This window comes from Tachysurus vachellii, chromosome 14, assembly GCF_030014155.1.
Source record: "Tachysurus vachellii isolate PV-2020 chromosome 14, HZAU_Pvac_v1, whole genome shotgun sequence".
NCBI classification, from domain to species: Eukaryota; Metazoa; Chordata; class Actinopteri; order Siluriformes; family Bagridae; genus Tachysurus; species Tachysurus vachellii.
This window is the reverse complement of record NC_083473.1, coordinates 16,350,650-16,578,471: the sequence shown is the minus strand read 5'-3', so window position 1 is coordinate 16,578,471 and position 227,822 is coordinate 16,350,650. Positions and strand designations below refer to the sequence as shown.

The 227,822-nt window shown below is 38.6% G+C and overlaps 12 protein-coding genes and 1 long non-coding RNA gene across 23 annotated transcripts in view; 5 read left to right on the top strand and 8 right to left on the bottom strand.

Annotated features, from left to right (window-relative positions):
- Positions 1-43,057, bottom strand: part of syt7a (synaptotagmin VIIa) — a 108,469-nt gene extending 65,412 nt beyond the window's left edge. Inside the window, exon 1 of one of the 2 annotated variants that reach the window (XM_060887294.1) lies at positions 42,534-43,057. In XM_060887294.1, the coding sequence (XP_060743277.1) occupies positions 42,534-42,567 (34 nt within the window). In that variant the 5' untranslated portion in view covers positions 42,568-43,057. The remainder of the gene's footprint in view (positions 1-42,533) is intronic. The other variant, XM_060887293.1, reaches the window with a different exon arrangement.
- A 5,190-nt stretch (positions 43,058-48,247) lies between these two features.
- slc25a22a (solute carrier family 25 member 22a) lies at positions 48,248-69,644 on the bottom strand. Of its 3 annotated transcripts, none has more exons than XM_060887485.1 (11): positions 69,292-69,644; positions 60,802-60,950; positions 60,014-60,139; positions 59,878-59,933; positions 59,037-59,127; positions 57,957-58,014; positions 56,163-56,223; positions 54,424-54,571; positions 54,122-54,276; positions 53,178-53,253; positions 48,248-52,535 (listed from the first exon to the last, which is right to left on the bottom strand). In XM_060887485.1, exons 2-11 carry the CDS (start codon positions 60,819-60,821, stop codon positions 52,382-52,384), a joined length of 945 nt encoding a protein of 314 aa, XP_060743468.1. In that variant the 5' UTR covers positions 60,822-60,950; positions 69,292-69,644; the 3' UTR covers positions 48,248-52,381. The 3 variants fall into 3 exon arrangements, with proteins under 3 accessions (XP_060743468.1, XP_060743470.1, XP_060743469.1); XM_060887487.1 differs by lacking the exon at positions 69,292-69,644 and adding an exon at positions 64,104-64,272; XM_060887486.1 differs by lacking the exon at positions 69,292-69,644 and adding an exon at positions 61,820-61,897.
- Positions 69,645-69,956: 312 nt separating this feature from the next.
- On the bottom strand, positions 69,957-79,330 carry pidd1 (p53-induced death domain protein 1). Of its 2 annotated transcripts, none has more exons than XM_060887484.1 (16): positions 79,271-79,330; positions 78,046-78,817; positions 77,348-77,761; positions 76,891-77,049; positions 76,708-76,759; positions 76,396-76,597; positions 76,127-76,276; positions 75,873-76,046; positions 75,134-75,281; positions 74,918-75,053; positions 74,253-74,403; positions 73,837-73,960; positions 73,076-73,191; positions 72,767-72,874; positions 72,396-72,589; positions 69,957-71,063 (listed from the first exon to the last, which is right to left on the bottom strand). In XM_060887484.1, exons 2-16 carry the CDS (start codon positions 78,632-78,634, stop codon positions 70,823-70,825), a joined length of 2,958 nt encoding a protein of 985 aa, XP_060743467.1. In that variant the 5' UTR covers positions 78,635-78,817; positions 79,271-79,330; the 3' UTR covers positions 69,957-70,822. The 2 variants fall into 2 exon arrangements, with proteins under 2 accessions (XP_060743467.1, XP_060743466.1); XM_060887483.1 differs by having other exon boundaries at positions 79,053-79,325.
- Positions 79,331-100,562: 21,232 nt separating this feature from the next.
- On the top strand, positions 100,563-121,244 carry hcn4l (hyperpolarization activated cyclic nucleotide-gated potassium channel 4l). Its single transcript, XM_060886862.1, has 8 exons — positions 100,563-101,194; positions 110,148-110,571; positions 111,526-111,687; positions 112,231-112,449; positions 114,098-114,244; positions 114,400-114,640; positions 119,143-119,307; positions 119,709-121,244. Exons 1-8 carry the CDS (start codon positions 100,563-100,565, stop codon positions 121,232-121,234), a joined length of 3,516 nt encoding a protein of 1,171 aa, XP_060742845.1. The 3' UTR covers positions 121,235-121,244.
- Positions 121,245-124,894: 3,650 nt separating this feature from the next.
- pkmb (pyruvate kinase M1/2b) lies at positions 124,895-132,375 on the bottom strand. Its single transcript, XM_060887242.1, has 11 exons — positions 132,259-132,375; positions 130,887-131,064; positions 130,488-130,579; positions 128,762-128,893; positions 128,370-128,556; positions 127,960-128,230; positions 127,551-127,701; positions 127,252-127,404; positions 126,346-126,512; positions 125,595-125,776; positions 124,895-125,384 (listed from the first exon to the last, which is right to left on the bottom strand). The coding sequence occupies exons 2-11, from the start codon at positions 131,035-131,037 to the stop codon at positions 125,278-125,280; spliced, it is 1,593 nt and encodes a 530-aa protein (XP_060743225.1). The 5' UTR covers positions 131,038-131,064; positions 132,259-132,375; the 3' UTR covers positions 124,895-125,277.
- A 1,662-nt stretch (positions 132,376-134,037) lies between these two features.
- On the bottom strand, positions 134,038-138,275 carry LOC132856889 (uncharacterized). 2 transcript variants are annotated; one of them, XR_009649460.1, is made up of 4 exons: positions 138,155-138,275; positions 137,892-138,066; positions 134,401-134,572; positions 134,038-134,165 (listed from the first exon to the last, which is right to left on the bottom strand). It is a non-coding gene; the product is annotated as an uncharacterized LOC132856889 (long non-coding RNA). The 2 variants fall into 2 exon arrangements; XR_009649461.1 differs by lacking the exons at positions 137,892-138,066; positions 138,155-138,275 and adding an exon at positions 136,428-136,538.
- Positions 134,116-143,112, top strand: parp6b (poly (ADP-ribose) polymerase family, member 6b). The gene is made up of 22 exons (XM_060886753.1): positions 134,116-134,223; positions 134,556-134,633; positions 134,993-135,087; positions 135,178-135,238; positions 135,669-135,759; positions 135,842-135,908; positions 136,029-136,178; positions 136,455-136,605; positions 137,229-137,360; positions 137,440-137,535; positions 137,693-137,785; positions 137,946-138,071; positions 138,214-138,279; positions 138,414-138,481; positions 138,816-138,864; positions 138,978-139,090; positions 140,735-140,807; positions 140,941-141,010; positions 141,105-141,184; positions 141,784-141,847; positions 141,944-142,028; positions 142,119-143,112. Exons 1-22 carry the CDS (start codon positions 134,221-134,223, stop codon positions 142,213-142,215), a joined length of 1,908 nt encoding a protein of 635 aa, XP_060742736.1. The 5' UTR covers positions 134,116-134,220; the 3' UTR covers positions 142,216-143,112.
- A 3,892-nt stretch (positions 143,113-147,004) lies between these two features.
- On the top strand, positions 147,005-151,032 carry LOC132856888 (cytochrome c oxidase subunit 5A, mitochondrial). Its single transcript, XM_060886754.1, has 5 exons — positions 147,005-147,166; positions 149,400-149,516; positions 150,123-150,244; positions 150,381-150,509; positions 150,866-151,032. Exons 1-4 carry the CDS (start codon positions 147,094-147,096, stop codon positions 150,492-150,494), a joined length of 426 nt encoding a protein of 141 aa, XP_060742737.1. The 5' UTR covers positions 147,005-147,093; the 3' UTR covers positions 150,495-150,509; positions 150,866-151,032.
- Positions 151,033-153,146: 2,114 nt separating this feature from the next.
- arid3b (AT-rich interactive domain 3B) lies at positions 153,147-171,676 on the top strand. Of its 3 annotated transcripts, none has more exons than XM_060886101.1 (9): positions 153,147-153,457; positions 154,523-155,200; positions 161,500-161,574; positions 161,946-162,018; positions 167,949-168,132; positions 168,279-168,529; positions 169,381-169,686; positions 169,789-169,878; positions 169,969-171,676. In XM_060886101.1, the coding sequence occupies exons 1-9, from the start codon at positions 153,422-153,424 to the stop codon at positions 170,100-170,102; spliced, it is 1,827 nt and encodes a 608-aa protein (XP_060742084.1). In that variant the 5' UTR covers positions 153,147-153,421; the 3' UTR covers positions 170,103-171,676. The 3 variants fall into 3 exon arrangements, with proteins under 3 accessions (XP_060742084.1, XP_060742085.1, XP_060742086.1); XM_060886102.1 differs by lacking the exon at positions 153,147-153,457 and adding an exon at positions 153,503-153,838; XM_060886103.1 differs by lacking the exon at positions 153,147-153,457 and adding an exon at positions 154,004-154,034.
- Positions 171,677-172,159: 483 nt separating this feature from the next.
- Positions 172,160-182,895, bottom strand: LOC132856535 (paramyosin). 3 transcript variants are annotated; one of them, XM_060886097.1, is made up of 24 exons: positions 182,834-182,895; positions 182,167-182,419; positions 181,721-181,782; positions 181,271-181,550; positions 180,663-180,760; positions 180,431-180,539; positions 180,126-180,251; positions 179,907-180,032; positions 179,708-179,812; positions 179,381-179,569; positions 177,984-178,213; positions 177,624-177,891; positions 177,437-177,495; positions 177,032-177,095; positions 176,813-176,920; positions 176,581-176,712; positions 176,281-176,354; positions 175,760-175,844; positions 175,584-175,665; positions 175,409-175,470; positions 175,216-175,317; positions 174,941-175,036; positions 174,591-174,749; positions 172,160-173,227 (listed from the first exon to the last, which is right to left on the bottom strand). In XM_060886097.1, exons 2-23 carry the CDS (start codon positions 182,323-182,325, stop codon positions 174,612-174,614), a joined length of 2,754 nt encoding a protein of 917 aa, XP_060742080.1. In that variant the 5' UTR covers positions 182,326-182,419; positions 182,834-182,895; the 3' UTR covers positions 172,160-173,227; positions 174,591-174,611. The 3 variants fall into 3 exon arrangements, with proteins under 3 accessions (XP_060742080.1, XP_060742083.1, XP_060742081.1); XM_060886100.1 differs by lacking the exon at positions 174,591-174,749; XM_060886098.1 differs by lacking the exon at positions 182,834-182,895 and having other exon boundaries at positions 182,167-182,430.
- A 1,362-nt stretch (positions 182,896-184,257) lies between these two features.
- etfbkmt (electron transfer flavoprotein subunit beta lysine methyltransferase) lies at positions 184,258-187,172 on the top strand. Its single transcript, XM_060886110.1, has 3 exons — positions 184,258-184,673; positions 186,189-186,319; positions 186,423-187,172. Exons 1-3 carry the CDS (start codon positions 184,345-184,347, stop codon positions 186,770-186,772), a joined length of 810 nt encoding a protein of 269 aa, XP_060742093.1. The 5' UTR covers positions 184,258-184,344; the 3' UTR covers positions 186,773-187,172.
- Positions 187,173-187,366: 194 nt separating this feature from the next.
- Positions 187,367-194,666, bottom strand: amn1 (antagonist of mitotic exit network 1 homolog (S. cerevisiae)). Its single transcript, XM_060886111.1, has 7 exons — positions 194,483-194,666; positions 191,302-191,434; positions 190,397-190,526; positions 190,069-190,286; positions 188,536-188,592; positions 187,829-187,940; positions 187,367-187,729 (listed from the first exon to the last, which is right to left on the bottom strand). Exons 1-7 carry the CDS (start codon positions 194,500-194,502, stop codon positions 187,656-187,658), a joined length of 744 nt encoding a protein of 247 aa, XP_060742094.1. The 5' UTR covers positions 194,503-194,666; the 3' UTR covers positions 187,367-187,655.
- Positions 194,667-194,955: 289 nt separating this feature from the next.
- On the bottom strand, positions 194,956-205,083 carry si:ch211-106e7.2 (uncharacterized). Of its 2 annotated transcripts, none has more exons than XM_060886095.1 (4): positions 204,911-205,083; positions 196,631-199,958; positions 196,476-196,526; positions 194,956-195,496 (listed from the first exon to the last, which is right to left on the bottom strand). In XM_060886095.1, exons 2-4 carry the CDS (start codon positions 199,935-199,937, stop codon positions 195,363-195,365), a joined length of 3,492 nt encoding a protein of 1,163 aa, XP_060742078.1. In that variant the 5' UTR covers positions 199,938-199,958; positions 204,911-205,083; the 3' UTR covers positions 194,956-195,362. The 2 variants fall into 2 exon arrangements, with proteins under 2 accessions (XP_060742078.1, XP_060742079.1); XM_060886096.1 differs by lacking the exon at positions 204,911-205,083 and adding an exon at positions 204,662-204,819.
- Positions 205,084-227,822: the final 22,739 nt, after the last annotated feature.

Genomic DNA, 227,822 nt, shown 5'->3' with positions numbered 1-227,822 from the left:
AGACATTGTCAGCATTCTAACACTGCTTTTCAGCTTTTAGGTTTTTTGGGAAACACTTTTTAAGTATTTTTTTTTAAGGTCAGTTGGACCTACCATCTCTCAGTAAATAAGGAAGGTATGCATTAAGACTCTCTCTGTTCTGGTGCCTAGGTGGTGAAGAACAAACATCCCATAGATGTCCGAAGAGTTATGTCACTGGCTGTTTTCAAAGTTCTTCCTCCTCATGAACAACTTAAATTAGCACTTTGACATCTGGAAAAATTGTGTTGTCATGTGTTTTTCACACTGTATTACATCCCTAACGGGTCTTCTAGTCCCTCACCCACTGAACCAGCATGTGATTTACTCATATATGTTTATTGAAAGAAACTTCTATACACTCTAAAGTCACTCGAGATAAAAGTGTTTATCAAGGCCAGAAATGTAATGTAAATGTATACTTATTGCCGTGTAGAACCCCTGTGTGTAAAGGTGGAGCAAGACTCAGGAGGCTGAGATTTTCGGCTGAAGTCCAGGCTCACGTTTAATTCAGTCCATGCTTTTTAGCACACTTGGGGAAAAAAACTCAACAAACAGCATAACAGAAGGAAACGGGTCAGTCCCATACACTAGTTCATGTTTCTATATCATTTTAATGTATATACTCAGTAGTTTACATACAGTATGAGTCTGCATCATTGTTGGTGTTACAGCAGGTCTGGGATGGACTAATTAAAATATAATAGAATTTCATAAACTTGTACCATCCACTTTTTCGGCTGTATTATGTCAATGTTAAAGAATAGCCTATGACAGAGTGTACAGACCTTTAGACAAATTTCCATTTGACTGACTTGTAAAAATAAATAAATAAAAAAACAATAGCTTAGTGTTAGATATTTACTGCAAATGAGACATAAAACGTCAGTAATAAAACAAAGAGGATTATTTTCAATTTGGTTTATAAGGCTTTAGAAAATTTGCTATTTTACAGTATTGTAATCACCTCTTAATACTCTCTCTCTCTCTCTCACACACACACACACACACACACATTATTTTATATAGCCCATAACAGAGTTCTATTGAAATTGAGTTCATGACATACATTCTTGTTTCTTTGGGCACTACTGGTTAATGTTAATAGACCACCTTACAAAATAAAATCTGATATACAGTATGTACAAAACTGTTTCTATTATAGAAGAGTTTCAGTTATATTGCTGACTGTCAGGTAGGACTTAAACCTGTTTGCCAATATACTCTCATGGTCCACTTTAGTAGAAACACCTGAACACGTGCTTATTTCTGCAGTTTCTTTTAATGTTCACATCAAACATCAGATTGAGAGAAAAAATCTGATCTCTGGGACTTTAAGTGGCCTGGATGTTGGTACAAGATGAGCTGCTTTGAGTATTTCAGAAACTGATGATCTCCTGGGATTTTCACACACAGCAATCTCTAGGGTGAGTGAGTGTCCCTGATGGTCTCAGATTCCTGTTCTTGGCTGACTGCAGTGGAACCCGATCTTCTGTCTTCTGCTCATCGACCTCAAGGTGTGACGTCTTTTGCTTTTCTGCTCATAACAGTTAAAAAGATTGATTAAGTTACAAAAAACTTCAACTCAAACAAGTCTGGTCACTTTCTTCTGATTTTCCTCATCCACATGGTGCAGACCTTCTGTTTTTTGGTTGTTTTTTTTTTGTTTTTGTTTTTTCCAACTTTCTGTGTAAACTCTAGAGACTATTGTTGTAAAAATCACTGGTTTCTGAAAAACTCAATCCAGCCTGTCTGGCACCATCATCCGTGACATGATTAAAGTCACAGAGATCAGATTTTTCCCTGATTCTGATGTTTGATGTGAACAATAACTGAAGCACTTGACTTTTCTGCATGGTTTTGTTCAGCTCGGCTGTGATCGGCTGTTATAACTGCATAAATCATTGATACATTCATTACATAATGTAATATTAGGATTTAACAAACAAAAACACATACTGTCTGAATAAACCTCATTAAAGATATTTAATATGTACTTGTAAACCTATACTTGGTACTGTATATGTTACATTTGGGTAGATTTATAGCATTTTTTTAAAACCTTGAGGACACTGGGAACAAATATTTTTTTAGTTCATCTGAAGACTCATGGTTATTAAGATACAGATTGTATTCCATGAGCCGCTCCCTCTTGAACATACACTAAAACATACTGTACATCACTATATCAGATGCACAAAAATCTACTGCAGCTCTGAGCCAAAATTAAACAGGGACTAAATCAGGATTTGTAAGGAAGGGAAGCCCTGTTTCCGGGAGGTTGAGGGGCTACTATATTTGACCATCTTACATAGAAAGAACACACTGAGGTTTTTATAGTACATTTATTAACATGTTGTATTGTGTTTTAACGCACACTGATTTCACTGAACATCCACTGTAGCCTTTCCTTACCTCAATATAATATTAACCCATAAGTTCTGTTTTTAGCTTCTCAGTACTATCTGTGTATCTGCTTCCAAATGTTTTTGAGTATAGTTAACAATTTCTGTTAAACCTTCAGGGCCCATATGCATAAAAATTTGAAGAATGATCTCAGAGAGCTCCTAATTTTTCTTAAAATATTCAAACTAGGAATCTTAGCTTAAGAGTGATCCAGGACCAATCTCAGAGCTACTTTTAGCATGGACAAAACAACAACTTTTATCTTAGAGAGTAGGCAGGGCTAAACCCGTTACTAGGTATGACACATTCTTTTGAAGACTGTGATTGGTTGCCTAATACAAAAAAGGAACGCTATTAAAATATTATAAACCTTCACTTTGTCTCTATGTTAAAATATAAAATATTTAAGGCTATATTGTGTATGGATTACATTCTTGACCGATCATATTAGAGATGTGCTAACTGTAACATATCTGTATGTTAGAAATGTAATAAATGTAATGTAAATATAAACATCTATTATACAGCGCAGAAATGAAATAGTAGCAGAATATATATATATATACAGTTGAGGCCAAAATTATTAGCCCCCTTATGAAATTAGACAAAACTCTTGATTTCTCCATGGAAATGACCATTAACAACAAGTGTTTTATAGTGTGTTTGTTTCCAAAATAACAAAGACAAAATCTCCACTAAGTTTGATTAGGATATTTAATTGAAATAGTGAGTTGAAACAAGAAAGGGCAAAAATGAAACGTCCAAAATTATTAGCCCCCGGTCATTAATAGTCAATAGTGAACCCTTTCTGAGCCACAACTGACAACAACCTCTTAGAGTAGTTCTTTACTAGGTTGGCACAGGCTTCCTGAGGGATTTTAGCCCATTCTTCCATTGCAAATTGCTCCAGCTGGTCCAAATTACGTGGTTTCCGAGCATGGACATTCACTTTGAGCACTCGCCACAGATTCTCAATAGGATTGAGGTCTGGGCTCTGTGCGGGCCACTCCAGGACCTTTGTTTTGGTATCCTTCAGGAACTGTTGGACCAATTTCGATGTATGCTTTGGGTCATTGTCTTGTTGGAAGACCCAGCGACGACCTAAGGCTAGACTACGAGCAGATTTCTGCATATTATCCCTCAAAATGTCAACATAATTTTCTTTTTTCATGATGCCATGCACCCGAACAAGGCTCCCTGTGCCTGAAGCTGCAAAACAGCCCCACAGCATGATGCTCCCACCACCATGTTTAACTGTGGGAACTGTGTTCTTAGGGTTGAAGGCCTCACCCTTTCTTCGCCAAACATAAGCAACATCCATGTGCCCAAACAGTTCCAGTTTAGTCTCATCAGACCAAAGCACAGACTCCCAAAACTCATCTTTACCTTTCAAATGTTCACGGGCAAACCTCAGTCTAGCTGTGATGTGCCGCTGTTTGAGTAAAGGGGTTCTTCTGGGACGATGGCCCTGAAGCCCACCACGATGAAGAGCCCTCACAACTGTGTTCCTTGAAACATCAACTCCAGAAGAGGCCAGGTCAGCAACAATCATCTTGGCAGATGTCTGGGGCATCTTGCTGATATCTCTGACTATTTTCCTCTCCAGGGTTCTTGAAATCTTGCGCTTACGACCACGCCCAGGTTTGTTTCTTACAGAATTTGTCTCCTTGTACTTGGCAATGATGCAACGTACGGCGGTTCTAGACACTGTGAAAAGCTTGGAAATGGCAGTATAGCCTTCCCCCTTATCATGAGCCTCCACTATCTTCTTTCTGAGCTCAAGACTGATTTCCTTTGTCTTTGGCATGGTGAGTAAAAGTAGTCTCTCCCAATAATGTGTTCAAGTGCCCTGTTCCTTGGAGTCCTTTAATGCTGATTGAATGCCCAGGTGTTGTTAGGAAGCCAATTGACTGCACAGGTGTGGTTTGAAAGCTGATTGATTAATTAGGTGTGTTTTGAAAGCTGATTGATTAATTGGGTGTGTTTTGAAAGCAAATATTCACAAGGGGCTAATATTTTTGACCACCCCATTTTCACTATATTTGATTATAAAGCAAGCCTAAAAATGTATTTTATATTCCAAAATGTACCAAAAGCTACTAAATAGCACTGGCGAATGTTTGATTATATCAAGTTTTATCAATGCTGCAAACATTGGAAAGATCTTTAGGAAAATGTTCCAAAATTCCTGGGGGGCTAATAATTTTGGCCTCAACTGTATATATATATATATATATATATATATATATATATATATATATATACGTATATATATATATATATATATATATTCTGCTACTATTTCAGAAATGATGTATATATATATTCTGCTACTATTTCATTTCAGCACTATTCTAATAATCCCAACACAATCTAATTTGTAGCATCTTATTAACTCACTATCATTATTAAATATTGTCACCTTTTGGCCATTTTCTCCTCTGCTAAAGAAACTCTTAAGCCTCTTAAGAGTCCTCCTCTCTACTATTTGACTTTATGAGCTTTTTTTTTTAAAGTTAATACACTTTATGAATAACTTTTATTTTTGGATCCTCTCTTTAATTGTAAGGGAAACGACAACATTTCTAAGAATTTTTATGAATACAGGCCCAGATCTCTAATTATCTTACAACAACTGGTTGTGTTCCTGCTCTTAAGCTCATGGCTTGTACTGCGAACTACTGTACATTACCTGAACTGTACATTCTTCATCATCATCATCATCATCATCATCATCTGTACTGTTTAAAAAATCTGTTGAAATCTTGATTCAACTCCTAATTTAATTTCATCTCCTTGCAATCAAATAAAAGCTAACACTTTAAACCTGCTTACTGCCACTTTAAACCACCAATTATTTATTTATTTATTCATTCATTTGAGCTGAAGTGATTTGTTACTAGCTGACAGGAAGTCATAGAGTTTTTAAATGCTGCAGGTCTTGACTGGTCAACAGTGGAGTTTTTATTTTTGGTCACATAATGAAATAAGTTCTGTGGCTGATCATCATAAAAAATTTAGTAAAATTTTGTATAGCTGTCTCTCTGGTCATGGTAATCAGAATATGCCCGTTAGCACTTTAATTAACGCTGACTTAAAGGTCACGTTTTCATGCTCTTTCGGTTGAAATCTTCCTCAATTTTGCTTGATTTCCTAAAAGCCCACTCGGCCTCCAACGCTCCCCAAAACTGCACTGATTGCTTTTGCTCATCATTTTAATAGAAACCTAACCTCATTCTTCATGTTCCAAAAATTTCCATCGTACACCAGCACAACCAGAATGATGGTGGATGTGGATGGAATGGAACACCATCCCACAGCATGTAGGACATAATGAAGCAGCACTGACTGGAGATTGCATTAACCCTAATAGTATTGAAGGGTGATTTGTCAAACAGGAAAACCTGAAGATAAACATGCCCATGCTGCCTCCAGCCAGCAACATGATTACATTCAAGATCCTCTGAAAGACAGATCCAATTTGGTTCCCAAGCAAATAACAGCATTATTTGCCCAACAGCTTTAGCTTTTAACAGAACATTTTTCTGAATGTTACAGTTCCAAGTACATTTACTTTGCTAATAGTTACCACATTTACAGTGTCCTGAACAACTATACACTGTGTAATATGTACTTTACTGTACTCTAGTGTATGAATTTTATATTTTAATAAAGATATAATAATAGAACAACAGTTTTTACTAGTCAGATGTCATTAGCCAGTGAAAGGGAGATGACATCAAATGCGTGTAATGCAACAAAACTAGCTTTAGAAGAATATTTTCAATAAATTGTTGAAAAATAAAAATCACACAACGTAGGCTAACTTGGAGACTTTTTTCAGTTAAACAACTGCATCGTCCGAGTACTTGAAGTGCACTCGTTTTCTCGAAATTGTCAGCGTAAACAAACTGCTCACAATATTTATACTACAGAATGGCATAGACTACTGCATAGGTAACTGATTTGTAACACACGTTATGTTTCTCGTTGTTTCAACAAGGTCAGAGCAATAAACAAGGACCCAAACCACTCAAGCCATAAACCGGTCTATCCCCTAGTGTCTGCTACGAGATATTGCATCAAGCAGTCTTCATGCACTAGCAGACTGAAGGACGGTTTATACCCACAGGCAGTCTGAATCTTGAGTAGTGCATTATTGAACACTAAAAAAAACACTATTTTACATGCTGTTGTTATACAGATCCTTTTTGCACATTATACCGCACATAATAGTAAAACTACACTTAATATAATGCAGAAAACCTTTGCAATAACAGAACAGGAATAATATTTACTGATACCTAATTAACACTTACTTTAATATAAACTCAATCAAGCCTGTCCTATAAGAAATATTATGAATAAATCGTGTAATTTTCAGAGATGGGGGACTCGCGTCACATGACTTGCGACTTCGCAACTTGACTCGAGTCAGACTTAAGTCGCAAATTTGAGACTTGAGACTTGCTTGACAAATATTAAAAAAGACTCGACTTAACTTTGATTTGACATTCATGACTTGAGACTTACTTGTGACTTGCACGTGTGACTTACTCCCACCTCTGGTAATTTTAAATTGTTTCACTCTTGTGGGTAAAGGAGCAGAGCTCCATACCCCTGAGCATCCCAGAGCATGTACTACAGTGGGATTGGAAGAAAAATAGATGGAGAACAATGCAAAACAGGTCTATTATTAGTGCATCTTTCAACATTCAATAAGGAGAATCTGTGTAAATTATGAAAGTATGGAGTACAGATCTTATTTCAGGCATTTAACCAAAAACCCATTCAAAAAACCCACTGAGATCAGGCCGATGGAAACGGAAGTGCTGAAATGTGAGCTCGTTTGCAGGTTTCAGGATTCGTTTCTACAGTACTCCATATCAGAAACACACAGTCATGCTCAGGTCTGTCCTGTGTATAAAGAATGTGTGTATATATAAAGATACAGTGATAAAGAACTTACACCATACTGATAAGCAGTTAATCAGTCTGTAGGGTGACAGCTCAATCATAACTCACACTCCATCATACTGTCCTTATTTAACTAAATAAGAAAAAAAAAACAATTATCCCCTGAGTAATTAAAACAACGATGACAGTTGACAGTCCAGTGACAGTTCAATTGAACACTCAGTTTTAATGAAATTTGAAATACTGAGCTGAGATTCTCAAGCATTCTTCAAAAGGTGTCAGAAAATATAATCCATGCTTTTTGGCCTAAAAGACTGCACAATGTTGAACACGGACCATTTACACTCCCACGTTTTCTCCACGACCCTTCAATGTCAAATAAAAGGCTGTCACCGTATGTGGGTCTGGAATCCTATTTGCTCCTGAAACTGTGACATTTTAAGGCCCATGTCCTAGATTCCCTAACCACACACACACACACACACACACACCACCTCCAGGGGCCAGCGCTAAAGCCAGACAGACTTCACTTGCCATAAACAAATTACTAAAGATTTATGAGCACCTGGAGACCCCCTCCTCAGTCTCACTTCCCTCCTCTTTACACTCCTCCTTGTTGCTTTTCATCACACTCATTTTTTTTATCTCTATCTCTCTTTTGGTGTCCCTTTGCCCTTTACCTCACTGCTCATTGAATTAAAGTGTCTCTGTAAAGAGCGCTTTATTACTGCATGAGACAACGTCCTCTGTAAAGCTCAGAGGTGACTGCTCGCCTTGCACCCTCATATCAGAGATAGAATATCGACTGGTACTCAGCCCTGCCTGGCTCTCCAGCCTGGTTCTGGACTCCATAAAACACACAGCATCAGACAGCTTTGTAGTCATTTATCATAGGATTACTACTTCATGTTCTGCCCATGGGTCAGAATGGCAATCTGCATGAATGTACTGTATGCATTAAACATGCACAATGTACTCACCTTTAAATGCATGCAAATCACTCACTTACCAAAGATTGTATTCATTTTAAATGTTATTTGTACTGTGTAGAGTTTGTTTAACAATGCACATGGTCAAAAATTGATCAACATTATCTCTATTGAGCCAGATTTGAGGGTGCCGAGGAAAAACTCTGAGACAACATGAGGAAGAAACACAGAGAGGAACCAGACTCACCAGGAAACTCATCCTCATCCAGTGAAGTGCAATTATAAATTATTTTCCTTCTGCAACTCGGTATTATATGCTAAAAAATGCAATTATACAATTAATGACAAAGACATTATTTCTAGTTCCCCATCATATGCATTTCTTCTTAATCTAGTCAGGCTCTTTTCTCTGTCTCTGTCACTATCAGCAGTCTAAAGCCACTTTTAATAAGAGATGGCATCACTAAAACCTGATTTGCGTCTCTCAGTACTTTACCCACTGAATAGAAGCTTGTGATTTATTCCTAAATAACTATACCCTGGAGCGTATCATCATCTGAGCTGTGAAATTCAAATATATTCTTTACTCAGACTCAAGCTGGTCAGTAAAAAGGTCCTAAGTGAAAGCTCAAAACTCCAATTTTATTCATCATCAAGGAACCAGGTTACGGAATAGAGAGAATGAATTGTGCATAAGACAGCAGTTATATCAAATATACACGCTACAAAACACAGGCTAGCCAACCAAGAATTTTTAGGAGGTCACGAAGAAAAAAGGGATTTGAAATTGTACTTATTTACGAGTGAGCAGACCCTCTTAATGATCTGCCTTTGTGTCTTTCCTTTTTCCTTCTCTTTCTTGTTCCCAAGGATCTCGCCTGAAAGGGCAGTCGAGAGAAACACTTTCTGAACCCTGGCGTTTACCAATAATTGGATGGTTGTGCGTTTGCCCACAGTTTCTTTCAGCATAGCATCTGTAGATTGATACACTCATTTGGGAAAAAAAATCACTAACAAAAATGTTCCTTAAAACCCTCTCAGTTGTATAGAAATCCTTTCCTATAGGAATTGTCCAGACATCATGACAAAAAGCTCCTCTTTAAAAAAAGCTCCCCTTTAAAAAGCTCCTCTCCCAGAAATCAGAGCGAGGTGTTAAAAAGTTTGTGTACAGAAGATGATGGATTCTGTTCATGCTTTACTAGTATGCAAATAGCACGAAGCATGCCACAGCCATCGTAGCACTAATGTAGGTAATATACCAGTCCCTCCTAGATACCAGAATATCAAGCAAACTCAGCAATATTGGAGGAGGTTGCAGATTTTCTACAGATTTGTGGACCAAATCGTGTCATGTGAAGACACTCTTCACATGTGTGGAACATGAGTACAGCTCTCAGTGAAAGTCATTACATGTGTGTGTTTACTGGGAGGAGTTTCAAACTGAATCAAACTGCAGCGGCCATAACAATCAATGAAAATTCTGGAATTCCCACCAGAGAATCCCAGAGGGACTATATATATTGCTAATAAAAATTAGTGGGCTTTTGGCATGCTAACAACAAGATGCAGCATTACTTGATCGCGACAATAAACCATCTACTTGTTTATCACTGTCATTTTCATGCCATCATTTATCTTCCAGATCCTCAGTGATAAACCAAAACTCCCTAAAAACACTTCCCTGAGGAAGAAAAAGAAACTCAGCCATGGGCATCAAAGGTTTAAAAATAGCAGCACAAGAAAAAAAGAAGAAAAAAAAAGAAAAAGCACACAGAGGCAGAGATCTTCACATCTGCTTCTGGTTCAGAATTACTGCTGAGTTGGAACTGCAGTGAAGCTCCACATCCATGCTGTAACATTGCTATTGAACTCAATGTGTCACATGCTGTAAAAAAAACAATACTTTGTCTTAGTGGTGTTTAATTGTCACTTGTATTGTAATCAAATGTCAGTGGTCAAGGTTTAACTTGGAATCACCAGCTAGTAGAAACCGTAATTAAAATTGTTCATGTCTCAGGCTTGAAGGCATTTAAAAAAAGCTAAAAAGCGATATCTGAAGCACACCCTGAATCATAAAAACACATCAGCTGGCAACACTTAATCCACAAATAAACATTTAATCCGTTGACTCATGTGGGTAATAACCTTGTTCCCATTCTTTAAGAAATCACTAAAGATTAAATATCCTGCTGTTCGGTTTACCTTCAAGAAAACGTTACAGCATGCAGTACTGTATGTCGACGTCACATGACTTGTTATAGTATGAGATTCTGTGTGTCTTGTACAGTGTGGGTGAGATATATATGTAATCAAATAGTTTAACATTCTCTAGAGGTGAGCTCTCTTGTCCTGTGTTCTGTAGCGCACAATAAACGACCCATACAATTTGTGTGCTGTGACCTTTTGCGAGGGCATGTCTGCGATGGAGAGCTTTCTGGGATGAGTTACAATGCTGTTCCTGAGCTATCTGGATCAGATAATAGCACTTCATATTCAGAGCTGAGACGCCAGGGGACAGAGACAGTTAGGAGGTAAAAGAGGCTCACCTAACAGAGAGAGCTGAATTTAACGCATTCATTAGGAAACCAACTGAAGAGATATGAGATGTGAGCTAACTGGGGAATTTATATTAGCCCAAACACTGCAAAAGCAAACACACACACACACACACAAATATATATATATATATATATATATATATATATATATATATATATATATATATATATTACAAACAAAGTGGTGAAAAAGTGTTTGCCCGCTTCCTGGTTTTTTATTCTTTTGCATGTTTATCACACTTTAATGTTTCAGATCATCAAACAAATTTAAATATTAGTCAAAGATAACACAAGTAAACACAACATGCAGTTTTTAAATGAAGGTTTTTATTATTAAGCGAAAACAAAATCCAAACCCACATGGCCTTGTGTGAAAAAGTGCTTGCCCCCCTGTTAAAACATAACTTACCTGTGGTTTGCCACACCCAGGCCTCATTACTGCCACACCTGTTCACAATCAAGTAATCACTTACATAAGACCTGACTGACAAAGTGAAGTAGACCAAAAGGTCCTCAAAAGCTACACATCATGCCGAGATCCCAATAAATTCAGGAACAAATGAAAAAGAATGTAATTGAGATCTAGCAGTCTGGAAAAGGTTAAAAAGCCATTTCTAAAGCTTTGGGACTCCAGCGAACCACAGTGAGTGCCATTATCCACAAATAGCAAAAACATGGAACAGTGGTGAACCTTCCCAGGAGTGGCCGGCCGACCAAAATGACCCAAAGAGCGCAGCGACGACTCATCCAAGATGTCACAAAAGACCCCACAACAACATCCAAAGAACTGTAGGCCTCACTTGCCTCAGTTAAGGTCAGTGTTCATGACTCCACCATAAGAAAGAGACTGAGCAAAAATGGCCTGCATGGCAGAGTTCCAAGACAAAAACCGCTGCTGAGCACAAAGAACATTAAGGCTCATTTCAGATTTGCCAGAAAACAACTTGATGATCTCCAAGACTTTTAGGAAAATACTCTGTGGACTGACGAGACAAAAGTTAAACATTTTGGAAGGTATGTGTCCCATTACATCTGGTGTAAAAGTAACACTGCATTACAGAAAAAGAACATCATACCACAGTAAAATATGGTGGTGGTAGTGTGATGGTCTGGGGCTGTTTTGCTGCTTTAGGACCTGGAAGACTTGCTGTGATAAATGGAACCATGAATTCTGCTGTCTATCAAAAAATCCTGAAGGACAATGTGCGGCCATGTGTTCGTGACCTCAAGCTGAAGCGAACTTGGGTTCTGTAGCAGGACAATGATTGAAAACACACCAGCAAGTCCACCTCTGAATGGCTGAAGAAAAACAAAATGAAGACTTTGGAGTGGCCTAGTCAAAGTCCTGACCTGAATCCTATGGAGATGCTGTGGCATGACCTTAAAAAGCCGGTTCATGCTCGAAAACCCTCCAATGTGGCTGAATTACAACAATTCTGCAAAGATGAGTGGACAAAATCCCTCCACATTGCTGTAACAGACTCAATGAAAATTATCGCAAACGCTTGATTGCAGGTCTTGCTGCTAAGGGTGGCCCAACCAGTTATTAGGTTTAGGGGCAAGCACTTTTTCACACAGGGCCATATAGGTTTGGATTTTGTTTTCTCTTAATAATAAAAACCTTCATTTAAAACCTGCATGTTGTGTTGACTTGTGTTATCTTTGACTAATATTTAAATTTGTTTGATGATCTGAAACATTAAAGTGTAACAAACATGCAAAAAAATAAATAATCGGGAAGGGGCAAACACTTTTTCACACCACTGTATGTATGTATGTATGTATGCATGTATGTATGTATGAGATAGATAGATAGATAGATAGATAGACTGTATATATTATAGCAAACACACTAAAAATGTACATAATTAAATACCGCAGCAGTGAGCACACATACATGAACTGTCAGCAATAATCTGTCAGAAATCTTAAAGTCAATGCTGATGTTATGAACCCTATAAATAGTAATAAAAAACACACCACCAAATGGTCAAAATCACAAAACTAACGCAATCATGGCATGAAGCAAATGACTCTATACTCTAAGGGCCAGATACATAATACTCACATGTATAAGCTCTCTATATGAAGGAGAGGTGCATTCTGGGAACATTATAGGAAATAATTCAATGATTTTTTTTTTTGTTTCTACATAGTGCCTAAATTACACATTGATAAACAGTGAATAAATATTTTATAAAGCTGAAGAATTTGTGAAAAGCTTATGCCAAAATGTCAGTTCTTTCATGTGTATATTCTACAACAAGACCTATGAATGTGCTATTACAAACAAACGAATAACTTGGAAGATGTGTTGAAAAAATAAACTCACACAAACACAACCACATACAAACTGGCTATACAAAGTCAAAACATACAATGTTTTTTGTGGTGGAAAAGATGGAATTGCGATAAATCATGATGCCAGAACTTTCCACCTTGGTGTGAAATTACAGTTTATAAAAACCATCACCATGCTGCACTGTGGACGCAGTGTTGTTTTGGTTATGTGCTTTTTTTTTTGCACCAAACTTTTTTATGAGAGCACATTGTATATATATATACATATATATATATATATATATATATATATATATTTAACAGTGATTAAAAACACAGATTGACTGTGTGTTTCAAATACATTCAAAACGTAGGAAGTGTCACTGAACAAAGATGTTATGCAGCATACAACATAGAGCTGTGAATGTAACTGATGTGATAAAAAAATGTTTTTTACACTTTTACACTGAGGTTTAGTTGTTAGTGATGTGTTAATGGCATAGTGAGTGCTTTTGCGTTCATGCTGAGCAATTTTGCTGTCTCTGTGAACACTATTGAGTGCTGCTGCTCTGTTTGTGCAGTGATTCACTTTCACTGAGAATTCTACGCTGTGTTGGGTTTGTGGGGTTGAGCTTGGCTTTGCTGCTCGCCACCCTACCTTTCGCCCAGCTTAGAGCACAAGGTCACACAAACCCCATGTGGTTCAGTGCAGCTCTACAACAAGCTTAGCTTTTGAATCGGTGCCCAGTTCAAACAGTGAGAAGCCTGCAAACATGGCCTGCTTACTGGTACACGAGTGACTGAGGAAAAGAGATAGGCAGAAAGGAGGCCTGTGCACAATAGCCATCGTTATGCTTCAGCTATGCCAGTTAACACACACACTCACAATGCTGCACAATGCCACCCACATTTTAGTATCATGTGATTGTTTGCCATTTCCCACTGGGTCCTCATGGTTTCCTTTACTGTATTTCACTCTCTGCAATCTCACTGTTTATAAGAAGTATAGGATGAAAAAGAAATAAAAAGAATTTAAACTGTATAAGCTCAAATACTAACATTATTTAACAAAGCAAGCCAGAGGTGAAGGTGGAAAGGAAAAACTCCCTGAGACTACCTCTGATTGTTCTCACTTGATGACAGTGGCCTGGTTATGGGCCTGCAAATCCTACAACACCTCATCAAATGAACTCCTGCTAGGTGCCACTCTGCCCTTGTTCAAGATGTCTTAAGGTAGTCAACCAGATGCCTAGTACACAGTGGAGTTTTGGATGGCGGCCTCTGACTCCAGGTAAAACCTCTACCACCACCAATGAAATGCTGATTAAAATGCCGCCAAGCTCAAGCTCAATGCCCATTAACTTCCACCTGGGCTTGACAATCTCATTGCCCTAGCGACCCGCATCGAACGCCAGATTCAAGACAGTTGCTCTGACAGGACAGCATCACACAGCTGGCGCTCAAGGCATTGTTGAGTCCTCCAGCCCTGTCCTGTCATCATGTCCTACAGCACTGACCTGCCAAAGCTTCTAACAGCATAGTAAAGGAACGGAGTCATGCCCATGGGCTTTGTCTTTACTGTGGCTGCCCAAAACAAATTTTTTTCGTCCCTGAAACGGGAGCCAGTGGCATGCCCACCTGATGGCTTCATCCCTGCCATCACACTGGCCCTATGACTATGCCAGTGATCTCCAGCCCAGAGCCATGCCCCTTAAAGGACATCTCTACTAACTGTCTGGAGCCAATGACCAAGTACACTAAGAAGGCATAATATGCCTCTCTTCTTTACTTTTACTTTGTGGAGTATAAGGACAAGTCCCTGTGGCCCTGCATTGACTATCATGGAATTAACGGCATTACAATCAAGAACCAATACCCCCTGCCTTTGATGTAGTGCGCTTTCAAGCTCCTACAAGGAGCCACCATTATAACCAAACTCAACCTTAATAAAGCTTATCACCTTGGTTGCATTTGGGAGCGTGATCAATGGAATACAGCAATTCAAGTCCTCGAACGACCACGATGAATATTTAGTTATGCCCTTTGGCTTGACCAAGACTCCAGCTGTCATCCACGCAACCATCAATGACGTCCTCCGTGACATGCTTAACCGTTACATCTTTGTATATCTAGATGAACTTATCATCTACTTACACTCCCTGGAGGAACACACCCACCATGTCTGCTCTGTGCTCCAGCACCTGCTCCTCAACTGTATGTATGTGAAGGCAGAGAAGTGTGAGTTCCACGTTTCCAGCACCACTTTCCTGAGGCTCATACTTTCAGGCGATAGCATAAAGATGGAGCTCTAGCTCATAAGGCCATACTGGACTGCCTGCATCTCTGTGCTTTCTTCTCACAGTGCCTCAACCCCACAGATTGCAATTATGCTTTTGAGCTACTGGCAATAAAACTAACACTGGATTAGTGGTGCCACTTTTTTGGGTGGTAAATCTTCACCCTCTCCCTCTGCCCAGGGTCCAAGAACGGCAAGCCCGGCACTCTTTCTTGACCGTTCACACTTGCCGAAGTTAGGCCACAGGTCAAGCGCATCCTACCATCCTCCATGTGCCCTGCGGGCAGCAGCCAACCTTCTATTGTTCAACTCTTCTATTGTTCAGAGGGAAGACTCTTTGGTCACCATACACTCCCAAGTTCTTCAGTGATGTCACAACTCCTATTCTGCCATCTGGCATGACACAAAACTTCACCCTCCTGCAGCAGAGCTTCTGTTGGCCTTTTTCAAGAGGGACATCCGAGAATTCATTGGAGCCTGCCTCGATTCCTACACCCACAGCGAGTACCCACATGGCACTGCATGCTGGTCAGAGGGTTTGGCTTGCCCCATGACCTACCTCTCAAGGTTTCCCTGCTGTAAGCTGGAGCCTTGCTTTGTGGGTACTTTTTTAAAAAGGTCAGTCCTGTAACTGTCTGCCTCTATCTGCCCAAGGTCCTCAGGATCCACCCCGTATTTCACGCCTCCCATCTTAAGCTGGTACAAGTTTGCTCACTCATGATTTAACATTCATGATTTTGGATTATCCTTAGTATTTGTTTTGTCACAGACCTTTTACCCCACTCTCCCCAAGCGTGGATTTTTGCTGCTATTTCAGCTGCGTGCTGCATTTAGTGAGTTTTCCATTCAGAGATGTTTTTTCCCTGCTGGTCTGCCTGCCTACTCAATCTGTGTGTTTTGCCTGCCATATCTGTGATTATCTGCCTTTCTGCACACTGTTTAAAACATTTTTTTGTGCATTATCTGTTTTTCTGCGCACTGGTTACACTTTCTATTATGGTAGATTATTAATTGTTGTTTTTTCTGTACACCATTTAAAGGTTCTGTTACTGTGCTACTGTGTTACTGTGTCCACCCTATCAGACCAATAGACAGCTTAGTAGTACAGTTAAGGCTGACTGGAAGCTCTATGTCTTTAGACTGTAAATCATAAATCAAACATTAAAAAAAGATAAATAAAAATAAAATGCACAGCCTTTCTAAAAAATGCACAAATTGAAATTCAGAAGTTCACATTTTATTTGTCAGAAACACAACCACACACAGTGTGTGTTAAAAAAAGAATAAAAATAGTTACGATAAACATAGAAATAGAATTACATGTTTAAGCAAGGGGAAAATGGGTTTATAATTTTGCCAGTCATTTTATGTACACAGTGCGAATGCCATAAATGTCGATTTTAATGTAACTGAAGCCAAATTTGAATTAAAAAAAAAAAGAAAAAGTGTTATATGATACAAAATCTAAAATGAATGCAATTGGGTTCTGTAACAGAACATTTCAGCAATACAAACATCCATGACTCAATTTAATAAATACCAGGAGTTTATATTTACAAAATGTTCCTAATGTTTGAATAGCTGGATTATACTCTTCATACTAATGAAAACTAATCATGAAATGAATAACAAGGGAGCTCTTGAACATTACATTAAAACAAGGCTTTTCTATGTGGTCAAATTAAAATAAAATCAAATAACTGAAATAAGATGAAGTGAAACTTGTCTTTATTTAGCCTAAATGGCAGCCAGTAAAGAAAAATAAGGAGCCAGAGATCCTCTTTATCTTGCCCACAGTCGCATGTCATCATCCAACCATCCATACCTCCATCTGTTATCATCTCTCCATCACTCTGCTTCCCTCTCCCAGCCATACTGACAGGATATCACGTCTGAATATCACGGCTCCCTGATTCTCAACTACGCCACTTTCTCTCTGTGTTCTCAGTCTTTGCCATCTGCCTCACAGTCATCTTCAACTCTCCTCTTTCTTCTTTATTCCTTCATGTCATTTCACATAATGAACTGGCTTTCTCTAAGTTCCCTCTCTCTCTTCCTCTCTCTCTCTCTTTCTCATGTACACACGTTCATGAATAAGCTTGCTGATTGATGGTGCCTTGATCAGTAATAAGCATTAGGCATCAGGTGGCTATAAACAGAATAAGTAGAAAGTGGCAAATGGAGTGCAGCAGAGGATCTTGGGAATTGAGCACAACTTATGAGCACTGGCGGGAAAAGTGGAACAGCCAGCTGGAAACCTCCATTCTTCCAAGAATCATCTTTCTGTCTTCCTTAGTCTTCTGCTACTACCACATCCCACACACTGACATTCACACAAACACACACACACTTTCACTAAAATCACACACATCTCACACTCTTAAACTAAAATCAAAATGACCTTATCTGTAACAACAAATGACGGCTTGAACACGACCTTGGGGAATGCAAATGTACTTATTAATTATTAAAACGTATTATTGCATGTCCTGAATATTTTATAGCACTAGGGAGCATAAACACACACTGTGGAGCCAAACTTGTGAGTTTGGTGATCCAAAGTTGTGTGTGTGTGATGGACTCTATGAACTGATGAGGTTCTTGTGTATCAGTCTACACAGCAGGACCTTCCTGCATAAATACAGTCTCAGCTGACGTTCATCGTGGATGCTCTGTCAACTAACCTGTAAGACATTGGTAACTATAGCAGGTGTATGGAAACTTTGGAGATGGAGCGATGGTCTTCAGGGAGCCCTGAAACACACTGCCTTAAGCATGCATGATTCAGCACTTTTGCTTGGAAATAAAAATATCCCCAAATTCTGCACATCATTTTATTTCTATACAAATTAGGCATGCATGATTTATATATAAAGTGCAGGTGCACTAGATACATTTCTGAGTCTGCATTTGTTGGTGAGAGTAGAGCTCATCATTTACACCACCTCTGGGTTTCCGCTCACAATCTCAGCTGATGGATTTCTAGTTCCTTACTAAAGAATAGACACACTGAGGGTCATTCTTATCATTCAGTCTAACAGGGCTCTTACACTGGTAGTTTCGTCTGAAACGAGGCACATTTTGCATGATGAATTGTTAATGTTAAAGCTGTCATGTGGACCAAGAACGCACTGCAATACCGACCCTGAGACTACCTGTAGGAGGTGTTGTGAGTTAGGTTGCATTGGAACTGTGCCACAATTTGCATGAACATAAACTTGTACCTTGGTCAGCATTTATTCAGGAATTAAAGTAATCTGTGCCTGTTTTTTAGCTTTCTTTAGCTTAGGTTATTCAGATGTGGGGAAAAGAAAACATATAGCAGGGTTAAAACAAAACCTACAAGAATGTAGATATATAATAGCAGTATAATAATAATAATAATGAAAAAACTATAAAAATCTATAGTGAGTCATGCTGTGAGCTACATGCGCATTTGTGATGACGCATGTATGAATGCAAACACACCGGGATTCGGCAGAATAAAGTGACTAACAGCAGGGACACCAGGAACAGTCACTTTCGGATTAGTTTCACACTGCCCAGAGCGAAACCACCTCACTTTAAAATCTCTTCTATCTCCTGTCACTTTTATGCAAAAAATGCATGATTATGATTTTACCAATCTACAGACTTGGTTATGAATTTGGTGTTTTGGTGAACATGATTTTAACTTAGATTAGATTAAGATTAACTTAGATTTTAACTTGAATTTTGGCTTATATACAAATCTCATTTGGCTTATATGTCTATTTCATTTGATTCATCCAGTTTTGATTTTCCAAAATGTGCAATGTATATTTAAAAAAAAAACAATGTCTAAGTTAAATAAGTTGCATAAGTTATACAATTTATAAGTTGTAAATAGAAAACATATTCTTGCGGTTACATGTTACTTCTTACCTCATGCAATGCTGCTGTCAGAAACACAGACAGTTCCTTGCCAGATCACAATTGGGGGCTGGCAGGTGCTTCTTTATCGCCCACATTATTGCTGCTATGTGGGTGGTGCTATGCTTTTACCTGCCTAATGTTCCCGCCATGTCACCTGTTCCTTGTTCCCCTTTATTAGTTGTCCTACTGTATACTGTATATATATGACTGTTTTGTTGTATTTGTGGTTGTGAGTCATTGTCTTCACGAATACCTATGTTGATGTTAATATTATTTTTGTTACGTGCAAGCTGTTTCCATGTTTAGGTTATGTTGTGTTTATGGTTGAAGGTTTCTATATTATAGTCATGTTTATGTAATGTAAGAAATCTTGTTCATTTTGTGTTTTCATTAATAAAACTGTGTACAGACTGCTATCCTGCACTTGGGACTGATTGGCTACTGCGGGTGGTCGAGCCTGCGGTGAAGATTCGGGCTCGATCCTCGCCATCGATGGCGTACGTCCACAAACGTGACAGCTGCACTGTATTTCTTTAACAATGCATTACAGAATGCTGAGTTTTGCCATCCTTATTACTCTTTGTACTAAACCGGAGCATTTTATTCCAATTTGTTTATAAAGTTGACTGTAATAGACAATAAATTAAATAGGATATATGTTATGAGCAGTTCTTTCTAGAAAATCTGCACCAATGTCTTGCTTCTGCTAATGACCAGGTTCCAAAAAGGACGGATGGACGTTATTGAAGGAGCAACGCACATGTGATACATAATGCTGCCCATTTACTAGTAAAAGCATCTTAAATCGATAAAAGCATGCATACTTTATTAATTTGTTAAATGGATGGTAACAATCGACAAAAATAATACAGGTCACCTGCTGAGTAATCAATTAATAGCTTAATATTAACCCAGCCTACAAATTCGTATCCTTTTTAAACAGGTTTTCTGTAATCATCATAAGCACATTTCTCACACATGCCACACACACATGCGACACACAGACACCCACACAGCTGATAATTATAATTTGTGTGAGATGCCAAGACCCTGGTTGATAAAGCTCATTATCAAATACAAAGCTGTATGTAAATGGATAGCACTGCTAATCAGTGTTTTGCTCTGTGTGTGTGTGTGTGTGTGTGTGTGTGTGTTATTACTGTACAGACAACTATAAATAGTCATCGCTTTTCTCTTGTCTGTGTCATACATGCACACATGGGACATTAAAAAAAACAAATGCATTTAAATAATTTAAAAAAATAATACAAACTGCTTTATATGTGAATGACTATGGCTGGTTTGGTGTGTGACTACTGTATGAAAACAAATACTGACTGCGTAGAAATAAGTTAAAAAAAAAAAAACGTGTATAGTGACAAGTGCGTTTTATTTATTTATTTTTTTTGCTAGGGGTTGACACAGTGTGACTCAGTGACCCAAGATCTAAGTAAATATCTAAGAGCTTGGGATTCAATATTGACAGAGTAATCATCGAGACAATATGCATCATTGTGGTAAAGGACTGGGCTTGGAGAAGAGAACGTCACCAGTGATAACCAACAAGGTTTAATATACAGTACAGGTACTGTAGAGCAGGCACAGTAACATGGCTGGTACCTGAAACAGAATAATATTTAAAACTTTAATTCAATGCATTTTTGTATCTGATCAGCTAGATTTTTGTATCTAACTGTTGGATTCAAGAAATTTGGGAGTCAATTCCATTCCATTGATCATGCTCTCTGTTCTCGATTCCAAGAACAACACACAGGGAAAGGAAATGGGCAAAATAAACAGTGAAAATCCGTGAGCACATACTATACATACTGCTTTGTTCTTTATAGTCAGCACAGGACCGGTTATTTGAACTTAGTATTTGATTTCAACCTTTGCTTATGCCTTAAGTAAACATGTCTAAATACGTCATGAAATAATATATGCTGTATGTATGCATGTATATAAACATGTACAACATATTCAGAATAGCATAAATTAACCTGTGTCCAAAACATTCAGTAATGAAAGTGGCTCTGTGGTCTAAGGAAAAAACAAGCAGTCAGTCAGTTAATGTTTGAGAGGATAGATCTAAGTTATTGACAGCATATCACGTAGGTTCACTTTACTCTGTGGAATCAAGTCCATGGTTTATTTCGACTTCCAATTTCTGGAATCAATGAATTAATTCAATTATTATAAAGGATATTTACACTTAAATCTAAAAAAATGATATGATGTTTTTTTTACTAAACAACAGAATGTCAAGATGATTTGTCTTTTGTCTTCAAATCCCACAGACATTAAATTTGGAACAATATTTATGCATAGAATGAGGTTTTTCTTTATTGAAGGTCAGTAACCATTGGCACCATTCTGCCATTAATATAAATTACCATAGCTACCACTTACCATATAGAGTTTAAATAGACATACTGTACAAGGCTAAAAATGGACTACATAAAAAAGATATGAGCTAGCGTAATTAAATTTGTAATATGAAAGAAAATAGCTTTCATAAAGGCTACATAAGGAACGCACTGATAACAGCGTCTCTGGCTGTGAATTTATTAATTTGTTGCTACTGATAGACTTCACCTTGGTGCTGATGCTTTATTTTGAGCTCATTGACCAGTTTGACATTAAAGTCTGCACTATTGCAATACTATTTTGCTCAGATGGATTCTCTTTAGCATAAGAAAACATTACGTTAGTCTGATTATTAAAAAAAAAGAAATCAATGATAACTTATGCTATCTTTAGCTTTTCACCTTGCACAATAATGTTGGTAAAATCACAATAAAGAAAAAGATCTGCAACAACCTCAATGTATCCTGGGAATAAAAGACTGCAAAATAAGAAATAAATAACAAAAACAATTATCAGAAATTACTATAATGATACTATAACTTAAAGTTATAGTATGTTCTATTCCTCTTATACCACTGCAGCTTGTAAAAACTAACCGTTACATTACATTAATGACACGTCAGACATTTAATCTGTTTATAGTTATACATCAGTGAAACAAGCTGGATCCCACTATGACTATGTTTAGTGCCACATTATGACATTACAGCAGCTATCAAACGGCTACCTTCACCAGCCTCACTTTGTTAAAGTCGTAAATGGTTCAGGCAATTAACAAAGAGAGTATGACTTTAATGGACTCTACTCAGGATCCAAGAAATGAGGCAAAGCCAGAAAAACTATCACAATAACAAGGCTCAGTTTGTCAGGAACACCAAGCTGTAGAGCGGTGATGATCACTGAGTGAGTGTTTACAGTACATGTATATATGTTTGTGATTAAATATATTCACTTGGAGCACAAGGATTGGAGCACCACGGACAGGGTTCCAACCTATCACAGGGCACAATTTCACGCACACTCATACACTACAGACAATGTAGACATGCTTTTCAGCCTACAACACGTGCCTTTGAACAGGGAAAGAGGACAGAGTAACCCGGCAGACACTCCAGAAGCTCAGGGAGAACTAAATACAGCATACATGGCCAAAAGTATCTTCTCTTCTCTTCAGATGTGACTTCTGCCAAGACTTCCTTCTACAAGGAAAAGCTTGAAGCTTCTGCACAAGACCCTCGTAAGCTCCTCAACATCTTCTCTTCATTACTCAACCATCCAGCTCCACCTGCTTCATCCTCCCTGTTGAAGCTTTTGCTTCCTTTTACAACAAGAAGATTTTTCAACCTTTCAGAAGAGGTTTTACAACTCATCTAGTCTTGCAATCCTAGCACCTGCCCACTAAATCAACTCCCTTCCACTGTGCTCCAGACCATCTCACAAGACCTTCTGCCCTTCATCACCATGATCATCAATGGATCCCTAACATAACTACCTTCAAGAAAGCAAGGGTTATTCCCTTCCTGAAGAAACCTGCATTGGATCCATCAGACATCAGTAACTACAGACCGGATTCACTTTCAAAGTTTCTTGAATGCATCAACTGCCTGTCTATCTCTCACAGAACCACCTCTAGGATTCCAACCAGTCTGGCTTCAAAGTATAACATTCCACAGAGAAAGTCTCATGCTGAAACTACATGCTGCTAGATCAGCTAAGCGGTCATCTGGCAGCGTTTGATATGGTCAACCACAACACTCTCTTGTCCACCCTCAGGAGTCTTAGAATTGGTTGATCAGCATAGGTATGTTTTGCTTCAAGGTCGCTCATACTGTATCAGGTAACATGGAGGGGAGTGACATCTGCTCCACGGAACCTCCCCACTGGTTTCCCACAGGGCTCAGTACTTGGTCCTCTCCTTTTCTCCCTGTATACTCACTCTTTTGGTGAAGTTATTTCCTCACACAGGCTCTCTTACCATGGTTATGCTGATGACACTTAACTCAACTTATATTCTCCTTCCCTCCCTCAGATACCACGGTTTCTGGTCCGAGCTCAGCATGACTGTCGGGCATATCATCGTGGATGACATCTTATCAGTTGAAACTCAATCCCAGCAAAACTTAACTGCTGATCATCCAAGTTGATTCATTCCCAGTTCAGGATCTTGCAAAATACCTGCACAACAATCTGATCTCCCCTTCAGTCACAGCTCGCAACCTTGGGGGAACCATGGACAAACAACTGTCCTTTTCCCTGCATGTTTCTAATGTGACACGCTCAGGTCAGTTCCTTCTCTACAACATAATAAGGATTCAGCCATTTTTCCCCACACAGGCTACCCAGACACTCGTTCAGTCTCTTGTCATTTCAAGACTGCACTACTGCAACTCAGTGCTAGCAGGTCTGCCTATAAATGTGATTCATCCTCTGCAAATGATCCTAAATCTAGCTGCATGACTTGTTTTCAACCTGTCCAAGTTCTCACTACCACCTCACTGCTGTGCTCCCTCCATTGGCTTCCAGTAGCTGCACACATCAGATTCAAAATACTAATGCTTGCCTAAAAGCCAAAAATGGATCAGCTTCCTCTTACCTCAAAGCCCTCATCACTCCTCGCACTGCACCTTGAACCCTCGGATTTACCAGCACTGCTCGACTGATCCGACCATCTCTCAGGGTTAAAGGTAGGTATACAGCAAGACTCATTTCGGTTCTGGCACCGAGGTGGTGGAATGAACTCCCCTAGATTTCCGAGTCACTGGCTATCTTCAAAGGACGGGTGAAGATCTACCTCTCCCTCAAACACTTAAAATGATCACTTTTCCTTGTATGTTTTATGTGCATATTGAAAAAAAACCCTTAACAGAGTTTTAGGTTTAAGTCTGTAACCTAGTAAACCAGTGTTAATGTTTTCATCTTAAAAGCACTGTTGTACTTCGCTCTGAATTACGGTATCTGCCAAATGCCTTAACACGTAAATGTAAAAGTCTGTGGTCACCTGACCATCACACCAATATGTGTTCGTTGAACATTCAATAGGAGATTTATTTTTCACTTTACTATTCTTATATGCTCCACCCTTATTTTCTGTGAAGGCTTTCCACTAGATGTCGGTTTGTTGCTGTGAGGAATTGGCATCATTCAGCTCAACGCATTAGTGAGATCAGACACTAATGAGGAGGTCTGGGGTGCAGTCGGTGTTCCAGCTCATCAAAGTTTAGTGGGATTAAGTCATAGTCAGGGCTCTGTTTAAGACACTCAGGTTCTTCACTCCAATCTTAAGACACCATGTCTTTATGCAACTGCTTTGACATGAAAAGCTTGTTCCAAGAATCGGAAAGTTACAGCTTCTGTATCGGAAAGGTACCTCTGACTGTTACTGACAATAAAGCCTCCTTCCAAAATGTAAATAACTGTGTCTCTACAGTAAACATAATCAGGTCATACCATTTCATCAGGTAATCCCTGTGAATTAGCTGTTACTATACAGTAAAACCATTACATTTATCAAAACTTTCATTTGCCTGCAACCAGCACTTGTCAGATTTGTGCTGAGTTAACTGAATAATTGTTGATGAGAATGCAACAAATTTATACCATGTTATGACTTTTATAACATTTAACATCTTTAGGAGCTTGTATGCTGCAAGTGAACACAAAAGGGTCTATAAGTAACATGTAAGTCAAATTCGATTTTAGATGTTTTACACCAGCATGCACTTGCCACTAAAGAAAAAAGGAACGATGTTATTAAATATGAGAATCGACTGGACATTGGCAAGATTCCCCGATGAGCCACTTGTGGATGGACGGCTCTGTGCTGCTGTGTGTTTAAGAGCTTTATTTAAGATCAACACAGAAACACAGTTAAGGCAGAAGGAATGCACTTAGAGCTTCAGACCATCTTTTCTTTCCATTATGCCTCATGCCATCTGGGTTTTTCCTTTCTTAGTGTGAGTGAGTGTGTGTGTCCAGTAGGAAGTAATGAGAGAAGATCTGAAACAGAGCTGTCCAACTGAGAAGGATCAAGAGTAAGAACAAAGAGCAGCATGCAAATGTGTGCCTGTGTGTGTGTGTGTGCATGCATGTGTGTATGTGGTGGGACTGAAAGTAGGATGTGGGGAGAGAGCAAATGAGTTTGTCTGATGTTTGAGCTGTCTCTCAGGGAGGAATCTGCTCTATTTGGGCCGTGTGTGTCTGCACAGCCGAGGCCTTATCTCTGTATCTGACTCCTCCCTGTACACAAGCACTATTTTGTCACCTTATTTAGACAGACTATGTGCTCATGGTGTTGTCATTCGCTTTTGTGTCTGGGTCTCTCTAGAAGTGGAGTCAGCATATGCTGGTGGCGACCATAATTTGCATTCCTTTGCTGGCAGAAAAACATTCATATCAGCAATATGTTGCCATACACAGACATCTGGTAATGTCCCCTATTTGTGCCATCATTGCGTATCCTGAAGACCATATGCACGGCTTCAGGCTTCATCGTCAAGCCTTCAGTCAACTTCCTTGTTTCATCCTTCCCTTCTCTCTGTGCTCTTCTCCCAAATCACATATAATCTCTCAGCTCTGGCCACTAGAAGGCAGCAAAGGCCACTGAATACTCAAATGGCAATTAGCTATTGTCAGAAGATGTCATCTATACAAACCTATTGCGCTCCAGGTCATAAAAAGGTTTAAAACTAACACGTTACACAAACGTGTACTAACACGAACGTGTAGCGGCAGAAAGCAGTTAAACATGGCTTCATCTCCATTGTGGGACATGCATGTAGAGTAAAAAAGCAGGACAAGTTTTAAAGCTGAACATCGTTTAAGCCTGTAAAGATAATATCTGTTACTAACTGTTAAACAGTTTATTGTTGTGGGATGGAGACTAACTGTCATCCTCAGCAGATTTAGAAGTAAATGCCCATGAAAGTAATTATCCAAAAAAACTGCAGGCATCACGACGCAAGCTGTCATGAGCTCAATATTTTCAAATAGAACATGGTTATATGAAGAAGAACATCTTGATGAAAACTGCTGAATGAGAGACAAGTGCTGTAGCTATGACAGTCTTCTCCTTGGGTGTGAGTGAGTGAGTTGAGTAGCAACACTGATGACAAGAAATGAAAAAGCAGTGAAAAATAGGCTCTGTGATTATATAGTTAGAAATGTTCTGATCATATTTGCATTACACGTCACCTTTCACTTAAAGAAAAAGGATAAGGATGTAAGGGTATAATCTCTGTCTTTCACTAGATCTTTCTCTCTGTGGTGTTCGCAGGATGTGTTATAAAATTCAAGCCGAAAGTAAATGCACGCCTGATCGTCACATTCACATGTGTTTCTTCTCGAAACCCGTTGCTTCAAAGTTGAAAGCACGCAATTGTTTAAAATGTGTTTATATGTTGTAACATTACAGTTTCTCTTCACTGGAACTAAGAGACTCAAACCCTGTTCCAGCATGACAACGCCCCTGTGCACAAAGCAGCTCCATGAAGACATGGTGTGTTAAGGTTGGAGTGGAGGTTAAGGTTAAGGTTGGAGTTTAAGAACTCACCTGTCCTGCATAGAGCCCTGACTCTGACTCAACCCCACTGAACAACTTTGGGATGAACTGGAACACTGTCTGAAACCCAGACCTCCTCACTCTTAAATCTGATCTCACTAATGCTCTTGTAGCTAAATGATCATAAAATGATCCCCATTGTCATTCTCCAACATCTACTGGAAGCCTTCCCAAAAGAGTGGAGCTTATTATTACAGAAAAGAAGGAATAAATCTGGAATGATATTTTCAACATGCACATACGAGTTTTATGGCCAGGTGTCCACAAAATTTTAACCAGTGTGTGTGTGTGTGTGTGTGTGTGTGTAAGGTTGGGCTACATCACAAAGATGTTAAATCACAATACTGTGAAAACAGTTACATACACAATATGCATCAGAAATTCATTTCTCCATCATCCAGCGATCAGGAGATTGAAACTTACTAATGCTAGCAGCGTTAATAAGCAAAACCGTGCTGTCATACTCTCTTTTCCCTGTCAATCACAACAACACGCCAACGCCTGTATATAAGTGTAAACTCATATATTCAGAAGAAAGTAGCATTTTCTTCTAAGTGTGTTACGCTGCCCTGTGGTGCATCATGAGCAGCAATTTGAAATCATGTACTTGTTGTTTTTGTTTGTTTTAGTTTAATAATAGTTTTAACTAATCTTTAGAAATATTACATTTACATACTGTATAACACTAAAATGAAGGAAAATATATCATTATTATTTGATATATCATATATATCACTATTATTAATGGTGCTTGCAAAGCAACATTCTTACTATCCTGCATACTCTTCCAGACAAAACTTTGGCGCGTAACTTGTCCCGCAGCTTTTGTCCTAGACCCATGAATGACGTGTCAAATCGACCGGCTCATTGAGGAGAGGTGTGCTATGACTTTTATAAGCGATCTGAGTACCGGTACTTCCGGTACCGGGTCTCAAAATGGCCTTTTTTCCCCATAGACTCCCATTATAAACTTTGGAGGTTTATAACTCTGCAAGCTTTTGAACTATCTACACCAAACTCGGCCAACTCCTTTAGGGTGATACTCTGAACAAACTTTTAAATTAGTGTACCGACTGGCCTTCCGGTTGTGCCGCAGCCCCGCCCCAAATTATGCAAAATCAAAAAACTTTTTAGAACATGGACATGTGACATATCAAAACACTCAGAACAATGAGGGGAACTTCCTCACATGTATTCTGGTCACGTCACATGACGTCACGTTACGTCACGTGAAAATCAAAATTTAGCAAAACATGGACATGTGACATATCAAAACACAGCACAATGAGGGGAACCTCCTCCGAGATTTGCCATGTGCAAGCACCATTCACATTTTCTTCAGGAAATGTACATTCTAGTTAACATCAAATCTGTTCATCCAATCAATTCAGTTTTGTCACTGTTACTATAAATACTAAAAATATTTAAAGAAACTCATATCATAATAAGCTCAATATCCCAGAAGAGTGTAGTGTGACCTTTCAACAGTATCCATATCATATCAACATACAACCCTAATGTTGAAAATATTACAGGGAAAAAAGATGGATAGCAAGAAACGAGAGAGAGAGAGAGAGAGAGAGAGAGAGAGAGAGAGAGAGAGAGAGAGAGAGAGCGATCAAGCAACCAAGCTGAAGAGCTGGGACACATTCTGTGCAATCTGTCTATCTTGCCAGATTCTTTCTTTCTCTGTGATGTGCACAAACACACACACACACCTGCTCAAACACCAGTAATTATGTTTGCACAGTCATAATCATTCTGTACATTTTTGATATGATTTGGGGTTTTTTCACCTCATTCAGCACTGATAAAATGTCGAAGACGCAGCAGATAAAAAGCATTAGTATTCTTTAAAATGAATGTTCTTTTCATTAATAAACAAAATTAAAGCTGCCAGCCAGTGTTAGATAATAGGTGTCTAGATGTACTGCATTATATTTAATACACTAAAATAATTATTTGCGAATAAACACATATACATTTATATACACATATGGGTGACACAGGTGATCATCAGCATCATTACCTTTGTGTGTGAGAGAAAGAAAGAGAGAGAGAGTCTTTTTGTACCAGTGGTTAACCGTAGATGATTTATGGTCACCAAAGATATATAAGTACATGATGCAGTTTGCGGCTAAACACATGCTTTTACTATTTGACTATTGGGTTTTTTTTTAAACCCAGTTCTACGGACAATGTTGTCTTCATTCCAGCTTGAAATATTCTAGTTCTATTCTATACTCAAAAAGCATTTAGAGGTGCTGATTAAGAGAAACTCAAAACTGGTGTGAGTGCTCAGTGAGACGAGCAGCATGCAGGGTCATATGACCTGCAGGGGCTGATGGGTAACGCAACGATTAACAATTTCTGCATAATCATGACATCTGGCAACAAAATAAAAAAATGAAAGCCTGAAACGAGGCTAGAAAAAGCGTCTAGAAATAGAATTAATAATATTAAGTTTGGTTTTGTTAAGCATATTCTGATCCGAAGGTGGACTTTTAGTGCTGTGCATCTGATGCCGCACATCTCATTACTATCTCTGTGGTGTCTGGTGAGAACTTTGTGGTGACAATGATGCATAAACCATTAGTTGCTAATTAGAACTTAATGGAATTCAGACTTTAATGAAATCATTAATGTTACTTCACATACAGATGGGTGACGACTGAAAGAAAGAATCAACCTAAAGAGTCTTCTTAGAGGTGCTGCGGCACACTGAGCTAACACAACAACTGAAATGTGTTTTGACATCAACGAACTGTACTGGAGCAAATATGAAAAACTATTCAAAAGATTTTCCTTCAAATGGTGTTTGTGGATGAAAACACCGCCTAGAACGTTCTTTTCTCCAAAATCACCCATAGATGTTCAGGTAGTTTGAGATCTGATGACTGGGAAGGACAAAGTATACAATTTACATGGTTTTTATCTTCATTAAAGTATTTTCCTGCCCTGTAAATGACAGAAAATTTCTTTTTTTAATGCTGCAACAAACTACTGCTAACTGATTAATGTTTACTTACATTTACATTTCTGGCATTTAGCAGAAACCCTTATCCAGAGTGACTTACATTCATACAACTGCGCAATTGAGGGTTAAGGGCCTTACATAGGGGCCCAGCAGGGGGATCTTGGTGGACCTGTGATTCGAACTCATGACCTTCGGATCAGTAGTCCAACACCTTAACTACTAAGCTACCACATCCCACTCTCCTTGCACTCTACAGAACTGGTCCTGAACGAACACATTCATTTCACTGTGTACTGTACCAGCTAGCTATAGCTCACTACAGCCGATTTTGTTCTTTAGATTTTTGTATGTAATATTAGTGTAACGCTCATTGCTTATTCACCTGAATCAAGTCATTTTTTATGCTGTGCAATTGTTCTTTTTTCAAGGTATGACATGATCTCAATTCTTGGCAGAATATCCGAAAACAAGTGTCCTTCACATTAAATTATACGATAAAGATCCCAACCCTACAATCAAAGATGACTGCCGTTACTGGATGTGCAGAAACGCAGCACAGGTTTTAAGCATTATGAAATGACAGAAGTCGATATACTTATATACACACCACACATATGTGTCTCAAACAAGAGAAATGAAACACACTATCACCTGGCACACCTCACACCTCACACACACGCCTCTTTGTGCAAAGTCTCATGAGAGGTTCTTTGTTCATTTGGGAGGAAACGGATTAAAACCTTTCCTATTTGTCTTTCCATGGCTGTTTAAAAGCGCTGCATGCTAACATGACAAAACCTTGATGCAGCTGACGTTGTCTTTCAAAATCACCTGTTCAAAACACGCACACGAACACTAATCAAAACCTAGGCGATGCTGAAGCTAGTTAAAGTAGTTGCACCTCCAGAGACCTTCATTACGGTGTAGTGTTTTGAAGCTGTTAGGTACACTGTGCTGCTGGAGTTGACATTTTTACTGTCTTATGCCTCTTCTTTTCTACAAAGGAATCATGTGCTTTAAACAATGTGCTCTATTACAAATTGGAAAGAAGGATCCGAGAAAACAGGAAAGGTGACAGATGAGAAGTTGTTTATTTTAAAAGGATTAAACAATGCAAAACAGGATAGGATGAAATGACTAGTGTTTATTATTAGTGCATCTTTCTACATCCGTTAAGGAGAATCTGTGCAAATTATGAAAGTATGGAGTACAGCATCATCCAATGATGTTTGTATAAGCAGCTGGATATGACAAATTAAATAAAACTATTCTTTCATATTCTTTCTTATAAAACAGGTTTGATTTAGTTTACCTGTATTTGTTAATTAACTTGTACAAACATATACTAATACTGTATGTACTAAAGGTAGTCGATATTTGTGCGCATAAGAATTCATAGGACTAATGTCTTAGTTACGGTTAGTTGGTAAGTAAACGCCTTACAGTGACACATCACTAGTTCATATTAAAGTAAGTATTATTTCAGGATTATTCCTGTACTATTGTTCTTGCTGATTATACTGTACCTGTAAGAGTATTATGCAGTGCTTTCATGTACATTATTAAGTAAAGCATATTACTGTGACGAAATAGAAAAAAATCTGAAACATTATGTTGAAATGATTATTTGAACACAGATTTGATTTGATTTCAGAGTTGATTTGAACACAGTGTCGATCTTTCAATGTATTTCACACAGTTAAGTTTCCATTACAAGTTGAATGCATGCGGAGAGGAAACTAACACCCCTAGTTAATATACTGTTAACACCTAGCTAGCTAGCATCTGATCTTCAAGACATGTACTTTCTTACTGTTAAGGTCTAAAGCATTCATTCATTCGTCTTCATTAACTGCTTGAACGCTAAGTGCTTTAGCCTGTCTCTCTCGCTCACACACACACACACACACGAGAAATCTAGTAGTGTCTAGGTTTCGACTATAAGCCAAACCTTGTAATTCATGACCTCCAACCAGGAAAAGCCAACTAACTTGGTGCAGTCTTCTGTCAACTGGAGACTAGTCAAATCAACATGACTTCTCACAGCATGAAGAGTAAACAAAACAGCTTTAAATAAGTTATACTGTATAACTATAAACATAAAGTTTTTAGATCAATCACCAAACAGACATATTCTTACTAAGGCTTCTGTATGAGAGTGACTCCACAGTATCTTCTATCACTCATAACAGTTAGCTTGTTGCTAGATAGATCACTTTACTAAGTTACCTAAATAAGTTACTTAAAATAAATGGATGGACAGACTGTAATGTAGGATGTAAGAAAGAGATCCTTCCAGCTTTCTTCCTTTTTGCTTTCTCTCTTTCTCTCACACACACACAGTCTAAGTTACTTGTGTCATAAAGAAAAGATGACAGTGAGCTGGCAAAGAGGTCACAAACATCATTGTATTGAGCTCCTGCACACAAACACACACACAATTAGGTTTGCTTTTTTGATTGTTGCCCAACATTCTGCAATAGTTTATCAGTCTGCTTCCTCTAATAAAGCACAATTTGTGTATTCACTAACAGTACTGAACAGCAACAGTAAGTGTAATCACTTTGAGTGAGCCCTTACTTTATAGTAAGATTTATAAGGCTTGCTTAATAGCGTTTTATGCATTTTTCTCTTCCTTTCTTTGTTTAGAGGGTTTAGCATTTTTTATTTCTAATTTACGTTTGTTTTTGTTTGTTAATAGGCTCCTGTTATAGTGTATAGTAATACTGAATAAAGATATTACTTAAAGCAAAAGATAAGTGAAAAGGGCCTTAATGGACATGGGATAAATCAGTATTAATCGATTAAATGTTGTGAGAGTTACAAACGGAAGAACGTTGATGTTTGAAACAAAGAAATCAAACAGCTTCATTCGTCCAATTCATTACACTGGCAATTTTCTATCCGGTCATGCACTGAGCTACAGTCTTATTATTGTTACAGCTGAGCTGAGAGTAGATTTGTGTCAAAACACACACACACACACACACGCACACACACGCACGCACGCAAGCAAGCACGCACGCACACGCAAAGGCAGGTGCTTATGCACAAAGGCTGTAATTAGTTCCTGTAGCAGAGTAAAGCAATACTCACTCTCACTACTTTTGATCTCTGACATCTCTCTCTTTCTCTTTATCCTATCTCAGATCTGTAAATGAAGTCAATATCTCCCAAACTGAGCACACCTCTGATACATGCAGGGTCAACCATTGTGAGGCGCCGACAAAGCAGATACGACAGCCGTGCTGCTCCCTCATCCCTCACGGGACCCCATTCACACTGCAACCTCCCTTCAACAGCTTTGTACTGTATTTCTCTCTCTGCTTTTATCATCATCATTTAGCTGTAATGGCTTTGTAATCTTGTCATTACCACACACACACACACACACACATACACTTCTGCCTCCATCACCAATTTAAATTCCCTCTGTCTACACAACCATGTATTAAGCTACCACAGCAATTTGCTATTAGACACACTTTAAATGCAGACAGGAAGTAGACAAACAACACCACCTGCTATGAGAGTCCAGAATGACAGCTTTGACATTTAGCATATTAAACTTCAAAGTGAAGCATGAGCTTCTCTTTTCAGAGAACCCAGACATCTATAATGCATAAAATTTAAAAAGGAGAAAAAAAATCAAGGGATATTATTTGAAAAAGCTGAAGTGAAAATAAATTCCATCCTTCAAGGAAGCAGACAAGCACCGTGATGGACTGTGGTGCGCCCAGTACGCCCATGAATAAAAGGAGATGCATGTTGGATGGTTGTAAAAGAGAACATGTTACATGACAGAATTCAGTCTTGATGCTTCAGACTACTGCTTCCATTTGAGTATCGGTTCAACTAAGGCCAATTAAAGCTCTGGTTCTGTTAAAAGAGAATTAAAAATATATATGTTGCGTCAGGCAAGGAAGGAGCTACATGGGCCGCCTTGATATTTAGCCCTGCATCCCAGTTGTCGAGTCAAAATTGGTATCATAGTGGTATCACCGCTCTATGGTGTGTATGGCATGGAACTATAGGCATGATGAGAGCTACATCATGATTGGCAGAAGCTGGAGCCAATCATCAGGAAAAAGAGAGTACGATAGAGCATATCAAACAACATATGACGGCGTAGGCCAAATTAAAGAATTTCATGTTATAAGGATTCAGAAACAGTGAAGTTTAGCTAAACAGGTTATTTGTTACTTTTTTGTGATGAACTACTATACTCCATGCCTAGCTAGTGATATAAATTTATTTTATTTTCAGAACATTTCTTTCATACTGAGCAACTGTGAGTCGTGGATCAAAATCCTAAACTACATACTACTGTATTAAATTTTTCATTTTTCTTCAATGTTGCTGTCATTACCATTAAAAGAAGAGTGAAGCACAAACCATCCATCTATATTCTGTAGCGTTTGTCCTACACAGGATTGCAGGGAGCCTGGATTCTACACCAGGGGACTTTGGGCACAACTTAACACAGGGCATAATCAAAAGTAAATTTTGAGATGACAGTCAACCTACAACACGTGTCTGGGGAAGAAACAGAGTATGCAGAAGAAACTCCTAATGCACAAGCAGACCTACAACTTTGGTGGTGCGAGGCAAACATGCCAAACACTAACCCACACTGTTATGAAATGTTCAACAAAAAATGTTTTGTTTTGTTTTTTTTGTTTTTTAAAAAAAAGAGGCTAAAATTCCAAATTCATCTTTAAGCAAGACAAACGGCATGGGAAGATTGTGGTATTATCCAAAAGGAACATGATGTGACCATGTTAGTGCCAATACACTCGCCGCAACTAATCAGAACTCATCACATGAACTCACATGAACAGATGGGAACACTGGACACTGCCCTAATCTGAATCAGAGGCCCTCTGCAGCATTTTAGAGGCTACTATACAAGTGATAACTCTTATAGTATATAATATTTTTGGTATACATTTTCTCATCTGTTTTGATAGTTTAATTTTAAGCATATTCGTATATACTTAAAAGCATATTCCTGTATGCTTAAATTACCACCCCACCCCACCCCCCACACACACACAAATCCAGCTTTTCTCTCCGCAGACCTTGTCCAAAGGTGCTGATTACAATTGTGTTTTATTCTAGTATTTATTCAAATTCCTACTCTATCAGGTCAGCTTCCATGCTGCCTGTAATCAGTCACTTTCTTTACAGCAGATTTTATTCACCATCAATAATAAATAATGTATATTTAGCATTATTCATATGATCCCATGTGCTTTGAGTGTCATCTGATTTATGTAATAATAATAAATTACTGGTTTATTAGCATTCACATGGTCTGTTCGACAGTTTAACCCTTAATGGGCTCAGACACACAGAGATGGCATGATGAGCAAACAACAGATTTCTAAGAAAAAGAAATCTGTGCAGCTGAATGCAAAGCTGCATTGTCGCTTTTGTGTTGTGTGTATGATGAATCAGGAAATATTACTCATTCATTGTTCTTCTGGTGGTACTACATTGTTGCCGTGCTCTCATAGCTACATAGGCTCAGTATATTGTGTTTTCTGTGAATGTTTTCTCCATGTCCGCATGTTTCCTCTTGGCTCTCTGGTTTCCTCCAACATCTCACAAACATGCCAATAAGTGGACTGATGCCTTTAATCTACCGGTAGCTGTGAATGAATGTGTGGATTTGTGTAATACACTGGCAAACCATGCAGGGTGTATTCTTTCTTCACATCCAGGACTAGGGTAAACAAGTCCATAAGATAGACTCTCCACATGCAATAAAAAGGGATCAAATAGGGATACTTATCAGAATATATTCACCCACCCTCTCAGAACTGCAGCTATTTTGTCTCAACTAACCCTCATCTGCTACTTACTCTTTTTTCCTCTCCCTCTGCTTTTCTGACTGCTGAATCCATCTCCTCTCTCTCTCTCTCTCTCTCTCTGTAACATCTACATATGGTTTAAATTCAAATTGCTAATCAAATGCTCCAAATGCTCAACCCCACCTTGCACTAACTTTATATGAGGCACTTTCTAATATCAGGCACTCTGGCACAAGCACATATTGCATAAAATGAAATTTTAATTTAAGTGCTCTGTATGTCACATTCTACAATGTATTTTTTCCCCAGAGGCCAAAAAAGGAATTTGTGTCTCTATAGAGTCATGGATTTACTTTTAAAAACTGTTTAAAAATGCCCACATTACCATAGCGTACATACACTACCATGTGACCTCCGAGTCTGTGTAAAGGAGAGGTGTAGGCTTACGCCATGTCCATCAACTTTACACAAGTGGGCTAGGCTCAGTATGTGTAAATATTAAATTACAATTATTCTCTATGTAGAGGTGGGCTTGGTTAATGTCATGACATTTCGAGCATGCCAGAACACTGAGATTCGGTGCTGCAGAGAAGCTGCATGCCAGCATTTTTTTTTCTGCTCATTACCTATTAGACTACATCTGTCTGGAAGGCAAGTGACAACATAAACAACATAGCTGTAGTAAAATCCTAGGACCCATTTGTGGGTTCTGCATTCCTTACCTTCAGTTCTACTAATATGATACTAATCTTAGTATCTGTAGAATTTTCTGTAGAACTTATCCTATGTAGACTTGAAGGGAACCTGGAGTCTATCCCATGGCACTTGGGGGACAAGGTGGGGGACACGCAGGACAAGGTGCCAATCCATTCAAACAATTGCACACACACAGACACACTATTTCTCTCTGCTTTTATCATCTCATTTGGCTACAATGGCTTTGTAATATTGTAATTACCACACACACACACACACACACACACACACACACACACACACTACAGACTATTTAGAGATGCTAATCAGTCAACAACACATGTCTTTGGACTGTAGGAGGAAACCAGAGTACTCTGAGTAAACCCCAAAGCAAAGCAAGAACCTGCAATCTCCACACACACATGAATCAAAACCTGGTGATGTGAGTCAACTGTCTTACCACTAAGCCACCATGACCCTCATACATTTCTTATTAGTTTAGGTATACATGTTAATGATATGTTGAGGTTTAACAGAGCAAATGACTAAAGTTGCAAACCAAGTCCTACTTTAATATCAAAATTTGTAGGGATAGAATCTGTGAAACATTAACCATTAAAAAGCAAGAATAAATAAAAGGCTGGGCTGAAGATGGAGGAAAAATCAAGGGAAAATGTAAAAGCCACATGTTGATGATGATTAAAAGGCTTAAGTTTAGAATCAATTTATTATTCCTAAGATTCATTTTATAAGAGCAAAGCAAGATATAACAGAGCTTAAAATCAATGTCTTTCCTCGATTATCCCTCATATAATAGCTTTCTTCAGGTTTCCAATTACTGTGACATGCCAGACTGGCTTTTAGGTAATAACAGCTAGTTTAAAGTGCAGACAGAAAGAAGTCCCAGAGTTCCTTATTACAAATCACACGTTTATATTGATTATCAAGCAGTAGGGATAGTCCATAGTGACACTAAGATCGCTGTTGAATTTTTCTCTTTCTATATGACTAGCATTCACATTCATTCCATTTGTCTGTCTTGCCTTGCTCTCCTTACCCTGTCTCCTCTCAAACACCACACACCAACACCGCTATGATGAACATGACTTCATGAATAATACATGAGCTGTCAATCATTCCTTTCCTCTCATCTCCTCTACTGCAACCGTGAAGCGACACACACTTCCACCTTCTGTTCTATACCGTACCACTGCATCCACAGTCTGTCCCTAACACATTATAATCAGTCACTATACAAGATGAGTGTATGTGTGTGTGTGTGTGTCAAACACAAGGAGTAAAATGCTTCACATTATGCACATACAAAATAGTAATGAAATGAAGCAGACAGTTTCTTCATTATGTACAGTGTATAGATGTGTGTGTGTGGGTGCGTGCACGTTTAGTCACTCAAATTAAGTGGGGCATCTCCTGAGGACAAAAACCTGTATAAGTAAATATTAGACACTTTTATTAGTTACTGAATTAGTCACAGTTCCTTTATTTGCTGTCTACGTCATTCAGCCTTTATTCCGGACTCACCGAATGGAAATTTGAAACTCTACAATCACATAACCTAGATAGTAAAACAAATCTAGGGAAGTACGTTGAAAGTTTAAAAAGTCAATTTTATCTAAAATCAATTTACATCTTGTTTTTACATCTTCAATTGAAAACGTAAGTCTAAGTCTAATCATGGCATGAAAATAAAGCTATAAGGTTCATTGCGAGTAGTCTATTCTCACCCATGCACCAAAACTCCACCCCCAAAACTTATAGGAGTTAGAGATAACATCCTAACTGGGGATAACTTTACAAAGGCGTAACATCGTCATTTTCAAACACTTTCAGCTGCTCACACCTTTTTTTTCTCTGCAAGGAAAAAAAACGACTCAATTTGTTATGTATGTTGTTATTCAAACAATTTAAAGCTTTATACAGCTTGTCTTCGCATACCTTCTCAGGAGCAAGGTCACTGGTTTTTATCAATTATAAATAATTCCATCTTGAAAAAGTGCTGCCCAATGCTTATTCTGGTTTCACAATAAGTGATTTTTTTTTTGCACACAGGAGAATTATCTGGCTGATTGCTCACAGGATAATTATTTAGTCCCTCCAGGATTTTGAGCATTGCTTTGTGATTGTTACAGCCAAGAATGCTCGATTTTGTGCTTTTTATGCAGAAAACTTGAATTGGAGAAATCACCACTCTGGTGCCAACATTAGCTCTTTATTGATTATTTTCCTTTAACAGCATTCCCTGTTGTCTTTTCGGCTTTACTTAATTACATTAATTAATTACAAAACATGTTCTTCAGTACATTCGTTTTTTCTAAACCTAATTTAGACAAACAATTTTTATTTCTCACTTTTCTACTGTCAATATTTTTATTAATTTATGCATTTATGGGTTGCCTATTTACCCCAGAAGTGAAGAAAACAACGTTATTTGGATGTCTAGAAACTTCATATACTTGTTTTAGGTTAAACAGAGATTATCAGCTCGCAAATGCATGCAGTGTCAGTAGACTCTTCTTAGCAAGCCACGTGCCATAACAACTACGGGACGTTCACCTATATGTCACTTGTTCAAAATATATGGGAGTAAATTCCATGAACTTGTATGCCATAAACAATGGCACTAATATTCGGGTTGTACATTAAACGAGAATGTAGATTATCACTATAAGTCACAATGCATTAACCAAACTTTTGCCTTTAACCAACATAATCGTAAACAATGAATTCACATTTGAGGACATCTCACCTCATGGATTGAAGTAGACTACGTTACATTTCATTGCAGTGCTTCAACATTTCCAATAATATTTTAATGTGGCAAATGTCCATGGCAATGTCATAAAATAAAAACATTATATAATTTGATCTAAACAATCATGAACATTATGTAAGATTTTACTTACGTAGAAATCACAACCAAGGAAAGACACAAGGGGGAAAAAAGTATCAAAATTTTATTTTTTTATCATATGAATATCTGCTGTTAATACACTTTAATATACATATCCTTACCAATGGAGTTCAAAATCAAATTTGTACTAAATAGATATATCAAATAAATACTAAATCAAATAAATGTACTAAATAGCATCAGAATACAATTCACTGAGCTCTCAATAGGGAGGAAATGACAACAGGATGCTTTTCACAATGACTTTAGTCAACTGAATGAATGCACAGTCACACAGGTCAGAGTCGAGCATAAGGAGGAGCAGAGACTCGTGACACAGTTTCAAGCCTGAATGAGGAATCTGTGCATATTTCATGGTCATATCTTCTTTAGTCAAGGTCATTAACTTAAAAATGTTTAAGGACCATTTTATGGTGTGCACGCGTGTGCGCATACATATACACACATATACAGTACCCACACACAACACTGCTGAATCTTAGCTGTCAGAAGAAGGTTGAGTAGGGCTCTCTGGCAAACACTTGATTCTTCAACATGCCCTTAATACTAACTTTTGTAAAATGTTCAGTTTTTTAAGAGCGGATGAAAAGCTGGATGAAAAATTTCAGTTAGTTGTAAACTATGTTGCCAGTGGTCACCAACTCTCACCAACTCTCACTCTCACCAACCCGATCCCTTTTCATCGGGCCATTCTTAAACAAACAGGTCATTTCAACAGGTCAAGAAACAGTTTCTCTTCAACAAGAAAACAGAGGGTTGGTTCTGAGAAAGAAAATTGGAGCTCACTGACCAGGAACCCTAATTGAGCAGGACTTATGTGATCCAGTTGTAAACAGCATCACGTATAGGTGTGAATGGGGTCCAATGCTGTGACCTAACCACTAACCATCTTCGGAGGTAAGAAGGTGATGTGACCAGTTCTGCAGTGTAAACACAAAAGTGTCTTAAACTGTCCGGAACAGCAAACACGCCTAATCAGATGCATCATTGCCCAAGCTGGAAATTAGACTGTTTTTGAATCATGCTGAACTATTTTTCCACAATTAGGCTAAATGTGATGCTATAACTGCAGGGGTGAAAAAACTGCTTTCTGTAGCATCATACCTCGTCTCATCTGTCATTCATTTATGTCGACACCCTTCCCTTAGTAGAAATGATGTACGAAATCCCATCACAAGTTGTCACTGGAGACAATTTCAAAATGCCAGCTTTAACCTTCTGTGCTTCAATAGTCCACTTGTGATCAGATCCCCTGTGACAGATGTTAAGACCAGGTGTAAACAGGACCTAAGAGAGTTGCATTTTCAGAAGAAGCTGTATTGCATGGTGGGTGCGGCGGGTTGCGGTCCTGCTTCACGGCTCAAGTTTGAACCTTAGCTTGTGTTACCATCAGTGTGCACGTTTCCTCTTATTTTGTCTTATCTTCGAAATAAAACGGCTTGGTTCAACTGGCTACTCTAAATTGCATCCAGGGGTGAATGAGATGTTTCTGCATGTTTCACTGATGTGATTTGTGTTCCATTTTGGATGTATAACTGCCTCATGCATGGTGTTTCCAGGATGCACCAACACCCTGGCAGGTGTCGTTCTAAATCGTCCATTTATATACTTTTCAAAAGCTCAAATGTGTCACTTACATTAACAAACTTAATATTTTAGAAACCTTAGTGCTTTCTCATAGACAGATAAAACCACACCGTAGAACTAGTCAAAATTCTGTTTGATGGTATTTATATAAGCTCGTGCTCAGTTTAGCAGATACTAAAACGGACAGAACCAAATAGGAAATAAGATCTTAGGCGCGTGGCTCACGTGACCAATCCATCGTAATCCCGCCCACGAGCGACGCACGCGCGCGCTCACACACACGCACGCATGCACACACACAATCTCGCGCCCAATCGCTCCACCTTGAGACGCGCCGCGAATTCAGAACAAGATTCAGGATTTAAAGACGCGAGCGATTCTTGCATCAGGTTGATAATAATCATGACCGCGCATTATTGCATGGATGCAATATGTGTACATTCGTACAGAGTGAGTCTAATACAGTCTACTGGGCTGTAATTGTATGTGTAGCGCAGTTAAATTCAACAATTTCAATATGATTACAAATGGGCTCGTGGATAGTGTTTTATGCAACATATCCGCCCGTGCACGAGACCCGCATCTTACACACTGATCCGTGTAGCGCGTCTTACTGTTATCACTGATCCACTGCACAGAGCCATTACCTCACACCAAAAAGAGGAATGGAGCAAATCATTACTTTCTCTGCCCTGCTGCACCGTGTATGTGTCTGTTTCTTACACATACACACTCACTCACACGTACAGTGTTGAGCAGCAGGTGTTGCTTGTCTCACCCGAAGCTTTCGCTCCTAATTACCGGTTCGTCCTCCTTAAATGCCAGTCTTTTTACACAACACCTTAAACCTGCAATAATAATCATCATCAGCATCATCATCAGTCTGAATAATCTTTCTAAATTCTCATAACGGTCCCCTATAGATCCATGCAGCTCCCTCAGAGGGAGACACCGTCCTATAGCCATTTCTTTGACCTTGTGTTGTCGTGTCCTCTCTGGGGTTTTCCTCTTTATAACCAGCCAACAAGTAGCTCCTCGGTTATGTATAAAATGGTTATGCAAGAAGTCACCTTGGGATAAATCAATGGGACTTGGTTCAGGTGGCACACCGGGCAGCGCAGAGCAATGTCACGCAAGTGACTGTGTAAAACTAGATCCTGAGGGCACACAGTGGCCGCTGTAATGACCCCTGCCTCTCACAGGTGCTTAGTGCCCAAACCCCGAAATCATCCCCACCTCCAGCTGTCAGGATTCTACATGACACGTCCAGAGTAGTGCTGCGTTCAAGGTTCAAGCGCCTTACCTTTGTTATGCTCTTCTTCTCGGTTTAGATACATGGCTTGCTGATTCGCCCTTCGTCGGCGGAGACGTTTCTACGGTGGATACGTGTACTCCTCCGGTGGGAAACTCTCACATCCGCGTCTCTCTCTCTCTCTCTCTTTTGGTTTTTATTGTCTTGTTCCTTGGCAAGAGGACGCGCTACGGAGTCCTCCCAGAATTACGCACGGGCAGGTAGTCAGACAGAGTCACTCACACACTCTCTCTCTCTCTCTCTCTCTGTGTGTGTGTGTGTGTGTGTGTGTGTTCATCACACGCGCGCGCACACACTCTCTTTCTACACTCACACACACAAACCCTGAGCCTTTGTTCTGCACTCGGACGCTCCTACACTCCAAAAAATTTGGAGTTTTTATTTCCCGATAAGAACCTTTATGATAACAATTCTGGAGGCACCTTGATCGATTTTGCTGGTGAGACAACCTTAAATGTGATTAGCCATTAAAACCAGTCAAAAGATTTACTGGGAACCTTATGTATGTGACTCTGTATATGTGTGTGTTGTGTCATGCGTGTGAGACAATATCCTGGTAAATATTTAGAGAAAGCGCACCAATGGCTCCAGTCTTTCCAGCGCGCCGTGCGCACGTATTGTTTTCTGGTAATGGTGCGCACGTGTGAGAGCGGAGAACTAATTGAAGGGGCGTGGCCTCTTAACCAAGCTCACAACACCGGGCAATTAGAGGTGCGCGCGTCTCCCGGGTGAAGGTCCCTCTGGGAACAGGCTCTTTCGTGCAGGTGGATCGCACGTAACTCTGCTTTCATTACACGCACTGCTCCTTCCCTCATCAGCTTGAGACAAATACATGAGACAGCGAATCAGGCGTCTGTAATTGTGCGTGCCTGTGGAAGGAGATTACGCGTCAAAGTGGTGACGTCTAGCGGATTATGTTTGGCATTGCAGTCGGCGTCAGAGCACATCCTGTGCTTTTCGTTTTGTTTTGTTATATTTTGTTTTTTACATTTTGTGCAGACTCAAATGCTCAAAAAACCGTGAGAACTTTGTAATGATGTAATATAGGAAAAAATGTTCTCCATATTGTTGCAGAGTAGAACATCCTCCTTTGGACAATCTTCTGAAACTCTCTCTCTCCCTCTCTCACTCACACACACACACACATACACAGCCTCATAGGTGGACCCAGTAGAGCTCAAAATAATATACCATACTATCCTTTCAGAGCAAGGAAGGAAGTTCACCCTGTCATTTACAGCCAGGCATTTGTATGGCCGTGTCGGCAGCTTTCAAGTATAACCATAGGGTGTTATGTTGGCACAGTGCCTCACACCTTCAGGGTCATCAGTTCAATCCTGAGCTCGAGTTGCTGTCTGTGTGGAGTTTCTGTACATATTTACTGTATGTTCTTCCTGATTCAAACATTTTATGCTCTCATTAACCTGAAGTCAAAGTCAAATTTATTTGTAATACTCTTTTACAAATTGTAGACGAAAGTGCTCAAATAAAATCACTCTATTCATTGTCTGTAGTGCTTATCGTGCACAGGGTCATAGGGAATGTGTATCTATCTCAGAGGGTCAGTGGGCTCAGGGCACAAAGGCACAGTTGCAAACGCATTCAGACACTACAGACAATTTAGATGCCAGACAGCCTACAACACATGTATTTTGACTCGTGAAGGAAGCCAGAATACCCAGAGGAAACCCATCAAATAATATAGGTAAAATATTTTTAAATAAATAAAGAACACTCCATTGCATCACCATACATCACATCTAAAAGACTTAAATCTGCTGAGATATGGGGAAGACCTGACTCAGATGGGAGTAAACTATTCTGGTAATAGTCTGGTAATAAACAGATGGGGTAAATCCTGGATTAAGGATGTGCCCCCCTCAATTTGCCAAGTGAAGCAGTGGCTTTTAAAGTTATGATATCTCTCAGCTGTCAGGATGCCAAGACACATGAGGCAGCAATAAAATGAATGGGCCTAGATAGTGATTGCAAGGTAACAAAGTTTTCGAGTGTGCAATCTCATCACAAAGTGTATCTCTTTAAGAGAGAGATGTACTGTAGGTGATAAAAGAACACTAGCGCAATTTGGAAACTAAAGCTGTAGGCAGGTGGGTTTTAGTTTTGTTATATCCAATGCCAAATGAAAATGTCAACTCAAGCATCTTCCTTTGTGTGCCACAAACATATAATCCAAAAATTCTTTACATACAGAACTATCGCATCCATATAAAACATGCGCACTGCAGCACATTATATATTGGTTTTGGGGTCTTTGGTAGCTGCTTGACTACGAAACAAAAATTAATTCAACCTCTCGGGCTCAGATTGTTATTGGAGGATTATGTACAGTGGTGGCTTTTGACAGTATTAATGATATCTGCTGATATAATTGTGTATCTGTGTATCAGTATCAGCACTGATGTCATGTTTCAATTTCTACTGTTTCGTTTCCTCCAGGATACAGTTACACTAAGGCCTCCATAAACTTCACAATTATGGCCATTTTATGAAAGCATCCATGTGAACCATCAGCATTGTATTTAATATACCTATTATATATTTATATATGCATGTGTGTGTGTGTGTTTTTGTATGTTTGTGTGTAAGTGTGTGTTGAACTTTGGTTTGATATTTCAATTTGTCTCATAGAAGAAAAACAACACTGTGATTAATGATGAAGGAAATCTTAAATTGATATGCTATACATCAACCATTGCACGAGGTAATAGCTAGAGAAAAAAGTACAAAGTCACCGTTTTAATCATTGTCAAATATATCCAGTAATTAACAATAGTTTGCTCCAGGGTACAGTTACACTCAGGCCTCCATAAACACCACAATCCTGGCCATTTTATGTAAGCCATCAGTATTGTATTCTATATAGAATATACCCATTATATATCCGTGTGTGTGTGTGTTATTTCTCAGTGATGTGGAATAAAAGGAACAAGGATGCAGAGGGTTTAATGTGTCTCACTCTCGTTGTCAGATTCTCCCATCTCTATAAATATTTCCATCACTTTCTTCACCTCTCAAAAAACAGATTTCCATTGATTTAGTGACCTATATACACCTCACCACCACTACCACTCTCTCTTGCCCCCTTCCTTTCCACTCTATGCTTCAGTGCTCACCCCTCTGTCTTTAGCTCTTCATCACACTGTCTCTACTTTCAGCTCCACTTATCTGGCCTGTGTTGTCTCCTTTATTCATTCATTAATTCTCTCTCTCTCTCTCTCTCTCTCTCTCTCTCTCTCTCTCTCTCTCTACTCTCTCTCCAGCCTGAGTGGAAGAAGGGCTAATAATAGTTTAGGGTGGAGGCTTAGAGTGGCCAAGGAAGGAAACGTTCAATGTATGACTGCAAATACACACACACTACTGAAAATTATATTATGTATGATATTATAAAGGCAATATTATATAGATTTGAATCAAGATTAAAGGGTCATGCTGGTATGGTTAAAGACAGCACAGTGACACAGCACCTTAATGGTGATATATAAGCAGAATTTTCTTGATATAATGAGAGAACAGATGAGGTCAGCTCATATTTCATTGCCAAGGAAACAAATCACATCCCAACTGGCACTGAGCTCCAACAAAAAAAATCTTAATACAGCTGGCATACCACTTGTAAGACATACCATAAAATATGCAGCGCCTGAAGTGCTACTGTCATGTGAACAGCTGATATGCTGATGTAGAGACTTGTAATGAACTATAGCACGTGACGGAGTGCTGTCTGATGAACCAGTTCTAGTAGAGTGTATGAAACCTGACCATGAAATTATACCTGAATTCAATAACCACTTGCAGACTGTCTCTTTCATCAGTGTGGATGTGAGCATGTGCATCCTTCTTTCCTTTCCATGAGGAATTTAAACTATTGGTAATTACTGGATATATTTGACAATGATTGAAACAGTGACTTTGTACTTTTTTCTCTAGCTATTACCTCTGCCTCTTGCAATGGTTGATGTATAGCATATCGATTTTAGATTTCCTACATCATTAATCACAGTATTATTGTTCTTTTTTTGAAACTGAATTGAAACACACACACACACACACACACACACACGCCATACAGACCACGCCCTACCCTGCTGTAGGCCATTGACCTGCTGTGTAGACCATTAAGCATATGGAATGGTTTTGACTGTTTTACTATTGTGTTTTTAACTCATAATTTTATTATGAGAAAAAAACAACAAGTTATCTATTTGTTCTACAAGTTGAATAATTGGATCTGATTTTTTTATTGATTTTATTTAACGTGGTACAATATTACATTAGTACAATATTACATGGGAGTCCTACACTTTCAGTACTCTGCCAACCTTTCCTCAAAGGTAGGGTCTCCGATTTTTGAGAAATGCTTCAGAAAACTGAGTCGGGCCGAAAACTAAACAAAAAAAACAAAACAAACGTGTAGCCAATGAGCAGAAAGGGGCGGGTCTTGTCAATATGCGGCGGAGAGAGTGTTCAGTGCGCATGTGTGACATCAGCAGAAAGCGGTTTTAACATTGACATGGAGGATAAAAAACAAAGAAAGAAAGCGAAGAAAGGCTTACGATAAGGCAAGAAGTAGGACGTGTTAATATAGGATCAGCTTTCCAGCGCTGGAGAGAACTGAAGGAGCAGGAAGATGGCGCATATTCACAGATTGGAGTTTCCTGAGTCAATAACTCCTGAGCTAAACGCTGTTACTACACAATTAACACCTCTTTTCTATCGTAGTAATGTAGAGAGACAGCTACAACCACGTTTTGTGTAGTAACAGCGTTTAGCTCAGGAGTTATTGACTCGGGAAACTCTAATGTGTGAATATGCGCCAACTTTACTTAAGACGCCGAGGCGCTTTTTCCTTCTCGATAGGTGAGTAACGTTGGTTTTGCTTTGTTACACAGAGCTAATATATGCCGTCCTTTGCATGATTATGCTTGTGTGTGATTTTTGCTTGTTTGTTTATCTGCAATCGTATTGTTCTTTCCTTTAGCTATGATAAAGACACATTTCTTTCCATTAGTTGCCTGGGTTACGTATGTATGTGTGGGCGGAGCTATCAATACAGGGGTGGGACCTATTTGGGTTAGGGGCGTGTTTGTTTTGGTGATTTTATATGTCAACATTGGCTTTCAAAAATCGGAGACCCTACCTTTAAGGTTCCAGCAAACACTTCATACATCATTGTGATTAACCATACAAAGTGATTACTTGGCCTCTATCAGGTTACTATAATCATTGTGTGATTGACACTGATATGTGACAGTGTGTCTTGTCACTGTGCGGAATTGAGCTCAAACTTTTGGAATCGACTCTCGATTCCCAAATGCCTGTAATTAAGGAGTCTATTCTTTTTGGTATTGACTTCCAGTTCTAGATACAATGTACCGTTTGTTTATCAGTTCCTAATAGTTGTTTATTCGTATGGTTTAAAACTGGTGATGTAACCGCTTCAGACCAATAAAAGTTAATCTTTTGGTGTACTAAAAGGCATGGGAACAATCCAATATGGCAGTGATATAGTTGTAACATTCTATCATCCTGGAGCGCCTCCTAGTGGAGCAAAGTGCACTGTTCAGGCACACGCCATGACCTTGACTGTGTGTACGTTTAAGTTTAAGCTGTTTTGTGTAAAAGTCTCTTGTCAGTCTCTTGACCAAGAAGCTCACTGGGTTTAAAAAAGAAAGCAGACAAGAAACTCATGACAAAACCATTTTATTGAACAACCATCTCTGACACAGGAATGCAACACATTGTCAATCCATGTTGTGCATTGAAAACAGCAATTATTTCCTTTGCTTTGAAACAATTTCCCCATCAAGTAGAGAAAGAGTGCTGTGTGTTTAAAGTGTTTAATTGCACTATTCCTTGTGAAAGAAGACAACAAGGTGTTAGGAGTTAGATGTGCTGCTTCTACAGCCGCTAACAGAATCCACAAAAGCTGCATTACATTGTAAAGCTGCAGAGATCTGACAGGGTAGTCCTCCTGTTTATAGTGTCTCATTTTTATTTTTGTTTTTATTGCATATAAGCTGGTTATTATATAGTCTATTCATATTACTTATACTCACATCATATGTATTCAAATCTTAGGGAAATAACATCTAAACTAGTAAATGGGAATCTTCAATATTGGTCATAATATTCAAAGGTATATTCTCTGGTTTTGTTATAGGGTTTAAAATATGTTATGGATCGAATAATACATCATTTATAGATTATAGGAATGTGCAACTATTTAAAAAAAGCACAAATTCAATATAAATTATATCACACTACAGTAATTTAGGTATTCATTATACACCCTACATCAGAGGATCTTAAATTTAGTGTACAGTAGAGAACTCCTTAACAAGAGGTTATGTGTGTGTGTGTGTGTGTGTGTGTGTGTGTGTGTGTGTGTGTGTGTGTGTTCGCAAGTGTAGAGCTTGTGCCTGATCAATCTTTGTGCTTTTTAGCTTCTTTGTGTTTATAAATAAATATTTTGGTGTGTCTCTCTTATACCTCTCCATTCAGGACAAAGGGAATGTAGGACAGAATGTTGGGAGTCAGTGAGGGAAAGTAAGAATATAAATTATATAGGATATAAAAGATAAATTTCACATCACAATAAGTGAGTCACATACACGCACACTTAAACGCACACACTATACACACCACACCTGCCACACACAACCCCACAGAATATACTATTAAGTTTCAGTTCACAATCAGTTCACAACTGATAAATCAGACATTGTCACAATTACAGCTACAGAGATTAAAATAATCTCTTTTTGAAATCAGGAATTAAAAACACCAGTAATCACATGACATTAAAAATTGAAACACAAATTAATTAACAGAAATAATAATCACAGTTATGTAAATAATCGAATATCACAAAAGAGCATTTGGAATGTGCAGAAAAACGAGAAATAAATCCCAGCTGGAAAAAAAGAAGGAGAAGAAGAAGCACAAGGCAAACATGGAGAGCAAGGTCAGAGTGTCACTGAGAAAGATTCACCAATCCTTAAAAGTGAGACTGAACACTGAACACGTTCAAATAAAATGTGTAAAACACAGACAGCAAAGAAAAAGATGACACAGCGTGATCAAATAAAGAAGGAGAACCATGTAAACAATCTTTTGGTGTCTTTGCAGCTGTCTAAACTTTATGCAAATATGCAAATATCCAAATATCCAAAATGCAAATAAATAACTGCATTGTGGTATTAAATAACTAACTATTCTGGACTAAAGGGTTCAGCAATACCATCAGGCAGTAAACCAGGATCAGAAACAGATATCCATAAAAAGATTTCTGCTTCCCAGTTCCAATTCACCGCAGTAAAGACCTCAGCTTAAATGGCTTTTTCCTGTAGCACGCATCCTAATTCTATACAGCTAATCTCCAGAGAGGTAGGCTGGCAGCAGGCCTCGAGAGCATAAGTCTTTTCAGTAGGGATTTGGTTAGGGTTTGTTTGGCAGTCATAAAACAGGCTCTCTTTGTGCAGGAGAGCATCACGAAAAAGCTTGGAGACCTCGATTCTGACTATAAATGCTCATCGTTGCATATATACTTGACTTATCTCAGACTAAGTGCTGTGCAGTGTATTCGACTCTTATTCATCAGCACTTATTCAAGCCTACAGCAGAACTCGTTCTGTTTGGAGATTCTGAACTTCATCTGGACACTAAGATATGCAGCAACTGTGGCAGTTCGTATAAGTTAATGTAAATTTCTCGTGCGGCAACTTTTCGGGTCCTAATGCTCCGGGATTCAAGTGCTGTTAAAAAAATGTAAAAGTGTAAAAGAGAGCATGCGGAGGAGGGAAGCGGAAGGGAAGTGTGCAAAATAAGCCTACATAACAAAAACAAAAAGCAAAACTATAATCTGCACATATTCATGAAACCATCAATACAGACAATCAACAAATACAAATATATATATATATATAGTATAGTAAGGACTTTTCTTGATAAATATCATTTCACTCCCAGCAGATAAGACAGAATCTTTTTTAAAACATCACTCAGCATGTGCTTTTGCCCTTTCACTACACAGCATTGAAAAGACATCATATGATTAGCTATCACTCTTCAAAGTCACCTTCATCTCTCGCTAGCCAATAAGAGGCCACAACTCACCACGTGCACGCAATGTATTGGGGTGAGACATGAGGAAAAAAAATTACATTAATGATATAATTACATCATCAATCTCTTACTGATTGAAAAAAAAATGAAATTAAATCAAATAAAGGCCATCCCTAAAATAACAGCATTGGATGCTGCATTTAAAATGGTCTTGTATGAGAAATGCTTTAGTCATTTGTCAGTTTTAAGAGCTTATATCTGCTTATAAATTATATTTGCATTGCAATTTGTCCAAATGTCAGGTGAAAAATGTCCCATAGTCCAAATACATATTTATCTAAGGATTACTTGACACTGCACTATTAGACGTTTCACCCGCATGCCGGTACCAACTCAAAAAATATAATTATCTAATGTATCAGATCTGGTTTGCAGGGTAACAAATGTAAAGATGATGCTAGAATAGACTTACAGCATCAAAACCCTGTAGTGTAGGAGCAGTAAAATGCGATTCAATTAGATGTAATCTAATTATGCTTGCAATAACTAAAACTACAAAGAACAGCCTGTTGCTGTTTATTAAAAAAAAAAAAAAAAAAAAGGATGGCTCAGCATGCAGCACCTTTTACCTGACATTCTCCTTTTATTCGAAAGCTCACTAGCAGCTGTAATAAGACTTTAAACACAAGCTCATAAGAGCAAGGCTGCTGCCAATACAAGCAGGATCTGTGATTACACATAGGCAATGTTTGTGCTTTCGCGGGGAGTGCTAGGTGAAATGCCTCGGAAAACTATAATCAGCCTTGATTTGGGGGCTGTAATGCATTAAAGTTGCTCTCAGTGTATGTAAGAAGTCTGAGAATACACACACACGCGTGACAAATGAATTCTTTTTTGTCATGGTTCTTAGTGCCAGGGCTAGTTCTAGCCAGAGGGGATCCGGTAAGCGGAAGAGGATTACAACCAACAAGTCAAAGTGGAAACTTCTACTTTTAGCTCTTAACGACGCTGCCGTAGTGTGCATTCAGTTTATTCAAACAGTACTCTATGTGACGTAGTGCGTAATCTCTCCACAGACGGAAAGCTGTAGTGTTAGACGGCCCGAGCTGATATGAGTCATCTGTGCTGTGTACGCTGCTATCATCAGACTCAAAGCTCAACATCAGTGTGTGCATGAGCATGTGTGTGTGTGTGTCTGTCTGTCTCTCTGTGTGTGTTTACTCTAGATATTCGTATAAACACAAATAATGTCTCAAGGTCATTCAAGGCCAAAAATACACATTCTAGGCTTTTGAGAATTCATATTGTAATGAGAAGCAATTAATCTACCCGAAGCTCATGACATGCATTAAAGTGTAGTTTTTTCCCCTGTAATAAAAATCGTTTAATTTTTTAAAATCCTAAACAGGATTAAAATTTTCGTTGAGATTTCATGTGGTTTACCATTAACATTTAACCAACAAATATGGCATGTTGAATTAAGAAATTCATGTCCTGTGCTTCGACTGAGGACTAACAGGCCCTCTCAGGGAATTTGGCAAAATTGCTTCGGAAAAAAAACAAATATCTTCTCATCACCATTTGATTGTCACATTCATCCAAAAATGAAACATACATTCCAGTAAAATTACATAATGATAAAATAAACCGACAGAAATTAAGCCACCTCCAGTCAACACGAGGAGTTGATTTGGAGGCAGGAGGAGAAGAGGTCTTAACTGGTACAGTGTAGATGGGAATGCAGAACCAATCAGTTAATTGTTCCGCTTAGGTAAAAAGCTGAGGATGAATTCACCAACACCCAGGAAGTAGACAACCTGAGCGATCCCGAAGAGCGGCGCAATGACAAGAGCACGGCAGTATGCACCTTTCAGGAAGGCAGCGGGACCTTCGTTATGCAGAATCTTCCTGTAGTGGAAACGACAGTGGAGAAGTTGTGATGTTAACATAAACCTGATACGTGAACAATCAGAGAACCCGTGCCTGGTAATAGTGAAGCAAGTTACTATGGTAACAGCCACCCAGAGATGGTCAAAGAAAATCATAGCTAGACACTATTTAATCCCATAAGTGAGCATAATTAAATGTATTATTATTATTATTATTATTATTATTATTATCACATTTATTGCTCTGTAACACAGATGAGATTGCACTGTGTCCTACTGTAGTGGTTTTTGTAGAAGATTCTCATCTATAAATAAAAATTAAATTGGTTTCAGCATTTTAAAACTTTTTTGAATAATTGTGTAGATCTAAAGCTAAAGTTCTCAAAGCCCCCAGATGGGCAACATCGTTTCCTCGATCCATGTGCAAGTACGTGGCAAAAACGCTGAACACCGTGGATACAATCAAGAAGCAACCACTTATGCAAAATGTTGACAATGCTGAAATGGATCCCATGTGAGTTTAAATACTGGCAGCTGAAATATTGTCAGATAACAGATATTTACAGATTACAGAACTAATTCTGACCTTCACCTGAAAACAAAAATGTGTTGATGAGGTCACAGTCAGTAGCCAATGAGAACAAAGAGAGATTTAAATCACCTGATGCAGTCAGTCACCCCACTGTATGTGTCCTCCTGACTACCACGTGTTAGTGACTGCAGTCTGGTTTTTATCACTGTAACACAAACAAAACACACACACACACACACACACACACACAGTACAGTGTTGTGTGTTTAGGTGTTACACATTTATAAATGAAGTTGCAAACGATTTTGGGGGGTTTCTAGGCTGCTCGTGTGAAAAAATTCTGTGTAAGGTTATCAACACAGGGAAAAACACAAGTCTCACACTGAAAGCCAGCAGAGTCTTGTCTTATTTTAGATTAGACTCACATCAGAGAGAGAATATTATTCATTTGTTTATATTGATTGAAAATGTCTGATAAGTTAGTCACAAAATTCATTGCTGATGGAATGGTATAGTCCAGGATACATCACGCATTAGCAAATCTATACAGGCTCAGTCTTTTATGTTTACAGTAATATAGTTAAGATTTCTATATAAAGCCGGTTTAATCAGAAAGTGCCAGAATTCTTTTAAAAGAATTACATAGAAAGGATCTACAGTGTTTAACTCTCTGAGAATCTTGGGTTATACAGGATGGACACACAAACAATTCATGCAATGTGTGTGTGTTGTTTGTTGGCTGTAATTGTGTTCCTGGCTGCTGCTTCAGCCTAAATGTCAACCTTGTGCATCCTTCTCTCCTGGAGACCTGTCCTGTCTTATGCTCAAGAATTCAATGGATGGTTAACAGTGCTAGCTTTCCAAAGAGGATTTATGCAAAGGAAAAACTGCCTCTGTTTTGAAATGTTTTGAAAGGAAGACTGTGACGTTGCATAAAACGTTCCATATACCCAAAGAAAAAACAAAGCAAAAAAATCATAGGGATTGTGTAGATTTAGTGTATCTGCCAAAGGCAAGCTTTTTTTTTCCTCTCCCAGGGGGCTGAGTTCTGAATCTCACTCTCTGGCACTCACCATCTACAGGGTTGACAGCCACAGCAGCTGTACTGCCAGCGATGCAGCCCGATATAAAGGAGACGTAGAAGGGAGCAGGACCCTCCTCTCCTTTCTTCCCAAAGTTATTTAGATTAGCAAACAGAGGAAAGTAGATTATCGAGAAAGGGACATCCCTGTGGAGAGAGAGAGAGAGAGAGAGAGAGAGAGAGAATCAGAAACAAACAGAGGAAGAACCTTTACATAACCAAGTTTGCAAATGAATAAAGATTATGTATTACTATGCTTTGAGTGTGTGTGTGTGTGTGTGTGTGTGTGTATACCTGAGCAGAGTGGCTCCTAGCCCTTTGTAGAGTCCAGCAATGCCTTTTTCCCTCAGTAACTCTCGTGTGAGCTGCATAGCAGTTGGACTCTTCACCTCAACAGGGCCACCTGGAGACACGGCTTCTGGCATCAGTTTCCTCTGAGCAGCTATAAAACACACACACACACACACACACACACACACACAGAGAGAGAGAGAGAGAGATATCAGAATGACCAAATCTAGTGCTGACTGAAATTATGTTAGTATTTATTATAGTATATTAGTATATTAGCAGAGAGCAGCTCCATTGTGATGTTTTTCTGTTCTGACACATAAATTGTTAATATATAAACGCCTACTACTGCTAATAACATGTTATTTCTCATGTGTTTCTTGGTTCTGGTTCTGAAGTACTACCAACCTACAACATTTGATGTTTTTAATGTTCCAAACTCACCTGATTCAGCTAATGCATTTAATACACTAACCAGAGAAAGCAGCAGCATTTGCAGGTTGATGTTTCACCAGAACCACAATTCATTTTTTTACATTTTATTAGTCACATACAGTACACTGTATATAAGTTGCAATAAAATATAAACCCGGCCTAGTCCTCCTTAGTCTGTGAATATAAATGATCTAAATAAAAAATGGAAATGAAAATAAATATGAATATGAATAAGAAGAAATAAGAAATAATAATAAAAAGAATTTGATGTGTAATTGTGTTAACAATACAGAATGAAAAAGAAAATGGATTCAGAAATGAAATGAGGAGTCGAGTCTGGAAAGCTTTTTTATAGATTTGTTGTATCCATTGTGATATTGTTAATAACATCAGCACCAGAAATCCAACCATCTCTGCCATATTACATACATTTATTAGAATTATACTCTTCACTGCAAAACTTTTCTCTGTTAAACATCTAGCCACATGAGGGCAGTGTTTATAATCTCCTTCCTTTCTTTCATCTTTTTCCACCACCTTATTCACCAATGGTGCATCTGAGTAAATCTGGGGCTAAATTTAAGTCTGCAGATGGTTTTTTTAGATGGTGTGTGGTAATTATATTATCTCTGGTCTGAGAGAATCAATATGATTAAATAAATACTTGAATTATATTTCAACCACAGTTTAATAATTATTTGGGACTTATCAGGAACATAAACAATGTAAAATATAACATTTAAAATACAGATAATAATCAGATATAAATACAGATATAACATCTTGTGCACTGTTTTCTTTCTTTTTTCTTTCCTCTTGAATTCACTTATTCTGTGTGATTGTAGATGCCTACATCTTTCCTTATCTCACACACACACACACACACACACACACACACACATACATACACACACACATGCACACTGTAATAGAAGGCCTGCACCAATCATGTGGCAGCAGCACAATGCATAATCATTCAGGTACAAGTGCTTTCGTTCACATCAAACATCAGCTCAGCAACTCAAATATCCACTTTTTACACTTTTCATGGTAAGCAGAAAAGCATCCCAGAACATAAATATCAAGGTGGACAGGCCACAATGGCAGAAGTTCCAGTGGGCACAAGCTCACACAAACGTGGCAGCTGAAGATTAAAAAAAGGTGATGTTTTTCCAATTTCCAGCTGTCCAGTTTCAGCGAGCATGTGCCCATTGTAGCCTCTGATTCTTGTATAAACATCATCCCCGCCTCTTAGATCTATTTTTAGCTTGAAGGACAGATGAACAAGAGTCCATTTTTTTTCTCACCAATTCTTCCTGCATCTTGCAGCTGGATTTTCAGCATCTCCATAGGTGTTGTAACAATGACCTGCAAGCCACACAAAGAAAGATAAATACAATGACAAATGGACAATTCCAATAAATGAAAAATGAAAACATACACCTTTTTTATCTGGACAGAATGAAATCTGACAATAAAATAAATAAATGTGTGTCCTGGATAGTCATGAAACATTACTGACATGAGATGCTGCCTGTGAAGTAAACAGCAGAAGAAGAAACAGGCGATACTTGGTGATAATTAGCTGTTAATATTCAAAAGCTAATATTTAATCAGAATGTTCTGGAGTGAAGTAATGCATGACCAATATGACAATGATCACGCTCTCCACACATACACAAAGCATGCAGTATAAAGGTTGATCACTAATCCCCTAACGGGGTACATAAGGCTCATTTTCACCTTCGGAGATGACAGGATGTGGTTGCCATGGGATTAACATGTAAACACACTTAGCAGAGTCAGCCAGCTGTAATTAAGACCATTACACTTTCCTGAGCAGCTCTTTCACAAGGGACATGTTGGTTTATCTAGTCAGTTCAGAAGGCCATAAAAAGCAAACATGCTAATCACAAGGTGCTTTAATTGGATATGTGCCTGGTCCGTGATTAATGTGACACGTAACAGGAAAAGGGCCAGTTTTATGCACAAAAAGAAGCTACACTTGGACGCTAGTTTAATGCTAAGTAGGATTATATTATGAAAGACTGTTTTAAACTAAGGACTGTTGCTCTCCTCTCAATTCTCCCCCTGTACACTCAGGGGTGGATAGGTGGATTTGTTTGACATGGTGAATTATCATGCTGGAAGTTACCGTTAGAAGATGGTAAATTGTGGTCATGGAGGGATGCAGATGATTAGCAACAATACTCAAATAGTGAGGATCGAGTGTATTAACAGCCCAAAGTGTGCCAAGAAAACACCATATGACCACCTTCATCAGCCTGGACTGTAGACACAAGGCAGGTTAAGGATGGATTCATGCTGCTAGGGCCAAATTCTGACCATATCATCTGTATGTCTCAGCAGAAATCCAGATTCATCAGACCAGGCTGTGTTTTTTCTTCTTCACCTGTCCAGTTTTGGTGGGTCTGTGTCCACTAGAGCCTCAGCTTTGGAACAGAAAGAGTAACCTGACGTGATCTTCCACCGTTGTAGCTCATCCACCTCAATGTTTGATATGTTGTGTATTCTGAGATACTTTTCTGCTCACCACCATTGTATCTGAGTTACTGTAGACTTCTTATCAGCTCGGTCCATTCTCTGTTGTTCTCTCTCATCAACAATGCATTTCTGTTCACACAACTGGCACTTACTGGGCGTTTTTTATTTATTTATTTTTTTACCATTTTGTGTAAACACTAGACATTGTTGTGTGTGAAAATCCCAGGAGATCAAGAGTTTTTGAAATACTCAAACCAAATGACTCATTTTCCCCATCCATGTGAACATTATCTGAAGCTAACAGGGTGTTTCTGTATAATTGTATGTACTGCACTACTGCTACACGAGTGTCTGATAAGACAATTGCAAGAATGAGTAGGTGTACAGCTGTTCATAATAAAGATTCGGTAGTATTTTAATACTTAATTTAATGTGTAAACAATACTACAAACATGGTAAAGGGTAAAAAGAGAGGGTAAAAATATTTGATGCACAGGAATCTTAAAATAAATGAATAACAGAAAGCGTGTGTGTGTGTGTTTGTGTGTGTGTGTGTGAGAGAGAGAGAGAGAGAGAGAGAGAGAGAGAGAACTGACCTGACATGTACCTGCACCACAGCCTGCCAGCATTTCTCTAAGCAGTGTGAGCCTCTGGCTGAAACACACAGCAGATGAATAAGCATGTGAATGGGACAGAGAATTAGAATTTTTTTTAGAAATTTTTTAGAAATTCCAGCACGACCATGTGGTCAATTTCTGGTTATATCAAAATATCTTTATATATTTTGGTCCAACAGTTTTTAAGTTTATAAATAAAAATAAAAATTGTTTATTTATATTATGAATTCGATCAAATGTTTAAATTATTTCTTATGAACTGGATATATGGTGTTGTATAAAGTGCACTCACTATGGAAGTGTCACAACACTATTTAGATTATAGAGGAAATATAACAAACAAACTATTTTGGATTGCTAATGTTATAGAAATGGAAAAAATTCTTTGAAATGATTCATTTTGTGATTTTCTGTATGCAAACTTTACAATCTCATATTTAAATTGTATAAATAATTATATATATATATTGTGTTTAAATTAAACACAACTCATTGGCTCAAACACACAAATTGGTACATGAAATGTGTAGACCACACACACCAACACGCACTTACACCCACCCACACACACACACACACACACACACACATGCAGTCCTGAATTAATAATTCACATTGTGTCATGTCAATAATTTACTGGCCCCATTTCTGGTCACTATGGAGATATGTTCCAGCTTGCGACTTGGCCGGTGAAGGTCGAGAGGTCTGTCATTTGAACACAGAGACTTTTGGGTAGTGTTGGAGAAGAGCCTGCATTTAATATTAATGTTGGATATACAATAGCAGCCCAGACTGTATAATACTACACCATTCTTTATAAACAAGTGATTCCAGATGTTCTACAGTGCAGGCATCTACAATAATGGCATGCTTGTGTGCATGAAGGTTGACTCTGTACTTCTGGCTTTCTTTGCATGCATGCATTTGTGCAACTGCACCCAAGATGGCTAATGTGTGTGTTTGTGTGTGTGTCTGTGTGCGTGCGTGAGTGCGTGCGTTGCTTTGAGTGCGGGTGTGCGTGCGTGCATGCGTGTGTGTGAGTGTATGTGTGTGTCTCACCCGTCCTTGGAAAGGTGGTGCCTAAAGAAATCATTGGCAGCCAACTTTATGGCTTTCTCCGGAGTAACAAGAGTTAAGTTCACAGCGGCACCTGAACAAACCACAGAGGAAAAATGTTTTTAGTCTAAGTCATAAGGGTTCATAATCAATCTGGGTTGCACTTTCAGCCAAGTGTGTTACACAACTCCTTGATGTTGCATGAGCAGATGAAGCAGTTAGATGATACAGGAGACATAACCAGAGGGTGGGAATTAAGCAAGACCTGTAAACTGTAAATTTATCTATATAGATTCATCTCTTGCTTAATGTCCACTAGCACACTATTTCAAAATGGTGCTCAAACCATGCCAGGTTCTTTGGGACTCCTGATATCACACTGTGACATTGTACTGTTTATGCAACACTCTCAACTATGACACTTTTGGAGTGCATACAATTTTTACTTTGTTTACATATAATCACTATTTTTTACTTGCTAGATTACATCAATACTAAATGTACTAAATGTCCAACATCTCCAAATATGTCACTTTATATCTGCATACATTGATTACAGTAACTGACAAATTCTATTTGTTGGTGAAAAAGAATTAGAGCTCCATTTATGCCCTTGTAATGACAAGAAACGTGAAACGTGCTGCATTCAGTCGAGCCAATAGAGGGCATCAGACACATTTGAGCTGTCGTGTTGTCCACCAAATAGACACCAAATGCTGTGTACAGGTCCCCTTCCATTTCTGATGGTAATTTGGCAAATTTGATTGAGACGTTTACATTGTTTAAATGGATCACTATATATTTACATGAACATGACAATAAACTTGAGAGTTTAAACACACACCTCTGTACATTCCAAAGTATCCTTCTGAGCGAATGGTTTTGATAAGGCAGTCTGACCTGTACAAATATTAGAAAATATTAGGGAACGGAGAAAGACACTTGTTCATTCTGTGTGACACTGTCCATACAGTACGTACATGCTGGTGTAGAGGCGAGAGCCATTCTGCTGGTTCTGTAAGCGGGTCTTGGCCAAGTCGATGGGAAACACACAGGTGACACCAATCAGGCCGGCGATACCCCCATTTATTAACTTGGCAGGCAAACTGGTAGAAGGAATTAATCATGAAGAGAGACAGAACACAAGGTATTATTAATAGTTGTGATAAGAGCAAGAAAGGTCTAATGAAAGAGGTGAGAATGAGAGTCCATGGACACAACAACAAAATTACATACTGTAGATACAAGCAAGAAAAAAGACCACCTGCTGATGCTGAGGAAGGACACACATAGACAGTGTAAAGATACATGAGATTAGTGTACTGTAGATGGTGCCACTCAGAAAACATGAAGATGGCTTAGGACTGCAATTGCAACAAAAAGATTTGCACTCAAGTCTCAATCAGTGACGTTTTGGTTACATAATATTGAGCATATAGTATACAGTTATAGAAGGGACATTTCTAATCACACTTTCCAATGACAGCCTGCAATGAAAATGAGCATGCATTTACAAGTTTTCTTCCTCAGGGTTGTTTTACTAGCCATAACCATCACCTCTAGCTTGCTCATTAAATTTAAATGTATACATTTATACATTTTTATCTTCAATTTATATAAATATCTATAAAGCTGCTTTGTTTCACTGTCAATTGTTAAAAGCACTAGTCACATAAATTTGAAGGAAGCGGACTGTATCAAATGAAATCCAGCATAAAAGACCTATATGATGGATATCTGATATCTGAAAGATGAGAGTCGTGCTTACCTGATCTGTTTGTTAGCCATTTATGTCAGCCCACACCTCTTTATTATGTGTTAGAGAGGGTTTTTTTAGTATCGGTTTGTATGTCCTTTGGTTATCTTATGTAGAGTTTGTAGGGTTTCAGTGCACACATTCACTGTGACCAAGGGTACCTAAGAGATACGCAACCAGAGATAGAAGTTTAGACTTAGCAAGAACACAGTATTCTTAGCTACTACCTCATTGCTAAAACAGTTTACCTCTCTCTCTCCCTCTCTCTCTCACTCTATTTCACTCTCTCTCACTCTCTCCCTCTCTCTCTCACTCTCTCTCTGGCTGCTAAAGTGTAATGGATGTACTGAATAGTTCCATAAACTCACCAAATGTACAATCCAACATACACACACACACACACACACTCACCCAAGCACACACACGCACACCCACCAACCCACACACACACACACACACTCCCTCACGCATGCACGCACGCACGCACACACACCCCCACTCACACAAACACACACACGCGCACACACTCACACACACACATATATAGCATACCTAACTAGAACAGTGATTTTAGCTATTGTCTTTTACTGGAGAGCATTCTGATCTCTGGAGGATTGCATAACTACAATGTACTCAAAGGCAATAAAAACTATTTTTAACAGAAAAGCTTATCTTACACAAAATATTAATATAATCTTTTAGAATACTGGCAATATTAACACTAAGTAACTGAGCCAAATGTCCTCTATATCTTATTCAGACATTCAGACATTAGTCCTGAGTGTCTATGAGACACATGTTAGTGATCATTGACTTTCTCTCTCTGGGTCAAAGCCTCTTTTCAGACTCAAAATTTTAATTAAATGTTAAATGCTAGAGTCTAAACAAAGTAGAAGTTGAAACTACAAGCTGACAACAAAGCTATGGACCTAAAACACTAAAATAAATGTACCATAAACTTTACTTAATAAGCACATTGTGTTTTTAAACTTTCTTGAAAAAAGGTTAGCCTGCATTCACATGTCCTGACCTTCGATTAGATCGACACCACACATCCTGTATTTCATTCTTGTGAAGACCAAGAAAACCCATGCGGCCTGAAAACACATGCGGCCTGTCAGTGTAAAAGGCTGGACAAGTGAACAAGCAGCTAAGTAAGGAAAAAAAGACGACGTACAAGCAATGATAGAATCTGAGAATTACAAAAATTTTGACTGTAGGTTTACTGAGATTTGTTTTGTAACATTTGTTTTATTCATACAATTTGAACGATTTTTAAAATACCACAGATTTATTCTGTAAAATGAAGTTTTATTCTGTAAGATTTATTGCATAAGATACCAAAGTGTCACTATTCTTAAGCCCCAAGGATCTTACATCTCAAGCATTCTCACATGTTTCTCATTTTACCTTGAATTAGTACCACTATATAAATTCCTGTATTTCAGCATCTCATTAGCTAGTTTACATGCTCTTATTTTCACCAATCCAAATGAATTCAATTCAATTGGAGATTCCTATTGTACAACTAAACACTGCAATTTGATTCAAATATCCTTTTACATGGCTGCATTTTCCCTATCTAACAGATTATTTCAGATCTACCAGCAGGTGAACTGGTTGTATTATAAAATGCACCTTTAGTCAAGCCATTACATTCTGGTAGTTGTGTGTATAACTGTATCGCTCTTTGTCTCTATGTTCTTTGTTTCGTAACTCCCTTGGTCCTCGTTTTCACGTCTTTGATTGCATTGTTAGGACGTTGCATCCACCTTTGACTCTAAAACCTGACACAAAGTTTAAATCTGGAAGATTCTAAAGTTTTCATTTGTAACATTCAGATGCTTTATCCTGTAAGACTCCAAAAATTTGTGTCACTCCAAAAAAAAAGTGTCCCACAGTGTAGTTGAGTGTCCAGTAAAAGGTTTACTTGACAGAGAAAAACATAAATATCTTGCTCTGATGCTGACCAGATGTGAAACTAAGGTTTTGGAGCGTGTTTTACTCTGGCAGTCTCTCCACCTCTCCCTACAACCAATCATTGTACTCCCCATCTCCACCCCACCACCACCCACTCCACAGCCCCACACACACACACACACTGTACAAACTTTCACCGCCTCCAGCTTTTCTGTTACCAGTTATGTCAAGTGATATTTCTATTTCTTTCCAAGCCCTTTTCCATTCCTCATGGTCAGCACTTCTTATACAATCAATGTATTTCTGTTTGTCTGTCTGGTCCAGTGTCAGAGTTCAAATCAGGCCACAAGAAACATATAGATTAATCTCTCTCTAATCTCTAATCTCTCTCTCTCTCTCTCTCTCTCTCTCTCTTTCTCTCTCTCTCTCTCTCTCTCTCTCTCTCTCTCTCTCTCTCTCTCTCTCTCTCTCTCTCTCTCTCTCTCTCTCTCTCTCTCTCTCTCTCTCTCTCTTTCTCTCTCTCTCTCTCTCATCCACTTCATTACTCCCTGTTCTCTACAAAGCAGATGTCCTAAGAGGGTAATATGCTGACTCTAGTCACACTCTTTCTCCTCCTCTCTTGAACTCTTCCTCTTGTTATTGTTCTTTGACCCACACTTTGCTTTTCTCTTATATTTCCGTCCTTGTGCAGTAGTGTTCATTCAGTAGTGCATTCTCCCTCCATGCTTTACACTCTCCGCAGTCACACTTGACCAAACATACAAGATCGTACTGCAACACATAACTGTAAGAACAATTCAGTGGCTACCTTCATGCTTAACCTATTACAGCTTTCTAATCCATGAAGAGTCTGTAAATCATTTGTTCTAGATAGACAGATAGACTGTTATCTGTCAGTACATAGATTGATAGTATTGTGCCATATCTGCCATGAGTTCTGCAGAATTCTGACCGCAGAATTCAACAGTACATGATTAATCATAATCTGTTAATAATACAGAGTTAAAAGAGTTTGCTGTTAAAATACAGAAATATTCATCTCACAAAAGTAAAAGTCTTTTACAATACTTTCTACGTTACAATTCCAGTCTTAAGAGGATTTAAGAGGACATAAATAACCAGTAATAAATGAAGAGCTAACGATTAGCAGCTCACTCACACACAACCTGACTGTTCACATGAAAATAAGGTCAGTGTTGGCAAGTAAGCAGAGCGCAGCACAAACGTCACAGGTAAAACTTTACGCAATGCAGTCTTTGCTGATCATAAGTGAGTGTGTTTGTATCTTTGTGTGTATGTGTGTGTGTGTGTGTGTGTGTGTGTAGGGTGAAATTTCAGAGCGCCTACTCAGGAAAAAAGACAAACACTGTATATAACAAATATATGAGGCCTACCAGAAATCATTTCAGCAATCGCAGAAAGAAAAACCCACTTAAATTAACTCACTCATCAACACCACACCTATAAAGAAAGATTACTAAAACTTGGGTCTGCTTGAAAAAGAAACAGATAAGCAAATGCGAAAATAACCCAGGTTGCAACTTTAGAATGGAATAAACCTTGTAATGAGAAAGGTGTGTGTGTGTGTGTGTGTGTGTGTGTGTGCGCGCACTACAGTTTATTAGTGCACATTGAACTTTGAAACAGTGAAGAAACTTTTCTGGACTTTGAATATCAAGTCCTCTTTTCCCATGCACCTTCCCAAAGTATTTGCTCTTTGTGACTTGCTACAAGGATCAGATAATCACCTGATTGCAGATTTTAGCTCAAACTGTTCATTCCCATAATCATATTACTGATATATTATACATTACATATCACATGCTTTGATTTATGAAATAGCAATTTATTCACAACTGCTTAAAAAGTCCTGTATGATCCTGGATCCATACCAAAGTGCTAATAAATTCTTGAATGTGATTGGTCAATGATGGTAGACAGTCAGAGGTAAAGATTTCCAACATGGCATGGTCATGAGTATTGAGAGCTTCGAGGTATTTTGTTTTATTACATCTCTACTGTGACTGACAGGTTATATTATCCTATCGTCTATAAACACATGTATATGTTTGTTTGTTTGTTTATTGTTTTGGCCGTTTTTATTGTCTGGTATGTAAGTCACTACACACTTCACTCCACAAACTGCTAATAACTATAAAATTGAAGAAGTCATGTGGTGCTAAGCTAACCACACGTCTGTTAAGTGACTTACAACAGTTACATCCTCACAGCTTCCTGTTACTGAATAAGGTCCAGATTCCAAAGTTGAAGCATGATATGACTTGCAATCTCAATGGTTTATATTAGTTTTAACAAATATAACAAACAAATTTTATGCAAAAATGTTATGGTCAAAGGATACGGTATATAAATTAATAGATAGTAGCCACGTTTCACCCACAACTCCTACAACTTTTTTGTTGTTTTCATAACAATACACATAATTCATCTTAGTGATCCCAAAATTCAGCTAGTTTGGGGATTTTTCACAGAAGAACTGTGACATGCATGCTACGTAGCCTTTAATCTTTAGTCCTAGTGCAACAGCTACAACTGCGACTCACCCACCCTCTAGCCAGAAAGAACCATCACCAGAGTATTGATTATTTCCAGTTTCTCCATCTACTTCCTGTCTATCAGACATTTTATCCACTTGCATGCTAGAATCCACGCGATCTGTCAGTCAGCTGCATTTCCGAGTCTTTGTTCTTTCTCTGTCATTGATTTACTGTCTATCGACCTTGTGTTCTGTTTTGTTTCTCTGTTCGATTGTGTTTTTGGATAGTTTGCTGGTTAGTTTTGATTTTCTCTCTCTGATTTTGTCTGCCTTTTTTGGATTGTCTATTTGTGTGTCTTTAATAAATTCCACAAATTGATTCTGCTCCTTTTGTTCACTTGGGTAGCTTGATAACTTTTATATATAATTGATAATATATTACAATTCCTGGAGGAAGATGTAAAGTTTTCTACTATCTGAATCTTGACATTGTAAAATGTCAAAAGCTTTTATTTACAGATTTGAATTTTTCTCTTTTCAGGGTTAATTTATTTAATTTAATGATTTATTTTATTAAATTATAACATCAAGTTTTCTATTGTGAATTTTAAATGTTAATGGAAAATGTTAAGTGTTATGTTTTTACACATATCCTTTGAGGATTTCAGTGATCATTTATTTTTGTATATACTAAATAACAGCATCAACGCACCCAATTTAACAGGTAATGGTCAACTTTATAAAAACCTGTATATCATGATAAATATAACAATTCCTTGATTTATTTATATTGTGATATGATATTTTGGACAGGAAAACGCTGGAATGTTGAAAGGATCAAGCATTAAGCTGATATATATCTCCAGCTTTACACAGTAAGAAAGTCACCTCACAGTTGCACATACAGAGGGAAAATAAAGAAGCTCTCCTGACTCGAAAACTTTATCGAACATGATATGAGGACTAAACAGCACAGCTCATAACCAAAATATCGCACACAACCTCACTGACCTTTCATCGGGAATGCAAACATGATCCTTGTTTAGTAGAGGACAATAATCATGAACTCATTCCTTTCTCTTATTGTATATTACTGCACTTAACTCCCTCACTGCAGGTACGTTATTATATTACATTAGCCACCACTTTTAGCCTAGCAAACTGGAGCTTTTTCTTGCCTAGTACGTTAGCTAATGGATTTATCCTTTGTCCAATAAAAAACAAACAAACACCAAAAAAGCAAACACATTTAAAATTACACACTCAACCCTTTATACAAATGCAGTGCATTGTATGTGTTGAACAGACGAGAGTCAGCTATTGAAATGGACCACAATGTTTTTCATTGACTCTAAGAGATGTCTCTGAGATATTGTATTGGCAACAAATTCCCTCATTCTCACCTCAAAACAAATCAACTCAAGCTTGAGGGAATGTAAACTCCGTGAAGACACTGAATGTAGGAAGACAAACTAATGCTAATCAGTGATAAAACTCACTTATTGACTAAATGACTGTGTGCTGCAGAGGGCTAGGCTCCACATTAGTGAAACTAAGACAGAGGCTAAGAGACAAAAAGCATTTGCAGTCCCTTGTACTGATTATTTAAAGTGGCTGTGTAAGTGGGACTACTGAGGCATCAGAGAATTAGCTCCAGAAAAGGTTTCCTCTATCTCTATCCCCATCCCTGCTTTGTCTGCTCAATCAAATACTCAAGCATCTCCAAACGGTAGAATCTAGGATTTTGGATACCGGTATTTCTCATATTACAAGCTAGTCTGTGAGTATCACATTTGACACTACCCTCTGAGTCTCATTTTTGAAGCTAGCCTGTGAGTTTCAAAGTTTGAGCTAGCCTGTGAATCTCATATTTTAAACTATTGTGTGAGTCTCATATTTGAAGCTAGCCTGTGAGAATCATAACTGAAGCTAGTCTGTGAGTTTCATATTTTAAAGTTATAACTTATTACACTTAAATCAATATCCTGCAATTTCTCATTGACGAGGGAAAAAGTTCTGGCATGATTTATCTTGGTTTAATTTTTCACATGACAAAATCCTGCCATTTTAACAGATGTGTGTCAAATTTTTATGTCCATCATTGATCAGGCTTGTGGTACGTAAATAGTTACGAATTCTTTCTTAATAAAAAAATTCATTAACGGTGCTTTTTTTATTTAAGACTGATGTCTTTCGTCTTAATGGCACTAAATCAGACTCCAGAGTCAATCACAGTATATCGACATCACTATCCCAATTCAAATTATTCTTAACGTGCTCATTTTTGTCTCCAACTGCATTTTCATACAGTTACAAAACCCATTTTACTAGATTTCTAAATCCTAATTAAAAAAACACATAAAGCTTTGTCATGAGTTCCATTCTCATCATTGTTAATTCTGTAGACTGTTGCATCAGCAGCTTAACAAGTAATAAGTAGATTTCCCATTTTGTTTGGCTTATAGTAAGAATGTGGCTCAAACCAAAGCCCCATGTCTGACCTGCCCATCACCCGGTCCATCCCCTGAAACTGGTTTGGGAAACAGGGAAATGGCCTTCAACCTAATCTCAGATGAAAACTGCACTGTGTTTATTTGCCAATGTCCTCTGACCCCAGCAACATGGCCAGAAGTAAAAACAACTTTATTCCTTATGTTGACTACAGACATTGTGTCTCATTTAGGAATTCCCAAAATAACAAGTTGTTTGCATTTACACCTACAACCTAAATTTAATCCTCAGTGTGCCATTGGTAAAAACTGAACATGTCCAGGTACCCATGACAACTCAGGCTCTAAGGGGGACAGAGATACAGAGACAATTTGTAGCTATATGGTTCCCCGTAATGATCAATAAACTATAGCCAGGGGTCAACAACCAGAACCATAGTCCTAGTTATTATTATATGTTGTATATATTATTATTGTTATAAACCTAATGTTTTTTAGAGTAGGTAACTGTTCTGTAAATACTTCTGTAGATGCCCGTACATGCATTGGTTGTTAATAATAATATTAGAGAAAAACATTTTGTTTTTTACATCTTTGACCCTTTATTTGATACATACGTTGTCCACAATTATGAACAATTTAATGTTTTTTTTTAATATACTTATATATCAGAAACACCTCCTAGTCATGTAGTAAAATGTAATTTCTGTTGCTCTCTATAACTATTTCCTGATCCACAGTGCACCATGTCTCTGATACATCCTTAGAAACATAAAATCTTTAATAAAATGATATATTATTATCTGTCTGATTGGTGTATATAGCCCTAGTCAAGGGTAGTCAGCTTCCTAATAGGGTTTATGATCGAAAGACACGACTGAAAGTGCAAAGTCCTCAAACGGACACAGTGATCCTGTGTGTTAAGTCCTGCTGCTGCTGAGTATCTGCACCGTTAGATCACTGGCCGCCGAAAAGGGTCACGTTTTCTCCTGAGTCGGGAGCGCGCACTAAAGCGTGTCGGCGGCGCGCACGGCACGCGACAGGTCGCTCCTTCTTGCGCAAAGGTTTTTTTTTCCAACGATCACATATACAATCTCAAACGTTTATACAGTTATCTGAATGTGACAGTACAGCGGGAAGCCCATTTACCATTAACTTATCACTAACATGTTATTATGAATATGATTATTATTATTATTATTATTATTATTATTATTATTATTATTATTATAGGAGCTATAATAAGAGATCATGCATTACACGCGCACACACCGGGACCGATGTAAGGATCACCGGATGATGATCTAGAGGCCGAATAGAGATGAAATAACAGATGTATGAGATAAAGATATTTATTTACAGAGATCATAACCATCAGTGTAGTAATATGACAGCACTATGTGACCATGCCAACCCTTGTAACAAACAGTAAGGCTTTAGGGAATCCTACCTACCGAGACATAACGGGAAACGAGAACACACACACACACGCACACACACACACACACACATTACTCCTCCAGATAAATAGGTTTTGTATCACACTCTCATTAAAACTGCATTGCATCCCTAACCATTGCACTCTCATAAAAATGACACGGTAAACCGTTAATAAATGGTTTAACGTGAACATACCGGAGTCTCGTGCGTCCCCGTGCGTCCCGTTATGTTTTTAAGCCCCTAATCACGTCTCCTTCACTCCTGCTGATGCGCTGATCAGCTGCTCGTTGTCACCTAGTGGCTCTAAAACTAGAAGAGGAGGACAAACAAACCCCCAAAACAAGAGACTGGGGAGGACCGGAGAAGCTGAGGAGGAGAAGGGAGAGCTAAAAGGAATGCGGTGCCGGGATGACACGAAGAGAAGAGTAGTGTATAGAGATCTGCGCCCTCTTGTGCTAGACCCCGTTTTTGCAGCCAGAGTGGAAGGGGCGGGGCGACGAGCCCTGCGTCACCATGACGACATGGCCTGCTGTACACTCTGTGTGACCTTGAGGTAACAATAACTAGGACGCATGGATGAGGCTACGTCCAAATCCGCATACTTAAGCACTAATCAGTGCGCAAGGGCAGATACTGCTAAACTTACATACTGTTCAGCTCACGATTTGGGAAGGACTTTTTCACAGTGTGTGTTTATTAATAAATAGACATATTCAAACCTACACCTACACAAACCTAATGTGTCACATTACAACAATCACACTCATACACTAAATGTTTATGGACACACGACCATCGCACTCCACACATTCTCACAGAACATTACTGATTTTGAAAAGTTACTGATTTTGACGTCTACGGCCGTTATAAATGCCCTGTGAAGGCTTTGCCATAGTTTTTGAAATGTAGCTGTTTCTCATATTCATTCAGATACAGAATCATTAGTAAGATCAGATGCCAACGACGCATGGGGAGACCTGGTGTGTAGTTGCAGTTCAAATTCATCCCAAAGTCTTTCATGCTTTGGGCAAAGGGGCACTGTCACGCTGAAACAGTTTTTGGGATCTATAGGCTAATTCCAGCAACATAAAATTGCAGTACCGTAGCACGATGAACGCTCTCTTGTTAGAATGGTGTTTTTGTTTTTTGTGTTATATGTACAGGACCATAAGCAAGTCAAATTCCTGTATGTACAAGATTAAAGTGACGGGACATACGGCTAAGTATGGTGACCCAAAATAAGACAAAATAAATATTTTTTTGATCAAGGCCCATACATGCATGTGATCGTCACATGTCCACAAGCCATTGGTCATATAGTGTAGCTTTGGCACGATTCAAATAAAAATCATTAACAGTCAGTTATCAGAAATGTTTGAAACACACTGGCGATATAAACATTTCAGTACACTTGTCTGGTTCCAGTTTAAGTTAGGAATTGTTGTATGCTTTAAAAGACAGGCAAATGAGAAATAGTTTGTTCAGCAGGTATGTGTGAGAAGCCGATTCAGCCCAAAAGCAGCTCAGCCACACCAACAGCTGACAGCTGGGAGACTACAGAGAAATATGTATGCGTGTCTTATATTAATTTATTAGCTCTTTAAAATATTAAAAGCACAGTTTCTAAACAGCCAGCACCATTACTGTGATTTGTGCATTCTGGAACCTGAAGAAGTCTCCATCTCCATCTCCTGTGTGTGTGTGTGTGTGTGTGTATATACACGAGTCAGCTTAATTGAGACTGAGTTGAGTTTGTAGGAGTCTCTGACTCTAGGCCCACTCTCTCCAGGGACTCTGTGTACTTCCTTTTCCCCAGATTCACTATATCCTCCACTTCTTCAGCTAGGTCCCTCCTCCCGCTCTCAATTAGAGCGTCGATCAGCCGTGGAACTGCTCCAGTTCCGGCTTTCTCCTGCTCTCTTGCCCAATGAAAAAGCATCTCTAACACCATGGCTCCTAGGTCATCTCTGAAAAACACACAAGATCAGTGTTTTCCCAGCTGTATGGTATGGGGCTGTATGTGCACAGCCAGTGTGGTGCATTCAGACATTCGTTAATTGCATGATTAATGAGCGCTAAATGCCAGATTAGACATGAGTATATAATTAATATATTGTGATTAACCCAAACAAGGCAGGATGTGGGTGTTGAGTTTTGAAATAAATATGAGGCACTCTAGGTCAGTAACTCCGACAGTGACATTAACAGTAGGTTTATACGTATGCATGCGCTCCATCTGATAACTTTTTGTTCTGTAGTTACAGTTAATACACAGGGGCTTGCATGCTCCTCCTTATTTAAGAATACTAATAAAGGATTTGATAAATAATGGATTTTAACAAATCAGAGCCAATAATTATTGATTAGTAGTGTGGTTTTGTGTTATAAGACACTTATTAAACATTTATGGAAGGAGTCTGGAATTGTAAGTACTTTGTAACAGTCACAATGCTTATATACATTACTTTTATACAGCATCAAATCTATCTATAAACAGGTAAAACCTGATCCATATAGCACATTAGTAAATGACACCTTTTAATTGTTTGTAAATTTCCTTTGGTATACGGCTAGAAGCATACGAAAGAAACATACGAGACAATGGTTTTATACCAAGGGGAGGGGAAAAAAAACAAAACAAAACATTGGGGTTGAGGGATATGGTTCCATATCACTCCTGCTTGACGTGCATTATTTTCGTGCAATTTCCTTACACATTGTGCATTAACTGCACACTTCTACATCAGTTCATAAAACCCTACCTTCCTGCTATGGAGAAATCTGCTTCTAGAAAATCTACTGCCCTACTTTGGACACTAAGAAAATTCTGGAAAGTGAGAAAAAAAAACAGCACTGATATTTTGTGTGTGTGTGTGCGCATGCGTGCGTGTGTGCGTACAGTCCCCTGCAGTATCCCAGATGGCCCACTGATGACTAAGTGAAGAGATTAAAAAATAATCCTCATACATATTAATGTACTTGGTTTTTGTGTTTTGTCATCTACTTTCAGCTAAGCCAAACATACAGTTATGAGTAATCAGGTATAACACACATTCTACATGTATCCATATAGAAATGTCTCTTACATATGAATATATTAATGTATAAATGTGTACATATTCCCTTTAACTTTTGAAGTTTAAATTCTAAATATTAAGACTTTACTCAAAAATATATAAATATTTTGACCAACTTATATCTATACAGCATGAGCAAATGTTAAAAAAAGCCTAAGAACCAGCAGCCACTGAAGCATGACTAACAAAGCTCTCGTGCATCTTTGGCACTGAAATGCACACCTGTGTTTGAACTGGATGCGATCCAGCTCCTTATAGCTGATGCCCAGGTTGATGCCAATGTTGCGCCAGTCCTTGCTGATGCGTAATGAGATGGACAGCAAGTTGGTCTCTGTCAAATAACCGCTCTCAGGATCCCCAAGGTTCAGAGGAGGGTACTGCCGCTCTGCATACACGCTGCCCTTCTGGTCACCACTCTGTGTGAGACAATATGAGTATATGGCTATAAAGGCAAAGCAGTTTGCTAACTGTAGTGAATTTGAGCAGAGCAAAGCCACTTGTGTTCCTTCCATTGGTGATGAAACTATCCAGACCCATTAGCACAAAATGATCATTTTTAACCATCACACATGTATTCACTACGTGAATCGTACAGGAAGTCTAAGGGGGAGTGTAGCCAACCACTGGCTGTCATGGCCTTTCCTTTTCCGAGCCACTTCCTCTGGCAGGTCATTGGGGACTTCGCCTCTGTAGAACGATACCTGAGAAAATAAACACATACAATATAAAATGATTGTGCATTAGTTGAAAGACTGATCTATTTGACAAAATGGTTTATCTTTGGAGAACAAAGGATCTACTTGAGTCTCATTCACATATAAAGACAAACAAAATTTGATTTCTTAACTAAACATATTTATCTGGTCTAAAATCTCAGCTGCGTCCAGACCGTTCCTCCTCACCTGTCCTCGAACAATTCCCTCTTGTTGGTGTGTTGGGAACACATGCACCTCTTTGATGTTCTTCAGGTGAGAATAGAAGGTGAAAGCCAGTCTGCCGTCTCTGCAGTCTGGTCGATCTGACAGAACATAATCACATCATTGTTGTATGACCAACACTAAATGACCAACACTAAAAGGATCCAAGAATATAATATCCAACAGCAAAAGAAAAAAGTGATGAAAGAATCTAAAACAGAATTACAGATACAAGAGCAATTACATACGTGCAAATACGTGCAGAAATACGTGCAGACCATCATATCAATTACTGAATATAACAGGGCTTCCTATGAGTTCAGTTAATAACAAAGTTCAAACCACCCATAAAACTGTCAATTGTTTCCAAATCAAATGCTGACAAGCTCAACTCTTATTTAATTTTTTTATGGGGGGAAAAAACATACACTGGTAAAATGAGAAGCTCTAACACAAAAGTGTTATGTTTGGCAGGTTATTGATAGTAATAATAATACCAATCTGCAACACCATCAATTGGTTTGTGTGTGCGCGTGTGTGTTTGTGTATGTATGGGTGTGTGTAATTTGATCTACATCATTTAGAGCACAAGTTTATAAACTATTCATACATATGCTACCCAACCCAAGAATGATCCTAACCAATTACAAACCAATACATACAGTACCAATACATACCAGTAACCAACAGGCAACAGGCAGATAAGAATACAGACTTTAATGTGTTTGTATTGTGTGTATGCACACCAGAGGCGATGTCAATGCCTCTCTCAAAACCAGCAAAGAACTGCTCTCCTTCCAACAGGTTACACACATCTGAAGGTTGAGGGCCGTCATACTGCTCTGTTAGAGAAGATAACCTACAATCGACCTGCGCACGTGCACACACAGACACGCACGCACACGCACACACACACCATGTGTCATCAGAAAAACAGAACTAAGGCTGTCACAATTTATATTTTCTTTATATCACAAGTGTTATCATTCCTCCTGACTTACTCACAAGCTAGACAATCAGGAAATTATTCACGTTACCATAGCAACCAGAGATTAAAAGAACTGTGAATTGTCACACTGATGGCTACAGACAATTGACCAAACAACATGCTATAGGTTTTGAGGTTTTACAGACTTATGAAGAACCTACAAAGAGCGCACACCTTATCTGAGGGCAGACACTGCACCAACACTTGTGCGAGGTCTGTTTTTCTCTGCAGAACCAGAAACTGAACGCTGAACTGCTTTAGTCTGTGGTACACTTTCCTCACCACACCACTAATGCAGCTGTGAGTAGTGTACCATAACCAGTACCTAAATAAACAAACAAACACAAACACACACACAGATATTCATCAGTCTCCCCAACCCATTAACTAATGCCAGTTTTATGTCAAACATTCATACATTTAAAGTCAGTGTGAAACAGTGTACAGTAACTAAGAGTTAAAGAGCAGTATGTCATTCTTGTTTTGGAAATAAAGTACTATGCTATTGAAATAAAGTAGTGTGCTAAAATACTTTATTCACTACTAATTCTAAGGAAAGGGGCCACGAGGCACTTTTCCCACAGTTTGACATGACGTCTTTACATCCTGTCTCTTCAGGATTAAAGTTTGGTGGGCAAGCACAAAAAAAAACAACCATGGAGAACAAACTGAAAGTCAAAATGTCAGTTTTTTTTAAACATCAGTGAGCTAATAAAGAAATGTTGTTGATTTATGTCCAAAATATTTAATCACTGAAGTTCTAAACAAAGCTATAAGGATATTACACTTCTTCGTTAGATAGTATAAATGTATGTACAGTACATGGTCTCATGACTCACCATGAGAAATGTGTGACAGAAAAGATGGCATAGAGATGTGTGATGTGTAGAGACACCTGAGCAGTGACATCTGTCCAGGTGTGAGCCACAGGGTCACCATGCAGAAGGTGCAGCCTCGACATATCCACTGTAAGAGCTAAAATACACACACACACAAACTTAATCCTTAGTAGAACAGGGGAGAAGAGAAAAGAGACAGAGAGGTAATCTACGTACCTGTAAGTCCAGGTGGAAGCGGGATCTGCACTTTGACTGGCTGGAGAAAGTCCATATTGGAAGTTTGGGAGAGACAGAGGAGGGGACTAGAACTGGCATGTTGGTCTCCAGTCAGATCCTGTACCACAGACTGTGCCACCTGCAGCACCTGGGTATAGCAAAAAATGCATCATTACAAACATATTGAGACCTATCTAGAGATGACTTTTGGACTATTAGTGACAATAAAATATTTATAATATGGACAGTGATTGCACATGGAGCTTGCTGTTTCAGTAAGCTTACATCTTTGTGAAATGGGTCACTTTATCATGTAAAGAAGATATAACATCAATGTGCAGGACATATATAATTCCATTCCAAACAGTGCAGCTACAAGACAACTGCCACACGGTATGTAAAAAGATGAATGCAAATACAAAGCCCTGTGGCCTGATTTGTGGACTCACTCACTCAGCTTCTGTACTATCATTGTGAGGTTCACAGAGATCCGGTGCCTTTCCTCGGAACAATAAGTATGAGACGAAAATACATCCTGGATGGAACGCCAGTCCATCAGAAATAGTCAAAAACATTTTGTTGTGTTGTGTCTTTTTTGTCTGTGTGTATTTATATTTTTAGTACGACAATTATACACCTCGATATATTTAATTTTATAAATACTACCTAGATGTATTATGGTACAAATAGATCAGTTAATATATATATATAGGGTTCTGTTTAACCAAGGCACACACACCTGCAGTGTTACAGCACGTGCATGTGTTGTGCAGTTCTGAGGAAAAGTAAGTTTGATCCCAGGGTCATAGCTAGATACCAGCAGTGCTCCCTCTGGCAAAACCGAGCAAACGTCTCTGACAGGACGAGAGACAGCTACAAACCAGGAGAAGTGCGTCACGGTGCAGCATGCCAGCTGTACACACACAAATCACAAATTATAAATCAGTGTGAGTTTTAAAGAGAAATAAGAGGAAATTTGGTGATCTGCATTACCCGAGCAGGTCGTCCCTTTGGCCTACAGCTGTGCCTGTGGCTTCCTCTTCTGGTCTGGGTAGGTAGTGTACTCCAGGAGTGACCATCATACCTGCGCACTATCACCTCTCCTCTTTGAGTCCTGTGGTAGGGAATACACACTTCTACAGGCTGTGTGTGTGTGGGAGGGAGAGATTAAAAATAAGCCAGTGATAATTTTTATGAGTGAGCAGTATCTAATTAGTTACACACTATTTCTCCAAAATAAAATAAACACCTTTTCATTTCACCTTGTCAAATGTAACACCATGCGGAAGCAGTTCCAATGGACGACTTAACAGGAAATCATGCTCCTCAAGCCATATCCACTTCCTGTCCGGTTTTCTTTCTGCCCATTTAAACTGTGTAAAGACTTTAACACAGCCCCGTGGAAACAAGAGCTCTCCTCCACCAGGGAGAAACACATGACATCCAGTAGGAGACACCGAAAACCTGTGAGCACAAAAAAGGAACATCAAAGAGAGGTGCATAATATAGTCACATACTGTATAAATCACATCCATAATTAAAAGAAGGCTTCGAATGTTGTTGTGATAAGTTACTTGTGTTTGTTGAAGGCAAGATGTAACTCTGGTATTGGAGAATTAACTTCAGCTGTGAGAAACACAAAATCATATCTGCATTAATACATGTAGAAAATGTGATATATTAAAGGGACTAACTAGCGCATGTAGGATTTAATGAAACAGGACACATAGTTATGATAGAGTCAAATGTTGCACAACCTGCTGGTGCAGGAGGGAGTGGTGGGGGAGTCGGGGGTCGGCCCACTGGATTATTTCGTATATCAAGTCTGGTTAGATGAGGGAGGGTTTTCAACGACTCTGGGATGATCCTCAGCTCATTACTGTGGATTGCCAGCACCCTTAATGAGTGTAAAGAACCTAAGCAGAACAAAAAAGACATCGTCATTTGTTTTCCTTCTTTGACCGCTCCATAATGACCGTCATAAACCTGTGTTTAAAAAAGCAACAAGATTTATCATAATGCTTTGTGAATCCACTATGGTATATACAGTATGTACGTGTCCAGGACAGTATGTCAGATCCCCAAGTCTAATACTGTAATAAGTCACAACTCATACAGGCACATTTCAAGGATGTGTTTTAACTTTCTTGTCTCTGGATTATTTGTTAAATTGTGAATAGATCCTCTTATCTAAATCCAATTCTATTCCCTCACCCAATGTTTCGGGCAGCTCTCGAAGCCTGTTGGATGAGAGATCCAGCGTGAGTAGGTTTTCCAGCATGCCAAGCTCATCAGGCAGACTTGCCAGCTGGTTGTAGGACATGTCTAGTTCCTGTAGCGCATGCAAAAGTCCAAGCTGTGAAGGTAGAGTCTCCAGTTTATTTCCCAGCACGCTGAGACGGCGCAGGGACACCAGGCCACCCACTTCTGCAGGCAGACTGATCAGAAGGTTATGGCAGAGTAAGAGCTCAGAAAGGTTACATAGAGAGAGCAAGCAGAGTGGGAGAGAAGACAGGCGATTGAAAGAGAGATCCAGGTGGACAAGGAGTGAAAAACATGAGAGAGAGGGAGGGAGAGAGGTCAACAGGCCAGGAAGGGGTTCACCTTGGGCATCATAGAAGCGGTGACCTAGGGGAGTAGGAACAAGATGGTATCTATTTTAGTTATAGAGTACATCAGTAAAAAAGACAATATAACACAGAACATTACATTTCAAAAACGAGATATTATTAGTACTTTTAAAATCATTTATAAGTTGTTGACTAGATGCTAGAATTTGTTTTGTTCCAAATTTTCCATTTTTAGTGTTAAATATTTATTTTAACATAAAAGCATTATTAAATTAATTAAAATCAGTTACCTAAAATGATATAGAGTAGTCAAACTGAGAACATATCTCTGTGTGTGCCTACCTCGAATAGCTAATGAGCGCAGCTGGGTGAGATGAGGGAGAACACTGAGTGCATCTTCCATCGCTTCCTCATCCTCTGAGCCCAGTCGAACATACTTTACCAGCTTCATCCGCTCTGGAGCACTCTCCCACAGAGCGGGCATCATTGTACCCCCACGTTGATACACGTCCAACACTAGTCTCCCATCCACCAACACTGCATCCAAATTCATTGAGGGTTCAAGAGGGTGAGTGAGAGAGGGCTGCGAAGATGAAGAACAGAGAGATAAAGTGGAGAGGGAAGCAGAGGGAGAGGGGCATGAGGAAGAAGAGGAGCTGCAAGAGAGAGATGTAAAGGCATGGAAATCTTCTCCATTTCCATGTCGTTGAACAAACACTGATCCTTTCCGTGCCACTTCAGGTCCGTCTACACCCTGTGCAGATTTTCTCAGTCGCTGATCCAAATCTGACATTGTGCCAGGTTCTTCAAAACCCATTTCCACAGTCATCACTTCTTTAAGACCTGTAGCCTTTATATGATCTTGCCTTTCCTCGTCTTGTGCCTCGGCATCTCCCGTGGATGTTCGCATCCACTCTTCCTCTCTCTCCATGCTCTATTCTTTTTATTTTGTCTTGGATTTTGCAAAGCAAGTGTGCAGGACTGACAGCTTCAGATTGGGAGTGTCAAAACATAAATGTGACACTTCGTCTCTTTCTCCTGCACCATGACTGAGATTGAATCACATCACCAAACTGGCCCATGCTGAAACATCCTAGTCCAGGCAAGCCCATGCCTGTCAAGAGATGGAAGGTGTAAATTGAAAAAGCCAGATATAATAACAGATGTGTCACAACTGAGTACTGGCTTGAAATGGAGCACAAAATGCAATGCCAAGTCTTGAGTCCTTTTTTGGATATTTAGTATAATTTTACATTCACAGTGTGGTGGAAAGGAAAAGGGTTAAGTTTAAGGGATTAAGTTTATTTCCGAGTATAAAATAAACACTGGTGTTTTTGAGTATAACTTACTGGTTAGGTTCAGTCACTAATCACATGTATTGCTAGTAAAGTTTTAAGCTAGCAAACGTTAGCCAGCTAGCTATATAAACAAACTGTCTAAACTCATATAACGTCGCCGTGGATTCAGGGCTAAGAACCAAAACGGCTGTCGTCAAATGTAAAACATCTTCTCAATGAAATGTTCTCGAAGAGATTCTGCCTAAGTGTTTATATCTTAAGTAAAATACCGCATTTCAATCTACAGCTCCATGTCACAGCACTTTTCCCCCATTATTTCATATTTGCACGCGCGGAACTTGAAGGGCGAGGAGGGACACGAGCTCTTAAAGAGACAGTGTGTAATTGACACCCAAATATTATTATTATTATTATTATTATTATTATTATTATTATTATTATTATTATTATTATGTCAAATAATATCTAAACCCTATTCCTCCAAGCTACATGCACCAAGTTGGGCAAAATCTTTTATCCTGATAGGCAGAATCCTTCTATTCAACCGACTCTAAAAGTATTGGCACCCTGTCAATCCTTAGCTTAGCCCCCTGAGACTAGGACTCACCAGAAATTGCATTATTATTATTATTATTATTATTATTATTATTATTATTATTATATCACTAACCCTTCCAATGAATGAAGAAAAGATACTGTTCTTAAGATGAGCACTAACAGACAGACAGGTTTCTTGTACTGATAAGTCATGTACTTTATTTGTGGTGTAAAATATTTGTAAAGAAATATAGAAATATCGATATTTCTATATTATAGAAATATAGAAGAGCTACAAAAGTATTGGCACCCTATCTATCCGCATAATTATTCAATCTGGTTAATTAAAAGATAATTAACAAGTCTCAGTCTCAGGGGGATATATAAAATATTTGAACCACAAAATGGTAACCACTAAATGTGTACTCGTATATATGATAAATCAAAATGAACCATTGTTCCCAGTGCCACAGTAATTCTTTATTAAATTGACCTACATGACCTTACATAGGCAGGTGTAGCCTGCAGTACCATGGGGGAGTTGGAACAAGCTGTCTACTTAATGAGATGGCTAATGTACACAAATAAGAAACGTATTGGATTGTCTTGTTAGGAACAGGATGGGGAATTTATTCATTTATAAAATATTTTCTTGAAAGAATAAAGTCTATTTGCCTCAACACCCTGCTCTCCAGAGTGATATTTGAAGCTTTGGTTAATCTTTGTTGATTTCTGATATAACGTTCTTTGTCAATCAAATTGGAATAAAAAAGAAGCACCACAGTTCAACAAATATTGGTCCTCAATAAAGATATCAGAGTTTTTGTTGTCTAATGTGGTTGCTCAATGAGGTCTTCAAATGACAGTTGAAGACCTGCTTATTCATGAAACACTTCAGCTAGCACTTCCTGATTTTGTTTGTTGCATAAAATTTTATAATAATAATTTAAAAAAAAAAAAACCTTGAACAATGTTTTAGGTATTTTAAGTATGTAAACTAGTGAACCAGAGTTCGCCCATATTGACAAGACCCGCCCCTTTCTGCTCATTGGCTACACGTTTGTTTTGTTTTTTGTTATGTTTGTCGTCCCGACTCAGTTTTCTGAAGCATTTCTGAAATATCGGAGACCCCACCTTTAAGTTATCTACTCAGATATTCTTTGCAATACAATTTAGGATGCTATAAACATATTTGACCAGCATGAGTCACTAGCTAGAGTTAATCAGAACATTCAATAATGAACCCCTTTTCCATCTAAATGTGGGACTTTTACTTGAACATGCATTTAAATTGTTCATTTATATCTTTGCTTATAGGTTCATTTATATTAGCAGCATTATATGTTTATATTGTAGCTTTTTTCACCATCCCCATTTGTATGTGGGAGACAGAAGGAGGGACATTATACCATTATAAAAGCTACTAATGTTTGTGTCTGATATATGTGCTAAAACATTTCCTTCTGGTTTAAATAACTTTTGGGACATTTAATTAAATTTTGTAGCAGTTAAGATGCCATTCACAAACTTTATGCTCTGTATGCTACTAGCTCTGCTCTCTAGTATGTAATAAGAGGTAGAGCTTATAATGAATATTAAATGAAAATGTCATATGTGATATAAGCAGCAAATTCGTTTCACAATTGCATTCAATATTCAAGATAAATATATTGTTCTGATTCAGTAATGTAGACTGATTCAGTTTTTACTGATAAACCGATACTGATAGTATGTAGAACCTTATGAGCTTTATCAAGTGGCAAATGATTCAGGCCTAGTGTTTAACACATGCACCATAACACTTCCTACTGAAATCATAACCTAAACCGAAACTCAATTGTAGCTATACCTTTATCATAAATTTTAGAATTTAAATCTAAACCTAAGCTTAAAAACTGCGATCATAAACCTAATCCTAGGCTAAATGTGATTAAGGGCCATCATTTGATTTTAACCCATTCTGAGGCACACATTTAAACAGCTGTAATACATTTGGCATGTGCATTTTTTTCAAACTAGGCAGACCTCAGTGAATCTTTACTTAATAACACAAAAACGAATAAAGATAGAGATAAACCGTTTTTTGTAGATAATTTTTGTAGATGACAATTAGTGAGATATAGAGCAAAATTAACCATACATGATTTCGGTCAGCAGGGGTCACTGTTTCTGCACCGTCAGCTTGTAATGCTTGCCCTTTATTGACCTGGACTGGCAATCCTCTGTTAATTGGTCCACATTTTCAACCTAAATCATAAATAAAACTTAATAATAAATTTTGTCATCAATTGACTTTAAATAAACTATCCAAAATTTCCTCACATCTTAGATAACGAGCCCACCATTGACGCACGGGAAGCACATTTCTGAAGCAGTTCTAGGATGTGCTAGATGTCAATCTAGCCTCTCTGACCTTGTCCCCAAAACAGCCAACCTGAGCTGTCCCTCTGATGTGCTTGTTTCTAATCCTGTAAATCCTTGTCACTCCTAAAGAGAACCTGAATATCCTCATATCTGCTACCTCCATCTCTACCTCATGTCTTTTTCTTACTGCTACAACCTCTAATCCATACAGCATAGCTGGTCTCACTACTGTCTTGTACACCTTTACTGTACTTTGATTCTTGTTGACACTTTTCTGTCATTCAATACTCCTGACACTTTATTTCACCCACAACCTGACTGCACTCGCCTCATCACCTCTTTTCCACACTCCCCATCGCACTGGACGGTTGACCCCAAATGCGTAAACTCTTGCACCTTCTTGACTGCAGCCCCATGTAACTTTACTGTTCTACTTCCCTCCCTCTTGTTCATACACATGTATTCTGTCTTACTATGACTGACTTTCATTCCTCTTCTTTCCAGAGCAGACCTCCACCTTTCCAGGTGTTTCTCCGCCTGCTCCCTACTCTCATTACAGCTTACAATGACATCCGCAAACATCATTGTCCATGGAGATTCCTGTCTAACGTCATCTGTCAACCTGTCCATCACCATAGCAAACAAAAAGGGACTCAAATCCGATCCTTCATGTAGCCCCACCTCCACCTTGAACTCATCTCAATGCTGTCATACTCCTACTGTATCTACTGTGGTGGGAAAAAGTGTTTGCCACTTCCTGATTTTTTATCTTGTGGCATGTTTGTTACACTTTAATGTTTCAGATCATCAAACAAATTTAACTATTAATCAAAGATAACAAGTAAACACAACATGCAATTTTTAGGAGGACATTTGGTCCACTCTTCTTTGCAGAATTGTTGTAATTCAGCCACATTGGAGGGTTTTCGAGCATGAACCGGCTTTTTAAGGTCATGCCACAGCATCTCAATAGGATTCAGGTCAGGACTTTGACTAGGCCACTCCAAAGTCTACATTTTGTTTTTCTTCAGCCATTCAGAGGTGGACTTGCTGGTGTGTTTTGGATCACTGAACTTTTACAGAACCCAAGTTTGCTTCAGCTTGAGGTCACAAACAGATGGCCGCACATTGTTCTTCAGGATTTTTTGGTAGACAGCAGAATTCATGTTTCCATTTATCACAGCTATTCTTCCAAGTCAAGAAGCTTTAATTGTAATTTCAACCATATATAGCTGACGCAGTACACAGTAAAATGAGACAACGTTTCTCCAGGACCAGGGTGCTACATAAAACAAAGACAGAGCTAAGGACTTAATATGTTAGTCCTAGCCACATAAAGTGCATCTGTGCAACCTGATGCAAACAAAAAATACAAGACAATACACAAAAGACACTACACAAGACAATACACAAAAGACAATTGTCGGAACTTAGAGCCCGTCTCCAAGTCGACACATCGCAGGGCGATTTGTACTTATATACTTTATAATACTTTTATACTTTACAGTTTTTAATTAAACTTAATTTACTGATAGCACTAACATTAATGCAAATAAAACAATGAGAAAGCTCCTCAGACCTGGATGAGAATGAGCAAACTTCTTTATTGTGGTCAATCAGCCAACAATTCTCTAAGAGAAATTGGCAAGTTGAAAGTAACAAAAGAAATCCCAAAAACCCAAAAAGAGCATCTTCATGAAGAGCATCGGCATGCAAAAACAAAAACAAAAACTCTCAGGACGGTCCTGCAAAGTAACGGGGTTTTTTTACACATACCAATTTGGCCCAAAAATTCTCCTCTATATATACCCTGGCTCTTCTAGGCGCCTCCTCATTGGTTCCCATCTTCACAGGCCCGTTATCATCATATCACCTTATTTACCGGAATTACCTCATGTGTTTTGTAACGTCCTGTTCCCTACAATCCCCTTGTTTTCCATCACATTTTGCCCATATGTCCATTTATGGATTTTCCTCCCCTTAGTTCCCCGGGGCCCATGTCTGCGAGCCCATGTCTGCGACCCTGGTTCTTCTTCATTTTACATAACAATTCTGAGCCATGGTCTGGGAACCAAGGTCGTCTTTATTCTAAACAACAATTTTGTTATTAAAAAATGTGCTCAAAAGAGTTTTACTTCCTGGTCTCAGTTTTTTCATGCCAGACGTCCTGAGGATTAATCCTTCATTCAACTACAATGAGTAAGTTTCTCCTTTGCTATTTTCTTCTATACATGATTTTTAATGATTATAAGTCACTCTATGAGTCTGGTTTATGTCAAAAGTTATTATGTTAAAAGAAAGCTCTTATCTATTTGTCATCTTATATTGCCATTATTGCTAACCTATTGCTGCTATAATGTTGTCACTATTGCTAAGCTATTGCTGCTATAATGTTGCTTGTGTACAAAAAATGGAGTTCTTTGATGACTCCTCTAACCTGCTAAATGCTTGAATTTTGTTATGATCTCATGTTATGATCTCAGCCTGTCCTCGCCCAGGCTGGGCTTGCTTACACATATCTCAAGCTCCCGTTCCTCTATCTCATCTAACTCCCCTTATCTCCCCTCAGATCCTTCGCCTCGAGGTCAGCCAATTCATCCTGGTCGCACCATCAGGTCCTTACCTCACCATCCTCGTCCTTCTCCCTACCCAAGGCCAGTGCCCGCTGATGTCATGGCGAGCTATCGCCGCTTCCAGCTACTTCATATCACCCATGAGCTCATTACGTGTCTGGAACAGCTCCATTCTCCTGACCTTTCTGGCCCTGAGTCCCCTGTTTACACTCTCTCTTCTCCTGTCTGCTGAGTTACTATAATAAAGAGTCCCTCTTTTATTCACCCTCTGACTTCTGGTTAATATAATATAATATAATAATAATATAATATAATAATATAAATATATTCTCTTAAGGCTCCAGGATTTTTTCACAACACAATACATAAAAGAGAAACAGAAACAGCGCTGACCAGTGTAAATACTGTATGTTCAAACAATATTATGTGTGCAGAAATACTGGAATAAACACAGTATTATAGCAGCAGTTACATGATACACCAGTGCTCTTTCTGGGCATGAAAGCCATACTGCTGCTTACAAATATCCACTTGCTTTCTTCGCCTAGCTTCTACTATTCTTTCCCATAGCTTCATTGTGTGGCTCATCAACTTTCTACCAACTTCATACAACTCTGCACATCACCCTTGTTCTTAAAGATCAGCAAAAGAACACTTTTCACAAAAGAACCCAGGCTACTTCTCATTCTCTTTAATCCTGTTGAACAATCTAGATAGAAATACCACTGCTGTCTCTCCTAGACACTTTCATACCTCCACAGGTATGTCATCTGGACCAACAGCCTTTCCACTCTTGAATTGCCTCAGAGCTTTCCTCACCGAATCTTTTCTAATCTTTGCTATTTCCTGCTCTACAATATTTATCTCTTCCTCCTGTCTTTCCCTTTTATTTTCCTCATTCATCAGCTCCTCAGAATATTCCTTCCATCTTCTCTGCACACTCTCCTTGTCTGTTAGCACCTCTCCATCTCTATCTTTATTCACCCTTACTCTTTATTTCTCTGTCTTGTTAATCTGTACAAGTCCTTCTCACCTACCCTCGTGTCTAACCTGGCATACAACTCATTGTATGCTTTCTGTTTGCCTTTGCCACATCTTTCTCTCCTTCTCTTCTAACTCACAGCCTACTTTTTTTTTTAGCATAATCACTGATGACATTCAACCTCACCCCTTAAATTTACTTCAAACTGATTACCCTGTCTGACACTCTTTTTACATCTAAAAAATATTCCTCACAAACTCATGAACTCCTTCGGGATCATTCCTATTCCATTTCTCTTCCTATCCACACCATTATAAAACAGTTTGTATCTTGCAGAATACTAAATATTTTACTCGCCTTCCACCTAGTCTCCTACACACACAGTCTACCTTCCTTCTCTCTATCATGTCCGCCATCTCTCTACCTTTTCCTGTCATTGTACCAACGCTAAGAATCCCTATTCTTAGCCTTTTCTCTTCTCTCTCTGTCTATGAAACCTTCTCGATCCTTCCTCAACCAAATTTCCACCGGCACCCTGTAAGTCAACAGTGCTGGTGGCTGTCGTTGTTATGCCGGGCCTTGACGGATCCCCTTCCTGACACAACCCTCTCTATTTATCCAGGCTTGGGACTGGGACAGAAGTCACTGGATTGCAACCCCTGTGGATAAATGTGGATAAATGTCTAACATTTCCTATTATTCTCAAGAATTAAGATGTAGAGTGAATGTTTAGCCTGTTATGTTTAATGTATGTGAATGATATAGCTCACCTCTCTGTCATTGACTCCTTGTTAACGCCGCAAGGTTTAAAAAAAAAAAAAAAACATCTTATAAAATAAATATTAAAAATAAAGGTTATACACAATAACAATAAGAAGCAGGCTTGTTAGAAAATTTCCCCATTAAAAATATATATGTATATAAAATGAAAACAAAAAAACTTCATTTTTGCAAATGAAAGGGACTTTTCATTTGAAAACAAAATGGCTGACTAGAAATAAAGAACCAATGGGAAAAGGCCACAACACCCCTTTTTTTTTTGGAGGGAAAACCACATAGATATATACACGCCTTGTATACGGCAGTACATTGGGACGAATGCGTCAACTGAGCCGCCATCTTGGTACAGGGGACCCCCTCCTCTTAATGCATCAGCGTCAATGTAGGCAAAGAAATAAAATCAGTATAAATCGTCATGAATGCCATTTTCTAGTTTTTTTTTTGGTTCGTTCCAAAGGTCAGACATGTATTTATCATTAAGTCCAGAGAAAATTTAAGGTTTTGGTATTAAGAAGTAGTTTGGTACTACTTTTTCACAATATAATGCATAGTGCTAGTAGGTGTAAGTTTATTACTTACATTCTTCCACTTGAGTAAACTTCAAATGAACAATCACTACTTACCTTATAGCCTACTGCATGCAACACTGCTACAATGGTGTGACTATACATGTTCATTTAAACATTTAAATTGTATTAGTTTATTTGTATTGGTTTATTTAGTATCCCTGCAACAACACGACCTTACAGTTTCTTCCTTAGACAGTTGCAGATTATGAACCTTTGCGACATGGTGTTGTCTCAACTTATGAAAGTTACAGACAACCAGTGACATTAAGCTACAATGATGGTTGTCTATGCCATCTTGAGTCTCAACAGTGTGATCACAAAGACCAAAGCTATTTTCATGGCAAAAATTCACATATCAAAAAAACAAATATCATAAATACAATAAAAACAAAACAAATATAAACAGCAAGTCATGTTATACAATTTTTTTTAAATTAACATACGATATGTCAAAGTCCTTTTGAGACATAATGTCATTAAATATGTCCTTAAGTGAAGTAACTTGATAAAAGAGCATTCTGCTTGTGTCAAGTCCAGGACAATCTAATAAAATATGTTTGACAGATACGGGAATCTTACAGAACATACATAAAGTTGGGTCTTTTCACCTTTAAGCAAAAAAAGCATGGGTCAATTTTTAATGTCCTTATTAAGAGCTTCGGAATCTACAAACATTGTCGGTTTTCCTAACTGTCAAAAACTAATGAGTAACTAGCATGGATTAGCTGAGGTCGTTAACCAAGGACTAAAACAAACCAACGGAACCAGAAATATAATTTACTAACACTCAATATCATAAAACACATTCTCACCTTGTGAAATGTAAACCCTTGCTGTCTGGGTTTTAGATTTCTTTCGTTTGAACAACCAAATGCAGCACAGAAGTCCGGCATCGTCCATGCATTTGAAGTACAAGAGCCCTGAACAAAGATGGTGGTGGGTTTGAGATTTTTAGGACCCCAAGGCGACATATATGGTATATATCTATGGGAAAACCAGAGCCACAGATGAAACTGATTATTAATATCTCCCCAGAAACAACCAATCATAGTTTATCTTACATTTAAACTACCAAATAGCCACATCAGATAATTTACCATCAACACAAAGAAAAGCTACATATCCCCTCAAGTCAAACACAGAAATAATCATTAAACTAGCAGACAAAGGTTCAGGTATAATTTTCATGGATAAAACACAATACTAATAGACTGTTAAGTAGAACAAATCACTACAAGCCATTTATTTGCTTCAGGAGGAAACCAAACTTAGAATACAGTCCACAGTCATGGATTTACATGGACATGCATGGACAGTACCTCATGAGATCCCCAGGGGGCGCCCAATAGTGTCTGACTGTGGCAGGGAATCTTACCATATTAAATTGAGAGAGATAACATAATTCTTTTCATTATAGACATTCATAGTCTATATACAAACATTTCAACAGAATTAAGACATGCAAAAAAGCATTCCAAAACTATCCAGATCCCAATACACATTTTACACAACTTCTTGATAACTTTAACCCCAAATTACTTAGAATTCAATTTTAATTTAATTCAGAATTTTAATACAAATCTAAGGGACAGCCATAGGTACAAGATTTGCACCAGCATATGCCAACATTTACATGGCGGACTGGGAAGCATCACTTCTGAATCAATGCACACTTACTACAGGTACTTGGATGACATCTTTGGAGTGTGCGAACATGGGTAAGAAAAACAGCATACGCACATCACCTGAACATTACAGTCAAATACAAAACTGAGCCTTCACTGGAGATCCTACTGTATATACTGATTTACCAACTAAACAGTGTGTAGATTTGGTATGGAAAAACCTACATACAAGAACTACACAAAACATAATAGGCTATTTTATTAATAAAACATTTAATATTTCTTTTATTCAATCCTCTATTTTTGTTTAGGAGTCCTATCTCACTTAGTGATTTTAATAATAAAAAATACTTTTTTGAATAATTGTTTAGCTACTTTTTTATTTGTTTATATTTTTTATTATTCATTTTATCATTTATTTATTTGAAATTATTTGGATCACTATTTGAGATATTTTTGTGGGTCTGTTTAATGATTCTAATTTAGTTTTTGTTTTCTTACCTTGAAGTGTCCCCAGGTATGATTTTGTGTTTTTAGGGTGTTCCCAGGTATGTTTTTTATGTGTCTGTATGTTTGTTTATATGATCTTAGTGTCCTCAGCTACGTTTTTCTGACATTAGAGTGCCCCTAGAGTATCTGAGGTTATGTTATTCCAACCTTAGGGGGTCCCCAGGTATGTTTTTCTGACCTTATCGTGTCCCCAGGTATGTTTTTCTAAACAGGGGGGCCAAGTATAATGTGCAATTCTTTATTCATTATTCAATTGCTGCTGGTACTAGCAGATATTTGTAACAACACACTGGAGATGGACTTATAGAATGAGTATAGTTTATTAATGATAAACAGATATGAGTACAGGCCAGTATGTAAGCATTCAACACAAAAGATGAGGAATACACAGGTAAGTGTATCCTCAGACACAGGAGTGTCGCTGGAGCATTAGGTAAGTCTTTATAATAAATAAAAGTCTTTATAATACACAGGGGAGAGAGAATTGCTGGAGTAACAGGTAAGGTTTTATAATACACAGGTAATAGAGAATATTTTACAATACACAGGTAACGGAATATTTTATAATACACAGGTAACGGGTAAGATTTTATAATATATAGAAGAACATTGCTGGAGTAACAGGTAAGGTTTTAAAATGCACAGGTAACAGGTACAGTTTTATAATACACATGAGAACATTGCTGAAGTAACAGGTAAGTAATATCTTAAAAAAGAACAGTTCTCCAGTTTTTGTGTCTGATGCTGAAACGTTTGAGAAATTCAGTCATATCTTTGCCCTTTTGGGTTCAGGTGGTTTTTAATTAAGTTAAGAGCTGAAAGGCTTCATTCACACGAGGCACTGCAGACTGGCATTACAATAGCAACCTTGCCAATCCTAAAAAGCTCTACGAATTCTACGAATTTTACAAACTCAAGGAGGGTCGTCAGCCGCATCATTTCACAATTTTCTTTCCTCTCCAACACTCTCTTGATTTGATGTAACTCGTGTATTAAGTAATCAACTTTTGCATCAAAAAGCTCAGCAAAAGCAAAAAGAGCTTCATGTAAAAAGGTGTTCTAGTATGACTTAATCTTGGAATTTAGTCCTTTTTTTGAAGAACATTTGTTTCATCAGCAATTATGCGGAAAACCTCACTTTCTCTAACGTCTTATATTATTTTATTCATCAGACTCTGTGACCTTTTTGGGTGATATTCTGGGTGGCAGTCAACAGGGGTACCTCTGCAATTGTTATGATGTATTCTCGATTCCCTTTCATTTTCTTTCCCCCATGCTGTGTCTTGGGGAAATCCTTGAGTTGAGGCTGCACAGGACCCTCTGCTATGGACCGGGAAATGTCTGGAGAGAAGCAAATAAAATAAGACTTATGATTCCTACTTAAGGATGAATGCCCTTAAATAATATAACCAATAATCACAACCAGACATGACGGTATTCAGTAATACAGTATATTGTGGTACTGAACATTCACAGTATTGTTATTGCGGGCACTTGAAGTACCATTAATAATTCTACAACACTGGTCGTTTGTTGTGTAAAGGCAAAATGAAAATGAAAATGCTCTCTGACTCTGTTAGCCACAAACTTTCTGTTTCTAACACCCAATTGTCACTGTCAGGGAGGCATAGACTCACAGAGGTCAAGCAAAGCAAGTAGCCAAGGTGCAGAAGTTCTTAGCAAAGGCAGAGCAATGACTGACAAAGCCTGATGGACCTGGAGAGATAAAGGAGCTTGGCAGAGCCAGAATGACAACGGCATCTGGTGGAAATGAGAGAGTGAGAATGCTGGACCGGACCAGAAGAGACTAAGGAGCTTGGAAGCCAGGCAGGAGAGATAAGGGGACTTGGAAGCTGGTCAGGATTCATAAATGGATTGAATGTGCATGAGCACAACTGATGTAAGTATATTTCACTAGGTTACTGAGAGTCTTTTCATATCTCACCCATTATTGTTTTAAATTGTAAATCTGAGTTTCACACATGAACATAAACTTATTTTCACCTGTTGTTCTCACCTTCATGTGCTAAATATTGATAACCTGGTGGAAACAGTTGGGAGCTGCATTGCTCCTGACTGACTGCTGCTTCATTCTCCCACTCTCTCCCTCTCTCCCTCCTGTCAGTCTCAGCGGCATACACAGGATCATTTTTATTTAGAAACCATAAAATATCTTTGCCAACATCCTTCCTCTTCATGATTTCTACCTCTGCCATTGTGGCTAAAAGAAATTGCTAATTTTAAACACTTGCTTCACTGAATAACTTCAGTACTACAATGTGTTACATTTATATAAGTTGAACTCTGTGCCAAAGTTACTACACACTTTGCATAACATTTATTTACAACAATTAATGTCTGTCTGTTTGGTATGACCAAATATTACAGGGTTTTAAGTGTCAGCTACTTTTATCCACCCCTGAAATATTTTACTTCCCTGAACTGTGCAACTGTTAACTAATATGTGGATCCTATATTTAATCTAGCTACTAAACAAATCAAAGTGTAGGTAAACTAGCTAATAAACTAGTATATTATTGTAGCTGCAGGGCTCAACGATAAGGATTTTTCTACTGGCCCAACAAGTATCAAGTTCAAGTATTATGTATTATTACAATATTACTAAAGGCAAGTGAACAGTCAGTAAAAAAGAAATCTCTCTTTAGGATTGCACCCTTTATCAGGGGTCGCCACAGAGGTGTGATCTGCACAGTAGATTTGGCATGTTTTTACCCCGGATGCAGTCAGAAAATAAAAACAAACGGACAAATACTGACAAGCAATAGCACATAAATAAATAGTAAGCAACCTGATCAGGCAAGTACAAATAAATCAGCTGTCCTGGCATCTTTCACACTGGCTATCGGATGGGCACTCGTCAAGCCCTGAGCTGACTAGCTTTTTAACATTTCTAAGTTGTGATGGCAGCCATAATATGCTTTTATACTTTAGTTTGTTTAAAGTATGATTTTCAACCTAAAACAGTGTTCCTAAAATGTCCCCAGGTTTTTTTTTTGTTTTTTTTAGAATGTCCCTGGGTAAGTTTTCTGACCTTAGTGTCCCCACCTGGTGAACTTCTACCGCTGCGCAATAGAAAGCATCCTGACCTTCTGTGTCACAGTCTGGTATGGGAGCTGCTCTGTTGCAGAGTGCAGGGCATTGCAGCGGGTGATGAAAACGTCACAGTGACTCCACTTCCAGCCATGGATGACATCCAGAAGAAACGCTTTCTGCATCGAGATCGAGCATTCTTAAGGACTCCTCTCATCCCGCTCATAGACTGTCTAGAGCTGTCTCTTTATTGAACTCTGCCCCTCGCTGATCCTACTGTCCTTCATACACTGTTCCCCCCCCATCCCCCCACACGTCGTTATTGCGCTAATGGACTGTTACATGAAAATCTATGCTCATTTGCACACTTGCTCTTTTTTTTGCATTGCTGCTCGCCATTGCCTAACTTACCATTGTATATATCTACCTGATTTCTGTTTATAGTATCAGCAATATATTATGTTCATAGTACATATCCTTTTGTATATTTCTGATTATAGTAATAGCCATATATTTTGTTTATAGCACATACCCCTCTGTAATTTTCAGTTTATAGTTATAGCCATCTGTATATTATGTTCATAGTACATACACATCTGTAAATTACTTCTATATTACCATTTTAGTTAACTTATTTAATGTAAACACTGTATATCCTGCACTTGCTGCTATTGCACTCTAGCACTCTATCTGCACTCTGCTATAGCACTCTTCCTTTTACTTGTACATGTGACGATATGTCAATGTACAATGACAATGAAGTTGAATCTAAACTAATCTTATCTAATATGTTTTTCTTGACCTAGAGTGTCCCCAGGTATGTTTTTCTGACTTTAGAATCGCTGTATGTTTTTGAGACCTAAGAGTGTCCCCAGGTATGCTTTTCTGACTTTAGAATCGCTGTAGGTATGTTTTTGTGACCTAAGAGTGTCCCCAGGTATGTTTTTCTGACTTTAGAATCACTGTAGGTATGTTTTTGTGACCTAAGAGTGTCCCCAGGTATGTTTCCTGACCTTAGAGTGTCCCTAGAGTGTCCCCACATGTTTAGAACTTAGTGTTCACAGGTATGTTTTTTGTGACTTTAGAGTGTTTCTACAGAGTCCCTAGGTATGTTTGTCTGAACTTATACTGTCCCCACTTATGTTTACTGTATCTGACCTTATAGTGTCCCCAGGTATGTTTTTCTGACCTTATACTGTCCCCACTTACAGTATGTTTATCTGACCTTATAGTGTCCCCAGGTATGTTTTTCTGACCTTAATGTCCACAGGATGTCCCAAGATATGTTTTACTTACCTTAGTGACCCTAGGTGTGTTTTTGTGACCTTAGAATTTCCCTAGAGTGTCCCAGGTATATTTTCCTGACCTTAGTGTCCCTAGAGTGTCCCAATGTATGTTTCCTGACTTAGATTGTCCCTAGAGTATGACCAGATATGTTTTTCTAAACCTAGAGTGTCCCCAGGTAGGTTTTTCTGACCTTAGAGTGTCCCTGTTATGTTTATGTTACCTTAGTGTCCCCAGCTTTGTTTTTCTGACCTTATAGTGCTTCAGGTATGTTTTTCTAACCTTATAGTGTCTCTAGGTATGTTTTTTGGACCTTGGAGTGCAGAGACGATCCTGACCTCCCTGGGGCCCTAAGCAAAATTCTGCTCAGGGGCCCTCCTACCTGACCCGTGAGCCATGTAAACCATTTGCCACACATTCACACTTGACACCCCACTGCTCCCACTACAAACCTCCCTCCTTTTAAAAAAAGTTTGCTCCATCTCTTGATCAAAGAGTAAAACAATACAGAATTGATTGAGGTATAAACAAATCTTTACTGAATGGAATATTTTAAATAGAATTTTGAGTTGAATATTAGCTACTGAATTTAAAGTGAATATTAACATTATCTTAAATAAGCAGAAAATAATAAAATATAACAAAATAATATATATAATAATGATGAAAAATGAAACTTGATTGAGAGACTATAAACATTATCATTTAGGAGTGCTATCACGCTACTTTTTGTACTGGTCCCCACACAGATGTTGCTGCTGGAAAGCGCGTGTCATTTCGTGCATGATTGCACGCGCATATGAACGCATGTTCACGCGCAGCACGGTTATCGAGCTTCCGATTATAAACACCGTTGCCCTTGGGCGTTTATTCACGCGAATGTTCACGCAATAAATTGTTGCGTGACAGACAGGACAAGAGATGCACTGGCAGCACTGCACAGCTAATTTAGCTAGTCAGATAGAGACTAGAGACAGACTCACATCAACTTAACTTTACTGTTATTTGCTCTTGCTGACATCAAACCTGAAGAGAACACAAGTTTACCTGATTGCTGTTCTCGCATTTCACTCTCATTTTGTTTCTTTTTTCTCTTTTCATGGCCAGATGGATAGCTCCGCTTCATATTGTCATCTACTCAGTAAACATTAACACGCACTGTAAAATGAGGCAGGGGAGGCGGGGCCTTGCGTAATTTGCGGGGCCCTACGCAACTTGCGTAGTGAGCGTATAGGGCCGATCGGCTCTGTTGGAGTGTCCCCAAGAATGTTTTTCTGACCTTAGTGTCCTTAGTCCCCTGGTATGTTTTCCTGACCTTATAATGTCCCCCGATGTTTTTTTTATGAATTTAGAGTGTCCCTATAGTGTCCCAAGGTATGTTTTTCTTACTTTAGAGTGTTTCTAGAGTATGCCCAGGTATGTTTTTCTAACCTCAGACTGTCCCAAGGTATATTTTTATATTTTTTTTGAGTGTCTCTATGTATGTTTTTGTGACCTTAGAGTGTCCCCAGAGTGTACGTTTGTCTGACCTTAGTTAGTTAGTCTCAGGTATATGTTTGTGTTCTTAGAGTGTTCCTAGTTTTGTTTTTGTGATCTTCAAATGTCCCCAGTGTATATTTTATATTCTTTCCTTATGGTGTCCTCAGGTATCACTCTTTTCTAAAGATCACAAAAACAGATCTAGGAATACGCTAAGAAAACATAGGTCCTTAGGGTGTCCCCATCTAGGTTTTCGTGACCCTCCCAGGTATGTTTTTATCCCCTTTTTCTGTATCCCTAGGTATGTTGTTGGGAGAATTAAGTTTTCCCAGGTTTGTTTTTGTGTCCTATGGGTGTCCCTAGGTATGTATTTGTGTCCTTCAAGTGTTTATGGATGGATCCAATGGGCAGGTGGTGGGACTGCAAGACCGGATGAGTTGTAAAATCTCTTTTGCTGCTATGGTTGGGAAATTCAACAATGAAGGAGAAGGGGAATCATGAGATGTAGGTGCAGTCGGGGCAGAAGTGAAGTCCTGCAGTTTTTCTTAATCTTCTTGTGGTAAAAAGAAGCAAAGTCTTCCACCTTCAGGGAAGATGAAGCAGGTGGAGCCAGGGGTTGAGTAAAGAAGAGAAGATGTTGTGGAGCTTACAAGGGTCTTGTGCTGAAGCTTCAAGCTTTTCCTTGTAAAAGGAAGTCTTGGCAGACGTCACGTATGAAGAGAACTTGGCCAGGAGTGTACAGTAAAAGTCAAGATCTGCATCAAATTCTGACTTCTTCCATTTTCTCTCAGATGATCTTAGCTCTCTTCAATTGTAGCAGGTCAGAACAAGAAATCTATTTGGGTTTAGTGGACAGAGGACAGAGAAAGTACATGGTTGAGGAAAGATAGGAGAGGAACGTGTCAGTGGCTGAGTCCAAGGTTAGTGAGGAAAAGGAGTCAGGATCGGGAAGAGATGAAAGAGTGCCAGAAGCTACAGAAGAAGGGGAGACAGAGCATAGGTTGAGGCGGGTAAGAAAGAGATGCTGAAAGACAGGAGGGAAGAAGATTGAAGCTTGTCAGAGGGGAGTTTAAAATCACCAAGCACTGTCAGAGGGGTGCTGTCGGAAGGGAAAGCACAGAGCAGTGTTCTATTTCTTCCAGGAATTCTCCTAGGGGACCATGAGGGCAGTAGACATATAATGATGACAAGTTTGATTGGAGAGGTAACTGAAATGGCATGAAATTCAAAAGAGAATATAGTTAAATGAGACAAGAGGAGAGGTGTGAAACACCATCTCCTTGACAACAGTAGACCTGTAACACCACCCCTGAATGTTTCTTGTCTTTTTTCTGTCTTTTTTCGTTTTTCTGTCTTTTGGGAGTCCTCAGGTATGTTTTTTTGTCCTCAGAATGTTCCCAGGCTTGTTTTTGTGTAAGACAGTTAATCTGTTCTACAGGAAGTTTGGAAGTTTGTACAGTATAAGGTAGTGGTCTGTATTGTCATCACTTGGTATGATATCTATATTGGTGACATCTGTTCCGTGTGATATGATTAAATTTAGCATATGATTTAGATGATAAGTTGGTGTAGGGATGTTTTGATTAAGCCCAAAAGAGTTTAATAAGTCCATAAATTTGAGTCCTAAAGCATTGTCAATGTGAATGTTAAAATCCCCTACAATCCCGTGTCCTAAGGGTATACCCAGGTCTGTTTCTGTGTCCTTAGGGTGTCTCTAGGTCTGTTTTTGTGTCCGTAGAGTGTCCCAGGTCTATTTTAGTGTCCTAAAGAGTATACCCAGGTCTGTTCTTGTTTCCTTAGGTTGTCCCAAGTCTGTTCTTGTGTTCTTAAGGTTTCCCAGCTCTATTTTTGTGTTATTAGCATGTTCCCAGGTCTGCTTTTATATCTTTTGGTGTCTCATGTTTTGCTTTTGTGTCCATAAGGTGTCAGTGGGGCTATTTTTGTGTTCTTAAGTTGTCCCCTGGTCTATTTTGTGTTCTTGGGATGCACCAAGGTATGTTTTTGTGTCCTTACAGTGTCCCCAGATCTGCTTTCTGTTCGTATTGTGTCCCCAGGTCTGTTCTTGTGAAGAATAGGAGCTATGATTGAAAACTCTACCTGCTGCACCACTGCTGCCCATAAAAGATCATAGAAAGAAATTAAATGGTACAATTATGAAAAGAAACAAATAAGAGCTACTACAAACCAGATTTTAAAATAGGTTTTAAACATTTTTTAATTATCTTCACCAAATGTAATAAAGCTGCCCTGCGATGGGTTGGCACTCCGTCCAGGGTGTATCCTGCTTTGATGCCCGATGACGCCTGAGATAGGCACAGGCTCCACGTGACCCGAGGTAGTCGGATAAGCGGTAGAAAATGAATGAATGAATGAAAATGTAATAAAGCCAGGGAGATTACGTTATGCAGGGAGATAGCAACACGGGGGAGGGACGGGGGTGGTTTTGGGAGGGCACTAGTTTAAAAAGGTTTTCTCTCCTTCTGTTGTGATGTATTTTCGTGTGTTCTATCAAAATAAAAACAGTGAATTACAAAAAAAGGAGATAGCAATACCAGAAATATATTCAGGTGCTTTTGTGTAATTCCTGTTTTATAAACATCAGCCATTTATTGTCACAACTGGTAGGAGGAAGACAGACCCAGATACAGGATAGCTTCAAATAAACAGGGACAGAAGTGACAAAAAAAAATAAAAATAAACAGAAGTGAGGCGATGTCCATTAATAACTAAAATACATAAAACTGGAACAAAGACGAAAACTACACAGGACAAAGGACGAGGGTACACTGACAATGAACACATAGGGAACAGGTGTGCAGAGACGGGGAGGAGTAAACAAGGGCGGGGCAGACACGTGACACGGAACATAAACAGAAGCACATGGTCAAAAGTCCGGGCTGAACCGTAACAGTACCCCCCCTCGAGGCGCAGTTCCCGAAGCACCAATCCCGTCTTAATAACAATCTCGACGAGGTCCAGGAGTGGGGAGCAAGGCACACAGCGAGGCAGATTGGGGGAGCAAGTCACACGGCGAGGCAGATGGGGAGCAAGGCACACGGCGAGGCAGGTGGGGGAGCAAAGCACACAGCGAAGCAGATGGGAGGAGCAAGGCACACGGCGGTGCAGCCAGAGAGTGCTGAGCGACGTCCACAGCCAAGCAGAAGTTCCGAGAGATGTCCACAGCCAAGCAGAAGGGCCGAGCGACGTCCACAGCCGAGCAGAAGGGCCAAGTGACGTCCACAGCCGAGCAGAAGGGCCAAGCAACGTCTACAGCTGAGCAGAAGGGCCAAGCGACGTCCACAGCTGAGCAGAAGGGCCAGGCGACGTCCACAGCCGAGCAGAAGGGCCAAGCGACATGCACAGCCAAGCAGAAGGGCCAAGCGACGTCCACAGCCGAGCAGATGGGCCGAGCGATGTCCACAGCCGAGCAGAAGGGCCGAGCACAACCTCTGACACACCGCGGCCAGACCACGTCTCGAAGACCAGAATGGGAGGGAGGGAGGGAGGGAGGGAGGGAAAGATCCTCCGCCACGGGCCTGCAACACCCCCCGTGGAACAGAAGTGAGGCGATGTCCGTTAATAACTAAAATACATAAAACAGGAACAAAGAAGAAAACTACACAGGACAAAGGACGAGGGTACACTGACGATGAACACATAGGGAACAGGTATGCAGAGACGGGGAGGAGTAAACAAGGGCGGGGCAGACACGTGACACGGAACATAAACAGAAGCACATGGCCAAAAGTCCGGGCTGAACCGTAACATTTATAATTAACCTTTACTTTTAACAAGTGCAAAAGTAAATGTGTGTATAGGTGATAACTAATGATATATGACTATATTACCTCTTCACACCAGAGTGTATAGATATATCAACTGCCTTTTTATGGTGTAACATATTACACATTACATTATGAGTTAAATAATGAGGAGCTCTCCCACCTTTGGTTCTACAAAGCCAATATTATAATTTAAGGAGAACAAAGGACATAACACTAATAATAATAATAATAATAATAATAATAATAATAATAATAATAATAATAATAATAATAATAATAATAATAATAATAATGAGAAAGCATTGTGAATAAGAAAAACTGTTTCACATTGCTTGGAAAAAATATTTTTATTTCAAAAATACAAACTATTTCTTCACACAAACAAGTCTTATGTACTATATATTTGATTATTCAAGGACAATGTGTGTTCAATTTTCCATGGGATGGGATGGCAGTCCAAAGAGCAACAGGCACCCACAAACACATTCATACCTGCAAGTTTTCAGAGAGTAGAAGGAAAACAAAAAATATGCAAAACTTTTGCAGTCAGTAACCCAAGCTATGGATCTGAATTGTAGACTGGAGCTGTAAGGAAGTATCTTCTGCTCCACATTGCCAACTTCTCATGCTTCATTTATTTTCATATTAACTTTTCACATTAAAGGAACATTGGGGATTCATATCACCATTTATATTATCACTGTTTATATAAAAAAGGTTTACCCCAGGTTACATATACACACCATGCAGGACATTTTACTCTACTTTTACACATAAACCACACACATTAGCAATACAGCTGTTTGTCAATCATGGTGGCCATTAAATGCTTTATAAAATAAAAAGGAGTTATATAATTATAGTCAAAGTATCATGATGCAATTGTGAAAGATTATATGATGTTAAATACACATTCATACACACTTGGTTGAATATGCCTGTTAGATCATGTGACTACTGTGATTCATCAGAATCCTAACAGAAAGTAAGGAGTCTGAGATTGGTCAGGATCACAGACGTCACTGCAGGGCAGGATGGTGAAACTTAATGTCCAGGGCTCCTGGGTGAAGATGGGACCTAAAGGGGCCAAGACTAAAAAGTTTGCATTTAAAATAGAGGAGATGGAATGGAAAGCAAACAGATCGCAATTCATACACCTAGAACCATACACAGCCATGAGAAAGAATAAATAAAGTGGGAAATCGGTCAATAAAGAACACTGACTACTAAAGACCCATAAAAGGTTTGTGGTGCAAAGGAATTTGTTAGACCTGTTGTCTTGATGCTCACAGCACATGTAGTCTTGTGTGATAGGAGTACTGCTGTAAGGAGTACATGTTGTAAATGTAAATGTACTGCAAAGGTCAACAACGCAATAACAAATAACATATAGCGCAAACCCTACTGGAGACCTTCAAGTCTTTTTTTCTTTCTCCAAACCCACTGTGATCACCTAACGAATGGTACATGGCGTGTTCTATGTTCAGTATGCCATAATCCCAGTCGAACATCAGCAAATGAATAGCCTACACGAATCTGTGGCGTTTTTGTAACACCCCTCCTCCCATGTTTGGTTTAGATGGTTCGAGCTTATTTGCTGTGGCAACGTGACAGATTATTGTCCTCGTGTACGAGAAGAGGCACTATTTGGATGCGCGTTAGCGTTTTTGAGCTTCAAACCTGCCCTTTATGGAACACTTGTGAACACGCGGCGCTTTGTCATTGAAACGTTCGTCAGATTGTTTCCTCGTCGCTCCGATACGTCAGTGCTCCAGCATCCTGACATCTCTCCGGGAGCGCGTTCGTTCTGCCCTCATATCCCCTCTACCTGGGAATGTTACGTGAGTATACAGCTGCAGCAGGATGCACTTGCAGTCATTTGGGTTTTAATACCTGTGACCAGCCGTCGCGTCGCACAAAAACGTGTCTGTCTTCGGAAACTTAAGGGCTATGCACGCGTTTGCCCTTATCTAACTCTGACCGCGTTCTGTCGCTCACCGTCGCTTTGTGCGCTAAACTAAAATGGACAGGTTGCATTCTTCCATGCGCAAGCGTCTTTACAGCTTGCCCCATCAATTTGGAAATAAATTGGACGAAGGCGACGCGGACGCGCGGAGGAAGAGCGTACGCATGAAGTCGCTGGCGCCTTCAGTCTCTCCAGAGGCCGCGAGCGTCGATCCAGACGCGCCTGGTGCGCTCAGAGGTAACGCGAACGGAGACTGCCGGAGGTTTAAAGGTAGTCTGTCGTCCGTCACCAGCCGCCACGGAGCGGACGCCGAAGCGCACGAACAGAAGCGCCTCATCGCTGAAGAGGAAGACGACGACAGCGGTGGAGGAGACGGAAGTCCAGAAGAAGATGATGGAGCAGCGGCGGCGGGCGCGCGCGGCGCTGCTGGAGGTGGCGCGGAGAGCCAGCCCTCGGCCTCGGATGAGCACGCGACTTTCATTAAGTTGGAGGGCATCGAGCAGATGGCGCCCGACGACGAGCGCCTCTACCACTCGGGCTTCGTGCACCGGCAGCTGGGCGCCATGCTGCAGCCAGGAGTCAACAAGTTCTCTCTCCGCATGTTCGGTAGTGAGAAGGCGGTGGAGCGCGAACAGGAGCGAGTCAAATCGGTCGGGTCGTGGATCATTCACCCGTACAGCGACTTTAGGTAAGGATTTACCACAGGACTGTATGTCTCTGATTGTCCACACAACAGCTACCCCCTGTCTGTGTAAATCACTGTCCCCACTACTGTCGACAGATCTGTTCCAAGTGTCTATAGGCCACATGTGTTGTGGTGGTTTGTTTTGGACTGAATGTGTGCTGATAATATGAAGCCGTGGTGCTGCTCTAAAAGATAAACCTCAGTGGGATTTGTAATTACTGTCTGCATAAATGACATGCTGCTTGTCCTTCAACAAACCAGTGATGAGTGGCCAATCCCACAGAAGCTTATAGCAGATTTGTTTTTATATTTGTAATGAAAACCTTATAAATAACAAGCCAGTGTTGACAATAGAGTGACTAATTATTGGCTATGGATAAAGTTGATTTGGGTAAAAGTCCAGCATTGTTATGTTTCCAGTTGGACCCAGCATTGAGGAAGATGCAATTTTTTCCATTCACTCCCATGTATTGTGGGTGTCTTCTGGTAGTTTTGCCAACCATGGCTATGTACCCTAGAAACAGTGTAATCAAAATGGGATAGCACAACCACAGGTGTTATGAGGAGCAAACATCCAAAGAGATTATGATGGCACAATTTATTTAATGGATCTGTCCTTGTGTGGATGGGGTAATTGTAACAGTCGGGGGATTGAAATGGACCACATGGCCTTAACATAGTTATAACGGACAAGCTAAACTAGGCCGTCTAACTTGTAATACAATGATTGATGCGTTGTTTATGTGCCATTGTTTTATTGTTTGCAGCTGTTTCAACGTGCATTTTCTTTTGGTCCTACACATGCTGACGGAAACAGATTTCAATTCAAATGGGTTGAATCTCGTCATATTTTCAATACAATATCATCATATGTACAAATGGCCTGCCAGTATCCTGAAAATACCTTTTAGTTGTGAGGATCTACATAGATCATTTAAAATATCACCCAGAGGGACACATGGAGAGATCCTTTAGATTGCTTGTTTTAACCTTTTTTCAAGGAGTGGATGTACCCATAGCATGTCTCACTGATGCATCTAAAAGCCACATGTCTTCCAGGTCCTTTTCATTTTCTACTTTAGTTTGAATAGAATTTATAATTTACAGACAATGAATTTTAAGTTTTTATTAGTTTTTTATTTATGGTGTCATCCTGCACGTTCATAATTTACCAATTCACATTTCCAATCCTCTCCCTCCCTTTCTGTATCTCCCTCACGTGACCTTTCACTCTTACCACGTTAAGCAGGACAGATGTGCTTTTTTTTGCAGGAAGGTCCATTTGCTGATTTCATTACCTGGTTCATGTAAAAAAAATGGCCTAAGGCAAGTATGGACTGTTGACAGGTTAAAGCTGCTAGAATATGTATTGTGTGTGAACAGGTTGTCGGATTTCAGCTACGTGCTAACATGTAGTTGACAGAGCCGTGGACTGGTGCTGGCAAAAATGCGATGACTGTTTTCTGATAGAATTCATCAAGTGCTGGCATGAGGATTGGCAAAAACAATTAGGACCCATAAAATTCTCAGCAGTAGCAAATAAAATTGGAGTGCAGTTTTGGCAGATTAACAAAAGAAAGCTGATTATCACAGAGGCTTTAGAGCTGGGTTCATGTTTTAGGATTTATAGTTGCTTTTTTGCTACACATATCCTTATTTGACAGACTTATATCTTTTTTATTGCAAAAGCCTGGTTGTGTGATTGTCCAATTAGAAGTTATTATATCACTATGTGCTATTGTAACATACTGTTATATGGCCCAGCAATTTATTTGGTTAAATGAATCCTCTACAAACCGTTCAACATTAGGGGATATCATCAGAGCTAAACATTACATTTAATCAGTGGACATTTATATTACCAGAATATATTTAAATACATTTAAAATGTATTAATAGTTGCCATCACAATGAAAGCCATGAATTCCAAAAATTGAGTTCAAAAGAGAAAGCTATTGTAATAATCTGAAATAAGTGCTGGTCATATGTTACAGTTTGCATGATCAGTTCTGCAGTATTCAAGCCTTATGCACATACTCATATATATCTTGTGAAAAGTCTATGCAGTATGTATTTATACATTTCTATTTTAATAAAATGACATCTGTTCTTTAAAGGGATAAAACACAAGACCACTTTAAACTTTTAAACAGGCTTTTATGTTATGATGGTTTGCCTGATGTTTTGGTTGTGTGAAAGCAGCATCTTTAAATAACCAGAATTTTAATTTCGTGTCCCAACACTTATTAGATTAGGATTATTTTGTGATGCCACTATAGTTTCCTGTGGTCTCTGATTATGTATAACTGTTTGTTGCTAGGAAATAGCATTGCCGATTTTAGCGGTTTTTATGGATTTCACACAACGGAAACTGTAAGAAAATCTATGAACAGTAACCCCAACCATTATTGTTCTCACCACACATAAAGCTGTGATTAAGAAATTTTTAAAAAATCTTAATTTAAGATTTTTTGTTTGTTATAAAGTGTTATATACAGGTAAATATTAGAAAGAGAATTTTTTTCCACTGATATTCTAAAACATGCTTGACAGTATGCATGTAACACTTTACAATAGCAGAACTTGAATAAACCTGCACATTAATTATTAAATATGGATTGAATTATTAATTAATGATGAATTAAGATATGCAGGTAGTATGATCTAACGAGGAGCTAACCTAAGTATGTCATTTCATCTTCATTCATTCATTCATTCATTCATCTTCTACCGCTTATCCGAACTACCTCGGGTCACGGGGAGCCTGTGCCTATCTCAGGCGTCATCGGGCATCAAGGCAGGATACACCCTGGACGGAGTGCCAACCCATCGCAGGGCTCACACACACTCTCATTCACTCATGCAATCACACACTACGGACAATTTTCCAGAGATGCCAATCAACCTACCATGCATGTCTTTGGACCGGGGGAGGAAACCGGAGTACCCGGAGGAAACATGCAAACTCCAGGAGAACATGCAAACTCCACACACACAAGGTGGAGGCGGGAATCGAACCCCGACCCTGGAGGTGTGAGGCGAACGTGCTAACCACTAAGCCACCGTGCCCCCCATTTCATCTTCATAATTTCATCAAATTTGCATCATTCTCTATCAATATTCTCTTTCTCTTTAAATCTCACTATAGAACTAATACTTGGTCTGCATGGTTCTGCCTTGAGGGAATGCACCCACAGGAGTGGACAATCTGAAATTCTGCACATTTAATTCATATTCTATCTTACAGGCCTTCATTTAGTTTACCCCTACATGTTAATTAATCCATTAAATAGCAAACATGTACTAGCATGTATTTAAGGCGATCGTTATTCGCACATAGATTTATAAGACTTATGTCAAGGATTATTAGTTACGTGATTAGCACGTTTTAACAAATCTTTCATTCATATTTAAGTATGCAGTGATTAGTGCAAGTAAAATGATTAGTGCATTAGTGATTATTTGTGTGCTGTTATTCAATTTAATTCAAATATTTTTTGTATAACAATGGACATGGTCTCAAAGCAGCTTTACAGAACATATGAAACATAATACAAAAAGGTTTATATTATACAAAGATTAATATAATACAAAAATTCAAGATTAATATTAGATTGATATTTAAATGTCTTTGTATTTATCCCCAATGAGCAAGCCTGTGGTGACTGAGTTAACTGGTTCAAGTTTCAAAGTTGAAGGTTCTTTATTGTCCATGCCACCATACATGTGCAGACATACAGAGGAATCGAAATACCATTTCTCTTTCTCTACTGTGCCAAGAAAATACCACTTGGATGGAAGAGGAAGAAACCTTGAGAAGAACCAGACTCAAAAAAAGGAGGGTGTGATTATACACTGGAGGGTGTGGTTATAAATATACAGTCCGGCACTTGTGTATTGATGAGGAGGTTGTTTTCAAAGACCATATGTAGTTGGCATCTCCTCTTAAAATGTGTGAATACTGAAGCCGACTGGAGCTGGTACATCTCTAGATGCCTCAGGTTCCTTACATTGATGGCCTCATCTCCTTCAAGGTCCAAAATCTTCATGACATGGAACAGAACTGCAGCTGGTACAATCTCTGGATGCCTTGGGATGGGTAGAAAAAGAAAAGCAGTGGAAAGGAATTAGCGTAGCTGCTGTTCATAGTGAATGCTAGCAATAACTAGATGATAATGTGCTTTTGATCAAATGTACAGGAGCACAGGATTATGCGAAGTATTATATGTATGCCTGACTAAAGAGATATGTCTTTAATCTACATTTAAACTGGGAAAGTGTGTATGAGCCACAAACACTATATCAGGAAGAATATTCCAAAAGTTTGGGAGCATGATGAGCGTGAAGATGAGAGAGCATGAAGGATTGTAGCATGTTAGAACTCTGGCAGCTGCATTGTGGACTAACTGTAGCCTCTTTATTGAAGATGTAGGACAACCACCTAGTAATGCATTATAATAGTCCAGTCTGGAGGTCTTAAATGCATGAACCAGCTTCTCAGCATCAGATACAGATAGGATATTTCTTAGCTTGGCAGTATTTCTAAGGTGGAAGAAGGCTGTTTTTGTAATATAGGTGATATAATTCACACAATCACTGTTGAGCTAGTAGTAACATTACATCCCTCTAAATGGAAGTTGAATTGTGAGAGCTTCTGTGTACTGGTTTTTGGGCCCATAAGTAATATTTCTGTATTATCAGAATTTAATAACAGAAAATTCTTTTATATCTAATCTTTTGGATATAAGACACACTCGGTTAACCTAGACAAGTTAGATATTTCATCTGCTTTTGATGAGATATATAACTGGGTATCATCAGCATAACAATGGGAACTAATCCCATGCCTTCTAATGATGTTTCCTAAGGGAAGCATGTACTGTATATTGGAAAAGCAGAGGTCCTAAAACTGATCCTTGAGGGACTGCATAATTAACTGGCAAAAAACTGGAGGATTCACCATTTAAATCTACAAAATGGTATCAGTCAGATAGGTAGGAACTAAACCAACTTAAAGCCTGTCTCTGAATACCTGTGTAATTTTGTAAGTGATCTAGGAGAATATATAGTGATCTATCTATAGTGTCGAATGCAGCCCTAAGATCAAATAGAACAAATAGTGGCATGCAGTCTTGTTCTGAAGCTAAGAACAGGTCATTTGTATCTATAACAAGGGCAGTTTCTGTGCTATGATGAGACCGGAAACCTGACTGAAACTCTTCAATGATATTGTTCTCCTGCAAGAAAGAGCACAGTTGAACAGTTATTGAAAAGTGTTACCCAGTATGCTTTTGAAGTGCTAGTTTACTATTTAGAACAGCATGCCAAAGTTGGGGTCAAATTTAATAAAATATCAGTCATCTGCCTCTTTTCCTGTCACGCACCAAAAAAGCTGTAAATAGACTAACAGACTGAATAGTATTGTTTCAGTATATTTTGTATTTGTTTGAATGTACAAATTATATTGGCAAGCTTGCTTGGTTCTTATCACTTTCTCTCTGTTCACAAAATTGCATATTTGCACTGGAGGTGAAGAAAGTGTTAACAAACAAAAAAAAAAGATTATAGCATAGGAATCATGTGTGCGTATAGAGATACAACATTAATTAAAGTGATGGTTCATGAGATGATTTATATAGGGGCAGAGGGGTGCTCTGAATCACAGACCCTTGCTTTCAAGACTGCCTTGAAGGATTCCCGTAAAATTTCACTGGAATAAATGCTGCAATGAAATTTTTAACATAGTGGTTGTATTACTCATCAGTCATCCAATTTATCCACCTACTGAATAAAAAGAAAAGAAAATTCCATCATTGGGCTGTTGGGTATCAGGTGTGGTTTTTCTGTAGTGGAAAACATACATGTCCAAAATGTCTTTTGGACAGTAGCTTTAGTTTTCTTCCTCCCTGGAGTTCATCTGTTATACATGATGTTAGGTCCACTTCTCAAAGTGTTTTGACCTTGTTAAAACTTCCAATAATATTAAACTATAACGCGACAGTTGTTTTTAAAACAAATAATACAATTAACTTACATTAAACTCTTTGTTAGCTTTTTTCAACAAAACTGACAAAAATATTTTATCTTGAACAATTTTACAAGCAGTTATTCTAAAGGTCTCAGTAGCTTATTGTTTTGGAGCCTAGTATATCCCCTATGTCTGTAGTGTGGTTCAGAATGTTTTTCAGAATGTTTGCCAAATATTAATTGCATGCTGTAAGTTTATGTTTTTTATTAAGCTACTAGAAGTTCACTCGCTTTGGATCTATTGAATGCCTACAAAAAATGTGTCTTGTAAGCTAAACATATTTTATGTGTCTAACGTACCATTTGAATGACTGTTCTAGCAGGGGTTTTGTGTGTGTGTGTGTGTGTGCACCCAATACACAAACCAAAAGACTCTTCTTTATCTGTTTTATATAAGCATTAAAAGAAAGCAGAAAGCACTGTATATAGCAATTAAATTAAGGAAAGGTGGGAAAAAGCAAACACTACATTATAAATCTATGAACTTATAAAATATTCTACTTATCTTGTTATTTTGCACTACTGTATATGGCCCAACATTGGGCACCTGACCATAACATCCATACGTGCCCTTTAAACATCTTCTACCGCTTATCCGAACTACCTCGGGTCACGGGGAGCCTGTGCCTATCTCAGGCATCATCGGGCATCAAGGCAGGATACATCCTGGACGGAGTGCCAACCCATGCCCTTTAAACATCCTATTCCAAATGATCGTCCTCCACAGAACATAAAAATCAACAAAAAAAATCCATGGGGCAAAACACGGGCCTGCAACATCCCCCGCGGACAGGAAGTGGGACGGCGTCCTCCATGGAAACCAGATGTAAAGCGACGCCCCCCACCAGACAGGTTCGGGGCGATGTCGCAGGATACCGCAAAAACAAAACAAAACTAGGGCTGATGACAAACATGAAGTGAGGCGGCGCCCCTCACGGAGAACCGGAAGCGGAGCGGCGTCCCTCACCGGAAATATGCGGACCGATGTCACCAAAGCCACAAAGTCCAGGGCAAAAAAATCCAACGAGAAAAAAAAAATGCTCCCACAATCGGCCGGTCCAGGCTGCAGCTATCCTTTTCAGTCAGTGTTCAAGTTCATGCCAAAGGTGTTAATGGAGGTTGATATCAGAACTGTGTAGGTTCTCAAGTTCTTCCACTCAAATTTGAGCACAACATCTCTTCATGGGTGTCACCATTTGCCTAGGCCTCTCAATTCTAGTGAAAGGAAATGTCAGTGGCACGGGGATAAAATAGGACCCAAATGCAGGATAGCTAAAATAAAGCAGGGTTTATTAACTAAAACAAAAACACGAAACAAGACAAAGACAACAAATAATTCCACGCTGCTCAAGGCAACATGGCTCAACTAAATAGAAAAGACAATCAGACACATGAGGAACAGGTGTGCAGAAGCGAGCAGGAAGAGACAAGGGCGGGGCAGACACGTGACACAAAACATAAACAACTGCACATGGCCAAAGTCCGGGCTGCGTCCTGACAGGAAATTTCACCGCTACAGATACAATTGTGTGAAATGGTTTGGGGAAGGCATATGATACATGAGTGTGCTGGTCAGGGGTCAACAAACATTTGACTATATAGTGTTACACACACTTGCCTGTATTCAAATTGAGCAGTGGATTAAAGATAGTAGGAATGACAATAATGGTGCACATGTTACATTGTTTTAATTATGTTACACACGTGGCAGGATTGTCATATCCTCTATATACCTGATTGCATGAAACAGTTGTTTAGTCAGAAAATGTGGTATTACATTGTTATAAATGGAAGATCGCTATAGTATTTGTCTGTTCAATTACAGATTAAGCCATTCTCTTTATATTCATAGTCCAGACCATTAGAACATCTGTCAAAATGCTAGTGTCAGTCGCAAATCCTTTATAATCTGAAAACTGAGAATAATCTGACAGCTGAAGTCCCACTATATGTATAGATGCTTTGTTCTTGGGCCACCAAATGTGATTTTATACACAGTTGAATAGTTAAATGTTGCAAAGTGAATCATACATGGTTAATCACAGTTGATTGTCCTAATTGTTTTGGATCTCTTTAAAGCTCCCTGTACTATAAGTATTTTTTATTACAATTTAAATGTAGAATAACTGTCTTGTGCACTAAATGCAATATTGTAAAGCTTTAAATGAATGCTGTTTTTATTAGCTATGTCTTATTATTGCAGCGAATTTTTGCAAATTATACTTGGATAAATAATAAAAAAAAGACTAAAATGCTGAGCAGCAATCTGTACTGGTTTATGAAGTGTATCAACCATCTGTGCAATCAGTGCCTGCTTAATTACAACTCTACACCACTGGACTAGAATTTATTATACAAACGTTTGGACATATGGAACATCATGCTGAGTATGAGTAATTAAAAACTTCAAAACTTGTCCATGTGAAGAACAACTGGGACATTTCTCTAATATCCTTATGTTTATTTTTGACTATTATGTGTGTCTCAGAGGCCAGTGAACAAACTAGAGCATAATATAGACATGAAAACTAGTCTTGTGGTGTTAAATGCTTTGTGACTTATGAACTGAGGAAACCAAATAGCTTAAAATCTTGCAGTTCTGTGTGCTAATTAAAGCTGGGAACTGCAATTATACTGTCTTCTGTGTAACAGTTTTACCCTGCAGCAGATGTTTTAATGATAAAAAGGCAGTCTTGCATTTGATGTTGTGTTCAACTTAAATATGCTTCATTTAAACCCACATCAAATGTAGATCCGATGACAGATGCCACAATGGGATCATTAAAATAGTTATGATTGTTTCATTATTATTTACTCAAAGCTTTTCAAAAACATTTCCGGACAACAAATTGGACTGCTTTGTGTAAATGACCATAAAGCATTATTTTGGTGCATGTTCGATAATTTGTGCTCTCTTTGTCTAATTCAGGTTCTATTGGGACCTGATCATGCTGCTTTTAATGGTCGGAAATCTGATCATCATCCCAGTGGGCATCACATTCTTCAAAGATGAACATACGCCGGCCTGGATTGTTTTCAACGTGGTCTCTGATACCTTCTTTTTAGTGGACCTTGTCCTGAACTTCCGGACTGGCATTGTGAAGGAGGAAAGCACAGAGATCATCCTGGATCCACAGCAGATAAAGGTGAGGTACCTGCGCAGCTGGTTTGCCGTGGACTTTATCTCCTCCATTCCTGTAGATTACATCTTCCTCATCGTTGAGACACGGATTGACTCAGACTTCTACAAGACAGCCAGAGCTTTGAGGATTGTTCGCTTTACGAAGATTCTGAGTTTGCTCAGGTTGCTGCGACTGTCCCGCCTCATCAGATACATTCATCAGTGGGAGGAGGTATGTCTGCCACACCGACTGTCTGAAAACTCTGCTTCTGTATTAAAGCCTAGCACAAAACTCTGATTAATAAAGAACATCAGATGACTCATACTGAAATCTCTATATATGTATATCTATATATATTTACTATCTATATTACATAAGAAAATTAAATGGCTAGTGTAAAAATCAAAACTGGCAAGAAACCATTTTTATTCACTAATTTGTTAGATTTGATACTACAAATGTAAAATGTTCAAATCCCATTGCCAAATATATTTAATTGTAAGTCTTACATACCTGGAATGTTGTACAATGGCAGAACTCAATTGTTAGTTACCTTCCATGCTAGGATAATGAAATAAATTTAAATAATTTAATAACATTTTTAAAATCTATCGACCGTGCCAGTGTTATCTGTGGCTAGGGCAAAGGGATCAACATTATCCATGCTCCCTGAGAAGGAGGCATGGCATACTAGCCAATCGTGTGGCTCTGTGAGCTCACGTATGTGGAAAAATGTTGATAGTGCTAACATCTGTGTGTGTTATGCAGCATGAGCAGCAGTTCAAAAAGATGTGGTTGGCTGGAATCAGAAACAAAACACTGCATTACTTGCATTATTTTGTTTTAATTGTCAAGCCAATCAATACTGTGAGCCCATTAGTTCTTAAACTAAAACTCTAGGTAAAGGGACTAAAGGTAATGTGTGTCTGTGTGGAACTCACTAAACAAAATGGGTTTTATATACCAAATCTTTTACTTTATATCACAGATCTCTCACAAACCATTAACATTAGCAGCAAAGGCATGCAGCGTTATGTAACATACAACATCCGTGGCATTTTGCTAACCTAGCCTTCATAACAGCAAAAGGGCTCATATCTGAACTTGGATTAAGCCTTAAATGGGACCTGTACAGCATGCTTCTGTCTGAGTCACAATATCTGTCTCATTCTTCCGGTTCCCCAGATTTTTCACATGACCTATGACCTGGCTAGTGCTATGGTGCGTATAGTGAATCTGATTGGTATGATGCTGTTGCTGTGCCACTGGGATGGCTGTCTGCAGTTCCTTGTGCCTATGCTTCAGGACTTTCCTGCCGACTGCTGGGTATCCAAAAACAAAATGGTGGTAAGCGGAAACCAACAAATAATTTAGCATCCAATGTATTGAAACTATGTGTTGCGATTCAAAATAAAGATTTTTAAAGTAACTAATAAAGGTAATTACACAAAGATGGTTCCACTTTGTAGCTTTCATTTTTGCTTCTCTTCTCTTTGTGCATATATTTCTTGTCTGGTTGCTTTTTTCTGGTTATCATCATGTATTTGATCCTTTTTAGGCACCTGTAAGGAATCCCAATGCGATCATTAAAAACATGAAATGTTACTATTTTTGCACCTCTCTCCATTGCTGTATTCCTGCTTCTGTTCTTCCAGTGTTTGCTTCTATAAACCCTATTTTACATGCAAAATGATGTATATGCATTACATTTTATTCTTTGTATGTCTTCTCTCATCTGTGTGTTTTTCTCTTCCCACTCTCTCTTCCCACTCTCTCTATCTCTATCTCTCTCTCTCTCTCTCTCTCTCTCTCTCTCTCTCTCTCCCTCTCTCTCTCCCTCTCTCTGTCTTAATGTCTCTCCTTCTGCCCCACCCCCTCTTTCCTTTGCAGAATGATACTTGGGGTCAACAGTACTCCTACGCCCTGTTTAAGGCTATGAGCCACATGCTGTGTATTGGGTATGGCATGTACCCACCCGTGGGCATGACAGACGTGTGGCTGACCATCCTCAGCATGATTGTGGGTGCCACCTGCTATGCCATGTTTGTAGGTCATGCCACTGCCCTTATTCAATCACTAGACTCGTCTCGGCGGCAATACCAGGAGAAGGTTAGTGTGAGGTGAATGGAAAATACTGATGAGTTTCACTGATTAAATGAAATAATGAAAAGTAATCATGCAATCAAAACTCATGTTTAATAGTTGCCAGAAAAGGCACCATTTTGCAGTTATCCACGTTACACATTCTATGTATAAACAAATGCAAAAAAAGGTTCATAATTAGGTTTACTATGTTATTGCAGTCATTTTAGCATTGCAATTCCTGTCCTCTGTGGTGTTCTGTACACAATGTACACTATATTGTCTTCTATACCAAGTACCTTTTGAGTGTTAATTGATCTGTTTCCATTTTTAATAAGATGGAGACACAAGAGCTTTGACCTCTGCTGTGTAAAATGACTTGAGTCAATTCTGCCCCTTGCAGTTGCTATGGCAACGAGCCTTGTTGACACAGGATAGTTTTATTGATGGAGCGTCAGCTTTATTGTGATAGCCCATGCTGTCCCACAAAATAGCGTTTGAGAAGGAACACAGCACATTGCTGTGTGTCTTGAGAAATGTTTTATTTCACTTTACTCAGGAGGCAAAGAAACTGCCTGTATAGTGATTGTGCTCAATGGGTTTTAATCTTGATTTACAAATGCACAAATTATTCAGTGTTGAATACTGAAAAAAGACTGAAAGCTTAAGAAAAGGAGTTGCAGAGCATAAAGGAGATTCAGTAGCTTCCTGATGTATAGCTAATTGTTTATATGTTTATCATGTTTGTTATTTTCTTTATCTAGTCTAGGCTTTCCATTCTCTGATTGGGTTTGTTTTCTTGATGGCATTGTTATTAGCAGCAACATGCTGACAACAGCATTACTCCTACTCCTGAAAAGGACAAATTCCAATGACACTTGCTTTTTTTTCTGATGCTGTGAGTCATACTTAGCCTACTTTATCCTGACAGTTTTGTTATGGCTTTACTACCTCCCTCTGGTCTCACGAGTCCGGCTCAACAGCACTGTCTGACATTATTTCCTGTTGTCTCAAGTCATCCCTGCTGGCTTTGTCTTGTGTCCTTGAATATGATAATATTCATATTGGAATATCAGCAGCAGTACAGCACTGGCGAAAGCAGACACGGCTGGCATGGCCGCGTGGAGCATTAGCATGGAGTGAAGGGCACAGTAGAACCACTGCAGTCAAGGAGGAGTTCAAGAGAGGAGAGGGAGAGAACAATCGTCGGGGGTGGAGGCACCTTGCCGAGAAAGCTTATGAAACAGAATGAGGGGGTAGTAAAGAAAAAAAGGAAAATGTGTTGTTCTGTGGAGGGAGCCTGTAAGCAAGAAAGTGAGAAAATGGCTAGGAGTGAAGCGTAAAGTGAGGCGGAAGACGATGTGCAGAGGAGGGCAGGAATATTTCAGGCATGAAAAAAATAAATAAAATGCTAGATAGGTAAATAAAAAGTTAAACAAGCAGGCAGAGAGACAAAGAGAAGTAAAAGATGGTTGTTGATATGAAAACATCTAGCTTGCCTAGAGTTAGTCAGTAGTTATGTAATATTTGTAACTTTTTTTATGATTTTCACTGAGCTGTTTACTGGAAGCGCTTCCCGCTGCGACACATTGCTGTCCATTTTAAGACTTTGTTTCATGTATTCAGATGCTGTATTATTGACACTGGCATTTTCTTTGGCCTGCAATCCCTGCAGTATAAACAAGTGGAGCAGTACATGTCCTTCCACAAGCTTCCTGCTGACATGCGCCAAAGGATCCATGACTACTATGAGCACCGTTATCAGGGCAAGATGTTCGATGAAGAGAGCATACTTGGAGAGCTAAATGAGCCACTCCGAGAGGTTAGCCTTCAATCCACTCACCATATATGTCCCATGAAAGAGAATATTGAACAAAATTGTGTTTCTATATGCTCACTGACAATGAATAATATAATTAAAATGAATGTATTTCTTTCCCAAATTTCCATTTCTTCATTTTCTCTTTGCTCATGAAGGAGATCATCAGTTTCAACTGTCGAAAGCTGGTGGCCACTATGCCCTTGTTTGCTAATGCGGATCCCAACTTTGTAACCTCCATGCTGACCAAACTACGCTTTGAAGTCTTCCAGCCAGGAGACTACATCATTCGGGAAGGCACCATAGGAAAGAAAATGTATTTTATCCAACATGGCATGCTAACTGTTCAGACCAAGGGCAGTAAAGATACAAAGCTTTCAGATGGGTCTTACTTTGGAGGTAAGCAGGCATTCATAATATTGCTAGTCAGCTGGTGATAGGTTGCTTATACAATGGAGAGCGAGGGGAAAAAACTGTTGAGAAAGATAGTATGTAAACAAAAATATGTTAGAAATCTATACAGTTAGGTGAGCTTTTAGACAAATGAAGCAGACATTTCAAGTTAAAACCTAATTTATAATAAATATGAATATTTCACGAATACAGATTATACAGCAATATTTTTACAGGGAGTAGAAAATGCATCATGTTCTGTTCACTACTGTTCAAATATCTGGAATCATCTGTTGTGATATTTGACACATTATTTTATGTATTAAGGGGCACTTTTAAAGTTGACAGATTTTAATTGATTAAAAGGATTTTCTTGTTTCGCGTTGCCAGGCCATGGGTTTTTCAGTTATGTCTTGAATTGGATTGTAGAAAATTCTGGCAAAAAATAACGTGGGTTTTTTTATATAACAAAATCTACCATAAAAATTACAAACATTAAAAAAACAATAATTTTTTACATTAATTTGTCCATAAATCATGTGAGGTTATTGGGAATGTTACAGTATATTGCAAATATTTTAGTGGTGATAGCCATGAATAGTTGCCATAATCACATTTACGTGCCATCTTTGCCTATTTGTCATAACTCAGCCATCAGGAATCCACTCAGATTCACTTGGCTGCCGGCCTTTACAACAGAAAAGACTCTATTAGAATGTAGTATACAGCAGAAAGTAATGGAAGCTGGCCAAACAAGCTGTATTTATACACTCACAGACACTGTTTTCTGTACTTAATTCACACCTCCTCATTCATCCTTATTCATTTTTTTACTGGCATGCAAAATTTCTGGAGATTAGGGGTGAAACTCACTTACTTTCAGTGACACCTCTAACCTGATCAGGGACTCGGGGTATATACAGTATGGAGATTATCCCAGCAACACTGGCTACAAGGCAGGACAATTACACCCTGAATCGCAGAGCACCATGCACACATAAAGTCACACTCATTCACACCTAGGGGCAACCAAAGAAACCAAAGATCCAATGAGAGAACATGCAAAACCTAGTCACTCCAGCTCAAGATTAAACCCAGGACTGTAACAGCAATGCTACCCGTTACACCCTGTTTAGGGGTAAAAAGACTTGATGTAATGCATAATTTTGTCAAAAGTGCCATTTTTTACAAAGTAATATTACCTTCAGATTGCATTTTGTAATTTTTATGTCTATGGACTATGTCTATATTAACAAGCTTGTTAATATAGCTTGTTGCCATGACCAATGTGGATATTGTAAAAGAAATATCACTTCTTTTTAAGGTCAGAATACAATATAAGGTCTGAACACCAGTATGTGTACTTTCAAATGTCCAGTGACCAAAAGATATTTTTAGATATTTTGTTTCGTGTTTCAATTATATAATTGATTTCAATTATTAAATTATGTCATTATTTAAAAAATAACATTAAAATGTATGATTACAATAATGTTAAAAACTCTGAAATGTCATATGGTACAATATAATCAGTATTATCTGTCAGTCTAGGTGGTAGAAAAAGTTAGGACTGTTTTATGCATGTATATGCAAGGAAATGCATCCTTTAATGTTTTACACACTTGAAGGATGTACTCACATTAGTGTTGCTATTATTCTCACCGTGATCATGAAAATAAGCAAGCAGAAGCAGCAAATACCAACACGCTTCTGAAAGTATTGGAATGGCACTGACAATTTTTTAGTTTTTCTATATGCTACAAAAAACAACAAATCATAATTTCCTGATATTAGATCAGATTTTCATGAAATTCCAGATATTTGATTCTAGACATGTTAACTTAGAACATGGCACCATTTGTTTGAACACACCCATTTGTCCAAAACGTTAGAATATGTGACTGACAGGTGTGTCTTGTTGCTCAGCTGTGACCTGTATTTAATTTATTTAACTTTTCCTATATTTTTGCTTCCCTATAATTGGGTGGTCTGCCACCAGAAGTGTCATGCTGAAAGTTGTTAAGACATCAGGAAATGAAACCTGAAATTCTGATCTGTCGTCTCATATTCACCTTTTAATTGGCCCTGCCCTTCCAGTACTTTCAGACTGGACTGTAACTATTTCAACCCTTAAAAGCATTCACTCTCTCACTCACTCATTTTCTACCGCTTATCCGAACTACCTCGGGTCACGGGGAGCCTGTGCCTACCTCAGGCGTCATCGGGCATCAAGGCAGGATACACCCTGGATGGAGTGCCATCCCATCGCAGGGCACACACACACTCTCATTCACTCACGCAATCACACACTACGCACAATTTTCCAGAGATGCCAATCAACCTACCATGCATGTCTTTGGACCGGGGGAGGAAACCAGAGTACCCGGAGGAAACCCCCGAGGCACGGGGAGAACATGCAAACTCCACACACACAAGGCAGAGGCGGGAATCGAACCCCCAACCCTGGAGATGTGAGGCGAACGTGATAACCACTAAGCCACCGTGCACCCCCTTACAGCATTCAATTTGATTCAATTCGATTTATTTGTATATTTTGCTACTAACAATGGACGTGGTCTCAAAGCAGCTGTACAGAACATAAGAAATATAGATCAAAATGTTTAAGATTAATATTAGACTTATATTTAAATTTATCCTCAATGAGTAAGCCTGATGCGACTGTGGCTCGGAAAAACTCCCTTAGGTGGTATGAGGAAGAAACTTTGCGAGGAACCAGACTTGAAAGGAAACTCATCCTCAATTGGGTGGCACCCGAGAGTGTGATTATAAATTATTTTCATTCCTAAATGATGGATGAAGATCTAGCTACTGCAAAGCTGTGCTCTGTGCACCACATTGTGATCAAACACATCAAAACCTAGTAAGTCTCCAAGAAAATCCGGACTGCAGGCTTACCTAATGATGCATTCCAGTCAAATACTGAAGGATCCAACGTATTATGTATTATGCATAACAATTTTGGTAGGGCTCCTGTTAAGTTAGCTCGGCTGTTTTTAGCCTTAGTATTTGTAATAAGCTTAACTGTGCAGACAGACAGTGCGCTGTTTCAACAGTGTTATCAGCTGATCCTCAGGGGGATCAGGGGTAGTGAATGGGCACATTTCAGGAGCCTTGGGAAATTCCTCACCCGACATCGGTTAGCCATTCATGAAATTAATTTTCCTCGACTGCCGCTCAGTGAGACTTTGCAACGACTTTCAAATAAAAGGTGAACAGAGGAGTGAAAGGAAAATAATGGAGGGCTGATCATTTTAGATGCTGTGAAGACTTGTTATCAGACTTTTAACTACATGTCTGCATGTTTATTTATTAGACCTATAGTTCAGGTCTGGCATCAGTTATTTTTTATGTCAACTATCGAATGAAATGTAAAGATTTTTGGCACTGAAATGACAATATTGATGCCTTACAGATGGTGAGGGAATGATGCTTGTGCAAATATTTGCTGGCAAATCCTGGCCCACCTGTTCACAAAATGAACGGTAGCCTTATTTGTAGCATCCGCTACAAATAAGGCTTGAAAATGAGCAAATATATATTTATACAAATAAAAATAACATTTTACAAAATGTATTCTTTATGTCCAGACTCATATGAAGTTGTTAAGTGCTCACTAGCCTGCTCATAATCTCTCTCCATATGTCTTGTGTATGAAAAAGTGAAAACAAAACAGCAGGAAACACATACTGGACCATATTTAAAATGAGAAGTTTCTCTCTGTGTCTCATGCCTCCTCATCCTCAACCTGACATTTTCTTCTTTCTTTTTTTCTCATTCTCCTTTTGGGTCCTTTATTGTTTTTTTCCTCAGTCTCAGTTCTGTCTTTTCCTTTTTGTGTCTCTCTGCCTCTGCTTCCATGTGTGATAGTAAATATATGAGTCCAATGGAGTGGTCTTGTGTCCTTGTTGTTTATGACTGTGGCCATGACGGATGGAGTGTAATCCCTTAGGCCATCTCAGCTACTCTATCTTAACCAAACATCCCCACTTCATTTTGGCTCCAGGGCAATGAAGGGCCACAAGCACGTTATTTATGATCTTGTATTTTTGTAGAACTTGTACCACTCTGGTAGTAAAATGTAATGTAATGTCCACTTTGTAAGCACATGCATTCACAAATAGGCTTTAAAATGGCATATAAATGATTTGTGTCAAATAAAAATGCATGTTTTTATTTTACGTAAGAATCTAGTTACAGTGTTGATGCTTTTGGCTTCTCTGCAGCTGAGTCTTTCCTTCACTCTCCCTCCTACACTAGATTTTACATGCTTTCTCCAATTATTTTAGGATCTTTTACTCCATGGTAAAATAACTAAACTCTGATTCTAACCTGAAAAGAGGTTTCAGAATTAATTTTTTCATGGATCATTGTATTAATGACTTGCACATAGAATTCTTGTTTGTTTTGTATAACTTTTATTTAAATGCTCATGTTTTCATGTCACATGATCCTATTGATTTTAATGTAGATCTTAATACTCTGTACAGAGATTTGTTTGCTGACTCTGGGCAGAAGAACAGCCAGTGTGAGAGCAGAGACATACTGCCGTCTGTATTCTCTATCTGTGGACAACTTTAACGAAGTGTTGGAAGAGTATCCAATGATGCGTCGGGCTTTTGAAACAGTAGCCCTTGATCGTCTAGACCGCATTGGTAAGAGCTGACGTTCATGTGGGTTTTGAGCCACCTGTACCATATATGGTCACCATTTAATGTCATGATTTGTTTAGTTAAAGTTGTATGGCTACCCAGAGCAAATTTTTGCTTCTATGTTTTAGTCATTTCATCATACCTAGGAAAAAAATTAGCAACGCAAATTTCAGTGCTTGCACTTCTTGAACACTAGTTTCAGCCATAGTTATTGATATTGAGTTATAGAAGATCATAGTAAAAGAATTCTATAAACAAAACGTGAATACTAGATATTTCCAACAACAAATTCAGAGATTCTAATAACATGTTGAATATTTAATGTAGTATAATGTAAGTTATAAGTGTTGTCTAAGTATTATGTATCTATTATATATTTGTTTATTTGTGCATTATCATTTTAGGAAAGAAAAACTCTGTTCTTCAGACCAAAGTGCAGCGAGATCTCAACTCAGGTGTGCTGAACTTTCAGGAGAATGAAATCATCCAGCAGATTGTACAGCATGATAGGGACATGGCTCTCTGTGCCCACCTAATGCAGACCCCCTCACTAGGTGCTCAACAAACTCCAGCTCCTTCTACTCACACTCCAGTTATCTGGGCTCCTCTTATCCAGGCTCCACTCCAAGCTGCTGCAGCCACTACCTCAGTGGCGATTGCCCTTACCCGCCATCCACATCTGCCTCATACACTTTTCCGGCCACCTGTACCCATGTTGAGTTCACTGAAAGATCAACCAGGACATTTTAAAAGGTTTCCAGTGGTTTCTGGTGTTACTGCATTGGGTAGCTCATCTTCTGGTGCGAGTTCTCAACTTGGATCTGGTGTGGAGACGCCTATTTTGGATTCACTGAGAGCCAAGAGTTCTGCAACATCTTCCTCACCTCCTTTGCCTTCTGCCTCCAGTTCTTTGCTGTCTTCCACAACAACCACAATTACCACAATCACATCCAGCATCAGCGAGGCCTCCACTTTTTCCCAGAGACCCCTCAGCACCTATGGTTCTGGATTCTCCAGTGTTGCTCAACTTCATCCCCAACCTAAGCTTCCACATGCTTCCTTCTCCAGCATTACTGCGCCACTGCCTGGTTTCTTTCAACAAGGGGCAGTAGGTAGAGACCTGGCACAATTTGCCATGCCCTCTGCCTCTACCATCACTCCTTTGATAGCCCACTCCATTAGCCCTATACTGACACAACTGCAGTCCACTCAGCCAAAGCCTCCTCAAGTTAAGTACATTCAGGAAGTAAGCAAGCCAGTTAGGACAACCACTCCATCACCTCCTACTGGATCCCCACTTTTCTCTGCAAATGTCTTAGAGCCACATGTCCCAAACCCACGGACTCAGGATTCACAAAGCAGAGATCATCCCTCACGGCTATCACATGAACCATCTGTTTTGGCTTCACTTGCTCAGTATGGCTCTGGAAATGCTTCCCCTTGTAGCACCCCACCAGCTTGGAGCCCTACATTTCAGAGTCCTGTGGTGCAGAGAAAGCGGACACCCATTAATAGCAATCCCTCGAGTACCTCAGGATCCCAAAGCTCTCTCCTGACCCCACAGACCCTTTGTACTCTGACATCCCAGTCACAAGAGAAGGTGGGGTCTCTGGTTAATCTCCCTTCTCAAGATGTCAGCACTATTTCCATATCACTTCCTTCCCCACGACTCTTTGACAGGCCCAAACTAGTAAGACAAGGCCCACATGTCCCAGATCAGTCACATCTTGTAACAGTGTCTGGATTTAGCCATACTTCTTTCCCAAACCCTGTTACCAAGTATAGTTCAATACCTGGCCATGTGACACTGTCAAGACAGACTTCCAAAGTGTCCCAATCCCAGACTGGGTCTTCTAGTGGTCCTGGGTCTCGAGACAGTTCCATTCCAGGGACACCAAGCTTACAGCCCAAACTCCCATCAAACTTATGAGAATGGAATAAACCCTTGTCTATTGTACAAACTATGTTTTTATCAAAGAACAATATCTATCAAAGAACATAGGTTTTATGGCATCAAGAAGATGTTTGTCTACCTGTATTTATAACCGTGCAATGACTACTTCTCTATAATGCCAAACGAAGAAATAGACAGATGTCTGATGATTGAATGAGAGTGTGGGTTTGTGACTGGGCGGTTTACTATCCAGTGTACTATTTGACTTTGTCTTCCAAGTTCCTTTAGCAATTTTGCAATACTAATGATGGTGATATTATGTAGGGATATGCAACAAATAGCAATTTCCAAAAAAACACCATTAAACCAGAACAGTAATAACAGGGTTATGGGTGGTCCCTGGGAAGTATGCTGGAAAAGGAATGCAAATATTATTCTTGCTATATATATCATGTCATTGTGATGAAAGAACAGTTACTAAAGATCTCACTTATCAGGTTTGGGATTCAAATAAACATGCAGACATTGTCATGTTCATTGTCAGACATCCACTGACCGTGTCACTAGACCTTCCCACATCTACACTTCCTTGTTAACCAAGGCACACTGCTCAGTATCTATGGCCTTTCCTTTTTTTAACAGCACTGCCTTAGAGTCTGAACGACCAGGGAATGATCCCTTCACTTCCACTGCAAAAGAGATAAGATAAAGAATGTATTGCAATCATTTTATATGTGCTTTGTATGTGTACTTGTGCAGTACTTAAGCAATAAAACTGTATGCTTGATTTTGCACCTGCACAGAGACTTGTACATTACAGCTTTCTTACTAATAAAGAAAATATATAGGCTCATAAAGATGATTGATTACTGATATAATATTGATATGATATTGTAATATAAGCCGATTTAATGCCAAAGCTTGTGTTTCCAGGACTCCAACTGTAAATTTGCATTGTGATTGTTTAATATCCTGAAAAATACCACATACTCCACACTGTGATGGACTAGCTGTGACCCTGACTAGGATAGGATCCCAACATGTCCCTGACTAGGATAAAGGCAATGACTGAAGATGAATGAATGATGAATGAACATATTCCACATTTTACATAGCATTATTTCAGTAACATTAATATTTAAAATCTATTTGTAAACAATATTGAACTTTGTCCCAAACAGAAATTTAATAAAGGCCATACTCATAACAGACAGCATAGAACTGACAAGTGTCCTTACGTTTTGAGCATTGGTTGTTCTGCAGGATTATGCATTCGTGATGTAATGCTGAATGCACTGCACATGATCTGAAACCTGCAGGAACTGAAATACTTCCTGTGGAGTCTTGAATTCAGTCCCTAAAATGATTGCCCAGTAAGATCCATTTCATTGTATTGAATTGTCTATATCTTAAACTATAATGTTTGTTAGTATGTATGTTTGTTTGATTTGTTGAGAAGCCATACTTGACAGATGACAACTCAAAAACTAAAAAATGTCTTCACTTTGGATTTTTTAAGCATGTGCTAAACTGAACTATAGTATTCATAATAGTATTACCTTATACACTACCTCAATTCTTGACATTTTCATCTATAAATCTACATGAACAAAATAAATATGGCAGTCACACACAGTCCTAGATATTAACTAATCTAGCATCATCATCAGAATCAATTACCCTATTTATCAGTACTATGGAGTAATATTAACTACTCTGCGGAGATTATGATGTTATGTGCGTGTGTGCTCATGTGTGTAAGTCTGTGTGCATGTCAGTTTATTCATACAATGTGCATCTATTATTTTTATGAAAAAAATGTATAATAGCATTAACAACTTGCTATATTGTTTGATTTTGTGTTATGTTTCAAGTTTATTTAAGTGTTTTTAAGTCATTCTTCTAGAATGGCTATCAAGAAGGTCAAGTGAAAAGGGTGACTTGCATCAAATTTCATTTTTAAAGGCTTTTATTAATACCTTGATAATAAAAATACCAAGGTGGAGATTTTTGAATACGGTTTATCAGAAATACTGATTAATTCCTTTAATATATACACGTATATAACACTGAAAAAAAAGAAATAAAATAACGTATCATTTAATAAATTATAATGTGATAATAATTTACTTTTAACCTTACTTATAAGTTAATCATATTTAATAATTACAAAGTTGGAAGAAAAAAAAAATAGAAAAAAGTTGGGACATTTTTTTGTGCTATGGCCCATTTATTTTCTTTTTTTGTTTAAATTCCTATCTGTTACACTTTCTATTGCTCTCTTTCATTCATTGATGGATATTTTTCCATATGTTTTTGAATTTTTCCATCTTTTGCATTACTGCATGCATAGGGGACATATGAAGGTCACATCATTAAGAAGCAATTTTCTCTTTTAGATTTGAAGGCTTTATTAATGTTTTGAAATCTACAGTGCTACAGCATCCCCTTTTTGACATTGCTTCACTAGGGGATAGAGATAGCAAAAAAGGGACGGATCAATCTTTACCACCCAATCCAATGCCTCTCCTGAGCTAACTGACTGATGTACTTCATTTAGCCTACTCTCCATATGCTTCACTGAGGAGTGAGCTACATGCTGGAGTGTGGTTGGATACATGGGTATTAATACAATAATACGATATATTATTGCTAATGTGAAACTGTGTAAAACATTTTAAAAATGTAGGAAAATTGAGAGTTTTCTCCCTCCATGCTTTCCTTTTGTATTGGAGAGAATTTACTACACCAGCTTCCTTGGGGGACAGAAGTACAGTGCAAGCAAATCTAAGCCTTACTCCATTTGCATACAAATTGCCCAGCTGATCCCTGTCATTCTGACACTGCAGTTTGTGAACAAGCACCCCTGCTAATTGTGGCAATGATAAGCACATCTCTGTTAAGATAAAGATCTTTAAAATTAAGACAATACTGATGACCATGAAGCACTAAGGGGATTTATTAATCATTGATTTTTCAGAGTCTGTTTTTGAGGTTTGAGAAATTGCATGAAATGTACCTGGTACATTCAAAGTGATGTGAATATTAATGGGATATCTGAGTGCTGACTCATTCTGCACCTGAACTGGTAAATGCATGCATGTAAATGGAAAAAAAATCACCACTGATATTTTCATTCTGGCTGCAATTTAGTTATCAATAATCAGAAATCTGGATATTTAAAAAAACAAAACAAAACAAAAAAAACATCTGAATACATTTTGGAGTCCTGCATTGTATTAATGTTTAATTATACAATGCCATCTAGTGTTCGACATCAACCCATATCGACATCTCCACTCTCCCTCCGGTACACACACACACACACACACACACACACACCCCTAATAAACCTATGCATGGAAACCATCTGAGCTGTAAAAGCTGCTATCGACAATAATCTAATCTTTTAACCTAAAAACTACTAAAGCAATGCATTATGGTTACTGATATTGCAAAAAAAATGCATTATGTATTTTACTGACAACAACAAAATTATTTACAAAAAATGTTGTTACAAACAGCTGGAATGACATTGTCCAGCTATCAATGTCAACACTTTCTTAAAACATTTCCACTAGAGGGTGCCGCTGGGTTGTGTGAAATCACCCCCACACCCCCACCCATAATAAATGAGTTACCCCTAACTATCATCAGACTTAAAATTCTGGCGGCCAATAACGAAGTTAACACAGATCAGGTGATCATATGTTTAATGGATGTCCGGTAGTACTTGTTGAGCATATACAGGCAACTGCTTCACATATTAGAGCATTACACAATCTATACAACAGTCACAACGTAGCATGCCAACAAATTGTTGTACAAACTCCAAGGATAAGCACTCTAGTGCTGACGAGTGCAAACCTCTTTTCAGTTGGTCAATTTTGAGATTTCTTTTTGGAAGTAACTTTTATAAGTGTACGCAAATGAAGCATTACTGAGCCCTCTGGAAATAACACTAGATGCAGCAGGGAATTCACTTATAGGATTGGGAGATTAATTTGATAAAATCTACAAATAAAGAACCTATGGGAGTCAGAGATTAAAGGGAATGGCAGAGTTCTTATTTATGGTGTTCAAGGCACCAGAACAACACGCATGGTGTTGGTGTAGCCGGAGCCAGGACGCCAACCAGTGACAACAATCACCACATCACCAGATTTGTAGAACTTCTGGGCTTTACCTGAAAGTGAACATTCATGTTATCCATTGACCACTTCCACAATCTGCAAATTAAATTAGTTAATTAATTAAAGAAACACCAGTGCTTTATTATCCAGAGCTGAAAAACATTACTTCTTAGCTACTTTCACTCTGAAGGATAAAACCCCTCAATCCTACAACAATTAATAACTCTTTAAAAGAGATATCTAAAGTGGTACTGTGTCCTTACCCATCTCCAGGGCGAAGCTGACACGCAAGTCCACATCCTCAGCCCACATATCATTGGCAGGCTTGTTGTAGAGGATGGGGTAGATGCCACGATACAGATGGCACTGACGTGCTGTCTGCTCATTCCGGGTCACAGCCATGATGAGGGCACGAGGCCTGTATCTAGACAGCAGATGAGCAGACCTAAAGAGATTTAAGAGAGGGAAAGAGAGAAACACAGAGAGAAAGAGAGAGAGAGAGAGAGAGAGAGAGAGAGAGAGAGATATTAACTATGACACCTACATAACTAAAAAGACTATCTGACTAAAAAACAATATCGTCTTTGTCAACATTATATATAAAAAAAAGCAATACAAGCAATAAAAGTATAAAAAGTACTAAAATACTACATATTTGGGTTTATTATGTAAATTAATTCTATTTTATTGCTTCACAGATAAGAATTTTGATAATTTGTATGTATACGTTTGTATCCTGAATGCCCCATCATCAAGTAGACCTTTTGTATTTAAGAGACTGTACTGATTGCACCACAACAGCTGAGTGAGAAGATTAAATTAGCCTGCAAAATGTCAGGGTTCAGGCCAGCAAAGGTCAGGATAAGCATGAGGGAGCACATTTGACACTGGCATGACACAGGGGATGAGTGTACTTGTATACACTTTGAGAGTAATATACATTATAAAAGTGCTATAAAAAAGTTTATGGTATAAATCTAAATATGCATGGAAGTACTGTCTCACTGGTTGTACCTTCCAGATTTTGTGAGAACGATAATGGCACTGGCACAGCACTTAAAGGAAGCTTCCACAGCTCCTATGGCCACAGATTCACAGGGGTCACGAGTCAGGTGTGTGGTGCGACGCAACTCTTCAAACAACTGCCTGTGGAACATAGCTGCCTCAGCCTCTCGGGCAATCTGAACCCAAACACACAAGTAAGTAAGGAAAAGAGAATAGTCAGAATAATGTAGCCACTAAGGTCTTGTATGTACTTATACACAGCATGAAAATTGCTTTCATCGTAATGTAATAATGGATATGATGTCTTGTTGAATTTAGATTTAAAAGTTGGAAACCTGCAACAAGTTCACAATGCAAAACATACAAACTTACTATTGGGGTTGTTCTCAATTCAAACATAGTAAAGTGGTATCAAATAATCAAAAACCTTTAACAGCGTGCCAGGCTGTGAGTGCAGTTGTTGGACAGCTTCTGCAAAAGCATGCAACATCAGTGGGACCATCGCAACACAACAGGCAAGCTTTGTGCATGTTCCACAGAAGGCAGCTAAACACACTAATAAGAAGACAAGACATGTACTAGTAAAAGAGTCAAATCAAACACACAATGAATAAATGGCTATAACTACAACTCTTTACTAATCACCGTGCATTAGCAATAGTTTTTAATAGATCAGAAATAACCTATCAGCTGTGAAGCTAATCACTCCAAGACTGAAGGTATGATGTTTTTGCGATGTTTTTAGTAAGGAACAGTAAGTAAAAGGAATAGAATATGCATGTTTCTTCACAGCAACAAGCTGTATGCACACATCAGTTAGATCCTTTTTAAATATGCTGCACTACTAGCAGTAAGTTTATTTAGCATATTTCTCAAAATGCAATCAAATGGCCAGGGCGACAACATCACACTCACCAGGTGCTGTATCAACACAGACTCAACAGGGTACTCGCCCTTAGCTGTCTCTCCACTCAACATGATGCAGTCAGCACCATCCAGCACAGCATTGGCTACGTCACTACTCTCAGCACGGGTTGGACGGGGCTTCTTGATCATACTTTCCAGCATCTGCCATTCAGAGGAATAACAGAATCAGAAAGAAGCCAAAGTTCAATCAGAAAGAAGCCAAAGTTCAATTGCTTTATCCTTTATTATATATTTGTTATGAAGAAATCAATATCTATTGATATTTTTTTTTTTATTTGTTTCTTCACCTGTGTAGCACAAATGATAGGTTTGCCAATCCTGTTGCTGCGTCCAATCATCATCTTCTGAGCCAGGAAGACCTTCTCTGTGGGAATCTCGATGCCCATGTCTCCACGGGCAACCATGATACCATCACTGGCCTCCAGGATCTCATCAAAGCTGTGCAAAGACAAGAAAAAAAGAAAGAAAGAAACACAATAAACACCTCAAGAAAACTATGGAAAACTAAACAAAAGATATTGTTAAAACTAGTCAGTAGAGGAATAAAAATGCATTCAGAATGAAGAATTAAGGATCTCACCAAAGGAAACAAAAGAGATAACAAATGTTATTAAAAAAGAAAAGATAGAATGATAAATGCCAGGCTAAGAAAACTCTCAACTGGATCAATGACATTAGATTCTCCTACACACTCACTTGCGCACCCCCTCATGGTTCTCCAGCTTGCTGATGACCTTGATGTTCTTGCCCTTCTCACCCAACACCTTCCTGACTGCGTGAACGTCAGCAGCCTTGCGGATGAAGGATGCAAACACCATGTCCACCGCTTGCTCCACACCAAACTGCAGGTCTTGGATGTCCTTCTCAGACACAGCAGGTAGGTCTATTTTAGCACCAGGCAGGTTCACACCTTTCTTGCTGCCCAGCATACCGCCATTCTCAATCTCACATATCAAGTAGTCACCACCTGGATCAAAAGGCATAAAAAATTTTAGACCTTGCAAAGAAGTAAAATCAGAGTAGTCTAAGCATTATCATTTCATTTTTTTAGCAACCTTGGTTTGGTTATGATTTTGGATTAAACCTAAATAGCTGCTGAAACTGACCAATTTCCAGGACTTTCAGGGAAATGAGGCCATCATCAACGTAGACCCTGCTGCCCTTTTCAACCACCTTAGTGATATTCTTGTAATCAAGCCACAGGGTTTTCTCATCACAGTTATCCTTGAATTTGTCATCTAGGGTCAGCTTAATTTTCTCACCCTTGTTTAGCTTCACCTCCTCAGTGCCACTCTGGAGAAGGGATACACAATGTAAATAATTTAGAAATTTGACAAATTATATAAGAAGTCTCAGTCTGTAGGATGTGTAACATTTGGACCTTCTCCTCCTATAAAGCGTAATAAGAGCAGTACTGATTTAGGTAATGAAAATACTAAACAAAATGTTCGACAGGAAACAAAAAGTAGTTTGCTGAGGATCTAAAAGAAACACTCACGCCCTTGATGAGTCCAGTCCTGATTTCAGGGCCTTTGGTGTCCAGTGCAATGGCCACTGGTCTGTACTCAAGACTTCCAGGTACAAAGCTCTCAGTGGCTTCACGTACATTTTTGATGGTATCAGCATGGTACTAAAGAATACAAAAGTAGGTCCATCTCACTAAAGGGCAAAACTAAAAAAATACTTAAAAATTCACTCTCAACAACAATTCCCCAATAACAAATCTACAAGAATAACACTGTTGTGTGTTATTTATGCTATTAATGTTTTGTTGAAACATTTATGAAAATTCAGAAAATATTTATGATGTAATAATCAATAGACACATATGAGCATATGAAGTATCTTTTATAAACCCTTTTTGCTAAGTGTCAATTGATAAATAACTACTTACGTGTTTATACTTGTTAAGCATTTTAAATATAAGCTTAGAAATACTCAATCATTCATTACCTGTTAGTAGCCCTACATTACTTAATATTAAAGTTAAATCTTTATTTCTAACATATTTTATTAATTAATGTATTATGTTGGTATGCCATTATTGTTGTTATTATAGTAGTAGCAGTAGTAGTACCTTTTGGTAGTTATCTCAAGGTAGATGGTAAAATTAAATGGATCAAACAAACAACAAAATAGTGAAAACAAAAATCAAAAACCTAAATCAGAAACACAAGGCAAAAAAGTGCAGGACTATGGAACTGAAAGCAAAACATGAACATGACAACCACAACAGACTGACAATGGAAAACACATAGATTAGAACTGAGGAGTAACACAGAACAGGTGTGAGTGACTAGGACATGCTAGGGTAAATGTAGTTCACTATGCTTTGGGCAGGACTATGACAAGTTTATTATTAACACAACTGTAGTGTGTGTATATCTACTGTATATACTGTATGTATGAGAGAATGCTTGCACATACTATGTTTGAAAGTTATTCCCTGATCGTTTTACTTGTCCATTTATAATTAAATGCTTGTAGTCTAGGGCATTTGAAAGATGCCATGAGTATAGTGAACTGTAACTGAACCTGAGAAGGAAATCTTGGAGGCATGCTATATATACTGTATGTCTGCACAGATCATATTTCCTGTGATATAATTAGTTGACCGTCCGACTGCCCCACTACAAAGAATTACATAACTATTTGTGCACCAGAAGAGCAACAAAGTCCTTTCTTTAAAGCCTCAATAACTGCATTTAAAATATCTGATAAATCACCCATTCACTTTTGTTTCTAAGATTCAAAAAGATCCTCTTCCACTGTGGAAATTGTCGGTGGATATTCTACACGAAAAATCTTAAATATGAATCTGCAGTCATATTTAAGAACAGCCTTATGATTAGGATTTACCTTACTCAGGCTTCAAGCAACAACGTAGGAATATGTTAACATTGGAAAAATGTTAGTTTAATTTTTGTATAAAAAAGTTTTAAATTCATGGCCTGGACAAGACAGGGAATGACTTGGTTTCACTATTAGTGAGTGTGACCTACAACTAATAAACAGTCTAGCTGACCTTTAACTGGTATTGACCTATAGCTGAAATATCAAAGCTATCATATGAAGGTGTAATGGCACACTTGATGCGATGGTTTATAAAGTTTAATGGAAAGGCCAATCCTTAATCCAACTCCTCTCTGCTGCGTTTTTACTGTGAGGATATTATACACAATTTTTTTTAACATGGTACTGAGGAACTGTAATAATTCACCAACCTCATGAGTTCCATGAGAAAAGTTCAAGCGTGCAATGTTCATGCCAGCTTTGATCATCTCCCTCAGCTTCTCCACAGAGCGAGAAGCTGGCCCTAAATCAATTTAGAAATTAAACTTAAACTTGAGAACTCATACACAATTTAATTAATAAAAATTCTATCAATTCAATGCCACTGTTTGTAGTGGAGAATGTATAACTTGGTGTGAGAAATTAATTCCTGAATTCATTCATGAAAAATTTGAAATTTATATCCTGAATTTATATATTTCTGTATTTCTAACCATGTCTACTGTTAAAATCACTATACATATAAAACTGAATGAAAGTGAATTCTAAAAGCTAATAATACTTTGAGTTAACTAAACATGGAAATGAGGAAGTGTCAGTGTTTTGCTGACCAATTGTGCAGATGATTCCAGTGTTGCGAGACACTGTGGGCTCGGAGTCAATGTCTAGCAGGCACATGTGCTCCAGGAAGGTTTCTGCCATAGCAGCCTGGAGCTGCTGAGAGTGAATGACGGATGAGCTCATATCCTTATCCTTAGACATTAACGGAGCAGTGTCTGCTGAAACGTCCTGCAATATGAGAAAGCATTAAAAGATGACATTGCCTAAATATGTATGTGAAAAGTAGGACTCTTTTGATCTGAAAAAATAAATAAATAAAAAGTATTGACATAATTTCTCCTTTTTGACTTAAAAGTTGATTATAAACTGACTGTAAAAATTAAACTTTTATTCACATGAATATCAAAATGCCACCTGAAATTGCCCAAGCTAATTGTGCTAAACTGCTTAGACCGTGTAAATGATTGTATTAAAGGTAGTTAGATATATGTTGAAATATTTAATATCTAAAGACATAGTTTACAAACCATACAGATTAAAGTCAATACCAGCTAGACAAACCAGGCTAAATATATTTTATTTAATAGTATACTATATATATGAATTTTTTTTAAAAGAAATAATAAATAAAGTCTTTAATACAATATAAGAGAATATACAGTATGTCATATAAACCATGCAATTCCACAAGCTTTGCCGTAAAAAATAGCTAACAAGCGAATGTTGTAGAAAAACCCCACAGCATCTGGTGTGCTAAAAATATCTCAAAACAGCATGATCATATTGCTTCTGTGGCTCTTCAAACATTGGTCCCCCAAACGCAGTATACTGTCACCAAAGGTTAAGTAACTAGAAGCCATTCCAAATGATATATTAGCTATGTGTGCAAAGAAATGCATGACTGCACATACACTCACAAAAGCACTCAATGTTAGATTCTTCAGTCAAAAGTTAAGATTATTTTGGTCTGCAGTGTGTAAATAAAAATGTCAAGTGTCATAGTATTTAATGCATTTAAGGTATCACAGTATTTAGCAGGGACATAAATACTATAATCATAATACCATAATCATAATCCTAAAAATTACATACTACTACTACTACTACTACTACTACTACTACTAATAATAATAATAATAATAATAATAATAATAATAATAATAATAATGACTTAATCTGCATAGTTATCATATTAATAGAATTGTAAGCGTTCACAAATTAACTGAAGGTATTACATATTAGTACAACAGAAACTTTGGAAAACAAAATTAATAAAATTATAAAATAACATGCACGACTACAACATTATATAAAAGCATGTAGTATTTAAAATATCTCTTAACAAGGTTTTGACTTTTCATAAATGTTGGTTATCTAGTTAAAGCTGGTAAAGGTGGTTCTCTGTTAGAAATAAAAACATACCTGTATGAGTGATAAACGCTCTCAGACCTACAGCAGCCGCTGGCCGGTCACAGGCAGCTGAGCTCCGTTCCTCAGCGCGCGCGCCTCATTTAACACCGTTATTAACCGGTACTACTTCCTGAAGGGATGCGACACTGTATCCATGCGAGAGTGTGGATAAACTACACTTCATGTCTGTTTCCTTTTCCTGCTACAAACATTAGTTTTCGGTGTAAATATCTATTTAAACAATGTCACCGATAAAATCTTTATTTTACAGAATTTAGAATAAAGTAATTTGTGCTGAAATGCAAGGTTTGAGGTGTTTTACATGGAGGCAATAAAGCTCGTGATGTCTGAGAGCTGACAATTCAGGGACTGAATCAATCAAATGAATCGGTTAGTGAATCAATTAAATTAATCAGTTAGTGAATCAATCAAATGCATCAGTTAGTGAATCAATCAAACGAATCAGTTAGTGAATAATCAAACGAATCAGTTAGTGAATCAATCATAGGAATCAGTTAGTGAATCAATCAAATGAATCAGTTAGTGAATTAATCAAATGAATCAGTTAGTGAAAAAGTAAAAAAAGTGTGTTCGGTTTTGTTATGAAATGCAAAATTTTAGTTATAAAATACCAGTTATGTATCCTGTACATTTCAGTCATAGCCAATAAAAAATACTATCTTTTGGAAATAGAGCTCGAAGAGTTCGAGCTAAAGGTGTTAAAAGTCAGATTGTTCAGATTGTACAAACTGGGATACGTGTGAAATAAAACCAACAGGTTAGGAACTTAATTGTACAAAAAACTGTATAGAAATATTGTATTTTAAAAATGCCCTCTTGTCAACATTTTCAACAATGCAACATTTTCTGCATGATGTTTACATGCAGGATTCGGAGACATTTTGAACGTTACTATTAGGTTTTATCAGCAGAAGAACAGAACAGGTGAGAACAGAAGGCATTCTGCATGTTTATAGATTGTATTCGGTTCAAATCCACGCTACTGTGAGCGCGCGCCCTATCGGTGGTCTCGTGACCAGGCAAAGATTCACTGCGCATGCGTGCGTACAGCAAGCGTTGTCAGGGAGAAAGCGGCCAGCACAAGGGGAGAAATAAACAGCGACAAACGCCAGACAGGGCCGGGCCATTGACACGGATACACAGACAAGCACACAATGAAACCTTTTTAAATAATTGCCCAATTGTTGCTATTTCTATCGTGGTCTTTTTTTTATTTTTTTATTTTTTAAGTTTTGTTTAAATTAACGCTACATAAAATACGGAGAATCTTCACTGCCTTGTTCTTTAAAAGGTAAGAGATAAAATTCACCTTCATGGTGGTGAAATAAATTGGTCCTGATTTGTTTTGTCTAGTTCATTGTCACTGTGGATCTGTTTGAGATTTTGGGCGTTTGATTTGTTCTGCACTTGGATTTAGGAATCAATCAACAAGGCAAAGCCAAAGAGATGCTGAAAATCAACATATATTTGGAATTTTTTTTCTTTCCTTTGTGGCAAACCTGATATTTTATTTCATTTATTGCACAAATGTGAATCAAAACATAAATAGATCTCTTTCATCAGTCAAACAAAGGCATTTACAATAGGATCTGATATTCTAACTTATTGTGCATCTTTTTAATGAGCTACTGTTCTTTTCTTTTTATTCCCTTTGTGTATTCTATCCATGTAACTACTTGGATTTATTCATTTATTTGTTGACATTTGGTTTCTCTAATCTGGCCCGGCATTCACAGCCTTTTCTCCCTTGCTGTTTTTGCAGGTTGTTTTGGGATGGTTCAGGATTACTCAGCCATTCTTCCTGAATAAGCATCATCTTCGTCCTGGCTGTAATGCTGGACCTTGTCATAGAGTCTAAACCAGATCTGAACATAAAGTGCTTGGCAAAGTCTTCATCACTGGAATGGAAAGAAAAGGCAACAAAAAGTCACTGGAGCTAACTCTGTGATCAGCATGGTAAAGAACCTCTTGTCAAACCTTTTTAAAAAAAACTACAGCCTTCGTAATGATATTTATTTGATATTTTGGTGGTTTGACTTTTAAAAAGTGGAAACTGATAGTAGAAAATAAATTCAGCATGACAAATTTAGATAATGTGTGGAATATGTTAAGATGTCTTACTGTGACACTGACCTAGTTGAGTAGATTGTTTAAGCTGGTTGATACAAGCGTCTGCTGAAGAAGGGATGGGGATAAGGGAGTGAAGATGGTTAGGACAGGTAAATCACTGAGATATCAGGAGACAGAGGAGGACACAGCTGACCCTGTTTAACCCGTCTGCCTCTCAGAGTGTCCGTGAGCAGTGCTGGAGTGATGAGGAATCAGATGGGGAAATTGACTGTGAAAACATCATTTATGGAGCACAGGTATCTATTTCAAAATATACAAGAAGCTGAATAATTGTAACCTAATATTGTTTAGTCAGTTCAACTTGAATTTGGATTAATACAGGTGAAGTTGGAATTGAGCCAGGATACAGACAGCATATGGCGTCTGTTCTAATTCTTATCCGAGCCTTCGCTACAATCCTACAGCAGATAACTAAAGGATACAGACTAGGCACAATCCTCTAATGAACAGCAAGTGACAGTGTAATTTAATATAAAATAAAAGACAAAACTGTTTGAAGTATTTCCTGTACATTGCTCAGGTAGCTATTTTTAAGGGACATAAAAAGAAATGTCAATTTCCTCTACTATGAAGAACAAATTAACGTGTCCTACAGGGTAATTATGCTGCTGATCTCTATTGCCACCCGCAATTGGACACAGATGTTGTAGCTGTGAAGGATATCTACTCTGACAGTGCCGTTGGTGTAAGGTACTTAAAATAAGTTAATATATATTTGTTAACTAATTTAAGGCCAATGTCAGTCCGAACCTGATCTGAGATTTACCCTTTTCTTTTCAGGGAGTATGAAACAATTGATGATGTGGACATCGACTTGCACATCAACATCAGCTTTTTAGATGTGAGTTTACCGTATTGTATCAAAGACACCACATTGTAGCCATAGCCCTGATTATTTCTGCCAGTTTTCATTGTTTTCTCAACATGGCACAAAATAGCTTGCATGTCAGCATTGCTCGTACAAACCAGTGTGAAACTATATGATGTATTTAAAAGTAGAATTATTTGCTGGTCAATTGCAAGTGGTCTGCACCGAGCCTGTCACAGATTGAAATGTCCTGTATATATGACGGTGCAAGCAGAGCAGTAAAAATATACTGCAGATTAAAAATAGTACCATGATGATCTTAAGTAGAGAATTTCAATTATTGTTCGTTTATTTTAAATAGCCATTTTTTGCTTGAATTTTTTTTTTACTGTATTTTTTGCATATTTTATGAAAGGTGACAGTAATTCTGAAGGACACTGTATGTCTGTGTATTATCCAACAGGAGGAGGTGGCCACAGCATGGAAAGTGAACAGAACAGAACCTATTATTCTACGCCTTCGATTTTCTTTGTCTCAATACCTTGATGGACCGGGTACGAATTTATTTATTTATTTATTTATTTATTTATTTTTGCGCAGTATTCCGTGCACACCTGAACAGTTCATTTCTTTTAGCGCCGACAGTGGAAGTGTTTCAGCCTTCCTGTAAAGATAGCTTCAGTGTTGGCGTACAGCTCAAAAGGTAACCAGTTCTCTTTTATATTTATGACATTATTATTCCTTAGCTTATTGTTATCTGGTAATAGCTGTGCTATAGCATATATAGTAGTACTAAAAGTGCATTTCTTACTTCCCTTCCCAGAATTCTTAGTACATTCATATCAAATCAGTGGAAACACCTCAGCAATGAATTTCTGAGAACTCAGCAGAAGAAGAGGCATAGCTGGTTCAAAGCTGGAGGAACGATCAAGAAATTCCGTGCTGGCCTCAGCATCTTTACACCAATAGCCAAGTACAAACAGATAAGCATTTTTACCCTTATTTGGACTTGTTGTTCCTATTCATGTGGCCCACTTGTACCTCTTTTTCTAGTGTCAGTATTCTGACATTATTCGAATTCAGCTTAATGAGTTAGCATTCTATATAAACTATTTGAGGAAACCCTGACCAATAACAGAAGTCACAAGATAAACAAATGTAACTTGTATTTAAAAGTCAGTAACACCTTCAGGACAATAACATTTACTTTAATACTAATTACTTTGGCTGCTTCTCTCCATTTTTCCAGGTGTCCCAATGTACCCCTGATCCAGGGTCCTGGAGAGAAGGGGAGGACATCAGGGCCTGAGCCGAGAGTAAGCCGCCTTATGAGCCGCTCAGTCTCCTGTACCATGAAGATGCCAAAAGGAGACTTACTCACATACGCACCCAACGGACAGGTGAGCTACTCTTTGACTGCTTATTAGAAATAAGAAAAATGACCAGGTATTAAGAATTGCAATAAATGTATTACATTATGTATGTTATATGTTGACAATTTATGTGAGTGTGATTTGAGTAATAAGTTCATACTCTGAGCTTTGATGGTGTACAAATTGAATCAGAATCAGCTTTGTTCGCCAAGTGTGCACAAACACAAGGAATTGCAGTGCTGTATACCGTGCAGTGCAGTGCTGTTTACCATGAAATGCAGTGCTGTTTACCGTGTAAGCTGAAAGCTCATTGGCCATGGTCTTCAAAGTGGGGTCTGGGGACCCCCAAGGGTCCATGACACAGAACCAAGAGGTTTCTAATTTTCTTACACTCTATAATATCTATAAACAATGTCAACTGAAATTTAAACATCTAATTTTGATAAAAATGTAAAATTCAGAAAAAACAAAACAAAACAGTAGATACCCAAAATAATATTGTACACATTTTGTAAGATAAAATGGTACAGTGGGGCTCAGTGAATGTACAGTTATACAGTTAAAGGGATCTCTGACTATTAAACCTTTGAGAGTGGTCTATGGTATATGATCACCTAGAAATAAACTGTGCATTTTGGTTGTCTCTATAGAATGTGGCAGTCCCTGGCTCCAGATCCACAGTTCAGATCACCACCAAGCAGCTTATTGAGCTGTTCTTCTCTTCACAAGCTCTCCTACACTGCAAGAGTATCCCTACACTGGAATACGGCTTTCTTGTACAGGTAAATTATTGGTGTTTTTCTTTATAGGATTGATGCCGTATTTATGTCTGTATATATTAAATTTGTCTATGTTTTCAAGATTATGAAGTACTCAGAACAGAGAATTCCCACCCTGAATGAGTACTGTGTGGTCTGCGATGAGCAGCATGTCTTTCAGAATGGCTCCATGCTCAAGGTATCAACAAGTGATTACCTGTTACCAATTATCTGGAGCTTTCCTATATGCTGTGCATAATATATTGTTTGTATCTGAACTGCTTGTGGGCTCTTATTATATTTGGTCACTTGAGTTACATTTATGTATGCTTGACAAACTATATATTTCTCTCCAGCCAGCAGTGTGTACAAGAGAGCTATGTGTGTTCTCCTTCTACACACTGGGTGTTATGTCAGGGGCTGTAGAAGATGTGGCAACAGGAGCCGAGGTAATGCATATATATATCACACACACACACACACACACACACACACACACACACACACACACACACATACTGTACACACATATATAATATAGTTTTTGAGTCTTACTTGCTGAAACTCCATCAGTCTGATCAAACTGACTGTGTGATCATTTTCATGCAGGTGGTTGACCTGCTGGTAGCAATGTGCAGAGCTGCCCTGGAGTCATCTCGTAAAAGCATTATATTTGATCCTTATCCTTCAGTGGTTGACCCTTTCGATCCCAAGGCTTTGGCCTTTAACCCTAAGGTACAGAATTTTAAATGACTTAATGGCATCAGTTATCGTGGCTATTTTATTACACAATATGAAATAACATTGATTACACTTACATTTTTATTTTTCTTGTCAACCTGTCATATTTCTGCTGTTTATGCTTATCCTTTGACAGAAACGAAGCTATGATAGGCTGCAAAAAGCACTGGACAGCATCATGTCGATACGAGAAATAACACAAGTATGGAAAGAGCTGTGCTTTCAATACGACAAATTTATCTTTGATCTCAAAGAAACCTTATATTTGACTTTGATACCTGATGGTGCCTGATATCTTCTGGTCTGGTGAATGACTTCATTGTCATATATTTATAGGGCTCATATGTAGAGATAAAGAAACAGATGGACAAATTGGATCCACTAGCACATCCTCTGTTACAGTGGTAAGAATCAGATGCAATTTAATTTGCCAGGCCTGTTACACATACAAGGAAATTATTTTATGTGGTGTTCAGAAAAAAGACAACACCAGGCAATTTACAAATGTGCATGAAACAGACATTTGTATACATTTTTAAATGTACATTGTACATTGATAACTGGTAAAATGTTATAAAGATAACAGTGCAGCAGTGTTATACAATGTGCTATAAAGTAGAGAGTTCTAGGTTACAGGCTACAGTCTATAAAAGCATCAATCCCCTCATTGATATTTCTTGTTCTGATGATTAAAGCCACATTTGATAATACACCTTGTGCTCTACTCATCTGCTGCAGGATTATATCTAGCAATCGATCTCATATTGTCAAGCTGCCTTTATGTAGGGTAAGTACACTTCTTAGCAATGTTGTACTCCTACTTTACTATTATATGAACAAAGCATGCACACAAGTTAATTCCATTTTATCTCATTACTTTTTCTCTGTTTCTGCTGACAGCAACTCAAATTCATGCACACCATCCATCAGTTTCTGTTGCTCAGTAGCCCTCCAGCCAAAGAGGCTCGATTCCGCACAGCTAAGAAACTATATGGCAGCACTTTTGCCTTTCAGTGGGTATATTATATATGTATATCATATATATTAATATGATATCTAAATCTTCACTGTCATGGTCACAGTGAAGATTGATCACCTGTTTTTTTTTTTATTATTTTGTTCTGCAGTCAGCTCTTGAATTATTGCCACCCTTGCTGTAGATAGCTTATAAGATAACTTAATTTTAACTTAAAAAAGAAGAAAATATAATATATATATAACTATAAAAAAAAAACACTGGATAATTCCCCAAAGAAATTTTACTAAAAACTGACAGAGGTATATTCTTTTATTGAAGTTTTTTTCCAAGGTTCCTTCTAAGAAAAACACATTTGGAGGAACAAATTTTAGCTTAAGAATATTTCCCATTCACATTTGTTTAAGTTTACCTAAATGTTTATGAACTCTGGTCTCCCTTGACTTCCTGTGTCACTGGATAATATCAGATGTGACAGAGGCCAAATTCCCTTCATTCTTGTCATTCATCACCATGGAAACAATTTGACAGTGAATGGTTGGTTGCAAGAATGGTTAGTGTGGTAGACATTTCTCCAGGGATCACCGGAGTCTACAATCTACAAATCTACAATTAGCCGCCTTTATACCAACAAACTTTTGGCATGTGAAATATATTATTTTTTCAAACCACAAACAGATGTGCCTGTGGATCACAAAGCGCTCTTCATGGAGCCTGGTTCTGTGGTCAGAAGAGACAAAAAAGCTTTTATTTAATATTTATTCATAAAAAGAAAGATAAAATAAAGAAACTAATACTCACTGTTAAGTATTTGGTGGAGGATATGTGATCTGTTTTTTTTTTTCCACCAAAACCCCTGGGAAACTTTTTACCATTTTTATACATGACATCATGGACTCATAAACTGTACAAAGACTCCATGACTCCATGAACTGTATGTAAGGGCTCCTGTGTAGCACAACAGAAAACTATTCACTTTATCCTCTATCCACTCTATCACTTAGGAGTTCAAATCCTGATGCTACTGCAGCTATTTGACGGCAGTAGTGCAAGAGAACAAAATTGTTGTTCGTTCAGTAAGAATACCATAGACTTTCTTTCAGTTTGCACAACGTCAGACAATCTTGGGCATCTGGGAGCTCAGATGTGCAGATGTGATTTCTTCCGAGTGTGTTATAATGCGCCCTGTAGTTGCATGAGTACCAGTGTAAAATTATCCTGTTGGCTTCACATGCCAAGCAAAAAAACATGATAGCCCTTGGCTTTCCTCATTGGTAGCTGTTACATGATCTGGGAAAACTGGCCAAAAGGCATGATCTCAGATTTCTTGCTTTGTATTCTTCAATCTTATCAAGTATTATAGGAAAAAACTCTGTTTAAAACATCCTACAAATGTACAGTATTTATAATCTACCCTGTCATTGGGACACACATGCTTTATTTTATTATTTTATATTTTATAATAAATTAACTTCAATTAAAGGTTAGATTTCTAATATATCCAGTGTGACATTAAGCTATTTTTAAACTATATTTAAACAATATTTAAACTATATTTTCTCATAACCTTTTTTCCCGCTTAAACCAAAGGAGGCAATAATTAGTGCGTTCATTGTAAATTTAATATAATGTCAAAAATAATTCAATATAATGAACTTGTTTCTCTACAAATGTGTATTAGTGGCTCCCATATAGAAAACTGGCACTCTATTCTACGAAATGGACTTGTTAATGCCTCCTATACAAAGCTACAGGTATAGTATGTTCTACATGGCATACAAACTGATTAACTGTTGGCATATTTAATTATAATCTGAGGAATTCTTAGCACACTGTTTTACACACTGTAAGTTTGTTCATACGAGTCCATGCTTTCTCTAACACAAGCTGCATGGGGCAGCCTATGGGAAGGGCATCTACCTCAGTCCCATCTCCAGCATATCTTTCGGATACTCAGGTAAGAGTGACATTATGATTTATGCAATGAATTTTAGGGTTGGGTTAAACTTAAATAGTGTGGAATAGTTTAACTAAAAATGCTTTTTTTCTAGGGATGGGTAAAGGACAGCACCACATGCCCACTAAAGAGGAGCTAGTGCATCATTATAACAGAGTCAAAACCATCTCACAGGTGTGTTCGTTTGTGAAGCTGAGAGTTTTACAAGTTTTTCCTTTTTTTTTATTAAATTATTTGTGTAGAGCCGGGTTAAGAATGCATAAAGTGGTGTGCTCACTGGTGGCCAGTTTAGTGTCACTGTGCCCAAAGAGCCATCGACAAAGTTCTGGCAATATCATAAATGTTTTATCATAGGCCTTAAATGTTCAGCATGTTACAGATACTACCACTTTCATCTAAACATCAACAAAAAGACCAAGACTAAGAAAGGTATTGGTAGCCACAGCTTCAAACATAGCAGGCAATGTGGAAACATAAATGAAACATTCAGTGGACAGAAAGATATCCTTACTTGCCCAAACACAGATCTCTATGATTGATGGCATATGCACAATGTAATAATTTTAAATCACAGGTCTGTTGTTAGAGGATCTTCATCATATTTGTTTCGGAGATCACATTATCTGTTGTAGACGTAAACCAAGATTTTGTAACAAGTACTAATATTAAAAGATTATCTGTAATTACACATTTCAAATACAGATTTTGATAAGTTAATGTTAAGGTTAAGGTTAAGCTGCTTTCTATCACGTTTATATTTTTGTTTTCTGCAGAGTCTCCCAGTGCAGTCAAGGTTTCTTCAGAGTCGGAATCTTAACTGTGTCGCTCTTTGTGAGGGTATGAGACAGACATAATGCCTTTTCAATATCATGAATTAAAATAAATGCATTTTGTATTTTTTGTCAAAACTGTTTTCTTGTTTAATTTACATAGTAATAACATCCAAAGACCTCCAGAAACATGGGAATATTTGGGTGTGCCCAGTGCCTGACCACGTCTGCACACGTTTCTTTTTTGTGTAAGGTTTTTAATCATGCTAGCTTTTTCTGTTCTGCTTTAACAATTTATTCTCACAAAAGCTTACCATAACCATGTGCATGTTTTACAGGTATGAGGATGGTCAGGTGGGGGATGCCAACATTAACACACAGGAAGCTCAAATTCAGAGAGAGATCTTGCGGGTGATTGGGACACAGTCGAGTTGAATGTTAAGTTTTGACTCTTAAAGAGACTGAGGAAAGACAGAATCAACCCTGCACTGTGCGATTGTCAACCCTCTGATCGCTGTTGCCAAATTAGTGGTTGTGAATTAAGGGAACTTTTAAAAATGTATAATAAGGTTGTTTTTAACCTGTTTTTTACACATTCCACCTTTGTGTGTGTGTGTGTGTGTGTGTGTGTGTGTGTGTGTGTGTGTGTGTGTGTGTTATCTTGACAGCATTCCTCTGACTACATACTATGTACAAAAATGTGGCCCCATGTGACCACTCGCATGTGGGGCTCTGCTGCCACACTGTCAATATTAATGCACAGGTCAGATTTATTTGTTGTTGTCCCATGATTCTAAAAACCCCTTTTGATCACTGAAGTTGTTCCTAGAAGAAAATGGTGCTACATTAGATGTTAGCTTCTTAAAAGGGGTGCTAAAGCTTGTATTTCTAGAACAGGCCTGATAAATATGCTACATAATGACTAATGTAAAAGATCACATACTGTATGGTATTACTGCTGTGTTCAGTTAAGAACAGTTGCTTAATTTAACACTTTTAGAAGTCAGTAAAAGCCAAATCTGACTATAATTTTATTTAAAGTTTTGATTAGACTCAATCCTGAGCTGTTTTTGAGACGTGGTCTGTTGTTCTTAATGGTACTGAAAAAAAAAACAGATATTATAAAGGTGGCATAAACCTGCTGGACATGTCATTATAATGTTTCAGAAGCTGAACATCTAGGTAATATTTGTAGCATCAAACACTTTACACTCAATCTGTAATCTGTGCTGTATAGCAAAGAGACACTTGCAATGTGTTTTGTCTTAACGTTGTATAAAAACAGTCACTCTATAAAACACAGTCAATAAATGTATGTTCATGATGTTTTCCTCTGAGGTAAAAAAAAAAAAAAGTCAAAATAACATACCTGGGGACAATCTAGGTACACTCTAATGTCAGAATAACATACCTAGGGATGCTCTATGGTCAAAATAACATACCTGGGAACACTAGCTACAGTCTAAGTTCAGAATTACATACCTAGGGACATTTTAAGGTCACATCACGTACCTGGGGACACTCTAGGTACACTCTAATGTCAAAATAACATACCTGGGGACACTCTAGGTATAGTGTAAGGTCAGAGTTACATACCTAGAGACACTCTAAGGTCAGAATTAAATACCTAGGGACACTCTAAGGTCAGAATACCATACCCCCGGACACTCTAGGTACATTATTATGTCAGAATAACATACCTAAGGATGCTCTAAGGTCAAAATAACATAAGGTAACTCTAAGGTATTGTATTCTGACCTTAAAGTGTCCCTAGGTATGTAATTCTGACCTTACACTATACCTAGAGTGTCCCCAGGTATGTTATTTTTACCTTATAATGTTCCTAGGTATGGTATTCTGACCTTAGAGTGTACCTAGACTGTCCGTAGGTATGGTATTCTGACCTTAGAGTGTCCCTAGGTATTTAATTCTGACCTTAGACTATACCTAGAGTGTCCCCAGGTATGTTATTTTGCCTTTAGTGTGTCCCTAGGTATGTTATTCTGACATTAGAGTGTACCTAGAGTGTCTGTAGGTATGGTATTCTGACCTTAGAGTGTGCCTGGGTATGTAATTTTGAACTTAGACTACACCATGAGTGTCCGCAGGTATATTATTTTGACCTTAGAGTGTCCCTAGGTATGTAAGTCTAACTCTAAGGGACACTCTAAGGTCAAAATAACAGACCTGGGTACACTCTAACATACAAAAAAAATAATAAGAAGAAAGATATGTTTTGTGGTCATGGCCCACATTTGTACGGAAACTCTTTTTTAAAAATAAAATAAAAGCATGATACTGAAAATTGCATAAAAATGCCTGTTTGTGTTAAAAGAAAACTGTGGATGTAAAAATCCAAGTGGGCTTTTCAGCATGCCTGGCTATGCTTGAAACTTGTTTCTCTTGGGGTAGAAAACATGAGCTCCACATCTGCTTCCTCACTATTCATTCATCATCAGTAACCACTTCATCTCGGTCAAGACCACGATACATCTGGAGCCAAAATCACGGAGCACTGGGCTCAAGGTGAGAGAAATCACCCTGGATGTGACGCCACACTATAGCAGGGCACAATGCACACACATCCACACACCTGGGGCAATTTAGTGTAGCCAATATACGCATGCTTTTGAAAAACTGTGCAAATTTGAGGAGAACATGCAGAAATCCATACAGAAACTGACTTGAGCTCAGGATAAATCCAGAGACCCTGACACTTTTATTTTGAAAGCATTCTTCAGATTGCAAACAATATTATGCATCTCATGAAACCTCTTAGGGGCTCTGTATTGATGGACTCAAACACCATCAATAATAATGCACAGTTTAGATTTATATGTTGCCCTATGACTCTGAAAACCTTTTTCTACTACTGAAGTTGTTGTTCTTGGATGAAAAAGGTGCTACAATTGCTACTCACTGTGGCACCATCCCGACCTCACAACAGCACTTAAACTCCATAATACTCAAATGACTTCTCACTGGGGAAGGCTTTAAATTATTTTACAATACAATTTTTATGTGCTTTAAAAACAAGTACAACTCTTGACAGTCAGTATAATGTATGTTTGAGTTCCATCTTCAGCAGAAGGTTTGTTATTTCTTTCACCTAATGTATTTGATAAACGTTTTAAACAAAGCTCCGGCTTAGAAAATTTAAAAACCATTAACTCAAATTTTACCTAATTTCCATGGGGTACTGTAATCCCCCTGCCCTCCCTGTGAGCCTTCATTTCCTTTTAATCAAATTAATAAGACTTCTAGAGACACCCACTGGAGACTTTGTTGTCTGCCAGATAATAGCTGAGTGTGTGCAGCATCTGTGGAATTTGATAAAGGAAACAAAAGCTGTAGCTGTCAGAATAGGTCTCTTAATTAGCTGTAGTAGTGTTTTAGGGGGAAAAGTGTCATCTTTATTCTATATGTGCTTATGCACTAGCCTGCAGATTTGGCCCTCGGATTGGTATGAAATGAATACATAGTTCAGCACATATATATATATTTATATATATATATATATATATATATATATATATATATATATATATATAAAATAAGGTGTGTTTTGTATATAAAACTGTTCTATATTGCTATATTGCAATATTCTTGCTGACCTTGTTTCCTGTGACAATATGAGGGTCATATATCCCTCGCAGTCTCTCGGAGTGGGGCAGGAAGATTTTGTGAAGCAGAACTTCTACTCTTCTGGGGAATGAACTGCCTCAAGGCTATCAAAGTGGAACAGGCAAAGAACATACAATGAACAAAGAAGAGTACTGCACTGTATAAATATTTTGTACATAAATCTTGAAGATGTTTTACAATTACATGTTGTGCTGCGCTTTGATACTGCATGCATTCTGTTTCTACTGGCTTGGTCATATTTTATTTCTATAATTATTTATATTACAGAAGCATAGACACACTCTGACTGACAGGAGCTCCTCAACAAGAAACCCACTAAGAATTAAATTAAAGTAAACTTCTATCGTCATCTATCTTCTATCATTCTATCATTTATTATTAAAGCATTTAGATGAGGGAAAGTGCTGCCTGTCCCTTTTAAATGTTGCCTGTCCCTATGAGATCCTCTATCTAGTCCATCTCCTGGCCCATGTCCGTTAGAGCCAATCAGATGTTTTTTCAAGACATTTTGTTAAACTATATTTATCCATGAATATGTTTAGAAATATCTGAAGTCAATTTGTTAAAGATTGATTTAACAACTGTATAAGAAACTTGCCCATCCAGTAGGGTCATGAGATGTCCATATGCAGAACAAGTAAATATTAACTGTGATTATATATTTAATACAAAGTTAATATATATTTGAATAAATAAATACATTACACAAAATAATTTATTAACTACATGGTGTAAAATGTTGTGTTTGAATAGAACAGCGATTAGAAAGTTATTAGAGTAAGAAATTGCTGATAGTCAGCCTCACGACTGATTTCCTAACATATCTCTATTCTCTTAAAGATACTTTATGCAAACGGATTTGTAATTTTCTGATATTTTCTAATCATTTCAGACTTTGAGATAAAAAACAAACAAAAAAAAAAAAAAAACTTTTTTTCCCCATAAATATATTTTAATGATGCCCTTGTCTTCTGCAGACAAGACTGTGGGTCAAAGTGAAATATATAAAAATGAAATAAAATAATTTAAAATGAAACAAACAAACAAACAAACAAACAAACAAATAAATAAAGATGCAAATAACCTACATTATTACATTATTGAACAGACAATTTAGATTATTAAAATACTGTAGAAATCTTTAATGGTTCTTATTTTTATTTTTTTACTTATATTTTAGCAGGGAAATCAGACCAAAAGCAATGCAACCCTGTACATGTGGCGCCTCAGTGTGATTAAATGGACATGAGCACTTCTCACTAATACGAGGACATTTATAAATAATAAAAATAATAATAATAATAATAATATTAATAATAATAAAAAATAATAATAATAATTATTATTATTATTATTATTATTATTATAATTATAATAATTATAATAATTATAATAAACATTTCATATCAATCAGAATATGATCCTTGTTTGTTGTGTAATGGCATTATTTTTTTAAATAAACGAAAAGTGGATGTTTTGAGTTTTAATGCCAAACTAGACAGAAAACTAGAACAAATGTACGTTTAGTACGTCAGAAAGGAAGCAGTGTTTTGCGCATGCGCGCTTACCTGTCTGCGCCGTAGGTCGGCTTCCCGTGCACGGTCGGCCTTCCCGTACATATATTCGCCCTGTATTTTCAGAGCCGCAGCGAGCTCGGTGTCCTGCAGCATGTTCAGATCCGCTCTCCGCCTCTCCCTCTCTACTGCTCGGAGCATAACACAAGCCCGATCACAGAATATAGGTAAATGGTGCATGGATTCGAGTTTGAATGAACGACCTTGTTTTGAGAGCACATTCTGAATGGTTTCAGTGATAAGCTAGGTAGCCTAGCAGCTAGCTAGTTAGCTTGCTCGCTAATCACAGTTGGGCAGAAAATCTTGGCTAGCTAGATATTAAGCGTTTGCAATCCTGTCTAATGCGATACATCAGTAAATTATTTTGCTTAGCGTGCGTTGTATTTTGGTAAATGATCTATTTCCACTAGCTAAATTTTGTCATGTCCTTGTAATGACCCGCTAAATGTTTTCAGGCCTGACAAAGTGCATTAGCATGCTAGCTCTCTGTAGCATTCTGCCCTTGTTTCACTCGTCCTTCAAGTCCAGAATAGATTTCAGAATAGAAGCAAACATCAGCTTCTGTATTTTATATTTTAACAGACATGTAACACGAGGGACGTTGGCCTTTAGCTTCTTTTTTATAGCGTTTTGTTTTTAAAGTAACAAATATTTTGTTGTTTTATTATCTCTTAACTGCTAATACTAGCTTCCTGTAGATAGCAGTTTGCTACAGACTCCATGTACTACAATTTAGATCATGTCTACCAAGGATACAAGCCTGGTTGGATAATTGCAATTACTAATCACTAGTAATGCTTTTTCCTTTACTATATGTATACTGCTGTAATACACAAAGATTTGAGGAAGTATATGTATGATCCAGCCACACGGAAATGCAGGTTTTTCCTTTATTTGCTTCGCTTGTTGCCCTTGTTTAATGTATAACCCCCGAGTGAATTTGTTCAGCCTTTTATGGCTTTATTGTGTCAACATCTCACAGTGGATGCTTTACCTAACAGTACCACAGAGTCCACAGTTGATCATAGGGGTCCACAGGGTTCATCAACTGGTGGACCAACATCAGGATATGGCACAAATAGTACAAAAGTACACAAATCAATACTGTAGCGGAGTTGTTAAACGTATGAAAATATGACTGTTTTTTGAATAAACTAACCTGGTTTCCGATTTATTGCCCTGTGATATTCTCAATTATTTAGCTTAAGGAGATTGTCAGGGTAGTTAGAAACGCTATATCAGTAAAGGAAAACTGATGCAGATTTGTGAACTGACAGCGAGGCTTGTTTAAAGAAGCATTGTTGCCAAAGGCAAAACATTTTAAAGCTTATTAGACAATGAACCGTGTGATGACATCAGGAACAGGCCCTTTGTGCATTTTAACTGATTACTTCTGACTTATAGGACTAACACCTATTAATTTCTATATACCAATAAACATCCCAACAGCTGTTTTAGAGTGACTCGTGCTTAAAGTGAAAAATCTATATATGCAAAGATCCGTTCTCATAATGCAGAACTCTAAATATTATTTCCAGAGATTGTTTTTGAAAACTAATTCAAAATAAATACTGGCTTTTATAGATTGATGTCTGTTGCTCATGACACACACTGATACATCACAGAGTAAATGAAGTTAGGTTACATTTTCATTGATTTGGTCTCTGTTGTTTGACTGACTTCACTGACTCAGGGAGGACTGTTATCAAGACATCAAGTCTAATCCATTGTTAATGATACAGCATTGAATTTTGTTAACACAAGGCATGACCTAAACATGATAAAATTATTGCTTAACTGTGTATACATTCCATCTCCATTTGAAATGTTTTCCACTTGACTGTGCCTCTTAAAAAATGTACTTAGACTACTAACCTAGTGACATGTCTCAAGGGGACCTTGCTGTATTCTCTAGCTAATGCCCACTGCCAGTGTACTCTTACACTATCCAGGCCCTGGTAGGGGTCATGTTACTGATTTAGGTAAGGTCCCTGAGGTCAGGTCCTAGAGCTTACCTCTGCACATCTAGAAGAGATAGCATAATATATATTTTTTATATTCCACAGAGGCTAGAGTGGCTCAGTAATGACCCGTTATGTTACTGTCATGATGCATACGTTCTATTTTAGGGACCCTGTCAATTTTCCATTTCAGTGAGTGTCCTGGCATTTCAATCTGTATTTAAATGGTCTTTGGTGAATATATTTTCCATCTGTACTCTGCATGTTAATTTTGATCACGGTTTATTGTTTAACTTATTTACTGGTGAATTAAGCATATATTGGTGTGATTGGTCAGTTGTCCACAGTTTTTTGCAGTGCAGTTTTTTATATATATTTAATATTTTGGAGTCACATACAGGCTGTGGTTTTCTTTGCTAATTGATTGTTTTCCTGTCAGCTCCTTTAGCTAGCCGCTGCTATTCCCATGGCAAGCAAGAGACAGATGAGGAGTTTGATGCCCGCTGGGTCACTTACTTCAACAAACAAGATATTGATGCTTGGGAACTCAGGAAAGGTAGGATATGAATGTGTTAAATAATTTTTAGATGTCTATATATGAAAGTATATCTATGTATAGATAAATAAATAGATAGTTATGCTTTTGTTATATATTTGTTGTAATGTTTAATCTTTGTCTTGATCCTTTAGATAAGCGACATTGATTTGTTTTTCCAGTGAATTGTTTTTCTAACTCTCACCACCTTAAAGTTTCAAGGAAGTAAAGGATAATATAAAGTGATAAAGGGGAAAAACGTTTCCTGTAACATGCTTTAAATGCACAACTGCTTCATGCTTTTCAATACACACAGGATTTCTTTTCTGACTACTTAAAACATCCAAATGGGTCAATCTTGAAATTACTGGCTCTTCACTAACGGTTATTCACCACTAAAAACAGGAAGTATATTGGTTTCAAATGACTGCAGCAGTACAAAGCACATTTTCTTAATGGAAGTCCAACTTTGATCATGTAGAGAATCATGATGATGGCTTGTGTGTGATTGAATGGGTAATGAAATTTGTATCTATCCATGTTTTTGAGTATATAGAAGTGTTTAATGCTCCTGCATCAGTAACACACTTCAGTATGTGTCTCTGGTTTCTTTATTTCTTCTTTCAGGTATGAACACTTTAATTGGTTATGATCTGGTACCTGAGCCCAAAATTCTGGAAGCTGCGTTGAGAGCTTGTCGGCGACTAAATGACTTGGGCAGCGCCATCCGTATTCTTGAGGCAGTTAAGGTTAGTGCAGTGTTTTAAACAAAGCATTTTAATTGCCTTAACCTTGCAATTGTATATGAATTTACTTATAAAAGCGTATCAATTAATTATCATACAGCTATTGATTATACAAATACCCCCCCTCCATTTGACACAGGACAAAGCAGGTCCAAACAAAGATATCTATCCATATGTGATCCAAGAGCTTCGTCCCACGCTCACTGAGCTGGGAATTCCCACACCTGAGGAGCTTGGCATTGACAAAGCATAGACTTCTGCAGTTATGGTGAGTGTTGGTGGATATAACCATCTTTGTACAACAGCCATGGATTTGTTACAGGGGAATTTTATGAATCATGTCTCATGATATTCCTCATACATAACAGATCAACCAAGACATTTTGTTGTCTATTGTTTTATTAGTTTTGCATTAGAGCTATAAGAAATCATGTAGTTAATCGGTACTGTATGACTCACACCTATCAATCTAGTCTTTCCGTTTTGGCCATTTCTTAAAATCTCAGGGATGGTCCAATTTTAGAAATTCAGTATAAAGTTGAACGGAACAGTGTTAACAGTATTAGTTGTTCAAAATATACATATTGAGACAAATGAGCTGTAATGTTTGTGTTCTTCTCACAGAGTCTTTCGAGGGACAATTGCCATGGTCGGACTGAGTGGACCTCCTGTACTTGAAGTCTTTGCCACATGTCGTGACATTTGTGTTGTATTTAATTGGCCTGTATAATGTTCTTTTGCCTGTAAAATAGTGGTGGAGCTAATAAAGGGAGATATATATATTTACTGAATCAGCTCACTGTTGTTTCTGAATTGTACATGAATTCACTGTAACATTACATACTGTGTGAGCTGAATGATCTTTGTGCAACTCCAGCACTTGTTTCATCCTGGTATGAAAATAGATGGCCACTAGGGGGCAGTGCACGAGCTTGTTTAGGATTCTATTGCCTTATACAATGCATTGAAATAAGGGATTGTATAGAATACAGTTCCAGTGAAACAAATTCTACCACTGTTTACTGCAAATAAATATTAAACCAAGCAGATGTTTTTTTTTTTTTTTTGTACTCCTTTTCCATGGTCATCAGATGAATTAAAGTATGATGTATAGTTTTAACCTGTAGAGCTGTTTGTTGGTGCAGCAGGTACTAAATATCCAGCTGTTTGATTATTATTCCCATTAGCCATCATTTATACCGTTATAATTTTGTTTATTCCTATGAGTTTCTGTCATTGTACTTTCCGCTCAAAACTTAAAGCCAAAACTTTTTCATTTCGTGTGTAATGTGTGAAGTTAAATAAAATTGCAACTACATATGACAGTATTTTAATTTGTTTTACGCTATTAAACTTTATAAAGAAGCTCCCTTCTGAAATAATCGTGACTGGGAGACAAAAAAAAGAGAGCTTTCTGAAGGAATAACTGCTTATAGCTTATAATGTAACTGATAATAGGAACTAACTTTTCTCGTCTATGTTTCACAGCAGTCCTTATAACAATAGACAGTTAAAAACAATGTGTTTATTAATGAATTTAAAAAAGTATCTGGTAAAAAGAATAAAACACTTGATTTTATTAAATAAAAAAATCCACATGGGGTAAAATGTTGAAATACACACGAATGTATTCTAGTAAAATATAGTAGAGAGTATCTAGCTGTAACAACACAAAAAATGCTTTAACATTGTTACTGAAGATGTATATGTGGATGTATAAAAAATACATATAGTCTAAATTTTATTATATTATAGTCTGGTCTTTATCAGCAATCAGGTCTGTTCTGAACTCAAGAGTTTGCGATGACCCATCGGTTTCTCAGGAGCTCTCGGTTGCACTTTTGTAAACTGTTGTAGAAAGGACATTATTTACATTTACATTATTTACTGTAAAGTGTCACCCAAATGATGATATGGTTCAATTCTGAGTCTGGTTCCTCTCAAGGTTTCTTCCTCATTTCGTCTCAGGGAGTTTTTTCTTGCTCATTAGGGATAGGGACATATATATAGTATCTTACATTTTAAGTTAATCTTTTTTAAATGAATTTTAAACTTTAATTGTATATATTCACTTATTTATTTTTATCCTTACTTTTTCTTCTTCTTCTTCTTCTTCTTCTTCTTCTTCTTCTTCTTCTTCTTCTTCTTATTATTATTATTATTATCATCATCATTTTTCTCTCTCTTCTGTTTCCATACTTCTGTGAAGCTGCTTTGAGACAATGGGAAATTGTTAAAAGCGCTATACAAATAAATGGAATGGAATTAAATTAAATTGAATTAAATTTTTATACATAGCTAGTTGACGTTTGCTGAATCTTTAATTGGCTGAATGAATCACAAAATAAGACAGAAAAAAGTCCTACGTTGCACCGTGGATTGTTTTCCTATAACAGCACGACTCGTCGTCTTTTACTCTTTAGTTATTCAAACCTTCTGGCCAATCAGAAACGAGCATTTAACAAGGCTTAGCGTAACACTGCAAAACGGGGACGATATATTGTTTGTAGTTGACCGTCATAGAGCTTCTTCTTTATATCTTCATCACGTTCAAGAATAAAATCATCAAAATGATTATTTCAGAACCCACTGAAATTATAGTACCGCAGATACCTTGCGGTCCCTGAATCCCTTGTTTAAAGCATGGTCTTAGAGTACTGACGGTCATGAGAATTTCCTGGCTACATTGCACCAAGGAATGTGTCTGTGTCTTTAATTCATAAATGAATAAATGTGTGTATAAAGGTGTGTGTAAAGGTGTGTGGGACAGCACAGTGCTGGAAGGCCTACTTGTTGCTCTGTGTGTGTGTGTGTGTGTGTGTGTGTGTGTGTGTGTGTGTGTGTGTGTGTGTGTGTGTGTGTGTGTGTGTGTGTGTGTGTGTGTGTGTGTGTGTGTGGTGCTGGTGGGTGGAGGAAAGCCAAGGGGAGTGTGGGAGTCCCCATACACGCGCCACTTCAGGAGGGGAGGTCAGCGAGCGTTTCCCTTTGGCTGGCCCCCTGTTTTTTTCCCCCTAAATCCCAACATCGATTTTCTTTTTTTTTTTTTTTTCTTGGGAGCACCAGAGGACTATCAGAGGCTTATCACGAGGAATATTAACTACTCGGCTGGATGCACACACTCTGGGCTTTTTGATCGAGCACAGACGAGAAGAAAAAAAAACTCTGTAGGAAAAAAAAGGGATGGTGGACAATTCCAGTAGCAGCAAGGCGCAAACGGTGAGTCCGACAGATGAATAGCTACTGTAACGTTATTACATCCTCAAATATTCATGAAGAGTTTAGAAAATGTATTAAGAGTCGATTCGATTTTTTTGCGCACGAGGGCGCGCGTTTTATTTCCCCACTTTTGCAACTTAGTTTGTTTTAATGACCGTGTAGTTTTAATGTTGCCGGTAATTCAGTTTGTACACGTCATGACTGGAGTTTGGTGTGTTCTTCAGTCTGCACACTGTTCCCACGGATTCTACAGTCTTTACAGATAACAGTTTAAGTTGAGAACTGAAGCTTTTTGCTCTTGGCTGTTTGTCCTCACTGGAGATTACATGGTTACATTGGAAGTGCGCCATAGTGTTTAATCCGCCGCCTGTGTTAGATGGTGTAAGTGTTGCGTCTGGTTTACATTTTACACACTCGATACAACTTTCGACAGACACAATTATCATCGTGTAAATGCGGCTGATCTGGACGGATGTTTTAAAAATGATTTTAAATTTAGAATCCAGAGACTTGGTGTTTGGCCGGAAATCCGGTCACCGGGTGCCAAGTAGGCACGGATCAGGGTCAAAGGACAAATGTGTGCGTTTTTTTTTGTTTGTTTTTTTTTTGTTTGTTTTTTTCAGCTTTTAAAATTTTATTTGATTGAATTGTTCTACTTTTAACAAGCCAGGTACATTTATAATTGAATCCCAAAACTATCTAAGTGTAGTTTCAATCTGTAAGTGCTGATATTTTTAAATGGACGTATAGAGAAGACCTTTTGTTTTTTTTTTGTTTGTTTGTTTTGTTTGTTTTTTAGTCTACATAGTGCTCAGATACTGGAACAAACTTATAATCGGGTTTGTTAGTAGAGAATAAGGAGTTATTATGGGATTCAACCTTGCCTCATTGCTTAATTACGTTACTGGTGTGGACATGATCTTTCTATGCAACTGAATTTATGGATGGTTTGAGTTTAGATGGTACCTTCTTTAAAAGTAAAGTGTTGTTCTGAGAAATACGGTTCACTCTTTTAAAGGAAATTGACAAAGCTACCACCAAAACTAATGATGTTTGTGTATTCAGCCCATCTTATCTCAGGATAGTGGTCTGGCTGGAGCATTCTCTCAGGCGACTCTTGGTGCAGTGGCCGGTGTTAAACTTGAGGCGGTCATGGAGCAGCTCCAGAGGCAGCAGCAAGCGAAACTGGACATGGAGAGAAAAGAGCGACACCTGAGCGAAGCCCACATCCTGTATGCCCAGCAGCTTGCTGCTCAACACGCCATCATGGCTTCTGCCCGTGCCCAGGGAATACCAATAAACCCAGAATACTTCAGCAACAGTTCCAGAGAACAAATGCTGAAAAACAGCCAAGGGCCTCCAACCAGGGTTTCTACCCAAAGTAGTGTAGAATCTGTGCAAGATGGAGAGGACGATGAAGAGATGAACAGAGGACCGGCTTCTGCTGGAGAAGATGAAGATGAGGAGATGATGGATGGTGAGGATGGAAGTGAGGATGACGAAGGCGATGGTTTGGAGTTTCTCAGAAAGCAAAGCCTGGCTCTTCAGCAGCAGGGGGTGGGAATCGCTCCATACCCTTTCCCAGTCTATGCTGCTTCTCCTGCAGCTGCAAAAAAACGAGCCCGCTCACCTCCACCAAAAGTGAAGGATGAACCAGAGGACAGCCCATCCCCTACTGAGCAGCATTCATTCAATACGCCAAATGGTCTTGCCGACTGGAGTTTTGAAGACTCAATCAAACAGGTTTGTCTTTTGTTTATAGTAGCTTTTATGTTTTCATATTCTGAGGACTTTCTCAGAAAGGGGAGTTTTACTAAAAACAATTATTTGACTAGATTTTTCTTTCAGTTTATAGAAGTTGCATGAATATGTTTTAGTGGTTTAAAGAATTGTTTAAATAGGTTAACACATTGAACACTCAAGTATAAATGCTTCATACTTGAGTGTTCAATGTGTGACCTTCATGCAGTCAGCCTAGCAGTGCAAACACTTCATTTACTCTTTCATTCATTCTTTTTCCCAAGCATTCATACTTTCCTCTGTTCTTCCTGGCCAGCGGTGCTTTCTTAGTACAGATACTTGGCAGCATTTTTCTGTCTTGGCTTCTGTCCAGAGAGACACGCCGCCAGTGTTGTTAGACAGAAGGCCAAGTTGTTGGAGGCACGTGCCTCTGCTTCAGGAGACCAGTCATAGTGATTTACACACTGTGATGCACAAATACACAAATATTCTAAGAATATAGATTAGATTTCATTCTAGAATTGTAAGATCTAAATTTGTTGTTGCTTTCTAAACTACTTAAAATCAAATTGTTAACATACTATTAACTTCGTGTAGAGAGGAATAAAATAATTTTCTTGTTTTTTTACGTTGTCCATTGCGAGCTCTGATGTTTTTAGCACAGAAATTTCTCTTTTAATGTAGCAGAGATGGTTTTTACTTTTCAAGTTTTTTGGGAATAATAGTTGAAGTTGTGAAAATTTCATTTGCATTTGTTTTAAATCTATGATAACGATTTAAAGCACCAGCTTCTGCTTTCTTTCAATTCTTTTCTCTTTTTTTATATATTAAACTCCACTACCTTTTTTTATTATTTAAATTGAACTAGACACACAGTAAGATGTGTTTTAGAGGAAGCTATAGGGAGAACCCAGCAATAAAGCTATTATGGCAGGAAGTGCAGCTCCATGTAGATGGGCAGCACTCTGATGTTTTGGTCACACCCATGTCACTATATATTTATAGGATAATGGTGGGTGTGGGTGAGATATAATTTCCTTTGCACCCTCTATGTCTTGCCAGCTGGATGTGGGCTTTATTACTGGAGGTGGTTTAGTAGAAAAGGAGTTTTGTTAGCTTTAATTAAACAATCATTTAATATGTACATTTTGTAGGGAAAAGTCTATTTTTAAAGTTCAAACACATTGTTCAAATATGTTTTACATAACATACATAACTTCATTTGCAGTGCTCAAATAAGGTTAAATGTAATACCCATGAAACTAATTGGATAGTGTTGTTCCATTATTAGCTGTGTGCTCACCCAATGGTTTTATTATGAAAAGAATCAAACGGTTCACCCAAATATATTTTATCTTTTCTTTCGGCGTTTACAGACTAAACACATTTTGTTGATTTTTAGAGATTGGTTATGGGGATTGTGTATTAGGACTGACCCCAGCAGCATTCTGTGGTCACAGAAGTTATTAGAAAGAGAGGAAGAGAGAGACTATTGTGTTAATGCCTACTTTATAGATCTCTGGCCATGAGGTTTGGTTCAGCTGCTGTGAGAGGAATTTATTGATGACCGAGAAGTAGCTCGTCTCCATTTTGTTTAGCTTTCTTTTTATCCTTCCTTTTCATGTCTGTTCTTTAGTATTTAATGATGCTCTGCAGTGGTGACAGTATCAGATTGCAGTGTGTGTAGGGGGGCTGGTTTGATGGCACCGGCAACACAAAAGAGAACAGATGCCACAAATTGCATTTTCAAATGAGGGTGGGGGTTGTCTTTTTGAAGCTTTTCACACTTTAAAGCACAAGTCAATCAGTAAACACCTACACAGTGTCAGGGACTCTGGTGATGTTTGCTTATATCTTTAGGAAATCACCCAATTAATTGGAAGCTTTAGATTAAAAAAAAAAAACACCACACCTTCAGATCTGCTTTGTATGTTGTCAACATGGAAAAGAATTTGCTAATTAAAGTCACATGCATAATCCTGGAGGAATAGCCTGTTGGTAGTCATGAGATTAAGTAATTTAGGAAAAGCTGCAGAATGACACTTTCGTTTTGGGAAAAAAACTGGAGGTGTTAAACGTTTGAGAGTAAATATTCTATGTTCTGTTTCCACAATAATAATGCTGACTGATGTTTTCATAGACTACTTGACCAACATCATAGGTATAATGTGTTTTGAACACACACACGCATATGGTGGTTGTAGGCTCTTTTTCAGTGACGCAACACTCAACACGCTTTCTTTCCCCAAGCATGCTAATCTACTCTGATTAATGCTGGTTTAATCAGGCTCAGTGAGCAGTGAGACACATTTGAACTGAAAGCTGAATTATAGCCTATAACTGCACCTCACAAGAAGCATGTTACTACTATCCCTCGTGTTGGAGTTTCCCAGGTTGATGAATTCCCAGGTTTTTTTTTTTCTTTTTTTTTTTGCACTACGAATAACAATGGCTTGAGTATCACTTCACACAAATCTTTGGCTGTTTGTGTTGTTACACAAATGACTTTGCTGAATGTGATCTGTGCTTTTTAGGGGGTGTTTGTTGTTTGTCCTTTTAATACAATAATAATTCTTGCAACAAAAAAAACAAAGGGTTTCTTTAATTTCAGGCTACAGAAAAGAGGTTGCCATGGTATTGTGTCTGTCTCATGAAGGTCACATTTAGAATTTCATTCTCTCTCTTGAAAGACTGGTGAATAAGAGGCGCTTCATTGTAGGTTGGAGAGCAGTCTTGTCAAAAGCTGTTGCATTATTTAATTGACATTTTGGCAACACATCAAGCGTGTGCTAGCAGATTAAGTCTGCTGTGAGCAATCAGTTCTTATTATATCGATGTTAAGTCTTGCGGTGGTTAACATGAATGTCTGGCAACTTGGATGCATTTATAAATGAAGCTTCCTTGGATTTGAATTTACTGAGGTTTTAAGAATATGTATTTTGCATAGTGTAACTATGTGCATTTACACGAGTCCGGCTATCATAGAAAGTAATGGCAAAAAAGTATCTTTACAGGTAGAATTTAAAATAAGAACCCTTTGTTTGGAATTTTACTAATTCAAGATATTTTAAACAAAAAAAAACTCCACTTTGAATGGCAGATTATTGTGAATAAAAACTTGGTTCTAAACAATGATATTTCCATCATGCTTATATTTTCAGTAATCATCATGCGCTTTGTGTATGTCAGCAGGATGTTCAGTATGATTGGGAGGTATTATTGGGCATTAACACTGAACAACTCTCTTGGGTCCTATGATCGCTGCTGTTAATGCAAAGTGCAGCCATCTGTGAGATAGATTTGGTCATTCGTCATTAAGATTCGCATTTTTTGTCTGTCTTTGTAAGGCAAATGGTTGCTGTGGTTAATTGTTCCAAATTGTCTGTCTCCAGTACAGACAATACAAACTGTTGAGATGTTCCATGACTTTTCAGGATTGTGCTGTATACTTTGTGGATGGGAAGGAAGATGTAAACCAAATCTGAAGTATTTGATGATAAAAAGCTTTGGGGTGATGTATGGAAAGGGTGTAATATTGGTGTCTGGGTTGTCCAGACCCACCCAAGGGAAACATTCCAAGTGGCATTAAACGTTTCTTCTCCTGAAACGGTGAGAATTCTCACCAGGGTTTTTTTTGCGTGAACAAAGAATAGAGGGAGTGGCCACGTTGTTGTGTGATTTGTGACCTTTTCTTGTCAAGTTCACTGGACGTAACTGGAGTAGTAATGGAACGGGGGGTGGTAATTGAGCAGAAAGGTAGATGGGGAAGCAAAGGGACTGCTTTTTTATTTCCATGTCCATTTCCTTTAACTCTCAGAAAGTCTAGAATGTCTGTCATCCACACACCCCCACCCTCACCATCGACGCCTGTCCTGACCTGACTGAGGTAGTTTTCATTCAGAAAGGTTGAAGATCCTTGCATTTATATACCATTATATAAGCATTTTAAGTGTGTTTGAAGTCCCAAAGAGTCACACTGCAGTTTGTAGAACATCTGCAGCTTTAGCATCGTCTGTTTCTAGATTCTTCCACCAAAATTGCTCAGGAAGTATTTAGTCTCTAATCTGGAATGTTATTTCTTGTACAATCTCAAGCCTTAGTCATTGTTGGCATCATTAAAGAGAAGCACAATCACTATGATACTGGACAGTGAGATATTCACATCTGTATCCATTTCTTTAAAAGGCTAGCTGTTCTTTGATGTAGCAAACCGTCTATCCTCAAAAGAGCTGCCGGCCTCCAGATTAGCAGTTATAGGCTCCTCTATGGCCCTTTGTCTGCTCTGGCTCTTCTCCCATGTGTAGGATGAGTATTAGTGCTCCAAAGTGAATTTCAACACTGTTATTACACTTCCACCGTATCATTTACGGTTAGGTCCTGTACTTAGTTTGCTTACGGTTCTACCTATATGTTACACTGAACGTTTTAATGTCACATTGTGTTTCTTTCATAGAATGCACTGTATATGTCGTGTTAAGGTTTACAATGATCAGCATTTGCTTTGTCATGTAGTAACTGGGCTGGTAGAGAATCTGTGGGATTAAAGTACTCTCTCAAAACCCAAGTGCAGCCAGCAGTTAAATAATGCAATGTTTAATGGACCACAGGACTGATTATCCGGTGTAGTTTCGAATTTGGTTTAAATAGAATGATTTGTGACTCACACTGTGGATTTTAATCAGAAAAACTCAAATATTTTTGTAGTGAAAGATGACAACTTAAACTGACCAAACAATTCTAAAAATGTTTTAATCTCTTTATGAACTTTATAATGTTTTTAGATTTTTGTAAATTGAGATACACAATAGCTCCACCTGTGAATGTTTGCACCACTGACCAGATTTCTTTAAAACACGCAAAATATAACTTTCAAACACTAGCAGTCTGTCTGCTTCTTTCTTTTTTTTTTTTTTTTTTTTACTTTTATCACTTAGAAACCACTGTTACTTTTGCATTTGAAAACCAGACAGATTTGTGTGATTGTCGAGGTCACGGTTGTCTGAATTGTTGTTTTTCGCTATATGCACAGTAACTATTTTCCTACCGTTATACATAAACGTAAGCCAACATCCTCTTCACATTTCAGGATGTTCCACTGTATGCACCCAACCTCAGCACAATGCATTGGCACTTGGTAACATAAGGTGTTTGTCCCATCTCCCAGAGTAATTATTTGACATGGTCACATGTAGTTTCTGTTCAATTGATATGGGGGATGGGGGACTTCATTTCCTCTTTCTGACCCAGATGGTCATCTGGTTCCTCCTCTTGGCTAATTTGCCCTCTCACTATCAGTCTTCTCTAATATAATTAGTGAGGCCAAAGCCTGATAACAGCTTGCCCAGTTTATAAATGTCTTTGCTGTGAGATAATGTTATATAGTGTGTGTGTAAATCTAATTGCCATGACACCTCCATGAAAAATGGCAGCTGAACACATTTGGGAGGACAAAGTGTTGACTTTGTGGTTAGCATGTATAGCATTAGGTTCCTATTTTGTCATATTGACTACATAAGCAACACTTATCTGTATTTATGATTAGTGTTGGATGTATTTGATGCTCATATAGTACATAACATACTATACTGTGTAATATATGGACGCAACCCCGTCTTTCTCTAAACACACAATACCACACAGCAAGTCTGCCCTCCACAGTTCCCCTGTGGAGCGTCTCCCCTCGTGTGGGCCCAGCTGGTGTGTATTTGCTATAAACTCTGAAGATCCCATTCTCTCCCCAGCTGTGATTCACTTAGCATATTAAAGAGGGGGATGGAGAGAAGCTCCTGTAAAACTGCTTTATTACCTCTCTGCCTTGTTGTTTCTAAAGCTGCTCAGAGGGACAACCTGGATAGCCTGTAATCAAGCAAAGAGTATATGCATCAAGGAACTGTAAGAGCTTGTAAGTGCTTTATGAGGCCTGCCATGAGCACCACTGATGAAGCAGACTCCAAGAAATCGACAAAGATACCTATAATAATCTAAGTGGCTGAAAACCCCAAGCAAAATATTTTTATTAGCTTAAGTGTTTTTTTTTTCCTGTGTCATAGGTTACATTCTCTATTGATAAGTTAAAACTCAAGTTAATGCTGAAAAGTGTCCATTATGCCATTGGAAACAGTGAGTTCTATAGAGTTTAGAGGTCAGCATTAATTTTGTTTCAAACCTTTTCTTTGTCCTGTTTGGTTCTCTGTCTGTTTGGTTCTAATTTTGATTCAGTGGCCTTCCTGTCTTTTGGGACTTTATTGACATTTTCTGCTTGTGTAAACTTTTTGGAGTTGAGTGACTCTCTTGTTCTACAGAATGGCAATGCGAGTTGGAATGAAGAAAGCGATGGAGGGAGAGGGAGAGGGGAGGCCTCCAGAGACTTTGCCAAGGTAAACCGTAAGATCTGAAATTCATGGCTGCTGGTGTTCTTATCAGTGACACATTGACCCAGTTTCACAATGGTATCTAAAGCGCCTACGTGCCCAGATGATAGCATGTCGTAACATGGTGAATGCAAATGGATTGCTCATAATTTGTATATATTTTTTTATTAAATAAACTGGACAGTCAGTTTTTTGATTTCATGTAACAAATAAATCGTTTGTGTTTTTTAAAAAAGAATAATTATTAATGTTTACATGTCATAGACATTAGAGAGTCACCTGATAGTAGCAATGTTCTATAAAGAATGTCATCTGAGAATATCACATTCAATCTGAGTATCAATTATTTATGTATTTATTTTATTATTTTTTTGCAGCTTTATGAACTGGACAGTGACCCTAACCGGAAGGAGTTTCTAGATGACCTATTCACCTTCATGCAGAAAAGAGGTAAAGCAACAGATTTCTTTATTCTTTGCTTTCTTGATCATTTTGTTCTGTGCCTGAAAGAGTAATAATAGTTTAAATATTGCACACTGCACAAATCAATTTAGAATCAAAAATGACTTTAACAAGTGACGTTTTATACAAGTTAGTTTATCTCTAACCTGTGTAGTCTTTCACCAAAATCATCCCTGGTGTTTCCAGGACACACTAAATATTCTCCTGTCCACTTCAGGCGTATTTAGTTATAGGTCCTCTCAGTATCTAAGTATCCACACACTTATAGTGCTCACAATACTGACACTCCAGATCATCCAAACAGACATTAGGTTTTTGGTCATAAGGCTGTTAAACAGTTTCACTCTGGTTTTTAAAGACTGAACATAGCACACAACTAACTCCTGGGCCAGACTAAGAGGATTCACAGGTACTCCGTGATTGTCATATTGTGACAATGAGATGAGCCTGGCAGCGTCATCAGACTAAGCTTTCAGGGACAAGGCTGTTAACCTCTACCTTAGGATTTAAACTCATCCAGATGGGGAGCTGTGTGTGCCTGTGTGGGACAACCCCCCCCAAAAAAAAAAAAAAAAGCCCTCTGTGTTTGTGTGTAACTGGAGGCGTCAAGAAGTTAGACGTAATAGTGGAGGGCGAATGGCAAATGTTTGATTGTACCAAATGTCTGTCGGTGGGGTCCTCTCCTCATGATTAATGATGTTTGTTTGACTGTTTTAGTGTGAAAGACATGCTAGTTGAGCCAGACAGTGAAAAATGGGGTTACTAACAATCCTCAAGTTGTTCCCATCAGGCAATTTAGTGTGGCCCACTTGAGAAAGGAAGCTGAGGGATGTTGTTTTATCGGTTCCTTTTCCTACACACAAAGTGGGGCAGATTGAGGGCCGCTACGGGATTTAAAGTTGACGTAGCGTCGCCTGGATTGTCTGCAGCTGAATCTATATTTTGGAAACAAAACAATAGTTTATTTCTAATTATATGTCCAGCTCACTGCAGCCTCTGGGATTCATGCACAGATCCCGTGATGCGTCATGTAGTTTGCATGGTTGGTTGATTGTAGAAATTTGGCTCCCAGTCTTTGTTAAAATTGATCATTTTAGGAATTTGAATTGGTCAAACATTTCCTCTTAATGAAGCACAAATGTGCACACACACTTCAATACTCATGGGCCTCTACGCATTGTCCTAGTTGTCAAAGTGACTGAAACCTGATAAGAGTGGAGGAGGAGAGCAGCAGGAGCTGCAGGCAAGATGGGCAAAGTTGTGTGTGTGTGTGTGCGCGCGCATGCAGTGGGGGGCAGGTGGGGTGTCCACTTGCTTGGGGCCTTAAGGAGAGGGGGGGTGAGGTGGATTAAGGGGCCTCCTGTCCTTCTGCAGAAGATTAATGAGTTCCTAAAATGTAAGGCCTCACCTTTTGATATAAAGGGAATACCACACAGATGAAGGAATAAGACAATAGAGAGCTTTTAGATCAGCAGGAGACCATAAGAAACAGAGAAAGAAGTGATTTTCTTCTAGAGCCATCTTTGTGGAGAATTCAGCACGTGCCTTTTCTTGATGAGTGGAAAATGGATTTGGGGGTCATGTATATCGTGCTGAGTTAACGATGAGTATGGCATGTCCTGTTTTGTGGACGTTTTGTCTTCTGCTTTCGTGAGCCTTGTTTTTTTCCTCTGGTGTGTTTTTGACATCCTGCTGAATGGATTTCCTCTGTGTTTTTATGTGTTCTGCTGTTCCCCTGCCGAAACCCTCAACTTTTATGGCGATCTGCTATTTATATTGGAAAGACAAGAATTTCCCCCCCACCCCAAACAAACCCCACACCCCACCCCACCCTTTCCTTGTTCTCTTATGAGCTAATGAATCTTCAATTCATTTCATTTTCACAGTTAGAGGTGGACTGTGTAGCCTTACTCTTTGTACAAATCATGGTCATATTTGGGCCTTGATAATGTCACCTTCAAGGCTTTTGTTGTTAAACCTAATTTTGATCGTACACACTAGTCAAATGGAGTTCTGTACTTATACTTTTACAAGCAGGATAAATATGGATATGCATCTCAGGATACCTACTTGCCATAGGTATGTGTGTAGGTTTGCATGTAATTGATTAATGTCTCATTAAACTCATTAATGTAGCATGTATAGCGAATGGCTTTGCATCAGTAATACTGGATTATCCCCTGAATATTAGCCCGTGTGACGCAGGACTGTTGGGTTCAGACTGCATGTTATCAGCAGGCGGATAAAGGATTTATCAGATTGTAGAACAGTTTTTTGTTTTTATTACCTGCTAAATCAATAAATAGACATCCTCGTAGATAGATGGCTGTTTCCAATTAAATGTCAGTTTCATACATTTCCATGTATTCGAGGCAGACACACTGATAAATGTAGTATATTAGTTATAAATCAGTGTTTGTGTTGACTGACTGCTCTTTTAGCACTCCTTTATGCAGTGCGGTTTCTCCAAACAGCCTTCCCCCTTCTGGCCTAACAAAAATTTGATTGTGTTTAGGATTCATGGTTTATAATTTGAGAAGTATTTGACTTTTAGGTTTATGTGAACCTTTCCTCATTAGTTTGCAGGTTTGAGTATTTACGAGTATTTGTTGCAAAGATTCACACTCACTCACTCATTTTCTACCGCTTATCTGAACTACCTCGGGTCACGGGGAGCCTGTGCCTATCTCAGGCGTCATCAGGCATCAAGACAGGATACACACTGGACGGAGTGCCAACCCATCGCAGAGCACACACACACACACTCTCATTCACTCACGCAGTCACACACTATGGACAATTTTCCAGAGATTGTTACAAAGATTATTATTATATATTTATGTAAATAAAATTACTTTTAGAAGAGTAATAAGATAATATATTTTAGCTGGACTGTTTTATGTTAAGGTGTACGGTTTTACTTCATCCTTACATTATGTTAAATTCAACACTGATTTGAATTTATGATTTGAAGATTTTTCCACCGAGTGTATAAATAAGTTGGAATGCAGGTATAAGTTGCAGATTAACTAAATAAACAAATAACCCAGGTTGAAGTGGTCTTTGTTTTGTCTAACACGTGATACCAGTCTACCATGTGCCAGTATCTAGTTTATCAGTATGCAGTTTTGTAAATGCACCTTGCTGAAGATATTCCTATAACTTCACACAATCTTTTCTCCTGCACACACAACAGCTCAGATCTTCTTGTCCTAACTTGTCCCTTAGCTGTATTTTCCTTGTATAATTTCAACCAGCATATCATCCAGGATGTCTGACCTGGTGTTAAACCATGCATTTCCTGTGCCCCTTACCACCTACTCTACAATAAGAAAGACGAGCATTGTTTAAGTCTGAGTGTGGTATTTCCTTCGGCCTAACTGCCATCACTGTGCCTGCTATTGCTTCGTTAAATGAGTGAAGGTTTCTTAATGTGGAAGGCCGTTTCCTCGCCATATAAGTCAAAGGTCATATTCACTCGATTCTTTCTGCTGGCTGAGCAGAGAATAAAGAAGAAATAGTGGTCAATAAAAAGTATCCGTTTTCTCTCGAATACTCATGAAAATTCCTAAGTGGATTTAATTTATGTTTACTCTCGAAGAAGTCTTTATGGAAGAATGGCCTTTATGATGTCTTCTAATGGATGCAAACCTTTTCTTCTTTGTCTCTTTCTTGTCTCAGGCTTGTTAGTTGTGACCTCACAAGTCATGTCCTGACTGCATTAACGCTGCATGTCTTCAGACTCTAATCACAGTACTAAAGCCCCCGCTCACTCTTTTATGTCATTAACCTTTCCTGATTTATCTTAATGCCCTTTCCCTTATTTGGCTGATTATAGCAACGTGACCGGTTGAAAATTCCTAGAAAAGTCACCAGCCGGTTTACCATAAATGCTGTCTCACGTTTCACATAAGCTTGGTCAGTTTTACAGTTATGGTACATGTTACACAGTTTCTCTTTTGACTGTACCGCTTTACATTCCTCACTTTTGACCCTCTTCTTAAGCCGTAGCATTGTGACCTGGGTTTAACCCTGAGCTTGGACCTGTTTACTGGTCATCTGATGAATGGGTAATGTCATCCCCAGCATTAAATAACATGTTTTGGCAGCCTGGCATTTAAATCATGGCATACTCTTTGGGTAAATAAATACATCGTGAATATTGGCGTATTCCCTAGCAGGACTTGTGTGTGTGTGTGTGTGTGTGTGTGTGTATATATATAGCTAAATATATAGTTCTATCTCGGGAGATCTCTCTTGCTGTCTGAATGACATTTATTTTAAAGGTTACTATACGCCACATTTCACGCTTCTTAGAAAGCACATTTGTTAAAGCAGTTGTGCTTATGAAGAAATAGCACAGCTGTTATAGCGTTTTCAATCTGTATAATGTTTATTGAGCACCATCAGTTGAGACTCATTACAGTCTTTCCGGTAGCTCAGGAAACACCAGTCTATAGTAAGATTACAGTCCATCACGGCTCATGTTTTGTTGTTACGTTTTCCGTTTATCTCTTATGCTTCTCCTTGTTTATGTGCACCAGTATTTCTACTTGAAGCATCACAGCCAGACATGATTTGTGCAGGAATTATTTAACTTTTTAAATTGTTAGGTGGAAGTTTTTTTTTTTTTTTGGCTCTTCATAGCATATTCAGAAATAACTACATTATAATTATTATTATTAAACATAGATTTTTAGTCAGGATTAAATTACAGGTAGAACTTTTTATTTTTATTTTTTATTTTTATAAACTAAACCTCTGTAAATTGTGTAAAGTATTTATGTGCTGAACCTGATCTGTGGCACTTACGTCAGGACCATGATTTGTGCTTCTCATTCAGTGAATCATTTTAGTCATTGAGTTTAGTGAGACCTGTTCTGGTTCATTAAAGATGGAGAATTCTTGTATGGACAATTCGTTCTTTTTAACATGGACTTGCAAGTATATTATAAACTGACACAAAACGGTTACTACTTTAATTAAACTGTTGTCTGCCTAAGAAATTGTCATACTCTAGATACACAATTGGGGCAAAGCATGCAACTGGATGGGTTAGTGAATTTCACTTGAGTCGGTGAAAAGATGTAGTTTATCTATGCAAGTTTATCTCTAGTCACAGCCTGACAATCTGCATTTAACTAATGTGTGCTTTTTTTGTTTGTGATGCATTGCTGACTATTGTGATCATGTTTATCCATAACACGGCTTTTCTTTGTGGGTGGAGGATAAAATTGCACACAATTGAAATGTTTATCTTAAAACAGCTGCAGAGCCCTGACACGTGAAGCTTGGCAGGACACAGTACGTGAGATGATAATAAAATGAACACAAATAACTTCAACAGCTAACATAAATAACGCTGTACCTGTTAAAGCATGCTTGATGTACAAAGACATGCATATACGAACACAGTGTTCATATACTGAATCCACACAGTTGTAGCATAAACAAGATAACATAATGTTACCCAACACTTTCTTATGCGACACTGCAAATAAAACTCTGAAATAAAGGAATGGTAGAGCACTTGGTCTTCAGTGAGGCATGCAAACAATTGCTTGGTGTAGGGACTTGTGTCTAATACACCAGTGGATCTTATAGTCTGGATAATACCAGTAATTAATCTCTAGTCTGGGCTTTTATTGCTTTAATGGTTTTTGAGTGCTGTCTGTAATTCCCTGCATGACTCATCCTATATGGATCTACATACAATCATGTTAAGGCTAACAGACTTCACTTTATTTTTTTTCCCCCCTTTCAAATCATGTGTCTTAGACAACACCAGAATACGGAGCAAAACCAGCAAATTTCATTCTTTATATTATATATACCTAAACTACACAAACTTAAACCCATTTCATGACATGACAGCACTTTAAATAACATAATTTATTCTCCTCTATTTCTGTTCCCAGGTACCCCAGTGAATCGTATCCCCATCATGGCCAAGCAGGTGCTGGACCTCTATAAGCTCTATAAGCTTGTGACCGAGAAGGGAGGTCTGGTGGAGGTGATCAATAAGAAAATCTGGAGAGAGATAACTAAAGGTTTAAACCTGCCCACCTCCATCACCAGCGCTGCCTTCACCCTCCGCACACAGTAAGAAAATGTATTATGTAAAAGTATATCACTTATGTGCAGGTGTGTTCTCAGTCATCTTGATCAGTTTTGTGTTGTAATCTAGGTTGCTCTATATGCTGATTATTTATTTCTTTTTTTTGCACGCTCATTTTTCCTCTGTGTAGGTATATGAAGTACCTGTATCCATATGAATGTGAGAAGAAAGGACTCAGTTCCCCAGGAGAGCTGCAGGCCGCCATCGACAGCAACCGCAGAGAAGGCCGTCGGCCCGGGTACAGTAACAGCCTGTACCGCTTCTCTCCTTCCCCCAGCGGTGGAGCCCCTCACCTCCTCTCTCCTCCTAAAATGCACCTGCCTAACTCCGGGCACAACGGCATGCAGAGCACACCGGGTCCAGCCCTTAAGAAAGCGACAGGTAATCATGGATGGATTCGTTCACCTTCATTTAGCTGTAGCTTCCTTGTTTAAATCAGGGAAAAGAGTAGCTGGTAGATTACTTATAGGTAACGATCCCAATATTTCGCCAACTAAAACATTTTACAGGTTTGTCTTAGTTAATAATTGATATTTTGTTTGGCAGTCTGCTGTGTGAAAGTCACACTGACTAAACGTTTCAGGAGACCCAGTATCACACTGGGGTAGAATCTTCTACAAGGGGAGCATTATTAGGAACATAAGTGTTATTCGTTATAATCAGACATTAGGCCAGAAAACAAAAGGGTTGGATATAAACAACATGCAAACAGTCGTTGTACACAACTTGAATCAGCAACATTTATCCAGATTGTGTATTTCATGAGTTCAAGCTCCCCCTTGTGTCTATTTGCCAGTGTTAATTATTAATTACTATTTTAAATATGTAATACATTACTATGTAAAAGAAATGTATTGTCCTAAATGGAGAAAAGTTTCAGAGCTTAAAAATAAATTAATTATTTTTAAAAAATAGTATAGACTTTTAAAATGGCTTCATGATATTTAGGATTTATTCAGTAACTGATTTTACTAATATTAATTGAATTTACTTTACTATTTGTTTACTTAAATTATTATTTTGGAAATTATCAATTACCTTATTATCAAAGGGTCTATCTAATTAATAGATTAGAAATGACCGAATTGGTTCTTTTTTTTTAAATAAGTGATTGTAATGTGATGAGACCATAATTTCACTCATTCATCACTTGTTTGATATCAGAAAAGATCAGTCTTGTATGAATCATCCTTTTGTTGTCCTCATCAGTCTTATTTGATCTGAATGCTTAGTTCCTGAAGATGGTCCAGCTTCTATGTTGCCTGGTAGACTACCCTTGGCTCTGGCACTAGGCCACCAACAGCAGCTGGCACGGGCTGCCACATTGGAACAGTTGCGTGAGAGGTTGGAGACGGGCATGGGTGCTTCAGCTCTGGCAACTGGTGCCTCTGCCATAGAGGGGCCTGAGAGGAAGATGGCCCGCCTGGCTGAAGAGCAGCAGAGGCTTCTGCAGCAGGCCTTCCAGCAGAACCTGCTTGCAATGGCCTCACAAGTGAACCCTGGCAATCTGCGCCTCAACACTACCAGTACCCCCCGTGGTGAGTTCACAAGCTTCATCTAATCTTGTGTTTGGTGGGAGATCTGAGTGCTACAATGCCATCACAGTGTTTCTAACACAATGCTTTTTCTTTCTTATCTAGAGGAAAAGCAGGATCTGTCTCTTAGTATCTCCTCAAATGGATCAGCCAGTATCACTGTCTCAATAGAGGTTAATGGGATCATTTACTCAGGTGCGTGACAGAATTATACACCAGCAACTTTCAGTAAATTTAGGATATTGTTTAAGTATGTTTGCTTAAAGTTTGCTCATTTCTTTACAGGATCACTGTATGCTCAGAAGTCATCTGGAACTCCAGCTACTCTTATAGGCCAGAATTGCTCTGTCGATCCCAATGGCCCCTCCTCCTCTAAAGGTTCTGGCTCTACAGAGCCTGCTGCTATCGGCTCTCCTTAGCTCCCAGCAGCCACACGGACTCTCTCTCTCCTTTACAGAGAGTCTAGTGGTATACAAAGCCAAGTCTACCTCCTTTTTGAGACATCGGGTTTATTCTGCTGAGAGTGATTACACACTTACAAAGATGAGCTGTAATTATTCCGCCCTTTTGCAGAAGACCTCTGCCCTTTACCACTAACCTGCTATAGATTCTCTCAGGACCTGAACGATCATGACAATGGTCTGATTACAACAAATACTCACATGTTTTAATGACAATGTCCTGGGCATCTTTCTGTGCTCTAGACATTTGATACTAATGCAATATGCCTTCCTCTATGCATTTATTCCCAGTGAGTCATCCACCTGCAAACAATCATGGCACAAAATATTCTGCCAAAATCATACAGCGGGTGTTTGATTGTTGGACATTTTTCCATCAGTACTGTTTGTTTTGAAGAGTTTACCGTATGTGTGCACATCAGTAATAGATTCCCAAGCATCCGGATTGGATTTTTGTTTTTCCTTTGTTTTTCTGTTGTTCTGTCTATTGTCTGGGTAGAGGAGTTTCCTGGTTTTGTGCATTTTGCTTTATTTAAAATGGATCATTTTTTTTTCTTCTCATTTTTTACTTTGTCTATTACTTGATTTGATTGGATTTTTTTAGTCTAGATATCCCTAAGTATTGTATTGTTTTGAGTATTGAAACTGATATTTACAAAGCCAAATGCAAACTTATTTTCATTTACAAACTACAAAGAAAAAAAGAATTAAGACCATAGTGGGGACAGCGTTCCACGTCAATCATTTCGTTGGCAGCGTTAGACGATCAATTAGGCTCACACATTTGGGCCCTTATTCCTTGACTCCATGGAGCAGGATCGAAGCAGTTTTCAGAAATATTTACAAACCACTCCAGATATTAGAATGCTGAAACGAAGGACCAGGGTATTTGTTTATAAATAGTGTTCTTTCAATATATACTGGTTTTAATAACCATGTGCTTTAACATAACCGTAACAACTCGCTTCTTTCTTTCCCCTTTTTATTTTCACTTTTTCAGAAGCCTCAAATGTCTTTCCATATTGGAAAGCTAGTTCTCAGGAATTTCAGATCGATCTCAGCGTTAGTTTGCAATTTATTTTAAATCTTAGCACCAAGTCGCCTCACGTATCAAGGCTAGATATACCTCAGCGGCAGAAAGTGACTATAGCTACCTCAAAGTTATCTTTATATAGTATGAGTTAGGATTTACCTCAGAATCAGCTCCTGATAAATCAAGACAAATAAAGAATATTATACGCTTTATGAATGACTTTTTAGTGAATTCCAAAGTATTCTCAGGTTGCTAGTACAAAAATACCTCATACAGATAATGGCAAAATAGGAACATCATTTTTTTTTTACTATGTGAGAAGAGTTATTTATGTGCAGATGCTTGATCTCTATTTGCTCTGTTTGCTGTACTTATCTGATGACTACATAGCTTCTAACCAAAGATCATCAAACTGTATTTCTACTGTGTTCTTTCTGGTGTTCTTACTTTATTTACGCATGGAGCTTGACAAAGTGGAATTAAAGTCTGATTTAATGCAGCAAGTCTTGTGGTTTTTCTTAAACATTTGCAGTCTTGCACTGGTTGCATATGTGTGGATATGCATTTTATTTTGTTTTGTTTTTTTAAAGTCTAATCTTGTAAAAGGTATCTCAGGAATTAAACAGAACATGGCAGACAGCTTATATGTGGGACTAGAAATAAATTGCAAGTTCATCTTCTTAAAGAGTGCGGGAATTTTCTAAATTTAATGCCTTATTAAAATACTTGAAGTTAATGGAAACTGAGTTTACTAGAACCACAGTGACCTTCATTCTGTTAACTTAAGACCCTATAACCACAATTGTTCACGAAATAAAGACCAGGAGTCTGAGGATCTGTTTTATTTTGTGGTGGAACTTACATAACCCATCATTATCATAGTTCATATATCTAATATTGACTTCTTAGTGGAACAAATGACACTTAATTAAGCTTATATATACAGCTGGTCTGTTAATAACATGTTTTTGTGATGAAGGATTCTGAAGATAAAGGAGTGGTTCAGATGAGAAGATGGGTTCAGTATGGAGCACTCCTTTAACCTTATATCTTTGACAGGAATTTGGACACTACAATTGTTTTATACCTCTGTTAATTTCTTCATGGTCAAATCTGAAAGTAATTTCTGTGGAGATACAGACTCTTTTACATACAGAGCACTGAAAAATGGTATAAAAGCTCTGGCTTACATCAAATGTCAGCAACACTGAGGTTTAGTAATATAAACACAAAGCTCTGGCAGGCTTTTGCTTTGTAGTTAAATCAGTAAAGTTAAAGACTTATTGTATGGTGCAAGAAGAATTATGAAGGCAAGTATCTGACCTCAGTGCTTAAAAAACTTACTGAGTGAAAGAGGTTCATTTTGTCCTGTTTTGAAGTATTTTTTATTTTATTTAAAAAAAAATTAGTTTGCAAAATTTCCAAACATTGCTTAAAAGTTCAAAAAATCTCAAAATACTTTGTTTAGCAACATGCGCCTCTAATTTGATATAGTGTATTGCTCGAAATATAGGTATAATGGTTGTGGTAGATGAATTTCTAAGGTTTTCACCTAAACAGTAATTAAGTATATAATCTCATGTATCCCATAAATACTTCAGGTGAACAAGACACAGATGTTTTCTGTTTGTATCATTGCAACAAAATAAATATAATATCAGCAAAATATGAATCTTCGGCAAACCTTCTGTCTCTCTGCGGAAAGAATCTGCAGAAGATTTTTTTCAAAAAAGTATTTTCAAAATAAAATAACACTTGAAATCTGAGCATTCGACAAGTAAAGAAATTGTGATATTTAAAATAATGAGGCCCTTTTCCACTTACACACGTATAAGTCATTGCCTTCCTCCACAACCTGAGTTTATACCTCATCCATCTCCAGCTCGCAGTCACACACCTCAACCTGCCCAGCAATGAATATTCCATCCACACACAACAGGGGTGGTATCGTGGTCCGGGGTTCCTCTTATTTGTAAATTAAATAGCACACAAGTTTGTGTATCTATGTCTTATATATTTAGCTGGAACTCCCAGGTCTGCTGTAGTTTTACTGTAAATCAGAACAAAATATAATAACAAAAATCACTCTGTAGAAAATAAAAGATATACAATAGGACATATATTATTTTCACTGAACGGACATTGGACATGCATGGAAACATCTTTTTAAATATCTGAAACTGATATAGTTGAGGTGGGCACGGTGGCTTACTGGTTAGCATGTTCGCCTCACACCTCCAGGGTTGGGGGTTCGATTCCCGCCTCTGCCTTGTGTGTGGAGTTTGCATGTTCTCCCCGTGCCTCGGGGGTTTCCTCCGGGTACTCCGGTTTCCTCCCCTGGTCCAAAGACATGCATGGTAGGTTGATTGGCATCTCTGGAAAATTGTCCGTAGTCTGTGATTGTGTGAGTGAGTGAGAGTGTGTGTGTGTGTGCCCTGTGATGGGTTGGCACTCCATCCAGGGTGTATCCTGCCTTGATGCCCGATGACGCCTGAGCACAGGCTCCCCGTGACCCGAGGTAGTTCGGATAAGCGATAGAAAATGAGTGAGTGAGTGAGTGATATAGTTGAGCACACAAACCGATGTATGCACAAATCTCCAGCTGTTCAATAACCATTTCAAAAGGAGATGAACTCTAATTGTGATTGAGCACCACACTTTATCTTGATCCGATGAGGACAGATATAGGAGGGTTATAACTATTATTTTCCTGAAACTTACCTTATCTTCCTCACTAAGGACCATGCTGCCACACAAAATGTTTCTATTGGGTTACCATAAATGCTATCTATTACTAGAATATGGGCTAAACATACAGTATAATTCTATTTTGTACACTATCTTCAGTCTCAGTGAATGTTGAGTGTACATAGCATAGACTGTTTTTTCTTACAAACCTTTACCTCTCAAATCAGACTAACATGACATTTTAAATCTAATGTCCTATTTGCATAATAACTTTATTAGAATTATTAGATTATTAGAAAGTTGAATATTATATTGGTTGATACGTTATAATGAAAAAGTATTGAACTCATGATACTTTGTGTAAGACTCAGAGGTGGGAGTAAGTCACACATGTGCAAGTCACAAGTAAGTCTCAAGTCATGAAAGTCAAGTCAAAGTTTTTTTTAATATTTGTCAAGCAAGTCTCAAGTCTCAAATTTGCGACTTAAGTCTGACTCGAGTCAAGTCATATGACTTGAGTCCCCCATCTCTGGTAAGACTACACCGTTACTTAAGTATTATTTGTTGTGTTCTGCGTGTATACGATTTTTTTGCTCGTCTAAAATCTTTCAGCAAAAGTTCAGGAAGGATTCTGAGACACTTACAACATTCTGTCATTCAGCAGTTTTTCTGGTTCATACATAAGACAAATCCTCAGCAGCGCCGACATTGTCACTATTACTCACTTGATTAGTACTACATCTTTATTAGATCTGCTGGGGTTGTTTCTCTGAAGCAACTTTTTCTGCAGCAAGTCCTCCTGTCTTCTCATGAACATCTAAATCTAGTCCACATTTCTGTTGCCTCCTCACCTCATTTCTTTCCGTCTCCATGGCATTCTCATTCTAGAAAGGTGTTCGAACGTTATTATTTGATAATTTCTTTTTAGTCAAAATTGACATGCAGTGTAGTCCAAACATGCTGTGTGCCCATGGTTAACAAAATTATGTGTTGTCCCAAATAACTGGTCTGAAAAAGCTGCGGAAAGTTTTGATTGAGTTTGTTGTGTATAGAAATAAAAGGTTTATGTGCCTACCTTGATTACCTTAGGAGACTTTGAGCCAGCATTTCTCTGGGTCATGGGAGACACCACATCGCTCATCTGTTCCCTTTCTTTAAACAGACTTTTTAGCTGGGGCAGAAATGGGCATGTAGATGAAATAATAATATAATGAGGATCATATTTAATTTGAGTGCATATCAAGTGAACTTTACAGGAATCGTTCACCTGTTTAAGACACTTATTCTGACATTAAACTCTTAAATTGAATATTATTTCAAGCGCATTGTTGTGAAGTGCAAAGTACACACCTGCTCAGTGATTAGCCTCCTCTGTTGGTCAGGATCAATGCTATCAGACCTTACTCCTGCCTCCTTTCTCTTCACTAATAATGATTGCCTCTCTCCTTTTCCCTAAGTAAAACACAGTACTAGTCAGCATAGGCTAAAGCCATATAAGACAGTGATAGAGGAGAACAGATGGTGTCATCTAAAATGCCAGTACCGGTTGGGGAGGATTGACACTATGCGCTTTCTGTACATCCTGCTCGGTTGTCCTACTGCTCTCTGTTACCACAATGCAAATCATGATGTCAATTTGCATATAAAGTCTGCCACTGGTTTTGTTTAATATCTAATGAGAACACAACCACAACAATATATAACACAACAATAGTTACCTTCCATTAAGGAGTCTATGAGCTGAGAGTCATGTCGAGTTCCTGGCTTCTGGATGATCTTCTGACCTTTGAGTCCAGCAAGCTGCATGAGAAGGGATACAACAAGATTAGCCATGGCTTATTATTTAAATGTTCAACACGTTAATTAAAATGAGTCCCGATCGTAGTTTGTGTACCTCATTTTCAAGAGCAGTTATCTTGATTTGGGCCTCGGTTTTCTCTGCGTCTTTCTGTCTCATCAAATCCTTCAGGAAATCATCTCTAAAGTAACATGTATTAACATTGCAATCAGTAACTTCAACCTAACTACAAATCAGGACTTGGACTGATCTTGACAACAATGATGATACCTGATACTGGAAAATTTGATTACTATTTGTTTGACATCCCTTAATTAAAAGGTCAAATCGGCTTTGCTCTAGATTCTAGCTCTACCTGCTGGTGTTTCTTCACTGTACTATAGTGCTGCAACGTCTGTATCGTTGTTTGTAACATCGATTTGTCTATGAACCATTTTCAGTGGAAATGTGATCAGTTGCTATAGGATTAAGTCTTGTCTTGGGCTCAACTGAAAAGGTCCTGGCTACATTGTTTGAATATAAACTAACATTTTATTCATTATATGATACAATAACTGACAACGTTTAATTTGCACACTGTATCATTGGTGTCTGGTGACAGTTATATGTGTATCCACCTTTGTTTCAAGTCCTGATCTCGCTTAGCCAGTTGTTGCCCCAGTATCTGTACTTCGTTGTTCTGTTCTGTCACCTATAATCATACAGAGCATGTTAAGCCATAAAAGATATATATAATGTTCACCTTCACTACAACTTTCTTATTTTCTCATCTAAAAAATGAGTCACTATTCTTTTTGTATACTGTTTATTTACATTCACCTCATTTGACTTTTATCCAATGCTCTCTAAAGCTTTCCGATCAGCAGCCCAATGCATTACATGTACAGTATTACAGTGGCTAGTCAGATCATTTTCACCTGGCCACGAGCAGACTGAAGCTCATGCTGCTGCTCCTCCAGCTCAGTTTCACGAATCTTCAGCATGTCCCACACCTTCTGCAGCTCACTCTTCAACTGCACCAGCTCTCCATCCATCTCCTCCAGAGAGACCTACAGCCACCACCACAGTAATACACTTATACCCTGCTTGTATTATTGGCAACTGGTGGCATCACTTGGCCTGGTCTGTTACTGGAAAACAAGGACGTACAGGGTTTCCCATCAACTTCTGCTGGAGGGTCTGGCATCTGTTCTTCTCCAGTTCTAGCTGTTGTCTACATGCATCAAGCTCAACTCGCTCCAAGGCACCGGCTTCTTTCTGTAAGTTATTGAATCTCAAAATCAATATAACCCAATGTTACAAAATTAATATTCTTTAATTATCAATAAATTATATTATATGAGAAAGCAAGAACATGCAGTTAGATACCTTAACTCTGGCCAGCTCTTTCTCTTGGTGTGTCTTCTCTTCTAGCAAACTCTGGATAAGATTCCTTTTAAGAGAACATACTTAGTGTCCCTAAATCTTCTTGCAATTACACTAACCATATATAATGAAAAGTATACAGTAATAAGCTCCCATTAAATTAATTCATAATCCAATAAAAATGTTATAGGGTGGCATATTGAACGCTAAGAAAAATCTGAAGTTATGACTAATGTAGGCTTGCTTGATGTTGTGCACCCTAAAAATAATATTATTATGGGGGCTTACCAGTGTGTACTCTAGATTGTTTTCAATGAACACCATGTGTTTAATATTACATGTATTTTGGTTGTTCTATTTTCATTTTGATTTATGTTAAAATTCCAAATGCTTCATGTACAAACTTACTGCCTGTCCTTCATCTCTGACTTCAGCTTGATGACCATTTCTGCTGCCTCTTCCCTCAGCTTAGGACAAACAAGGAAGTGACTTTTGATAGTAAACAGTTTTATACATACATATATTTTTGAAACATGATCAAATTTAGGTTGTCATATTATTATATATAAATAATTTGAAATGGTGCAGTCCATACGGCATCAGACTCTTGCTGTTGCTTCTTGGACTCTTCTAGTTGGACCTGAGAAGACTGCAATGCCATCGCAACATCCAGCCATCGCTCATTCCAGTGAGCTGCCACTCTCTTCAGCTCTTCCTTCTCTTGCTCCATCTTCTCTTCCATGAGCTTCAGCTCTTGTTCCTTAAGCCCATGTTCTGCCTCAACATTCTCTACCTTCTTTTCCAGGCCCTGGCAGTGTGCCTCAAGCTCCTTCTTCTCATACTCCAACATCTCCTGTAATTCTCTAAACACAGTAGAGAATCCCAGTGTCACATGCTACAATCTAAAGCTTTTTTTTTTTTTTTTTTTAACAGTTAAAGTCAGACTAAATCTCACCTGAGCTGGCAGCATCTCTCCTTCAGATCTCTTAGCTGTTTCTGATCTCCTTGGTCAAACACATCCATCAGCTCCTCCTTCTCTCCAATCAGCTGCAAACGCTCAGTCTCCAGGGCAGCGATCTGACTGCTTTGGATCAGCTTCTCTGCTTCCAGGTCATGTAGCTTCTGCAGTGTCTCCTGAAGCTTCTGCGTGGCTGTGGCCAGATCTGCTGTCAGTTTCTCAATCACCTTGGCAAAAGACACATCCAGAGCTTAAAAATATATCAAGGCAGAAAAATATCAAGTCTAAAATAAAGTACAAATAAAATTATAACCAAAGTTAAAAGCTTTCATGATGGCGTGGACAATTTGGACAGTTTATTTATGTTTCGCACCGAATGCTTTTGTGTGTCTTTTTTTGTTTTTTGTTCTTATTGTTATTTTTATCAAAACAATGTACATTGAAATTATTTAGTGGCAAAAAGACACATACAAAAACATTCCTTTTTTTCACTTTTTCTTCCCACAAATTTCCACCCCAACTGAACCTCCCATATGTTGAGGAAAGAGAAGAAAAATCTGCTTTAGATGAATTACAACGACCACAGGTTTCAGCTATATTTGGATATAGTTTAGCCAATTTGTCCTTAGAAAACCTTCATCTGAATCAGATTAAGTCGTGCGCAAGTTAAGTTCTATTTATTGTGTCAACGGATTTAACCCAGGTGTCTTCAGATATGTCAATTCCTAACTCTCCTATCCACTTTGTCGACTTTAATGATGTGTTTTGAAATTTCATAATTAAGTTATATGTTTTGGAAATGAGGCATTTGAAGTGTGTAGGGGCCTTAAGAACCAAATCTAATCATGATTCAGGGGGCATTTGAGGAAACACTGAACAACAGGCTTGGATAAATTGACGGACCTGTAGATTTTTGAACCAGATCGTTGTAAGTGACAAAAAAGTCACTACACTTAAATAGACCCAAGTCCTGCCATCTTATAAAGGTAGAATCTAGCTTGGTAGCTAAGAAAAGGTGATTGTTACATATGGGGATTGCCAGAGAGAAGTCTGTGATTTGAAATGCCTGTCTAAACCGATTGAAATTACAGCTGGACTTATAGAGAACTGTGATGGTGAGAATGGTGACTTCATTGTTATTAGCACGGACAACAAAGTTGATTTGCAAGATTTGGCTTCTACATCACACTATTCTGTATGCGGAGACTGAAACCAATAAATGATCTTTTGTAAGTTTGCTGCTCTTTGTTTTGTGTTTTGACATGTGTTTTTGCCCCGACCGATCCATAGCCCCTTCCTGTCTCTGCACATGTGATCCTAATGCTTCACTAATTACCTTATTATATCTGTTGTCTCGCATGTGTACGGCATAATACAGTGTATGAAATCCTGACCTCTTTGGTTGAGTGCAGTTCCTCTTTCATTAATAAGGTACTCTGCTGTTGTTGGCTGGCCAGGCTCTTGGCCTGAGTTAGCTCGGAGTGGAGATCACACACCTGCTGAGTGAAACCCTCTCTGCCCAGCTGGGATCTTTGCAGCTCTAGTTCTAAGCTTTGCACTCTTTGGTGAAGTTCAGCTTTCTCCTGTATAAAATAACAAGAAAGGAAAATAATTATTTTGCCTGTAGTATTCTGTCTATTGATAGATGATGTCCTGGATCAGAGCGAGCAGCACTGAATCATACAGCATTAAAAAAATGTGCCTGAAAAGTCTGGAAGGACCTGAACCAGACGATCTTTATCAACTAACACGTTGGACAACTTTGACTTCAGGTCCTCTATGTGGTCTTCCAATCTCGGTGTTTTTGTGGTGAGCAGTTCATTTTCCTGTCAAGGATTTTGGAACACAAAGAGAAAGGTATGTGAAATGGTCCATCATTTGTAAGGATGACACTATTTAATCACTTTTCAAATCTCTTACCAGTTCCAGTTGGCCGAGGCGACTGCGGGTCTCGCTGAGCTGGTCCTGCAACTCACTCTGAGCCACCATGGACGTGCTAAACCTCTGCTTCAGCCCCTCCATCTGGCTTAATACCTTCTGCTGATCCTACAATGCAACCCAAAGAAATGAGGTGTCAAAGAAACAGCTGTCTGTTTAGTTGTATTTAAAATTTACACTTAAACCATAAACGTGACTGACCTCTTTACATGATTGGAGTTGTTTTAATGCATGGTCCTTTTCGGCTGCTATTGTCACGGCTCTTTCCTCTGCCTCCCTGAGGTCTTCTTCAAGCTTTTTAATTTCCCTAGCTGCCTTTTTCGGTCCCTGTTAACACAGGGATTTTACATATCAAATAATAGAACACATTAAAATGTGTTTATAGTTTATGTCCAATCAGCAGTTATTAATTATTATAAAAAACCCACGTGACAAACTTTCAAATACAATTCAACTGTAGGCTGATCTGTTATTTTTCAATTCATTGGCACATGCAGTGTGTCTACCTCTCTGAAAAATTCATCTTTTGTTACAGGCATGGTCCTGCCTAGGTGTGTGCTCCTGCTCTCAAGGCTAGATTTCATCTTCATAATGTCCATCTCCAGCTGCAGCACCCTACACACACACACACACACACACACACACTCAGATGAATAAAGCTCAGATGTAGCTATCAAAGTAAACAACATATTTAATGCCTATGATGAGTCACAGTTGTATTATGATCCACATATTCACTTTTCTTGAAGGTCTGCGCTGCGACAGCTCTCCTCAAAGCGACTTAGCTCAGCAGCTTCTTTCTGCTCGTCAACAACACTCAGTGCCTTTGCCAGCTGCTATGGAAGAAAAGCCGTACACAAATAAGTGGCCATATAATTGAACGAATCACACAATCACCCTACAAAACTCACATAAAATTTAACACCTTAATTCCAAATTGTAAGCTTGACAGTTGTACTATCATACAGTGTAACAATACAATTTAATATTAAAACAATATATTTTAGATCCAATTAAATAAAGTGGAACAAAGTGTATTAAATGCAAGATATAAAACAAACTTAAATAAACATTTTTCTAAAATTAAAGTCAACTCCTTATAAGAAGCTCTTACATCAACAGACCACAAAGTAGATTTTGTAACTCTAATAGAATTTATCTCTTAAATCTCTGTTAAAAATAAATTCTTGTTATTTTTAAATAATAAAAAAAACACCAATGTTGTATATAAATCATCCAAATGTCCAGCATAAAACTTGTGAAAGTAACTCATAGTACTATTTTCTGTTTTTAAGGTATTCAAACCTTTTAATTAAAACCTTATTTTAGTCTAAGAAAAGCCCAACCTTTTGCTTGCGCTCTAGACGTTGGGTAATGCTCTGGCTATGCTGAAGCTGGCTCTCTTTGGCTTTCAGCAGGTCTGTTTGTGTATCCAGACAGCTGTGAGCCTCCCGGAGCCTCTGAATGAGCTCCGTTCTCCTCATGCTGCTCTCCTCCAGCGCACTTCGTAGCTCAAACTCAGAGTGGGACCTGGGCGCCCCGTCTGGCGCAAGACGTGAGGCAGACTGCCATCTTTGCCTGGCAGATGATTCACTGTGATTTATCCCACAGTGATTGCCAATGGAGCTAATACACACAAGATGATTTGGTTAACACAGAATGAGTACATGAATTGTTCTTATATATATCAAAAAAGGAAAAATAATCCAAGAGAAATAGCTCATTTGGATTTATAGAATTTATACAGTTGTGGGAAATATCAAATGCACTGATCATTCACAGAAAGATTTGCTGACCTGGTGCTGATTTTGGAGCCATGATCAGATCGAGACAAACCCACACAACTCAGAGCTGAGGACTAAAAACAATAGGACCTAGTTAGAGACTACCAAGATAACAATAAGTGCGTGTAAATAAAATGCAGAGATATTTTAGTTATTTTAGCTATTTTATTTTCTACTTTTTTTTTCTATATTAGTTACCAAGTCAACATGTTATACATTTGTTCGTTTATATGTAACTTTAAATTATGAGAGAGTATAAATTTAAAATACATTTAAACTATCTTTAAATTATGAGAGAAAATTATGTTGTAGACTTATAAAACACAGATGTGTCAGACAACCTTATAATTCCAAAAAAATAGGTTTGTTTGACATGATTATACAAATTGCTGACTAGTCTTTGAAATCATTTCTAAATAACAAACTGTCCAGTGGTGGAACTACAGGTCAACGCTTACCCGAGATTTAAAGAGAGACTTTTCCCACAAGTCAAACTCAGACACGATAGGGTTTGAAGATCTGAAAGAGTTCCTGAGTTCCTGAGATCCCAAACCAAGGTCCCATTCCCGGTCATTTTTGTCTGCCATGAACCTGTCATCACTGAACCAGCTGGCCATCTTAAGAAATGACCCGTATGAAGGCAAGAAATACTGTTCTGGGTAAGAGCTTTACAGCCAGCTGTTAGAAGAGTGCAAGCTGTTGTTGTCACTGCTGGTGGAAATGATGTTGCATGTTTTAACCCAGAACGTCTCTGCCCTACCCTTAGCCAGTAATATTTCACACAGCCTGGAGAGTTCTTACACCTGCCATGCACATGCACATGTAACATGGCAACTGTAACACAATACTTTGTTTGTTTGTAGTTATAATGCAAGCTAGAATATAAGATAGAATTAGATAATAATATTAATAATATTAATAATAGTAATAATAATAATAATAATAATAATAATAATAATAATAATAATAATAATAATTCACATCTAAAATAGGAACAATCCTGTGGAGAAGGTTGATTTCTTTTTTCAATTTGATTCATTTGTTTTGCACTTTTAACAACTGACAGCATTACAGAATTATAGAAACAGAATAAAAAAATTGTAAAATTTAAAATTTTATGTCTACCGTTTTCTGGTCTTCTCCTTTACTCTCTCTCTATTCTCTCGATCAATCAGCGCTTATGCCTCTGTGCACTGTTTATTCTTCAAGCAGCCTGTTGAAACTGTGGCCTTGATAGCAGGTCTCCATGGTGACAGTCACATGCAGATCACAGTGTGTGTGTGTGTGTGTGTGTGTGTGTGTCCAGCCTCCCTCCTCTATGAATTATCAGCTCACCAGATTGACCACACAGCTATGTGTCACCAATCCCTAAAAGGTCTCATGTGGATTTTATATTTAGTCAATTTAGTCATAGTTTACGTTCTAAAGTGCTAACCCAAAACCCAAAACCCAAAACCAATTTCATATGACACTGTATTTTCCCCTTCGTATAAGAAAGAGTGGGCCAGAATAAACAGACATCTTTAATAGTGGTTAGACTCAAATGGCTATTAAAGGAAAGGTTATGTTTCCACATTTAGCTCATTTAGCTAGCATACCTTCTGACAAAGCTTTTCTTCATGGTTCTCAAGGAATGAACAATGGGAAAGTTTAAATAAAGCATCTGCTGCACAGATTGTGTGATCCATATTTCTTTTTACAAGTATTACACTATTTATCTCACTAAATTATCCAACACTGGTGTATATTCAAGTCAAGTCAAGTCAAGTCAAGTCTTATTGTCATTTCATCCATATATAGCTGTTACAGTACACAGTGAAATGAGACAATGTTTCCCCAGGATCATGGTGCTACATAAAACAAAGACAGAGCTATAAGGACTAGAAGAGTCCTTATTGACCAGAAAAAAGACAAATGACAGTGCAAACAAAACACAAAAACAGTGCAGACCAGTGTAAATACTGTATGTTCAAACAATATTACGTGTGTGGAAATAGGTATATTATAATAGGTAGACTAAGGAGAAGAAGAGTCTGTGAAGCTGCTTGAGGAGCTGGTGTTCAGTGCCGAGGAGGAACTGCTGGAGCGCTTACAGGTATAATAGGTATATTATAATACTGATTTATATGTGTATTTATACTGTACTGTGTAGTCTTCCTGCTAGCTGAGGTATAAATCCTTTATAAACCCAAACCAAGTTTAAGTTTTACTACACTGCATATATGAGTGTAATAACTGGCTAATAAAATGAATTACATTACATATAAAACTAAGTAAAACATCCATCCAATCAAGTCACAGTAGATAAAAATCTACAAAAAACCTTAGTGTTGTGTGTTTTATATAAAGTTCAAAGGTCATCAAAGTGCAATTAGAAATAGGACAAGGAAGGTGGATAGTGTAGCTTCAGTTAACAATGTAAATCTGTCAGATCAGTAGATGGCGGTAAAGCACAATAAAATGGTGAAACAACAGCCATGAAGAAGAAGAGGAAGCTTTTTTTGAGGGGTTATATTTGCGCATGCGCGTTTTTTTTTTTTTGTTTTTTTTTTTACAGAGGACGCTGTAACAGTTGAGCATATCTGTAGTTTATATTATTTTAAGGATTACTGTACAAAATATTGTTTAGTCATTAAATGGTGTCGTGTTGTGGACTTACTGGACTGTTTATAGATATGAACCGAGGACTCTTTATATGTTTATGTGGTAAAGACGTGCTGAGTAAATCTATCCAGATTATTCACCGAAGAAACATTCGACAATATATGAAATGCAACACAGAAAATAAAATAAAGAGGTTTATTGCAGAAAACACTGAGATAGTCAAAGGTCAAAGTTTAACACCTGAGATCTCTTTAAGACTCTTTACAGTGAAATGTCGTTTCTGGACGGAGAGACCAGAGTTGTGGCCATTTCCTGATCCCTTTTGGGCGATATACTGGCCTGGGGGACAGGCAGTGAGCAGGTAATGATGTTACTGTAATATGTAAACACTGCTGGCTTCACTACTGTTAACGTACAGTTTACGTTGTAGTGCTCTGATAATTGCATTGTGACAGTAAGTAATCAGAATCAGGTTTATTGGCCTGTTAACACACACAAGGAATTTGGTTCCAGCTGTTTGTGACTCTCAAAATGTACTATACATTTAGCTTGGATTATACAAGACAAGACAGCAAGACAAAACAGACTACACAAGACAAAACAGACTACACAAGACAAAACAGACTACACAAGACAAAACAGACTACACAAGACAAAACAGCACGAACAAAACAATCTGTACAAGACACAACAGACTATACAAGACAAGACAAAACACAACAAACTATACAAGACAAAACAACAAACTATACAAGACAAAACACAACAGACTATACAAGACACAACAGATTATACAAGACAAAACACAACAGACTATACAAGAAAACAGACTACAAGACAAAACACAACAAACTATACAAGACAAAACAACAAACTATACAAGACAAAACACAACAGACTATACAAGACACAACAGACTATACAAGACAAAACAGACTATACAAGACACAACACAACAGACTATACAAGACAAGACACAACAGACTATACAAGACAAAACACAACAAACTATACAAGACAAAACAACAAACTATACAAGACAAAACACAACAGCCTATACAAGACAAAACAACAAACTATACAAGACAAAACACAACAGCCTATACAAGACAAAACAACAAACTATACAAGACAAAACACAACAAACTATACAAGACAAAACAACAAACTATACAAGACAAAACACAACAGACTATACAAGACACAACAGACTATACAAGACAAGACACAACAGACTATACAAGACAAAACACAACAGACTATACAAGACAAGACACAACATACTATAAAAGACACAACAAACTATACAAGACACAACAGACTATACAAGATATTTTGTGCTGGATTACCGATCGGAAGATTGTGAGTTTGATTCTGCCACTGAGCAAGGCCCTTAACCCTCAATTGTTGTATAAAATAAGATAAAAATGTAAGTCGCTCTGGATAAGGGCGTCTGCTAAATGCTGTAAATGTAAAAATGTGAGACAATATAGACAGTACGAGTATTATATATGAATACAGAATATATGACTGATCAGTTATGGACATAAAGTGTGAGAAGTGCGTAGTAATAACCGTATTGTGCAATATTATGCTTTTTGTACAATATATAGCAGCAGTAGTGTGTGTAACGTATACGGATGATGTGATGAATGACAGTTCTGATAATGCAGTACTTGTAGATATGAAGCAGGGAATATAATTATGGTGAGTTGTTAATCAGGGTGATTGTCTGGGGGAAAGAAACCGTTCCTGTGTCTGGCAGTTTTGATAAGCAAAGCTCTGTTGCGCCTGCCAGAAGGGAGGAGCTGAAAGAGGTTCAGAACCTTGATTAAAAAATATTTAATATAAAGCGTTCTATTGATTTATTTTTTAGGTATCTTCTAAACAATCCAGGACTGTCAGTAGGTAGAAAAGTGCTGGATCTTGGATGTGGCTGTGGTGCATCTGCTATTGCTGCTAAACTTAGTGGTGCTGCTCATGTGGTGGCCAATGACATTGATCCAAGTAAGACATTCATGTTACATGCACAAAAAAAAAACAAGGAAATCTATAAATATATAAAAAGTCTATATGAAGAGTATTTTGTATAGTTGCTGTTGTTTTGCAGTTGCTGCAGTTGCCACAAAAATGAACTGTGAGCTGAACGGTTTAGAGCCCTTGCCTTGTGTGACTCAGAATCTAATCGGTTCAGAACCTGAGAATTGGGACCTCATCCTGCTGGGAGACATGTTCTATGATGAGACTCTTACAGACAGCTTACATAAGTGGCTCAACAAATGTGTCAAACTTCACAGAACACAGATCCTTATCGGAGACCCAGGACGGGCTCAGTTTGAGAGCCATGACATCAAGACACTGTTGTATGAACAAGCTCATTTCGAGTTACCTGACTCAGTCCGAGAGGAAAATTACGGACTGACGAATAGCACAGTCTGGTGTTACAGACCGGATTACTAAACTACTCAAATTAAATAACCAGACACTGACACTTCATACTCATTTTACTTGAGTTGATAGGGTACTGTGAGAAAGCAGTGTTTGTAGGATTTTCACCCCAGATCTAAAATGAAAGATGTTTTGAATTTTTTTCCCCCCATAAGATTGCTTGAGTAATTATGAAGGTTTCCAAATGTGCAGACAGGAAAAGAAGACTCCACTTCATTCAAGAAACTGGTCAAGTAAGAACCATTCACTCAAAAACAGATTACTCTTCTAGAAAATAACCATCATTTAGTTTAGAGAAAATGCACGAATCTCTGTTTTTTTCTGTCTCCTCGCTCTCTCATGGCTTATTTTTTTTTTTCAGTTCACAACAAATCATTTTGTACATTTTAAACATAAACCTGTTCAGAATTCACCAATTGTGTTTCTGTGATTTTTGTATTTAATTAATATGATATGAAGAAATGTATTTACTTAATACATTTGTATTGACAGATCACAACCATAATTTGAGTACAGATATGATGAATATGACCAATGATCATTTCATCAATAATTTTATTAATAAATAGACATTAATAAGAATTATTACAGAGTTCTTACATCCCAAAAGTGCTTCATACAGTTATTATAAAATAAATAAATGTACAAACATTTAGCATGAATATTGCTATCAACATTTAACATGAACATAACTGAAATTCCTTAAGTTATACACTCGCGTGTTTCATTTGAACTGTGGCTGGTTTTAACAGCCCGGAGCACAAACTGTAATCTTGTAGTATGTGTTGGTTTAGGCTTTTTAAACTGATTTAGCATGTGTTTACTATGTGTTTTTCCACTGTAGCTTTCCATACTCAGTAACAGGTATGTAGATGAACCCAAACTCAGTGCAGACTCAGTACACAGTCCAGGAGACCTGTTGAATCTTATTAGGACCGATAAAGTTATGAAGTGCCTCTCTGGATTTGTCTAAAATACAAACCAAAGATAGTTTCAGGGACAAAGAGTAAGAAGGCTGTCACGTATATCAAACTGGTCTGTTTGTAGAGGACTAATACTTTAATATACCTGTCATGAGGGGACAGCCGTGAAAATGGAAAATTCTGATGTTGTCACAGTTTGACAGAACAGTAGTCACAGCCTTGTCTGTTAGGTTTCGGCACCGTACCATCTGTAACTCCTTTAAAATAGAGAATAAGTATAGATGAAGCAAGTTGGAGTGGAATAAAAGCATCAACCAAGGCATCAATCTTTTTGACATGTTTTTAGGGCTCTTTATATATGGTTTGGTAGTAACAGGGTAAATGCTACTATACAGAGGTGAAAAATGCAACACATCCTGAAGTTTATAATTCCCTGTAATCCACAGCAACCTGTAAACAATTATTTTTTTTTTACATAAGTTTGATGAGTTTATACATTTAATATAATAGAAACGCCTGTTCTCACTTACATATTTTAATAGCAGCAATAAACAGACAACTAGTACATCTTTATAATTTGATGCATATATATACCCTGGTTAATTTTATATATAAATGCGCCACAGTTTTATATATAAAACTAGATGAACTTTATTACTATGGCAACAAGAAGTAGTAAAACATACTGGTAAATTGCAGGGATAAAACTGATGTATGTATGAATGTAGCATACTTTCACTTAATTCTAATACAGCGAAAAAATTCAGCTTGTTACTGAGAACAAATAAAACTTTGTCTTTATAATTTCCTATAGCAAAAAACACAATAAATACCAGTGAATACACACATTACCTTTAAGCTCTGGCAGCACACTCCAGTCGCAAGACCAATAACACCTTCGTCAGTGACCTGTCAGGAGCATGTCAAGTGATAATACAGTTACACTTATACTACACACGTTTTTTTTCCAAGAATAATTTCTTTTTAGAATACCACTGAAAGGTTAGAAAACATCTTGTCTCAGTGCATATCACTGAAAGTCAGCACTACATCAGAGGCTTGAACATGATGGGGGTCATTTTTTCAAAAATATTGACTGGAAGCGAATTAAATAGAAATTTGACAAAACATGTACCCAAGATAAGTAAAGTTTAGTTATATTACTGTTTTTTATTACTTTAATTGCCTCCTCGTACTTAAAAGCCAGACTGCAGAAAATTATGCACACAGCTGAAAAAAGTCACCATGTATCTTACATACTTTAGGGAAATATCTATTTTACACCTCAGGTAAATTGTACTGGTTCTGAAGGACACAACATAAGAACATTGATTTCCCAGTGGTGCTTGCTGTTGTGGGAAGTGGTTAAACGTTTTGGGATACTGGCTAAAAAGATGGGAGTTCACCATAACTACTCATGTCCTGTAGCATCAGCATCAGAGGTAAAGGTAAAAAACCATAAAACAAGCCATGTATAAAAATAAGCAGTACTGGCCTTTACCAAGCTGTACTGAATATGGTGTATTGTATTGTACCCAATGTGCACTATACTCAATAGTATATTCATATACTTTTTACCACATCATCATCAGTAATTGTGTTCAGATATTCTTCTCTCTTTTCCCATATTTTATCCATTATTTTTATTTTACCTTGTACAGCTCCCACTTTACTGTGCAACAGACTGCATTTCTTTCCTTATTATTCTATATTGTACCTTTTTTAGAATCTTATCTCAGATTCTTTTATACATTTTTTAAGTATTTCAGGACATGTATTGACAAATAGAATTAGAATTCTAGTTGACAAATAGAAGTAGAATTTTATTGTTTATTATACAATATTTAATGTCTGCACATCTGTGTGTTTACATATTTTGCCCGTTTGCACATTGTATGTCTGAACTGTAATTTGTACATTTGGTGAACAAAGTGATTCTGTTTCTGAATTTTTTATGAATCTTAATTAAAAGTGTTCTCTATGGTATTGGGAAGAACAGGATTTAGCTACTTTTCTATACCCCAGACATAAGTATAAATAAGAGTCACAGGAGTATGAATGATTATTTAATAATAATGATGTGTGTAGAATCTTGTGTGTGCACTGCTCTTCTTCTCAATCAATATTCATACCTATAACCAATTCTATTAGCACCACTTTCTAAACTGCTGGCAATTTCAGAACAAATGAGCACTTGGTCTTGTCTTCTTTTCCAATTTAAGTACTAACGGACTGTATAAGTGGTATCAGCAACTTTAACATGCGGTGCCAGTCACTGTTTTAGGTGGCCACAAGAAAATGCAAAAATATGACTGCAAAAAAATTTTGTATTGTTAGAACAATTGTGTAGCTTCCTAGACTGCACTTTTAGATCATGTTACTTACCTCTGTTCCACTAAAATCGATGCTGTACAGACAACTGCAGTTAGCCCCTAGCTCGATCAGAGCTTCATCACTGATTGCAGGGCATTCACAGAGCGATATAACCTCTAGCCTCTTACAGCTCCGTGCCAGCGCTCGTAAACCTGAGTCAGTTACAGCCGCACACCCAGAGAGGTCAGCTATCTTAAGACCCGCACAGTGTGAGGCCAAGGAGTCCAGACCTAAGCACATTATTATCAATATCATTATTATTTTCATCAGTAATAGTAGTATTACTATAATCATTAGTCTAAAAACAGAACCCTCTACATAATTCTGCACTAAATCATACCTTCTGATGTGATGTTCACACATCCTATTAGTATTATAGACTCTAGTTGCTGACAGTGGATTTGTCGGAGAGCAGAGTCTGAAACCGTGCAGTTCTGCAGATCGAGAGTACGAGTTCCTGCATGCAAGAACTGCAAACATTTTCGATTATTAAGCCACAAATAATGAAAGAATGAGTTGTTTTTATTGTTCTAGATCATTCTAACTAGCAGGACATCCAAGTGAAAAGAGTTGCATCACCCCTTATTCAAGAGACTACATAACTTCTTTAGGAGAACCTTAGAAGAGCAGCAGAACTGGTGATATCAAGAAGCAGCTGTGAAAAGGTTTCACACCTGTACACATCCAGTATTCACCTAGACATATATTTACTTCTATTAAATTTAGCATTAGGTCCACAGTTTGAAATCACCAAGTTGAACTATCAAGGTTATATGTTACAGTGGTGACAAATTAATGGGGGAAAAATACTAGCATGTTTTGGGGCCATTGGAGGGCAACTGGAGAGATGAACGCCATTTCTCTTGATAACAGACAGTGCTGTCTAGACCGACAATCCCCCCTTAGGTGTTCAGCTGAAATGAGACCTGGAGAATGTGAAGGCCTATGAACATGACTGACATTATTTTCATGTGATTTATTTTTTCCTTTCAAGCCCCATTCCCACCAATCTACAGTACAGGGGACAATAAAGTGTAGTCTATAAAATGGTTTTCTCTGACTCACACACATGTAATCAATTGCGTATTCCATTTTCTTTTATATTACTCTACATGCTTTCCAAGTTATATGAACAAGTAAAATGTAAGTAAGCAGAAAGTAAACACACCTGTGGAAAATCTGGCCAAAGGCATGAAGTACTCAATCAGCATAAAAAATATTCATGCATAATACCACTGTTTTTACCTGACTTATATTGGAATCTGTTACAGAGCCTTTAGCTGTCATTATTCGTAGCAGTTTGTCCTTGATGCTGAACGGTAAAGTCCTAATGCACTCAATATAGCGGTCTGCATACTGAGCCACGCGCTCTGCACTCCTGCAGTACACACATCCGTACACACACACATACACACACAATATATATATAAAATATATATATAAACCTCGTATGTCCAAATTTTGTCAATTTCATATTTTTTCACATATCGATGCTATTGATCAGTCCCTGTTATTTTTAAAAGTTATTAACCAATCTAAAGCTTGGTTATGAAAATAGCTTGATCTCAACTCCATTGGACACTTCAACTGTCTGAGAAACTTCGCAACTCCACCTCTTCTTCACTCCGCGGGAGAGCTTTGCGACATATTTCTCCTCAAGATTAAGAATCGCAACGAATCAACACGTCTTAAAGTGACATCTAAAGTGATTTTCGTGGGGCTCAAAGAAAAAAAAAATCTTGACCCCAGCTAGTTCTGGTGCTCGTCTGAGGACAGAAATTTAGCGCAAGACAATCCACTGCAACGTGGACTAAACCCTGTGCATTGCAGATAAGATTGTATCTTACAATGTCAAGGCAAACCGTTATGTTCAACAAGTAGCTGCCTTTGCCGTCATGCTCATCACTTTAAGCAAGCTGGCTGGCTTTTTGCCTCGTTATTATACGTAAACATGCCGTATAACGTAGTGAAACGATAATTTGACCTTTTATTAATTTTATTTTTTTGGGTGAACTATTCCTTTAACTATGATTTTATCTATGTTTATCTGTGTTATTGATGTATTTTAAATATCTATTTATTACTATTTATTACTGCTTATTATACATGTTCATTGACGTTTTAAAATGTTTTTTTTTATAATATAATATTTGAATTAAATTGAATGTTTTGGATACCACTATTAAATTATTGTTTTTATTATGATGTCTTTAAGTCAGCCTACTTATAGACAATGCCTCTCTTGGCACTGTGCATGTAAAACACTGTTTTTTGGACACTAACAAGTGAAAATAGTTAGGTTAGATACATTTGAGTAGGTCTGTTTTGTTAAAAATCGATAGCTGTAATGCTTCTGTGCAGAAAGAAACCCATGAGCCACGAAGGTAAGTTTGCGAGCAGATTAGACTAATTTCCACCTATTAGACAGCCTAATCAGTTTATCGTGTTTTGTATTGCATCACTTATAGCTCTTAAACCTTTAAAATAGAGTTTAGGAAGATGTATGTAACTACAGTCATTAGCTTTGGTTAACTATTGAAGCCTTGTCTCTTGTCAAAAGGCTCAACGTGACCGCAGACTTTATTGAACACTGCTGGCAGCAGCGACGTCTGTGTCCGTACCGTTCTTATCAATGACAGCATAATCTCATATCTCCCTGCTCCCAAGTCATAAAGCTTGTATGTCCGATAAAACGTGACTTTGGGAAAATGTTGTGTTAATGTTGGTACACAACAGTATATGATATCAATATAAGGTATAATAACAACTTTAACGATACAATGTTTAATAACTCAAAAAAATACGGCATTTTTTAAATTTCCTGAAAAATAATGTTTTTTTAGATACGAGGATTCCACCCGACAGCGACGATATGTATATATATATATATATATATATATATATATATATATATATATATATATATATATATATATATATATACATATATACACACAGTGCCTTGCAAAAGTATTCATACCCACTGAACTTTTCCACATTTTGACAATTTTACAACCACAAAGAAAAATGTATTTTATTGGGATTTTCTGAAATAGACCAAAAGAAAGTGGAATGAAAATTATAAATGATGTTCAAATTTTTTTTTTTACAAATAAATATCTGAAAAGTGTGGTGTGCATTTGTATTCAGCCCCCTTTACTCTGATACCTCTAACTAAACTCCAGTGAAACCAACTGCTTTCAGAAGTCACCTAATTAGTAAATATTGTGCACCTGTGTGTAATTTAATCTCAGTATAAATACAGCTGTTCCTCAGAAGTGTGTTAGAGAACATTAGTGAACAAACAGCATCATGAAGACCAAAGAACACACCAGACAGGTCAGGGATAAAGTTGTGGAGAAGTTTAAAGCAGGGTTAGGTTATAAATTAATATCCCAAGCCTTGAACATCTCACGGAGCACTGTACAATCCATCATCCGGAAATGGAAAGAGTATGGCACAACTGTAAGCCTACCAAGACATGGCCATCCACCTAAACTGACAGGACGTGCAAGGAGAGCATTAATTAGAGAAGCAGCCAAGAGGCCCATGGTAAGAGATCCACACGTGGGAGAATCTGTCCACAGGACAACTATTAGTCATGCACTCTACAAATATGGTCTTTATGGAATAGTGGCAAAAAGAAAGCCATTGTTGAAAGAAAGCCATAAGAAATCCAATGGTGGTGGCAGCATCATGTTGTGGGGGTGCTTTTCTTCAGCAGGGACAGGGAAGCTGGTCAGAGTTGATGGGAAGATGGATGGAGCCAAATACAGGGCAATCTTAGATGAAAACCTGTTAGAGTCTGCAAAAGACTTGAGACTGGGGTGAAGGTTCACCTTCCAGCAAGACAATGACCCTAAACATACAGCCAGAGCTACAATGGAGTGGTTTAGGTCAAAGCATATTCATGTGTTAGAATGGCCCAGTCAAAGTCCAGACCTAAATCCAATTGAGAATCTGTGGTGAGACTCGAAAATCACTGTTCACAGACTCTTCCCATCCAATCTGACGGAGCTTGAGCTATTTTGCAAAGAAAAATGGGCAAAAATTTCACTCTCTAGATGTGCAAAGCTGGTAGAGACATACCCCAAAAGACTTGCAGCTGTAATTGCAGGTGGTTCCAGAAAGTATTGACTCCGTGGGGCTGAATACAAATGCACACCACACTTTTCAGATATTTATTTGTAAAAAAAAAAAAATAAAAAAATAAAAAAATTACACCATTTATCGTTTTCCTTCCACTTCACAATTATGTGCCACTTTGTGTTGGTCTATCACATAAAATCCTACCTGTCTGTGGTTGTAACGTGTCAAAATGTGGAAAAATATACACACACACACCCACGAACGTGCACGTTCTGTACGTGTGTAATGTTTTGTTAACTGATTAGAAGAGAAAATCTTATCTGCTAAAGTTACTCACAGATCTAATAAAGAATCCATCAGTAAGCTCGGTCACAGTCACGGAGCAGAGCTAAAAGTATAAAGTCTTGAAGAACAAAGACTTATGTTACTAAAGTCTAAGTACATCACAGTCCGCACGCTGGACAGATTATCATTATTATTATTCCATCAGCAGGACATTGTTTACACCGGTACCCCGCCAGACCACCACTTCCGGTTTTAACAGGAAGCTATTTCAAAATAAACTTCAAAATAAAAGTTTTCTATCTATCTATCTATCTATCTATCTATCCATCCATCCATCCATCTACACACACACACACACACACACACACACACACACACACACACACACACACACACACACACACACACACAAGCCATCTATAAAATTAATATTCCAAATTGATGCTGGACTTAAAACCCTGCTGAAAATCAGTTGCCAAGGCTCATTCTGAGTTTTGAATAATTATTTGTATCACACACAGGACATTGATGTATTTATGTATTTATACATACATATATATATACACACATACATATATACACACACATATATATACATATTTATAATGACATCATACAAAACAAGAAACTGTAAACTTATAACTGTATGAATAACTGATTTAAACAAGTATTAATTGCAAAATATATGTTCAACAGCAGTATGGACAGGTGATGCTCAGTTTCAAATAATGTCAAATAAAATAATAATGCCCTGCAGCACTGTTTCAGTGAGGTGGGTTGCATTACTATGTTAAGTGATTATTTTCCTGTATATATTGAAAGAGATGTTTAGTTAATTAGTTAATTACACATACTATGTACAAAAGCGTGACCAAAAGGGTTTTTTAATAACATCATTGATGAAATCCTTTTTATAGAATTTAAAAGAATATTTAGATTGGAATTTTCTGCCTTTTTTCTTCATATTTCTTTTTGAACTCTTGGAATGTGCTGATCTTGGATGAGTTTGTTAGGGTAGGGACTGATTTGAGGCACTGTTTCTTCCGGGGGCTTTCACACCACGTACCTAAAATATAAAATGAACAGGTCAACTATGAGCTACTATTTAACAACAACAACAACAACAATAAAAATAAATTAATTAATTAATTACAGGGTTTCTGCAGGGTTTAATCAGTCAAATTTAAGACTTTTTAAGACCTTTTTATGACCATTATGATTTGAATTTATGACCTACACGAATTACGATAAATAACTTCAGTCATTAAAATTCCTTTCAAAAGTCTTTATTATTGACTTTCATTGAAAGTAACAAGTTTTATTATTTAAAGAGTAATTCTATTATTTCTTACTTAAGATTAAGAAACTGAAACCTTCGCCTTCTTTTTCTTGAGTATCAAGAACACAGGAACACTTAACAATTGTAACATTGTAAAGTAACATTGTAAATGAACAATTATTTTATGGCATTGCTTTCCAATTACTTTCTAAACTAGACAGCTCCAACGTCTTCTTACACAGAGTGCAATAGGCTTGATACTGATTGTTAGTGATGGGCTTGAGCCAGCTACTAAACGCACCGTCTTCGAGCCACAGATCGTTAAAGGTACATTTTCCCATTGTGATAGCCAGGATGATTTCAATTAAACTAAGCAGTGACTCAGTATGATACAGTATGTTCAGAGTTCGCGCGGGTTTCTGCGAAAGTCCTTCCGACAAGTCTGTATGCTGCCGCATGGACCTTGTAGTTCTGGAACGCTGTGATACCAGTGTGATACCACCCAGATTCCTCATACAGAACTACAACAGGCGAAACAAATGAATGCCATTGCCGCCGCGAGCGCATTTTGATTGAACAAATTAATGGACGAGCATATCAATTTAAGACGTAAATTTAAATGTTTTTTATGACCTTGTATGGAAAATCCGGACGTTTTTATGTCTTTTTATGGCCTTAAATTCTTATTGTTAAATTCATGACTTTTTATGACCCCGCGGAAACCCTGTAATTAAATAATTGACTGATTAATAATAACAATAATAACCTGACATGCCCCACGTCCTTTTGATTTTCACCACAGTTTCATCTTTTGAACCTAGCAATAAAAGAAATAAAGTTATATAAACAAGTAGCCATAAAATCCTCTCAGAAATCCTCTCAGAAGGTATAAAGTCTATAAAATATCTACAAAATACTTACTGCTTTCTGCACTTGCAGATTGACTGGCTTTCACAGAGGAACTGTCATCTGATATGTTGAAAGATTCTGGCAGAACTCCAAAATTTAAGGCCAAACCCGTGTTTAATTTCTTTTTACTTGGATTAATGACCTGAGCCGAATCAAAAGAGGACTTCATAAGTTTGCTCCCATGATGTGCATAATTCCGTCTTTTCTTGAGATTTGTTGATGCCAACATTTTATTTCGTTTCAGCTTCCTTATTTGATCCTGTCTGGTCAAACTGATTTTCTTCCTGGATTTTTTCATGGATTGATCTCCATCTGTATTTTTCTGTTTATCTGCTGATGTCAAACAGGAGGTATTTTCATCACTTTTTGATGCTGGGGCTTTTGTCTGTTTTTGTTTCTTTGACCTTCTGTATGGAGTCATCGCTGATAAAACATGGGCCTTCTTCCAGGAATTCCAAACTTGCTGTTTTGAAGTGTGGCTTTTAGGACTTTTAGTACTGTTAGGGTTTTCATTCCAATTAGAACCTATTCGTATGTTAACTGTTTCTGGTGGAAGATGCACCTTATCCGATGACATAAATCCAGAAATATTTTTCCCATGTCTCACATTCGAGGCGCCAAATAATACAAGGTTTCTTATTGTTTCTCCTGTCTTGCACTCTTTGTGGTGATCTCTGCGTGATGTGGACTCATGTGATGTATGTGTTAAAAGTGGCATTTCTTTGACCTGCTCAGACATTGCATGTGCCAATTTAACTACATCTTCAAAGTTTGTGATGACCTCCACAATCTCAAGCTCATCCATGCTTCCATCATCAACAACTGGTGATGTAACAGATGAGATTTTTTGTCCATTCTTGTGATTTTTTGCCTGTTTGCTATCCCTCAACTCACAAATGTCAGTACCAGTGCGCTTACAAGCTTTGTTGAAAGGATATCTGTTCTTGTCTGCATTAACCTCCTTCACACCTTCGCCTGAGGCATCAGCATGATGACTCAGTTCAGATCTTTTTACACACTTGCAAAGTCCTCTATTTCTATAACCCAAAACCTGGAACCATTTTGGAAGACAACAGTACTTCTCCAATTTCCAGTTGATTTTAATTCCTTTGCTTATTTCATCTGATTTAATTTCCATGTCTATGCATTTTTTATCCTCCTCAAACAATTCAACAGTGACTTGACTGCTGTCTGTTAAAAGTTGTGCATCTTCTTTGATCATGTTGTCCACATCTACATTTGGCTCCTCTGCTTTCTCTAGTGGAAGGATGCTCATCTTAACAGAATCATCTTTGTCTAAAACAGGCGTTGTGTCTCTGCTGAGGAGTTTGAACAAAATCATTGGTTTTGTACCTGACGGCGTAAGCAAAGGTGCCTGATTTTCACCCACTGTTTTATTTGGTTGTTCTGATTGTACTCTTTCCGAAATCACACTTTTCACATTTGTACTGTTTTGTCCTTCTATCACTTTTTCAGAGCACATCTTTTCAACATTCACACCCACTGGGTCTTTTCTTACTGTTTTGTCATCTTTAGCACATGAGTTCTGTTGGTGCTCAGGGGGTAATGGTTTCCTTTGTTCCTCTCCTCCACTCGGTGCTTTATCAGATGCTTTTAACTTTTCCTTTGAAAGCTCTGGCCTGTTTTCCATCTCTCTTACTGGCGCTTCCTTGGCAGCGATTTTATTTTTGGACTGCAAAGTCATTAAAGTTGAAAGATAACCATGTTCCTTGTCAATGTCATGGAGATTCTCAGTGAGATTTAACCAGGATGATGTGTACCCCATCTTAGGTGATTCAGTGCCATGTTCTAAAATGTGAACGCTTGATGCAATTTCATTCAGTCTCTCTCTTGAAACTCCTTGGAGTATTACAGAATTTTCTGTGCTGCAGTTAAGTCTGACTTCTTTAATGATGTCTTTATAAATGTTTGATTTTGCAGCATTGCACAATTTCTTATAATCTCCATTCCAATACATCTTCAGAATCTCGTCGAAGAGGTTATCGCAAGGTAAGTCTTTCTGCTGACTTTTTTGTGTCTGCTCCATTTGAGTGATAGACTCATGCAATCTCTGAAGAGACCACTCCTGTACAGGTATGGTAGACAATGTATCCATTCTAGCATCCAATCTCGTGTTCATGCCCACAGAATTACTGCTCATCACCGTAGCATCACTGTCACGGAGAAGTTTAACACTACTGTCATCGCCAGTGGAAGGCTGTTGTACCTCCTCCCTTCTCTGTACCCTCATACTATTAAGAGAAACTGACGCCAATCTTTCACTCAGACCAGGAAGTTTATTGTTTTCAGCAGGTCCATCATCCTTTAAACAATGAAAAAGTCTAGGGGCTAGTACTGATTTTGATTGTATTTCCTTTGTTTGTATTGTAGAATCATTCAAACTTTTTGCACCACTTTCATTTGTTGTTTGGCAAGTATGTGGTATGTAAGGTTGATGGTCATTCTTATTTGATACAGATCTTCCTTGAGGGTCTCCCCCTTTCACTTCGGCCAGGTTATTTGAGAACGTAACACCTGCTACTGCCGCTTGAGTCAATGGTGTAACAACAGCGATAGCTTTCTGAGTTGCATACTTCTGCTGATAGATATCTTTTGGCATACAAGCATTTTGTTGATGAAGTGGTGTTTCATTCGTCCGGATTTTGTTTGTTAAAGGTTGAAATGTGATCACAGGAGCTTGTGCTAAAATAAAACCAGTGAGCAATCCCTGACTGATGGAGTCCTTAGGTAAATTATTAGTAATATTCACATGCTGTTGCTGAATGAATTGATTGTTCTTCCAGCTTCCACTGAGATTATTAGCATTCAGAATGAACATACTCGGAATATGTGACTGCTGTGAGCTATTTGTGGTGTTTAAGGCTAAAGATGCTTTTTGGTATTCAAAGGATGAAGAACTTGACTGAATTGGCCATTGACGATCCAAGACTTTCTCACCTGTGGCAGAAATTTCTGGTGGTCTAGCATTTGAGCAGAAAAGTTGTGATTTGTGCTGAGGATAGTTGGCATTAGGGAGCACTTGTATAAAACTATTCCCGCTCTGTCCAGTCGGTCTATAAAATGACACTGTAGATTGTCTTAAGTAAGATTCGTTATTCTGTTGATTTTGTGTCAAAATCTGTTCGTTGCTGGTTTGCAAAGGGGATGTTTGTTTCCAGCCACTTTTAAATGCTGTTGATCCGCCATAAGAAAGGATTTTCTGGTCCTTTATAATGGTGTCCAGAGGTACTGTTATGTAATTAGATGTTTGGCTTAGATGAGCGGATGTGCCATCTCCAGACGCAGCAAGTTTTTCCATGCTTTAGGAGCTATAGACATGCTGAAAGAGAAGGCATGAAGTTAGATATTTGTGTAGACAACAAACTGAAATCTACAAATAAATAATGATTCCATAAATAAACAACTTTCATAAATAAATATGTTCTTACAGAAACGTCTATAACTATTATATAGTTGTTGTTTTTTTAAATAATAGCACTAAGATAAACCTGTGATTTGCTTTGCAGCTAATCTCTTTGAGTTAACAGACTTAACAGAATTTAACAGCGATGCAGTCTTAATCCACCCTGTCATTGATCATTTCCAATATCAGCCAGGTTGATGGGTTCAAGACTTCTCAATTTAACCATTTAATATATCGTTATTAGTGCTGGGCAACGATTAAAATTTTAATTGCGATTAATCGCATGACTTTCTGCAATTAAGCATAAAATGCATAAAATTCAATAATGAATTCAAAAGAAGTATATTGTACACTTATATTTTAAAAGTACTGCTATAAGAACATAAGTGCAATAACATTTGGTTTGCAATCACTTAAAACAAATAAGGTGCTTTTTACAGCAGTGTTCCCTTTACATAGTAGCAATCAAAATATTTCTTGTAAATCTCAACTTAAACATTAATGCAATAAATATAAACTACAAACTGCTGCACTACCGCAGTCTTAGCCCAAAGCCAGAACTGATCAACATTAGACCCCTCCTGTGACCCACAGTTTGTCTGTATGTGTATACAGAGCCAATGAGCAACAGACTTTCAAAATAATCATTTTTAAAAAGTGTTAATGCGCTATTAAATAATTGTCTGTGTTAATTAATTAATGCCCAGCCCTAAATGTTACGTACATTTACCAGTAACCTCTACAACAAAGGTTCACAGAGACTTTAACCTTACGTATCCGTGATCATTCAAAAAGCAGAACTGTTGCTGCTGTATTTTGCCTTAAATTATATAAAACTTGTTACCTTCCATTAGGGCTGAAACGATTCCTCGAGTAACTCGATTACAAAAATTTATCGAGGCAAATTCCTCTGCCTCGAAGCCTCTTTCAATCATTTTAAAGCTCACGCGTGTGTGTGTGCGTCTGTGCGTGTGTGAGCGTGTGTGTGTGTGAGCGTGTGTGAGTGCGTGTGAGTGCATGTGTGAGCTGCAAAATGGAAGGGCGCGATAACAATGGCAATGAGCAAAACAAACAGGAGAAAACGACAGAAAATGTCCAAAGGAAACAATGCTTCAAAGCGCAGGGCAAGCCTCAGTTCTGAGCATGTTGATATGTTTACCTTTCTTCATGCAATCACATGTTCCTTTAAAGACTTTTAAAGCACACACACGTTGAGAGAGAGAGACTTTTACAGGGCTGTCAAGTGTCACGCATTGAGAGTGACAGTCACGCATTTGGGTCTTTTCTCACGCTCTCCCGCTACACACCGTATTTCTCGAGCAGAAAAACCTTTTGACTATTTATCATATATTTAATATGCTGCAGCGCCCAAAATGTATCAGTCCGCACCGCTGTCTCTATGGAACCGGGCAGGAACCAAGAGATGTCACGCTTGCCTGTCTTCAAAACTTGAGAGCCTTGCTTTTATATTTTGATACCACAAAATATGATGCCTCTTAAATACCACAAAGCATTTTAAGAAGCCAGTAAAGGCTTATGTTAAGGCAGTATTCCTGTATTATTACTATTTATTTATTTTAATGTATGCCTTAGTTTTGATACTTTAAAAAAGTCATTTGAAAGTAATTAATTTTTTTGTTTTTGCATCTCAGAAAAGGGTTCATTTAAAGCCCAGAATGTGCGGCACTTAAATGTACTTAATTCTTCTCAGTCAACTTTGTCATTGTTCACAGTACAAGTACAGACAGAGAAACAATGGGTAATATCTAAATGTTTATTTTTGATAGAAAATATTGTTGTATGCATTGCATATTATGCAGTTAAAAAAATAAAAGTTTATTTTTCTAAAAAAGGAAACCAATTAGTTGTTCATTTTAAGAGACCCGTCTTATTTTCTCTTGTATATTTACTATTGCTCTTTAATTAAGCAAAAATACATTTTATCCGATTACTCGATGAAATTTTCGGTAGAATACTCTATTACTAAAATATTCGATAGCTACAGCCCTACCTACCATGTTCTCACATCTAACAAGCAACAGCTTCTGTATCTTATCAATCTGTTATTTAACAGATGTTTTGTTGCCTAAAAAAATCTGTATGCTGATTCCAGAAATAATCTAATCATTGGAAAATTGTAAAACAATCAGTAACCCACATGAAATAGAAACTTTATAAAACAGCACAATACATCATATTTAATGTAATGACAAACATGTAAAACACATAACTGCCTATTTCACTAGGTGGCACACTTACAATCCCACCACCAACCTCCCCCTTCTGTTTCTCACTAAAATATAATGGGAAAATAATCCGGTGTAATCTGTCACATCTGCAGGGACACTGGGTGTATGGTGTCTGGGTGTCTTTCAAATTGTCACTAAACACTTTACCAAAAAAAAACACTCAGACACCATGGATGAGAAAAGCAAAAACAATCAACCTGACATGAGTTGATTGTGACATCCCTGATCCCAATGACCTGATCCCATTCTGAAACTCTCCAGTATTTATACCATGTGCCTCTGTTATCCCAAATAATATTTATTGTCTTTCCTTCCAGTCTTAAATTTATTTTCTTATATTCTGCTCCCAGCTATTTCTGTTCCCAATTGTCCTCTGTCTTTGGCTTAAAGGATTATTTTCTGGTATTAAAAAAAAAATAAATACCCCAGGTCTCCACTCAGCATTCTCTCATAGGACACCCAGCTGAGCTTACTTTCCCTGGGAAACCTCCCTGTTTGGCAGTCTTTAAGTTTTCTTTTTCACTCTTATTTGTACTGTATTATTACATCATTTAAAGTATTGTTTCGTTCTCAAAGTTAGTAGTTGGTAATAGGTTTTTATGCTCATTACTTCTATGCCTTATGCTTCTGTTATAATTTAGGATAAGATCTTCACCAGGTCATCAACTGACTCATTTGGCTACAGACCAAACAGCTTTACTGGAACTCCTCTGTAAGGCCTCAGGAATTCCCCACTCCTCCATGCTATCACTTCCTGCCAGCATCACATGAAGGTGCATCTTCCACGCTATACTTCTACCAGCTGGGTGTAAGAGTGTATATACAGTTGTACATATGAAGAAAAACACATGCACAATCAACTGTATAGACTGCAATGACCCACACCAATTACACACTCTTCCAATTTCACATCCATTTTTACATGCTCTTTTGCACACTGTTTTTGCTCTTTGCACATGCTGTTTTGCACAATACCTCATATAGCTGCTGCTATAATACTAATATGTTCATTCCAGTATTTCTGCACACGTAATATTGTTTGAACATACAGTATTTACACTGGTCTGCACTGTTTTTGTGTATTGTTTGCACTGTCTTTTGTTCTGCACTGTCTTTTTTCTGTCTTGTCCTGCACTGTTTGCACCAGGTTGCACAGATGCACTTTATGTATCTAGGACTAACTTACTAAGTCCTTATAGCTCTTTCTTTGTTTTATGTAGCACCCTGGTCCTGGAGAAACATTGTCTCATTTCACTGTGTACTGCAACAGCTATATATGGTTGGAATGACAATAAATATTTTTGACTTGACTTGTCTATCTCTGAATTGAATCACAAACACCACTTCAGCATACAGAATCACACACCATGTCACAACACAACACTGTGTACGGAACTAAAGCATGTAGCTACTGGTACTTTCAGGTATTTGGTAAGTTTTTAAAATTCCTACTAAACCTACTGGTTCTGGTGATAGATGATGATTTGTCATTTTCACGTTGGGGTTTTAATACGGTCACTCTATAGGCACTCAAAAGCATTTCTATAGGACAGACAAATCAAGGTTCAGGTTTACAAACTATTCATCCTATAACCAATACAACCTAGTGAATATTTTTCACAAATGCTGAGCAGATGGTACAAAAAACCCCCCACAGATACCACTTGAGATTTAATCACTATAAATAACCTGGAACTACTGAGACTTTACATATGACAACAATGGAAAAAAAAGTCCTTGTTGAGTCTAACACAGAACACGCTGTTCCAGGGTCACAATGTGTGTATCGCTTTCTCTGCAAGTGTTTATAATAACCTTTATAATAATAACCTTTTGTTTTATGTTTGTGTTCTGTGAAGCTGCTTTGAGACGATGTTGATTGTAAAAAGTGCCATACAAATAAATTTGAGTTGAATTGAATTCATTAAAATTTTCAAACCTGTCTCCAGATTCTGCACCAGCACATAATACTAACATATTATAAACATCCATAAAAATGCATAAATATCTAAACAAAAGGTAAAAGCACAGACCCATTCACATACACACAGATCAGCCATAACATTAAAATCCACTTATAGGTGACAGAAATAACATTTGATTATCTTGTTTTTTATTTGTACTTGTTAAGAAGTGAGAGCAAAGTGAACAGTTTCTTCTCAAATTTGATGTGTTGGAAGCAGGAAATGGGCAAAGATCTGAGCAACTTAGTATGTTAGTGTTATGAAGTGGTTAGTGATCATTAGCTGCTAATCTAACTGCGGTTTGTTTACAGACCTGAGTCACGTCCAGCTTTAAAAGCTTTAACACACCATTATTCATTTCACCAAATAGAGATAAAAAGCACCAGAAAGAAAAACAACAACTTACTTCTTAACAATATTTCCAGGTTTTTGCTGATGTAGTCTTTACTACTCCTCAATATGAAATGCTAAATACTTCATTAAATGCTAAATATGCACTGATTACTCACGTGTTATGCGTTAAAAAACTTTTACTTCTAACGTTTGCTCCTTTATTGAGCTGAAATGCGTCTTTTAAAAAAAAAACAAAAAACGTCTGAGAGCGTGAGAGAACGATAATGATGTGTAATAATATAATACGTATAAACCTACTTACCCTGAAAGCGAAAATTCATCGGAAACCCATAGACAAACATAACAGACTGGCGGATTTTTGTCTTCTTCTCCTCCTCCTCCTATAAACAGGCTAAACGGTGGAGTGGAGTGTTGCTGCCTCATACCGCTTAGAAGTGGCACTTCATTACATCATTTACAACCTTGTGAAGTCAAGTCAAGTCAAGATTTCACCAAAAAGTCCTGGCGTCAAATGTCATGTCATTTCCCCCGTGTTAACGTTCCTACATCTGCTTCTTTAGGTTGAGAGTTGATATAGTGTGGTGGATAATTACCAGCAAATGCAGCACATCCAATAAGATCCAATACAAATATAGAATCAGAATCAGAATCAGAAAGGTCTTTAATTGCCAAGTATGTTTTCACATACGAGGATTTTTTTCTAGTACAGGAGCTCCACAGTGTAAACATATAGCAATGGTAAGACATGAACACATAAATAATAGACAGTTGTATGTGCAAATTGAAATATAAGTGTGCAAATTAAAGTAAAGATGTGCAAATTCAAATATAGATGTGCAAAAATAAAATATAAATGCGTACTTGTAGACAATGTAAGAATAGGGTTTGTTCTGTGTATGTTAGGTGTTCATCAGATGTATGTTAAGTGTTCATCAGATGGATTGCCTGAGGGAAGAAACTGTTTCTATATCTGGTCGTTTTGGTGCTCAGGGCTCTGTAGCGTCGGCCAGATGGCAAAAGTGTGCTGGATCCAGTGTTGTGACGTCACAATAAAGGTTTATTTAATAGGTTTTTATAGGTTATGGGAAAACCTAAAGTTCACTTCAGATCATAGGTAAAGCATGTCATTCAAAATGTATTAATTTTTACCATGTTTAGAATATTTAGAATGGAAAAGGGATGGTGAATCATACATAACTATGATGTCTTCACAACACAAAATGAGAATGTTTCACAGTGCACATTGTTTAAAAAAAATACAAATAATGATACACATTTTTATATATAGTCATATGCAAAAGTTTAGGAACCCCTTAAAATTTCCATGATTTTCATTTATGAATGTTTGGGTGTTTGGATCAGCAATTTTGTTTTGATCTATTAAGTAACTGAAGGACACAGTAATATTTCAGTAGTGAAATGAGGTTTATTGGATTAACAGAAACTGCGCAATATGCATCAAAACAAAATTAGACAGGTGCATAAATTTGGGCACCCTTGCCAGTTTGTTGATTTGAATACCTGTAACTACTTGGCACTGATTAAGTGGAACACACAATTGGTTTGGTGAGCTCATTAAGCCTTGAACTTCATAGACAGGCGCATCCAATCATGAGGTATTTAAGGTGGCCAATTGCAAGTTGTTGTTCTCTTTGACTGAATATGAACAAAGATTGAGTTATTTGGTCATAACAAGGGGCGTTATGCATGGCGGCAAAATAACACAGCATTCCAAGAAAAACACTTGCTACCCACAGTAAAATTTGGTGGAGGTTCCATCATGCTGTGGGGCTGTGTGGCCAGTGCCGGTACTGGGAATTTGGTTAAAGTTAAGGGTCGCATGGATTCCACACAATATCAGAAGATTCTTAAGAATAATGTTGAGGAATCAGTAACAAAGTTAAAGTTAAGCCAGGGCTGGATATTTCAACAAGACAACGACCCAAAACACCGCTCAAAATCTACTTATTTCTACTCACCGCTCAAAATCTACGGCATTTATGCAGAGGAGCAAGTACAATGGTCTGGACTGGACATCCCAGTCCCCCGCCTTGAATATCATTGAACATCTGTGGGGTGATTTGAAGCGGGCTGTCCATGCTCGGCAACCATCAAACCTAACTGAACTGGAAATGTTTTGTAAGGAGGAATGGTCCAAAATACATTCATATATCCAGACACTCATTGCAGGCTATAGGAAGCGTCTAGAGGCTGTTATTTCTGCTACAGGAGGCTCTACTAAATATTGATGTGATTTTTCTGTTGGGGTGCCCAAATTTATGCACCTGTCTAATTTAGTTTTGCTTCATGTTGTGCATTTGCTGTTAATCCAATAAACCTCATTTAACTACCGAAATATTACTGTGTCCTTCAGTTATTTGATAGCTCAAAATGAAATTGCTGATCCAAACACCCAAACATTTATAATTAAAAATCATGGAAATTGTCAGGGGTTCCTAAAATTTTGCATACGACTGTATGTTTTATATTAAAGTGGATGCATATTAAAATGGAAAGTGGAAAATAATTGAGAGAACGAATATAGGCATAAGGAAACAATGAGGGAGGAGGAGGAGATACTGTCAGAACTTAGAGCCCGCCTCCAAGCTGACATATCACAAGGATGATATATACTTATAACTATAACTGTTTTGTCATCTACTTTAGCCAAATCCTCCTAATTATACTATATCTAATATTAATAAAATAGTGAGAAAAATCCTCAGACCTGGATGAGAATGAGCAAAACCTTCTTTATTGCAGTCAGTCAATCATCCATTCCATTGAACTCAAGGCAAACAAAAATCAATAATTCAAAAAGAACACATGAAAAACCCAAAAGAGTATTCACAGGTAACCCAGAATATCTCCTTTGCAAAACAAAGTATCAAAAGAATAAAAGAGCTGCAGCTTTCAAAAGATGTCTTCGCCGTCCAAACGAACTGCTCTCCCCACGAAAAAGGAACTGTCCTTTCAGTGAAATTTCTCCTCAATATATACCCTGGCGCCTCTAGGTGCCTCCTTTCTTAATCTGCGTACTTTTCTTCTGAAATCCCCTTATTTCCCCGAAATTACCTCATACACCTCCTCAGTGACCTAATAACCTGCCTTTCTGAATTCCCCTTATTTCCCAGAATCATCAGCTGATGTTTGCTTATATGCCCATATATGGGTTTTTCCTCTTTTCTTAATTTCCTATTATTTTCGGCCTTATTCGCCACTGTTATTAAAAAAATATGCTCAAGAGAGCTCTACTTCCTAGTTGGTATCACATTTGTTGCTCAGCCTTTCATGACAGACGCTTCGTGGATTACTCCTCTGTTTCTGCTACAATGAGTAAGTTTTTTCTCATTTCTTTCATTATTATTTTTTTTATTTTACTTGATTATACGTTACTGATTATATGTTTAGTTATATGAGATTAACTTTGTCTTACTTCTACTTGGTTATATTATATTGTTACTGTTGCTAAGCTTTATTGCTGTAATGTTACTTTGTGTGTTATATTAGAGTCCTGACTCCCTTAAGCTTTGCTGACTTTTTGAACTTTATTATGATCTCAGTCTGACCTTCAGACTGGGCTTGCTTCTTGCGTACTTTAAGCTTTAGTTCCTCTATTTTCTATAGTTCCTCTATTTCTATAGTTCCTCTATTTCTGTTGAAGGCTACTCTCTTTTTTTTCCTTAGGTTCTCAACCTCAGGGTCAGCCAATTTGTCCTGGTCACACCATTTGGGTTTCTCGGCCTACTCCCTATAGGAGGCCAGTTCCTGCTGAAGTGTTAGCCACTTTCCGTCGCTATCACCTGAATCATCTGTCTCATGAGCTCTGCTCCTTCCTGGAACGACTGTGTTCCCCTACACTTCCTGAGCAGCCTCTCTCGCCTTTTCACATTGTGCAACCGCCTATGACTCGGTCTTTCTCTACTCAGACACTTCTGCCTCCTGTTCTGGTGGACCAAAGGACACAAACTGATGGTTGTCCTCACGCTGAACCCTGCTGCCCTGGGCTGACAACTCCTGCCTCCCCTCCTCATTCCTCATCTCCTCCCTTCGCCTATATTCGCCCTCTCTCTCCCCCTTTGGCTTCTTCTCCCTCCAATTCTGAGCCTGGCTCCGAAAACAAGAAAACAAGAAAACAAGAAGACAACAAAAACAAAGAAAACAACACACACAACATCACTTCCCCATCAACAACACACAACATAACGTCCCCATCACTCCCCCACACACACAACACAACTTCCCATTAAGGCACCCATTCTCAAAGTAAGGTGAACAAGGAGTGAGTGAAAAACCCTCCGGAGTCCAATATGAGGGAAAATTCTCACTCTGCCCGCACGTAGCGCGACAGTGAAGTCAATATCACCAAGGTCACCGTTTGTGCACAAGAAAAACATATAGCACATATCGCGGCAAACAGTCAGTTTGTATGATGGTGAATGGCCCTGTTACTTCCACCACCAATGATGATTCCGATGCATTGACCTTATCCACAGCAGTAGTGGGGCCCGGACACGTCGGCCCACGCGAAGGGCCCCCCAAATGTCTCGAAACCGGCCGCAAGCGTAGTCACTGTCCGAGTCGGCCACCGCGTCCGAGGAGCCCCCTTTCCATGAGTACATAAACGTAGGCGGACCGACCGTTGCTTGCAGTCCACGGCGTACATAGTTTGTGTGAGATGTCCATTTTTATATATAGTCATATGCAAAAGTTTAGGAACCCCTTAAAATTTCCATGATTTTCATTTATGAATGTTTGGGTGTTTGGATCAGCAATTTTGTTTTGATCTATTAAGTAACTGAAGGACACAGTAATATTTCAGTAGTGAAATGAGGTTTATTGGATTAACAGAAACTGCGCAATATGCATCAAAACAAAATTAGACAGGTGCATAAATTTGGGCACCCTTGCCAGTTTGTTGATTTGAATACCTGTAACTACTTGGCACTGATTAAGTGGAACACACAATTGGTTTGGTGAGCTCATTAAGCCTTGAACTTCATAGACAGGCGCATCCAATCATGAGGTATTTAAGGTGGCCAATTGCAAGTTGTTGTTCTCTTTGACTGAATATGAACAAAGATTGAGTTATTTGGTCATAACAAGGGGCGTTATGCATGGCGGCAAAATAACACAGCATTCCAAGAAAAACACTTGCTACCCACAGTAAAATTTGGTGGAGGTTCCATCATGCTGTGGGGCTGTGTGGCCAGTGCCGGTACTGGGAATTTGGTTAAAGTTAAGGGTCGCATGGATTCCACACAATATCAGAAGATTCTTAAGAATAATGTTGAGGAATCAGTAACAAAGTTAAAGTTAAGCCAGGGCTGGATATTTCAACAAGACAACGACCCAAAACACCGCTCAAAATCTACTTATTTCTACTCACCGCTCAAAATCTACGGCATTTATGCAGAGGAGCAAGTACAATGGTCTGGACTGGACATCCCAGTCCCCCGCCTTGAATATCATTGAACATCTGTGGGGTGATTTGAAGCGGGCTGTCCATGCTCGGCAACCATCAAACCTAACTGAACTGGAAATGTTTTGTAAGGAGGAATGGTCCAAAATACATTCATATATCCAGACACTCATTGCAGGCTATAGGAAGCGTCTAGAGGCTGTTATTTCTGCTACAGGAGGCTCTACTAAATATTGATGTGATTTTTCTGTTGGGGTGCCCAAATTTATGCACCTGTCTAATTTAGTTTTGCTTCATGTTGTGCATTTGCTGTTAATCCAATAAACCTCATTTAACTACCGAAATATTACTGTGTCCTTCAGTTATTTGATAGCTCAAAATGAAATTGCTGATCCAAACACCCAAACATTTATAATTAAAAATCATGGAAATTGTCAGGGGTTCCTAAAATTTTGCATACGACTGTATGTTTTATATTAAAGTGGATGCATATTAAAATGGAAAGTGGAAAATAATTGAGAGAACGAATATAGGCATAAGGAAACAATGAGGGAGGAGGAGGAGATACTGTCAGAACTTAGAGCCCGCCTCCAAGCTGACATATCACAAGGATGATATATACTTATAACTATAACTGTTTTGTCATCTACTTTAGCCAAATCCTCCTAATTATACTATATCTAATATTAATAAAATAGTGAGAAAAATCCTCAGACCTGGATGAGAATGAGCAAAACCTTCTTTATTGCAGTCAGTCAATCATCCATTCCATTGAACTCAAGGCAAACAAAAATCAATAATTCAAAAAGAACACATGAAAAACCCAAAAGAGTATTCACAGGTAACCCAGAATATCTCCTTTGCAAAACAAAGTATCAAAAGAATAAAAGAGCTGCAGCTTTCAAAAGATGTCTTCGCCGTCCAAACGAACTGCTCTCCCCACGAAAAAGGAACTGTCCTTTCAGTGAAATTTCTCCTCAATATATACCCTGGCGCCTCTAGGTGCCTCCTTTCTTAATCTGCGTACTTTTCTTCTGAAATCCCCTTATTTCCCCGAAATTACCTCATACACCTCCTCAGTGACCTAATAACCTGCCTTTCTGAATTCCCCTTATTTCCCAGAATCATCAGCTGATGTTTGCTTATATGCCCATATATGGGTTTTTCCTCTTTTCTTAATTTCCTATTATTTTCAGCCTTATTCGCCACTGTTATTAAAAAAATATGCTCAAGAGAGCTCTACTGCCTAGTTGGTATCACATTTGTTGCTCAGCCTTTCATGACAGACGCTTCGTGGATTACTCCTCTGTTTCAGCTACAATGAATAAGTTTTTTCTCATTTCTTTCATTATTATTTTTTATTTTACTTGATTATACGTTACTGATTATATGTTTAGTTATATGAGATTAACTTTGTCTTACTTCTACTTGGTTATATTATATTGTTACTGTTGCTAAGCTTTATTGCTGTAATGTTACTTTGTGTGTTATATTAGAGTCCTGACTCCCTTAAGCTTTGCTGACTTTTTGAACTTTATTATGATCTCAGTCTGACCTTCAGACTGGGCTTGCTTCTTGCGTACTTTAAGCTTTAGTTCCTCTATTTTCTATAGTTCCTCTATTTCTATAGTTCCTCTATTTCTGTTGAAGGCTACTCTCTTTTTTTTCCTTAGGTTCTCAACCTCAGGGTCAGCCAATTTGTCCTGGTCACACCATTTGGGTTTCTCGGCCTACTCCCTATAGGAGGCCAGTTCCTGCTGAAGTGTTAGCCACTTTCCGTCGCTATCACCTGAATCATCTGTCTCATGAGCTCTGCTCCTTCCTGGAACGACTGTGTTCCCCTACACTTCCTGAGCAGCCTCTCTCGCCTTTTCACATTGTGCAACCGCCTATGACTCGGTCTTTCTCTACTCAGACACTTCTGCCTCCTGTTCTGGTGGACCAAAGGACACAAACTGATGGTTGTCCTCACGCTGAACCCTGCTGCCCTGGGCTGACAACTCCTGCCTCCCCTCCTCATTCCTCATCTCCTCCCTTCGCCTATATTCGCCCTCTCTCTCCCCCTTTGGCTTCTTCTCCCTCCAATTCTGAGCCTGGCTCCGAAAACAAGAAAACAAGAAAACAAGAAGACAACAAAAACAAAGAAAACAACACACACAACATCACTTCCCCATCAACAACACACAACATAACGTCCCCATCACTCCCCCACACACACAACACAACTTCCCATTAAGGCACCCATTCTCAAAGTAAGGTGAACAAGGAGTGAGTGAAAAACCCTCCGGAGTCCAATATGAGGGAAAATTCTCACTCTGCCCGCACGTAGCGCGACAGTGAAGTCAATATCACCAAGGTCACCGTTTGTGCACAAGAAAAACATATAGCACATATCGCGGCAAACAGTCAGTTTGTATGATGGTGAATGGCCCTGTTACTTCCACCACCAATGATGATTCCGATGCATTGACCTTATCCACAGCAGTAGTGGGGCCCGGACACGTCGGCCCACGCGAAGGGCCCCCCAAATGTCTCGAAACCGGCCGCAAGCGTAGTCACTGTCCGAGTCGGCCACCGCGTCCGAGGAGCCCCCTTTCCATGAGTACATAAACGTAGGCGGACCGACCGTTGCTTGCAGTCCACGGCGTACATAGTTTGTGTGAGATGTCCAGAGTTTATATCCACAAAAGAACAAGGTGCAGTACTGGCGTGTGGTAGTCTGTACGATGTGGCGGGAGAAAATGTAAGCATGTCTGCTGACTTACTAGCATAGTAGTAGCTTCTACCTGCTCTATTCCTGCATAGTCTATTTTCAAGAATTTTCTATCTTCTGACACATGCATCCTAGGGTTCCTAGTTGCATTCCACTTTGTTACCTTTCCTGCTTCTTTCATCATAGGCCCTAAGTCTTTAGATTCAAAACCCTGCCCGATCATCAGGGAGATGTGGGAGACTGCATCCTCAACTTGGTACCACCCTTGGATCTGTTCTGGGAGTATGACATTCGCAGCTACTCCTTGTTTGCCAACTATTATGCTGCCTGTATTAATGTCGAACTTTCCTCCTTCTAGTCGCTCCTCCCATAGTGATGCATATTCTTCATCTTTCCCCCCTTCATCATATTTTAGGGTACAATGCCATGGTCCTCTGGCTTCACAGCAATCCGGACGGATGTGATCCAGCCATGGCTTCCATTCAGAGTATTCGTGCCATATTTTTGACACATCTTTGTCTTTAATTTCCATCCAATATACCTTGTCCAATTCTGTTATTTCTTCTTCTTGGCTTACTACTAGGTACTGTTGAGCCAACATCTCTGGGAGTGTTATCCACACCCCTGTTGGCCCACAGTGTATTTTGGCTCCTAACTTGCAGAGTACATCTCGTCCGAGAAGATTCGCTGGAGTATCTGGAGAATAAAGTAATGGAGCTTGGACTACTATTCCTTCTACAGTAATCCATTGTGGCTTGGTAAATCGTAGAGTCTGAGTTTTTCCTGAGAAGCCCACTGTTTTTATTGCTCTACGTGTGAGGGGAAGCTTTGAGCCTTCTTTTCCAATGCTTGTAAATGTTGCTCCTGTGTCAATCAGGAATGGGGCCTGTACTTCATTTCCAATTCCCACCATAATTGTTGGTTCTTGTGCAGGGTGCAATGAGGTGGTACACTGCACCAGCTCCCCCTCTGGCTTCTCTAGGCCTCTTCACATTTCCCCTGGAGCTGGGCCCATCGGGCTCCCTCCAGGTGGGACTGGGGCTTGTCCTTGGAGCCTTGAGCCCATCCATTGGCCTGCCCAGTTCCCAGCCCCTTGTTGTGCTGCCACAGGTGCCTGTTGCATTCCGGGTTGTCCGGTTCCATGTTGGAACATTGGTGCAGGCATTTGTGCTGGCATCTGTTGTCTTCCTTGATTCCCCATGGCTCCTCCTGGTGCCCCATATTGGAGGTAGGGACAATCTCTCTTCAAATGACCTGGGTTATTGCAATTCCAGCAGCTTCCTCCTTGTCCCCCTGTTCCCCAGGCGGATCTTTGTGGAGGCTGTCTCCCTGGGCCTCCTCTTCCTCGACCTCTGCCTGGCCCCCAGCCACGCTGTTGAGGAACATACTGGGGATTCATGGGATAATTCATCGGGTATCCCATTGGGTATTGCATCATAGCTGGAGGCGGCGGCTGTGGCTGTGTCATCATTACTTGTGGTGCTCCTCCATTCTGAGGCGGTGCAGTCTGTACAGCAGCTGGGGCCACCATAACTGCTGCTTGCTTTGAAGTATACTCTTTACCTTCTTTTTTCTTCTTCTCATAATTCTCTTGTTTATTCCTTGCCAGCTCTCCCAGCTGTGCTTTGTGGAGCTGCACCAGTAGATCTTCTGCAGCCTTCTTCGCTTCCCTTTTTCTTTTTCTGTGTAGCTCTGTGTGATGTATCACGTTGGCCTCGAACGTTGCCCATGGCATAGTATTCAGTCCCACTACTGTTTCCAGCTGGTCTTGAACCTCAGCTGGGAGTGCCCTTTTCAGCATGAGTTTGAACAGCGTCTCACTTGCTGGTGTTTCGTCCCATGAGGCTCCCATTTCCTCTCCCCAAGATTCCTGGAGCCTCAGAATAAACTGGGCCACTCCTTCCTCTTCCTCCAGCTTTATCTTTTCCACCTTCCCTGGGTCTGCTTTTGTTGGGTATGCGTTCCTTAACTGATTCCACAGGAGGTTCCGGTACGGATTGAGAGTCACTCTGTCTGCTCTCGGATCCTCCGCTTCCTTCTTTAGTCCTGCGAGATCAAATATCTCAGTCATCTTCGCTTTCCCGACTGTCTGGCATAGGATTGCCTTGAGGTCACCCAGGGCCAAGTTCTGTCCCATTGTTTGTTCTTCGAACTTCGTGATCCACCTTTGCGATCCTTCACATACGTTTGGTAGTCTTTTTATTAGTCCGGTCATGTCCATGAATGACCACGGCACGTAATGCACGTCCCTCCCTTTAACTATCAGAGGGCACTGTGACACCACTCTTGGTTCTGGATGTCCATCCATCCCACCTACTGTCGTTCTTGGCGGATCAGATTCACTTTGTTCCTCCTCCTCTTCTTCTTCAGAGCCCACGAGGTCGTTCTCAGTTTCCTCCTCTTCTTTTCGGTGGCTCTGAGCTTGTGAGCGTGTCGTCATGCCTTGCTGTCCCTTCAATTGTTCCCATTTCATTTTGTCTCTCCTTTTCTTCGGGTGAGGGATGCCTCCCTTCCTTTGGCTTGTGCTTCTCATGGCTTCGTTCAGCTTCTCATCTTGTTCTGTCAATCTTCTCTCCACACCTCTGCACAAAGCCCATGTAGCTTCTCCTCTTTCATATTGTTGGCTTCGCAGTCTTTGTTCAACGCGCTTTCTATCCTCTTTCAGTTCCTCTTTCAGCTCTTCCACCCTCGTTTCTAACTGGGCTTTCAGTTCGTGTGCCGTTTCCTCCGCTGCCTGGCTCCGTTCTAGGGCTTCTTTGAGTCCTTCGCCTAGCCGCAGGCCTTCTGCATCTAGAGGAGTTAGCTGTACTTCTCCCTCCAGCCTTACTTTCACCCTTCCTGCACCGTGCTGGTGTTCTTCCTCCTCTGAGGCTGTCCTTGAGGTTTCTTCTCTGTTTTTTATTATGTCCATCGAGACGATTTTTCGCCGGCTGCTTTGTTTTCTCGCCCTTTCATCCATTGTCTCCCCTTCCTTTTGGTGTTGGTGGTCTTCCACAAGGGCTTTCCGTGAGCGTTCTTCTATCTGTGTAAGGGAGCCGTGTAGTTCCTCCATGTTTTTTAGCATGTTCACCTGTTCCCACCCTCCCTCAATCGGCCAGGGCGGGTTGTCTGTTCCTTTCCTAGGGATTTTCCCACCTTTTAGGGCTGGGGTACTACTGTGCGGCCGCGGGCGCGGCTGGTGGGGGTACTCCTCCACCCATCGCGTATTGTATTGCTCTGGGTCATTCTCCCAACACAGATGGTCAAACCGATACTCCCCTTTTCTTCCTTCAGCCTCTGCTCGTGGGCGCTCTGGGCTTTTGGGTTGTCCATCCTTTCGTCTTTCCTCTTTCTCTTCCTCTTGCTTTTCGCTCTCCCCTGAGGAGTAGGCATATGATTCTTCGCTTCTTCCCTCAGTTTCTCTTTCTCCCGTTGACATTTGTCTTATGATTCCTTTAACTTGTCCTCCAGTTATCTCCAGTTCTATTTCTTGTCCATCATTTCCTGTTGGTAGCACTGGGTATATACCGTGATACCTGGGTTTGTATTGTTCATTGTAGGGTGGGGGTTGGAGCTGCTCCACACATTCACCTGATGGTGGGGCTGTTGCCTCCTCTTTCTTTTGTTCCCTCATCAACATTCTTTCTTTCTCCTGCTCTTTCTCCTGCTCTCCTTTCAGCTTTTCTGCTCTTCTTCTTTTTCCTTCCTGCTCAAACCAGTCCACTATCTCCCATTTCCTCATTGTCTTCTCTTTGTTTTCTTTCTTCATCTCCCCCCAACACTCTACTCGTTCTTTCATCTTTTTACACCTTCCTTCGTCAAATGTCCATCCTTCTGGCCATTGCAGCTCTCCCTTTGTCCGGTCTTGCCACTTCTTCATGTACTTTTTGATTTCCTTCTCAGCATCCTTGTGCTTTATTATTATGATTGCAGCTGGAGTGAACAAGCCTTTTTCCTTCTCCATCATGCACCCCTGTCTTGCCCTTGCTGCACTATCACGTGGTTGTGGGGTCACTTGTTGCCCACTTTAGCTGGACGTTTATTCTTTTTTGTTGTTAGTCGCGGTTGTACTCGATTTTTCCTAGTTCGGCTCACAAGCGGATTTATATTATCTAAGAGGATAGATATTGCAAACCCTCTCTCCCACTGCACCAGACGTTTTCTCTACCGACACCAGTGCCTTCAATCCTGAGCAATTAGTTAATCTGACGTGGACGTTCCTCAAATAACTCTACCACTATTTCGTCGTCTTCATCAACTGCCTCTGTTAAAACTCACACAGTGGTATTTCTGCCTGTTGGTTACCTGGGGTGTCTACTAGGGCTCTCAATACTGGGCTTAACAGCCGAGGCTTCCAGATCGCTTTTATTCTTTCACGCCAATTGTTATACGGAAAAAGAGTTTCTAATGTTCTCAACCCGTCAAACCTTGTTAGGGATCACAACTTAGTTGCTATCTGCACGTCAGACTGGTGCCTTTCTACACCGTTCCTGTCTTTATACACTCGTTCGTCCCGGAAGTGTGTCCTTACCCCTCTAGTTTCTATCTCCAAATCTGTTTCTCCCTCGAAGTCCGAGTCTGAACCTAATTCTTCAACACACCTTAAATCTATATCTCCCGTTCACTAATATAATTTTCAGCGTGCCACCTGGTCCCTTATGTGTCTTGTTCTGTCTGTTGTGTTGTATTGTGTTACTTACCTCGCTCCAACTTATCTCATAAGTCCCATAAAGCACTTAAGTGCCCACAATCCGACGCCTAAATCCCACTCAATTTGTCCACACACTACTCCTACAGCAATAATTACTTCTAGGACAAAAAGCAATTCTTCCTCCATTCAGGTTGTGGGACTAACAATACTTCGCCACCACTTTCACCACTTCAAATAAAATTTCCGTCACTCGACTCAGCAACTTACATATACACAACAACAATTTCACACACATATATCCTTTCCCGTATACTATTCACCGTATACTATTCACCGGGGGCCCCCCAGCCCTACCAAGCAGACCTGTCTCACCCGACAGCGGTATCTAGGGACTATCTTTTTTCACACCTGCCCGTTCAGCCACGGTGTGTGAGTTTAATAGCACTCACACTCCGCCGGTATCTGCAGGAATTTTACTTCAAGATCTTCTCTTATCCAGGCCTATTCACAACACTTTTATATCTAATGTAAATGACAATATCCACTCATGAGACTTTCTTGTACATATACACAATCATCAATCCCCCTCAATCACATGTGGGGATTTCCCTTTTTACTATTTCTCATCCAGCTCTCTTATCTCACCCTTAGGGGTTCTCGAGCTCGAGGGCAGCTGTCTACCTCCTTCACCAGGGCCACCCCTCCCCTGTTAGGCCACAGATACACTATACAGAGACTTTTGAATATAACAGGCGTCTGCTTACCTTATATTATGGCCGGCCTCTGTAGCCCTCCTGAGAGAGTGGTCCCAGTTCCGGATGCAGGTCACGCTGTCCACTTATCGAGCCCCACGTTGGGCGCCATTAAATATGTTGGAACTTAGAGCCCGCCTCCAAGCTGACATATCACAAGGGTGATATATACTTATAACTATAACTGTTTTGTCATCTACTTTAGCCAAATCCTCCTAATTATACTATATCTAATATTAATAAAATAGTGAAAAAAATCCTCAGACCTGGATGAGAATGAGCAAAACCTTCTTTATTGCAGTCAGTCAATCATCCATTCCATTGAACTCAAGGCAAACAAAAATCAATAAGTCAAAAAGAACACATGAAAAACCCAAAAGAGTATTCACAGGTAACCCAGAATATCTCCTTTGCAAAACAAATTATCAAAAGAATAAAAGAGCTGCAGCTTTCAAAAGATGTCTTCGCCGTCCAAACGAACTGCTCTCCCCACGAAAAAGGAACTGTCCTTTCAGTGAAATTTCTCCTCAATATATACCCTGGCGCCTCTAGGCGCCTCCTTTCTTAATCTGCGTACTTTTCTTCTGAAATCCCCTTATTTCCCAGAATCATCAGCTGATGTTTGCTCATATGCCCATATATGGGTTTTCCTCTTTTCTTAATTTCCTATTATTTTCGGCCTTATTCGCCACTGTTATTAAAAAAATATGCTCAAGAGAGCTCTACTTCCTAGTTGGTATCACATTTGTTGCTCAGCCTTTCATGACGGACGCTTCGTGGATTACTCCTCTGTTTCAGCTACAATGAGTAAGTTTTTTCTCATTTCTTTCATTATTATTTTTTATTTTACTTGATTATACGTTACTGATTATATGTTTATATAGGAGTAGGCCGAGAAACCCAAATGGTGTGACCAGGACGAATTGGGTTTCTCGGCCTACTCCCTATAGGAGGCCAGTTCCTGCTGAAGTGTTAGCCACTTTCCGTCGCTATCACCTGAATCATCTGTCTCATGAGCTCTGCTCCTTCCTGGAACGACTGTGTTCCCCTACACTTCCTGAGCAGCCTCTCTCACCTTTTCACATTGTGCAACCGCCTATGACTCTGTCTTTCTCTACTCAGACACTTCTGCCTCCTGTTCTGGTGGACCAAAGGACACAAACTGATGGTTGTCCTCACGCTGAACCCTGCTGCCCTGGGCTGACAACTCCTGCCTCCCCTCCTCGTTCCTCATCTCCTCCCTTCGCCTATATTCGCCCTCTCTCTCTCCCCCTTTGGCTTCTTCTCCCTCCAATTCTGAGCCTGGCTCCCCAGGCTATGTTCCTTCTTCCCCCTCTCCTAGGCCTGGGTCTCCAGACTACACTCCTACTTCTCCCAGGCCTGATAGCTCTGGGTCTCACTATTATTATTAAGTTTATTTGTAATAAACTCCTTCTTTCCTTTCTATACCTTCTGAGTCCTGTGTGGTTTATTTATGTATTAGTTATATATTACTTTACTCTTATTATGACATCTGAGATCTATTCTCATGTATCTTATGATACCAATCATAATACTCTTAAAGTATGATCCCTACTCCTTTGGGGCACTTCTATAGTGTAAGATTTTGCACACACAACAATACAGGAGTAGAAAACTCAGGGCAGCAAGGCTCAGCATGGGGACAGCCATCAGTTTGAGTTCGCTGGGTGATATGAAGCAGCTGGAAGCGGCGATAGCCTGCCATGACATCAGCAGGCACTGGCCTTGGGTAGCTTGAGATATGCATAAGCAAGCCCAGCCTGGGAAAAGACAGGCTGAGATCATAATAAATTCAGGCATTTAGCAGGCTTGAGGAGTCATCAAAGAACTCCATTTGTACACAAGCAACAATATAGCATCAACAGCTTAGCAATAGTAACAATATAAGATAACGAATAAGTAAGAGCTTTTAACATGATAACTTTTGGCATAAACCAGACTCATAGAGTGACTTATAATCAGTAAAAATCATATAAAGAAGAAGATAGCAAAAGAGAAACTTACTCATTGTAGTTGAATGGATTAATCCACATGACGTCTGTCATGAAAGGCTGAGCGGTCAAAGTAACATTGACTAGGAAGTAAAGCTCACTTGAGCACATTTTTTAATAACAATAACAAAATTGTTATGAAGTATGAAGAAGACCTTGGTTCCCAGACCTTGACTCATAAATTGTTATGAAGAATGAAGAAGACCTTGGTTCCCAGACCTTAGCTCATAAATTGTTATGAAGAATGAAGAAGACCTTGGTTCCCAGACCTTGGCTCTGGGAATTAAGGGGAGGAAAATCCATAAAATGGGCATATGGGTAAAAGGCAGACCTTGGTTCTGGGAAATAAGGGGAATTTAGTGAACAGGATGTTAGGTTATTTAGAAAACGTAGGAGGTAATTCCGGTAAATAAGGAGATATGAGGAAGGTCACCAGGTGGAACTTCACCATGGGACTTTGAGAAATACTGGGAACTTGCCTGAGAGGATGGCAACCAAAGAGGAGGCACCTAGAAGCGCCAGGGTATATATTGAGGAGATTTTCTTGGGGTAGTGTGTATAGACTTTGACTTTGCAAGAACGTTCTTGAGAGTTTTGTTTTTGGTAGCATGAAGATGCTCTTTTTGGGTTTTTCATTTGTTACTTTCAAGTTGGCAATTTCTCTTAGAACTTAATGGAATTGTTGGCTGATTGACTACAATAAAGAAGTTTGCTCATTCTCATCCAGGTCTGAGGAGTTTTCTCATTGTTTTGTTTGTAGTAATTATAAAGTTATCATTTAAGTCTAGCTAAAACAGTTAATATTTACCAAAATATACCAAAAGTCTAAAAGTATAGTCCACCCTGTGATATGTCTACTTGGAGGCGGGCTCTAAGTTCCGACAGTCCCAAAGGTTTCAAAAGAAATAGCAGATAGAGCATCTCAGCTTAGGTGAATTCGGCTGATTTTTGTCATATGTGACACAAACATGGCAACACTGAGCTTTGAAACTGAAGGTTATGGGGTTGATGTCATGTTCTTTTGTGAGCAGCTCCTCGTGTTTACGATGAGCCTCATCTCTGCAAGCATCCAGTCAGAAGAATTGTCTTTTGCATTATTTTAGTTTAGTGTGCTTGTACGACTGAGCTAGTCTGGTCAATTTGGTGATTCGTGTCAGATGATTAGTTTCATAAGATTTCACTTTAGTTTGATTTTTTTCCACAAAGTACCCAAAAACACAGTCAGTGCATGTTATTTATACCTTTTTCTTTGTTGCAAGCACTGTACTAGTCCGCCACCTTTATCTCCTGCTAATGAAGTACCTCCCAACTCTATCATTTAATGGTGGCGTAGCTCACACTAACCTATTTTTTTAAAAAGATAACATGTGATAGCTTTCAACTAATTCTTGGCCAGTGTTCTGCATTGAAACTGGATTAAACATTTCTTTGAGGCTTTATAATATACTTGTCAGATATGTATGTTGATTCTATTACCTTTTATTAATTAATTAGTAAAGTGATTTGATAAAGTACCATAAAAATAACAGACCATAATATTAGTATGAAAAATACCATAAGAGAAATGTTTAATAACTATGGAGAGTTGTTAAGGTTATCATTTAAGCATTGTTTGTTAATTGCATGACTTAGTGCCTTTATCTGTATGGGCGATGATCTTTGGTTCTTGAGTGATATGTCCTAGAACAAAATCAGGGTCAAATTGCAATATGGAAACATGCCTCATGCCCAAGCCCATGTTTGCCAAAGAAGCTTTTAGAGTCTCAGGCTTTTGATGCCAAAAGTGTTCTTTCTATACCTTATGACCCAATCAGGCCAGTCATGTGACTGCTTTGTGAAATATCACTTGTCACATCTGCTGCGATGCTGGGTGTACAGGCTCTCAGTTGGCCCTTCTCCTGAGGATGACATTGCCGGTGGCTCCAGTTCTGGTCTGGTCTTTTCTGGCATTTTTTCTGGAGTTTCATCACTCCACCAATCACCTGGTCCAAGCGACACTCCCATCTATTCACATCTTATGCCTCTGCTCGGACCCATGGGTTGCGCACTTGGCCACACCTCTTCCGCCCAATTAGGCCAAACATCCATTGTTCTCCATTTTGAAATGCTTGTTTTATCCATGCGTTTAATTACGTTCTCCAGTACTCTGCAGCGGAGTCCATCCGTCACCTCCCAGTATGGTGAGTTTTGGATCCATGTGGTTGACTGCACATGATCTGATCCATGTGGTTGACTGCACATTGTAGGGTGGTGGCCACTTTCCCCCTCCTGCTCATTGCATGGTGGTGCTGTCTTTTTCCTTTCCATATTTATTAGTTTCTTTATATACTACATATACATATACATTACAGTTTCACTTTTTACTTCCTGTTTTTTTTCTATCATCATTTGCTGTTTTTCTTCTCTCTCTCTGCCTTCTCTCTCTTGTTTATACCAGTTCACAACATTCATTTCCATCTGGTATTTGGCTTTAGCCTTCTCTTCTTTCTTTCCTTTATTTCAATGTATTAGCCTATGTGTCATTTCCTGACATATTTGTTAGACAAACCTTCTATTTTTAGGCCATTGCAACTCTGTCTATTCTGTTATGCAATTTCTTCATGCCGTGCAACTTTAAGGCTCACAGGTGTGCGGTGATCATCTTCCCTGCTCATGATGCAAGCCTGTTTGGCTCTGTTTGTTTTCTTCAGACCACATTTACCAGGTTTCTTCTTAACTGTTCACTTACTGCATTGATCTTATCCACTAACATTGATATTGTCAGCCATCTTTCCCACTAGGCTCTACCGTCACAGCGCTGCCGGTCCCAAACAATAATTGGATTGTTCTGGCCTTGTTTTAAATAGTTACTAATGAAATCAAACAGAGAAACGGTGGCCTTACTGGGCTAAGGGGCTTCGATTAGTGCTCGCAATAATGGGCTCAATAATCTAGGCCTCCAAATTTTCTTTAGCTCTTCAACCGTCTATTTTAGAAAAAACTCTTTGCAACATGTATAACCCATCAAATCATGTGATGGCCCTCAATTTATCCCTAATCAAATCTTCAGACTGCCACCTTTCAACTCTGTCTTTAACTTTATATTTTAGTTCATCCCACAAATGAGTTCTTATACCTATAGTTTCTACTTCAAGCGTTAACAAAGCCATCCAAATTTAAACAGTTTTATTATTCACTCCACATCTGCTTCTTTGTGAACTGTTATCTTTCCATTACTTATCATGGTTTGTGTTAATAGAGAATATTGGTTAGCCAGCTTTTCTAGTGTAAATCTCGCATGTATTCTATCTACCAGTGGTTTTGTTATAACCAAGTCCTATTAAATGTGGACACACTGTGGCACCAACACATACCTCATCAATTAAAATTTACTTTCTACTTACTGCTTGTTGAACACAGAAGGTCTCACTTCTCCATGCCTCTCCAATCCACTTGTATTTCATATAATAAGCATCATTAGCACCAGTCACTCAGCATCAACAAATCTTTCTGTAAAACGGAATAAAATATTTCATACATTTCAAAATCCTACACCACTGTTCCATATTCCACTCCAAAGATGCATACTCTCATACTTTTCACACATACACATGCGCACTTATACTCACACACCAGATTCTTTTTCCAGACAGTCCCTCACCACAATAGTGGAATTTTCTCTTTATCCTTTCACTTGTCCGAGCAGCTCTATTTACACGAATAGCGGTATCACGAGACTTCCATTCACACAGTTGCTCACACATTTGCATTTCAAACACTTACTTCTCATTCAAGATTCAAGAGGTTTATTGTCATGTGCACAGTCAAAACACAATGGTTTAGACCATACAATGAAATAATTACTTTGCACGTCTCCCTTAAAAAAAATAACTGTACTCCTGTAGCATCTACCAGACGGCAGAAGTGTGAAGAGGTTGTGTCGTGGGCGTGTATTGTAGGAGAAAATCGCCTTCAACCTACATTGGCCCAGGCTAGCTCCTGCAATCTGACTATAAGTTTAAACAATAATTCTAAGTTAAAGCTCAAAGAAGAAATGATCAGCCAAACTCACGTAGACTGGATTCGGTTGAGGTAGGTTTATTGACAGTCGTATAGACAGCAATCAACCAGCTGGTACCAGGGATACAAGTTTGTCCAGTAGGCGATACTTGCACCGAAGCACTGCTGATTACAGTAAGCTTACTGTATATACAGTTCTGACATGCCCCCCTTTTCACCATACCCCCTTAATAATACCGCTCACGTACACAGTTTCACCCGCTTAGAAAATTACCATTATTTCCAAATTGGAATGTTTTGCCCGTACATTGGGTCAATATTTTGCCCACGCATTAGGCCATCTAAATTTCCATTATTTTCCAACCGAGGGGCCCCGTTCCCATAGTTCTTGGGCCTACATCATCAGGCCATGGAGCTTATAAGTTGGTTTTATGTGCTTTTAGACTTATTCTCTTTTCTGAGGTCTTCTTCAACACAACTCAACATAACGCACTTGTTCATGGGTATGTATGGATTTTCTTGTACTCTTGCCTACCAACATTTTCTCTTCTATATGACTCATACCTGTTCTTCTACTGTTCTGTCTCTTTGGATACGGTGTGCAGTAGCCATTGGTTTACTTATTAACCCAGTGGCCAGAGTTTGTATATGCTTGCTGAGGCTCTATTTGTGTCGTGTTCTAGCTTCAATCTCCGCATGGGTTGCACAACTTTTGGATGAAACCGACCTTTCTACACCATCACCTACTGCTGATCTCACTGAGGTCATTACTCATTATATCCAGGATATGGAGAGTCGTGGTCGGCCCAGTGACACATCTGCTGTTAAGGGGGTCGATGTCTCAACTCAGACTGCCACAGTTGCTACCAAGTCTACTCAAACTCCTTCAGCCTCATCCACAAGCACACAAGCTACTCAAGCTTCATGGCGTATTAACAAAAAGACTCAATATCCTCCTCGTTATGCTGTCAAACCATTTTATATTAAGAAGTGACTCTTTTTAATTTTGCATCTCCTTATTAAAACCTTATGCTCAGTTTTTGGGCCTTAACATTGTGTGCGCACGTGTCCTTTCTGCCTTTGTGTGTGTTGGTTTCTGTGTGTTCTTAGCCTATAGGGGTGATTATTCTCTACCTTTAATGGCCTACGCCTAGGACCTGCTCACTTCCAATGGCCTGTGTACAGTATAACATTTGACTCTTAATGTATGCTTCTTTTCCCCCCTCTCACCTTTCCCCTAGTCCGAGGTGTATTTTGCATTATTTTATTAAAAAATTCCCACAGTCCATCCATCCATCCATCTTCTACCGCTTATCCGGGGCCGGGTCGCGGGGGCAGCAGTCTGAGCAGGGACACCCAGACTTCCCTCTCCCCAGACACTTCCTCCAGCTCCTCCGGGGGAATACCGAGGCGTTCCCAGGCCAGCCGAGAGACATAGTCCCTCCAGCGTGTCCTAGGTCTTCCCCGGGGCCTCCTCCCGGTTGGACATGCCCGGAACACCTCCCCAGGGAGGCGTCCAGGAGGCATCCGGAACAGATGCCCGAGCCACCTCAGCTGACTCCTCTCGATGTGGAGGAGCAGCGGCTCTACTCTGAGCTCCTCCCGAGTGACCGAGCTCCTCACCCTATCTCTAAGGGAGCGCCCAGCCACCCTGCGGAGGAAACTCATTTCGGCCGCCTGTATCCGGGATCTTGTCCTTTCGGTCATGACCCAAAGCTCATGACCATAGGTAAGGGTAGGAACGTAGATCGACTGGTAAATAGAGAGCTTCGCCTTGCGGCTCAGCTCTTTCTTCACCACAACAGACCGGTATATCGACCGCATGAAGTAGTGTAAATCTCGCATGTATTCTATCTACCAGTGGTTTTGTTATAACCAAGTCCTATTAAATGTGGACACACTGTGGTACCAACACATACCTCATCAATTAAAATTTATTTTCTACTTACTGCTTGTTGAACACAGAAGGTCTCACTTCTCCATGCCTCTCCAATCCACTTGTATTTCATATAATAAGCATCATTAGCACAAGTCACTCAGCATCAACAAATCTTTCTGTAAAACGGAATAAAATATTTCTTCACCACAACAGACCGGTATATCGACCGCATCACTGCAGAAGATACACCGATCCGCCTGTCGATCTCCCGCTCCATCCTTCCCTCACTCGTGAACAAGACCCCAAGATACTTAAACTCCTCCACTTGAGGCAGGAGCTTTCCACCAACCCGAAGGGGACAAGCCACCCTTTTCCGGCTGAGAACCATGGCCTCGGACTTGGAGGTGCTGATTCTCATCCCTGCCGCTTCACACTCGGCTGCAAACCGTCCCAGTGCACGCTGAAGGTCCTGATTTGAAGAAGCCAACAGGACAACATCATCTGCAAAAAGCAGAGACGAAATCCCGTGGTCCCCAAACCGGACTCCCTCCGGCCCCTGACTGCGCCTAGAAATCCTGTCCATATAAATAATGAACAGGACCGGTGACAAAGGGCAGCCCTGCCGGAGTCCAACATGCACCGGGAACAAGTCTGACTTACTGCCGGCAATGCGAACCAAACTCCTGCTCCGGTCATATAAGGACCGAACAGCCCTTAGCAGAGGGCCCCGGACCCCATACTCCCAGAGCACCCCCCACAGATCACCACGAGGGACACAGTCGAATGCCTTCTCCAGATCCACAAAGCACATGTGGACTGGTTGGGCAAACTCCCATGAACCCTCCAGCAACCTGGTGAGGGTATAGAGATGGTCCAGTGTTCCACGACCGGGACGAAACCCACATTGTTCCTCCTGAATCCGAGGTTCGACTATCGGCCGAATTCTCCTCTCCAGTACCCTGGCATAGACTTTTCCGGGGAGGCTGAGGAGTGTGATCCCCCTGTAGTTGGAACACACCCTCCGGTCCCCCTTCTTAAACAGAGGGACCACCACCCCAGTCTGCCAGTCCAGAGGCACTGTCCCCAGCCGCCACGCGATGTTGCAGAGGCGTGTCAACCAAGACAGCCCCACAACATCCAGAGACTTGAGGTACTCAGGGCGGATCTCATCCACCCCCGGTGCCTTGCCACTGAGGAGCTTCTCAACCACCTAAATTCCCACAGTATTTTATTTTATTAAAAAATTCCCACAGTATTGTCCATGATGATGTTATGGGCCCCCCTGATGACCCTAGTGTTTTAAATGACCTGGAGTGATGGTAAGGCCACTCCACAGGTGAACTGTGCAGTTTTTATTACCCGCTGGAGAGCTTTCCTGTCCTGAACAGTGCAGCTTCTGTGCCACACTGTGATTGAGCTGGCGATCACACTTTCAACTGTACATCTGTAGAAGTTGCTGAGGATCTCGGCTGAGTATTGTGAGACCAGGTGAAGTTGATGTAAATTCCAAGGAATTATAAGGTTCTCACCCTCTTTAACTCTGTCTCACTGATGTACATTGGGATGTGCTGCTCCTTCCTCCTTCTCCTAGGATCAATAATCATCTCCATCATTCATCATTTAAGGAGAGATTATTTTCCTGACACCAGGCTATCAGACCTGCTACTTCCATTCTGTATGATGTTTCCTCTCCACCAGTTATGGGAGACCACGCAGCCATAGGTGAAGAGGGTGTACAGCAGTGGGCTCAGGATACCTCCTTGGGGGGTCCCTGTGCTCACAGTTCTGATGCCTGATGTCCGGTTT

Coding starts and splice junctions, on each gene's coding strand:
- slc25a22a (XM_060887485.1), bottom strand. CDS start 60,821: ATGGCTAACAAACAGATCAG. Junction 56,224..57,956: donor GTGGTGCAGGTACATGTCAG/GTCAGTTCTCTC, acceptor TGTGGCTTGCAG/GTCATTGTTACAACACCTAT. Junction 53,254..54,121: donor GGCTGTCAACCCTGTAGATG/GTGAGTGCCAGA, acceptor TTTGTGTTACAG/TGATAAAAACCAGACTGCAG.
- pidd1 (XM_060887484.1), bottom strand. CDS start 78,634: ATGGAGAGAGAGGAAGAGTGGATGCGAACATCCACGGGAGATGCCGAG. Junction 75,054..75,133: donor GCTTCCACCTGGACTTACAG/GTACGTAGATTA, acceptor TGTGTATTTTAG/CTCTTACAGTGGATATGTCG. Junction 73,192..73,836: donor AGGCATTGACATCGCCTCTG/GTGTGCATACAC, acceptor ATGTTCTGTCAG/ATCGACCAGACTGCAGAGAC.
- hcn4l (XM_060886862.1), top strand. CDS start 100,563: ATGGACAGGTTGCATTCTTCCATGCGCAAGCGTCTTTACAGCTTGCCC. Junction 114,641..119,142: donor AGATGGGTCTTACTTTGGAG/GTAAGCAGGCAT, acceptor TACTCTGTACAG/AGATTTGTTTGCTGACTCTG. Junction 119,308..119,708: donor TGATCGTCTAGACCGCATTG/GTAAGAGCTGAC, acceptor TTATCATTTTAG/GAAAGAAAAACTCTGTTCTT.
- pkmb (XM_060887242.1), bottom strand. CDS start 131,037: ATGTCTAAGGATAAGGATATGAGCTCATCCGTCATTCACTCTCAGCAG. Junction 128,231..128,369: donor CCTGAAAGTCCTGGAAATTG/GTCAGTTTCAGC, acceptor CTTTTGATCCAG/GTGGTGACTACTTGATATGT. Junction 126,513..127,251: donor CTGTGTTGATACAGCACCTG/GTGAGTGTGATG, acceptor GTTTGGGTTCAG/ATTGCCCGAGAGGCTGAGGC.
- parp6b (XM_060886753.1), top strand. Junction 135,088..135,177: donor GACAGTGCCGTTGGTGTAAG/GTACTTAAAATA, acceptor TTTTCTTTTCAG/GGAGTATGAAACAATTGATG. Junction 136,606..137,228: donor CATACGCACCCAACGGACAG/GTGAGCTACTCT, acceptor TTGTCTCTATAG/AATGTGGCAGTCCCTGGCTC.
- LOC132856888 (XM_060886754.1), top strand. CDS start 147,094: ATGTTCAGATCCGCTCTCCGCCTCTCCCTCTCTACTGCTCGGAGCATA. Junction 147,167..149,399: donor AGCCCGATCACAGAATATAG/GTAAATGGTGCA, acceptor TTTTCCTGTCAG/CTCCTTTAGCTAGCCGCTGC. Junction 149,517..150,122: donor TGCTTGGGAACTCAGGAAAG/GTAGGATATGAA, acceptor TTCTTCTTTCAG/GTATGAACACTTTAATTGGT.
- arid3b (XM_060886101.1), top strand. CDS start 153,422: ATGGTGGACAATTCCAGTAGCAGCAAGGCGCAAACG. Junction 162,019..167,948: donor CACCTTCATGCAGAAAAGAG/GTAAAGCAACAG, acceptor TTCTGTTCCCAG/GTACCCCAGTGAATCGTATC. Junction 169,687..169,788: donor CACTACCAGTACCCCCCGTG/GTGAGTTCACAA, acceptor TTTCTTATCTAG/AGGAAAAGCAGGATCTGTCT.
- LOC132856535 (XM_060886097.1), bottom strand. CDS start 182,325: ATGGCCAGCTGGTTCAGTGATGACAGGTTCATGGCAGACAAAAATGAC. Junction 180,540..180,662: donor AGCGCAGACCTTCAAGAAAA/GTGAATATGTGG, acceptor GTGTGTGTGTAG/GGTGCTGCAGCTGGAGATGG. Junction 175,845..176,280: donor GATCAGGACTTGAAACAAAG/GTGGATACACAT, acceptor ATGTTACTTTAG/AGATGATTTCCTGAAGGATT.
- etfbkmt (XM_060886110.1), top strand. CDS start 184,345: ATGGTGTCGTGTTGTGGACTTACTGGACTGTTTATAGATATGAACCGA. Junction 184,674..186,188: donor GGGGGACAGGCAGTGAGCAG/GTAATGATGTTA, acceptor TTTATTTTTTAG/GTATCTTCTAAACAATCCAG. Junction 186,320..186,422: donor GGCCAATGACATTGATCCAA/GTAAGACATTCA, acceptor GTTGTTTTGCAG/TTGCTGCAGTTGCCACAAAA.
- amn1 (XM_060886111.1), bottom strand. CDS start 194,502: ATGGATTCTTTATTAGATCT. Junction 190,527..191,301: donor CAGATTCCAATATAAGTCAG/GTAAAAACAGTG, acceptor AAATGTTTGCAG/TTCTTGCATGCAGGAACTCG. Junction 187,941..188,535: donor TGTGCTGCCAGAGCTTAAAG/GTAATGTGTGTA, acceptor TCTATTTTAAAG/GAGTTACAGATGGTACGGTG.
- si:ch211-106e7.2 (XM_060886095.1), bottom strand. CDS start 199,937: ATGGAAAAACTTGCTGCGTCTGGAGATGGCACATCCGCTCATCTAAGC. Junction 196,527..196,630: donor ATCTGCAAGTGCAGAAAGCA/GTAAGTATTTTG, acceptor TTTTATTGCTAG/GTTCAAAAGATGAAACTGTG. Junction 195,497..196,475: donor AAGGACGTGGGGCATGTCAG/GTTATTATTGTT, acceptor TTTATATTTTAG/GTACGTGGTGTGAAAGCCCC.